This window comes from Myxocyprinus asiaticus, chromosome 28 (assembly GCF_019703515.2).
Source record: "Myxocyprinus asiaticus isolate MX2 ecotype Aquarium Trade chromosome 28, UBuf_Myxa_2, whole genome shotgun sequence".
Classification (NCBI taxonomy): Eukaryota; Metazoa; Chordata; class Actinopteri; order Cypriniformes; family Catostomidae; genus Myxocyprinus; species Myxocyprinus asiaticus.
The window spans coordinates 26,648,660-26,926,325 of record NC_059371.1 but is presented as its reverse complement, the minus strand read 5'-3'; the positions used below and the strand labels follow the sequence as shown (position 1 = coordinate 26,926,325).

General features: G+C 38.2%; 6 protein-coding genes and 1 pseudogene across 14 annotated transcripts; 4 read left to right on the top strand and 3 right to left on the bottom strand.

Moving 5' to 3' along the window:
- The first annotated feature begins 45,141 nt into the window (after positions 1-45,141).
- On the top strand, positions 45,142-61,417 carry c1ql4a (complement component 1, q subcomponent-like 4). The gene is made up of 3 exons (XM_051660360.1): positions 45,142-45,525; positions 46,062-47,664; positions 59,595-61,417. Exons 2-3 carry the CDS (start codon positions 47,122-47,124, stop codon positions 59,772-59,774), a joined length of 723 nt encoding a protein of 240 aa, XP_051516320.1. The 5' UTR covers positions 45,142-45,525; positions 46,062-47,121; the 3' UTR covers positions 59,775-61,417.
- Positions 61,418-64,380: 2,963 nt separating this feature from the next.
- On the bottom strand, positions 64,381-78,006 carry zgc:153867 (uncharacterized protein LOC337226 homolog). 5 transcript variants are annotated; one of them, XM_051660362.1, is made up of 7 exons: positions 77,815-78,006; positions 73,993-74,020; positions 72,003-72,146; positions 70,744-70,917; positions 68,251-68,328; positions 67,928-67,970; positions 64,381-64,939 (listed from the first exon to the last, which is right to left on the bottom strand). In XM_051660362.1, exons 1-6 carry the CDS (start codon positions 77,989-77,991, stop codon positions 67,942-67,944), a joined length of 630 nt encoding a protein of 209 aa, XP_051516322.1. In that variant the 5' UTR covers positions 77,992-78,006; the 3' UTR covers positions 64,381-64,939; positions 67,928-67,941. The 5 variants fall into 5 exon arrangements, with proteins under 5 accessions (XP_051516322.1, XP_051516325.1, XP_051516323.1 ...); XM_051660365.1 differs by lacking the exons at positions 73,993-74,020; positions 77,815-78,006 and adding exons at positions 74,242-74,269; positions 74,765-74,886; XM_051660363.1 differs by lacking the exons at positions 67,928-67,970; positions 73,993-74,020; positions 77,815-78,006 and adding exons at positions 65,070-65,152; positions 74,242-74,269; positions 74,765-74,886.
- Positions 78,007-89,432: 11,426 nt separating this feature from the next.
- Positions 89,433-92,761, top strand: neurod4 (neuronal differentiation 4). Its single transcript, XM_051660357.1, has 2 exons — positions 89,433-89,610; positions 90,973-92,761. The coding sequence occupies exon 2, from the start codon at positions 90,979-90,981 to the stop codon at positions 92,032-92,034; it is 1,056 nt and encodes a 351-aa protein (XP_051516317.1). The 5' UTR covers positions 89,433-89,610; positions 90,973-90,978; the 3' UTR covers positions 92,035-92,761.
- A 10,926-nt stretch (positions 92,762-103,687) lies between these two features.
- Positions 103,688-110,418, bottom strand: LOC127419183 (baculoviral IAP repeat-containing protein 5.1-B-like; annotated as a pseudogene).
- Positions 110,419-118,033: 7,615 nt separating this feature from the next.
- LOC127419166 (zinc finger protein 385A-like) lies at positions 118,034-236,031 on the top strand. Of its 4 annotated transcripts, XM_051660340.1 has the most exons (9): positions 128,955-129,408; positions 160,558-160,596; positions 190,738-190,883; positions 203,516-203,626; positions 212,543-212,714; positions 224,128-224,457; positions 228,772-228,956; positions 229,112-229,204; positions 232,367-236,031. In XM_051660340.1, the coding sequence occupies exons 1-9, from the start codon at positions 129,399-129,401 to the stop codon at positions 232,592-232,594; spliced, it is 1,314 nt and encodes a 437-aa protein (XP_051516300.1). In that variant the 5' UTR covers positions 128,955-129,398; the 3' UTR covers positions 232,595-236,031. The 4 variants fall into 4 exon arrangements, with proteins under 4 accessions (XP_051516302.1, XP_051516300.1, XP_051516303.1 ...); XM_051660342.1 differs by lacking the exons at positions 128,955-129,408; positions 160,558-160,596 and adding an exon at positions 118,034-118,111; XM_051660343.1 differs by lacking the exon at positions 160,558-160,596 and having other exon boundaries at positions 128,956-129,408.
- A 26,066-nt stretch (positions 236,032-262,097) lies between these two features.
- On the top strand, positions 262,098-265,223 carry LOC127419181 (tachykinin-3-like). 2 transcript variants are annotated; one of them, XM_051660369.1, is made up of 7 exons: positions 262,098-262,239; positions 262,952-263,067; positions 263,165-263,264; positions 263,382-263,408; positions 263,538-263,591; positions 264,691-264,763; positions 264,925-265,223. In XM_051660369.1, exons 2-7 carry the CDS (start codon positions 262,966-262,968, stop codon positions 264,941-264,943), a joined length of 375 nt encoding a protein of 124 aa, XP_051516329.1. In that variant the 5' UTR covers positions 262,098-262,239; positions 262,952-262,965; the 3' UTR covers positions 264,944-265,223. The 2 variants fall into 2 exon arrangements, with proteins under 2 accessions (XP_051516329.1, XP_051516328.1); XM_051660368.1 differs by having other exon boundaries at positions 263,376-263,408; positions 264,925-265,210.
- Positions 265,224-265,320: 97 nt separating this feature from the next.
- c1galt1la (core 1 synthase, glycoprotein-N-acetylgalactosamine 3-beta-galactosyltransferase 1, like a) lies at positions 265,321-275,043 on the bottom strand. Its single transcript, XM_051660345.1, has 5 exons — positions 274,670-275,043; positions 273,137-273,401; positions 271,733-272,397; positions 268,713-269,055; positions 265,321-268,290 (listed from the first exon to the last, which is right to left on the bottom strand). The coding sequence occupies exons 2-4, from the start codon at positions 273,357-273,359 to the stop codon at positions 268,720-268,722; spliced, it is 1,224 nt and encodes a 407-aa protein (XP_051516305.1). The 5' UTR covers positions 273,360-273,401; positions 274,670-275,043; the 3' UTR covers positions 265,321-268,290; positions 268,713-268,719.
- Between the last annotated feature and the right edge of the window lie 2,623 nt (positions 275,044-277,666).

Here is a 277,666-nt window from a genome sequence, read left to right as displayed (position 1 = left end):
TGGCTCTCCGATCCTCTGGCTACGCCTCAGTCTTCCGATCCCCCATCTCCGCCTTGCTCCTCCTGGCCTCCGGCGCAGCCTTGGTCCTCCCTGACTCCGGCTCCACCCTGGCCTTCGGCTACTCTCCGGGTATCCAGTTCTCCATGGTTTCGCCCCTCGAGCCTCTCATGGCTCCACCTTCCATGGCTCCACCCCCCACAGGCTTCACCCTGGTCTCATGATCATGGCATGTTTTCACCAGACCATGCCCCACACATTGTTTCACCATGTTTCCATGTCCTGCCACGTAACCACATCAAGTCGCCTTATATTTTTGTTTTGGGGTGTCGGGAGCTGCCCCTAGAGGGGGGGATATGTCAGGGTTGTATGTGTTTTTGTTCATGTCTTTTACTTTGATCAATTTTTCCATGCCATGTTTGTTCCTGTTTCCTTTTCATGTGATCGTGTCATGCGTTTCCCATGTTCTTGTGTCTTGTCCCTATTGGTTCATTGTTTCATTGGGTTATTAGCAGTCTTGTTATCTTGTTTAGAGTCCTAAGTGTTCATTGGTTTTCATTGTCATGTGTTCTCCCTAGCCCAAGTATTTAACCCTCATGTTTTCCATTGTCGAGTATTGTTTGTGTAATGTTGTTTCCATGGTCAAGTCATGTTTATGTCAAGTCTATAGTCATGTCAAGTTTAGTTAAGTCGTTCATGTTTTGTAGTCATGTTTGGAGTTAGGGTTTATTGGATATCACTTTTGTTAATAAACTGCACTTGAGTTCATTACACTTCATCGACTTTGTCATTGCCAGCGACAATATTACATATACAGTATATATATATATATATATATATATATATATATATATATATATATATATATATATATATATATATATTGGAATTTTGGCACTTTTTTCTTTTCTTTTTTTTGGGGGGGTGTTACACTATTTATAGGAATAAGGTTGAGGAATACTAAAAAGGTGTGGGCACAACTCCAAAAAATGGGCAAGGTACAGGGGGTGGAATGAGGTCCCCAGTCACTAAAGACTCGAGATATGCGTTTAAGGGTTAATGCTGCCTACAGAACTACTGTAATAAAAATAGCATAAAGTCTATGTAATTTCAGTTGACTGCTGTATTAAAAGTAGCAGCATTGTTTTGAACAATAACAAAAACATTTGCCATTCATAAATGTCCTATGAGCTTTCTGTGATACAGATGTTCTACTTAAAACTTGGAAAATAAATCCATATTGGCTTAAAAGGATAGTTAATCCTGAAAATTCTGTCATCATTTACTCACCCTCATGTTGTTCCAAACATGTATTACTTTCTTCAGTAGAACACAAAAGTAAATGTTAGGTAGAATGTTTGCCTCATTCACCATTCATTATCATTGCATCTTTTTTTCCCATACAATAACATTGAACGGTGACTGAGGCTAACATTCTGTCTAACATCTACTGTACATGGGTTAACATACAGGTTTGGGATGACATGTAAATGGTAACACTACAGAATTTAAATTTTTGGGTGAACTATCTATTTAATGTGGATATATGTTGAACTTTCTGGCCTATTCAAAATAAAATAGAGAATTAGCTCTCCCCCCCCCCCCCCCAACCCAATTGCATTTATTTGACAAGATAACATATGTCCATTTAAACCCTACTTTCTAGGTGTTAACCAGGCTAATCCGTGACATCTGTCAACTGAATTTATTACTGACAAAGATTTCATGGTTTAAGACTACATATGCCCATTAGCACTGCAGTTGACTGTTTTTTGATACAAGTATACGCTAAATAAAATACTCTCCATTATTGGGAAAATTAAGTAGATAGTGTCAATGTGAGAGGATCTGTTTACAATCATGATGTAGATTTTCTCTCTCTGGGTATCTCCAAAAGTTAACTAAGCATTGGGATGTTTTTAAATGTGCAAGTGTTGTCAATTTGTTTAGTTCACACAAAAAGGAAAAGAAGGTCATAATTTACTCACCCTCATGTCGTTCCAAATTCGACTTTCTTTCTTATGCACAACACAAAATATAAATACATTTTAATAAATATCCTGCTCCGTCTTTTCAAAACAATGCCAGTTGGTGAAGTTATTAAAGCTTAAAAAGGCCCCAAAGAATCACAGAATTCTTGCGTGAACTCACGTGCCACCGTGAACATGCTTCTCTCATGAACTTTGGTTGAAGTATCACTGTATTACCTTTGACATCTGTTCTTCTGGCATCCTTTAGTTTAAGCCTTTAAAATTCGAAATAGCTGCCCGGCTTGCATATAAAGACCACACAGACAAGTGCTATTTCCCATCTCACTCCTCTCAGCACCGATGATGTATTATAGGTAGTGTGACTATTCTAATAAACACGGTTGGGGTAATTAAGGCATGGAGAGGCAGCAGACAGTGGTGGTCTGGGGACAACACGAAACGATAAATCACAACTCCTGGTTCCGCCTTCTCGAGCATGGCCGATCACACTCACCGAGAAAGCAATTCTGCCAACCTGGGTTTGCACATTTGTCTTCATCAGCCTCTGGTTGTTTAGGGGCAGGTCTGAATGTGCTGGTTCCCATGGTAATCAAACAAGCCAGAGATATAAAATGTGTCCATTTTAATGTCAGCAATAGCATAACATTTAGGACAAGCCTGCAAGCTAACCGCAAGTTTTATAAAAGGGCCCAGAGTGCACTGTATTAAGCTCTAAATTTAAGGCTGTGAGGTTGGTTGTGAAATGTTTTGGAAGAGCAACCAGGCTTTGTTGCAAGTTCAATACCAGACAGTAATACAAATAGGCAAGCAAAACTTGTTTTTGCAGAGGGTTTTAATGGTTCTCCTGAAGTCCACTATCATCTCCACTGTTTTGAGCATGTTCAACTCAAGGTTGTTGTGATCACACCAGACAGCCAGCTGTTCAACCTCCCATCTGTATGCAGACTCGTCACTGTCGCGGATGAGGCCAATGACCGTGGTGCCATCTGCAAATTTCAGGAGCTGGACAGAGGGGTCCTTTGCAGTGCATTCATTCGTGTTCAGGGAGAAGAGCAGTGGTGAGAGAACGCATCCCTGAGGAGCACCAGTGCTAATAGTGAGGGTACTGGATGTGATTTTCCCCAGTCTCACTAGCTGCTGCCTATCTGTTAGAAAGCTGTTGATCCACTGACAGATTGTGGTTGGCATGGAGAGCTGGGTCAGTTTGACTGAGAGAAGATCAGGCATGATGGTATTGAAGGCTGAACTGAAGTCCACAAATAGGATCCTTGCATTAGTCCCAGGTCTGTCGAGGTGTTGCAGGATATAATGCAGTCCCATGTTGACAGCATCATCCACAGGCCTGTTTGCTCTGTAAGCAAACTGAAGGGGGTCAAGCAGGGGTCCAGTGATGTCCTTCAGATAGGCCAAAACCAGTCTCTCAAATGACTTCATGACCACAGACGTGAGAGCAACAGGTATGTAATCATTTAGTCCTGTGAGTTTGGGTTTTTTCAGGACCGGAATGATGGTGGAGCGTTTGAAGCAGCAGGGAACTTCACACTGCTCCAGTGATCTATTGAAGATCTGTGTGAAGATGGGAGCCAGTTGGTCAGCGCAGACTTTCAGACAGGCAGGTGAGACACCATCTGGGCCTGATGTTTTTCTAGTCTTTTGTTTGTAGAGGACCCGGCACACATCCTCCTCACAGACCATAAGTGCAGGTTGAGTAGCAAGAGGGGGGAGGAGGGGTGTTCCAGGAGGTGTTGGTGTGTGAAGTGAAGATCAGAGCGGGGGAGGGGTGTGAGACTTGGGCTTTTCAAATCTGCAGTAAAACACATTCAGTTCATCAGCCATTTGTTGATTCTCTACAGAGCGAAGGGGAGGTGTCTTATACTTGGTAATGCTTTTCAGGTCTTTAAAATTTTTTACTCTTTTTAAAATGTTATTTAAATGTGGGGCTATTTTTAGAAGTCGGTTTCTGTATATATATATATACAGTTGCAATCAAAATTATTCAACCCCCCTGACCAGCAATACATTCTGGTGATGTGAATTAAAACACATCAACTAAAACCTCAGTAAACAAAGTACATTTTTAATACACATTCAAGTGATTTTGAGAACAAAGAGTTCAGTTTACCCCCCCCCCCCACACACACACCAAAAAAAAAACAAAAAAACAAATTCTCTCCACAAATGTCATGTCAAAAATATTCAACCCCCAAAGTCAATCATTTGTGGAGCATCCTTTATCCTTAATAACATCAAATAAATGTTTCAGGTAAGTGTTCTCAGGCTTCGGACTCCTCTCTATTAGAATATTTACACATTTCTCATGAGCAAAAGCTTCCAGCTCATTGTCATTCTTTGGTTTCTGTGCTGCCACTGCTTCCTTGAAATCCCACCAAAGTTTGCAATGGGATTTTAATGATGGACTGAAACGGCCATTTAAGGACATTCCATGACCTTTCCCTGAACCAGATTTTGGACAACTTGGATGTATCCTTGGTGTTATTGTCTTGCTGGAAAGTCCAGTGATCACCAAGCTTCAATTTACACACTGAAGGCATCAAATTTTTCATGCCAAAATGGCCTGATACCTGAAAGAATCCATGGTGTCAGTCACATAGTCAGGATAGCAGTTTCCTGCAGCCGCAAAACACCCCCATAACAGGACTGACCCACCTTCATGCTTGACTGTGGGGATGGTGTTGTTCTTGTAATCACCTTGTCATCTCACTCCAGACATACTGCTGACCCATGGGTCTAAATCTCATTTTCAGTTTAGTGTCATACGTCTATAAAACCTTCTTCCAGGACTCCACAGGTCTTTCCTAATTACTTCTTGAATATTCAGTCAACTGGAGTCAACATTTCCCGTGGTGAAGTTTTGCTTTCTTCCACACCTCAAGAAGGCTGCTGTTGTACCATATTTTAAAAATGTATGAATGGTGCTGCCAACTTTGTCTATTGGATATTGAAGTGCCTTGGAAATGTACTTTTAGCCATGTCCTTTATTGTGTAATGAAATAATCTCCTCTATTCGCTTTTGAGACAGTTTATTTTTAATTCCATTTTTTGCATAGAAATACATTTTTGCTTGCAACGCTAAACTTAACATTTTAAAACTTAAATAAGTGCCATTGCAGATTGATGACTTAATTTTGTTTTAAAATAATTACTTGTTGTAGCCTTACATATTTAAGAAACAGCTACATGCAGTTGGGGTTGAATAATTATGACATGGCTGTATTTTTAAAAAATCCTGCTATTTAGAAATATTAGGTTATATATTCACACTGTGACTTTGAATGTGTCACTCAACTGATATAGATGTAAAGTTTAAAAATTCTGGGTCATCAGAAAAGCTTACCTTTGTAAATCCTTACTGTCTTTGGGGGGGGGGGGGGGTTGAATAATTTAGATTGCAATTGTGTATATATATATATATATATATATATATATATATATACTGCCATCCAAAAGTTTGGAATATTGTACAGATTTTGCTGTTTCAGAAGGAAACCAAAGTGGCATTCATCTGATCACAAAGTATAGTCAGGACATTACTGATGTAAAACAACAGCACCATCACTATTTGAAAAAAGTCCAGCAGCCATCAGTCCAACACCTTATCCTTGAGTAATCATGCTAAATTGCTAATTTGGTACTAGAAAATCACTTGCCATTATATCAAACACAGTTGAAAGCTATTTGGATCGTTAAATGAAGCTTAACATTGTCCTTGTGTTTGTTTTTGAGTTGCCACAGTATGCAATAGACTGGCATGTCTTAAGGTCAATATTAGGTAAAAGATGGCAAAAAAGAAACAGCTTTCTCTAGAAACTCATCAGTCAACCATTGTTTTGAAGAATGAAGGCTATACAATGCTTGAAATTGCCCAAAAACCTGAAGATTTCATATAAAGGTGAACACTACAGTCTTCAAAGACAAAGGACAACTGGCTCTAACAAGGACAGAAAGAGATGTGGAAGGCCAGATGTACAACTAAACAAGATGATAAGTACATCAGAGTCTCTAGTTTGAGAAATAGACGCCTCACATGTCCTCAGCTGATAGCTTCATTGAATTCTACCCGCTCAACACCAGTTTCATGTACAACAGTAAAGAGAAGACTCAGGGGTGCAGGCCTTATGGGAAGAATTGCAAAGAAAAAGCCACTTTTGAAACAGAAAAACAAAAAGAAAAGGTTAGAGTGGGCAAAGAAACAGACATTGGACAACAGATAATTGGAAAAGAGTGTTATGGATCTTAATCCCATTGAGCTTTTGTGGGATCAGCTAGACTGTAAGGTGTGTGAGAAGTGCCCGACAAGACAGCCATATATATATATATATGTACAGTATATGTACTACTACTACTATTTGAATATTTACACTATTATTGCCCAGGCGGGAAAAAAGTATTTTACATGTTTTTTGCAACAGTGTGGCCTGTTGTTTCATCCTATATGTTGTCAGTTATCACAGTAGGACCCTAATGTTTGCTGACACTGATATGAGAAGAATATCTTTTAAAAAATGTAAAATATTAGTTTTAAAACAAGTTAAAAGTTATGTTACAAAAGCCAACTTCCACAGCATATCTATATTAAAAATGTATCATAGGCTATTTAATGGCTTTTCAGCAAAATGTAAACAGAAGAAGAAAAAAACAACAATTATGAAACACAATATATATATATATATATATATATATATATATATATATATATATATATATATATAGTAATTTTTTTTATCATACAAAAGCATCAAACGATTGTTTTGGCCTTGCCCCAACCAAAGACAAATCAGGAAAAATAATACAAAGAAAAATAATACAAAATCAAGAAACTTGAGAACACAGAGGTGGCCTGGGTAGCTCAGCGAGTAAAGATGCTAACTACCACCCCTGGAGTCGCAAGTTCAATCCAGGGCGTGCTGAGTGACTCCAGCTAGGTCTCCTAAGCATCCAAATTGGCCTGGTTGCTAGTGAGGGTAGAGTCACATGGGGTAACCTCCTTGTGGTCGCTATAATGTGGTTCTCGCTCTCGGTGGGGCACGTGGAGAGTTGTGCGTGGATGCTTCGGAGAATAGCGTGAAGCCTCTACACATGCTATGTCTCCGTGGCAACGCGCTCAACAAGCCACGTGATAAGATGCGTGGATTGACGGTCTCAGATGTGGAGGAAACTGAGATTCGTCCTCTGCCACCCAGACTGAGGTGTCACTACGCCACCATGAGGACTTAGAGCGTATTGGGAATTGGGCATTCCAAATTGGGGAGAAAAGGGGAGAAAATAAATAAAAAATTATAATAAAAAAAAAAGAAACTTGAGAACACAGTGGTTTGACCAAAAACCTTACAGTAACTGAGATATATAGTCCTAGTGAAATTTAGGGTTTAAATACCAGGATTGATTTCCACAAACTCCTCATAAAAGTCATTGCAACAGATGGTAATTTTATCCAAAAACAAAATATATTCAAAATAGTAAACATAAGATGAGGACTTCTCAGGTCAGATGTCTACCTTTTGTCCAAACACCTCTAGACATCTCTAATCTGGATAGATGTCATTCAACCACACCTGAGCCCTGCGAGAGGAGAGACAACAAAAGAGAGGTGCATTAGGTGACAGGAGAAAAGTAGGTCTGAACACAACTGGACTGAGAGAAAAGGCTGTGGAGCATATTGCCTCTGAGGGACAGAGAGGCAACAGCAACCGCTGGAGCAGGATATTCAGCCAGACAGAACACAAAACCCAGGAGCAGCCATGACACATGATGGACACTAAGAGGCAGAGAAAGCGTGTTTTTTTTTTCTTCACTCCACCCAAACGCATGATCTATTCTGATCCTGTGGTGCGGGATCTTGAAGCGAGGGACAGAGGCCATTCCATAAGCTGGTAAGCTCCAGTGATGGTGTAACTGCAGAACTGACTGTGAATAAAAAAGGCCTCCTTGATTCACTCATGTCTGAGAAGAGAATATAGTGCAACAGTAGGATCTAGGAAGCGATGATAAAGTATAAACATTTCAAGAGAGATTTAACATGAGCTTTGTGGTTGCTAAATTATGATTTGTGCTTCTGTAGAATTATTATTTTTATTATTATTTTTAAATCACGTCTAATAGACAAATTCCTGGTGAAGCACTGCATAATCCTGAATAGAGATCCATCAAACAATTAGTATGGAATCATAAAGTATCAAAAGAGTATCAACCGTCCACATTTTGTGTTCCAAAATTCCAAAATGTTGGGACTGTATGAAAAATGCTAATAAAAACAAAAAGGAATGATTTGTAAATTATATTCACCCTTTGCTATATTGAAAGCACTACAACTAAACATTATATGTTGTTTTATCTTGTGAATTTCATTTTAAATTGTTTTTGTTTTTTTATGTACAGTAATTTCAAATCAGATGATTGCAACACACTCCAAGAAAGTTGATACAGGGGCAATTTAAGACTAATAACAATTTGTCGAGTTAAAATAAGGCAATGTGAAACAGGGGATGTTAATCAGGTGAGGCAATCGTGTCATAATGAGCCTCCAAAAACAGCCTAGACCTTCAAGAACAAGATCATTTGAAACTTGTCAATTTGCCAACAGATGATTCAGCAAATAATCCAGCACTTTGAGAACAATGTTCCCCAAAGACAAATTGGAAGAATTTTGGGCATTTCACCCTTTACAGAGCACAATATATTTAAAAGATGCAAGGAATCTAGTCAAATCTCGGTGTGTAAAGGGCAAGACGTAAACCACTTCTGAATGCAGGTGATCTCTGATCCCTCAGATGTCACTGTCTTAATATCATTCATCTGTAATGGATATCATGAACATGGGCTTGGGATTACTTTAGTAAACCTTTGTTAGTCAACACCACTCGCTGCTGCATCCGCAGATGCAAGTTAAGACTTCACTGTGCAAAGCAGAAGCCATACATCAACACTGTCCAGAAATGCCACCGACTTCTCTGGGCTTGGTCTCATCTTAGACAGAAAGTAGAACAGTGGAACCTTGTTTTTTGGTCTGATGAGTCCACATTTCAAATAGTTTTTGAAAAACACAGCCGTCGTGTTCTCCGGGCCAAAGAGGAAAAGGACCATCCAAGATGTTATCAGCGTCAGGTCCAAAAGCCAGTGTCTGTATGGGCCAGGGGTGTGTCAGTGCCCATGGCATGGAAAACTCGCACATCTGTGAGGGCATCATTAATGCAGACAGATTTGTAAAAATTATGGAGCAGCGTATACTGCCATTCTGCACCGTCTTTTCCAGGGATGTCCCGCAGTTTTCAGCAGGACAACTTTAAACCACATACTGGCCGAAAAAGCAGAGAGTGCGGGTGCTAGGTTGGCCTGCCTTACGATGGTGCATTATGAAGTGCACAGTACAGCAACAAAGACCCCATACAGTTGTGCAGCTGAAGACCTGCATAATGGATGAATGGGGGAAAATTCCACTTTTTAAACTTAACAAGCTTGTGTCTTCAGTGCCTAAATGCATAATAAGTGTTATTAGAAGAAATGGTGACGTTTCACAGTGGTAAACACTCGACTGTCCCAACTTTTTTGGAGCGTGTTGCAATCATCTGATTTGAAATTACTGTACATAAAAATAAAATAAAAAAAATGAAATCCACAAGGTAAAACATCATATAATGTGTAGTTGTAGTGCTTTCAATATAGCAAAGGGTGAATATAATTTACAAATCACTCCTTTTTGTTTTTATTAGCATTTTTCATACTGTCTCAACTTTTTCAGAATTGGGGTTGTATATAAGTTTATAAATATATTGTTTTCTTAATTAATCACTACACTATAACACTATTGCCCTATACACTACACTAAAAAATGTTGTCAACATGTGATAACAACTAAATTAACTAGTTTTATTAAAGTCAAGAATGTTATTTAATATGACTAAATGAACCTGAATACTTTAGGTTACACAAACAAAGTAACTAATTAATTAATTAAGGGCTAGATCAAGTCAGAATGGATACAAAAGCATGTTACCACTCTTCAGTGTTTAAAGGAATATTCTGGGTTTGGTACAAGTTAAGCTTAATCGACAATATTTGAAAGATACACACACACACACACACATATATATATATATATATATATATATATATATATATACAGGGTTTATGGCATTACGTCTTCATGGCAATGAATTTGTAAAATTGGAATATACTGTATGTCAAATCTCATTGGTTCTTGCGCATCTTATGGCCAAACGTATTGACGTTATGTGGCAACTCCACTGGTTCTTGAGACATGTCATGATGTTTGGTCACAAGACACACAAGAACCAATGAGGTTTAATGTTATCGATGTAAACTTCAATGCTGTTTATGGACTTTATTAATGATTTGATAGCTGATGAAACATCTTTGAAAAAACATATTTCCAAAAAATCTTCAGTAGATGGAAAACTCCAGAAAACATGAGATGTGAATCTAAGACCTTTATATAGCTTTATCCATTACATGCCATTGAATATACTGTAAATCTATCCCTCACCAGACTGATCTTACAGTGAAAACGGAAAAAGTAGACCTTATTCACGCTAGCACCATCTTTGATTTTTAATGGGAATGACAATAGGCTGTACTGCAGTTTAAAGTGTTTTTGGATAATTCCTCAGACAAAACATTGATAAAATATCTGTCCAAGAGCATTTAGTATACAAAGAACTCTAGACAACATGAGTTAATCAGATTTGATCTAGGAGCTTTATACAGCTTTATACCGTTCGTGCCATTGAAGAGATGGTAGGTCTATCAATCCCTCACAGCCTCGTTATCATTCCCATTAAAAATCAAAGATGGCACTAGCATGAATAAGGTCTGTAGGTTGAGTTTTCTTTAGCTAAAATCGGTCTGTGCTTACTGAAATACGAATCACTGCCCCCAGTGGCCAAAGTAGTAAGTGTTGTTGGGTGTGAGCCACGGAGGGGTGCCAAAAGTGAGTTGTGAAGTGAGCTGTTTTCAGCTATACAGGTTGTAATACAGTAAAGAGGAATGCAAGCTCAATCACACTCAACACTGATTATGCGAACGCAGTTACTTCCTGGTTTCACTTTGGGATCTGAACGCAGGTCTCCCATGCTGCTGATGCAAAGCGCTTCAGGTCGCTCCACAGAGGAAAGTAAGCACACTGGAGCCAATACAAAAATGTCTGATGGGTGATGGTGCTTGTCAGTGAGTCATCATAATGTGACTGATTCTAGGGTACTGGAACTCTTGGAAACAACAAGCTGACTTCCCATGTGATCATGTTGTCCTCACAGCCTTGTTTTCATTCCTGTCAAAAATCTAATTTGGCGCTATTATGAATAAAGTCTATCATTATCAGAGGAATGTTTGCAACGACGGAATAATTTCATCTTTGATAAGGATAATCAGAGAGCCTGACAATCCAACGCACTTCACATGTGTGCCCCAGGGAGGAGCTGGAAGAACAGAGATGTGTGTGGAGGGCTGAACCTACTGCCTGCGGGAAAGAGAGAACTTTATTATTGAAATCAAGGCCTGGTCTTCCTCTCTTGCGGTCTAGTTAGTTTTCAGAGTGATATGTGCTATGGGCTGAGGAATATGCCAAAAGTTCTTCTCACAAAGGTTTCCTTTAATCTGTCACCACTTTCTAATTACATGTTTACCCATGGCCTGATTAAGTGTGAATAATGGAAAAGGCACCTTTTGCAAAATTAAAGGATTAATGTCCTGAATCAGCATATGCAAAGACATTCTTTTTACAAACAGAGAATGCCTTTGCACTTATAGAAGGGTGCAAACAACTCACTCAAGCCAACACCATTCATTTTGAATTAGATCTGAACTGGTGACTGGCTGATTGATCAAGGCAGAGGGAGAAGCTACATTGTCAGTTCTAATCTTCACCAAAGGGGTCTGGCTGACGTCTCAGTGCTGTGGCACTTCAAACAATGGGGGGGGTGGTGCGGGTGCGTATGGGTAATAGTCAGCAGGTTTCAAGCAAGGCACGCTTGAGGAAGAATAACGTTAATCCCCCACAACCCTGCCACCGATCCACCTGCTACAGTTGGGGGACGCCTCTGGAAGCTTCCTTTGGGGTCCCTCAAGATGCATTGCATTCGCTAAAATAGCCCTGTCGCACGCCACTCCTTTACACACACACGTGTTCTCATACCCAATCCAATCTGGCGACACGTGCTCCCCCCTCCAAATTACAAATGCGCAAATAACCATGATTCAAGACACGGAGGTATTCTCACGGGTATCACACAGAAGGCATTTACCGGCCACAATTAGAGGTAAAATAACAAATTCAAAACATTCTGTAATATTCTTAAACCTTGGAGAGTGGATTTTAAATGAGAAAATACACTTGCATGCCTTGAAGCAATTGCAAACACATGCACACACAACAAACAATTTGTCTCATATTGCTCGATGTGAGAAGGCTTGCTGCGAATATGCTGTAAACAGGCAGTGCCGAGACCTGACTTGTCATATAACAGCTCCAGATATCGATCGAGGCCTCTAATCCCCCCACACACGCGTGGAGTGAGCAGTGGGCGGCTGGACATAGCCCGCAGCCTCTGAGAGCATGGAGGAGGGAAAGAGAGATGGACGGGAGGGGTTGCTGGGTTGGAAAAGGGGAGTGGAAGTAAGGTGGAGGTTGGCAGTGTGTGCCTGGGGTTTGGACAGAACCTGTCAGAGAAACTGTGAGGCTGATAGGGAGAGGGGGACCACAGGAGTAGATTTAAATATATAAACCTTTCAAACGCAAAGTGTGTGAGAGGAATCAAAGTGCATGTGCTGTTACCTTCAAGTGCACCTGGGAAGCTCTGACTTTTGAGTCAGCCACTGCTGCATATTCAAATCGGAAACAAAATACAGAAGTAGTCATAAAAAATGAACGACAGCAAAAGTTGAAAAGTTAAAAGCTTTTATTGTGTTCTTGGACCAATTTAATTTAATTTTTTAACATTTGTATTTTTTATATATATTATTTTCAAAGAAAGGCATAGATTTTGTGATGGTGGGGACAGATTCCCAAATCACGTTTTTTTAATTGTGCTTTTTTTTTTACAAGTACAATGATACCATTGTTGTTAGATTTTTCTTATTGGAATGTTATCTTGACCAAAATTTGAGTTTTTGAACTCAGTGGAAAAAAGTAAGTAAATAGAAGCTGTGCATGCATGACTGGAAATACAAGGCATTGTCAATATAACTGTTAGTTAATTTACATAAAGCCAACTCCAAATGTAAATTATTAGCTTAACTATAAGCTCTGTCGCGTACAACACTTTAAAGGAAAATGAAAATTCTCTCATCATTTACTCACCCTCATGCCATCCCAAATGTGTATGACTTTCTTCTGCAGTTATACAAACAAAGATATTTAGAAAAATATCTCATCTGTAGGTCCATTCAATACAAGTGAATGGTGGCCAGAACTCGGAAGCTCCAAAAAGCACATAAAGGCAGACTCCAGTGGTTAAATTCATGTCTTCGGAAGTGATATAATAGGTGTGGTTGATTCACATGTATTTAGTGGATCAACAAAGCTGGGAAATTGTTAGTTTGTGTTCAAATGATGAAAGTATTTTCATTTTTGGGTGAACTATCCCTTTAATATAATTGAAATACAGCACTAAAAATGGAAAAAAACGTAGCAAAACCATACGCTACCACCTACAACTTACTTTCCACCATCTTTCAGGCAGACACGTCCCTTTCATTGTCACAACTTGGGTTTCATTGAAAATTTTCTAGTTAAAATTGTATGACTCTGCTTGGTCAGTCATTTTCACATAACTGGTCATATCGATATTTCTGACTATATTTGAAGGCAGTATCAAAGACAGTGAGGAACAAAGACTTTTGATCTTTCTCATGAATTCCCACTGCCGCTCTTCTCAAACTCCCATGTCATCAGCATCACAGGTCTCCGACAATCCAGACCATCAATATTTAGGTGTAAAAGCAGATGCACCTAGATGAGTTGTATCCAAATGATTATTGACTGATCTCTGTGGTGTGCAGATTTGCCAGAGGAAAACCCTTTAGGCACTTCTGCCATCAAGGACCAGTGTCAAGTAAGCCAGTTCGTGGCTTATCAAACCATGACAGAAATACAATGGCTCATTTTGAAATTCATGTTTTATATCGGCCCTTGATCATGCTGCTCAGGCTTTACCTTAAGAATGCCTGATCCCTCAATGCCTTTATAAGGCATTATTACATTATTACATTATAATAATGTAGCAAAGTTTAATTGAAAAGAGAATTAAATGTGAAGCCCTTAAGAACAGCAATAGCTTAACAGCTAATAGGGACCCATATAAACAAATAACATTTATAAAAACAGGAAAAATGGCCAGAGCAAACAGTAATTTACACAAGTAAATGCAGATGCAAATGCTTGGCCCGCACATATAAACATATGGCACAGTTGAAAATAGGTCTACTTAATGTGCACATATACTTTGGTGGTTGCAAACATCAGTACTTAACACAGTTAATTTCAAATGTCTGCACCGTTAAACAATGTGTTATTATTCAGGTAGGTTGCTATAATATACATATACTTTAATTAGCAAATTATCATAAACTAATTAGGAAACTGTTGCTCCATGACAGCAGTTGACCTTAAAAAGAAAACGGGCCATAAATGTTCACTTTAACAAATCTGCATTGAGCTATGAATTGTAGTCTTGACACATTTCCAAAAATAACAAAGTACAAAATTGAGCTTACAAGTTTATTTTCACATACTGTAGAATTCACATAAACTTGCGTAATGTACATTTCGGCCTAAGCATCTGTAACATCATTCATTAATCTGTCCGATTTCACCTACACTGTAAATATTTCTGTCATTTTAATGGTAAAAGACTGTAAAAATGCTACAGAAATAAAATGTTAATTGATTAATGAATATCAACTGTAAAATATATAATAACATTATTATATTTTAAAAGACAATACAGTCGTTTTTACAATAAAATGTTGTAAAAATGACATTTGTTAGATGTAAAAAGTAAGATTTTCCTGTATAATTAATGGTAAAAATTTACATTATGTTTAACAAGAGAGTACATGCACTTTTTACATTAAATTATTGTTAAAATTACAGTAAAAAACAATAATCGGGCATTCCCACAATTCCCTGCATGACCCATTACATTTCATTATATTTTATGGGAGTAGTTGTTTCTTATTATTTTTAATATAAGTTACGTACATTGAGGTGTTCTGTTTTATATTTGATGTAGTTTAATGTTTACTGCATTATTTAAATGTCGCATGTGTTACCCTGATGGTGTTGTGTTTGTGTGAGTAACACTGAGAGCACTGTCTCTACATATTTAATGGTGTTTGCTCCTGGAAGAGCCACTATTGGTGAACTTCATGTCATCATGTGCTCTTCTGTAATTTCTTATGGTGATTAACAATACCTTATAAAGTAAAAAGCAGATTTTTACAGTTTCAGAAGGTTAATATCAAGTTTATGAGGTTTTTTATACTTTAAATTTAACAGAATTTGTTTTTTTTTACAGTGCCATCGTGGTCATGTAAATTACTACAGTTTTAAACTGTAAGATTTACAGGTTGTTCTGTAAAGTTGTTTAAATTTTTACTGTATTTTTTACATAATTATTCTGGCAACAACAGTTGCCAGTTGTTGTTGTTTTTTGTTTTTTTTTGTAAAAACAACATGATTTTTTTTACAGTGTATCTTTTAAATTTTGGATGAAAACTGCAGACTTTTTAATACTCAGAATAAACATCTTTAAACTTGTGAATGCTCACAACAAAACAGAATGCTTGATTTGAGTTGATTCTGAGTATGTATTACATTGATTAGAGATAAATGAGGAGTGGCATTGAAGCATTACCTTGGAGTCTTAGAGTCGTGCAGATCCATAATTCACTATGCATGTGTATGTACCGATGCATTGGTATTCACATTTATGCTCAGGTCAGAGCAACAGCCATAGAGGGAGGAAAGAAAAGAGATGCTACAGGTGCAGGAAAGCAGAGAAACAAAACAGAGAACTTGAAATAAGAAGAGAGAACGGATGTTAGAGAGTGGACCGTGTCATTGTGCAATGTCTAAAGATGTCAGGACACACAATTGATCCATGAAGAGAAAATTCACATCTTAAATCAACATGAAATCAAGATTTATCCTATTTAATTTCTTATTATACTGGACATTCCTGGTCTTACTTTGCATAATTTATCTGTGCAAGTTATTTCAAAGAAAAAAAAATACTTGTCTTTGTAATTTTTCAGCAAATTGGAATATCTTGCTCCACCTCTGAAACGATTTCACTTTTCGGCTGTCTGATGTCACAGTCACAACCCCTTTATTTTTTTAACCCCTTCCTTAACCATCTGGCTCCATTCTGTCCATTTAAGTGAATATTCCAGATTCAATACAAGTTAATCTCTATCTACAGCATTTGTGGCATAATGTTGATTACAACAAAAATTTATTTTGACTTGTCCCTCCTTTTCTTTAAAAAAAGCTAAATCGAGGTTACAGTAAGGCATTTACAAGGGAAGTGAATGGGGGACAGTTTTTGAACGTTAAAATACTCATTGTTTCAAAAGTATAGCCACAAAACATAAACAACATGCATGTAAACATAATTGTAGTTTTTTTTTTTCACCCAATTTGGAATGCCCAATTCTCAGTGCACTTTTAAGTCCTCATGGTCATGTAGTGATTTGCCTCAATCCAGGTGGCAGAGGATGAATCCCAGTTGCCTCTGCGTCTGAGACCATCAACCTGCGCATCTTATCATGTGGCTTGTTGAGTGTGTTGCCACGGAGACATAGCATGTGTGGAGGCTTTACACCATCCACCACGGCATCCACGCTCAACTCACCATGTGCCCCACCAACAATGAACCACATTATAGCAACCATGAGGTTACCCCATGTGACTCTACCCTCCCTAGCAACTGGGCCAATTTGGTTGCTTAGGAGGCCTGGCTGGAGTCATTCAGCACACCCTGGGATTCGAACTAGCAAACTCCAGGGGTGGTAGCCAGCGTATTTTACCACTGAGCTACCCAGGCCCAACATAATTTTAGTTTGATAAAATTTCTTAGTTACATTTTCTGTGTAAAGTTATGGCCAATTTTACAACTTCGTTGCCATGACAGTATATGACTGTAAAAATGACAATTTAAACAACTTTACAGCTCAAATAATATATGAGTTTTAACAGAAGAATTAATGTAAGTGCTTTTATAAAATTTTACACTTCAAATTCTGCCTTTAAACTCACCAAAAATTGGCCACATTCACTTCCATTGTAGTGCCTTACTGTAACCTCGAATTTAGCTTTTTTAAATTATGGGAGGGACGAGTCGAAATAATTTTTTTGTGGTAATCAACATTATGCCACAAATGTTGTTCACTGAGCTTAACTTGTACTGAACCCGTAATATTCCTTTAAGAGACCTCCGATAAAAATCAGAAGCTGGTAAAACAACTAGTATACTATAATGAAACATTTGCAATTTATACAATGTGATCCAAACGTCTGCATGCAACAACATGAGGGAGTTTTATTTTTGGCTCCTTTGTACACTTCTAATGTATTGCAGCACATACTTAATGTTTACTTTTTGCTAAACCACAGCCCCTCCTGTTTAATTGCTCATCCCATTCCCCATTTCTCACACTCTCTCCTTATCGCCCACCTCATTGGAATTCTGCGCACCCATTGTCTGTCTTATTAGGAACATCTCTTTGGTGCAATTAGTTTCACCTATTTCTGTGTCTACATCGCACTGCAAAGCAGTGGAACTGCTCCCTCCATTAAGGAGCCTTTAGCTTCCATCACATCTCACAAAGCAGCCTCTCTCGCTTGTTTTCCGTTACTCCTTTATCAACAGGCTGTTTCCTCCATTAACCATAACGAGAGTGAAGGCAGATTAAAGCAGGAAGAGAGAGAGAAAGAAGCAGAGAAGAGGGGGGTTTAGGGGGAGACGCTCGACTGGTTGGCTGACAAACAGAGGGTCCCTCTAGAGTGCAGGCAGAGGAAGAAGGAGAGCAAAAAGAAGAGGAGAGTTTGATGTGGGTAGCTGTGCTCAATCTCCCCCCACCCTCCACCCCATCCCTTCATTTCAGCAGAAAATCTATGCTCGCTCTCTTAGTATTCCTCCCGTCCTCTTCTGAAGCCTCTATAGGCTCGGTCAGACAACTGGGCTGCTGTTGAGGCCCGGACCAAGCGGGAGAGCAGTGGGGTGGTGGGCTTTTCGGAAGGGGAAAGGGAAAGAGAAGGGGAGTGTTTGCTTCAGGCTGTCAGAAGTGACAGGAGGCCAAGCGACTTAAAACCTCACCGGGGACTTCAGTTGGACAAGCCCTGTTTCCTCTCCTTGTCCTCACTCCATTTTTTCTTTTGTATCATCGTCTTCTCTCGTTTGTACCTGTGATGTTTTGTCCACTGATTGACATATTATAACCGCTGATCATGTCATGTGCTTAATGATTAATTGGCAAATTATAGTGTTTTTGTTTGTACTTTCTTCAGAACAGATAATTGTTTTGTGTTTCTCAGCCAAGGCTCATTAAATGACCCTATTGCCCTGCTCTAAATCTTAGCGAGCTGCCTTGCATTATGTTGCCCACATACAGTAGGCAGCTGCCTTCTAAGGAAGCATCCTAACTGGATATAAAAATGCAACCTAAAAAGTGGTTTGGAATGTGCACATGAAGTGCAAAGGTGACTCACAATTGATGACAACAGAGTTTGACGTTAGCATGTGGCTCAGATAATGATGTGCCATTCTAATAAACACAAAATACATAAAACAAATATCTGGTTAAATAGTACATTTTTAATTAGGTTGACATTTTTATATTGATTTGTTCAGTATTGAATGAAACATTTAAAAAACAAAAAAAAACATTTATCTATATATTTATTACAAAATGTCTCTCATCATATTCTGTAAAGGATACATGCAATGCTGCCTCAGTTAGATTTTGTCCAAAATAAGGTATCTTGGAACAGATTTAAAAAAGCTAACTTACAACATCAAACATGAAACAACGAAAGTGAATGGTGACTGAGGCTAATATTCTGCCCAACATCTTCTTCTGAGTTCCTAAAAAGAAAGAAAGTCATAATGGTTTGGAACAACATAAAGGTGAGTAATTGAATTATATTTTCATTTTTTGCCTAACTATCCCTTTAAAACCTGTCTTGGTAGGCAGCTCACTATGTTTTGGAACAGAGCTAATGTTTCCAAGTTCTACACGGGTAAAAACAGACTTCTACCAAACTCTATATAGCAACCCCACCTCCTGAAAACCCACAACGCTACCACACCTCGTCCCCAAAATCCCGGCCACCCCAAATTCCCTCTTCTCTCTGTCACCTTGAGCTTTGCTTTCACGCTTCTGTGATCACTCTATAAAGGTCAGCACGTGTAGCCACTGTCATTACCTGTCACTCTCACTCCTTCGCTCGTTCTCTCCCTCCTCTGTCATGCATTTCTTTCCTAAGCTCTGGAAGACAGATCAAAGTGCCATCCTTAGTTGGGCTTTGAAGGTTACAAGCGGATTGGGGTGATCTCCCAGCAGAGTTGCATGAGAGACAGAGAAACACTGGATGGAACAGGCGGTGGCTAAATTTTCTGGTGTAAGTGACAGTCATTCTGTGGCTACGAATTAACAGGGCTATCCATCAGTGTGTCATTTAGCGTTAGGCTCCTATTTGCATCTAGGACACTATTTTAGTGCGAGCTGACAGGTTAGTGACAGTAGGGAATCAGCTGGAGTTAACCAGTGAGGTAGATGTACTTGTCCACTTAAATCTGAATAATAAGCACTAACTGTGATAGAAATCATATGATGCTTAGTTGGGAACCTAATTGTGATCAACAATTAGGTTAATTGTGGGCTTATTTTTTTTAAGTGTTGAAACACTTTCTCTTATCCCAGCTTAAAGGTGCACTCAGTTATTTTTTCCCCATTAAAAAAGTTTTACTCCTACAGGAATGAATTGTAATTTTGAAACATTTGTATAAAATAATGAGCACTTACATGAGTTGAGGACTCTAATCATATCAGTAACCTTATAAAAGCTGTTTTATTCAACATGGGGAGGGGTGCTCTCATGGGGGCTGCCATTTTAGAATCACGTGACCAGCTGAATGCTACTCGCTTAATCTCAGTAACCATCTTGTTATTGGATACTTCCACTCTTGGATTAAATTAATCATGACTGACTGTGAATACTACATTTCTACAATGGCATCTGTAACTGAAAACTATTGATTTTAAATGATGCTGCATCCACACCACAAGGTGTCACTGTAAGTCCAAGATGACACAAACAAAAAGCTACTGAGTGCACCTTTAAAGGGATAGTACACCCAAAAACGAGAATTCTGTCATCATTTTCCGGGGAAATCAACTGAATGGTTTACTTATAGTTGTCTATCCAAATAAATTGGAGAGTTCACCCAAAAATGAAAATTCTGTAATTATTTACTCACACCTAATGTTGTTCCAAACCTGTTTGACTTTCTTTCTCCAGTGGAATGAAACAGGATATTTGTGTCTGAAGTGAGAGGATGCAATGAAAGTGAATGGCAACATTCTGCCTAACATCTTCTTTTGTGTTCCATGGAAGAAAGAGAACATTATTTTTGCAACATTATTGTGGAGACATCTGCAGAAGGATGGCACAAATAATAGTCTGCAGACTTTGAATGGGAAAACCTCGTCTCTCTTGGAAAAAGATAGATAGCAGATTCTTTTAGTTCAGATTAGATATTCATTTTTCTTTTATTTTCTTGTTTTATATACACAGTGTAGGCATTGGTTGATCATGGGTACACTGAGATCTGCCTTTGAGACTAAAATTAAAGGAAAAGAAATTCAATAATAATTTGTATCATTTCTCTGCTTTTTCAATTAGCTGAAGTCGTGCTCTTAATACCTGTTCTCCTTATTTTAATGCTATTTTATTCTTTTTAATATCACTTTTTCAATGTATTACTTTTTATTCTTATTTCATGTTCTTAATTGGTTTTTATTTTTTTTATACATCTTGTATTTTCTTTCAAATTTATATGTAAAGCACTTTGAATTGCCATGTTGTATGAAATGTGCTATATAAATAAACTTGCCTTGCCTTTTAAAATCTGTTTGGTGAAATTGCGCACTTCATTTGAACTTTTTCCTGATTGGGTCACATAAAGAAAGGTGTGAACAGGACTATATGTAATAGTGGCATGGAAATATTTTTTTGTGATGCTTTACAAATTCATTAACAATTATTGTATATTAGTGGAAGATTTAATCTGTTTGATAACAGCAGAAAATGTCAAAATTCCTTGCTGTTTTCAAATTTGACAACTGAAAATGCTTTGCTTAGAATAAAAATATGCTTAATCATATTTCCAGAGCAAGGTGATGGAAAGGCAGAAAGGAGAGCACTAAAGCAAAAGTAAAGCAAACACAGGTGTGTCTTTTTATCAACTTGGAGGTAAGGACTAATCAATGGCAAACTTTAATCAGATATGATCAATTATTCATGGCCTGAGGCCTAGCCATCCCATCTCTCAACCATTCTCACAGTGACGGCACAGGATGAATAATTCAGACACCATTTACACAAAACCAAGCACTATTCTGATGCCAGATTACTGATTTAGAAATATTATGCAACAAGGAATGTTAATTAGACCAGAGCAATGCACCATCCCTACACTGAAAAGGCTGATGAACTAACACATTTTACCATTCAACAAATGTGTTTATGTCTGCTGCGCTAATCAATTTGCCATTACAATTTTGGGGATATATCGGTGACGAGACAGGAGAGGAATGTGGATCTAAATGCAGCCTTTTTTAATAAAAAGTAAACCAGGTAACTCAGAACAAAAAATGAAAAAACACAGGGAACAAAGTACAGCATAATACAGATGAAGACTCACCAAAAAAAAAAAATAAATAAATAAAAAAAAAAGGGGGGAAAACAAGGGAACAAGGAACACCTGGGGAAACAATCAGGGCAAAACCAATCATGAAAAGAAACTACAAAGGACTACAAAACTAACAGGAAACAGGGAACGAAACCAGAATTTAAACATAAGTCAATACAAAAAAAAAAAAAAAAGGAATATATGACAGAGCCCCCCTTTTAAAGGAGCGGATTCCAGAAGCTCCAAAAAAAACAAAAACAAATTGTCCATGGGGTGCGGGGGGAAAAACAGGTAGTTCTGGGGGGGCACAAGGGGCACAGAGGAACAAGGCAAAAGTCAGGGAGGCTTGAAACCAAGGCAGAGCCGGAGGACCAGGGCGATGCTGCAGGCTCAGAGGACCAAGTAGACCAGAGCAGATTGGACAGGCAGCCAGGAGACCAGAGCAGATCGGGCGGGTGGCCAGGAGACCAAGGAGATGACCTCAAGGTGGGGACTAGGTCAGGAGTCCTGGGAGGCGGCCGCAGGGCCGAGACAGGGTCAGGAATCCTGGGAGGCGGCCGCTGTAGGAGGAGTCTCTGGGGGAGCAGGCGGAGCCGCTGGGGAAATAGCCTCTGGGGGCGGAGCCGCTGGGGAAATAGCCGCTGGGGAAATAGCCGCTGGGGGCGGAGCCGTGGAAGACGGAGCCATGGGAGGCTCGAGACAAAGAGTCCTGGATGAATGGGAAAATGACCTCCGTGGTCGCGGGCATGGGCGGAGACTCGGGAATGGAAACTTTTCTTCTCTTCCTCCTCTGGATGGCCAAAGTTGGCAATACCGGCTCTGGGACGGACGAGGCTGGCAACTCGTTGGTCGTGGCAGGTGTGGGCGCTGGCTCGTTGACCGTGGCAGGCGTGGACACAGACAATTTTAGAGGTAGGGTCTTCATGGACCTACGCACCGACATCAGTGGCAGATCATACAACTTGGAGACAGGGGCTGTGGAAGCAGATTTCGGCCCGGGGTTCCCACCATAATCCACTGTATAAGGGGAACCAGGAGTTCCAGAGCCTCCTCCACATAATCGCTGAGCATCCAGTGAAGATCAGCCGGAGGCATGAGTTCCCTCAGTGCACTATTCTGACTGGCCCAGAAGAAAACCACCAGAGAGCGGTCTGGATAGCGCACCACATTTGCCAGCTCTAAAAACTCACGGGCGTGATCCTCAACTGGACAGTCCCCTTGCTCAAGGAGTAGAAACCTGATGGCCACTAGATCCATTTCTTGGTCAGTCTTTCTGTGACGAGACAGGAGAGGAATGAGGATCTAAATGCAGCCTTTTTTAATAAAACAAAAGTAAACCATGTAACTCAGAACAAAATGAAACAAAACACAGGGGACAAAGTACAACATAAAACAGGTGAAGACTGACAAAAAACCAGGGGAAAACAAGGGCTTAAATACACAAGGGAAAACAAGGGAACGAGAAACACCTGGGGAAACAATCAGGGGAAAACCAATCATGAAAAGAAACTACAAAGGACTACAAAACTAACAGGAAACAGGAACAGGGAACTAAACCAGAATTTCAACATAAAATTCAATACAAACAACAAGGAATATGTGACAATATCTGAAAAACATGCATACTCAAACTTGCAACCATTCTGAATAATTTTTCTTACCACAAATAAGAGTGCTGATTCATCATTCTTTTCCTTTGCATATTTTTGGATCTACGCACCTGGATAATTGGATTATATCTTTGAATACATCTAGGATTATTATGTGATAAGAATGATGGTGGGATTTTCTTCACATAAATCTCTAAAAATAAGAGGTCACTAGAGACAAGCAAACTTAAACAAATCAACAGACAAATACACCAAGATATTCACGGCACTGCGGTTTGAAAGCGGCCATGAATTAAAAGTGAATCACAAGCTAGTGAATCATATAACTTTGCAAGAGCAGACAGAGAGAGACAGGGAAAGAGAGAGAGAGAGACAGGGAAAGTGAGAGAGAGAGAGAAGGAGGGGTAGATGGAGGAAGGGTAAGGGAGAAAGTGTAATTCTTATTTGCTTCAATTTATCCTCAAATCTCTGACAGCAAGCAACCATAAGTCACCAAATAATCTCTCTCTGTAATTTAAAAAGATCACTCATGTCATTTTCACCTTCCTTTGCCTTGTTCTCTTTATCTAACCAAGATATCAGCATAGCGAGGTCAGAATCCGGCTCATTCATATACTCTAGATAGGCCATTTTTATCCTTCTCCTAAAACCTTCTTTATGACTTGTTTCTTTCACTAAACCATGATTCAACCAGTTGCCAAATGTGTACAGAATAAACAGAGGCCACTAGTGAGAATGATTCTATTTGTATTTAGCATTTTTTTGTTTTGATTTTTTGCACAGAATGTATTATAAGGAAAACAAGTGAAAATTTGTATTGCACAATTAACATTTGCTTTAATGACAGCATGCACTCAAGCTGCCATGGATTCAACAAGTTTCAATATCCATATTATACCAGCAGGATTTGAGAATGTTCCAAAGAGCATCTTGTATGCTTCAAAGGAAATAAGGAAATCTGACCTTTTGTACAAAGGAGTTAACACGGTCAGTGTCACAAATTTGCTGATTTAGTGACCTATACCTATACCTATAGAGGTAAAAGTGCAGAACCTAAAACAGGGGTACTCAATTAAAGTTCCAAGAGGTCCGGTCTCTACATTTTTTCCCCAGCAAAGGTCCGGATAGTATGTAGCTTACATGGTGTAAGTAGTTATATGGCTAGGAAATTATGTATCTTTTTTTTTAATAGTTTTTAATAACTTGCCATGTTGACAGCAATAGTACTTTGTAAATAAATAAATAAATAAATACAAATCCTGATGAGGACATTGGGGGCCCAGAGACAGCTAGTGGGGTCTGAGAGATCTTTTCTACCAAAAGATTAAAATATTTCCTCAAGACTTCATCAGTCGAGGGCACTTGGATGTGAATATTAAAAGATAAGATCAACAGTTTGTTATGAAGCTGAATGACAGCAGTTCAGTTTTGTTGAAATATTTTTTACATTCAGAATCTATACCTACAAATGGCACATAGGAGGCCTTTTGACAGATAAAATACTGTGGGTTCAGGGGTGTTCCCTGAGAGAAAATTTATAAAAATGTAAAAGCCTGAATGGACCATTTTAATAAGTGAGAATCTACTAACAACAAACAAACAATTTACATAACAGTGAAGCATTAAATATCTGTTTGATTAATTTAAGGATAAATAGGCTTTCCTTGCCATGATGACATCTGTCTACATAATGATGACATAATGTTTAGATGGATACATAAGTAGACGGACAGACGGACGGACAGAGAGACAGATAGATAGATAGATAGACGTAGCTGCCATTTTGTATATCAGCCCTGTTTATGGACCTTATCAATGATATGATTTCAGCTGAGAATGAATATCAATTTACATTTCAATTTGCTCATCTTATAAAGTGATCATTTGCCTTCAGAAGACTTGGAATATGATGCACGAGTCGCATGGAATACATTTACAAAACTTTTGGTGCTTTATTAAGTGTTCAATTTAGTCCCTAATGTATGCACTAAAGTACATTTAAAGACATGAGGTTTAGTAAATGATGACAGAGTTTTCATATTTGTGTGCACTATTCCTTTAAGAAATACATTATTATAAGGAAGGTTTGTCAGGTGTCAGCATTTCACTGGAAGTGTGTGTGTGTGTGTGTGTGTGTGTGTGTGTGGGTGGGTTTGGGTGGTTTACGAGGACTTTTCTTTAGGTTACAAACTGGTAATTGCAAGGGTATTATGCTATAAATGTGGTTTATGAGGACATTTCTATTGTCACCATAATTCAAATCGCTTAAAAAACATACTAAACTATGCTTTTTTTTAAATGTAAAAATGCATTTTTTGTGAGGGTTAGGGGATAGAATCTATAGTTTGTACAGTATAAAAATCATTATGTCTATGGAGAGTTCTCATAAGGATAGCCACACCAACATGTGTGTGTGTGTGCATGTGTGTGTGTGTGTGTCATGCACCCTTGTCATGTTGCTGTCACATCTGGAGTTGAGAAGAAAGATGAGTCCTCACGCAGAATTACACAATGTCTCAATGTGACTGATAGAAAGGTAGAATGTGTCTGCTTCACTGGAGAAATCAATCCTTCCCTTTGTCTAACCCTCTCCCTCCCTACTCTCTATATGCCCTCTGCTCTTTCTCTCAAACCATGTGGCTAAACCCTACTCACCAGGGTTGTATAAAATCGTTTTTATCTGCTCTTTTTATAATTTTAAAGCTAAGTTCCTCACATTGTCAAAAACTCTCTTTTGTTCTGTGAAGAGGTGAGTTTGTGTCTCCGTCCAGCTACTGCGTGTTTATGTGTATGTGTGTGTGTGAGAGAATCTCAGACAGACATGCACTGGCCTCCAGAGGGGATCTTTGTGAAAATGTTGTTGTTTATTTATTTTTTATGTTTTATGACACTGTTTGGACTGCGCGGCTGATTTCCATCCCCCGTGAGGCTTCATGGCTTTGTCTGTCTGGAATCAGGGGCGATAAATAAGTGGTAATGGAAGTGAATGGGAGGGACTTGGGGAGTGCTCTCTGTCATCACTTTAGAAGGTTGTGACCCCTGAGCACAGTGACACCGGGCTGCTAAATTATTCAGCTGCCGTTTCGCGAGGTCTCGGGATGAGTTGAAGCTGTGATTGCTGGGAGCTGACTGACTGACATTTGCACATGAAAATCAGCTTGGTTTTCCCCCCGAACACTGGTGCTGCTTAAGAAAAACAGTGCAGGCCCTCTGTGGGGAGAAGAAGGGCGAGGCACTGTAATGACAGCACCCCCATCTGAATAACACAGTGTGTGAGGCTTGCCAATGAGATCGGCCTCCCGATCCAAAAAATTTTTAAAAGCATCTTTCTTATGGATAGGGCTCACCATAGGCAGTAACATCATGAACAGCTATTAAACATGCAAATAACGGATTTTAATAATGATCATTCTGGTAAAACATGTTCATATGCATGCATAAATTTGCAGGTAATCTGTTGGTCCTGCCACACTTGGCTCAGAATTTGAGTATTCATATCATTTTTGAATATGATGTAGATAAAATATGATGAAGAATGCTGGAAGAATTGTCATGCTAATGAGTTAAGCATTTCTTATTTGACAGTATTACATGAAACAAACATTACTGTAACGATGTTGGCTGCGGCAATGATGAAGACGAAGACGATGATGAAGATGAGAACCCAAGTGCAGTTTATTTACAAAAGTGAATCCAAAACTCTAACTATAAACGTGATTTAACAAAAACATGAACTTGACGTAAACTAGACTTGACTATGGCTTGGCTTGACTTGACAACAAAACAACATTCACATCTAATACTTGACAACCACACAATGGAAAACATGAGGCTTAAATACATGGACATGGGGGAACATAAACCAATGAACAAACAGAACTGATAACAAGATAATTAAACAATAAACCAATGAAAACATGACACATGAACATGGAGGGAAAACAGGAATCACATGACAAAGGAAACAGGAATAAAACATATCAAAATAAAAGACATGAATCAACAGAATACACATGACATATCCCCCCCCACTAAGTGGTGGCTCCCAACACCCCAACACATAAACAAAACATGTAAAACATGACATAAATTCAAAGTTCTGTAGGGAGCGGGTGGGGGGGTAGGTGCGGTGTCTTGAGGTGTGGGGCGTTGCGTGGCGAGAAAGGGCGAGGGGCATGGGACCAGGGCAAAGTCCGTGGGGGTTGAAGCCATGAGAGGCTCGAGGGGCGGAGCCATGGAAGGTGGAGCCGTGAGAGGCTCGAGGGGCGGAGCCATGGAACGTGGTGCCCAGAGAGTAGCCGAAGACTCGAAGGGCCAGGGTGGAGCCGATGGCAGGGAGGACCAAGGTGGTGCTGGAGGCTCGGAGGAGCAAGGCGGAGCTGAGGGATCGGAAGACTGAGGTGGAGCCGGTGGGACTGAGGACCAAGGTGGAGCCGTAGGGAAGGAGGTCCCCGGTGAAGCTGACAGATCGGAGGGACGAGGCACAGCCAGAGGATCGGAGAGCCAAAGCGGAGCCAGGTGACCGACAGACCAAGGAGGAGCCGGAGGGACGAGGGACCCCGGCACAGCCGACAGGCTGAAGGACCGTAGTGGAGCCGAGGGAACGCCGAGCTGAGGCAATGTCGAGGGACCGACAGGCCAAGGCGAAGTCCAGGGCTCGGAGGGTCCAGGCGGGGTCGGATGGCCGAAAGTTCCCCTTGCCTGCTCAGGAGAACTAAGGGTGGGTATAAGGGTGGGAACCATCTCCAGGTCCCACTGCTTAGGTGTGGCTGTGACATGGCATGGAGCAGGCTGAGGCGTTGCTGTGACGTGGCATGGAGCAGGCTGAGGCGTTGCTGTGACGTGGCATGGAGCAGGCTGAGGCGTTGCTGTGACGTGGCATGGAGCAGGCTGAGGCGTTGCTGTGTCGTGGACCTCTTGCTCGGCGGCGGCCTTGTCGTGGACCTCTGGCTCGGCGGCGGCCATGTCGTGGACCTCTGGCTCGGCGGCGGCCACGACGTGGACCTCTGGCTCGGCGGCGGCCACGACGTGGACCTCTGGCTCGGCGGCGGCCACGACGTGGAACTCTGGCTCGGCGGCGGCCACGACGTGGAACTCTGGCTCGGCGGCGGCCACGACGTGGAACTCTGGCTCGGCATCTGCCTCCCAGAGAAATGGACTCATTCAATCCAGATCTGGAACAGTCATGGAGGCCAACCTCATTAAAGTCCACCTGGCAGGCTAGACCGCAGAAGTCCTCGACATAGTCCTCCTGGGGACGATTGCCCTGACGAAGGCACAGAAGTAAAACTGCTGGGTTCATGGGTGGTCAAGTATTCTGTAACGATGTTGGCTGTGGCAATGATGAAGACGAAGACGATGATGAAGATGAGAACCCAAGTGCAGTTTATTTACAAAAGTGAATCCAAAACCCTAACTATAAACGTGATTTAACAAAAACATGAACTTGACGTAAACTAGACTTGACTATGGCTTGGCTTGACTTGACAACAAAACAAAATTCACATCCAATACTTGACAACCACACAATGGAAAACATGAGGCTTAAATACATGGACATGGGGGAACATAAACCAATGAACAAACAGAACTGATAACAAGATAATTAAACAATAAACCAATGAAAACATGACACATGAACATGGAGGGAAAACAGGAATCACATGACAAGGGAAACAGGAACTAAACATTTCAAAATAAAAGACATGAATCAAGAGAATAAACATGACAATTACAAACCTTCGTTTAGAACTACATTATATGTTTTTAATAGGGTTTAAATTCAAGTTTTAACAGTGAAGTGTATAATTTCTGCACCACTAGCATCACCAAACGAACAAAATAATAACTTTTTTCAAACAGGTTTCCTGAACACACCTTCATCTTCCAAACAGATAGCCCCGCCCCAAACACTTGCTATTGGTTGAGCCCATGTTGTCTTTTTCAGGCTGGTTGGTATGTTCAAACATATAGAGCAATTTCTGATAGCACCACAGTTTTTACACTTTTCAGGGAATAAACCTATGAATGACTTACTTATAGATGTCTCTACAAATTTAGCTAGGATTGGCGAAAGTATTTTAAAGGGATAGTTCACCCAAATATGAAAATTCTCTCATCATTTACTCACCCTCATGCCATCCCAGATGTGTATGACTTTCTTTCTTCAGCAGAACACAAACAAATATTTTTAGAAAAATATCTCAGCTCTGTAGGTCCATACAATGCAAGTGAATGGTGATCAGACCTTTGTAGCTCCAAACATCACATAAAGGAATCATAAAAGTAATCCATAAGACTCCAGTGTTTAAATCCATGTCTTTGGAAGCAAAATAATAGGTGTGGGTGAGAAACAGAACAATATTAATGTCCCTTTTTCCCCTCTAAATCTCCACTTTAACTTTCACTTTCAGATGTGAAAGTGAAAGCGAAACTAAACAGGCACCACATGTGATTTTCAGATGTGAAAGTGGAGATTTATAGTAAAAAAAAAAAAAAGGACTTGATCTGTTTCTCACCCACATCTATTATATTGCTTCTAAAGATATGGATTTAAACATTGGAGTCTTATGGATTGCTTATGTGTTTCCTACATAGAAACATAGAAGTAATCCATATCCGAGCTACAAAGGTCTGATCACCATTCGCTTGCACTGTATGGGCCTACAGAGCTGAAATATTCTTCTAAAAATATAATTTGTGTTCAACAGAAGAAAGAAAGTCATACACATCTGCAGTGGCGGGCCATGCATTTTAAGTCTAGGACTTCAGTGTGATTCATGCCATTAAGAAAACACAGTTTCACAATGAATAAGACACCCTATGCCTTTGGGCATCATACATTATGTCACAGCTAACTAGTAATACCAACTGACATTTTAAAAACACGTCCACGCACGAAAGCCAGAACTTGAAATGACACTTAATGCTCAAGCAAGCCTAATTTTAACTGCAGCCTGACTGTTTTGTGAAATGAACGTCTCCCAAACAGACATTCAAAAATCATAATTTTTCATATGAATCTACCAAGGAGGTCTATAATACCTGTAAAAATCTATCTAATAATATTTGCGATTTAAATTTTGCTTGCAATAAATTTCGTTTCGTCAGGGTACACGGTTATGCTGCGTTCCATTCAAGTTGGATGTGGGATATTCTTACTTGATATCTCCAACCATAAATGCATTCCATTCCCCGATATTCGGAACTGCAACGCTCCCGTTAGCTTAGCAGGGGTTTGACTCTCATTCGAGATGTTTCCTAGCAACCCAACTGATAAACAATGCTGCAGTGCTAGCATTTGTGCTTCAGGTGTACGATTATCAAAAGAGATTATAATTTACCATGTTTTATACACCTGTTTCTGCAGACGTTTGTTAAACAAGCTTTAATATCATGTAATGTGGAAACTAACTCATTTATCGATATTACTTAATAAAGTCATGCTTATCACTTACTTTGTATCTCCCTGAGTGTCGACATGTTTGTGTGACGTCATACCCCTGCATCTCGGCAAAATCAGAGTTGAGAATTTCTGCACGAGCCTACAAATTGTAATTCTGACTTCAAGATGCATTCCATTGCACTTTACCTAGTAGGAAGTTGTAAAATCTTTCAACTTTCCTAGATGAATGGAACTCAGCACTACTTTTCAAAACGTGATCCGACACTGAATGCTCCAGCAGCCTAATTTACACTTAGAAAACTCCTGATGTTGCTATAACAATGCAAAAAGCACTTACAAATTTGCTTGAAGTGAAAATCAGTCCTGTCTAATTAATTAATGCAGAACATCTCGTGTTTGTAAATCCAAAAGGATCTCTTTCTCAACGGCAATACCAGCAGTGATGACAGCCGACTCGTCAGACAGATCTCGCGCTCTTAGATTTCAAATTACGTACATCACTTAAAGCGTGACTGCGTTACTCAAGGCCAGCTAGAAGGCCTCGACCGGGACATATCCTAAAAATCACACCCACCAAGAACAAATAAATCAATCTGATTGGCTGATGAATCTGACAATCTGACTTTAGTTGCCCATTCATTTGCACTGTTGAGGGATTCTGAAGAAATTCTGAAGGCCTGATGGGGTGGAGCTCAAACTCACGTGCTGTTTCGGCTTCGGGCATGCGATTTGTACACAGTTTGATAAAATACGGGAGTGACAACTGCATTCTACAACCGAATTAACTCCTGAAAACTTCAGGTAGTGACAACCATATTTAAAAAAATTCCACACAGTGTGTACGGAATTGAACTGAACAATGTTATTAATGGCGTGTGTGAGATTTGTCTGTCTTCTCCTGGTGTAAATTACACTTGCAGAGGTATGTCGTCATTCATTCATATATTCCAGTCTTTCTCTCTCATCTGTAGTTTCTCTCATTAGCCCAGCGGTCTCGGGATAACCCATACATTGCAGTCCAGAGCTTGTGCACTGTTAAACAACAGCTATTTATATTGTAGGTTCTACTGGTTGTTTAGATCAGTGTTACTATCAGAAATAATTAATAATTATTTCTTTAGTTATTAATTTATATTTAAATTAAATAATAGAATCTAACTCATTAAAACCTCATATGGGGCTCCAGTAAATGTGTGCGCTACGTTCAGGAGCGGGTTTGGTTATTAGAAATAATTAATAATTATCAAAGATAAATATTAATTATTAAAATCAATAGAACATTGATGAGAATCAATGTTAGCTTTTTTAAGCCTTTAAATCAACAATTATCAAAGATAATCATTAATTATTAACATCGATGAAACATTGATTAACTAGCTTATTGATCCTTCAAATTCAACAATCATCAAAGATAATTATAAATTATAAATTATCAAAAATCAATAGAATATTGATGAGGATTAATATTGCCGGGGCACCACCCTGGAATCAGGGACTAATAACCAGATAGTTTAACAGTCTCAATATTAGATTGTTCTCTTAGGAATATCGACATCCGAAGAATATCAATTTTTGAAAAGAAACAATGAAGGCTTGAATCCGAGCACTGACATCCCCTGTCAGCATTTGACACAGGTGTATGCAAAACAAACCAAAACCTTACAACTAAACAGTGACATGATTAGATATGGTAACCAAAATAATCCTATAACACATGAGAGGAAGGTGTGTGTGTGAGAGGGAGAGAATGTGTGTGTGTGTGTGTGTAAGGAGGGATGCGCACAAAATGGTGGACGTGACTCTCTTGGAGAGTACGTCAAGCGAGATTTCCGGCCAGAAAATATGGCCGCGAATGTGGGCGGAGAGAAGCCGGTCAATGGCGTCTGCCCATTTACCGCATGTCTCCGCTTGAACGATAACTTAGGGACAAAGCTGAGCTTTATCACAAAGTTATCTACTAGCCAAAAGTGTGTGCGAGAATGTTTGTGAGGTGTCGCGCGTGTGTGTGTGTGGTTAGTACGAGAGAGAGAGAGAGAGTAAAGTGGCGCCACCTAAGCCGGTTTTGCGATCGTGGGAGAGAAAGCAGCTGTTAGTTTATCACTCAGAGACGCGGTGGACGGCTAGTAAACATTCCCGCGGTCTTTGGTTCTTTAATGGATAAACTCAGTTTGCCGGTCTCACCCGCGATGGCGGAAATACACAACAGTCCAATGTAGTTGGACTACAACACAGCAGATCTCATTCGTGATAACAGTACATTACAGTAATACCTTGAGTATTATTAGCAGCAATGAGAGGACTCGGCGGTCCGTAAACTGTACAAGCAATAACCTTGATACACAAGAATAACACACTATAATATTCTATCTCTGCCCAGACATAAACCTCTTACTTGAATCGTATGAGGACGCAGACGAATGTGTGTTCGTCGGTTCCTCGAGGCTCGGGTGATGACGGGAGGCCGTTTCCTTGCTCTGTCGGCAGGCGGTACGGCTGCTGATTCTCGGTGGGCTGGCGGAGAAATCAGCAACATCGACTTGATTGAAGAGGGAAGAGAAATCTTTTCTCTTCACTTCTGCAGGCAAACGGATGAAGATGCGGATTGCTCGGCGATCTCCTTCGGATCCGTTTGAGTGTTCGGTGGAACACAGAGTAATCTCAACTCGTCCAGCGAGATGGAGATTGTATGGCCACAGTTTCAAGTCGGACGTTACTTCCTTGTGCCATGAGGCTACACCTGAGAGCAGCGATGAGCTGCATCTACGCACGGCGAGCAAAGTTGCTGGAAGCAAATCCCGGAAGCATCTCAGAGGTATTTCTACTCTAGATGACGTCATGGTTAAGGGGCGTTCTGTCGTGTGCCTCATCCAATAGGAGCTGAGAGTTCGATCCTTTATTGAGCAAGGCTTCATGGGATTTGTAGTCTGTTTTGGACTCCCTTTGTTTGATTTTGGCGCGGTTTTTATCAGTAAGATTTATGACTGTGTCTGTGGGCCCCAGTTAGGTTTTACGACTTTGTTAGGCCTGCCTTTGTCTTCTATCTGAGTACATGAGGCCCAACAATATGCACTTAAGCAAAACACAGCGATTCTGTCGATGGCAGCTAACTAAACATTGTCGGATGATAAAACATTTGAAGTGGATAATCTATTTTCTTAAAAACAGCTAATAAAAAAGAAGAGTTAAACTGGTGGCATTCATGTTTTACAGGGGCGAGACGCTGCAGCATTGCGATGGTTAGCTACACTTGTCAATCATCACAATTGTGGGAGTCAGTCCTGTATTCTGTGCACACATGGAACGATGATTTAGGGTATTCACTCCCGCATTTATATGCGGTTGTCACTCCCGAAACTTTGTAGTGTGTATGTGGCCTATGAGAGAATTTTCATTTTTGGGTGAACTATCCCTTTAACATGAAAAAAAGTAAACATCACCTTTTACATTATAGATATGCCGACATTTGACTACTGCTTCAGGGTTGGGTTTATACAGCCTGACAGATATTTGCCCATGTATGGATTGATTACCTTTGAGGAAGTTCTTTGAATCCAGGCTGCCAAGGTAATGAGACCAAGTCCAATTAGTTAATCCTCTGAGCCAATAAAACCGATAGGCAGGTTACACCAGGTGAAATGTAAGTAAAATGCTTGTTATTTGTGTTTCAGTTGCAGTATACTGTAGAAGAGGGACCGGACAAGTGCTGTAAAACTGCTTAAGGTAAATAGAACGATGACCATAGACGGATGTCAGCTAGAATCTTTCTACGCTCCAGGAAAGATTTGGGAATATTCTTGCCCTTTAGACTAGAGATTCAAATGATGACTTTTGCAATTAAATAACAAGCATGGCTAACATTTGGATTAATCTTTAGAGTCCTCCAGCAAGATGAATGTGGACTTAAAGTGAGAGCAAGTTGTGGCGCTGTAGACTTTCAGCATGCCTGACCATGTCTCTCTGTTTGAGAGAAGGGATAAGTGGACAGAGAGAGGAAGAGAGAGAAGGGGAAAGAAAGACAGAAGGGGTGGAGCGCAAGGCAGATGACAAATTGTGATTAATAAAGGGACGGCAGTGTGGAACGATGCTTATTAATGGAGAGAATTAGAGTGGCTGTGCAACTCAATCTGCGCACTGTCACTCTGCATCATGCACAATGATCAGAGTCCAATGAAACAGCACAGCGGCAACACACACAAATACCTACTGTATATAGGCACACCTGTCTTACCTTATCTTACACAACTTAAACACACCCTCACTCACCTCTAACCTCTCCTTCCTTATATTTCTCTCACACTCACAAAACAGATAAATACCTGATATTTATTTGTCATCATCTTTCTTTTTACACTTGCACACAAAACAAACTCTCCAAGATGTAAACAAGCATATGGTAATTACATACTTTCATGCGCACACAGTGTGCTATAAGAATTCCAAAGCAAATCCACTTCCTCTTTTATACACAGCAAAAAGTGTAAAGAAATTCTGATTATTACATTATAAGTATTTTCATCTTGTTTTCCAGTAAAAACATCTAAACGTCTTTTACTGTAAAATGCTTTAAGTTTACTTGAGAAGCAAAATTGTTTAAGATAATGACTTATTTTAGAGACTATTCTGTATCTTGAATTTAATTACCCATTGGCAAATTATAAATATTTTCTTGTTTAACAACATAAATCGAGCATTTTATTTAAAGTTATGCTTGAAACAAGAAAAACTGTTCGTCAGTGGGGTAAGAAAATTTCTTATTCATGGTGTATTCTCTAAAAATAAGTTTTACTGTCTAAAACAACTTTGTTTCTCAAATAAATCTATCTTGTTTTAAGGATGTTTAGACTTTAAGGATGTTTAGATTTTACTGGAAAGCAATACTGATTTAGAACTAATTAAAGGTATTTTTTCACTCAAAATCTGAGGAGATGGTTGATTCAGTCAACATTCACTTTCATTGTATGGAGAAAAAAAAAAGTTCAATGAAAATTAATGGTGAGTGAGGCTAACACACTGCCTTACATTTGTCATAAAAGTTTGGATATATGAGGGTGAGTAAATGATGAGAGAATTTTCATTTTTGGATGAACTATCCCTTTAAATACTTATTGAGGAAATAATTTTGTACAGTGTGTAACCTTACAGTTAAAACACAGTAAACGTCCAAAAAAGCCTTTGTTTCAGCACATGTATTATTAATCTTTTTCCAACACCATAAACCTCAAAGGCACTGATCTATAGGCTGTAATTTTTTAGTTCTGGACCCATTCTTTTCCTCCAGGGCAAAGATCAGATCAGCTCTCCTTTGACCAATTCTGAAACTCTGTCAATATTTTCAGTTTAACTGAGTGTTAATTTATCTCCTCATTTCTTTTTACTGCCCACTGGTAATCTCATTATCCAACATTTTCCATAAATTAATGGCTTTTAAATTATTCTGACACTTACACAGTGACAAAGGCAGATATACGCAGAATCATGTTTCAGTAAGTGTTGCAGCAACTCTCATAAGATCTTCTGTCTGGTAATGATTAGTGAGCCTGTATTGTGCAACCCCAATTCCGAAAAAAGTTGGGACAGTATGGAAAATGATAATAAAAACAAAATGGATTGATTTGTAAATTCGATTCACCTTGTGCTATATTGAAAGCACTACAACAACACATTATTTGATGTTTTACTTAATTTTTTTTGTTTTTGTTTTTGTTGAAAATATAAACTTATTTCAAATCGGATGATTGCAAAACAGGGCCTTGGTTGCCGTATTTTCTGGTTCATAATAATAAGAACCACACATTCTCAATTGGACACAGGTCAGGACTGCAGGCAGGCCAATCTAGCACCCGCACTCTCTGCTTACGCAGCCATGCACTTGTAATCCGGGCAGTATGTTGTTCGCCGTTGTCCTACTGGAAAATGCAGGGATGCCCCATAAAAAGTCGGCATCTAGATGGCAAAATATGTTGCTCAAAAATTTATACATTTATTTCTGCATTAATGATATTAATCCCCTCTGCGATGCCCAAAGAGCAAATCTGCAGCACATGTTAGCTGGGTGCAAGACCACCTTGGCACAAGGTGGCGGATGATCAGGTGCTGCGAAAGCTGGCAGAGATCCTTGAGGTGTGTAGAATAAAGGCCAACAAAGGCCATCATGCTCCTCAGAGGAAGTACACTGAGTTTGTTAAAAAGGGAGGTGCTGCACAAGGCACAGCACAGAGGGAGGAAAGGTCAATCCTGGCACATGGAAGTGATTGGTCAATGATGGTCAACCTTGACCAGCAGCTAAATTTTCCTTCTGAGATTGCCATCACCTCCTTGAGGCCGGACATAGTGTTATAGTCGGCATTAGCTAGGAAAGTCATAATGATTGAACTTACTGTTCCATGGGAAGAGGGACTGGAGGCAGCCTATGAGAGGAAGCTAAAATATGCTGATCTGGCTGCCGAGTGCAGTGAAAATGGATAGAGGGCTGCCACTTACCTTGTGGAGGTCGGGTGTTGAGGCTTTATTGGAACATCAATGCAGCACCTGTTGAAAAACATTTGTATCTTTGGATCAGCGTTGAAGAATTCTCTGAAGGAAATGGCAGAGAAAGCAGAAAAGGAAGCTTCTGGTTATGGTTAAGAAGGAAGGATGAAAAGTGGGGTGTGCAGAAGTGAGAATGTAGGAATAGGAAACAATTGCTATATGTGGTGAGGTAACAAGTAGAAGAGGAAAAGGGTGGGAAGGAACTATTTCTGCTGACCCACTCGGTCCTTATCCTGGCTTTGGAGGGGCAGCTGACACAGTCTCGCGGCTTGCCTCTCACGTCGCTCTCCTACTTAATCTGTTGGAGGATTGGTTTAAGGACAGGCACTGGATGGGTGGTAGGCAGAGTTTGATAGCTTGTGTTTTTTCTAATAGAGAAGTGGCCATGAAAGTATGGTAGGTCTGCTCATGGGTATGAACCCTGGTTGAATGGTATGTCTTGACGGGAAAAGAGGAATTTCTTAAAAGAATAGTTCACCCAAACATTTGCTGATAATTTACTCACCCTCAGGCCATCCATGATGTATCTGAGTTTCTATCTTCATCAAACAGAATTTAAAGATTTTTAGGATTTCATTTCAGGCCTCCTCCTCTGAACAATGCAAGTGAATGTACTCTATTTTTTGACGGTCCAAAATGCATATTTAGGGTGCATCAAAATAAGCCACACGACTCCAGTGGACAATAAATTGCTTCTGAACCCAAACAATGTATTATTTTTAGAAACAAAACAATACTTATATACTTTTTAACACAAATGTTCATCTCTGTGACGCGTGCTCATGAGAGGGATGACGTAAGCTCGTTGGTAAGATAGGCAGGAAGTGTGTCATTGTTTACAAGAGATACTTGCACTGACCACAGACCAAGTGCCGTTCACAAACCAAAACAGTCCAAAACAATTTCAAAACAATATAAAATAAAAAATAATTTCCAAATAATAATAAAGAAAACATGACTGCAGTAAATAACCATCCTTTATTTTGGAGCAATGCTGTTGCATTATCTACTTGTGCTTTTTCTTTAGCAGAAATATATAGGCTATATGACTGTCAGGAATTCAAGCCACACAAGTTGTAGTTAGTGAAACCAGGTGTGAGTGCATTTACTGAGATTCACAGGAGATCAATGGTACAGGTGATATCACACAGAAGAGAAGCTTGTTGAGTGCAGGTGTGGTGAATTAGAAATCGGGTGATGAGAAGCGGAGTGCTGAGGGAGGTGCAGAGCCCGAGGGAGGTGTGACAATGATAAAGTTTTCACACATACCTGAGTTCGCTAGAAAAACAGCACAGGCACAGCCGATGAATTCAGATATCGACCCTTTGTTTCTTTCGATGGTCTGAAATCCTCATGGGTAAAATGTTCACTGCACACCCTCCAATATTTGAGAGAATGTAGGGGTGTTCTGATATCCAGGTTCAGCGCGATAAGCCAGAGCTTCAATCGCTCATGATCATGTATAGGCAATCGGTGAAAAGTTCATATTTTTCCCAGTGGGCATTTTTTGGGGGGTTTCTGAAGGTTGAAGCATCCAGGATACACACGCCAAACGACCAATTTTGAACAATACACTTATACGAATACAAATCTACAGCAAAGACAATTAAACTTTTGTACAGCGCTGCTCCTCTTGTTAACAATGACGTGCTGCCTGCCTCCTCCTCCACACGTGACCTTACCAACGAGTTTACATCATCCCTCTCATGAGTGTGCATCACAGTGATGTACGGAAGTGAACATTTGTGTTAAAAAATATATAAGTATTGTTTTGTTTCTAAAAATAATCAAACATTTGGGTTCAGAAGAACTTTATTTGTCGACTGGAGTGGATTATTTTGATGCACCCTAAATATGCGTTTTGGACCGTCAAAAAATGGAGTACATTCACTTGCATTATTTAAAGGAGGAGGCCTGAAATGAAATCCTAAAAATCTTTCATTCTGTTTTGATGAAGAAAGAAAATCTTTCTCTCTCTTGGATGGCCTGAGGGTGAGTAAATTATCAGAAAATTTAAATTTTTGGGTGAACTATTCTTTTAACGGGAGAGCAAGAACGAGAGGCAATCAAGAGGATCCGGTGTCCAGCTGTGGATGGTGTCAGGGAGACGTCCCTAAAAGCAGCCCAACCACCAGGAGATGTTCTGGGATTGATGGGTCAAAACATCCGTGATAGGTGGCTCCCAGCTGATGACCCCAACTAGCAGGCACCGGCAGAGGTGCGGCAGGCAGTAATGCCCAGCAGGTTTAGACATTTACCTGTGTATGTGAGTAATGATGCCCTCACAGATGTGAATGTTATCCATGCCATAAGCACTGACACAACCCCATACCATGACAGACACTGGCTTTTGGACCTGATGCTGATATCAGCTTGGATGGTTTTTTTCTCTTTGGCCCGGAGAATATGACGGCTGTTTTTTGCAAAAACTGTTTAAATTGTGGACGTGTTGCGCCCCAAAACACGATTCCATTGTTCTACTTTTAATCTCAGATTAATCTCGAGTCCAAAGAAGTCGGCAGTGCTTCTGGACAGTGTTGATGTATGGCTCCTGCTTTTTATAGTAAAGCCTTAACTTGCTCAACCCATCTTTGCTCTCATCTGTGTTGCAATCATCTGATTTGAAATGAGTGTATATTAAAAAATAATAATTTCACAAGGTAAACCATCAAATAATGTGTTGTTGTTGTGCTTTCAATATAGGAGAGGGTTAATGGAATTTACAGATCAGTCCTTTTTATGTTGATAAACATTTTCCATACTCTCCTAACTTTTTCGGAATTGGGGTTGTACATATGTAGCAGGCTTATGTTTTCCATCAGTTTAGTGTTTGAGATCTAGTGCAAATAGTACTCACTACTCCACTACTAATACATAATACATAAAACATACTTCTCTTACTATTTCTACAGTATATAGTATGTAGAGTATACTCTGCACAGTATGAAAATTACAGTCTCTGTATGCATTAAATACCCAGATGACCAGGGTTGGGGAGTAACAGAATACATGTAACAGGATTACGAATTTAAAATACAAAATATAAGTAACTGTATTCCACTACAGTTACAATTTAAATCATTGGTAATTAGAAAACAGTTACATTCAAGAGTATTTTGATTACTGTGGAGATTACTTTGTATTTTATTGTCATTTGTTTCATTTAATATTTAGTCCTTTCAGTTGGAAAACATTTATACATATAAATGATGTGATCCAAAGAGCATTTGAAAAGCAGTGAAACACTTTCTTATGATGTGTTACATTCATACGAGCAGACAGAGAAGTCTGAAGTAAGTTTGGAGCAGAAGAAATAGAAATAAACCTTGTGTAAATTGTCAGCTTTACGCTAAGCTAAAATGCTATTTCTAGCCATTTTACATGCACATGTTACCAGGCACGATCATATTTTTTTATCAAGAAAATTCACGTTGGATCATAATTTCTTTTTTTCTAGTAAGACCTTTGATATTAGGGCACAAATCATATTCTTGATAATAATTTTTGTACTGTTTTCCTGTAAAAATATCTAACAATCCTTAAAACAAGATCAATTAGATTTATCTTGTTTTAGAAACAACACTGCATAAGATATTTAGGTTTTTCAGAGAATGTATTTTTAACATGTGTATTTTGTCTTACTGTACTGGCAGAGTTTTTATAGTCAAAACAAGTGAAAAAATCTACCAGTGCTGAAGAAGTAATTCAAAGTATTTAGAATACGTTACTGACCTTGAGTAATCTAACGAAATACGTTACAAATGACATTTTACATGTAAAATGTATTCTGTAATCTGTAGTGGAATACATTTAAAAAGTAACCCTCCCAACCCTGCAGATGACCTACTACATTTGCCAAAATGTGCAGTATATATCAGAGCAAACTGTGTAGAAAACAGTATCCTACAAAGCAATGCACTCGACTTTACCATTTTCAGTTTGACAACCAAAAGTAAATACAGCTCCAATTTTGACTTATTATTTGATAGGATTACCAAAAGTTACAACTTTTTTATGCAAAATTAAATAAAAATTTAAAATAATCGTATTTATTTCCTAGATGATAACTGAACACATTCAACACGATGAGGTCATGTGACAACAATGTAGCATACTTGTTCTAAATGTTTATTGTTGCATAACCCCTACATTTTAATTTACTACTTTTAAAAATAGTAAGCAATATACATTGTATACTGTGCAGTAGTAAGTAAGTAGTAAGTAGTAAGCTAGAAAGCTAGTATGCTTTGAAGTAGTCAGCTAATATTTGATTCAGAGCGTAGCCTCCATTTCAAAAACATATTTGTGTGCAAAACAAAGCCATGGATCTTGGTTTATTTCACTAGATGGTAGACTGATGATTACTTTGGTGTGAAATCAGAGACTATGTAGAGGACCCTTGGAGGAGAACAACCACTGAGTTCACTCTTCTCCTCCTCCTCATACCAAAGCTCCATACTAGCATACACATACCCAAAACTAGCATAAAGTTTTTGTTCTAAGAAAACAGTGCGGATATTGGTTTAACAATGTCATTCAATCCAAATGTCGTCTGATGCATGTTAAACAACAGTCGTTGAAAACAAACAGAGGTCTACAGACACAATACGATGCAGCTAACGACAGTTTGCTTGAGTCATTATCAGTAGCAGAAGAAGGGTATATAACCTAGAGGCTAAACATGAGTCAGTTTCAACAGTGCTCAAGCTTATAGCTCAGTACAATATATGACACAAAGAGGTCCCATAAACTTAGACAGAGAAATATAAGGGGAGGCAGAAAATGTTGATAAATTCACTAAGCATCAGTTACTGTAAAAATATATACAATTCAAAATGTATTCAAAGAGAACAACAACATAATATATGCCTTAAATCGAATTGTAAGAATGTTGCATATGTGGATACGTTCCTGCACAAAGTCACCAAAATGGAAATATAATAAACAAAATCATGATGTGTCTTCTCGTTTTTGTGAGACATGTAGTTTCACTGAGACCAGCTCATCTTGTATATGGTTCTGAGAGTGACCCACTGACCTGTGCTGTTTGACACATATATGCATGAAAACAGTTAATGTAAATAATCCAATTGTCATACAGGCATATATATATATATATATATATATATATATATATATATATATATATATATATATTTAATAAAAATAATACAAAATACAATAACTGAAACACCCTTATTTATTGCACGAAATGCATTTGCAAACTCAAACTAACCCCTTTTTTTGCAGTGACTAAAATAGGGTACAAGACAAGAACTATAAAAGAGGAAGACAGAATGGTGAAAAAGAGATATGAAAAGGGGGAAAAAGGAGAGACAGACAGCTCAGAGACATGGGCATTTTTCAATATTAATCATCTCAGTAATATTTTATCAGCCACTAAAAATCCAATTCTCAGTATATTGCCTATGACTCTTGGTGATGATTATACATCCATTGTGGCTAAAGCCGCACTGGAACAGAGTGTGTGTGTGTGTGTGTGTGTGTGTTTCTAATGGAGTGGACTGACTGACATTCAAAGTGTAGGTGACATAATTTTTAACTCAGCCCTCTAACACACACACACATCTCCAGTCATTATTTGGGGAGCATCCTCCATGCCTTTGCCTCTTGTCCATTCTTCTGTTCGTCTCTTCCCTGACACTGGTCATATCGAGAGAGAGGTGTGGTGAGGGACGGCTGGTGAAAAAAAGCTGTCAATATGTATTCCCCCCAACTACTGCCTCCACCATTCAACTTTAAAAATGCAGATGTGTGATTAAGCCTGACAGGGAGGAAGACGGCATGAGTCAGACTGAATTCTCAATGGATCTGCTACCAGACCCAACATTTAAACACTAACTGCATTAGCCTTTAAACAGGCTGCAAAAGAACACCGTGTAAAACGAAGTGTAAAGCTTCCCCCCCTCTCTCCACAATTTATCCTTATTCAGAAACATGGGCGATCGACCAGTTTTATAAATGTATTTACATTTATGACATGGCAAAATGTCACATCTATCAAATAGACGGACAGACAGACAGACAGACAGATAGATAGATAGATAGATAGATAGATAGATAGATAGACAAATGATAGATAGATAGAAGACAGACAGATGATAGATAGATAAATAGATAGATAGATAGATAGATAGATAGATAGATAGATAGAGAGACAGACAGATGATAGACAGATGATAGATAGATAGATAGATAGATAGATAGATAGATAGATAGAAGACAGACAGATGATAGATAGATAAATAGATAGATAGATAGATAGAAGAGAGACAGACAGACAGATGATAGATAGACAGATAGAAAGATAGATATTATATAGAAGACAGACAGACAGACAGATGATAGATAGATAGATAGATAGACAGACAGACAGACAGATGATAGATAGATAGATAGATAGATAGATAGATAGATAGATAGATAGACAGACAGATGATAGACAGACAGATGATAGATAGATAGATAGATAGATAGATAGATAGATAGATAGACAGATAGAAAGATAGATATTATATAGAAGACAGACAGACAGACAGATGATAGATAGATAGATAGATAGATAGACAGACAGACAGACAGATGATAGATAGATAGATAGATAGATAGATAGATAGATAGATAGATAGACAGACAGACAGATGATAGACAGACAGATGATAGATAGATAGATAGATAGATAGACAGACAGACAGACAGATGATAGATAGATAGATAGATAGATAGATAGATAGATAGACAGATGATAGATAGACAGATAGAAAGATAGATATTATATAGAAGACAGACAGACAGACAGATGATAGATAGATAGATAGATAGACAGACAGACAGACAGATGATAGATAGATAGATAGATAGATAGATAGATAGATAGATAGATAGATAGATAGATAGATGATAGACAGACAAACAGCCAGACAGACAGACAAATAGATGACAGACAGACAGACAGACAGACAGACAGATAGATAGATAGATAGATAGATAGATAGATAGATAGATAGATAGATGACAGACAGACAGACAGATAGATAGAAGACAGACAGATAGAAGACAGTCAGACAGACAGACATACAGATAGATAGATAGATAGACAGAAAACAGAGGCAGAGAGAGAGAGAGCGAGAGAGAGAGAGAGAGAGAGAGCACAATGGTTTCAGTGTCCTTCACTAATGAGCTCTGAAAGAGAGCCACACACAGAGTGGCCTCGAAAAGTCACAGTGCTCCATCCCTAACCCAAACAAACAGATACATACCCAATCATTTTTCTATGCCGTCCAGGCGTCCACATGACTTTTCTGTTAATAAAATGGCTTATTTTTAAAGGTATAATTCAGCACAGGCTGCCGATATGATAAATGATTAACATTTACACCACTTTCCCCACTTAAATGATGATTAAGCTGGAAAGAACGAGGGCTGTGTCTCAAAACCCAGTGTGCTGCTTAGCTTGAGGGCATTTTTGGGCACCTGCAGGCGCGTTCTAAGTAGGTTGATCACTAGGGATTGAGACAGCGCCAGTGTGAGAGGAGAGAGGATGAGATGGGATGGGGAGTGAGGGAGGGAGGAGTCGACCGGATGGAAGAATGAGTGAAGTGTGTATGTGTGTAGTGTGGAAATCTCACAGGTGTCGGAGTCAGAAGTCCAGCCTTGTTGGTTGTCTTGGCGTTGTGAATTCTCGCGACAATATTAGAACGAAAAAATCGGGGGAAATAAAATCGAAAGTTTAATATGTACGCACACTTGAGTGCGCGGTCTAGTAAATTACATTCTGTTTAGTTAACAAGGTCAGAAGTGATAGTCGCATGAAGTTAGCTTACCTTAAATGACTGGTTTAAGAATTTAGGACCGGTATTTCTTGTGTCCGAGGGAAGAGAAGAGTTTTTATCTTCTGAGGATGCTCTCCTAATGAAATACACTGATATTCACATTTACCTCAGAACTCAGCAAATGTAAGGACAGACATCAGAGGAAGATTTGTATCCTCAAGCAAAAGGTTTTCCAATAACGCCGAAGTGCGGGTAAGTGTGTGTGTGTGTGTGTGTGTGTGTGTGTGTGTGTGTGTGTGTGTGTGTGTGTGTGTGTGTGTGTGTTTTACGCTTGTTTGTGTGCTTGAAGTTGCGCACTTGTCTCAGTACTTTCACAGGTGTCATGCTGCGAACCTCTCCGTATGCTATATCGCAATAACGGGGTTTTAAGTGTTATTGTTTGTGGATATGCATTTATTTATGTTTATTTTGTGTATGTAAAGTAATAATATTTTGCTTAAAAACTGTTTTAGACATTTTTTTTTTCAAACTGGTCTTTTACGAGTAGCCTCTCCAGACTCTTTACTGATATAAAATGAAAGTTATGTTTGAATAATAGCATTTTTGACTGCATTCTTCTCCCTTTTATTACCCTATTTAAAGTGTGTGTGTGTTGGTTTATTACAGACAGTAAAAGCATGCTCAGTTTTTCATTGAACTGACCAGTAATCTATTTCAGATATTATGTTAAAATTACATATAGTACAGCCTAAAGTCTAATTTCCATCATCATCTTTTCCCTTCTTTAGTTCTGTTTCTGTGGAATTTTCCCAGTCTCACCAGAACAACTATAGACCTGGATAATACTTTTACTAAAACAAAAATAATACTAATATTCTGAAGGATCAATACACTGTGGCTCATCCGGTTTTGGGGCAGGACACTGGACAAACGCAGGTGGTCAAATTTCATTCTGCAGAAGCATTTTAGTGCACCAGTACTACAGGAAGATTGGATGGAAGAAATCTCACACTTTAAATTGAGCTTCAGTGCTTTGTGTCATCATCAGACCTCGTCATAATTTTCATTTTTAGTTGTTCAAGCAGATAACTGTGATTTCTCAAAACCCTTAACAAACTGATATTTGCAGTTGTTTATTTGCCAGCTTGCATGCTTAAGAAACCCTTTTTGCTGTTAGGTGGAGGGAACTTGAAGTGGAAAAGAACAAGCATGTGATGCAATGCAAACAAGCACCTCAAAGAGTCTCCTGTGTTTTGGAGAATTCCCTACACCTCAAGTGATAACAGACACCCGCACAGAAGAGGGGATGAGTGAAAAAATCAGTCTTGTTATTAACCAAAATAATATATCACTTTAAAAACACGTATTGTTCTACGACTAATACTGTTGTTTTCTGGTCATAGTATTATTGCGTAGAAGGTGGCCAGGAGCCTCCTTGTGATCTCGCATTCAGTGACCCCATCGTCAGTTTTCCCTGCCACACCTTTCTGTTGCAGCTGCCACTTTTCCTTTCCATTTTCAGATCTTCCTACCACTAGTCCCTTTGCACCTTGTCCTTTCTGTATGCTCCACACTCTTCTTGGTCTCCTTGTCTCATCCATAAATTCATCAATTATCCTTCTCTCCACTGGCCTCATACTTCCGTAGACATTTGTGGTGTGTCTTTACTTTGCGTACACAAACGCACAACCCCACACCCGTTTTTACATTTTAGCAAGTGTTTCTCAGACTTAACCATTCACGCTGGCGGGCAGCATTCCCCCTAAAAGAGAGGAGGACTATTTAACGCTTGCCGCCTCCCGGCTCAGCCGCCGCAAGCGTGTCATAGGAGCGGCCGTGGGTGTGGCCATGGTTCTGATTCTCCTGGTCGCCATCCCTTTACTGGTCCACAGCACAAAAGGAGGAGGAGCCGGAAATACGGGAAGCCATTACGAAATGCTAGGAAGTTGCCGGATGGTTTGTGACCCCTACACCACTTCTCATGGCCAGGAGCTAACAGCGGTTTCACCACCAACTCCTGATTTCCCAAACCGGAGGGGAAAATCTGGTTATCGGGGACCTCCAGGGATCCCAGGACCACCTGGTCCTCGAGGACCACCAGGAGAGCCTGGAAAGCCAGGTCCACAAGGACCGCCAGGTCCGGGCCCTGGTGGTTACGTACCATCATTCTACAGCCCTAAGATTGCCTTTTATGCAGGCTTGCGCAAGCAACACGAAGGCACTGATGTGCTCAAGTTTGATGATGTGGTGACCAATGTTGGCAACTACTATGAGCCCAGCACTGGCAAGTTCACATGCCCTCTACCTGGTATCTACTTCTTCACATACCATGTCTTAATGAGAGGAGGAGATGGGACAAGCATGTGGGCAGACCTCAAGAAGAATGGACAGGTAAGAATTTATCATTCCTTGTGCTCATAATGAGCTCCATTGCTCCGCTTATTGAGTTGTTGTGTTCTTTAAGTATATTTGGGGAGAAAACTTCATTTTTATGAAGTTTTCCAACTGGAAGTTGAACTTAGTAGAACTTGAGTGCAGTCAAAAGTAGGTAGTAGTTTAAAGCCCAAAGTATACTTTGGTTTTGGTGTCTGCATACAGTGAGATTACTATAAAGCAGTGGCGGCCCGTGCATTTAAGTCTTGGTCTTCACGCCATTAAGAAAACACTGTTTCACAATTAATAAGACACCCTATGGCTATGGACATCATACATTACATTGCAGCCAAATAATAATACCAATTGACATTTTTAAAACATGTTCACGCACGAAAGCCAAAACCAAGAAGGTCTAATACAAGGAAAAAGCTATCTAATAATATTTTGCGATCTAAATGTTTCGTAGGGGTATACGGTTACTTTTCAAAACTAAAACTGATGCTGAATGCTCCAGCCAGCCTAATTTACACTTAGAACACTCCTGATGTTGCTATAACAATGCAAAAAGTGCTTACCAATTTTCTTGAAGTGAAAATCAGCCCTCCTTTCCTGTTTACATCTCAGGTTTTTAAATCCATAAGGATCTCTTTCTCAATTACGATAGCGGCAGTGACAGCCGACTCATCAGCTAGATCTTGCGCTCTTCGCTTTCAAATTATGTACATCACTTAAAGCGTGATTGCGTCACTCAAGGCCAGCTAGAAGGCCTCGACTGGGACATATCCTAAAGACCACACCCACCAAGAACAAATGATGACTCAGACAGTCTGACTTTAGATGCCAGTTCACTCGAACTGTTGAGGGATTCTGTAGAAATTCTGAAGGCTTAACGGGGTGGAGCACAGACTCACACGCTGCTTCGGAAGCGCTGGCTTTGGGCATGTGATATGTGAACCAGTCGTCACGCTTCACTTGTAAGGATCAAGGAATACATTCTGATTTGATAAACTATTCGTTGTTTGCTATTCGTTTTGAGATGAATTAGGAGTGGAAAGCAATTTAAAATAAATAGGCAAAAAGGTGAATGAGATTGAAAGGATGAAAAAATATTTATGTTAGGCCAGCAGAGAAGGCTTTGCTGGCCCTGAGAATTTGCCACTGCTATTAAGATTGGACTATTTCTCTTCATGATTTAGACCCATAAACATGTCTTTGTATTCCTTCAGACTCGAGTTATACAAATCCAGGTATCTCCTGACCTCATCAAAATTGCGTGCTTGACGTGCACACCCATCTTCTTCAAGCGCTGCTTCGTGACAGCAAAGGCTCAATTGTGAGTGTTTCCACCTTGTGGACAGCACGTGTTCAGTATGCGAGCACTTTGCTGATAATGAAATTTGTGTCAGGCGTGCTGTACGTAGATGCCTAGTGTTCATGTCTGACTGAAGTATAGTTTGGGCTGAAGGTGAGGTGTGTCATTTTTGCACCAGTAGCGGCAACAAATGGAATTGCAGAAATAATTACTGTTTTCAAATAGGTTTCCTGAACATTCCCCTTGTCTTCAGTGGGTTTGAAAAACAGACCATCCCACCCCAAACTCATGAGACAATGTTGCTGTGTTAGTCTGGTTGGTATGCTCACATATTCAGTGTTATACTTTTTGGGGAAATGAACCTACTAATTTGTCACTGCATATTAAGCAGGAGAAAGTCACTGTTTTTTAAAAAACACACAATTCACCTTAATTAAAAATAACTACCATTTTTTTTTTCTCACAAAACATATTAGGGTTAAGGACAACTTCACCTAGTTGAGTCATCTAGTCATCTGAATATGGACCCACTATATTTTGCTTCCTATTTAAAGCTCATTACAATCAGTTTATTTTAATTAATTGACATTATAATAAGTAACATCTATTTTAAGCTATTTTAATTTAGCATTTGCAACTGAATGCAAATTGTTTGCAGTTTGTATTGTTTTTACAAAAGCATGACTGGTAAATGCAAAAGGTGACCAGGAAAATACAAAAGGGAAAATCATGACATTAATGTTTGCGTGCCCAAGCTACTGTATCACAGCTGATGAATTATCATATGTTGTGACAATTTAATAACTAAAATAAACACCATATTTACATATCACTGTTAACCTAAAGATGTGTCATACGACTCAGTAGACAGAGCTGGCGTGGTGTGGTCTAGTGCAATGAATGCATGAAAAATTGACAGTTTCAACATTCAGCCATTCTCTCCCCCAACACTAATTAAATACCGAAGGCAGGAAAGGGGCAAGACATGAAAAAATGAATCTTTAGTGGTTTTAACAGACTGAATGACCTTTGTAGATCAAACTCTTGCAGTGTTTTATTTGACAGTTTTTACAAACACACTATAACATTTGTATTTGTATTTCACTGCACAATAGAGGGCGAGTGTTATGTTGTTATGTTTAAAAAAATAAATTAAAAAATATCTGGCTTAATGCAAAGAACCACCTGTAAAAGTAATTAGAATGAAAGCAGATTAAATTGGTCCTGTCCACCATGTACAGTTTTATATTGCCATGCAAGTCTGCTTCCTCTGTTAAATCATTCATAAGTCTTAGATTGAATCCCCTGCACGCCTTACGTGGCCCCCTCTGTTGCATGTTCATTGATTGCTCATTAATTAACTTTCTGGTCCACTCAATTATGTCCATTTCGAGCATATCAGGTGGCCCTGCTTCACCGTCTGAAATGTAATAGAGAAATGTGCAGGTTAACTGCACTGGAGTGATGCACCAAATAAGATGCAGAGGATTTAAAACTTCCCCAAGCACCTGAAATACAATTTAAGACAGTCACCACTTGTGACACTAATCTGTATTTGTGCATTTTGCAGATGCTTTTATCCAAATTGACTTGCAGTGCATTTATACATAATTTTTTTCAGTGTGTGTGTTCCCTGGGAAATCTAATCCATGGGTTGTTCTTGCTCATGACTTTGGGTTTGCAGCGACATGTTCTACCAGAAACTGATACCTGATATAAATTGTTTACATACAGTATAAGATGTTAAAGTGCTCATATGATGTTGATATATACTGAAAATTAAAGAGTATGCAACATTATGCTATTTTTTTTTTTTTTTTTTTTTTTGACAGATGCTGAGAGACTGGAATTCTCAGAAGTGTCATCTAAAAGCAAACAATGGTCCATTGGGATTGGGGGTTGGGTGGTTTATGTTAATTTGTTAAAGGTTATTTTTGAATCTTGACAAAATGATGCTCAAACAGCCATTAGACGAAATATTATAAGATGGTTTCCCAGACATAGTGTTCCCAGTAATTAAAATGCTTTGGAGTGGAGAATCACTATCGTGCAATTTAAGCCAAGGCTATTCTGCATCCCTCAAACTATCCACAGTTTTCCTGACCAACCACTGGGCGCCGCCATAATGATTCTGATTGAACTGTTTTCTGGTTCCGGTCTCAATAAGAAGCAATGTAAATACTACCGAAACGAGTGATCCAAATGGAGAACAACAACCATTTTAAGTCAGAGTAAAAATGAGTCAACCTCTGCCAGTGTTGGCTGTCGTTACAACTCAAAATAGTTAATGATATCAACGTAACTAACCTTATGCCTTCATGTCATCTACCCACTCCTTATACTTTGACGGCTAAGGCAAGATGGTCATCACGACTCTGTTAAGTAATGGCACTATGGAGCCACATGTTTTGTTTTTCTTAGCAATTTTTAAAAATTTATCAGGCTAACATTACATTACAAAGGTGGATAAGTGGGTAGTTGAAACAAAATGTCTTTACGTACTTTATTTTTTATTAACATTAAGACGTCAGGTTAAATTTGTTTTCAAATGCATAAGGGAAAGTGTATTTTAGGTTCTGTAACTCATCACCAAGTTTTTCACCCTGTTTTAATCACCTTTAAATTCACTAGTTCATTTTATATGCAGCATGACAAATTAATTTTGAAAAGGACAAATATTCCATTTAGTCTCTCACTTATTATGAGGTCATTAAAAAGCTGAATGCATAATAATTATAATAGAATTAGCAACATGCTGTTTAGTTTTAGATTTTAGAGTATATCAACTTTCTGAAAGTATAAACAGCTCACAAGATTGTCATTGAATCAAATGTATTTTCACTGGGGAAACTGTAATGGAACAAAACAAGAAAATAAAAAATAAACACTCAAATGTATCATAATTCTATTTTTATCACCTCGCTTCTTGAAAATAAGTTTTGACAATCTCATCTTGTATCTTCATTGTAGAGGCCATGTTCAATATGGCACCCCTGTGGGCGGTCCACAGGCTCAAGTGAATTGAGACTGAGAGAAGGACGCAGACGTGCAGGAGTAGCCATGACAGTTAAGAGGATGGCAGAATCGCCCAAGCTGGTTGACAGAAAGATCAGGGGAGGAAAGGAAGATAGATGGCTTAATAGAAAGCTGCAGACAGTGGGCAGAGAGACGAGGCTTCTGGGAGTCTTCCGCACAGACCAGAGTGAATCGTGAATATAGAGCTATAGACAGATGGAGAGCCACCAAACATGTCATGGCTTGACTTGTTAACAAGGCATCTTAAAGATAAAAAAGACTGGATTCTGACATTAGAATTTGTTTGCTAATTATGGAATGCCTGTGAATGTTAGGGTGCACATTAAGAAACAAAATGTATTTTAGGTATCTTATTGAGTGTGGCATGCGTGTTGCCATACCTGATTCCGGGCTTGTGTGACCATCTGGTAGATTATTGTCTGTGCTGTGGTTTTGACAGCTAGTGAAAGCTGGTGTCTTGATACTGATTGGTGCAGTTGTTATGGCCTGCTTATTGTCAGACCTCAGATAAGTCAGTGCCCCAAGAGTGTGGTGAGATGGTCACTGTTGTTGAATGCTCTGTGAGTTAGTTCACTTCGGCTAAAATAAAGTAGAGGGAAAATAATAGAAAAGTCATAAGCATGACCTAAAATGAAAGAATCTGATATATTTTGAATCTTCCATATATCTCTATGTACCTTTTAGTGCAGGATTAGTAGACATCTGTTTATTTGTCTTTAAACCTTGCTTAAAAGACCAGCTTAGACCAGCATGAATTTCCTTATGGATTAGGCTGGGATTTGTTAGTTAGTGCTGGTTTGGTGCTGGCCAAGCTGGTAGACCAGCATAGTCATGCTGCTCACTAGCAGAACTATGAATATTCTGTCATCATTTACTCACCCTCATGTTGTCCAAACCTGTTTGACTTGCTTTCTGTATTTTGTGGAACACAAAAAAAGTTGTTAACCTTATCCTCAGTCACCATTCTCTTTCACTGAATGGAACAAAGATGCAATCAATGTGAATGGGGACTGAGGCGAACATTCTGCCTAACATCTTCTTTTGTGTTCCACGGAAGAAGAAGAAAATCATACAGGTTTGGAACATCATGAGAGAAATTTCATTTTTAGATAAACTATCCCTTTAAAAGACTGGGACACCAGCACAACAGCATCCAAAACACAACATAAGTTGGAGACCTGTACTCACCTTTTTAAGGGGCACCAATATATTGTAGTAGATGGAATTTTGAGGAATGTTACATCAAGTTACATCAATTTGTTCAGTAACAGATGGGATGGATTAGTGATGTGATAATAATAGTGCCCTTTTCAATATTTAATGTGGTCATCTTCAGAATTCTTGTAATTACTTTGGTATATTGCCCATTCAGGGAGACTCGCGCTGAAATGTGATCACTGTGCATTTAGCCACTGCATCGCAGCACCTGCTACAACTGAAGTGAATTACTCTGCAGGAGAAGCGCACAGTTGATAATGCTGTAATATGGTGTATTATGGCATTATCAACTCTGCGCTTGTCACTTTTCAACTGTCCAATCCTGCCCTCAAAAAAATGCCCAGGGTCATTAAGGTCAGAATTGCACATCATTTAATAACAATTTCTAATTATTATGCTGTAGACATCAGGCAAGCTCTGGTGTCTAATACGCCAACTGCATAAAGATCTATAAACATATGGAGAGATTTGTTAAAAGGATATGATGCTGATAACATTATTGGTGGAGCTTTTATTGTGGCTTTTGAATAATGGGTTGTTTGCCTTAATGCTAATGTGAGCTCGAGTCAAAATGTGCCACCAGGGTTGTGTGTCATCTCTGATTTAATGGCTACATATCGTCTTCCTCATCATTAACTTGCCATGTGCTGTTAATCTCTTAATTTATGGTCCCTTTGCTCCAATGTAGTTTTCCAAAACCCCAAGTCCTCTGTTCAAAGTAGGCTAATCTACACTCCGTTCTCTCTGTTTCTTAATCATTCCATCTTTTTCCCCCGTTTTTTCACCTGTCACACTCTCTTTTAATAGACCTCCAAAAGGTCGAGCTCTTTCACACGGTAGTGTTAAAAATGCCATCGCCTGTCTGTTAATGACCAGTACCTGCTCTAATAAATGCCTCCCAGTGCACTGACATGTACATAGTCCAGCAGAACTATAATGAGTGTCTTTGGTAGTCTCTAATTGTATTAATCCCTAATTATAGCAATCTCTAATGGCCAAATAGTTATAAGGGAAATTTTACAGGCAGAATGAGGTAACATGCTGTTCTCTTTAAAGCAGCCTGATCTCATGAAATTTACATGCTGTATAACACGTTTGGCTGCAGGTTTCCAGTGAAATGTTCAGCTGGGGGCGCCAAAAGCAAGTAAAATGGTGTTTTCAGATGAGGTTTTAAGACTAACCATTAATTTTTTTAAATATAAATGAGACGTAAAAAAAATACATTCTTGCCTTATCAGTGCCTTAACCTAACCATTAGTGTTCTAAAATGGAGAAGCAAAATGAAAAAGCACATTTTCTGAACCAACCACATCATTTTGTACCGCAGTCCTCTGACTCTAAGTCCAACACTCTATCAGGTGAGCTACCGCACAAGCTAATTATGTTGGAATAAGTGTTTATATGTAAGTGGGTCTGTAATACAAGCATTAACATTTGTCGTTTTTCAAATGATGCGTTAGAGTAAAAGTGTGTCGATATCATAAAATAGCAGGGTCTGAATAATACTGAGAAAAATAATTTATAAAGTCATAATCAGCCATTTGAGTGAAAGTGAATAAAGCATACAGTTGTTGTAGCTCCTCTAATGTTAATTTCATCTGGAAACTGCAGGGAATTGTACCTGGAGACACGTATAACAAGTTTTGCAAAAATGTATATAGAGTCACGTTTTCACTATGAGACCAGGTTGCATTAAAGGGATAGTTCACCAGTAATGGAAATTCTGTCTTTATTTACTCACCCTATGTCGTTCCAAACATGTATGATTTTCTTTTCATCTGTGAAACATAAAAAAAGATGTTAAGCAGAATGTGTGCCCCAGTCACCATTCACTTTCATTGCATCTTTTTCACATACAATGAAAGTGAATGGTGACTGAGACTAAAATTCTGCCTAACATCACGTTTTGTTCTGTTGAGGAAAAAAAGTCATTAGTGGAATAACATGAATGTGAGTAAATGATGCAGTTTTCATTTTTGGGTGAACTATCCCTTTAAAAACCTAAGGTTACATATAAGCTTTTAAATTATTTTCATACAAGGATTGAAGCCATGATCATCACATGTATTACCGCCAAACACAGAGCTTGTAACAGGTGTGCTGGTGTGCTCTTGGGCTGTTAGTATAAAAATGCCAAGCTCATACAGTATGCCTATAAAGCATAACTCTCAGAAGCAGAGAAACAAATTTTATTCTCCCTTTGTGGAAGAACGGAGCTATTCAATAAATGTTAAATTTTTTTTCTCCGCCTTTCCCTCCCCTCCTATGCGCCAGGTCCCTTAGGTAAGTTTAAGTTCTAGTTTTCCATTGTCTCCGCTCTAAGAGGTCTGTATATCATAGAGAATGAATCCTGTCAGTTTTATTACCACTGGAGCACAGCACCACTGATAAAAACAAGACTTCATATACCCCTCACATCTCCGCGTTCTCGCAAAATAGCCTTGCTTGATCAGTCTGTTATCCTAACCTCCCCCTCTCTTTTTCTCCGTATACCCATGTCTTTCTCCTAGTCTTATGAGCCTCTGCTTACAGTATGTATAAAATGCTACTGCAGCTGTGTTCCCCCCCTCCATCCTTCCTCTCCATTTATTGGTGCCCCTGTAATGAAAAGGCCTGGCAGAAGAAGCCCCCGGCAGGCCCGAGGGTCCTTGCTTGCAGCCAGCGCTGAGATCAAGCCAGCGTGCCGTTTCGCCAGTAGTTGGCTCCCATGTCAATATCCATCTCAACTGCAGTTAACAGTAATCCTTACATGTCTCTCCCTCCCTCTCCCTCTAAGAAAAGCTTTCATATCACTTATATTTGATAAATGTCGGGAAACATCTAACAAGCGCTCTTTGCGGGACATCGGCAAACCCTGGGTGTTCTTCAAGCTGTTCAGATACAATGTAACTGACCTCCAAAATACAAGACCAGAATCGATGGGAGGGAGGAGAGGTCTTACATGCTCCGTGTTGGATGTCTGCTAATTAAAGTGACTGCTCACATTTTCGTATTGAATCTAGGAGTATGCCTGAGGGATTGACTGCCCCTTTGGCCAGTTAGCCAAAATAATGAGGAGAATGACATACGCTCTGCGTCAGTAGGGAGAGGAGGCCAGACCATCACTGTCAGACAAGGACTGATGAACACTTTATATTGATCACCTCAGTTGAACTCATTGTATTTTGTTTAATTCGCTCGAATATGTTGAATATATAATTTCTCATAAGTCATTGCAGTGAAAAAATGACTTGGCCTTCTGTAAATAAAACACATCATCATTACAAGGATCGGCGTTCAATAATGCATTACAAAATGGCAGTGCTCACCCACTCAATATACAGATTACTGACCGGGCCATTCTTGTGGATGACTGTATCGTGATAACAGTGTGTGGCTATTATATCTGGATGTGAGGGATAGTGTAGCTATTTGCAGAGTCAGTTTTTTGTGAGAGATAGCTGCGAAAGGGGTTTCTCAAGGGACTGGCAACCCAACACAATTTTTAACTCTGATTCTGACTGCACAGGGACAAGCTAAAATGCTTCTCACATCATGCCTCAAGACAACAAATAGATATGTTCAGATGCATTGATACAGTAGCGTTGTTTTACATTTTTGTAATCCCAAAAATAGAGTGTGGCTATTTAGATCTGGATGTGAAAGATTGTGTAGCTATTTCTGGAGTCTGTTTTTTATGTCACATGCTATATTTTCAGAAAAGGGGTTTCTCAAGGACTGGTAACCTAACTTAATTTTTTTGGAATAATGTTGATTAGCACAAAAATAATTTCTACTCATCCCTCGTTTATCAAAAAGAATAGTAACACACATGCAAAGGAAGTGATTAGGGCCATTCAGAAATATTAGTTTACACTCTGTTTCAAAAGTATAGCCATGAGACGTAAATGTTCACATTTGTCTTATCATGAATTTATTGTTATAAAATCAGGGATTTATAGTGATTTTTCATATTACCAATGACAAATATTTAGCACTGCTATGCAAAATCAATTTAGAACAGATATATTTTTCCTTCTATGCTACTACATTTGAAACCTTCCTAACATCATTATACAGATCGATATTCAATAACGCATATCTCAATGATGGTATTCACCACTCAGGATGTTGTGCGGATGTTGACAGTATCATGCTGGTAATAAAGTGGGGTTATTAGATTATGGCTATGGGAGGCAGTCTGTCTTTGTCTTAGGTCAGTGTGTTTTATGTGTGTTGTGGCTGGGGTGTTTTTCAAGGGAATATCACGCCCAATAAAACATGAGGCATTTGAGGTAGTGCATAATAAGGAAGTTTACTATGCATATTTTTTCCCCCCTTTTTTTATTGTAGAATACACTGTGTTAGGAAGAATTGCTCCGTATGTTTAGCCAACCTGACAGAGATTGAGTGGCTATAACATGGCTGAGCAAAATGCCAGACAATCAATGTCTCTGTCACCTGAACACCTGCCTGCCAGCAGACTACTTAATGTTTTTTTTTTGTTTTTTTTTTTTTTTAGAATACTTGAGCATAGATCAGATAAACTACTTTATCATGATAATAAAATATCAAATAGCTAATGTATTACTCTGTCAAATCTGTGTTGGTAAACTGCATACTTTTTGAGAGGGATGATGGGGACTTGTTTTCTCAGTAACTATTAGGTTTTAAGTCAAATTTCCAATTACACAAATGCTTGTTTTCTCTATAGCAGTGCTTTTGTAAGTTGGTTTTTAACACCTAGTTCAAATCCTTTTAAATTTCAGATTTCCAAAAATTTACATTTATTAATTACAATTGTTTTGGCCAAAACAATGGTTGAAAATTGTTCTACATTACATTTGAAATGTTTGCTGTTGTTTACTGTTAAAACTTGGCTGAAAGTCAATTGTTTAATGGCAGGGTCCATTGTGACTACTTACTCCATTTAGTGTCACAATATGCCCCGCTATTGGTCAATGTACAGTATATTCAGCGAATTATTATTTATTTTTTCTGGGCAGTAACAGTGAACATTTTCAATAGCTTTTGGTAGTCAAGACTTCAAGGTATGTTCCTCTACAAATTGCCTAAAAAAATAAACCTACCTAGAAAAATATTCACTGGAGTAAAATGTGTGACCTCTATCCCCAGTCTGTTCTATTTGTTCATTAATTGCATCTCTATTCAGGAATGTTTGTCTGCATGACCACATGACTAAGCTCAATTTAAAATGTTAACAAACAAGTTTCAGATCTACTGCTGGGAGTCAATACTGCTGACCTCTTCGGCAGAATTTAAATGAGTCTGATAAACAGTCTCATCGTGGTTTACATGATATGTGCGCTTGCGATTAAATTCTACAGGTCAGTATCGAAAAGGGATGTAGTGTAAACTGTTAGCATTCCCAATATCGAGCTTTAGAGTACTGGTTTGAGGAAAATGGCTCCTAAGAGGTGCTACAGGAGAGAGTATGACTGTTTTCTCAATTGCGGTGGAGGTCATAGGTAATCGGCAGCATCATCCATTTAACCTGACCATTCTTTGTCAGAGCATCACTCAATTATGACACTACTCAGTTGCCATAGAGATGATCTCTTTATACTCAAAAACATCAGGATGGTTTCTGCAAACACATCATGATGGTTTCTGATTCCAAATACATAAAAATGCAATTGTATTCTTTTGTATTTTCATATACGGTCATGGAAACACCATAGAACCCAGTTTCTGTTATTTATAAAAAAGGTTCATTGTCTTTTGAAGTCCAGTTTTGCCATGGTGTCTTTTGGTTACTATAATTTTTTTGCTTACTGCAATATATAATTGTTTAACATTTAAGTAACTATTTAAGAGCATTGAATATTGTAATTCATGTTAATGCTGTATTTGATTCATTTTTGCAACCTAGTCTCATGATTATTAGATTTAATTATTGTAAAAAAAATAAAATAAAATAAAAAATCACAGTAATTGCACTAATGATTTTTATAAAACCTGTCAAGAACATGTCCTGGTCATATTTCACCCTTAAATTATTGTCATGATAATATTATCACAATGTTAAAAAAATGCCTAATAAAAATTTAAATATTCTTAATAAAATGTAGGCCTATTTTTGGACCAATACTTAATACTACAATGTTAAATAAAAGCTTAAAATTGTATTGAAAATAATTACACAATTTAAAAAAAGAATTAAACCCCCAAATAATTTTTTTCTTCTTTTTTTTTTGGGTGCAATGTGATCTGGACACGTTTTTGTGAGACTCACCCTAGCACTCCTTACAATATACCATAATATTGTGAACACACACAGTGTTTCCTAATACAGCATTGACCCTTGTGAGGGACAATTGAGGTGAGAGGCTCTCCGTCCTTCCTCTAACCGTGGCTTCATTTCTCTTTTGTGTGACAGGTGAGGGCCAGCGCCATCGCCCAGGATGCTGATCAGAATTATGATTATGCATCCAACAGTGTGATCCTGCATTTAGATGTGGGAGACGAGGTGTGTGTGCAGCTGGACGGAGGGAAAGTCCATGGAGGGAACACCAACAAATACAGCACATTCTCTGGCTTCCTCATTTATGCTGACTGACCTGCTCAGTTGCTACATGATGCTGCTCTACACAAACATACATTGAGATGTACTGTGTATAAACACACACACGCACACACGCACACTTACAAGTACATATGCACACTGAACAGGCTTGAAAGAAATGGACATGGTTTAATACTGAGTAGAAGGGTTCCACAGACACGATGCACCAAGACAACTATTACCTTCATAAAGCAAGTGGATTTCTGATACTCTGTTCGTATATGCGTAAATTATCTTCAACGTTATACCCTTATCCAAACTTAAATTAAAATGCATATAAATATATGTCTGTATCTATCCTGGACAGTGACAAGCTCATATTTTCATCAATTACGTGTACTTGTTAATGTATTTGTTACATATTGTGTGCCATTCACAAAAAATAAAAAACAAATAAAAAAATAATCACAATGAAATTGCATTTACACATGGCTGGGCTTGGGACAAAATCAGTTTTTAAATTTATTTTTCAAATAAAGACAGTCAAATAGTGTAATAGATGTAGCTCAATACAGCTACGTACTGTATATGTGTGCACACTGTGCATGGCTAGTGATTAATCTCCTAAGTCCTCTTGTTCAGTTCATTTGACTTGAAAGTGACTGTTTTGGCTGTCTGTGGAATTGGAAGTATGGCCTGTGCATTTGGATACACAGTAGTGTTATCGAATACACAATGGCTTGCCACAACAGCCACAAATGGATTTTCAATAGCACTAAAGCACATGGCCCAGACCGAAACATTAATATATTGATTTAGACTAATAAGACTCTTCAATTCAAACCAATGCAACTACTCAATAATGTGAGACTACTGTTTAACACACCAAATATGTTTCATCCACAAAATTAAATTGGACTTTTTAGTACTTTTTAAGTGGGAAAATGTAATACCCCACTTTGGAGAAGTTATGGAGAAATATATTAAAGCATATTTATGCTGCATACCCTTCATTAGAGTGTAAACAATCTCTCCCTTGGTTTGAAATCAAAATGTGATTTTTTAAAAACGGAAATATGCATTTAACATCACAGTCTCAAAATAACATTCGCATATTGCACTTGTTGTAATATGCTAATGTGTGTATGTTAATGTACCCATTTAGTCATTTACGATAATGTAAATGCTCTATTTATTGATTCTAATTTCAGCATATTGCAGAATATCATTATATACGTTGATCAGTTTGCACTGTAATAGAAATAAGGTCAGTACTATGGAAATTGTAAGAAATTAATTGGCATTTTCTTTTCATTGAAAGAGAATATATTTTAAGTGTAGCATTGATACATCAATCATTGCAATTTAAGAGAAGGAACATGGAGGTCAATATACTGACCTATCAAATATAAAAATTTATAAATTATTTCAACCTTAAATATCTATATTTTCCTCAAGCCCAGAAAGAGTATCTAGAGTCTATTTCTATTTTTTAGAGAAATGTGAAAAGGTCAAAGTGTAGAAATAACACACCGGACATAATCTCAGAATAGTGTGTGTATACGTTTTAAATACAGACTAAATTTGAGTAATAATCTAATAATAATTCCTTGAAAATTACAGTATCAAGGGGTTGTTGGCACAAGTATAGCCATGTGCAAATACACCGAGAGACAGATAACATGTCAAACATTAAAAAAAACATACCTTATTCATACAAAAATCAATAAATAATATTAAAATATATTTGCCTTGTCCTTTTCCTGACAAACTGATTTTTATAATGCACTATAATGCAACATGAAGTAGGTGAAAGATTTATATATATATATATATATAAGGCCTACAAATACACATTCATTAAAGACAAGATTTATATCACAAAAATATATTTTCCATTGATCCAAAAATAAAAGGTACAGTATCAGGTATAAAATAGTTTGATAAACTATAAACATTTCATGTTTACCAGGCATGACACCATTATGAATAAAAATTCAGCTTCTTGAAGAAAAAAATAAATAAATTAATAAATTAATTAAAAAAAAGGACAAAGAAAGAAAAGAAAAAAACAGGCAAAACAAGAACAACAGCATAAAGGATATTTGGGTGTTACCTGTGCATGTCAGTGCTAAAACGATGGGAGAAACCTTTAATTAAAAGTGAGAGGTAATGACATTCCGGCCTTAAGGCTTTGATGAATCTGTAGCCTGTGGGAATATATGGGGGATTGCAGCGTGTCCGTGTGGCCAGCCTCCTCACACTCTCCTGCCAGATTCCAGTTGAAAGTTAATTGGACGGGGAGAGGTCTGAGGTGGCCTGCACTGAGCCCCATTAGTGATTCCCTTGTCGAATGCAGAGCCACGAGGATCACAGACTCACAAATAGGCAGATTAAAATAATCAATACACTTCACTTGCCTCCAACACATTCACACAAGTGGAACACAGGAACCAAACCTGCATGCACATACACACCCACCCAAAAACACACATCCACACAAAATGTATTCAGTAATTAGTGGAGGACCAATTCACCATTGGTGCATGATACTTGGCTCTCTGGCTCTCACTCAGAGAGTGTATGTGCTGCCTAATGAGGGGGGAATAGTTCTAACTGGTGGTGAGCAGAGAGAGAAAAGGTCAGTGAGCTGTTGATGGCCTTCTCTTGGCACACAATATATCATGGGGTATTTCAGTGAAGCCACACACCCAAATATACCTTATTTCATCAACAGGTCTTCTTTTACATGTAAATTATTTTTTTTAAAGTAGAGATATACATTATGATCAGATATAGAGCTGTGTAACAAAATGAACAACAGCAGTGCTGACAGAACTCTTGCAAAACGTAGGTCACAAATAAAATATACAAATAAATAGCTCTAGGGTCATTAGATGATAATGTGAAATGTTTATAACAGTTCAATATTCAGAAAAAAAAAAATTAACATATTTTAATAGTACAGATATCTTTTTTTCTATGAATGAAAACTTTTACATAAAATGAAATGACACTTTATCACAAAACCCAAGAATTACTGTAAATTGATTTTTTTTTTTTTTTACAAGCCCTAATGGATAAAGTTTCTATAAACCACTATGCCTGTCTCATAGAGATTTGCCCTTAATAGCAACTGAGACAAATTATTCCCAAACACACTAAACAATCTTAGTGCCAACAATGTTTATAATTAATTTAAAAGATAAATTAAAGTTGCTGACCTAAATCCATTAGCAATCATTTGTATTGCATTAGACTAACTGCAAAAGACTTTCAGCAGTTTGCTCTAATTTCACTTCAGACAGCTTGGTTTTATAATTAACCACAATCAATTAAGGAACAGGGGCAGTTTTAGCTTTCAACAAGTGTTGGTGCATGAACAAGGTAATAGTGCCATCTATCTGCACAAATGCGTCCTGCAAAAAGAGAGGCAAGTTCAACTTGCTAGGAAAAAAGGTGGATAGAAAATGAGCAGCTAGGCCATATATCAATATTTTTACAGTGTAAAACAGCAATTAGTTAGACTTAAGCAATATATGTGTTTTTCTTGAACTTCGGGCACTTTTAGACTTCTTAAAAATCTTAAAACATTTCTCACACTATTTCGGCAATTTATCTACTAACAATGTTAAACAGTGTATGTACATTTATGCAGGTATTTTGTATATATATTTTTTTTATGTCCCAAGACAGCTCAAATTCTGTATTTTGTTAAAGGAACTTCATATAGCTAAAATCTGACATGTCTCAAATACACACAATTCAAATTTACCGCTTCATTCTGCACACAAGTGATCGGTTTTCTTCAAAAATCATTGGTCTCATTTTTCATCCCAAGCATGCTGTTCATGGACACTTTTGATGAATTAGTTAAACAAGTACACTTAAGGAATAGTTCACCCAAATATGAAAATTCTCCCATCATTTAGTCACCCTTATACCATCCCAGATGTGTATGACTTTCTTAGGCTGAACACAAATTAATATTTGTAGAAGAATTTCTCAGCTCTTTTGGACCATACAATGCAAGTGAATGGTTGCCAAAATTTTGAAGCTCCAAAAATCACAAGACAGCATAAAAGTAATCCATAAGACTGCAGTGGTTTAATCCTTTAGAAGCAATATGATTAGTGTAGGTGAGAAACAGATCAATATTTAAGTCCTTATTTACTATAAATTCTTCTCCCTGCTCTGTCAATCTCCAATTTAACTTTCACCTTCTTCTTCTTGTGCTTTTGGTGATTCACATTCTTTATGCATATCACCACCTGGGCAGGGAGGAGAATTTCTAGCAAAAAAAGGACTTAAATATTGATCTGATAAGCATAGGTCAATCGTAATTTTTGAAAAATTGACAAATAATTTTCACACAAATATTGAAATGGATCATGTTGTTTAGATCAACAGTTTTAAACATGTAATAGGCCAATTTGGATTTTCACAATTTAATATGGAAAGTCTTGGTCTGGGACAAGGCTAAAACAATGCAATCTCAACATAAATTTTGAGAAATTAAAAATGCATGGTAAAAAGTCAAGTCTGTTTTGATATGAACTTACAACAAAAATACAATCCCTGGGAGTCTGGGACATGAATTGCCCAAAGGTCAAGAAACACCCATATAGAAATGGACTTTGAAAGACCACAGACAAAGGCATTATCTGTTTAAAATGTACTTTATTGGACAGCAAGAACATTCCAAGATAATTAATACAGTAAATGTTATTGCATTTCTGATTCATAATTTCTCAATTTGAAAAAGGTAACTTCTCATTCTGAAAAGGCCAAAAAAAAAAACAAAAAAAAAAAAAAGTCTGGCCACAAACAACGTTTGTACTACAGCACTGTCCACCAGAGATGCCTGAGGATACACTGGATATTGCATACACACTGCTAATGTGCTGCATCATGAGCTTTTATTGCAGACATTGTCAGCACACAAGAGATCTTTTCCATATCGCTATATGGTTTGAATACCACAGGATAGGATGCACGTCTCTTGGGGACAATCATATGGGAACTTAAAGAAGATAAAAGGCACTTCTAATAATAATACCCAAATGAGTGCAAACCCAAGAGGAGGACTGTGGCAAATAAGCAAATGAACATGATGGAATGAATAGGAAAAAATATATATATGAAATTACATAGAAAATAAGACCAACAAATGGGTTGCATTCTTTATCTTCAACCGCTCATGACCATGCGGACGAGTTCTGTGAAAAGAAGAAATAAGACAAAGTTAGGCTCCCTTTAGCATCAAAAAGGGGAATCGACCCCAACTACAGCATGCAGCTTAACATGAGCAGCAGTATATGCTAGAGAAAAATAAATGCAGATCCTTACACACTGCTGTTCTAGATTCCCTAATCTTCCTTTAAGTCCAAATTCCTTTAATCCATAGAACTGCAAACTGCTGGCGTTATGATCTTGAAAACCAAAATTATCCAAATGAGTTCCAAATTTTCTTAATCCTTCAAAAGTTGACATACTTTAAAACTTGCTGCAGTTTGAAGCCGTTCCCCATTTGCACTCATTCTTAAGTGGTGAGAGACAAGGTGAGAGCAAGATCATGGCAAGCTCCTACTAAACCACAGCTCAAAGACAACCAGGTCTAGGATTGAAGAGAATGTTAAAGAAGCTCCATCTGCTTTTCCTCTACAGGGCAAGAGTGGAAACAGTTTTATAGCACAGCTACAGTAATGAGAAATCGTAGTGTTGAGCTATGGATCAGCCTCCATCAGGAAAAGGAGAGAAAGATCAGCCAATCACTGCAATTTGATTGGTTAGTTCAAAATAAAAGCAACTTCACTGCTCTGAGAGCACAGGGAGGGTGTGTGCCTATTGTGTTTTTAGAAGCTCCAGCTTAAGGCTGAAAACATATTGATGCAATACACCCAAAAGACACTGAAAGTGAGGTATTCTGAGTGGAGCATGGCAGTGAGTATGTTTACATGGGCAAATATAATTGAACAACTGCGGTTTTTACATGGTAAAGCTACAGTCTTAAACTCTATGTCCAAGATAACACGACACCATGCGTAGTTGAATCGCTGAAGAAAGGTTGTCAGCTGAGGTGGTGACATAGATGTTTTCCGGTTGATCTTTTGCGTCATAGTAGCACGTCAAAAAAGACATCTACAGACCCACAAAACAGTCACAACAACAACAACGACAACTTTCCAGCCATGAGCATTTCTTACATTGTTTACGTATTGATTTTGGTTATCCGAACGTTATAGAAGACAACACTATTTGCACCTGGATTGTTCTAACTATACAAGATGTGCTTTGCTTCATTTGGACATAATCCTTATAAACTCTGTGTAAAGCATAATATTAACATTTAGATTGAGGAGAGATGACTAAGTAGACGATTAAGAAAATATATGGTTTGGCTGGTATTACTTGTCTGAATACTTCAACAGCTCTTCATCTGTACCGGTCATTTGCTTCAGGCTGCATATTCAATAACATCATGCTTTCTGCCTTATTCTATGAATGGAATACACATGAGATCAGTAAAAAATGCTATAACCACTTGATGATAAATGAAAAGTAAAATGTGCAGCAAATAATGTGAGATTTGTAGTGTTTACATCCTGAATTCATAGCATTAATGCTAGCATGCTACCTTGGCCATAGTATGCATCTCTTTTATTATATTTTATGCTGGAATGTATGAAAATAGTATTATTTATTAAATAGGAAAGTATTATTTATTTATTAAATAGTAGTATTATTTAAATTTATTGCTACTGCAAAGATTGGTGTTGGGTGATATAAGTGTACCATGGTTACATTCACCATGTGTCCCTGCCTTACACATTAGATAAATTAGCCTCCAAAGGGCACTTCGAAGGGTGGAAAATCATAGCAGTCATTCTTAAAGATCACTTCAAAAAGAATTTCCCAAAAAAATTCAAAGGTGGGGCCTGGGTAGCTTAGCAAGTAAAGACACTGACTACCACCCCTGGAGTCGCGAGTTCGAATTCAGGGTGTGCTGAGTGACTCCAGCCAGACCTCCTAAGCAACCAAATTGGCCCGGTTGCTAGGGAGGGTAGAGTCACATGGGGTAACCTCCTTGTGGTCGCTATAATGTGGTTCTCGCTCTCGGTGTGGCGCGTGGCGAGTTGTGCATGGATGCCATGGAGAACAGCGTGAAGCCTCCACACGTGCTATGTCTCCATGGCAACGCGCTCAACAAGCCACATAAGATGTGCGGATTGACGATCTCAGATGCGGAGGCAACTGAGATTTGTCCTCCGCCACCTGGATTGAGGCGAGTCACTACGCCACCACGAGGACTTGGAGCGCATTGGGAATTGGGCATTCCAAATTGGGGAGGAAAAAAAAAACAAAAACAAAAAAACAAAAAGGTGAGTTCCAAATAAACATTCTTTTTGAGCCCCACACCTTTCAGCCCTCGAAAGCTCTCACAGTTGATGATAAAGTCTCTGAAGGGAATAGGACACAGGGATGATAACTTCTGAATGAAACACACCCACTGTGTTGTTGTTGTTGCTCTTTGTGTTGCGATCGACTTCAGGGTTAAATACACACCTCTGTTTTTCAGAGCATACGCATAATGGCAAGGCCTATTGCGGACTGATTGAAGTGTTTACATGCTAGATGGAACCGATGTACAACCGCATTATCTTGGTCTGTTAGTTCGATTTCGCAAAAAAACGGACAGGTACAGTTTGGTCGGACTAACGAGTTAACATCATTTTAAAGAGACAAATTATTGCTTTTGTCCGACTGAAATCAGACTTTTGAAGTCCATGTAAATGTACTCAGTGTAATTACATTGTTTAATTACATCTCTTGACCTGTGCTCAAGTATGAAGGAGTGAAGTCGCCTTTTCACTTCTAAACAAGTAGAAGGGCCTCTGAGAGCTGTCACAAAGATGGCCATATGTAGAGAGCATGCTGCAGCCAGGGGTCAGAAAAAAAAAAATAAGGCTGCTGCAGAGATAGGGTAGAGTCCATCAAAACCTCCAAACTAATTCCAACCAGGCTCTCTAAGCTCTAAACATCACATGATGCACAGCAACCCTGTGATCATATGTAATATGTTGAATGTGGCAAATAGACAAGGTGTGAACTATGCAAGCATGTGTGCTCTGAGAGCATTAAAGAAAAAGCCCTGATGGAATGTTGCTTCACGTGTTATAAATGTTGAGGGCAGGAGGTAGACGTACACCCGAGACATCTCTCAGCCAGACATGATGTGACGAACGAAGGCTGTGGAAGATCAGTTACAGTTACAGCATGCTTTCACCATCAGATTCTCGGCAAGTGAATTTCACATGTGAACAGTTTTCTTCTCCATTAGAATAGAGTTATTGTCAGTCTTGGATTCCCAGGCCAGCACACAGTTATGGCTTGTATTGAAATATAGTAATTACCTTGCACACCATTAGCTTATATGGTAAAAATACACTTTGAAGCACTGTGACTGATGTGCTGCTCTCTTAATTTACATATGTACACATCTGACACTCATTTGGACTCATTCATTTACCTTCATAATTGATGCAACCATTAGCATCTTCGTGTCCAGCTAGAAGTGTTTCTACCTCCTCCTCGGTCATCTTCTCGCCTAAAATAACAATGATGTCAATATTTTTTTACACTACAAATGGTATTGTACTGTACAATACAAATAATGCACTACAATAGGATTGCCTGGGACTTGAGAGATTGAAATTTGGGCCAGTTGACAGAAGTGTCACTTGCCCCATCGGGTCAGAGCTTGCGTTACTACCAGGGTTCATACAGATGCTTCAAAGTTAAATTCAAGGACTTTAAGCACATTTTTATTTGTTTTCAAGGACTATGCTCGAAATGTCATTAAAACAAATTGTTTTTGTTAATTTTAAATAAAAATATTTTAACCATTCAGTTAATTTATTTTTATAAAACACCACTTATTACAACAATGAGCATCTTTAACTACATATTCTCACAGTAACAATTCTTGGTTCATTCATGACGAAACTGATGTGCAATTGTAGTGTGCTCCCTTAAAACGCACTTCTCTTTCCAACAAAAGTGAATAACTGGGTCCGTATACAGTAGTCCATATGACTCATGTGCTGTTTCATGTTTTCTAAAGTCACACAACAGATTTATGTGAGGAACTGACCCAAATTGCAAATGGGTCATTCTCAAAAAATGTTGACTTTCCAACTTACAAAATATTGAAATTTTTCATTTAGTTCAGTTTTTGCCTATAAACACAGAGGGTAAACATTTTGTAACATGTTGACATTAATTTTTATTCATAAAGGACAACTTGGCTGAATTCTTTTATTAATTTTGTTTCACGAACGGAGCAAGTTAACACTAACGAGGGTTAAATGGGTTACAACACATTTTGAGGGTTCAATGGGGTACAACACCAAATATCTGTGTGTGAACATATTAGTAAAAATGTGAATAACTTTTTAACATGCTGGGAAAAATCACTATATGCATATTTAAGCAGCCTCTGAACTTAAACCTTAATGTTTTTCTACAACTTTTTGTATTTAAAAAAAATTAAACAAAAAAAGAAAAGGTTTTAACATTCATAACAGCAATAACATGAAATCAAGGGACAAACTTTTTTAAATTATTAATAGTAATTTTGTTTTGCTTTTTTGTACACTTTGCACTAATGCTTTTATTAAAAATAATACAAAATAAATACACAAATAACTTAGAATTGTTGTACCAGATGAAGAGAACAAATATTTTTTCAGGCAATTAACAATTTCAAATATTTTCTAAAACATCTGCAAAACAGAGTCAAGCCATTTCATATCATTAAAGGTTAGGTTACAAAATACGCTATTTTAAAGCTTTTTCTTGACTAAAAAAAAAGTCAAGGGACATTTTGTCAACATATTTTGATATTGACCCAAATGTTGTCAGACATAACCTATTTTGTGAGACACAAAGCTTTCTTTACAGAAGGGGGCGCTAGACGGCTCACAAAACTGAATCCATTGATCTGCATTCAAATCATTCAAAACGTTTTACATCTCATAATTTTTTCACTCTGGAGAGTAATTTAATTAAAACTGATAGTTGCAAGAATTCATACTTGTTAAATCCGCCACAGCAGTATCTATAAAATATATATATTTTTAAATCCTCCAGTAACACTTGATTGTGATTGGCCCATTCTGAACTGCGCTGCCAAAAGTAACAGGTGCCCGTGACAGCGCTGTCTATCTGCCGCCTGCTTCAGCAGTGGTCTAGTGGTCTGTCGTTGTATTTCCCGAAAATAAAAATACATTTCATTTATTAAATGATTTAAGCAACGTATTTTAAGACTTTTCATAATTCAAGAACTTTAAGCACCTCTTGGTAAAAATTGAATTTAAGGGTTTTCCAGGACTTAAATTTGAAAAGCCAAATTCAAGTACTTCAAGCACTTCAAGCACCTTGTACGAACCCTGTACTACGTTCCAACGAGCTCACATTGGTCAATCATGAGTATGTGTTTGTATGCATTTGGTTTTCTGCAATGTTTGCAAATTCTGCTGACATAAATGTCACCATGGTAACGTTATCTAGCTGACCGGTATTGATGAGTTTGTCAAAATCGAGTGTGACTTGTGATAGTCTTGAAAGATCAGTTTGAATGAGTTGAAAATTATGTAATCAGTGTTGTGCACCGTATGTTTTCCAGCAAAAGTGTTCATGACATATATTATAGATTTCACAGCTACAACATAGTTACATAATTTTCATCTTTTTTGGAAAGAAAATATTAAAATCTAAATGTATTATTCAAACCATTTTAAGTGGGGCCAGTAAAAATGTTGGCAGGACAAGTACAAATCTGAACTAAAAACCCTTGCTGAGCCCTGCATATCATTCCACAATGAAGGAAATCAAGAATTCTTGCTTGTTTTGGTGAAATGGTAATCAATTCAACCATATCTACAATCAGTTTTTTCATTCAATGGCCTAGATGTGGAAAAGTAGGCTGTAAATATCTCCTCTGGAGACCAGGCCGACTTACCCAGTGTGGTGAGAACATGGCGGAGCTCAGCACCCATGACTGTGCCGTTGCCTTCCTTGTCAAATACTCTTAGCCCCTCTACAAAATCCTCAAACGTGCCCTGGTCTTTGTTCTTAGCGATGGCCTGGAGCATGGGCAGGAACTGTTCAAAGTCCAACAATTTATGGTTCATCTCTTGAAAACAAATACAGAAGCCTTCAATCAGACAAGATAGCATTTATTTCTGCATAATGCAGATGCATTTGGCAGACGCTTTTATCCAAAGCGACTTACAAGAGAGGAATAAATACATAAGCGATTCATCTTAAGGAGACAGTGGTACGAAAAGTGCTGCATTATACTAAGAACAACTATAATTACCTTCAGTGAAAGCTACTTTAAACAAAAGTTACATTGCCAAGCAACTCATAATTAAAAACGTTAAACTACAGTTAAGCTATCCTTTTAAGAAAGTAGCTACACTACAAATTAACCTTGAAACTACTTTTAACCTTGAAAGTCTGGGTTTGGGACAATGCTACAACAAAATCTCTTCATAAATGACATTTAAAAACTACCAAAAAGAAATTAAAGCACGGTGAAAAGTTTCCAAGTCATTTTAACGTGACCTTCATATAAAAATAAAGAGGCTGAAATCTGTTAATAAAAATAATAATATTAAAAATCAACCTCTGGAATATGAAAGTGCTATGAAGTTGAAAACCCTCATATTAACTTTTTTTTTTTTTTTGGTATACATATTGTTGTACAGCACATTGGTCAGCCGTCATTGTTTTTAAATGTGCTTTATAAAAAATTGACATTGTCTAAACAAACGATTCCCTAAATGAATCTGACTCTAACATTACGGTATATACAAGAGAGATATAGGACATTTTAGGAGATTGTGTATGACGATTCCCTCAGCTCACTTGGCTGTAGAGCTGTGTGTGCAACACAATGTAACATCAAAGGTGATGTAGGCATTTTATCAGGCATCACTGCTACTTATTTAAAAAGCAACTCATTAACAGAAAATCAACACTGTTTTGAAAACATCAGAACTATTGTCAAACTACTTTATTTTTAATTTAGCAGCATCAATACTTTTAGTTAGTCATTTTCCAATACTGATTACCATGGATGAACGAACCACAACCACCTTTCTATAAATACAGATACAGAGAAGAAATAGAACATACAATGCAGTCAATGACAACACAGGTCAGTCAATATTCATGTGGCATTATACTGAATGGCCAACAAATATGTGATCCTACCCTCTGCCTTTGGGTTTCCCAGGACCTTGAGCACCTCAGCATTGACAGGATTCTGGCCCAGAGCACGCATCACATCCCCACACTGACTGTAGGTGATCTTCCCATCTCCCGTGCGGTCAAACAGAAGGAAGGCTTCTTTGAATTCTGCAGAGATCATTCAAGACATTATTGAAAAAGATGCTAAGAATTGGGGAGAGACTAGAAGAAGAGAACATACATGCATGACGGAATGACAAACAAGGAGAGCTGATCTTAGCCTGCGTGAAATACAGGACAACAGATAATATGCCTTTCAATGTAAAGATATCAAGCCGTTCCTTTAAAGAGGTCAACTTAATTTAAGGAGCCCAATGGCTCAGCACACAGAGAAACATCGCACCAGCCATCAATCTTAATGTTACGTGAGGCTATTTTCTGCGGTCTCCACTCTGGCTAGTTTGGACAGGCTAAATGACTACAGAAATTGTATCTACCGTAACCACCTTAGCTCATAGTCCTCAGTGGAGAGCTTTTGTTCATGTTAAAAAGCGACTAAATTATTTAGACACATCAAGTTGCTTTTAAGACTTGAGACTAACTTGGCACCAAACAAATTTCTTCCAGCCCACTATTATTATTGCATATCATATGGCAACCCTGATATTCAAATTGATCATAGAATATGAAAGTATATAATAAACTGAATATGAAAACACATAGAAGGCACTCTAAAAGATGAACTACAAAAAAATAGGCCTTTTTAAACATTAAAAAGGTTCTGCAATTATTGAGCTTTTAAGTGCTTAAATTGTGTGTGGTTATACATAAACTATTATTTTATCCTGGGCCAAAGTTTGCTGGTACAACTGAATGTTATCTGTTGGGGCAAGGCCCTTTCCAAAATGCTCCCAGTTCCGTAACGCTTCTCCTGCTCACTGGAATGTGGCTATTCTCTTGCATGCCTGGAAATTTAGCCTTTAACCATATATGGTATGAGAGCAATAAGGGAGGGTGAGCAGTATTGTCAACCTCCTTTACTAAACTGCCATCCACTCTAAATACTCATGCAATTGGTAGAAAACAGCGTACAGCTCTAAACATTCTAGTTACAAAGCTAATATTTAGGTGGAGATGTTTTAAACAAAGCTAAGAGCACACTCTTTTGTTAGCTGAATTTCAACACTTCCTGACACACCCTCAACAGACATGACTGTCCATGCCACAGAGGAACCACATTAGCAAATCGGCCTACACTTCGGACTATCATTTTATTGCCAACAAAAGCCTTTATCAGCCAACTAACAAAGGACAATGCATCTATATGAACTTCTGCAGTTAATCCAGGATGGATAAGTTATTAATCTTACAGTTCTTACAAAATCTTTGTTTAAACACTGGCCCTTAACACTTACTTAATTTAATCATTTTAAACCATGACGTGCACTGCACACAAATAACTAATATTGGCATTATATTCATGATGTTAGCCAGAGGGGAACAGGCTCCCACAGTGAGCCTGGTTTCTCCCAAGGTTATTTTTCTCCATTAACCAACATCTTATGGAGTTTTGTGTTCCTTGCCACAGTCGCCTTCAGCTTGCTCACTGGGATTCTAAATACAATTATTTAATTTTTATACACAAATTACAATCATATTTATTCAAACTACATAATGATTACTCTAAAACTTTATAGATATTAGTTTCATTTTTTGTTTTTGTTAATGCATGACTTCCTGTAAAGCTGCTTTGAAACATTGCGTGTTATGAAAAGCGCAATACAAATAAAAATAAAAATGACTTGACTACACTTCTAAAATGCATTTTTAAATTTAAACCAAACCAAATTATTGGGAATTTTTACTACTGTGAATTGTTTTGGATTAATTAATGAATGCACTTCAAATAAAATAGACAAGCGAGGTGCAATCAGACACACAAACAGCACTGTGCTGTCCGTAACACCATGCAAACTAAATTACATAAGAACAGAGAGGTTTTCAGTACACTCACCATGTATTTGCTCCAAGTTAAACTCAATCTGGAGATGACATACAACAGTGGCAAAGGGAAAACAATACAAAAGGTAAGGAAGGAAAGCAGGAAGAATGCAGGGGAGAAAAGTAACAAGAGCAGAATAACCGGGCAGGGATGTAGAAAGCAAGCTGCATAGTATCGAATGGAGGGAAATAATACATAAAGAAGGTAGGAAACACTTTGAGACAGAATGATAACATGCACCTGCACAGGAGACAAACTCACCAAGAATCTGGTCCTCGGAGAAGTCAGACTGTTTGAATACAGAGCGACACTCAATGAATGTGAAATGAGACACAATAGCAAAGCTGTGAGTCAAATGGCACTTCTAATAACGCATTTCGGGCTTTCCAAAATTCGTAACGAGTAACAGTTAGTCAAGTTTAACTTCTCCGTCTAAAACTGACCTGCTAACACTGTCAGCTAACTCACAACTGCTCTACCAAGTGAGCATTTAACTACAAAACACACTGTTTTATCGAATTCAAGCGTGCCTTTTGAAGTCGTCGATTTAGGCGAAGGAAATCTATTAACCATTTCCAAATATCTGGACACTTTCTAGCTCACTTAATAGCCTTGAAAAGCAAAGACTTGGTTAGCTAGCATCTTAGAAGCTAACGACAGACTTCGGTTGGCGACTGTTCAACGCTAACCGTGGATATAGCTACAGAAACTTAGATTTAGTTAAGTATATATAAAGCTATGCTACTATTGACTGTTTATACTACATATTCATAATTATGCGTACCATATTCGCAGCAGTGGCTTGTTTTCCGGGTGTGTGCGTCGCGGCAGGAGCGTGAGAAGAAGACTCGCGTTAGTACTGTGTAGAGTTATGAAGGGTGGAGACGAGCAGTCTTCTCATTACACACAAAGAGTGACATCACTGCACAGAGACACGCCCAGCGCTGATCCCTAAAGCATAACGATTGGCCGCACAATATGCAAAGTTAATTGTATTATCATTGCAGATCGTTTGTATATTTTGTGAAGCCATGCAGTTAAAGGGATAGTTCACTCAAAAATGAAAATCCTCTCATTTACCCCCGCTCAGTGTGACTTTTTGTATTCTGCAGAACACAAACGAAGATTTTTAGAGGAATATCTCAGCTCTGCAGGTCCATACAGTGCAAATAAATGTTGACCTAAACTTTGAAGCTCCAAAAAGTACATAAAGGGCAGCACAAAAGTAATGCACTAGACTCCAGTGGTAAATCCATGTCTTCTGAAGCGATCTAATTGTTTTTGGGTGAGAACAGACTATGAATTTTGACATCTGCAATGCAGATTCTGCATTCTCCTTAGTGGCAAGCTCAGTTGCACTTCCTAGCGCCATCTAGCGCTCAGCACACGAGTCAAGCGTAACTAGGAAGTGTAATCGAGCTTGAAATCAGTATCGTGCCTAGAGACTGCAATGGCAAGATGTACAGTTGGAAAAGAGTTATATTTTGGTCTGTTTTCACCCAAAATGAAATAGATCGCATACAGGGATATTTTATCCAAAAATGAAAAGTCTCTCATCATTTACTCACCCTCATGCCCTCCCAAATGTATATTACTTTCTTTCTTCACCAGAAGAGGTAGGTCCTTAAAATGGAAGTGGATGTTGATCAGACCTCTGTAGCTCCAAAAATCACAGATAGCCAGCATAAGCGTCACCCATATGACTCCAGCAGTTAAATTAATTTCTTCTATAGCGATAGATTCACTTTTGGTGCAAAAAAGATAAATATTTAAGTACTTAACTATAAACCATCACTTCCAGTCAGCAGCAGCATATGCATTCACGAGAGCGCTGAGATCACCTGGTCTCTTGTGTGACGAATTTTGTTGGCATGTTATGGACTTAATCTCACGTTTTTCTCTTGGTTAAGACATCCAGGATAAGCACACAAATGCACTGTTGTGCGTAAACAAACAGATACAAATACAGATCTAAAACAAAACCAACAAAACTTCTGTACAGCATTCCTTCTACTTAGTTGTAAACAGCGCTGCTCTTCCAGGTGTGTCGTATGTGTGTCAGTTCTCGCATGAACATGCCAACGCAATTACGACACACGCGCATACTGATGCTGATTTTTCACACCAAAAGCAATCATATTGCTTTAGAAGACAATGATTTAACCGCTGGAGTCGTATGGATGACGTTTATGCTGACTGTCTGTGATTTCTGGAGCTTCAGAGGTCTGATCACCATCCACTTGCATTGTGAGGACCAACAGAGCTGAGATATTCTTCTAAAAATCTATGTTTGTGTTCTGCTGAAGAGAGAAAGTCATTCATACTCCATCTAGGATGGCATGAGGGTAAATAAATGATGCGAGAATTTTCATTTTTGGGTGAACTATCCCTTTAAATCTCAGAAAATCGGCAGAGCATGTGAAATTATACAAATGTGACAGCCTTTATGTAGACTCAGAATTTATACATGTGTATTACCCTAATGCCATCAGTATTGGTTTCTTTGTAAGTTTCAGGTGAGTGCAAATGTTTTTTTACTGTTATTTTTCAATCTTTTTTGTTTTCCATTTGTATTAATGCATATTGTTCATTTATTTAATTTTTCCAAAAGAAAAGCATACTTTGTTGAAGTTATCTTATTTTGAAACCGTTCTTGGTAGCATTTGTGAAAAAAACTAAACGTAAGATTCATGTATGTGTCATACGAGTTATTTTTAACATGCATTTTAATTAACTATTAATCAAGTACTCGTTTTTTGTGAGTTAGAGTATTTGACTAAAATATAACTTGAAAATGCCCGTCGCTACATTAAACCACTGGAGTCATATGGATAACTTTTGTGCTGCCTATGTGTGCTTTTTGGAGCTTCAAAGTTTTGGTCACCATTCACTTGGTAGGTTGTATGGACCTACAGAGCTGAGGTATTCTTCTAAAAATATTTATTTGTGTTCTGCAGAAGAAAAAAAGTCATACACATCTGGGATGGCATGAGGGGCAGTAAATGCTGAGAGAATTTTCATTTTATGTGAACTAGGCCTATTCCTTTAACCATCTGTTAGGTTGAATTCAGTGTGCACTTCAAAGACACATGCCCACGCACATGAATGAGTATGTTACGCTTATAGGGAAATCTGGGAATCATCTTGAATATCTGGGATAACATGGAATGTCACTGTGGAAATGTATTGATAGCTGGAAAATATGTTTTTAAATTCTTACACAAAACAATGTAATTATGCTTGGTGTGTTGGTTGTAACCTAAGCATGAGAGTCATATATCAATAAAGATGACAAATTGTGTAGTACACAGATCTGGGATGACACAAGGGTGAGTAAATTATTTTTGGTTGAACTATTCCTTAAAGTAAAATTCAAGGTGACAGTAATGCAGCTTAGGGACCCTGTGCTGTGGACAAGCTACATCCGTGCCCCATTTCTCAATCTTGATATAGCTCTAGTATTCTCTTTAGATTTGGAGGCTGGGTTGACATAGTTTTCAGTTTGCCCTGCTGAGGTAATCTAGAGCTGCATAAAAAGAGATTACTTTGATGTTGATTCAGATCAAATTCAGATCTACTCCGATATGTGTGTTGCAAACAATGTGTCAGTATACAGTGCTGTAAAGATAATACCAAGGAATACATACTTAAATCCTTAAACTCTTAAAATCTTCATGAGTTTGTTGCCTTTTGTATCTACCTGCCATTTTGAATCAGATTCTTTTTCTGATAGATATTCTTTGATTTAGTAATGTGAGATTTAAGAATGCTAAGAAGCACTGTGATTATAATAAGTTCAAATTCTAAATGCTATGTAGCAGGACTATCACTTACCTCTAATGTGTTGGGGTCAAAGGGGGAGTCAGAGGGACGTAACATCCGTGGTTTCAACTCAGGAGCTGGTTTGGGGGGCGAAGGTGTCGTGGTTGGGCAAGGAAACGGCGGTCCATGTCTTGGTAATGTTCCGCCCGATGGAGACTTCTTGATTGATGGTTCTCTTTTTGGTGCCATCTCTATACCTTGCAATGTGTCCTTCCTCCCAGTCCACTGCTTTGCAAAAAATCAGGAGAAAGCCTCAGTCAGATGAATGCACTGCATGTGTGAGATGTGGGAGAGAGTGTGTGTAGGAGTGCTGTCTCAGAGTCTGTTTTAGTTTCTCCGCTTGTATTTATATGTAGGTCAGAATCGTGAACATATGTGGGTGTTGGGGTGTTTGTGTCACTGATAGAGAGCAGCCCCAATATAAAAGAATATATTTTTACATTTGCATCAAGATGTAAACCTCTCTCTCTCTCTCTCTCTCTCTCTCTCTCTCTCTCTCTTTGTGTGTGTGTGTCTTTGGAAGATGGAACTGTTGTTAGCTAAAGATATATATAGATATTTCTATTTTTATTCTCCTTTTTCCTATCTGGAAATACTATTACTCTGACCCTCCATCTCCTTATCATTTTTCTCTCGCTGTTTCCGACATATACCAGCATTATTATATTTTTTTCTACATTAACATCTCTTTTACTTTTACTATGTTTTGCTAGAGTAGCCTACTAATTGGATAATTTATGAAGTGACTATTTGTCTGAAATCATGAATACAGTCCATGCTTCATAATCTAAACTTTCTATTGACAAACATTAGAATGTAGACAGAAAATATATTAGCACATTATAGAGTTTTTCATTTACTGTTACAAATATCTCATAACTTTTGAGAATTATGCAGGCTAGGTGTTTTGAATGTAACATCGGCTTGAGTGTTATTTTAAATATTATTGTATTCCAAATGTTAATATTGATTACAGTGTTCGGAATGTCTGAGTGATGGGTTTATAAAAGAAACAACAAAAGGCAAAGATTGCATCTCAATGCATTGTAATCGCCTGTTCATTAACCAATCAGCACTGGGTTTGAGCGTGACAGCATGGATGCAAAATTGGGACTACAACCACTAGATGTCAGCATTGCCCAAAATACAACCTCAATGTACCAGACTAACATCTAATCACTGCCACTAATAAAATTACTACATTAGGCTAAATAAATGAAGAAATCTTATCATGATCATTTTGGCTCAACCTAACGTTGAATTACCTAAAACTAATATCACAGAGCTAATCTGAAACTTCAACTGAAGTGAGTTCAACTCGTTCTAAAGTGGTTTCAAATGTAGCCTATTTCTCCCTCGGAATGCCAAAACAAGGGCCTGTATAATGTCATGGCTAAACACTTTTAAAACCTAATCTTAAATAGGCTAAAGCCAATATTATAGTCCAAATTCAAGCACACGTCACTAAAATGTGCAAACATATTTTTGAAATACACTTTGACTGGTAACCCTGACAAGTTGCAAATATTGTATATGCTACTTGCACTTCAATTAAGTAATATAAGTATTCACCTCTCAAAATATTATAAAGTGTAAGCGACATTTTCAGATAGAACTTAAGTAATTGTTGACTGACAACACAACACCTCTAGCACGTCAAAGTAGTCCAGATAAATGTATTTAGTGCACTTTGTATTTTTAAGGAAGACGTCGAATAATCAATGTTATCCGCCCCTTAATAGATTTTCCGTACAATCCATCGCGCGCTCAATGGGCCTTGAAATCACCGTTTATCCGTCTCGAGCGCCAGAACAATGGTGACACAGGACCCCCAACGCGCGACCAACGGCACACTACATTAATTAATTAATGTAAAATTTGGCCATCAATACAAATGGTCGTCAGACTTCAAAATTTTGACACATAGTCAATGGCTCAAATGTCTCAACCTAAAAAATATTTGTGTAACCACTGGTAACCTCACGTGCCCGTCTGCCGGGTGAACATCAAATCTTAGACCCGATTAAAGAGATGAATTTCTGGGCCTCACGTTTCTCTAAATCTTTAAAGACTATTTATCAGCAACCAATTAATGTTAAAAATAACAAAAATCTGTATTCTTTGCCTTCTACTTCTTTGTTGTTGATTCTACATTGAATTAATACTTAGGCCTAACAATACCTCTCTAAAAGTTTTGCAGCATGACACCAAAGTCAAACTATCAATCTTTGGGTGAAAGGTCTTCAAAACACCTCCTTTTACCCCACATACCCAGAATTGATCAATGGTGGCTGATTTTCCAATTGGAAAAGTAAACTTCTCTCTATTTTGCCTTGCTCTTTTCAGGCCTTTGGTGTAAAGAAATTGAATTATGGTGAATTAGGCAAAATGAATCAATTGTTCCTCAGAGGTTCCCCCAGAATGTGTAATAGAATTATAGCAACTGCCCCACCTAACATCTCACAAAATCCCCGGACCATGCCAAATCATCAAACCATCTGATTTATTTTTAATGGTATTACACCCCTCTCTCGGTAGTGTCATGGTAATAACTGTGGCTCCTCCAGCTGCCTCAATATCACATTAGCCAAGCTTAATATTGACTGTGTTGGGCACACGAAACAATAAACCTAGAAGACTGGCAGCTTAGAGCCGCCCAGCCAATCGGAAAGCCCTGCTGTTGGCTGGAGGGGTGTTAACTAAAGCTCTGAAGTTGCTTTTGCCCCAGAGGAGCAGTTCAATCAATGGGATGCTTAATGCCGGGGTACCCGCACAGACCCGCACCTTTCAGTTCCAGGCATCCCTCAACAAGCCCAAGCTGACGAGAAACCATGAAACCTGATGCAACTTGACTCCTTTTATTATGCCTTTCAGTCTTTCATGCAGCAAAAAAAAAAACAATAATTTCTCATCTCATTTAATCAGAAGCCTTAATATTTTCCAGCTGGCTTCTGTTTCTGCATCAAAAAATCTGTATAAAAGTCGAGAAATGCTTCAAAAAAACAAGATAAAACAACAACAACAATAAATTAGACTAATTTAAATGTGTAAAATTGGCATCTCACAAATGCATGCTGCAAATTATCTTGAAGCTGTGGGAAAATAAGATAAATAGCTACATTTTTAACCCCTTTAGGAAAACCATACAGGATTACATTTTCAAGGAAAATTGAATATTGAATTTTTGCATGGGAGTGTGTTGAACAAAATAGATTGAAGTTAAATTATTTTATGTACAACTAAATTTACAAAATTTAAATTAAACCACTTATCACCTTTGTGTGTCATATTGCTGCAAACCGCAGTGGGAATCAGACTATACCACTTGTGGGCAACATGCACCTGATCACACACAAGTCATGGCCTTCTGCCAAACACACAAAAATGTTTTAATTTGTTGAAATGAAACCTTGCGAATCTGCTCATTAATTACAGAATGCCAGTTTCAGGTGTCATGATACTTATGAATCTTCTAATGATTGAGTTTGTTGGAGAGGGTAGAATAAGGAATGGGCAAAATCTGCCTATTGTGTTTGGGCATACTGATTATGGCCTTTGATTAGTATATGGGAGCAATCTATTCAACTCCCTCCCATCCTCCCTCCCTCCATCCTTCCCAGTAACAGCCCCTAGGGGTATGCCCATGTCCCAAAGGACAGCCAGCAAAGCAGATGGATCCCCCCTCCCCCTCTATCTCGCCTCTAACAGTTCACCCCAACAGGGTTGGGGTTCAGGAAGAGGATGGACTGTCATTGGGTGAGCTCTTCATTTTGTAAAATGTAGTTTGAGATGAATTCTCTAACCACCATAATTGGAACTGTAAGTGATTGTTTTGGCCTCCTTCAAATTGTTCACTTTCAGCTTTAATAGCCAGTATGATCCACAAATTCCCCAACAGGACGACTGCATTAGGAATTTGCTCTACTTCCAAGAGAGTGCTAGAAAAATTACAAGAGGTGTTGCATGGACACTTTCCAGCCATCATATCTATAGCAGAGCAGTTGAACAGCCAAGAGAGGGGTTGCAGGTGGCATATTGTGTAAATGGGCAATTTTATGCTTCCAATTATGCAGTGGGCACTTGATATAATGTGGGGTTGATTTACACAAACTGGTAGACTGGCTTTTATTGCCAGCCCTATCTCTGAGGTCACTGCGTTCTCCCCCCATTCACTCCTCACTGGCCCTGATAACAGAGTTCTTTGTGAAGAGTTCTTTATACTCTGCTGATGAAGGGAGTAATGCTAAGGTTAAAAGTGCATACCCATATAACTCAGCCGCTCTTTTCCCCAGTGCCGGAGAGCAGGACTTAGTTAGGCTGTTCGTCTGTCCCTCAGGATTCAGCCCAGAGAACTTCTGTATTCAGCTCCAGTAAGCAGCAAATAAAGTCGGAGCTTTGGGATTACCTTTACAACACATATCTCTTAAAACACACTCTTTCTTTCTCTCCCTCTGTCTCTCTCTCTCTATTATTTTCTCAAGGGGATACAATTCAGTTTTCAGTGTATTTTTGACAAGTTTGGAATGTCATTGAATGGATGGTTCTGTAATAATTTACTCACCCTCATGTTGTTTCACACACCTTATAATAGAGACATTAAGCAACATCTCCAGCTCCAGACCAACAGTTTTTAACTGTAACTCCTCCAAGAGCTTTCAAGCTACAAACACCAAACTTGGTACAGACCCCTGGTCTTTTCTAACTTATCGGAATTACGATTTTTGCACAGCGGATGATCAAATCTTTGAAAAAAATAAATAGACCTACATTGACGGAATGTTCAAACGAGCCAAAACTCTCAAATTCTAACAGTCAAAGATTGAAATGTAAACAAACCCACAAAAGGTTTAAGGCCTTTAGGTTTATCTGAAAATGCATGGATTTTGCTATACGTTTAGGTCTCTCATCCACACTAGAAAAACTTTTTCCTGAAAACACAGATTTCATATAAACGCATCTATCTATCTTCAGGCTTTATCAAGCCAACATCAAAATTTGTCTTGACAAACTTTACCTATCTAGATATTAATATTATTATCATTTTTTTCTTCATTCAAAGTCTATTCTACCAACTGTGCATTATTAATTTTACAAATGAGTTTTGAGGAGGATGTTTAGGCTACTTAATGTGCTCACTTTGTTTTATCTTTTGTAAAACATAACATTTACTTTCCTAATCTGTCACGTAGCATCACATATGGCATAGTAGACGTGACAACATTGGGGTTATGGTTACGGCCGCTCCCCAGTTTCTCTGTTGTGTGGAACATAAAGAGAGATGTCAGGAAGAATGTTAGCCTTAGTCACCATTCACTTTCATTGGATCTATTTTCCAAGAAAATAAATGGTGACTGAGGTAAACATTCTGCATAATTTCTCCCTTTGTGTTCCACTTAAGAAAGATTGTCTAAGGGGTTTTGAAAAACATGAGGGTGAGTAAGTGATCACAGAATTTTCATTTCTGGGAGAAATATCCCTTTAAATCAGGGAGAAAAAATTAAACATGTACACAAAAAGTTAATATAAGCACGACTAACTTTAAAAGTTTCTTTGGTTGTTTGTTTTTAACAACAGGCAAAAAAGCCATTAAGTCCAAATTTTCATCAAAGTTTTCCCCAACAACCCAGCCCCCGTCACCCAAACACACTCCTGCTTTTATAATTATTACAAGGGGCTCAGCTTTCAGGAGACATGGAGGGAGCATGTGTGCATGGTTTTAATTCCTATTGTATTCGTTCAATCTCAGTCTAAGCGAGTGTGTCTGTGTCTGAGCTCAGGAGAGGGAGTGAGAGAGAGAAAGACAGAAACAAGGACCCATCTGTCAGAGAGGCAGACGAATCCCCCCTTCCCACTCCAAACAGGTCCCTTGGGACTGCAGAAAAGGATAACTCACTTGTGGCAATAGTTGTGGGTGTGTGGGGTTTTTTGGCACAGAGAAGTACTCTCAACCAGGAACTACAAAAGCATCACAACAACCAGAGTAAACAACTGGAAAGTAATTGTTGGTGTGTTGTAGGATGGCGAGAATGCATCGTACTAACTTGTGTTGATGTGTTGACAGGGGGCGGATGCGCTTGATTATGGTCTGTTTTTAAATGACCCGTCAGTTTCATGATGAAGATTTGCTGACTTTTTTGCGTATCAGACTAAATATGAAACTGAGTAGGCCTATAGATAATTTATCTGGGATCTATATATTGAAAAAAGGGTCCAAATAGTGAATAGTTGTTCTTTAATCTAAATCCTTGGGACTGTAGAGGGGGATGGGGGAGTGGAGTTGCCACTCCTAACAATGAAATGGGTCATGGGAGTTCTGTGTGCTGTTCCAATTGATATAATTTGAACTCTAAACTGTCTCAACAGGAGGTTGTCTACAGAGTATACTACTGGTCTCGTGGCTTTGTATTCATACATTTTCCATAATGGCCTTTAAGGCCGACTGCATGAATGCTTTAAAAAGCACTCATGAAAACATCAGCATTGAGATCAGATGGCAAAAAGAGAAAATGGTCTTTTGTGGTTGTTGTGTTCACTTCTGGTTGAGGTGGACTAGAAACTGCAGCAGGCCTCGGTCTCTAAGTTAGCTGTCCATTATTACGGGCACAAGGGAGGAGAGTTTGGGCTCAGCACAGGAATTCCCAATACAGGTTGCAGGTGTGACACAGCATTGTGAAACACTCCTGGGATGTAAGTTTGCGGAGAAGCAGGGTTACCTTGGGATCTTTGGGGAAGCATGACACACTTACTAGGTGCAGGGGCGTAGATTCCGGGGGGATGGGGGAATTATTTATACCATGATCAATGGAAACATGTAAATGCTTCACGCTGCAACCCCCTCAATATTCAAGCCAAAACTATGCCCTTGACTAGGTGCACGTAACACTGATGCACATGTGATCCCTGGTACATAGTGGACAGCACCATTCCTGATGCATATGCCTGAACACTTGAGCATGTAATTTACCCTGTCTAGGAGCCACACAGCATGTCTGAAGGCCACTTTTTAGAAACATAGAAGTTACAGCAATAAAAAGCAAATACATTTTCTCTGTGACTGGAAGATGACCCTGTGCTTCATTTAGAGCCATTCAGAAAGTGTTAAGAAGTGAATTTTCAAGCTTTTGATATAACTTAATTATGTTTCTCTCTTAAATCATATTACACTAACCTTTTTCCATCAAGTTAATTATGATTGATTGGAAATTCATTGTTGACTGTCACCATAGCAAAGGCTTTCTATCTTCATCAGAGCGTAGGTTTGCTATCTTCACATCACTTCGGGAGTTCTATGCATCCAAGCGGAAGATCTTCCTCCCTTTGTGTGAGAGGAAAGAAGCATCGTCTGAGCGAACTAGTGGTATGGATATTGTCCTATTATACTGATTGTGTTGTCGCACGAGAGATTATGTTGGGCAGGCGACTGGCGCGTGAGCTCTGGTGAAGCAGACGCATCACTTAAGCCCATTTGTTCATTTATCAATCACCAGTGACTTAAAAGTTCTTTAAACTTTGCCAAGTAAATCCCTGTACCAATTAGCCGGAAATGTGTAACTTGGTGGTCCACTGTTGGAAAAAAAAAAAAAAAAAAAAGCAAAGGCTTAACACACAGAAATATAACAACTATGCTTATTAAATCTGAAGGAGCAACACAACATCAGATTTTAAGAATGGCTAGTTAAAAAAATAAAAATAATAATAATTCAGACTAAGAGGCCAATGTATTTTTTATGTAAAATCTGAATAGGGAACATCGGAGCTAAAGGCCCTTGGCATAAAAGGCCCTTTTTGATTTTGATAAATAACAACAAAAACTACCACATCAATTTCTTAAGCACCTGTTTGTCACTTTGCACTGCAAAACTTTTCCTGGTTCATGAGGTCATTGCATGCAATGTCTAAAGATTGATTTTGAGGTCATTTGATTTTACATTTCTATTTTTAAAATGCTGCAAATTTATGTAGCTAATGAAAATACCTCTAATTATCACATTTATTTTGAAACAAAATGCTTATTTGTCATTTTCAATAACTGTCCAAAAAGTGAAAGTACAGTATTTGGGGTAAAAGCCCCCGCTGTTGCATGGGCTAAAGGCCCCTATATCAGTTTTTCTTAAGTGGGAGGAATTTATTTATTATGAAGTATGTTCAAATTGGGCTCACATTGACTGATACAATCACTGTGGAGATTAATTTGTTCGTAGAGATGTTATGAAATGCCAAATGTGATTGAAATGAACAAAATGCATATTTATTCAATAAATATTCAATAAAAAGAAATGAATTTTTGTTCAATCTTGATACACTTTGTGACCAGTTAAAAGCACATTTTCCTAAACTGGTGCCTTTTGCCATGCTGTACCCTATCAGTGTTTCTGTTTAAAAATTGGTATCACTTTATAATCTTTAAATAACATAAGAAACATCATATAATTCTTACAGTTTTCCTCAATCGCTTTGGCTCGTGTTTTGAAACAGTCTTAACATGCTCTAAACTGTAAGTGCAATAGCCACAACTGTTTTATGGGACATCACAACTCTATTGCATGTCTGTAAAATGTAGTAACTCACCCAAAACATTTAATTCATGCTTCAAAACCTAGTTATAGTGTCAGTAAATTGGTCAGTGCCACCAAAATGAAAAAATAAAATAAAATATTGTCATTGTGTGAGCTGTACTGGTCAAAATGTTTAGATGTTTTTTCACCATGGCAGTCAACCCTGGAAATGTTTGTTATATACAAATTTCATTTTTATTCTACTTTTTTATTGATACTGACTGCTTACTGTACTATACAAGAATGCCAGTTTTGTCTAGCTGAATGCTATTGTGTATCACACTGAGCTTTTTAGATACAGATGTCAACTGTAGGTAAAAGTTTACTGGGAAAAGTCAATACTGTACAATACTGTAGTACACAGAAAAAGGATATGCACATTTGTTTGTATACAGTAAATTTATTTTTGTAGCAATGTGTTACATGTAAACAGAAAATTCACATTTGCATGTCCATTTTTATACATTTCTTACATGTAAAATCATGTATAGTGAACAGAAAATTGCCACAAAATGACATCCATGCAAAAAAAAAAAAAAAAAAAAAGAAAAAAGAAAAAAAGAAATGGCAATAATGAAAACACATTCCATGTCATAGATGTTTATGGAATATACATGTATGTCTGACAGATTTTGATAACTGAATGGATAATTTTGCATGTGATGGCTCACACGATGAAAAAATGTTTAGAAGTTGTGAAGAGTATGACAATTTCACTGAGAATCAACTCATCAGTTTTGATCAGCAAGCCATGTGCATTTAGTTATTGTGCAAACTGTAGACAATTGTACTTACTCTTTTGCACACATGTGCCAAAACACATGCAATTTGCTTAAATGAATAAGAAATTCAAATCTGGTGTGAACAAGAAACTAATTGTTCAGAGATTTAAACACTGTTTTGAAAATAATAATAATAATAATAATAATTATTATAATTCGAGAATTGAGCCAAAGCAATTGAAAAAAACTGTAATAAATTATAGGATAGTTCTAACTATAGATTAGGCCTCTAGATTAAAGTTTCATGATATTTCTAACTATTTTCTAGTGAATTATGTGATCTTCTACACATTATAATGTAATAATGTTTGCTAATGTTCCTAATGAGAGTTATCATAAAGCGTGAGCTCACTGTCTAGGGCACAGATGTGCACACTTGGCGTGTACAATGGGATCAGTGTGAGGACACGTGTGACCTGAAGCCCCGCAATCAATAGCGCACAACTATACAATAGAGCCCCTACTGTGGTACGAACACATCTTATGAAGCCCCATTCCGCTAAATAAAGTCAAACTTCGTTAGTCAATAAAACAGGGCAAAATGTCATAAATAGTGAAAATATGTGTAGAAAATAAGTGCTATTTGCTGAGATCATCTAGTGGCTTCATTTATTTAACTTTTGATTTATCTGAGCAATTACTTTTAGCCTACAATTACTAAAGGTGCTTCATAAATAGAGTTTATTATGATATATTTTTTGAATTATTACAGGTATAAATATCCTTATAGACCAAAAGCAGGCGCAAGAGTGAGCAAGCTCCACATTTAGACACCCTCAGGCACAGCATGCATGGTTGAACAACTTATCTCGGCGAAACAAAACCGTTCTGGCTCGATTAATCCAGCAGTTATTGAGCGTTATGTTTTGGTGGGCTGAGGGGCGCTAATGAGCGGACGAAGCGAATGAATGAAACTGGTGAACAACACACACACCTGCTCACACCGCACCAAGCTGTCACAATCGTTTACTGGGACGCGCGCGCGTCTTTGTAGACTAGACTACTGTAATAAGAGTTAAGACCAACGTTTGACCTCGCCATAAACCAAATAGGGCTCAGGGGTATTAATCCAGCACTGAGCGGGCTGAATTGGGGCAGAAAAGTACGTTAGCTCATGAAAAAAAATCGGAGAGGGATATTTGTATAGCTTCCCAATGATAGGCTAGTTTTCAACTTGGAACAATGCAGGAAGCAACAGCATTACAATAGTAGCCTACGTTACATAAGACAGTGAACGAAAGTAATAGGCTATGTATGTTGACCATAGCTAAACATATATGTGGAGATAAGCCTTCATTTATGACTAACCATTTAAAAAGTAGTTTATGTATTCAGGACAACTTCTGTCTATTTCGACCTTATTCAGAGTAGCACCATATTTAATTTTGACGGGAATGAAAGCGAGGTTGTGAGGGATAGATTTACGGTGTCTGCAATGCTATTGTCCTTGGGATGTTAAACGTTCAGCTAACGAAACATAAAAAATAAATAAAAAAATAATAAAAATAAAAATAAATAAATAAATAAATAAATAAATAAATAAATAAATAATAATAATAATAATAATAATAATAATAATAATAATAAATAAATAAATAAATAAAATAAAAAAACTCAAGAAAACACGAATGGTAGCCAGAACATTAGATGTGATTTAAGATTTATGCATTTTAAGTTCATGACAAAATTCCATCATACTGAAATGAGTAATCTTTTATAAAAGAAAATTTAAAAAAACGTAACTATACAATTTACGTTTTTTTTTTTTTTTTTTTTTTTAGATGGTTCAACATTAGCTTACTTAACTATTTTTTTATGGATTTTTGTTATGAAATTGAAATGTGTAGGATAAATCTTAATTTTCTTTTTTGAGTGTAACATTGAAGAGACTGACTGTCCCTCACAGCCTCGTTTTCATTCCCGTCAAAAACATAAATACAGCTCTACTCTGAATAAGGTCTATATGGGCTACTAGTAGAACATTTGCAATCTTCTTCCTTCTGACACATGACAAATGAACGGAAGAGCCTCTCATCTGTTCACCTTGCAATATTTATAAGGTTAACATAAATGGGAAGTTGCATCGTTCCCTCCACTCAAATGCGAACACGCTCACACACAAAGCCTGGAGGATCAATGCATGCACTTAAAGTCGTGAAACTTTTGGCCACGAGCGCGCCACGCGCGTTCGGATCAGCTGGAGGGGTGGGGTGCGCGTGGGCGGAGCTTGCGAGCATCTCTAGAAAGTCAAAGCCGGGAATCAGTGCGCTTCAGATGAGACACGAGACGCGCTCTGATGCATCAATGGAGAGCTAAAAAAACCGCATGAGCGCACGATCAGCGGGGAATCTGGAACTTCTTTTTCCTGTTTCTTTTTACAGTATTTCTTTTGAACATTTTGACGGTGCGTGCAGAAATTCAGACCACTTATTTCAAGTTTTATTGAAGTGACGCAAGGTGCTAGTTAACAGGTAGGTCACTGTTGTTGACATCTGATCTTCAATGCTTATTTCTTTTGGCTATATATCTGTTTTGACGGTTATTTCCAATACACCAGCTTTAAAAGCAATTTAGCTTAATCCAAGTAAAAAAAAAAAAAAATTGTATATAGGAAAACTTTATAATCATTTTAAAAGAGTGTTTTGTATATGGAATTCTTATTTATTTAGGCTTTTTCTACGAAATTTAAATGTAAAAAAAAATATTTGTGCGATTTAGGTAAATATCATCTTTGCTATTAATTTTATGATTAATATTTTTTTAATCAAAGATTGTTAACGAGAAATAGAATACAATATTGTATAATATAATATAATATAATATAATATAATATAATATGCATGTGCATGTATTATAAAAATAATATTATATTAAACAGTCAGAATGAAAAGCATTGTCTCTAAGCCTTAGTAGACAATGCATGCCGGGTCATGAATAGTCCTACATATAATTTAATTCAGTCGAAATGTGGTAGTGCATTGCATTCATTACTACTACTACTACAAACTTTTATGTTCTGCTTCTAAATGAATGACACGCACCAATGCAAAACTACAGATCTGTTTTAAATTGGACAATAGAATGTGACTTTTAAGACAATTAGAAGCATTTTGCTTAAAGATGGTTCTAAATATTTATAAGAATGTAAATAGAAGAATAACGGAAGAGTGTTCGCTAACGGAAGAATAGAGACAGTCAGGCAGACAATTCAAAATGTTACAAACATTAATGTTTGGAGACAAAGCTGATGTCTTTCGATCAAATCAAATCAAATTCAAAACTGTTCAAGTAGTATTAGTGTGGCTTGGTCCTGTGTTTGTTGATTCCGGTTTACAGGCTCCCCTCAAATTAAATCCGAGCGTTTTATCTGTGGACTAAATCCAGTCGTGTCCCAGATTGACAGCGTCTCCAAAATAACATAATAAGTGCAGTGGTCGGAAATCAAAGGGGTTTAGATAGAAAGTATTTGCCAATAGATCGCGCAGTAAAACTGAGAGAAGAAATGGAATTCTAGAGCTGTAAGCTATATAATAATCATCATCACAATAATCGTTCTTTCTGTCAGTCTATGATGAGAGGTTAAACTCGTGTTGCTATTGCTTTCAAAAGCGTATCAGTCAGAGGAGTACTATTAAAGTCCTTGCTCTGAGCTGTCCAGTCTCTAGTGCTGAAATATTTAAAGCGTGAACATCCAAACACTGTTTGTAATGTTTTATTTTAATTGTAGAGGAAAGTGAAATATTATGATAACACTTATTTATAACAGGCTGGATCAGGCTTTCATTTTAATACCCTTTTTTTGTGAATTAACCTCTCATCTCCTGTTCCTTCAGATCACAATGATGACCAAACCTTATGGAAAGCCAGGAGATGTGACTGAGCTGGTCAGCTCCCTTGGATGGATGGAGGAGGACCTCAGCTCACAGGATGGTGACGGGACACCTGAGATAGGAGGTCACTATGCACTGAGTAGGAGCAATCATGGACCTGTGGAACTGGGTAGTGAGGATATGGAGGAAGAGGATGATGAGGATGAAGAAGAGGTTGGTCTTGACGGAGAAAATGCACCCAAGCGGAGAGGTCCTAAAAAGAAGAAAATGACCAAAGCTAGACAGGAACGATTCCGCACGCGCCGCGTCAAGGCCAATGCCAGGGAACGTTCACGCATGCACGGGCTGAATGATGCATTGGACAACTTGCGGCGCGTCATGCCTTGTTACTCAAAGACCCAGAAGCTTTCCAAAATCGAGACTCTGCGGCTGGCCCGCAACTACATCTGGGCGCTCTCCGAGGTTCTGGAGAATGGCCAGTCACCTGAGAGCCATGGCTTTGTGGAGATGCTATGCAAGGGGCTTTCACAACCTACCAGCAACTTAGTGGCTGGCTGCCTACAATTGGGACCTTCAACCATGCTGCTCAACAACCTAGATGAAAAGTGTGGGGTACCAGGAGGTCAGCAGGGTCACCCCATTAGCTATCCCTCACCAGGACTGCCCAGTCCACCCTACGGCTCATTGGAGGCCTCACACTTGCTACATCTGAAGGGCTTCAAGGGGGCTGCTTATGAGAACTCCTCACCCAACGAATGTAGCAATGGCACGCCACCTTACGATGGCCCTCTTACACCACCTCTTAGTATCAGTGGCAACTTCGCCCTGAAGCAGGAGCCTTCACCTCACAAGACAGAGAGAAACTTTACGCCTCACCCAACCCATGCCGTCCATTACCTCTCCTCACACCCCTACCCACCCTCTTCCTTGGCAGGTCTTTCAGCTCCTCAGGGTCACACGCTATTCCCAGGCTCCCGGTACGAGCTTCCTTTAGACATGGCTTTCGAGCCGTTTGCCCCTTCACACATGGTGACATCACAGATGAGCACCATTTACAGTGAATGAACAAATAAGTCTTCCTGACCGCAAGTCTGCCTCCTACTCCTCAGTGTGCCTCCAAGGGCCCAGCACATTCAAGGAGACACTTTGCATGTTTCCTGTCTGATCCCTTAAGAGACCACAGCAATCACTGAGAGAGACATATAGTATCTGAAACGTAACCTACCTGTGGCAATTTAAGAGAAAGAGATGCATATTTTCGTTAATTTATTCTTGTTTTATGTCATGACTGAGTTTGTTACTATTTTAAATGTTATTTTTATTTGTTCTGGAATTTGCATTCTCTGTACATCTGATGTTCTCTTCTTCAAAGAAGATGTTTTGTGCACATGCCATTAACATGCAGCAAATAGACACAAAGACAAATGGGACCTCTTGGCAGGTTGTTGTTTCCTCCAAACAAAACAAAGAAAAGACAATGAAGGAAATGGAACATAAATTTAGCACAATACATTTGCCATTACAAAAGCTTTTTATTTATGACTGTATTTAATATTTATTTTGACGACAGTTGTTCATGTTTTGAAGCAATTTGTCAGCACTGTTTATTGGTTCTTTGGTACACTGCCAGTCACTGCTACCAGTTCTCATAAAGTATCTAATTTATTTATTTAGAATTTTTTCAGTTTAATGTATTTTTTCTCATTCTCCACTATATTTGAAATTTTGCTCAAACATTTGTAAATATTTACTTGTTTCGCACTTATAAGAAAATAAATATTCTTATACAATATGATACCCTTTTGTTTCTTTTTTTAGTGTCATCATTGTTGTTTTGATTTAATGCCGAAATTAATAGTGAAACACGTCAACCAAAAACAATTTTGCCAGCTAGAATTATCAGTGAAATCCGACACTTAAAAAAAACAGTGACTTTAATATTCTAATTTAATTCATAATTTGATGGCTTTGTCATAACAATCAAGTTTTATAATGCAATTTTTTTACTTATTTATTTAATTCAAAGTCTAGCTTCTACATTCTTTTCTTACTGGATTCTGTTATGAATGTTAGGTGGTATGTGAATGAATATTCTGTGGTGAATTAAGTATATATATATATATATATATTGTATATATATATGTATGTATATATACACACATTTATAAATACTCCATATGAAAAAAAAAAAGCATTGCATTAGGCAGAGCTACATTGCACTTTTTGAACTTGAATTACAGTGCAAAAAAAGTTGTTGTAGATGAAAAGGGCAATTAAAAAAATTATAATTACAAATGCCAGATGACTACTGGCCACAAATAATAAACGTTTTAGTCATTAATATTAGTGTTATGATGGAAGCTTTGCAGTCAGTGGAGCATATGGAGCCATGGGAACATATAGCTGTGGAACAGGTGACTGTGTCATGGGATCCCCTTTCACTCTCACGTGCGTTTTCCCAGCCTTTTCATTGCCAAAATGCTTAGGAAAACAACAAAACAGACACAAAGAAAGGCTTCATAAAAGGGAACTATAAGCCCAAGTGTAAAAAATTTATTTTGAATAGTTTTTAAATCTCTGTCACATAGCTCCATAAAATCCTGTGAGTGCACATATTATCAGCCTTTTTCACACAAATCTTTATATCACTGCTGTTGAGTATATTGGGTCATCATTGACTTTAGCTCTGTGTTGATACTGGACAATGCAATACCTGTTCAAATGGACAAACAGGACGATGATGGGATGCAAAGGCTGAAGAGACAAGCCAGAAAACTATTGTGCGTGAAAGTGTGTTTATTGTTGGAAGGATGAGTGCCTCGGAGGCTGTTGTGCCTGAAGTGGACCCCGCCTCATCTATCGCTCCAAAGGTTTGTCTTTTCCAGCCCTGGCAATGCGAGAGAAGTGAAGGAGAAAAAGTGAGTGATTGTTTTAGCGGGCACCACTGGTCTGTTGTAAATGCAGTGTGTTCTTTCTCTTGACCTCTGACCTGTATTGTTGCGAGGCTGCTCGTTTGGAGAGCTGAGACAGCTGGGAGAACTGCAGGGGGTTGATGGACAGCTGGGACCAAATTAGAGAGAGAGAGAGAGAGAGAGAGAGAGAGAGAGAGAGAGAGAGAGAGAGAGAGAGAGAGGGGAAAAGAGAAAGTATTGAGGGTGTAAACCAAAACAGAGGATGTGAACGAGGTCTTTTCTGAAAACCCCCATTCTTGAGTGACCCCCTATTCTCTCTCTTCTTATGGCTCAAGCGGGCATTGGAATGACACATTTCCACACAGAGAGTCATTGAGAGTGGATAAAGACATGGAAGGACACGGGAGTCAAATGCACAGAATGCTTTCAGGCTTTGTTGGGTGTCTATTGCTGTTAGGAACATTGGGTTTGAAAAAAGCAGTGGACTAGATTATAAAAAAATAAATTAAAAAAAGACACTTCAGTGCAAGTCAGAAAATCCCAGAAAATTTAGCAAATTGTACACATAAATTTAAAATAGAAAATGAAAGAATAGCAGAATTACACACCTGTACAAAAATTTAAGGGGAACATACAACAGTGGCCTAGAACTTTTCTCAGCCATTTTATTTTTTTTACTTAGCCAATGACTTTTGAGTTGCTGGTCCCAAGGTGTTTTCAGTGGATATATGAAGTCAGTTCTCAAGTGTCTTAATTTACTTTATCATTCAAAACCTCTTTCAGACTTCTTTTTGTGAATTATTTTGCTTGAAATACTTCTAAATATTTTTGGGGTCATTATATGAAAAAGGCAAACTAAGCAAGTTACAGTCCTTATAAAGCTATGCAGTTTGGTACCCAAGTGCAAAAGAACAGCCTATGTGAAATGTTTTAAGAGCGCCATTAACATTGTTCATTGCCAAAAGCAGCCGTTTGGGCAGAACTCAGCAGGGTTGGATTCAGGGAACTATTTTTGTGTTGGCAGCTGTTGTCGACACAATCATTTAAAAACAGAAGAGAAGGCACAGAAGAGGTTTGTGGTACAAAAAATTTAATAAAGAGAGGGGTGCAAAGACTGTGTGCACCGTGGAGCTTTCCCATAGGGCAGATGGTCATAACTGTGAATTTGTGCAACAGCAAATACTCATGCAAGGTTTACGTAATAAAAAGAAGTCTAGAATATTAGAATCTAAGTACAATGCATTCAAGATTCACAGATTTCTTCTGAGCAATGCAAATCTTATTCTAATCCTGCCTAACATCTGATTGTTTTTGATGATTTTAAATCCGGTCTGACCCACATTAAATTATAAGACAGACGACAGCCTTACTATAAAATGTATAAAGCTCTAATAAGTATTTGGACACTTAAGTTGCACTTAAATATATGAATGTCATTGCATTAAATATCAAACCAATTGGCATTCATTTAAAATAAATAAATAATAATAATCAAGCACAACAATCTTCACACATTTCAAGCAAAAGAATTCATAAAAAGAAGTTTGTTAGAATTTAAATAATAAAAAATAACAATTAGCATTTAAGACAAAAAGAGCTTCACTCTTTCCATGTATATGTGTGTGTGCAAGTGTGCAGGCACAAGAAGGAGAGAGAGAGAGAGAGAGAGAGAGAGAGAGAGAGCTCTGTGGTCATAAGAACAGGTACTTTTCAATGCAGAAATAATGCAAAAGCAAATAATGATGGATTAAAATAGCCACAACAGAAATGACAAAATCATATCCATCTGTGTGTTTATTTGTAGTGCACTCTCTGACTGGAAGGTGCATTCTGTACCATGCAGCAACATTTTGCATACTGTGACATAAACAATTCTCAATATTTGTACTCATTGACACATTTTTAAAGGTATACAATTTTAACCAGCATATCGATGTATAAGCTAAATCTCAGAACAGTACACAAACTTTTTGACCAATGAGGGGACAGTTTGCTCACATGTGACTTTTTTAACACAGTTTTGGTCAATTTTGAAATAATACCTTGTGAAAGCGAACGGAACCATGAAGAAAATGCAACATTGATACTATTTTAGCCCCTGTTTCGGAATAAATTAAGCAACCTACAGGTCTGAAAATGCCCTAAATCATTCTATAACAATTGTTTATGCCAATTGAATGATACTCCTGTTATTTCGACGGGCTCCATGTGACAGGGAATCAGAGAGAGAGTTGCGGGGAGTTGGTATGCTTTTCATCACTCCACCATTATTAATCAGCTAGTGTGTTATACCTCTGACTGAAGAGTGAGAGATCTCAGCCAAGCAATATGCATGTGGGACACCATCGGCCAAAAAAATCGAATTGTTTGGAATTTGCTAGTGTGATGCTGGCTTAAGGTGCAACTGTATGATGGTCGTTTTATAATACTTTCTGTGGCTGTTGTAGCACTAGAACATCTTCAGTTACTGCAAGAGATAGTTAGATGCAAACCAGGCCTCTGCAGTGTGGAGTTGTGATATTTTTTTTTAAGCGAGTTTGAGAGGAGTGGATGATGGGACATTAAAGTGCAGTCTGAAACCTTTTTCACTCCTCTCTTGCTTTTTTTTTTTTTTTTTTTTTTGTCTCTCTGGCAGTAATCCACAAGCCAAACAACACAGGTTCCTACAAAATGAAAGGTCCTGATCCATAGGGGGGAGATGGGGGATAAAGCATTGTGATTAAGATTGTATTAATGGGGCCATAGGAGGCTGGAAGGCTTTAATCAGTGTCTGTGCTGCCATAATCCCCTGCCTTTAAGCTTCAGCTAACACTGTGATCCTCCTCCTCATGAGTCACATCACACACACTTGCACAAACACACTGGATGGGCCAGAGAAGCATGAGGTCAAGGTACAGAGTTGGAGCACAATGAAACTGATAGGTGGTGTGTACTCAAACGCAGCTGGATGAGGAAACAGGGATAAGGAGGATGAAGGAGTATGAGGTTTGGAAAAAGACAGCTACATGGACAAAAAATGCTGAGTCGGCACGGCAGCCTGGATAAAGGAGGAAGAAAGGAATGAGCGGAGTCTGGAATATATATAAAGGATTCAAAATAATGTTGCATGGCCATAAAAATCCCCCAGCCCATTCTCATGTCAAGACAAATTAATTAGTAAGAGATGGTGAAATCGTAAGAAATCGTACGAGTTGGCTTGTACGAAAATGTATGACTTTACTCGCATAAAGAAAAATAAACGACCAACGAACAATGTTATAACTAATACACTCAGTGTAACCCTTTGCCCAAACCCTAACCATCTTTTTAATACGGAAGAAAGAGAAACATGGGAGTTTTGAACAACGTTCTTACAATTTTTCAAAAGTCTAACCCCTTACCCAAACCCTTAACCAAAGTCTTTTCAGTTCACTTCGCGGCCATCTTTCGTATGCACATGGGGAGCTTTTTTCTTGGTAAATAAGTGGCATGCCAGTGCAGCTCCAATCTACTTGAATGGGGAAAGACCGAAATCTCCAAAATGGTTGGTCAAGATTACAATCAAGATATTCTAAATCAGCAGTAGATTCTGACTACACTCGTTTCATAAATTGCTAAAAAAATGAATTTTCCCGGCTTATATAGCTAATGCGAATGCACGTTCACGAGTTGATTGACAGGCGATGTCTGTATCTAAAAGGTGATTGGCTCTTTTACCTGTAAGTTGGGACTTCCTTTCTACATGCATTGACTGTTGGGCGTTTCAATTTCTCCCATTCATTTTAATAGAAGTGACCCATTTCTGCTAAATAGTCTCTGCCCTTAACATAACCATGATTTTTATAGGAAAATAACTTTTGTAGGAAATGGGAGAAGCATATTACAGATTACTGACATTCATTTGTATTGCAAAAATAAATAACGAGTAACCAAATTTGTTCACTGACGTTTGGTTTCTTACACTAAAATATTGGATAGCTAAAATTTGATGCCTCTATTATTGATTTCAAATTCTGTTGGTTGAATGGTTTGTCTGTTATGGGAATAAAAGTCAAGAATATTACGATTTCGCTAAAAGCATGTGATGGTGTCTTAATCAGACAAGGTTTTAAAGGTGAATGTTAGATAGAGGTTTAAATGAGTAAAATGAACCTCTCTAACCAAAAACTTTTACCTAAACCTAACCAATAGTGTTCTAAAAGCAAATGATAGGTTAACAAAACAGACTTCCTTTTTGTTGCAAAATTATGCATTAGAGTAAAAGTGTTTTGATATTATAACATAGCAGTGTGTGAGTAATAGAGCAAGAAATAAGTGTTTAAAAAGTCATAATCAGCCTTTGTACTTGTGATTTTTAAGAAGGTGAATAAAGCGCACAGTTGTTGTAGCGCCTCTAGTGTAAATTTCACCAGAAAACTGCAGCAAAATGTAGGACGCAGCACATCAAACTCTATTTACAGACATTTTGTTATGGTAATGTTTATTCCATGAGACTAGGTTGAATGCTAAAAGACTTTCTTCCCTTAATATACTTAGCTGAATGTGCAGAGGCAACTATAAAAATGCTATGAAATAGTATGAAACAACAAATTATACTATGTTATTGAGTGAGCCATTTCTGGATGATTTCCCTAAAGAGAGTAAATTACTCTGAGTGGCCTGACATACATAGCAACAATGGCTTAACCAATGGAGTGTGTTTGGGGCAGGATTACCTGTCTGACCGACCAATGACAGACAAGGGAAGACTTCAGGAAATCTGTTTGAAAACAGCTATTTTTGCAATTCCATTTAATGTCACTAGTGGCGCCAAAATTACACACTTTTCCTAACTAAACAATGATTAGTTGCAACTAATCCCTTATGAAAACTTTAAATAATAGTTTTAAGGATATTATTATTAACCGTTTTCTTAACTTAAGGGGTCTATTGCAACTGGCTGCAGGTGCTCAGTTGTCTAATGTTTCTGCCATCATTCTTCCTCACTCTAAATTCTGCTGGATCCGAGAGGAGGTTTCCACAGCAAACAGAAGTGCACCTGCCCTGTGAGCTCAGATCCGACTAAAGAGTGACAGGGTGAGCAAAAATTTAAAGATGATCCACAGCAGAGGAAAGGCAAAGCAAGGTTAGAGTTCACAGAAGGGTGGAACAAGCCATTAAAATGACATTGTGACGCAAGACTAGTCTCCGCAGAGCTTTGTCAGTGTGCTGGCTTGTCAAAGTTAAAGAGCTTCTAATAGGATGGGGATGCTGTTGTGTTTACCCTGCCTCCCCCCTCCACACGCCCACTGCATTGTGGAGGTGGCCCGGATTTGAGCTCCCACAATGGCTAGAGAGAAGGGACAGATGGGGGTCCCTATGGAAGCAGGCACAAAAAGAAAGCAAGATAGGAGGGCCCCACTGTGTGAGAGAGAGCCTGCAGTTCGCTCACACTGATTGCCATGCAAAGTAATGGAGAGTAAAAGAGAAATGGATGGGAAAAGTAAGGAAGCGATGGAAAAGGGGAGGGGAAAGGTCACAAAGAGATTTATCGAGATGTGTAATCATCTATAAGCTATGGAATACAGTATAAGCCTGAATGTACTAGTGCCCTTTATGAGTTTAAAGTGGAGAAAACTCAGTGGAGGATGATGGGGGATGCAGACTGTAGGATCAGGGTCACTATATGGAAAAGTCTTAAAGCACTAAGCTAGACTCATGCTATTCAGTTGACATTTGTCAGAAAATGTAAACAAAATAAAAAACAAACAAACACTAATCTGATTATCAATGATAAGTATGGATTCTGAGAATGGATTCTAGCATTGCTCAACACATCTCGGCATGACATCAGGTAAACTGATGTATTCGATTTGGCTGAATAACCAAAAACAATCTATATGGCAAATAATGGCGTCTCTGTTTTTTTCTGCATAGTTTAAAACAGCCATTTAAGAAAACAGTGGTCCCAGAAAGGATTTGCACACTTAAAACCTCTAAAAAAAACTATTAATGTCAACAACTGATGTCAGATATGTTCTTTAACCTTTAAACTGGTCAAATGGTTTCTGTAATATATGAAATCAGCTATCCCCATGTTCACACAGGTGCCCAAGCTAATATATATATAAATAATAATAATAAAAATCACTGTTTACACATTTACTATAGACATATTTCAGTCTTAGAACCAGAAAGTCCAAATGCTTTTTGTCATAACATTGAAAAAATATCTGTTGCTTTATAATTGAAACCTAACCAAATTCTTTATTTTGTGTGTGTGTGTGTGAAATGTTTTGCTTAAAATGTGTGCTTGAGCTATCTTTTAAATAAATGCTACCTGGTTTTATATTATTTTATTTAAACACAGTGACATTCGTACATTTTTAATTGGCTTTGGTGACTATATACTTTTTGGTGCCACTGTACAGTACAGTATATCACACAGGTTTGCCTGCTGATTGATACATGTTGGTTCTTGAATTATTTAACTATATTCTAATATGCTTTCTACAACCCATCTATTTCACACATTGGTAGAATAAGCTTTTGTTTAGTCTCTTTTTTGTTCCTGCATCAAAGTTAATCTAGGCCCTTCCAGGTGAGTCCCCCAGCATTAATTTGGCTCAGTGTGTCATAAAGGCTGAATGGGGTGGGAGTTGAATTATGTGTGAAAAAGAGGGGATGCTGAGCGGAGGTGAGGCAGGGGTGTGTGGCGGAGCCTCTTCTGGTGTAAGATGAGGAGCGCTGAGGGGGAGGACCCGCGCAGAGCAACAGATGGGCCCCAATGGCGCTCTCAGGTTTTAAACTTTCTGTTGGGAACATCTGTCAGTTTGTCCATATGCCACATTAGGAGAGAGGAGAGAACCCAGTCAGTTTGAGGGTGTGTGTGGAGTGTGAACACCTGTCATACACTCTGATGAGACAGGAAGTGATGGACTATGTACAAGTATTGGTATATAATGGATATGTTGAGAATAGCATCCTAGCATACAGTACTACTCTTACTACGGCTGCAGTATAAATTACAGTACAAGTTTGCATTTTTTTTTTCTTTTTGCATGCATAGAACACCCAGATAACCTGCAACATTTGGCAAAATGCAATGCACTGTGCATAACTTTACATTTATGTGATGGATGCACCGGAATACCAGCCGTGATTTTTAAGATCTCTTTCATGACTCTGTGTAAAATATTTTATTTCACAGTATGATCAAAATAGTATTAAAAATGCAAAATAATTATTTTATTTTATTTTATTTAATGTGATAAATGTAATGAAATCATGTCACACTGTAGCATACTTCTGTTTGAAAAGTTTATTGTGGGATAAAAACTACTGTTTGACCTACTATATTTTAAATAGTATATATATATATATATATATATATATATATATATATATATACACACACAGAAATAGTGATTCGCAATATCAGCCGTGATCACATTCAGAACTCACTATTTGCTTCTAATGCCAAATGTTAAAATATTTTTACACAATTTTATTAAAAATGATTTTATAAAAAATAAAATAAATAAATAATTATTTCATGCGATAGATGTATCATGTCATATGATCATGTCATAAATCAAATCAAATCACTTTATTGTCACAACCATATACACAAGTGCAACAGTGGGTAAAGGTATCATGATAGCAGTCATGACAGTGATGAGACATATACCAATCTACAATCATGGTTGGGAGGGTTACTTTTGAAACTACAGATTTCAAAATACATGCTGTAAAATGTAATTTGTAACGTATTTCGTTAGATTACTCAAGGTCAGTAACATATTCTAAATACTTTGGATTACTTCTTCAGCACTGGTAGATTTTTTCACTTGTTTTGACTATAAAAACTCTGCCAGTACAGTAAGACAAAATACACATGTTAAAAATACATTCTCTGAAAAACATAAATATCTTATGCAGTGTTGTTTCTAAAACAAGATAAATCAAATTGATCTTGTTTTAAGGATTTTTAGATATTTTTACAGGAAAACAATACAAAAATTATTATCAAGAATATGATTTTTGCCCTAATATCAAAGGTCTTACTAGAAAAAAAGAAATTATGATCCAACGTGAATTTTCTTGATAAAAAATAGTGGAATACAGTTACTTATATTTTGTATTTTAAATACGTAATCCCGTTACATGTATTCCGTTACTCCCCAACCCTGTATACAATACACACAATATAGAATACACAGTATACAATAAAAATAGTACAGTAGGTTGTATTGTGCTGTATTGAGATTCAGGCTGTCGGTTGATAGTCTGTTGCCAGTATGTTGTTAAAAGAGAATATAATTTATGACAGTCCAGTGTGAGATTAATAAAGTGCAGGGCTGATGTATTTGATCGTGAGAGATCAAGAGTTCAAAAGTCTGATTGTTTGGGGGAAGAAGCTGTCATGAAGTCGGCTGGTGCGGGTCCTGATGCTGCGATACCACCTGCCTGATGGTAGCAGTGAGAGCAGCCCATGGCTTGGGTGGCAGGGGTCTCTGATGATCCTCCGAGCTTTTTTCACACACCGCCTGGTATAATGTAGCATACTACTGTTTGATAAGTCTGTGGAATAATGGCTACCATTTCACATACTATTTTTTTATTTTTAAATAAACACTACTTTAGTAAGCTGGTATTCCATTTTGAACGCAACCAATTCTCTTTCATTTACAATTTGTGAAAGAGAAAGTTCCACACAATGATGAAACTATGCGAAATCAAAAATGTGAAAGTGATTCCACACCATGGTTAAGGGGTCTCCTCTGAGCTCCTCCTCTAGCTGAGTGCTACATCATTTTTTGTGAAAATGTCTTATTTTTCATTTGCTCGGTTGCGAGCGGATAAAGGAAAATTAAGCAGTTGATCGGGGCTCAGTGTCCAGAGTGTTGCATTAGACTGTAATCCAGGGCATAGGAAGGAGGAGATGGGATAGCATCTCTAATGCCTCGCCTACCCATCTCTCTCTCTCTCTCTCTCTCTCTCTCTCTCTCTCTCACACACACACACACACACACACACACACACACACACACACACATACACACACACACACACACACACCAGTTTGATATAGAAGACCTCACACACTGCTTTTTGCATATGGCACAATAGTTGTATAAGAAAATAAATTTCATCATAGATACTGCTTTCACCCACCCAACATCAGAACAGACAACGTTGATGTCCTTACTGCCTTGTGTGTTTTTCTGGCAGTATCGTGCACCAGCACTCCTCATTGCAAAACCTACCAAACCCCTGGTGGTAGACATTGTCTTTACCCACAGTTCTCCCTAACTCTACAAGCTCGAGAGTGACAGATGTTATTGGGCAACAGTTGGTATTGAGAGGGAAGGGCTTAGGACCATCTGCCCAGGGTCAAAGTTTGGATGGAAGAAGGTCTCACAAAAACAAAAAAAAAAAAAAAAAAAAAAAAAATGGAATAGTGGCAAGTTGAGCAACATAGCTAGAATAGTATTGAATACTTATGAATGTTCTGTACTGAAGGGCTGTGGTCATACTTTTGAGATAAGCAGAGTCATAAAACCCAAACTTCAGGGATCCTGCACAAAGTGTCAATTCATACATGTGTGCTCTATATGACATACCACCATGTGGTCTAAATTAAAAGCAATTGTGTCAGAAGCGTAAAACTACTGTTGACACTACATTAAAAATAATTTTATTTAAACCTATATATATATATATATATATATATATATATATATATATATATATATATATATATTTTTTTTTTTATTTATTTTTTATTTTTTTTTTTCACAGCACCATTAAAATTCACGCAGCATCACTGGATATCAAATGAAACTTCAGAGATTTGTGCTGATGGCCTCCACCTCATCACGAAAGAGGGCAATCTTCATGTGAGCCTTCTTCCTCTGGGTAAGGGGTAATGAGGAATAACAAACAAGCTACATTTTAACTTCGAAATGATCAGCAATAAGGATGCATATGTCAGTATTGAGCTGACCTGTAATCACCCATTTGAAGACAATGGACCATTCGGCATTTTACGGTGGCAGATTACTACTATCAGTATGCCTGAAATCAGTGCAGACGACTTAAAATGTAGATACAAAGCCTCTCGAGTTCCAGGTGAAAAAACTCAATGGCAGTGAGCTCTTCAAATGTCTTTTTCAGCTGAAGAAAGCCACAATTGGGGGAGCGTTTGGCAAGCTCAGACCTTAGTGACAGGGACACTTGTTATACACATTCAAGTGCAACATTGTCCCCCCCACAATTAGACAATGAAAGGAGTGCTCAAAAATCTAAAAAAGCTAGATTATAAAAGATGGGTTGCAGAATGGAGCTCACAAGAGGTTGTCATCAGGTTCCCAGCCCTCCAGTTCTTTGAGGCAGAAGAAACAGCAGGCTACATCTGGCTCATTCTCACTAGGGCAGTGGACAGCCTGCCTTGGCCATCTGAGTAAATGGAGACACTTTTTTTTTTTTTATCCCCTTTTTCTCCCAATTTGGAATGCCCAATTCCCACTACTTTGCAGGTCCTTGTGGTGGCGCGGTTGCTTACCTCAATCCGGGTGGCAGAGGACAAGTCTCAGTTGCCTCCACTTCTGAGACAATCAATCCGCACATCTTATCACATGACTCGCTGTGCATGACACCGCGGAGACTCAGAGCATGGGAGGCTCATGTTACTCTCCACGATCCACGTACAACTTGCCACGCGCCCCATTGAGAGCAAGAACCCCTAATCGCAACCACGAGGAGGTTACCCCATGTGACCGGGCCAATTTGGTTGCTTAGGAAACCTGGCTGGAGTCACTCAGCACGCCCTGGATTCGAACGTGCGACTCCAGGGGTGGTAGTCAGTGTCAATACTCGCTGAGCTACCCAGGTCCCCAAATGGAGACATTTTTAACATGAACCATGCTACAGTTGACATTTTAATTTATCAATGCCTTGACACTGGTTTAAGTTTTACACGATTGTCTTTAACTTCACTTACATCAGAGAAGCGATGCATTTGAGGCCGTTTTCACACTACATTTGATTGGTTGGCTCCATTTTCACAATGAAGAATTGGGTACTACTAGGTGCAATACATTTGCATCATAAATGTGAGTATTAGCAGCAGCCGTTTATCACTTTCAGTAGGTAATGACAATAGGTAATGACCCAAATGCAGTTTCATTGCGTTACTGAAGTATTTCAGTATCTCCCTCTCCAGGCACAAAATGCCATGAGTTTCATTTGCAATTTATTTGGAATAGTCAAGAAGTGAAGTATATTATAATTTCAACCACTTCTGCAAGTTAAGTTCAAATTGCTTTTATTCCAACAGGTCAGGAACTGACTGAATAGCAGAAACTCGCTAGCCCTTGATGGCATTGACCCCTTTCAGTGATGTCACTTTTTCCTCACAGCCGCTATATTTGTGACCATCAGCAGGAGGAAGCAATGGCGGTGAATGGAAAAACACCCGTGAAACGATAAAGAAAACATCAAAAAATTACTTTATGAAGTTCTGAAGTCAGCACAAATATTGCCAAATTTGACTTTTCACAGACATTAAAATAGATTTTATGCAGGATTCATCTCCATACACGAGTCTGATGTGTGACTGGCGAGTACACATGCTTAACAGTACATCATCGTAAACATCTCTTATTCAGAAGTTAAATGTTTTGGTGTTGTTTTTTGCTCTGTTTTGGTCACAATATTTCAGTGTCTGCAATGATCGCATCTGTGTGAAATGTAAGAGCTGCTTTTAACTCATGAAGAATACGAAGAAAGCAACCGAGGATATGACTAATATGATTACACTGTAGTCTGGTGGTGTGAATAAAGTTGGTGCTTCGTAATCTTATGATGTGTTGTTTTTTGACTAACATATATACAGACATTAAATATAGACTGTATATTGACATTACCCAACTAACAAAAAAAGGTCCTCAGAACGTCCCCTAAATGACCTCTATGAACGTCCATGTGTAGGGTCCTCTTGCCGTCCTCTGGACGTTCATGGGGACATTCACAGGACGTCCATTCAGGGCGTTTAGGGGACGTTCACAGAGGCCATTTAGGGGACGTTCTGAGGACCTTTTTTTGTTAGCTGGGTTAGATTAATTTTAGCTTTGTCTGAGTTGCAAAGTGTCAGGTCTGATGATAAAAGGGAACACATGGGTGAATGGATTTTGCAAGTGTTGTTATGGAAATGTCAGATGAGGGATGATATAGGGATGGTTGCAAACTCTGGCCCGGACGAAAATTGGACTTGTTGCGAACGTTCAGAATGTCCTCGGAACGTCCGCCAGCGAACGTTACAAAGCGGACCAAATGCAGACCTAAGTGGACGTTCGCAACGTCCAGGGGACATCCCCTGTTTGCTGGGAACGTCATGCGGAAACACAAAATGGCGGCGGCTTCAGCAGTAGTAGTTAAGTAGTTGTCTCGTAATATTTCTGTGTAATAATTCGTATAATTGACTATTATTAATGTCTTAATAATGCAATATTAATCTGAAAATAAATGAAAGACATAAAATACAGTTTAATGTAGCTAGCACAGAGTTGGATAACCATCTAATGTCCTGCTAAATAAACTATACGTTTATTAATAAGGCATTTGCATAACGACTGTTACATGTTATTGCCATAGAAACGCATAATTCCGAGTTCCCAGGGCATGAACAGCTCAGAATAGAATTAGGTAATTAGGACATGGTTGAACACATCTATAGCTAATGTCATGTGACAATGTTTTCATGAGCCAAGATGGCAGTACATGGGTCACATAGGCTAATTCCGAGGGTACATGTGCCATCAAGCAACTGCCAATGAGATGAATGGGACTGTCAAAGGATGGTTGTCTCGAGGTATTACAGACCTCCATATAGACTAATTGCAAACGGTAGTGGAGTTCACATGAACCTTTCCTTTTCAAATGGACTCAATTCACTGGCGCTGCTGACTTCGAAAAAACGCTTTGATACAAACCAAATAAACCGATCTCTGCTGTCAAATGGACTCGGATCTACACCAAAAGCTCTAGTGTGAAAACGCCAAGGAAACAGGCTGTTTCCAAAATGGTCCAATTACTAGATTCGTTTGTAATTACAATGCAATTTTGCAGACACACTCACCAGCTCAGGTGTGCACTGGCAATCTTCTCGAAAAGGCCATTCAGAAAAAGTCTGTAGGCGCCTCTCATAACTGTCTCATAATCTGATCAAAGGCCAGAAACGGCACAGCAATCACCTCTGAATGAGACATTTCTGATACAAATGGGCCACTCTTCATCTTAAGAACCCAGCTGGGTGTGGATGTTTAATTCTTTGGGTGTTCTTCATTAATGATTGATGATGAGCCAACAGCTGATAGAGAGCAAATCAAAATCTTCATACCTGCATTTAATTACAATACGAAATGAAGTAACCTATAATATACAAAACAACAAATATAAAGCAAAAAATGTACAAACTTGTACTGTTTGCAGAAAAGAAAATGTCCCATGATTATTTTGATATCTTATATTTTTAGAGTGTAGATTAGCAAACTGTATAATTTTGCCTCATGTATAAACAATGTACACATAAAATACTCCTCACATTTACTTCACTGCAACAAGTTTATTTTATTTGACATATTTGAAATTGCAGGTTCATGACTCCCTCTGCTGGACGAACATAATAGAGCAGATAGACTTTCGATTGATGCTTTCATATGCAAAGGCTTTTTTTTTTTTTTTTTTCTAGAGACATCATTTTAAAACCTAAAGTATCAATTACAAATAAGAATGATATATATATATATATATATACAGTTGAAGTCAGAAGTTTACATGCAACTTGGCCAAATACATTTAAACTCAATTTCAATTAAAACTTCAATTTAGTTTTTCACAATTCCTGACATTTAATCGTAGAAAACATTCCCTGTCTTAGGTCTGTTAGGATCACTACTTTATTTTAAGAATGTGGAATGTCAGAGTAATAGTAAACAGAATTATTTATTACAGAAATGTATTTCTTCTTTCATAACACAGTGTGTCAGAAGTTTACATACACTTTGTTAGTATTTGGTAGTATTGCCTTTAAATTGTTTAAGTTGGGTCAAATGATCTGGGTAGACTTCCACAAGCTTCTCACAATTTGTTGCTGGAATTTTGTCCCATTGCTCCAGACAGAACTGGTGTCACTGAGTCAGGTTTGAAGGCCTCCTTGCTCGCACACGCTTTTTCAGTTCTGCCCACAAATTTTATATCGGATTTTGTTGTCCTTAAGCCATTTTGCCACAACTTTGGAGGTATGCTTGGGGTCATTGTCCATTTGGAAGACCCATTTGCGACAAGCTTTAACTTCCTGGCTGATGCCTTGAGATGTTGCTTCAATATATCCACATCATTTTCCTTCCTCATGATGCCATCTATATTGTGAAGTGCACCAGTCCCTCCTGCAGCAAAGCACCCCCACAACATGATGTTGCCACCCCCATGCTTCATGGTTGGGATGGTGTTAATAATAAAATATCATCTGCGTAAAGCAAAAGCTTATGCGCCGCGCCACACCTCCCGCCATCACCCCTGGAAAATCATCCTCCTTTCTTATCGTGGCTGCTAATGGTTCCAGGGCAAGACAGAACAATAATGGGGAAAGAGGACAACCCTGCCTGGTGCCCCTATCCAGAGTAAAATAATCTGAAATTAATCCATTTGTTTGTACTGCCGCTACCGAGTGTATATAAAGTAACTTAATCCATTCAATAAAAGTATTTCCGAACCCATATATTTCTAAAATCTTAAAAAGATAATCCCATTCTACCATATCAAACGCCTTTTCGGCATCAAGTGAGATGGCAGTGACTGGAGTCTGATCATTCGTCACTGACCACATGATACTGATGAGACTCCTGATGTTATCTGAAGAGCTGCGGCTCCGAATAAACCCCACCTGATCTATATGTATAAGAGATGTCATAACTTTACTTAATCAATGTGGCAGCGGGGGCGTGGTCAAGCATCTCTCTGGAGAGAGAGAAAGCGGTAAGGGCGCTTATACCTGAGCTAGATTATGTCTAACACCTGTCTTTAATTTCAGTGAGCACGGGGAGAGCGGCATAAAAGAGCCACACCGCCAGCAGACGGAGAGAGAGACTGGTGCAAGGAAGGCCACGGTGCTACATGTTATTATGTTGATGATGTAATGAAGTGGGACTGCTTAAGTAAATATTTGCTTGTGAAACTGTCCAGTGTGTGTGGAACTGTAAGCATCAGGGTGCACAATTAAACGCCTACCTGCCTACCAGGAAATCTTGCTGCTCTCCTCCTCCTTTCCACTGAGAAGTGTTACAATCAATTAGCAATATTTTAACATCTAGCTGGATCAGGGAAATTGAACGGTAACTCTTACACTCATTTTGGTCTTTGTCCTTTTTAAGAACTGATCCGGGCTTGTGTCATGGTTGGCGGAAGCTTTCCATTCTTTAATGATTCCATATAAACTTCTAACAAAAGTGGAGCCAGTTCTGTTGCATAAGATCTAAAAAATTCTGTGGCAAAACCATCTGCCCCGGAGCCTTGCCTGTGGGCAGGGCCTTCAAGGTTATCTCAGAATCAAGATGATTTTTTTGCTCAGTCGTCAGTTTAGGGAGATCTAATGGTTCCACAAAGTTTCTAATATCTTCATCAGTAGACGAAGATGTGGAACTATAAAGATCAAGATAGAATTCTTTAAAAGCATTATTAATATCAATGGCAGAGGTAAATATTTCACCACCAGCAGATTTCACTGAGGGAATGGTAGAAAAGATTCTCTCTGCTTTATATATCTAGCCAAAAGCTTCCCTGCTTTGTCCCCCGACTCAAAATATGACTGTCTTGCCCTAAATAACCAAAACTCCACCTTCCATGACAAAATAGTATTATATCTGTATTTCAATCGGATCGATTCTCTGAGGCCATCAGATGACATTCGGCATTCAGCTCTGTCTCGATACTTTTAATATTCTCTTCCAACTCCATGAGTTCTTGTGCTTTTTATTTTTTGATGAATGAGGCATACTGTATGATCCGACCCCTAAGAACTGCCTTAAATGCCTCCCAAGCCATGCCCACAGAGGATACGGAGGACCAGTTGGTCTCCATATAAACACTGATTTCAGGATTTTGCAAAAGGGATACATTAAAGCGCCAACTATATGATTTATTTTTCTCCATATGTGGCAGCACCTCTAAACTCACCAGGGCGTGATCTGAGACTAAGATGTTTCCAATTGAGCAATCAACAACAGATGAAATGAGGGACTTAGATATATATATATATATATATATATATATATATATATATATATATATATATATATATATATATATATATATATATATATATATATATATATATATATAAATCTATTCTAGAATAAATCTTATGGACTGATGAAAAAAATGAATATTCCGTACCAGATGGGTTCAAAAGTCTCCAAATATTTGTAAGACCATGATATTTACACATCATGTGAAGCGTCAATGTTGCTCTATGGAGCTTACACACTTTTGCTTCACTATGATCAAGGACTGAATCCATCAACAGATTAAAGTCTCCTCCCAATATTATATCATGAGTGGTGCCAGCGGCTTGCAACATCCCTTCAATATCTATAAAAAAGCCCTGATCATCAGCGTTAGGTGCGTAAATATTAGCCAAAATCAACCTTTGCCCCTGAATTTATGCTAAAAAAATAATGAATCTTCCTAATTTATCTTTAATCTGTTTGAGACATTTAAATTGTAGATGCTTATTTATCAATGTAATGACTCCCCTGCTCTTACTTGTGCCAGCACTAAAGAAAATTGTCCACCCCATAACTTACCAAATTTTTCAACTTCTGCAGAGAAAGATGTGTTTCTTGAAGAAACACTATATCATATTTCTTACGTTTAAGAAAAGAAATAACCTTCCTTCTTTTTATGGGGTGCCCCAACCTATTCACATTCCATATGGAAAGAGATAATCCACTCATATTAACATTTGACATTTTGACATATTAAAAAAAATAGATTGTGTGTCAAAATTTTTTTTATAAAGACCACATTCCCCATAAGTGCAACAATCAAACCCTGAACCAAACAAACAGAAAAAAGAAAAACATGTGCATTAGCCCCGCACACGACAGTGCCATCCAGCGTCCATCCCTCTAAACTCAAAAAGTCCATGTACGCCTACAAGAGTCCCCGCGACAACTTTGCCGTTGGATTGCTCAAGTCCGGTGCTTCTATAAAAATTTTGTGAGACAGAATTACATAACAGAAAATAATCTATAAAACAAACTCCAGCCAAAAGGCAGAATAAACACAAAGAATATGTAGATTCATTCACAAAACTGTCTCAAAGGTGTGTTCCTCCACAAAGCAAGTTCCAGCCTCTAGCGGAACCAGCACACACACACACACACACACACACACAAAAATATATAATAATAATAATAATAATAATAATAAATAAATAAATAAATAAAGCCGTTCAGTTTCCTTGGACAGTCAAACGAATGTTCAGTGAGCCGGCTGATTCATGAATGCAGGAGATTACTTAATCCTTCCAATGTCCTGCAAAAAATACTCCACGAAACAAACTCCATCATATAGGAGGCATAAACACAAAGAACAAGCAGATTCATCCACAACCGTCCCGAGGGAGTGTTATTCCACAAAACAAACTCCAGCCGCTAGGCGGAACCAGCACAAAAAGAAACAAAACAGGTGCCCAGATTACTCGGACAGTTGAGTGTATATTCAGCGAGACAAGCTATTTGGAGGCACGTGAGAAACACACCATGACTTCCTCAGTCCATTGATTTTAAGAAAGGCATCACTTGTTGTGGGCATGTAAATATTTTGCTGCCATCCTTAGTATCTATTCTTAATTTGGCCGGGAACTTCAGTGTAAAAGCGACCCTTTGTCGATGCAAAAGTTTCTTGAAGGTGTGTTATTCCACAAAACATACTCCAGCCGCTAGGCAGAACCAACACAAAAAGAAACAAAAATGGTGCCCAGCTTCCTCAGACAGTCAAGTGTATGCTTAGCGAGTCAGCTCACTTGGGGGCCATATGAAAGTCACCAAATGGCTAACTCACCCCTTTGACTCTATGAAAGATAATGCTTGTTGTGGGAATGTAAATATTTTGCGGCCATCCTTAGTATCTATTCTCAACTTGGCCGGAAACATCAGAGCAAAAGCAATCTTCCACTGATGTAAGAGTTTCTTGCATTCCTTGAATCGATCACTCTTGTCGAATTCGCAAAATCTGGGAACAAGAAAATGCTGTGATTCTTCCAAGAAAGCTTTCCTTTGCTCCTCACCTCGCGCAGCACGAGATCTTTATCGGATGATCTCAGAAATTTGGCCAGAATTGATCCAACTGTCTCCCTTAGCCAATCTGTGAGCCGGGACTCTGTGAGCTCACTCGATTTCCAGCTTGTAGCCTGTTATGTTGAGCAGACTTGGGAAGAGCTCATCTAGGAATTTTACCATATCTCGACCTTCTTCATGCTCAGAAATTCCAACAATTTGGATGTTGTTTCGCCTACTACGATTCTCCAAATCCTCCAGTTTTTCCAAAACGCATTGCAAGTCTGTCTTTTTCGCTAGCGGATTAGCAGCTAATTCCCTCTCCGATGACTCCAGATAATCGATCCGTCTCTCAACATCCCCGATTCTTGTATCCAACTCCACTTGCAAGCTGTAGTCTGGCTTTTTTATGGCTGTTTTGGAGCAGTGGCTTCCTTGCTGAGCAGCCTTTCAGGTTATGTCAATATAGGACTCGTTTTACTGTGGATATAGATACTTGTCTATCCGTTTCCTCCAGCATCTTCACATGGTACTTTGCTGTTGTTCTGGGATTGATTTGCACTTTTAGTACCAAACTACGTTCATCTCTAGGATACAGAATGCGTCTCCTTCCTGAATGGTATGATGGTGTGGTCCCATGGTGTTTATACTTGTGTACTATTGCTGTACAGATGAACGTGGTACCTTCAGGGGTTTGGAAATTGCTCCCAAGGATGAACCAGACTTGTGGACATCCACACATTTTTGTTCTGAGGTCTTGGCTGATTTCTTTTGATTTTCCCATGATGTCAAGCAAAGAGGCAATGAGTTTGAAGGTAGGCCTTAAAATACATCCACAGGTACACCTTCAGTTGACTCCAATTAACCAATTAGCCTATCAGAAGCAAATTGGCTAGTTGCCTAAAGGCTTGACATCATTTTCTGGGATTTTCCAAGCTGCTTAAAGGCACAGTTAACTTAGTGTATGTAAACGTCTGACCCACTGGAATTATGATATAGTCAATTAAAAGTGAAACAATCTGTCTGTAAACAATTGTTGGAAAAATTACTTGTGTCATGCACAAAGAAGATGTCCTAAATGACTTGCCAAAACTATAGTTTGCTAATATGAAATCTGTGGAGTGGTTAAAAAATGAGGTTTAATGACTTCAACCTAAGTGTATGTAAACTTCTGAGTTCAACTGTATATATATTAGCCTTTTTTTAAGATTTACACATTTAAATTGAATAGAAAATTGAATTCAATTTCAAATATTATTAAATTAAGTAATCTTTAACAAAATGAAATGAATAAAGCTTAAATTTATTCAAATTTTATTAATTTAGATATGTTAAATATTAAACAGTTAAATTGTGGAATTGTGTTATGAAATTAAAATGCTTAAATCTAAACAATAGGCTAAAATAATTTTTGAGCATATGAAAAGGAAAATGTACCAAGTTCATAGCAATGCAATATGCGTATTCATGTTGATTTAATGTCAAAGTAAAAAATGGGGTAAAAGAGTGGTTGACATAGCATTTCAAGCACACTGCAAAAATAATTTCTGTGTTAGATAATAAGTCTTTTATTTTTCGCAACCCTTTGGCAAATTGTTTTATTCAAAAGAACAAACCTTACTGCAATTTGTAATATATATATACTTTAAACAAGAAAAAAGTGTTTGTGTAATTGGTTAATAAAAAATTATATTGATTCGTCAGATAAAATAAAAAATAAAAATAAAATAAAAATAAAAAGTTAAATAAAACAAAACAGTTTCACTACTTCTTATTCTAGTTAAGAAACAATAATAAACGATTATGCCAAACGTATAAAATGTCATTGTGTAATACAAATTTTACTGCCTTGACAATTGACATTTGTGTCAATTGCGGTTCTATTGTAGTTTTAAAAAAAAAATCTGGGTATGAATAATGTACATCATGTCACTGACCCTATATCAGATACAGTGGCAGGATTTTGTCATTGCATAACAGGCTATAGTAGTAACCCTGCTGAAAAATCATACAGCAAATGCTTTGCAATGGAGACCTCATGCCATGGATAATCCTTAACAAGCCCCATAAACATTCCTGTGTTATATAGCTAACCGCCTGCAGACAACATAAAAAGTTGTGCGGAAGCGTTTCAGAAATGGGGGGTGTCAGGTTCTAAGCCAATTACAGTGAGCCAATACATTAACCATAAAGTGAGATCATTGTGAGTGGCAGACAACTTTAATGGTTTTTGGTGTGAGCGATTGGAAGCTGTTTATGACTGGTGGGCAGGGAGATGCCCTGTTGCTGTCACCATGTTCCTGTAACAGTATCTCACTGCGCCTGGCGGTCGAAATGTGCTTACTGCTTCAAAAATGGCTCCTCCACCCCTCTTTGCCCTTCTTCTGAAGTGAAGCTGCTTGAGAGTGTTGGGTTGTGCGTCACAAACACATATTCCTGTCAGTGTGAATCTATTAAGCAATCTAGAATCTGAAAGTGAGATCACTCGAGTAGGATGCTCATATTAAATCCAAAGAAAATGTTTTTATTTGTATTTAATAGTTTGTTACCTCTGCGGTTTTGACGAGTTGCGGCTGCTTGTTTTCTGTTTTGTGGTGATGGTTTGACACTTAATATTCTGTCTAGAGTTTCACATTAGACATGACATTTCAGATGAGACCCCACTCTGGAGCTGTCACTCATTCCCAGTCGCTCACTCAGGAATTATCATAGATGTAAAGTGGGAATACATCGCCATCAGCTGTTGCTTTGCTTTTGTCTCATCTGTTTTCTGTGGTTTGGTTCCAAAGCTTTGTAAAATTACTTCACATGGCTGTTTTTTTGTTTTTTTTTTTGCTTTTAATTACTGGGTAGGGAAGTGGATGGAAAGAGAGGGGGAATGGGGTCAGCACTTGACCCAAGCCAGATTCAAACCCAGATTCCTGTGAGCACATAAGCTGTCTATATGTTGTGATCAACACTGCCCTCTGTGCTACAACTCCAACGTGAATGGAATTTTCCTGATATCCTTCTCCAGTTGCAGGATTCCGAAAGTTCAGGGGAGTCATTGACAGAAACTAAAGCGCTGTGGCTCCATTTATTACTTTGGAGCTCTAACCTGAAAATCGTTGCTATGTGCTTCGGCAAACTTGTCCATATTGTGAAATAAGACCTGGTCTGGATGTCCCTGTTGGATTTCATCGCAGCTCACCAGGGAAAGAACTTGTATAGCTCCTAGCCACTCAGGCCTGCTCCATCTTCCCACCTGTCAGTTATGTGTCTCATGCTCTCTAGCCTGTGCCTCTCTCTCCATCCCAGTCCACGTTTTAATGGACTCTTCTTTCTCCTGTTCTGTTTTTTTTCTTTCCTATTCTGCTCTCTCTTTTCTGTTTCATTCTCTTTTTCCTGTTCTGCCCTTTCCTACCTGTTCTGCTTTATCTTTTCTGTTCTATTCTCTCTTTACTTTTCTGCTTTTCCTTTCCTGTTCTGCTCTTTCCTTCCTATTCTGCCTTCACATTCTGCTCTTTACTCCATGTTCTACTCTCTCTTTCCTGTTCTGCTTTCTCTTTTCCGTTCTACTCTCTCTTAACTTTTCTTATATCGCTTTTCTGTTCAGCTCTTTCTTTCTTGTTCTATTCTCTCTTTTCTGTTATGTTCTCTATCCTTCCTATTTTGCTCTCTGTTTTCTGTTCTACTCTCTCTTTACTTTACTGCTTATTCTTTCCTGTTCTGTCCTGAACTGAGTTAGCCTAACTTAAATTTGATCTGTTCAAATAATTCCAATGAACTTCAAAGTTTTGTGTTAGTTCGCAACAAGCACATTTGTACATTGTATTTTATACACATTATGAGAAGAATGGTATTGTTATGAACTTGTAGATAATTCAGTCAGCATAACATTTGAAGTGGGGTGAGCTCTCAGAAGTTGCTTATGAGAAAAGCAACAATCACTGATATCTCAATGGTAATGAACCCATCTTTGACCTAACCATTGGCTCCACTCTTCTCCACAATGGTAACCTCCAAAAATATTCAACATGACAGAAACTCATCTAAATCCCCACATAACAGAATATTAATCACTATCAAGTTTGCTACTTGTCTCATTTTGCATATAAATACATTAAAATAACACTTATTTTCAAAATGGACTCTCCCAATGTAGTCCCATGCAAAGCATGCTGGGAAATGTAAATCCCCTGCTTGGTTTGAGTAATACATTGATGCACAAATATTATTCACATAGTCCAAACACAATTTGATTAAACAAATGTCAATGGATTGTACACAACAAAATTAAATTGAGACCAAATTCTAAAGAATTGTGTTGCATCAACTTACATAAATGAAGTTAATTGAGCAAGCAGTTAAAATCATGTTGAGTGAACACCATCCGTTAGAAGTCTCAATCCATTTGTACGTTTCATTGCAATGTAATCATATAATTTTTTTATGATTGTGTTGAATTTCACTTGGACTTTATGCAACGTAATTACATTGATTTTAAGTGTACTGGTTTAGTATATTCAGTAGAGCTGAATTCCCTTTTTCAGTGTGTTCAGCTCTCTATTTTCTGTTCTGCTCTCTTTCCTTCCTATTCTTCTCTTTGTTTTCTGTTCTGCTTTCTCTTTACTTTTCTGCTTTTTCTTTCCTGTTCTGCTCACTCTTTTCTGTTCTGTTCTTTCCTTCCAGTTCTGCTCTCTCTTTCCTGTTCTGCTCTTTACTCCTTTTTCTACTCTCACTTCCCTGTTCTGTTCTGTACTCTTTTCTTCCTGTTCTGCTCTTTCTCTTCTGTTCTGCTATCTCTTTCTTGTTCTATTCTTTCTGTCCCATTCTGCTCTTTCCTTCCTGTTCTAATCTCTCTTTACATTTTGCTTTGTCTTTCCTGTTCTACTCTTTCTTTTCTGTTCATCTCTCTCTCCTGTTCTGCTCTCTCTTGTTCTGCTTTCTCTTTTCTGTTCTACTCTTTCCTTCCTGTTCTGGTCTCTTTTACCTGTTCAGTTCTTTCCTTCCTGTTCTGCTGTCTCTTTCCTGTTCTTTTTTCTCTTTTCTGCTCTGCTCTCTCACTCATTTTCTGCGGTTTCCTTCCTAATCTACTCTCTCTTTCCTGATCTGCTCTCTCTCTTTCGTGTTTTGCGCTTTCTTTTCTGTTCTGCTCTTTTTCCCATTCTGCTCTCTTTTTCCATTTCTAATCTCTTTCCTGTTCTGCTATCCATTTCTACTTTTTCCTGCTCTCTCTTTCTGTTCTACTCTTTCTTTATTTTTCTGTTTTCTTTCCTGTTCTGCTCCCTTTTTCCTGTTCTTCACTTTCTTTCCTGTTCTACTCACTCTCCTTTCTGTTCTGCTCTCTCTTTCCTGGTTTGCTCTCTCGTTCCTGTTCTGCCCTTTCCTTTCCGTTCCTCTCTCTCTCTGCTGTTTTACTCTCTCTCTCTCTCTCTCTCTCTCTCTCTGTTCTGCTCTCACTTTCTTGTTCCGCTCTCTCTCTCTCTCTCTCTCTCTCTCTCTCTCACCCAATCCCTCCTTCTCTTTTTCGTCCTCTCCCCTTCCTGACATAGTTGTCCTCACTTATTAAGGTCCTGGTGTAATTAGCTTCTGGAATCTCTTGCGCTTGTTCTGTATTCTCAGTGTGGTGAGATTGAGAGGGGGACAGTGGGATGGGCCAAGAGGGGGAAATGTATTTCTCAGTGATTGTGTGACTCTGTACAGGAGACACCTTCTCTTTGACTCCCATAATTGACCAAAGTTCATTGGGACTATATTTGCTTCTTACCCAAAGATCACTGGAGTCTCACAGGAGAATCAAGCTGCTCGGACGCATCATTGTTCATGCCAGCGAAGGTTCCTACAGGGAATTTGTGGTGTCGGGGTGCAACTGGAAAGACCCTTGAAGACAGAAAGAGGAGAAGAAAAGACAGAAAGTAACAGAGGAAGAGGGTTTGATGTGGGGCACAGGTAGGGACATTCTCCTATACCTAGTTCTGTTTGCTGTGTGCAGTAAATGTATATGAGAACAATATGGTTGCCCTTGGAGCATCCCTTTCGCTGCATATGCAGAAATGTTAATCAAAAAAGAATATTACCCATTAGTGTGTTTACTGTGAGTGAACAATCAACTTACATAAAATAACATTGAAGCTTAGGGGTAATGCATCATAATAAATTTTTTTAAAGCTACAATTATGATTGTACTATGGCATTTACAAATATATAAACATAGCAAAACATGTACTGCAGGACATAGATTAATAGTTTAGAAGATGTGATACATCTTATGGAAAAACCCACAGTGCTTTAGTCTATGGCCAGCATCCAGTCCTCCTAATTTAGACATGTCAATCTTGTCATTAACAAGATTGTATTTCGTTTGCAGAAGTGTATACTTCTCCTGAACATTCAAACAGACTCATCAGTAGTGTTATGTTTCTTCTTGTCATTCTTTCATCAATAATAAAGCTGATGTCAAGGTTTGTCTTTGTATTCATTGATACTCACCAATAATGCTCAAATGGGTTTGATTTGGTGTGTATGGGACTGACAGGTCCACAAATCCATAGAACAACGCATAATACAACAAGCCATTCAGCACAGGCTAGCTATAGTTAAATTGTGTATCTGTGTGTATGTGTGCGCACATGCTTGTAGGCGTTTTGCTAATATGAGGGTTGGATTGAATGTGTTAACAATTTCAAAAGGGATTTTGCCCACATCTATTAATATACCAATTATACACGGTCAAAAATACAAATGGCCTGACCTTTTAAATGTACCTTTGTCCATTTGATATTTTTTTTTTCTTCCAATGTGGAGGACATAAACTATAAAAAAGGAAAGGAAAACTTAAAAACTATCAGAACACATTTTGTGTTTTTTTTTTTGTTTTTTTTTTGTTTTTTTTATGTATTTGGAAGCTAAATAAAAAAAGTGCTAGCTTTAAAGGTCAGTCTGTTTTCTAGGACTGAAGGGTTTATTTATGACAATGTTCATTTTGAATTTTGAGCTTCTCAGGAAAGTTTTTTTAGCCAATATAAAACCTTGCTGTTGGAATGAGACTGAATTTGCTAAAATTATTGTTCTTATTTTGTTTGTAGACATGGTGTGATGGATTGTTTGACTGACCTGCTAGAATTAAGCACTTTGCTATGATTTTCACACTGGCTTTTGACAGACGCATTTTACACAGTGATTATTGTGATGCTCTTATGATGTATGTGTGTACTGTATATGTAAAGGTGTGTATGCGTGTAAGTGTCTGTATGTATAAGACTGTATATTTGCTGAGATGGATGGCTGTAGACATGGTATTAGGAGGCTCTCTGTCTTCTGCTGAAAGGTGTAAAATTAGCATCCCTGTGTGAGAGAGAGAGTGACTGTCAACTTCAACATTCCCCTCATACGCAGAGCTGGAAAAGCACACAAACTATCCCTCTCATCCCTCAAGAGGTTTTCTGAAATCTTTTCTTCTTATTGCAGAGGCACCTAACTGATATGGATCCACTCCTGATCAATATTCTAATTTTAGTGTGATCATCCACTGTCATGCAAACGGATACTCATATACCGGCTGCTGGCTCTGTGCTTTTCAAGGGCATTGAAGCAGGATGGTAAAGGGCTCACACATATTTAATGAATATCAAAATTAAACCCTTCAACCTTGTACTCTACATGCATTATTATTACACTTTTCAAACTAAATTAGATTTATCAAGGAGACAATGTTGAATACACCAAATGAGGTTATATTGAAGTTATATAATAAATCTACGCATTTAATAATTGTAAATGTCAATTCACGCATGAAATGTATTTTACAGTGTAAGTAAATGCATGAACTATATTTAAAAGTTCGGCTCAGACTTTTCAAATTAACACCATTATTAATATAGATTGATTTCAATTCCTACTGATAGATTATCGCTGTTGATCCTCTTTCAGTATTGGTCTGGGTTTTTATAGATATAGTGGGCTGGGCCCTGGCTGTCCTTTGACCTTTCAGTGCAGTCTCTAAATTCACCACCCCTGTGCCAGCACTCACACTGCTGATCATATAGGTATACAGTATGTTCTCAGAGCACATACACTGCGGCTCTCTCAATAGATAAAAGCCAAGATCAGTTGAAGAGTGAAAAAGGAGGGAAAGGAAAAACTTTAAATTGGGTTGTGAAATATACCTTCTCTAGTCAGCCTTCCCCAAATGGTTAATGGTCAAGTGTACTGAACAGAATGTGGCCAGTATTAAATCTGTGTAGGTGATATGAAAGAAAAGAATGATGTAGGCTTTTTGGTGTAGTTTTGTGTCATTTTAGTGCTTTGGAAAGGTGATTCAAAGTATACATGTGTAATTTTTTATTTATTTTTTAATTGAGGAGGATACAATAATTTGATTGTTATTAATTGGTGGCAATGTACAGTATTTAACGTAAATGTAGCAAGAAAACAATACAGTTGTCTTGCAATTTGCAGCTTTGGAACTAAAAGTTGATGTCTGTCATTTTTTAGATATAAAAAAAATACTTTCTCCTATTTCAACTGAATATGAATATGCAGAGAAAGTTTTTTGAGATGATTTCCTAAACATTGCTGTTTGTTTGAGCATCCTGACCAGCACAGCATGGCAACTATATGCGCTTTTCCACCATTGGTCCGACCAGTTCTGAGCACGGTGAGGATCGGTTCCAGTAGCATTTCCACTTGAGCACAGTTGTGCACGGAACAATTAAAAACCATTCTCAGCCCAGATTTCTTGGCATGGTTAGCTAACTGTGGAGTGGTTTTGGTGAAGTAAATAAAAGTCAATGAAAATTAGGATATATTTAGTGTATCTTAAATGTTTTAGGTATGGTTTAACACGTTTAGTACATTACTTTCTGCGTGCTTTTAAAGGTCATTAAAAGCAGCTGTTTTCTCAACCAGTGGTATGAATTTGGGGCGTGAAAATCTGTTTGTCCAATGCCAGATTGAGGAGTGTGATTTTTTTATTATTTATTTATTTTTTGCAATTCTTGTTGGTCACCCAAGTAGTGAAGACCTACTTCACATTTAAAGGTTTCCTAAACGCTGCACCATCTGCCATTTTTTCATCGCTAACTAGTAAACTAATTAATAGTAAAATCAACTAGTTCTGTGGCAGCAGGATGTAATGCTAATTTTATTCTTAATATCTCTTCCTGACTATTTTGCCTTCTAGCTCTGTTTTCAGCCCAGCAACATGGACACTTGCCAAAAGGTGCTACAACTAACACAACTTATAAATATATGTTCATTGGGAATTAATTTGGTCTGTTAATCTTCAGAGTGTAAAAGAGAAATTGAGAACTGATGAGGAGGAGGATGATGAAAGAAGTGTTGGTACACAGATTTTACAACTGGGCTGCACCCTATCCCTAGATATACTGTATCTATGTCCACTGCACCGGCCAACTCCAAGTCCATATTTAACGTTCTGCATTCTTGTGTCTCGTTAAGCACATTAAAAATACAACCTCAATATTCCAATATACCTATGGGCCTCAGGCCAGACAGGGAAGCATTCACAGAGTTCCTAAAATGTTTTTGGCACGGTCACCTAAGCTCTCTTTTTCTCCCTCGCTTTAGATGCTGCAGCATCTGAGCTGGTTTTTTTGTATGCTAATTACAGGTTTGATTACCAGGTTTGTTTGTGTCCCTGATTTGCCCAGAAGGAGGTGGCTTGGTGCTTGCATGAGAGGCTTAATTTGCAGGCAGTCTGGAGGCTGTCCAGGCTGCTGTGCTACATAAAAGTATAAGTTTGCCCGATGGGGTGTTTGGGATGTGACACTCCAAGACTCCATCTAAAAACAGTTCTCTAAATAAACAGTAATTCTCATTGTAATTTATGCTTTTTACATGGATGTATGTGTTTCACTTCAGTTTATGCTGTTTAATATACAGACTCTAAATGTTACATTTACATAAGCATCATACTGTATAAACGGGCCAGAAAATGGCTATAGAAGCAGGCTAGATTTGCTATCTCTCCATTCAGAATACAGGAAAGTTATGCAATAATGGAGGATACATTATTTAAATTATGAATATGTTATGTATTTTTTTTAACAGTCTCATTGTTAAGCTGATTTGTTGTGCTTCTGTGTGATATCATGTGTGAACCTGCAGAAGGCAGCAGAGAGCTTTTCCGTTTGCAGTAGTCTCCCTACATAGGGAGCTTTCTTTTTATCATGACAACGGACTGTAGAAAAGGAAACAAGAACCTTGAGTCTGTGTGTCGCAGTGCAGGTTCAGTTTGGCTGTGGGCTTTTAAATTTAAATTGTTGCAAGGATAGATATTCCAGGCTTTCTCTCTTTTTCTGTTCTTTCCATCTGGTTGCAGGGATATAGACAGATTATAGAGCTCACCCTGCAGCACTTGACGTACTCTTACTCTAAGCCTGGCATGGCCCGGCATGGGCCTGTGTCCTTATTAGACATCTGCTGGTCTCCCAACTGGACCTGACAAAGTATCAGGTTTCGGGCCGGGATCAAATTGGGAACTTCGGATTTGTGTCAGGCTCGTAATCAATGAAAATATAATTTAGCTGTTATTGTTGTGTTTTAATTTTAATGGCACATGTTTTGTGCACACACTGATACACTCCTATATATATGAGTCAGAGCCTGTAATAATGTGATCAGAATGGAAATACTAGTGTACAGCGTACAGCATAATCCATAGGATCTGTATCTGTATCCACAATGTTTCTGAATGCGGAAGTGTTTCACAATTCACAATGAAAGACTGTTTTTGCTCTCCGGTCAGTGGCAGTGCTTTCAGTTGCATTGGCATATGTTTTAGCGGAAAATGTAACGTGTAGGGCATTATATTTGTATACATTTGTATTACATGTGAGTCGCTATGACCATCTTTTAACAGCGCCTCACCTGAGTGGGTTGATGACATGAAGCGATAGCCCGAAGTTAGTTATGCTGATAAAATTTCAAGTTGTTATTACTGCCAACAGCTGAATATGTTGAGCCTGAACTCATTTTTACTCCAAATAAAACTTAATAGTTATTATTCTTCATCTGGATTGCTCGTTTCAGTCATTTTTTTTACTTTGCTAGTTATGGAGACCGAAACCAGAAAATAGTCCGGTGGCAATCAGGATCATTATGGCGCCGCCTTCTGGTTCATTCATCACTCTGGAAATCAAAGGTCAAATCAAGCACATTATATTCTTGGAAACAATATTCAGAGCAGTGTGCTGCCAGCTCTGGTTGTATACTGCACATTTTGGCAAATGTAGTCAGTCATCGAGATACCTAAATGCATACAGAAAATGTGCATAGTTTACATACCGTATACTGCAGAAATAGTAAGAGTAGTATTGTTGTATTCTATTACATAGTCAGTATTTGCATCTGTGCCTATTCGCTTAGGAAATAAAAAGAGAGGGAGTGCTTCCTGGTTTTAGGTCACAGGGTTTAGTACTTGGTTTGAGCTTCAATTTAATGCTTGTGCAGACCTGTAGTCACTAGTCACTATACACATTCCAGAGCCTAGGATGTCTATGTGTCAACTTAGAAGGCACCTGTTGAAATTAATGGCTGTACAACATTAATGCTATGTCTATGTGGCATTTTTTTTTTACATGCTTATGAGCTGTTCTTTTACTGAAAGATTTAAATGTGTTTTTAAGACAAAGGTATTTTTTATGAAAGCCAGGTTGAGACATGCTGTTTAACCTGTTTTGCTAAAAAGCCTTGATTGGGGTTTTAAGGCAGGTGTAGGTTTAAAGAGAGGTGTAGATTTTGTTTTGTGATGGTGGAGACACGTTCCCCCGTCACCTCTCTTATGGTCACATGAAATCTACACCACTGGTTTAGTGGCAAGTTCTTATGTGACAACTTGCCCCATATCGTGTGACAATATGCCCCACGATTGGGGCATGTTGTCACAAAAGGTCAACATGTGTTCAATGAACTGAATATTTTTCCTTGGGCAAGAATAGTGAAAATGTACAATAGCTTTTTTTTGTAGCCAAGACTTCAAGGTATGGGGCTATGCAGAAATTTGGCCAAAAGTTTGGAATAATGTACAGATTTTGCTCTTATGGAAAGAAATTGGTACTTTTATTCACCAAAATGGCATTCAACTGATCACAGTGTATAGTCAGGACGTTAATAATGTGAAAAATTACTACTACAATTTGAAAAAAAAAAAAGTCAAAGAGTTCTCATCAAAAAATCCTCCACGTGCAGCAATGACAGCTTTGCAGATCATTGGCATTCTAGCTGTCAGGTTGTCCAGATACTCAAGTGACATTTCACCCCACGCTTCCTGTAGCACTTGCCATAGATGTGGCTGTCTTACAGGGGCACTTACAGTCTAGCTGATCCCACAAATGCTCAATGGGGTTAAGATCCATAACACTCTTTTCCAATTATCTGTTGCCCAATGTCTGTATTTCTTTTGTTATTCTGTTTCCAAAGTGGCTTTTTCTTTGTAATTCTTCCCATAAGGCCTGCACCCCTGAGTCTTCTCTTTACTGTTGTACATGAAACTGGTGTTGAGCGGGTAGAATTCAATGAAGCTGTCAGCTGAGGACATGTGAGGCATCTATTTCTCAAACTAGAGACTCTGATGTACTTATCCTCTTATTTAGATGTACATCTGGCTTCCACATCTCTTTCTGTCCTTGATAGAGCCAGTTGTCCTTTGTCTTGAAGACTGTAGTGTACACCTTTGTATGGAAATCTTTGTATGGCAATTTCAAGCATTATGTAGCCTTCATTCCTCAAAACAATGATTGACTGATGAGTTTCTAGAGAAAGCTGTTTCTTTTTTTGCCATTTTTGACCTTAAGACATGCATACTATTGCATTCTGTGGCAACTCAAAAACAAACAAAAAGACAATGTTTAGCTACATTTAACGAACCAAATAGCTTTCAACTGTGTTTGATATAATGGCAAGTGATTTTCTAGTACCAAATTAGCAATTTAGCATGATTACTCAAGGATAATGTGTTGGAGTGATGGCTGCTGGAAATGGGCCTGTCTAGATTTGATCAAAAATTACTTTTTTCAAATAGTGATGGTTTTTACACCAGTAATGTCCTGACTATACTTTGTGATCAGTTGAATGCCACTTTGGGGAATTAAAGTACCGATTTTCTTCTGAAACCGCAAAATCTGTACATTATTCCAAACTTTTGGCTGCCAGTGTACATATAAAGTAAATTTGTGTCTTGGAAACAGTGGTGTGCCTATATGTTTCTTCTGGATTTGACTAAGCTTGACAGATATTTACGAATATTTAATATTTACTTATGTCCACTTATTACACATTCAGTCCCCTTTGTAACAAATAAGGGTAATTTTCCCAGTTAATTTGGGATAATTTTCAGAGGGTCCTTGTTGCTCTAGATTGGATTGCCCCTTGTACACTGAGTTTGAACCAACAATCTTTCTGTTACCAACCCAGATCTTTACCCACTATGCAACATCATTCCTGATTTCAATATTAGAATTACCAAAACTTACCAAGTTTTCTCAGCTCTCAGATTTACTTATAACAATGCATGTTGGTGCGGCTACCCTTATGAGGACTCTCCATAAACATAATGATTTTTATACTGTATGAACTATAGATTCTATCCCCTAACCCTACCCCTAAACCTAACCCTCACAAAAAAACTGCATTTTTACATTTTCAAAAAAACATAGTTTAGTACGTTTTCTAAGCGATTTTAATTATGGGAACATGAGAAATGTCCTCATAAACCACATTTATAGCATAATACCCTTGTAATTACCATTTGTAACCTAAAAAAATGTCCTTGTATACCACCCAAACCCGCCCACACACACACACACACACACACACTGAGCCAGGGGGTGCAAGAGGATCCCCATTCTTGGATTTCACCCTCTCATCATGACATCCATTAAAGTCCTGCTGGGTCCCAGTCCCAAGCGGGTAGACAGCACATTAGCGCTTGGACCATTGAGCTCAACAAGGCCCAGCTCTGAATTATTGATCTCAACACAACTAATGAGGAAACCCTATCTCCTCTTTTGATGAGACTCACACACACACACGGTCACACTACCTTGTGCGCTCTGCAATGGCTTCCACACCAACACACTGTCCAGTGTTCACCCAGCCATCACTCAGTCTGCCAGGACAGGACCACCACACTTAATCAACCTGTTTATCAGTGCTTTGTAGTGATGTTCAATTCATGAACGAATCATAACTTTGAGTTGATTCTTTTCAATTAACTGGTTGAACGAGTTCACAAATTGGACGGCATGTTTAGTTCGCAGATTGGTCTGATCTGGTTGAATTGGTTCTCGAGATAAAAACTTATGAAATTATCTATAACACATACTGTAAAATTACAATAAATACAGTAATTAATTTAACTTCCAGGTCCAGTTGTGCTTTCGGAAATCAAATTTGCGGTATTCCCATGTGATTTCAAGATGACTCATCTCTCTCCACAAATCTTATGCATTCCTATACATTAAAAGCTCAGTCAGAGCTTTCTCTAGTGTGTTGGAGCCCTAAAATGTAAAAATATAAAACTGTAGAGCAGGTGTAGGTTTTACATAACACCATTTAAAGAGTTGTATAGGGATAGTTCTCCCAAATATTTAAATTCTGTCATCAATTACTCACCCTTATATTCTTGTTCCAAACAGGTATGAATTACTTAGTTCAATGGAACACAACAAAAGTTAGGCACAATGTTAATTTGACTCACCGTTTGCTTTCATTGCATTTTTTCCAGACAATAAATGTCAGTCCATAACATCTTCTTTTGTGTTCCATGGAAAAAAGAAATTCATATGTGTTTGGAACAACATGGGGGTGAGTAAATGTAAAAAATACAAAAAATAATAATAATAATAATAAAAAAAATGTGTGTAAAGCATGTAAAACGTCATCTGGGGAAATGTGATGACGTATAAGAACCACCCTTACAAAAATGGAGAATTCTGGCAAATTTGCGGCAAACTCTTCATCGTCGCCAATGGTTTGCTGCAGGTTCACCACTACTGGTGAATCACAAGCTCATTTGCATGTGAAAATAATGAGTGGGAAATTTGCAGCAAGTTTGTCAGAACTCGAGATTTTTTGTAAATGAATCAACAGATAAATTTGAAACAAAATGTAAAAAAATCAAAATAAATAACAGTTCACACAAATGAGTTTGGACTTACTAACTCTAGTGCTTTGACATTTACTGGCTCATAAGGTCAACAAATGTGCATTCTATCATTCTGTTACACAGCCAGGTGCTTTGTGTTAGCTTTGTTGCCATTTGCATTCACAGTTGATGAACCACGATGCGCGACCTTCCTCCTGACTTTTCCAAAGTGAATCATTAAGCAAAGCTCCAATAATGAGCAGTTAATCAGTAAAGATCTGTATGAAGAGCTTCACCTGTATCAGTGTGTTTACCCGTTGACGTATCGGGGCACACACACACCAGTCCATCCTCATTATGAGCTGTTTGCTCAGGTGCTGGTGTAATAGTGTGTATGAGTGCCCTCTGTGATCGGATGACAGCATGCGTGTGAGTGCTTGTGTAATGTACCTGTAGTCTTATGATAATGGAGCTTATACATCTAATTCCCACCCACCCACCTTTATTTTTTCTGTGTCTTGGTCTATGTGCAGTGTAGTATAGAGTGTGTCAGCCAACCTCCTTAGTATTCAACTCCCCTCTCACTGACTTACTGCACAAGCCAGAGACAACAGGGAGAGGGGGTAAAAAAGGAAGAAACAGGAAGATAAAATAAAAGATAGCAATTTTTCTTGCCTCTGACTCATGTGCATGTGAGCATGTCTGTGTGTGTGGTAGTATATTGCTTTTGAGAATTCCTTTTTTGACACCTCTTTATTCTCTAGCTCTTGTAAAATGGTATATTCTCCACTGCAGTGTGGCTTTTCTAAATCGGCAATGCTGCCATAAACTCTGCCTGCACTGCTGTTGTCTGTGCAGTGCCGAGCCGAATCGTTTACATACCGAAGATGTTCTATTTTGAATTCTTTTTGAGGCGCATTTTATCCAGGGAATGACACATTCTGAAATTGGCCCTGTTGTACTAAATAACTGTGACTGTGACTTATGTCATTCTTTCTCCTCTTTTCTCACTGTTTCTCTCTCTCTCTCTCTCTCTCTCTCTCTCTATTTCTCCTCCCTTTGTTAGGTCCTCTTTTTCCTCCCAGTCTTTTCTCCTTGTCACTCCACGTCATCCCACTGTCAGTTTGAATTTAGTTTAAACTCTCCTCGTCCTCTTCCTCTTCCTCCCCCGCTCCGTCGCTCTCTATTCCATCTCTTCCAAACTCTACTACCCCTTTCTCCTCTCTCCCAGACTCCTCTTTCTCTTCCGCTTTTGGGAAATATCTTGCAGAATTCATATTCATGCAACAGAAAGTGTACATTCTAAGGAGAGATGAAGCTTGAGGGAAGAAACGTGGAGAGGTTCACTGTCACACAGTGTAGGAAGGAAAAGAGAGAGGAGCAAGAGATATGGAGAGGTGACCGCCATCCCGACAGCCATAAACAGACCGATTATGAGAGGGAGACAGAAAGAGATGGAGGGAAAAATCGAGAGAGAGTGTAGCAGTGCTTCCATGCTTTCCACTCTGCAGGATGACAAGCGGGTGCTGCCTCTCCAATTGGTTGGGACTTCCACCAATCAGAGTGCAGGCAGGGAAGGTGCCTTTAGGTTAAACCCAACCCCAAAAACAAGAAGAAGAGAGATAGATAGAGAGAGAGAGAGAGAGAAAGAGAGAGAGAGAGAGAGCAGCGCAGATACCAGCTTAACTGTGCTACTAAGGCATCCCTAAGAAATGTTCCTCTTGAAGGGAAACTGTTCATCTGCTGTCTGCTCTAGAAAAACACTGTGCATCCTGGTCGGTCTGCAGGGAATTTGGCTCAGTCACTGACTGGGGCTCCATAATTTCTGACCCCACCACCCCCCTCCCTAATCAGTTGCCCTCCCCCCACGTTGCCCTCTGACTCACCTGAGACAAGAGAGCAGAGTACCTGCAGATCCCTCCCCTCTGAGTACTGCTCGTTCACCTGGAGAGAGAGGACATACGAGACACGGGATGGACAACAGCTATGCTCTCTCTCACGCCGTGCTGGCTGCTTGACTCACTTTGTTTTGGGGGAGAAATACAGAGGAGCGCAGAGAAGAACTCGTGCTCTCCAGGATTAGAATTTTAGCGAGAGCCTGTCCTGATCGCAGAAGCGAGGTTTTGCAGGATGATCTTGGGTAAGTTCTCCTTTAGTTCTTCTCCAGAGATTTGGTAAGGTGCTACTACTTGCTTCAGCCATGTTGTTTTAGTCAAAAATGAATTTAGAAAGATCAACTCTTAACATTTGAACTCCTAACTTCATTAATTCCACTGTTTTTAACTCGAAAACCTCAAAAGTGTGTCTATCTTAAGTGCAATGCTTGGGGTAAGCGGTTTCTTCAAGATCAATTTGGGCTGACAGGGAAGGTCATAGTTCTAGTAGTGGGTGTCCGGCTATACAAGCTTTTTCACCCTTTGGCTAGACTCCCATTGTCCTTCCTCAGAAGGCTTCAACATGCATAAATTGAACAAGACAGGTTTAAGATCCCAGGCACCAAAAGAACCAAACTTCTTTATTTGAACTCCATGGTGGTACTTTATAGCAGAATTCTTTTAGTTATGGTCAGGTTGTGAATATGCTGATTCGTTGGCCTATTCCATTTTATTATGTTTTTGCTTATCTTTTTTGTATGAGATAGCAACCCTTTAATCCTTTTCAGCAGTTAATGACTTATTTTATAAGTCTGTTCTGAGATTAAACCTGTACCTCTACAACTTATTCAAGTACACTATGAGAGGATTTACAGCCCCAATACATGTTTTTGGGTGCTTCTGCAGTTTCTCCATTTCTGTGAGGCTGAAGATATGTGTGTGTGTGTGTGTTGTGACTAGAGGCTGCAGCATCTGAGCCAGCCCACGCTCCTACAGGGGTTGTTTGAATTAAGCCTCTGCACTCTATTGCAAGAACACAATTGTGTGGTGTGTGTGTGTGTGTGTGTTTTTGTGTGTGTGTGTGTGTTAGAGAGATAGTCGTCATTGTGTAACTTATTTTAGATCATGTTAACTGCCTGTGTGCAAGTCTGTTTTAGTCTATCCATATGATACCTGATGTCATAATGTTATGGAAGTGTTGCTGAGTGTGTGTTTGTTTGTGTAATGCTCTGTGAGGGAACACCATTTGAGACCACATTGTTTAACGCATGCCTGGGCTAATTTAACAGCCGGGCTGCTACACTTCTTGCCGGCATTTTCCTCAGGGCATGTTTTTCGGAGAGCCAAGCATAATGATTATAGGGTTTGTAATGTGTGATCTGTCTGTTCTCTCTCTCTTTCTCTCTCTCTCTCTCTCTCTCTCTCTCTCTCTCTCTGTGTGTGTGTGTGTGTGTGTGTGTGTGTGTGTGTGGGCGGGTTTAGGTGGTTTACAAGGACATTTTTTTAGGTTAAAAACTGGTAATTACAAGGGTATTATGCTATAAATGTGGTTTATGAGGACATTTCTAGTGTCAAACAAAACCGATCTTACACACTCTGATGAACAGTGCGCTAAATTACAAGTTTTTTGTGAGGGTTAGGTTTAGGGGTAGGGGTAGGGTTAGGAGATAGAATCTATAGTTCGTACAGTACAAAAATCATTATGTCTGTATGGAGAGTCCTCATAAGGATAGCCTCACCAACATGTGTGTGTGTGTGTGTGTGTGTGTGTGTGTGTGTGTTAATATACAATAATTACTACAGACAGAAAGAATTTATAGTTGCTGGATATGGTTCTGCACCATAGTCAGTCTCCTGTTGCTGTATTCTCTACAATCCCTAGTATGCAGCATGTGTTGGCCTGTGAGATGTCATCAGTCTAGAATGCTCTTTTCATGTCCAACGTGTTCTGTCAATGTCTAGCAAGAGAATTCACACACATCGTAACACACATGGTGCTGGCAACATCAAGGCCATGGGTTCAATTCTCAGAAAATCACAAACTGATATGTATACCTTAAATGCACTATAATTCGCTTTGGATAGAAGCATCTGCCAAAATGAGTGCATTTACATGCAAAACATTTGCAACGCTGATAACTACCAAAAATCAACTCATTGAAAAAATCACAAGAAACAGATGTTTACATGAGATTTGAAATCATCGTGTTATTTTCTGCTTTTGATGTCAAAACGTAAACAAGCATGAGCACAACACTCAACACTTGCACACTTTGGATAATCTGGTAAAAATGCTGGTTTAGGTGTTTACATGCAAGCGTAATCGGGGAAATGGGCAAAAATCCACGTGTGCTGATCGGTTTATGACCTTGACCTGATTTAAAAAAAACAAAAAAAAAACTTTTAAGACATGACCTTTCACGTTGTCGGCTTATTACGCAGAATCGGTGTAAGAACATGCACATTTAAAATCTATTCTTGCTTGCTTCTTAAATTTTATAGACTCTTCCCAGTAATTTGCATTCCATCTTAAAAGAATAGTTAACCCTAAAAGGAAAATTATCTAATAATTTACTCACTCTCATGCCATCCTAGATGTGTATGACTTTCTCTCTTATGCTGAACACAAATGAAGAATTTTAGAAGAATATCTCAGCTCTGTAGGTCCATACAATGCAAATAAATGGTGACCAGAATTTGTATTCTCCAAAAAGCACAAATAGGTAGCATAAAAGTAATCCACACAACGCTAGTGGTTTAATCCATGTCTTCTGAAGAGATCTAATCGGTTTTGGGTGAGAACAGACAAAAATATAACTCCTATTTCACAATAAATCTTGACTTCAGCAGTCTCTAGGCAAGATTTTGATTTCAAGTTTGATTACACTTCCTAGCGCCATCTAGCACTTTGAGCATGTGTCAAACACACGACAAGTGTAATCTAGCTTGAAATCATGATCGAGCCTAGAAACTGCAATGGCAAGATGTGCAGTGAAATAGGGTTATATTTTGGTCTGTTCTCACCCAAAATCGATTCGATCGCATAAGAAGACATGGATTTAACCACTGGAGTCCTATGGATTACTTTTCTGCTGCCTTTAAATGCTTTTTGGAGCTTCAAAGTTGTCGTCACCATTCACTTGCATTGTATAGACCTACAGAGCTGAGATATTCTTCTAATAATCTTCATTTGTGTTACATTTACATTTATTCATTTAGCAGACAATTTTATCTAAAGTGACTTACAAAATGAGGAAGATACAACATAAGCAATTAATCTTAAGGAGGCAGTAATACAAAAAGTGCTACATTACAAAGTTTCAATTAAGTATTAGCCAAGACAGAGATTTTATTTTATTTTATTATTATTATTATTATTATTGTATGGTCAAGAGCTCAGGAAAAAAGTTGTGTCTTTAGCCGTTTTTTGAATACAGAGATACACATCTAGGATGGCATGAGGGTGAGTAAATGATGAGAGAGTTAACATTTTTGGTGAACTATTCGTTTAAAACTGTATGTGTTTTTACTTATGTGCAAGGAGTCGTGGAATTGTAATGGAGTGCTTGAATTTGGCCTCACTGAACAAACAGATGAGCGCAGACGTGCCACTCTGTTCCCATTAAAAGAGGCTGGAATAATGTTTGTGACTGGAAAGATGGGCTAATGGCTTCATTAACCTGTCTGATTATAGCTGCATCTCTCCAATCTAATCAGTCACATCTGACAACGAATGTTTTCAAGTAGGTTACTCAGTCTGACAAAGGAATGTTTTCAAGCACTCCCTTAGTGTCTGTGTGTTTGTTACCATATTTCTGTCCATGTTGATTCTATGTTCCGTATTAATGGCATTCATAAGTGATTACCAGTTTACGGCTCCTTTTGTGCATGGTGCTGTTATGATCTTCTGTTTTAAGGACACGTCCAAATGAGGTTTTAAAAATTGGTTTGCTTTGCAGACACTTTTTAGCTATGTGATCGTATTCTGCTGTAACGTAGACAAGTCGTATTACTTTTTTATTGTCAGGTCTCTGTTTGTATGTCATGCAGAGTTGTTTTCTGACATTGCTGATTTGATGTTTTAGCTTGTTGATATTTTGAACAAAAACCTTTGTCATTGTGGTGACCTTTAGATTGCAGATGCAGTTGGATTGCCACATCTTTGCTCTATTTTACACTCCAGTAAACAAAACCGATCTTACACACTCTGATGAACAGTGCGCTAAATTACAGATGGCATTGTTAAATACTGATTAAGTGTGATTTGCTTTTATGAACTTCCTTTTTTGTGCGGGCAACATACTGTATGTGTTTCCGATGTGTGACTGCTCATTGACAATCCTTATCTGAAAGTACTCTAAATGACCTTGACCAGATCTCTTTTCTCCTTTTTATTCTGCACCTGCTTATAGCCCTTTAACTTGACTCTTATTCTCTCACATGGTCTCATTCTCTCTCTCTCTTCTTGCCACATGTGTGTGAGTGCACTTGAACGTTTGAAAAGTGAGCAGGTCGAGACATTTGGCCCCATTGGTGGTGATGACACAATTGACTTTGATAATGGGACATAAATGTTCTGCGGTGTCCGCAAACCCCCACACACTTACTCTTATTTTTGTCTTGATTTCCAGTAAAAATATCTAAACATCCTTTAGATAAAAAAGATACATTTACTTGAGGAGCAAAATGACGCGAGATTGATTAAAATTGAAAAATAATATCATTTGCAAAAGGGGGAAGAAAAATAAACTTAATTCAGTCAACAGTTTTTATTCCCCTTCACACAAATCACGAGTAAAACAGCAGATCTTTAGTTCATCACTTTAGAAGACATTAATTTAACAGTTGGACCGCATGGATGACGTTTATGCTGACTGTCTGTGATTTTTGGAGCTTCAAAAGTCGAATCACCATCCACTTGCATTTTAAGGACCTACTGAGCTGAGATATTTTTCTATTTTTCTTCAAATGTGTTCAGAAGAAGACTAAAAGTCATACACACCTGGCATATCATGAGGGTGAGTAAATGATGAGAGAACTTTCATTTTTGGATGAACTATCCCTTTAACCTTCAAAACGTCCTGGTTACTTGTGTAACCTCCATTCCCTGATGGAGGGAACGAGACGTTGTGTCGATGTAGTGACACTAGGGGTCACTCTTGGGAGCCCGAGACACGTCTAGTCTTTGATAAAAGGCCAATGAAAATTGGCGAGGGTATTTTTATGCCACTCCCCCGGACATACGGGTATAAAAGGAGCTGGTATGCAACCACTCATTCAGGTTTTATGCTGAAGAGCTGAGACAAGGACCGGCCATTTCAGCGGGTAGTTCAGCGTTGTGGCAGGAGGGACACAACGTTTCATTCCCTCCATCAGGGAACAGAGGTTACGCAAGTAACCAGGACGTTCCCTATCTGTCACTACATTGTGTCGATGTAGTAACACTAGGGGTCCCTATACAAAACGCCGCAACTGGCTGAACTGTGTTACGTGAACTGCCGGTGTGTGACGGGCAGACAACTGTGTGCTTTGTAGCCAGCGCACCATGCGGACACGTAACCTCCCCCAACATAGTTATGAGTGTCGAACGGCCCTTTGGGGACAAGTCGACTACCCAAAAGATAGAGACAGGCTAGACCAGTCATGGCCTCTTTTCCCCTTCTTTTTTTCCACTCCCTAAAAAACAAGGGGGATTATCCGTCTGGGCCGCCAGGTCTAGTCAGGGGGTGTCCCTCCCAAGGGGAGGACACCGCAGAGACCACACCTCGCCCAGAGAGAGGGGGGGATATTTAAGTGGAAAATACGTCTTGCCGACCATGTGGAGAAGTCTCATGGTAGATCCTACTCAACGGGGGAGGAGTTACTACAAACATGGAGACTGTGGCAGAGGGGGCTCTGCCCAAGGAAGACGCAGTTTTCCAACAGGGAAACAAAATAGTGGAAGATATACATCGCATGGGTTACCTTACAAGAAACTGCCACATGCGGAGCACCTACCCCAGAATAGGGCTCTTAGTTAGCACGTGTACTGGGCCGGCAGCGAGTCTCTCCAAGGAGCGTGAGGTATGAGAACCACGTCTGGGTGGGCCAGTAGGGTGCTACCAGGATGACCTGCTCCTCGTCCTCCCTGACCTTGCACAGAGTCTGTGCAAGTAGGCTCACTGGGGGAAACGCATATTTGCGCAGGCCAGGGGGCCAGCTGTGTGCCAGCGCATCTATGCCGAGAGGTGCCTCGGTCAGGGCGTACCAGAGCGGGCAGTGGGAGGATTCTTGGGAGGCGAACAAGTCTACCTGTGCCTGTCCGAATCGACTCGAAATCAGCTGGACCACCTGAGGGTGAAGTCTCCACTCTCCCCTGAGGGTAAACTGCCATGACAGCGCTTCCACTGCAGTGTTGAGGTCGCCTGGGATGTGAGTGGCTTGCAGCGACTTGAAGTGCTGCTGGCTCCAGAGGAGGAGACAGCGGGCGAGTTGTGACATACAATGAGAGCGCAGACCGCCTTGGTGGTTGATATATGCTACCGTTGCTGTGTTGTCTGTCCGAACTAACATGTGCTTGCCCTGGATCAACGGCCGGAACCTCCGCAGGGCGAGCAGAATTGCCAGCAACTCGAGGCAGTTGATGTGCCAACGCAGCCGCAGGGCCATCCATAAGCCGGCAAACAGTGCCCCAGCCCGTTTTGGAGGCGTCTGTCGTGACCACGATGCGCCTGGAGACCTGCTCTAGGGGAACACCTGCCCGTAGAAATGAAAGGTCGGTCCAAGGGCTGAAGACCAGACAGACCAGCGTGATGGCCACACGATGTGTCCCTCGGCGCCATGCCCATCTCGGGACTCGAGTCTGAAGCCAGTGCTGAAGCGGTCTCATATGCATCAACCCGAGCGGGGTGGCCACCGCTGAGGATGCCATATGCCCCAGGAGCCTCTGAAAGAGTTTCAGTGGAACCGCTGTTTTCTGTTTGAACGCCTTCAAACAGGTCAGCACTGACTGTGTGCGCTCGTTTGTGAGGCGCGCTGTCAATGAGACTGAGTCCAACTCCAAACCAAGAAAAGAGATGCTCTGAACCGGGAGGAGCAGAGATGTCTCGGGCTCCCAAGAGTGACCCCTAGTGTCACTACATCGACACAACATCGAGTGACTGACAGATAGGGAACCTCAGCATTTTTCATCTCAGATTTTGTTTTTATGACACTATCGGTTAGATTTAGGTTTAGGGTAGGAAGGTTGGTTTTGTTTATTTAAAACTCAACAGAGCATTAACCTTAAACACCTCATCTGATTTTCACCACACCTTTTATGCTTTTTATGACATTATCCATTAGGTTTAGGTTTAAGGTTTAGGGTAGGGAGCTAGGTTTGTTGATTTAAAACTCGACAGAGTTGCTTCTCAAACAAATGTATCTTATTTTATAGATGTTTTGATGTTTTGAATGGAAAACAAGACAAAAATACAGATTAAGAAGTATTTCAAGAATTTAAGAATTTTTTTGCAGTGCTGACAGAAGTACATGAACACACACACAGACTCTCTGGAGCCATGGCACACCGCCTGGCCCCAGTGTTTTCATTGGCAGGACTGAGACAAAGAGTGGGGTTGGCTGCTGAAGGAGAGGTGAGTAACCCGAGCAGCAGCAGTGCGATGCGCATTCACTGCCACCTGCCTAGTGTGGTGTTTCCATTGTGGCCAGCAGTCAGAACATCCCCCACCCATACAAACCTGTACACCTGTCTGAACATACTGATTATAAAGTTCTTAGAGCCAATTCATTTAAAGCAATAATTCAGCCAAAATGGAAAATTCTGTCAAGATTTACTCACCCTCATGTCATTCATGAATGTTAGCAGAAAGTTTATTTTGCTCTGTTCCATACAATGAAAGTGTATGGAAACAGGCACTTTCGAACTGTATAAATAAAAAAAGCTCATCCAAAGTGCCAAAAAGGACTTGTGTGCTATATTCCAAGTCTTCTGAAGCTATATTATAGTTTTATTTTTGGAACAGACCAAAATTTGAGTCGTTATTAACTGAAAACCCTCTCCTCTGCCATCAAATCTCATTTGCACTTGTGCACATTCAAAAAGCATTACATTGTATTTCTGTTTGTTCCTTTCGCAAAGCTATTGTATGGGCTCAGGGGACTTGGAATACAGCACACAAGTCCTATGTACCTTTATGGCACTTTTATGGGGCTTTTTGTCATTTATGGCACTCGACAGCATCCATTCCCACAAACTTTTCAGTTTATGGAACAGAGCAGTGTGAACATTCTGCTAAACATCTCCTTTTGTGTTCTACAAAAGAAAGAAAGGCATACGTGTTTGGAACAACAAGAGGGTGTAGAAATTATGACAGAATTTTAATTATTGGGTGAACTATCTATTTAACACCAATGTTTTAGTTCGATACAGACCTGTACTAAATAGAAAGCGAATATTTCTCTGTATTTACACGTGGCATCTCTTATTTGTTTCCCCCGGAGGGATCCGTTATGTTTTGTGACATTTGGGCACAGTGCCCAGGGCCATCTAATGTGTTGGCTGTCTCTCTGTCTGTCTGTCTCTCTGATTTTATGTTCTTGCAAGCACATCTGTCTTTATGAAACAACGTCCTCTCAAGCTTCCTCTCTACCTGGTTATCTGTCATACCCCCCCCCCCCCCACACACACACACACACACGCACACACACACAGAACCCCCCCCCCCCCCTTTATCCTGCTTGCTCTTGCTGCTTCTTTTGCTGCAGTCAACCTTAACACTCACCTGTCCCTAGAGGTTGAGATATAAAATGTGCTTTTTTGAGCAGCTCAGCATTTTTCCTCTTTTTACCTACTCTGCATGGCTGGAAGAGAATGACACAGCAATTATACAATCTGTCCTCTAAATCGCCATTCAGATATTCAAACACTATAGACCTTTTCAAGGACTGTTCGTTGGTGATGTCACTGTTCGTTGGTGATGTCACTGTTCCGTGAACATTTCCTCCTTGTCAAAACATAGACCATTTAGCAGAGATGGGCCACTTCTATTAAAATGAATGGAAGAAATTGGAATGCCTTATGGCAGCCAACAGTCAATGAAAAAAAATACAGCCTCATCACCGCTGCCTTTAAACACAGAGCGTGCCTACCCTCAGCAGACCAGTCTCTACCTCCCCCGGCACCCCCGGCACGAGTTAGATATGATGCCGGGGATTGGACTGAGCATCGTGGGTGGGCCAGGCCGCTCAGGTGAAGCCGGCGCCACACACATCTTGGACCAATAAAATGTTACTGCTTATTTGAAATATATTCTTTTTTCATAATCTTGACCACCCGTTTTGGAGATTGCGGTCTTTCCCCATTCAAGTAGATATGAGCTGCACTGTCATGACACTTGTTTACATAGAAAAATAGCTGCCCAAACTGCCAAAGAGCATTCCAAAAACGGCCGCCGAGTGGTCTGACTTACCTTAAAAAGAGACTTTGTTGAAAGCATCTAGAAATACATTTGGACCATTCTAATTCATTTGTTTTTGTTTACATTCTTGATATGGTCTATGTAGACATACACTGCATCTTATGAGCCAAATTAGAATTGAAATTATAACTATAGTTATAGTCAAAAGTCATTATATACTCACCCTTATGTCGCCCCCTTCCTGAATGACATTCCTCCATGGAACACAAAAGGTATATTTTGAAAAAGTCTTTACATGGTTTATTTGCCATAAGTGAATAGTGGCTCCAATCTGTGAATTGAAAAAGAAAAAATCACTATATAATCACCCTAAAAGGAATTGATACAACTCACGCACTATATTCTGAGTCTTCTGAAGCAATGGGATCCCTTTTCGAATGCTCGTGCGTTCATGCGAACAAAATTTATATCGTCACGTTGCATGATTGGTAACGATGAGAACCAATGAGGGTTGATGTTATCGATGTAGCTGCCATATTTGATTGTTTTGTTATTTCTGCCTCACTAGCATCACCAAATGGAATTGCATAATAGGTTTTAAAAATCAGGGCCTGTTTTCACAAAAAATTGTATCTTACCATTGGAGCTGTCCAAAGAGTTCCTAGTTCAGAGTTTTCGCTTAAAACCTATTCATAAAACTGCTAAGAGCAAGTTCTGTGTATATACTGTTTATGTATACACATATATTTAGATTACAGACAATCACAGTTGATCAGCACTACACAGTTTCATTTTGCGTGTGGCCAGTGAGTGCAGAGCTGTCAAAACCTTTATCTCCGATGTAATTGGGTTGTTTTGATATGTATGAGAGGTAATGGCAACACACTCTCATGGCAAAATCGTCAGGATTCGAATGACGTTTCTAAATTTGGCTAATTCATATGATATCGTGCGACTGCACTCGTTTTAATTTACATGACTTTCACTACAGCCAATGACGTCGCTGGACATAGTTTACATCTAATACGCGACAATTACTCGCTTCTGTCACACACAACAGCTTCCTGTCATGTTTACACACTCTACTGAATGGTTAAGTTTAGATAAGGGGTTTGGGTAAGGGCATATTAATAAGCATGTCCTTAAAGCCTCGTGTGCGAAACTCATGCTTCCGCATTAGACATCCGGGAATTTCCACATGATGAACTCGTACATTTTATGCAAACAAAATCGTGCGACATCACACGAAATAACCACCTCGTAAATTATGTATGACTTTTCATGACATCGGGTTGGGTAACTGCATCTCTAACTAAATTTACAATAATGAAAACACCCTTGCTATCCAGGCGATACCTTTTTAAAATGTCAGTTTCATAATAATATTCCAATATATTATTTTTAATGTGGATTGACGACAGCAGTTATGCTTCTGACCATTTTTGGGTCACTCTTAGGGATTAAGAAGTCCTCAGGATGACTTGTAAGCTGTCTTGGGTTTAGGGGCTACTTTAAGCAATAAAATGTTTCATGAATTACTCTTAGATGAAAATTTCACTCCTAAAATTAGAAGTGACACGCCCCTAATTTTTAAGAGTTGTTCCTAAATTTCTTTAAGCCTTAAGATTTTTTGTGGGTCAAGGTTTCCAGATCACTCGCGCCATCTGTAATAATTTATAATGGGAGAAATACAAATAGACAAAAATGAGACAATTGTTGACACGAAAGAGTGTAGAGCTTTAAAATTAATGTGGATAGCTTAGCACAGATTGAATATTCACGGAAGAATTTGATGAGAAATATTTGAGTACATATTGAAATTACTTACATTTGCTTGCAGACTTGTTATCTTGGCAAAACTGAACACAGTCTCTGACATTATTAAGATTTTTGCTGAAACTATAGAGGAGACATGTGAGATCAGTGGGGTCTATTTCTTATGAGATGAATCTGGGAAGCAGCAGTCTCCATTTGCTCTCCATTTAATATCATTGCTGTCTAGGAGAAACCATTACATACAGAATTAAAGAGATCTAATTAATTTTTTTTCTTTCCTAAATGATATTTGCGAACTTCACTTAAAATGCAAAAATATACTTTTGGAAAGTGGCTACCAACAACTCTGGATTTGCTTGGCTAAGAATGCTGAGGGCTTATTTCTGACTCATGTATAATTTATTATTTTCAAAGTCTGTTTTGGCAGTCGTAGAACATTAAACTGTATTATGCTAAATGAAATCTACTTTTAAACACTGTGACGGCTGAGCGTGGTCGAGTGTTCGTCCAGAGAGAGAGAAAACGGTAAGGGTGCACACACCTGAGCCTGATAATGTCTAACACCTGTTTCTAGTTGCAGTAAGCAGTGGGGAGAGCGGTATAAAGCGACCACGCCAGTGACGAGACAGGGAGAGAGCTACCAGACACAAAGGACTGTGCTGAGTTGTAACTGCTGAAAAGCAAGCCTGTTGTGTGACCCTGAGTATTGTGATGAAAAGCCATTTTGAGTTTGTTTAATTAAAGTCGTACCTTTGAGTTGAATCCCAAATTTCCCGTTTCCTCCTTTCCCACCCAATAAACCTCCTCACAAATACTGACGCAGAGTTTATGCTGTGCTTTATTGTTCACCTTGTTCTGCCCATGCTGTTTCCTCTTGGACAGATAGACTTCAGTTTGATTTTATGTGTTGTTCAGTGCCCAATAAAGCTAAGCACCTCCTAGCGGTTTGCCTGAAAACAGTCTCTTCCCTTTTCACAACCTAATCAAAGCTTATGTTTGCATTCTCCACAAATGGCTTTGTTTTAAAATATTTATATTTTTAGTCCACAAAATTATCAACAAAATCCAATATCTATTTGAAAAAATCAGGAAACATTTCAAAGACCCTAAATAGGAGTTTTGTGACTTGTAGCTTTGAAGTGATCTAGTGTACTTATAAAAACAAAATTAACCTTGAGCAGGTTTTCTCGTCTGGGAAAATAGACCAAAGATATTGATGACTCATGTTGCACCTCACATTTTTTTTTTTTTTTTTTTTGTCTAATCAAATGCTCTCTAGAATGAGAAAGTCCCTTCCCCCTAATACCACCAGCAACCGACCAACAAGTAGCAAAATTATGTGACATATAACTAAAGGCTGCTGGCTGTTTAAAAAGGACAATCACTTCTATATTTGCCATCAAAACTTCCTGTTTGGAAGGAAATGCGTCAACATGTCAAGAGATTTCATGGGATCTTTAAGAAATGGGAAATAGTGTAATAAAGTAGGCAGGTGGGGGAAAATTATTACTCAATAAAACAACGTGTGTGTTTTTCTCTTAGACAGGCCAGCTGTGTGCATTGTAGGAGCTTAGTTTATGCTTTCTCCACATGTCATGTTAACTGCACTAGATGTTCTCTCTACTTGAGCTCTAAAGCTCACCTAGATCTTGGTCTACCTCCCCCTCTCCTCATTAAACCCAGCCATTACTCTTGGCCGGACAGACAGACTGGCTGGGTGCTAGAAGACTGTCAGTGGGTGTAACAGACACTAATGAATTGGCTATAACGGAGCTCTGGGAGGTGGAAATACATTACTGGCTGTGTGTGGCCCAGTAGGCTGCAGGACTGCGAGATGAAACGGGCCCAACTGTATCTTCATCTGTATACACACATGTTTGTTTCTCTATCATGTTAGGGACTACATTGACTTCTGTTGTTTTTAAATTGAGCTAATGATGATTGTGATAAATAATGTTTTTCTATCCTCTAACCCAACAACTGCCCCTAAACCTAACCCTCACAGAAACCTTTTTTCATTTTTAGGTTTTCATTAAGACATAATTTAGTATATTTTTTCTGCTGTAATCCTTGGAAATCCAACCATTGGCTGAAGATGATTTTTATTGGTTTTTATTGGTCCACACAATGTAGGCAAAACCTGATACATACAAACTTTTACTTATTTTTTATTGTATTTGTATTCTTTTTATAATTTATGTAAACAAGGACATACATTAGGACATAATTAAAAATACTAGACTAACTCAATAACTAACCCTACAATCAAAAAAATAATTTTAAGATTTATGTAATTCAATTCCATAACAAAATTCCATCAAATTGAATCGAGAAATGTTTAACAAAATAAAAGAAAAAAATATTTTATGTTTTATTAATTTAATGTAGTTAATTATATGTATATATATATATATATATATATATATATATATATATATATATATATATATATATATATATATATTCATTTATTAATATAATATATATAACAAATTTGTCTCCATGACTATAGCTACACACATACATTATACCTCATTCCTGGCCCGTATGGATCCTTTAATGGTTTGAGCTTAATGTTGGTGCCAGGTGTCCCATAGAGTTGCTCTTTAAAGCTCATGGCTGTCCCTCAGTGGGATCCTGTAACACCATGCATTTCCTTTGAAAATGCACTTCACTCTTTGAATGTGCTCAAATGCTGTGCGGCACATGGCTGGTTGGATAATGGCTTTGTGACAGAGCCTCCTTGTTTGCTCTGTGGTTTATTTTGTTATGTAGACAGGACTCCCAAGCGCAAACAAATCATAAAAGCCTGACTATACAATAGCAGCTATGGGGTCATCCTTTGTATGAGACAGTTTATGAAAAACGCAAACTCAAGTGAATGATAAATACATCCATCCATCCACAAACAGCCTACAGTTATTAATAGTTTGAGGTGAAATCCTTGACAAATTGGTAGGCTGGATGAATTATGAAGCTCATATCTATGGGTTTTGGAAATGAAGTGAGACTGGCGAGAGAGAGAAAGCAAGAGTGAGTGTGTGTATAAAGAGAGAATTCAGTGTTTATCATTGAATAAAATATGGTCTGTAGATGTATATGGGTGGTATGACCTTGTTTCCCACTGTTGTTAAGGTTTCAGATAAAGGGGAACAAAATCAATTCTCCTTGAAATTCTGGAAGGTCGATGCAGGGGTGCATGGAGGGAGCTGTGAGGGAGAAGGGAGGGGGTGGTGATGTGATAGCTTGCAGCACAGAGGGAGACATTTCTCCTTAAAGAGGACTGACAATCCTATTTAGCCTATTAATACTTTTAATGGACATATTCAAACGTTAAAACTAAAGCACTTTTTGTTAAAAATAGTGGTCGACCGATATATCACAGAGGCCGATAAATCGGCCGATATTCTGAATTTTTTAATTATCGTATTGGCTGATAATTCTTCCCATTTGGACTGTTCGTTTCTTAAGGCCGCAAGGGCGTTGAGAATCACCTGCTTGCATGTGAAGGAGCCGCCTCAGACATGTAAATGGCCAATTACAATTTGTATTGTTGTTATGTGCCATCGTGTTACTACAAAAATAGACCAGTGTGCAACACAGTCTCATAAACGGTCCGCATATCAGAGCCGCGGCACACGCGTTTGAGCTCAAAATGTTAAAGTGCTCGTCTGTTTCATTCTCCCTCTCTCTTCTCAGCAGTTCCCCGTTTCTCCTAACAATCTTGTCTAATGTTTAAAAAGGCAAATATCAGTACCATTAGACAAAATATAAAAAGAAACTGTAAAAAAAAAACACACACATTTGCAAGTTTTTTTTTAATGTATCATATTTGATATATTAGGCTTTAAAGGTCATTATCCTCCTGACACCCAGCAATTCATTTCTGTATAGGACAATTTTATTTAAGTTTTAGCCCATACATGCTACAGTGCTAAATCTTGGGGTATTATCAGAGGACTCCCTGGGCTTTTGAGAAATACCAAATGTTTGAGAGTTTGGCTATGACAACTTCCTCTCCTTGGTCTATAAATATGGATTGAAATGTATCACAGTTCAATTCAGCACATCCAATACAATATGAATAAAAATAAATTCAATAAACAATTTTCATAATATGTATTTTATGCACCAAACACTCTATTGACATTTAAAAAAGGAAATTGAAAAACTTTTTCGCTTGGTCTCAGGAACTTATGTTAAGATGACATCATAATAGCTTGTAATATAAAATAATGAGATCTTTATAATGGAAGAGCAGGCTGCATATATGAAAATACACACTTTAAATATATCTTATAAAAAGTATAGAAGAATTTTCAAAGCTCTGTGAATAATATATTTTTTATTTTTTTATTTTTATTTTTTTATAGTGGACATGAATGTAATGTAATGGTGATTAAGAGATATACATCAAAAGCCTTTTGTATCATATTTGACACATGTAATTTCAACATGCTTTTACAATAAAATAATACACAACATTTTAACCAAGCATAAGTTGCTTATATTCAGCAAAAACTCATTTTAAAATATCAGTAACATTATAATCATTACTGTCACTTTTACTTTATTGAAATAAGCTGTCATTTATCCTAACATAAGAGTATTTTTTTGCAGAAGTCCGCCACCATTTTAAATAGATCGATATAAACATTGAAACCACTTTTTTCACAAATAACCACTAGATGGTGCCATAAACATGTGAAACTTACAGTAAATACCATACGTTTTTTGGCTTTTCAGCTTGAACAGAGCGTGAGACAGGAGTCGTCAAACGTTTTGTATCATATTTGATACATACGGCGTTATAGGGTTAAGTCTACTGAAGGTATATGATAGCTTCGTGTTAGAAACAGGCTGAATTTCTAAATCATCCACAATCAAACATAATTAAATTTGGTGCATGAAGATGCATTGCACCAGGTTTGATGCAAAACATGAATGGTTACATCTCATAACCGGTCGCAGAAAGGCAAGTGAGCTATTCGTTTAAATGTAAATGTATTGTGTCTCCATTATAAAGAAGTCCTAAGTAATGACTCATACATTCTAGTGACAGAGAAGTGGTGGTTTGGAAAAAAAAAGAAACTCCTTTCAGTCAGATCATTTTTGGCCAAATGGTTTTGACTAGTCTCTCAGCTTGTGGGAACAAACTGTTGTAGTGTGATTGTTTTGGCCTAGAGACTAACATGACCCTCCATTTGTCTGGGGTTATGTGCCAAAATTCCATGTTCTGTTCATTCAAGCTCAAAATTACTAAATGTTTATTGTAAGTCCATCATTAAGAAGTGGGTAAAGAGTTGTTCTGATCTTCTAATGAGCTTTAGAGGCAGTTCCAGCAGGCTGGGCTCAGACCTGCTTCAGTGTTTCTTGTGTGAGTGTGAGAGGTAGATAAAGGGAGAAAATGTGTCTGTGTGTGAATGTGGATCTTGACAGCATGCATATAAGCTTGAAGCAGTGTTTGAATCAGTGCCACAGAGTCACTGGCTAGCAGGGAGCTTCCTTGGTTAAAAAGAAAAGTGATGCGCCAGTCATGAGTTTGTGGTATGCACACCTGCACCTCTTTTCCCATTCCCCTCCTCCTTCATTTTGCGATCTGGCAAAGGGCAGACGATATGGGGGAGACTGCGCTCAGACCTGCCCCTGCCCAGGAGGTAAAAACACACACACATATGTGTGTGTGCATATCTTGGTAGAGATCAGGCTAGGTGCACCAGGCTGACATGGCTAGCCAGGTTCAGTGGTGAATCAGGAAACCTTTCCTGCGCTCTTGTTGGTGACGGACATGTCTGAGCGCATTGGCTGATATTTCAGCTTCAGTGCGGAGGTGTGTTCATGAATTATGAACACTGCCTGGCTCCCTAACAGCCCATGTCCATGTCCTGACAGATGCCTTTTTGAGTTGAACTGCACAGAAATGTCCACACCAAAGAAATCTAGAGTGTTTATGGTGTTCCACTTGAGCTGCAGAGGCAGTTTATAGTAATGTTCTTTGAGTGTACCCTTTTGAAAAGCCCATGCAGCAAGACGTGATAACTTGGGCTGTTTCCAAAGCCCTCAGTCGCTGTCTACCTAGAGCCCTAATAAATCTGTTTTATTTTTTCCCAAATTTTGTGTTTACCGTTTTCATTTTTCTGAATTACATGTTTTATGCTTAAATGAAATTTTAGTATCAAAACTGTCTAATCAAATTAATTAATAAACCCTTAATCAAATGAAAATATAGTAATTAATTTTCATGAAAACATTGAGGTTAGTTTTAGTCAAACAAAGGGCTGCACAACGTAGCTTCACATTTTAAATTAAAACATTGATAAAAAAAAAAAAGTCTAATTATCTGTGTTTAATTAAATTACATCATTTTGCACTTTAATCATCACGCTTTTGCCATTTCGCGATTTGATTAAATCAGTGTCAAATTGTCATTTATTTCATCCCAAATTTGTCAGATTCCCTGAAATCCACGTTTTACTCTAAATTCCATTTTATTCCAATTCCATTCCTTCCATGTTTTCTGCACTGCAGAATTCATGGGCCCTACCTGTTGAAAATTCTTGGTGGTCACACACTGTATGTTGTGTTTTGAATGCTAATCCTACCACGCCTCTTAAGTATCTTAAGCAGCAACACTTCCTTTGTCAAAAAGATTCACAAGAAAGACCATGCTGGTTAACTAGGTACTAGGATGTGATCTTTGGTGGGGCACTTGTATGTGGGGGGGTGGGGTCAGTGTTGATCGTCTGTTAGCTTGAGTACAAATTTTCTCAAAACCACTGAGGCGATCCTGTGTCATGATGTACATATACATGTTATGAACATCCATAACCCTAACCATATAGAGCCTTTAAGGCTGAGTAGCCTATCAGGAACAACTCGGGGCACCTTTACCACATCGCGATCGTATGAGCTCTGTGCGGGGGCGGGGTGGCATGATTTGGGGTACCTCTCTCCCATCGCAATCTTATGAGTTTGGGGAGGAGTGGCACAATTTGGGGAACCTCTCTTCCATCACGAGCCAGGGGCGGGGTGGCACAATTTCTCCCATTGCGATCTGCGAGCTCTCTGCGGGGGCATCCGGACAGGTACCCTGTGTTGCCCCAGAGAGCATTGCCGCCCTAGGTGCCTGCCTATATTGCCTATAACAGGATCCACTACTGGGCCCAGCCATGGTTAACAGCATGGCTATCCAGGTAGACCAGTACCAAATCAGTAATAATCATCATAAACCAGCATCGACCAACATGGAAATTTATGCTGGTCTAAACTGGTCTTTTCAGCAGATTATAGTCCTATTTCAACTCTCCAATAGCACAGTGCTCACCTGCAGTCTTATTGAAATGTGGCCAGTTGCTTAAGCATGTTGTGAGAAATATGTGATAAAAAAAAAAGCAAAAGCGGCTTCTGGAAAAAGACGTGGGCCATTTCCATAAAATTAGCTTAGCAAATGGAATGAAGCAGCATACCCTGCAGAGCGGAGACAACACTGAGAGCCGCTGGAGAATTCACAATCCTCACTCTGCAATACAGCTTCCGCTCATCTTGAATATGTGGCCTTTCATGGAATTAAGCAAAAATGTCCTTACAGTGGAACCGGAATTGCAATAAAGAGGACATTATACGGCACAAAATTCATAAAGCAGCGTTAATTAAAGCTTAAGCTTGGTTGCCTCGTTCCTGTGTTTTTGTTGTCTATCTCTACATATTTAAATGTTTCTATCTTGGGCGATGGGAGTGATTTGGCTTAAAGAACTCTAATAATCACAGGACAGACATTGCTACATATCTTCATTAGCAGATTAGCTGTTGGGAATGAATCCTGCTCGGTTCCTCCCCACCCCAGCCTCATTCCGTGTTTTTTCATCTTCTGTCATTTCCACTTAGATTTTTTTCTTGCTTTGGACACACGGACACACACACACACACACACACACACACACACACACACACACAAATGTCAGCTTGCAAGGATGCTAGCTTCTGTTAAGCTTTTCTTTTGTTCCCCGAAGGTGCATCAGCAGCCCAGTGGGTGTACTGACTCAAGACAGAACAAATTAAGGTCACAGCAGGCAGTGGACATCACAGAGAACCTGTGTTAGACTAATCTTCCCTGTCCACCTTCAACACATCAGCCATACTGAAATCACCAGCATTAATTTCCAAGCTGGTTTATGCTGGTTTGGTGCTGGTCTAGCAGGTGGACCTGCATAGCCATGATGTTTAACGGCAGAAATGCAACAAAAAACAAAAAAAACAAAAAACAAATCAAAACCTTGACAGAGGAAGTCTTGCTGGTTAAGATAATAATAGTTCATCTAAATATGAAAAATTGTGTCATCATTGTTCACCCTCATGTCGTCCCAAATCCATATGGAACACAAAAGGAAATGTTTTGCAGAATGTTAACCTCAGTCACTATTCACTTCCATTGCATCCTTTTTACCATCCAATAAAAGTGAATGGTGACTGAGAATGTCTTATCCCCTTTTGCATAACATCTCCTTTTGTGTTCATATGGATTTGGAACAACATGAGGGGGGATAAATGATGACAGAATTAAAATTTTGGGGTAAACTGTCCCTTAAAGAAGCATGGTGGGTACACTAGCACACCCGCATCCAATACATGACTAGCAATGCTGGTCTTTTCAACAAGGTGAGCGCAGTTGAGGCCTGTCACTAGCTTTCTCTTGGGAGTCATAATCATTTAAGCAAGACCCTTCACGCCCCCCCATCCTCCGGCTCTCCCTAGAGGCCCATATTGCCTTTTGTTTGAATAGAAAAATGATGAAAGGTGATCTTTGAACTTGAGTATGAAGAGAAAATGGGGATGTGAAGTACATATAAAATGTGTTAACGCAGCTCTGGGAGTGTTTTTTTTAAAAGACCAGAATTGAGAGAGAGTGAATGGGGTTGGCATGAGTCATACTGCTCTCTGGTACTTGATAGTGAAGTTCTCCCACAATGCATCTATTTGGGGCTTACGTTTTTGACACTATGTACTTAGAGAACACTTACATAAGGCCTCCGTGGTGTGAAAAACGGAACAAAATTAAATCAATTCATTTATGTATCCTGAAAAACTTTACGCTCGACTCCTAAAATGACAAACAGTGTTTTAGGATTTGCTGTGTGCTGCATATATACTCATTCTTTGTCAAATCCCAGTGAACTGGCTACCATTAACACCTTGGTGGACGGCATCGGACGGACCTTCCCTCTAGGACGGTATCCAATTCTGCCTGTGTGTGTGCACCTGTGTAATCCATAGCTGCGGGGAGGATGACCTTCACAGTGTGGAGCCTCAAAGGCTAATGCGACGTTAGAGACAAAGGAAGGAGAAGGAAAGTGGGATTTGAAATGACATATTTTGCCATTCGCCTTGCTGATCGCTCAGTTCCCAAAGGGATAGTTCACCCAAAATAAAAATTCATCATTAACTCACCCTCATGTTGTTCCAAACCCATATGACTAGGGCTGCACGATTATAACAAAAATCACAATTCACGATTATTTCCCATGATATTGTAATCACAATTATTAATGTCAATTAATAGAATGGGAACATTCTAATTTTGTTGCCTTCCTCGATTGCAGTGTATTTACCAGCGAGCAGCGTAACATCTAACAAATCCAAAGCAATTCCAAATTACTATGATTTTTGCTTTTGCTCTAAAGCAAAGTGTCAGGTGATGTTTCTTCAGCACTCATTTTCGTATGCTACCCCAAACAGAGGTGAATCATAAAGCAAGTCTGGGCATTAGACTGTTTAAATCTTGCACATTAGGATCGGTTAGTGATAGGACTATAGACTAATTTAAGCACCTCTGATTCACCATTGCTGTTTCATTACTCAACGGACATGTCAGAGATTGGTTAGAATACTCAGCTGCTGCAAAAACATGTTGAACGTTGTAGATAGAAACCTTTGACGCAACAGAAGTAGACTTAAATGGAATGCAGTAACCGTCAGTTTTCACAATTTGATAATTGCGGCATCCGTATTCGTAATACATTCATAATCCGTAATACATTCAAGTAACTGTGCAGCCCTACATGTGACTGACTTTCTTCTGTGAAACACAAAATGAGAAATTAGGCAGAATGTTAGCCTTAGTCACCATTTACTTTCATTGTAGGTTAAAAAGATGCAATCAAAGCAAATGGTAACGGAGGCTAACAGGCCACCTAATATATCCTTGTGTGTTCTGCAGAAGAAAGTAGGTCATAATGGTTTGAGACAACACGAGGGAGTGTTAATGATGACAGAATTTACATTTTTGATAAAACTATTCTTATAACTCTTTAGAATGTGTTATGTAAAACCAACACCTGCTCTATATAGCTTTATATTTTTACAGTTTAGGGCTCCAACACAGAGAAAGCTCTGTCAGAGCTTTTGATGGATAGGAATGCATTAGATTTGTTTAAAGGCAGTGGAAAGAGATGAGTCAGCTTGAAATCATGCAGTAAATGGCAAATTTGATTTCCAAAAGCACAACTGGGCCTGCCTCACTGACATTCTCGTTGGCTAACGGATGTCTATGTCAGAGTGCATTGCAGCAAAAGTTGATATTTTCTCAACTTTTGGACACCGTCACCAATCCTTACGTTTTTCCTCTATGTCCTTGCAACAGTGGTATTAACGTACCCTCTGACACAGTGTAAACTCAAAGTGAATAGGCACCCATATGCATTTGGCGGATGTTTTTGTCCATAGTGACCAATAGTCCATTCATGTTTTATCAGTATGTGCATTGCATGGGAATCGAACCCATGACCTTAATGTTAAACTTCAGTCTCCAACATGCCAGAGTCAAACACCTCCAATGCTTGAACTACCTGAACTGTGAATTTTGACCAGTATGATCTTGGTTAATCAGCTTATCAAATATTAATTGATCTTTGATGGAGGTGATAAAAGAAGCGGAAGAGGAAGTGCAATGCGTTATGTTGATTCAGTGTTTGGCAGTGAACTCTTTGTATGGTTTTATCAAATCTCATCAAACACACCAGCTCACACAGGTGCCACCCACCCCATGCCACAACCATCAGCTCACAAATCCAATGACCTCTAAAACTGCCTCTTTTCAAATGCTCCTTTTCCTCACTCACTGTTATTGATGTGCCATCCATTCTCTTCTTCTCCATCCCATTTCTCTCTCTTTTTAATTTCTTTTACATCTCTCTTCTCTCCATCAACCCCTCTGTTGTTGTCAGAAACAATCAGTGGATTTTCCAGCTGACTGCCCTGCATTGCCGCAGTCACAGAGGTGGAGGGAAGTAAAGGGAGGGGGGGAAAACGGAGAAGGAGAGGGGGTGACAAAGCACATAAGAAGCAGGGACAAAAGGGAAAGCAGAGGGCTGTTATGATTCCGATTCCTTTTCATATCTGTCCTATCTGGTGCCCCACAGTGAGTTGACAGCACCGCAAAGCTGCATTCCATTACACATGCAGTCGTTCAACCGTCTCTCTCTCTCCCCTTTCCCAGCTGGCTCACTGAGCTTCCAGGAGCTCTGCTACCATTTCTCCCCTCCTCACCCGACTCTTCACTCTCACTCTGGAGGAAAATGCACATCTTACATTCAGAATCCATGTATCGCAATCCAGCCGGCAAGACCTCCAAGGTGCATTAAATTATATGTGCATGTCCTTTGCTACAGAGAGACAGGGCATACTCTTAAAATAGTAGCAGGGAGAGGCAGAGTGAGAAGACAGTCCCATTTAAAAGACCAGCATTTTTAGTCCCAAGCAAATGTTGTGTTGGATGCTGGTTTGCTGGTATCCTTTCCAGTATTCTCAACCAAACCAGTAAGTGGGTACAAAATTAAAGTTTTAGCCTTAAAGACAACGTGGATGCACTGCAAAAAAAAATTATCTTACCAAGTATTTTTGTCTTGTTTTTTGGTAAAAAAAAAAAAAAAAAAAAAATCTCTAAACGTACTTAAAACAAGAAAAATTTACTTGAGAAGCAGAATAAGATATTTAGTCTTTTTTGTTGAGAAATCTAACAAAATGTTGTGGGGTTTACGCTTAAAGGGATAGTTTACACAAAATTGAAAATTCTCTCATTATTTACTCACCCTCATGATAGCCCAGGTGTATATGACTTTCTTCACCAGAACACAAGAAAAATAAAATGCTAGTGAATGGAGATTTCTCTTTTGAAGCTCCAAAAATTACAGAAAGTCAGCATAAATGTCATCGATACGACTACAGCGGTTAAATTAATGTCTTCTAAAGCGATACGATCACTTCTTGTGCGAAAACTATCCCTTTAAAACAAGAAACTATTTGCCAGTGAGGTAAGAAAAATAAACATGACATTTTTTTCTTACCCCATTGGCAAATAGTTTTTCCCTTGTTATAAGCATAAACATTACTACATTTTTATTCGATTTATATGCAAACGACAAAATATCTTATGTAAACTGATCCTGTTTTAAGATATTTAAGAAAGTAATTTTTACTGAAAAACAAGACAAAATACTCAGTATGAAAATAATTTTTTGCAGTGTGGTAGCTAGTTGTAACAATAGCAGGCTGAAAAAGGCTGGATCCAAATGCATTTTTTTTTTTTTTTATGGAAAAAAAAAAAAAAAACTCTAAGACTCACAACACACTGGAGAATATTGCAAAACTTGAACACAGCTGTAGTACAGTCTAAAAGAACCAGAACCAACAATGAATAGAGGAAAACACAGGGATTAAATACACAGAGACTTATGAGGAAACGAGGGACACCTGACACTAATGAACACAAGGACCAATGAACAAAGACCATGAAAAAGAACCACAAAACCCATAAACAAACGAAAGACACGAAATGAACAATAAACATACATAGCGACCCCTGGTGGTCGCCCAGGTAATCCTTACACTAGTCAGATTTTGTTACGGATAATTTTTTAATGGCAAATCACAGGTGGATTTGACAGATATAAGATAAAAATAAACAATACAAGTTTAAAAGCGAACTGATGTTTTTTTAATTAAAGAATTAAATTATTTTCTAACTAATGAAATATGTACTTGCCTCAAAGTCCATTTAAAGTTCTTTAAAAGGTCTTCTATGCCCTATGAACAACCAGTCAGTAACTGATTAAGTACACATAACACAGTAACAGTTCACAGTTTATTTCAAGAGAGTCAACTAATTCAGTCAGGTAGAGTCAACTGCTCCAACTGATTCATAAGACTTTTTGGTTCATTAAAAAGAGTTAGCTCACAAGAGTCATTCATTCAGGAATCAAACAACACTGTAACGGCAACACTGCTGTTGATTCACTAAAAAGAACTGTCTCAAAAGAGTCATTTGTTCAGGAATCAAAAAACACTGGTCACACTATATGTTGTTGATTGACTAAAAAGTACTGAATCAAAGGAGTCATTTGTTGCTGAATCGGACCACTACACTGGTCGCATTCTATGTCTCGTGCTGTAGAATCAGTAGCAGTATTTCAGCGCCACTGAATTGTAGTGCAGGAAACATTGTCTTTTTTAGTATGGTTTTCTCTCCTCTTTGCTAGAATAATGCACATTTGAGATCCATTAACGGAACCGGATTTCATGAAAATCTGCAAAATCTAGACCACCACAAAACCAGCACTAATTTGGTTAAACCACATTGGACCACCATGGAAATTCATGCTGGTCTAAGCTGCTCTTTATAACAGGGAGATACTGTAGAGAAACCAAAATCAACAGAGAACTGAGGTTAATATAAAAAAACCGAGGAAAAAAAAATCTATGCATCCAAATAGAGGAAAAAAAGAGAGAGATAGACAGTGAGAGAGAAACAAGGGAGAGTGCGCCTTAAATTCTGCTTCCGTTACTGGTTGTTTGCTCTGTGGATAAAGCCTGGCATTATTCTGGATCAACAGTCATGTTACCCACATATGCCAGCCATGGCCAGAGGTACACATCAATATTCATTGAATTAGAAACTCTGACTTCTCCTATTTGTTCCACCCTGGCTGAGAAAAGAATTACTCAAAGGATAATGGTAGATAAACCGGCCCTTCAGACAGGCTAATTGATTGGAATGGAGGTGATCTCTAAACAACTGTAACAGTGATCGATCTAAATGCTTAATACAAACACATGGGCATTTAAAACAGAGATCTGATCTTTTTATTTGTGGGGTGAAGCCATTATTGTGAGAATTACTGGGGACGTTATGGACTGTTGTGGATGCTCCATGCAAGACCAATCACACAAACAGATCGATTTAATGGCCAGCGTGATTGAATCGCAGAATGATGCCAGAACGGCTTTGTCCTCAATGCCCTTCATGGTGCAGGTGGATTGTGCAAATGAGACCAGCTTTAAGACTTAATAAAATGGCTTGACAAGCACAGTTTTCTGTCTCGTGTTGACATATTTCCTGTTGAAACAAGTATGGACAAGCCAATAGGCTTTAGTTTCATGAGCTACTTTAGTTACATAAACCATGATTTGCTGCTTAGTTGGTAGCAGAGGAAGGGACATCCTCATTCTAGAGAGCATTTGATTGGACAAAAATCAAATGTTGTGGTGCAACATGAGTCATCAATAATTTTGGTCCGTTTTCCCAGGGGAGAACATTTAAGAATATGGTAGCCTACAAGTATATACTGTACAGTAAATGACCTCTGAGCTAACACACATGGACCAAAAGCCACAAAACATTTGATTTTGTATTTAGATTTCTGTTTAAGGATCCTCCTTGAGTTAACATAAATGATGAGCTTATGAAGGACTGCAGTGGTGCTAGAGAGCTGGCTAATATCCTCTCTGCTATGAAAAACATGCAGCAGCCTCCTCTTAATCCACATGAGTTGTACAGAGTCATTGATTTCATGGCTGTCTGAGTGTGAGCAGAAGGGAGACAGAGAGTAAACATGTTTCTCTTTACTCAGTCCATCTGACACAGACAGAGGAGTCCTTAATTATCACCTATTAATCTTACATTAAGGGAGAGGGATGAACAAATGAAAGAGAGGGAGTGGAGAAATTCCAGCAAACGTAAGAGGTTAGTACAGCTGTGGCCTTAGCGATATGAATTATGCATTTGAGGCAGTGAACGGAAAGAAGAAGCCTCCGTATGCCTCTCGGAGTTGCCGGCTTATCCGAATGCATCATCTTAATGCATGATGAGCTATGCAGAACCTTTCATCTATAAACAGTTTTTCCCAAGCAACAGACACGAACTCTTAAAGCAATAACAACAGTTGACTTTTGGAACATTAGGGGACTCTCAGTTGAGTCTCTAAATTTCTTTCAAAGGTCCACTGAAGATGTTTATGGTTGTAGTGATATGTCTTTCATGGTGGAATGGGATCGTCCTGCAGTCCTTCTCTGTCATTCAGTGTTTTCAACATAAGGAAAGAGCGGCAGATAGCAGTTAGCATGAAACAGGGGGGTCTCCTCCTGCACTCTGGATGATTTTTTTTGGATTGGTCCGGTATGATGATGCTTACTTTTCTGAAGTCAACAGATTTAAAGTAATGTGACAGTTTAGACATTTCTCCAAAAATCGTGATAAGCATTAGTGAAAGAAACAGGACAAAAAATATGATATTATATTTAGGGCTGTCAATCTATTACAATTTTTTTATCAAATTAATTATATGACATGCCGACTAATAATTCAAATTAAACACATATTAATCACATATATAAATATTTGCTGAGAAAGGCCCACAAATAAAGATAAACACAATTAATTAAATATAATGTACTGTATATAATATTATTATTCAGATTTAAATATTTTTAATTATTGTGGCAGACGAGTAAATCATTGAAAGACAATACAAAACGTGGCTTCAGAGGCCAATTTACTATAGTTCATTTTATTCCCATATCATTGAACAAGCCTACAGTCCACAGCAATCCATTTTTCAGTTGGGCTGGTCAATCTGTCCCGCTCTCACAGGGTGCATTCTTGCGTTCCATCTGTGCTGTTTTTAATTGTTGGTCTATGTACTGTACTTATGAGTCAGATGGATGCTTTTGGAGTATCTCACTGGTTTTCAGCTTCATAAACGGCACAATTTTAGGAAGCCGTGTTAAGTTAAAAGTAGTTGAAACTTTGAAAATCGAGAACCCTGCACGTAGTTGTGCTTCGTCAAGAACACGTCCTGTGACCGGCTCTCATTCTATGGTTGCGCTGCTTGTGTGGTTTCTTGAGGCCGCTGTCTGCCCACTAATGATACGGCTCGTAAAAATGAAAATGTATATGCATACTATTGTGACAATAGTAGGAAAATAAGTACTTTTATTGTGGAATTTAAGTATGGGTCAGGAAGCATAATAATAATAATAAAAATTTTTTTATTTTTAATTGAATTAATTGCAGTTAATTAAAATGTTCATTACAGACAACCTTTATTATATTATATTATAGTGCATGCACTTTTCTCACCGTTTTCAGCAATGGAACAGATTGACCAATCACAGTTGTATGGGATTACATGATAAGAATTTTTTATTTTTTTTGGGTGCTAGTTTGTATCTCAGGTACCAATACAACCATAATGTATTGCGCACAAATGTCTCTCAACAAGATAAAAATAAATGCGGCCCAACTGAGGATGGTTTTCTGCTCCTGAGAAACATCAAAACCATTGAAGCATTGTAGATATAACCACAGGTGCACACGAACTCACAGCGACAGCAAATCATTGAACATTTTCCATGTGACTCCCTCTATCTCTCAAGCATATTCTCTCTCTCCATCTCTCTCTTCTGTTAATGTATACATTTGACACATGCTGCACTCTGCCACTGTATCACTTTATCTCCAAAGTAATGGAAAATCAAGAAATACGGGAGAGGGGGGTATAATTGAGGAAGAAAAAGGTGGAAAAAAGAGAGAAGAAAAACAGAAAAGAAGAGAGAGGTGGCTGATTGGGGATGCATGGCATGTGGAGGCCAGATAACCATCTATTCTGCAGCCCTCCTCCAGCGTGCTGTTTGCTCAATCATCATTTACTGCACAGAGACAGAGGGAAAGGAAGAAACAGAGGAAGAGAGGAGGAGCACTCAGTGATGCAGGAAGGAGGAAGTAGAGGAGTTTGAAAAAAAGGGGGAAAATTACTCCAGATACAAAGGCAAGCAGTGAACGATGCTGCAGAGATGACGCTCCAACAGAGGTGTCACATACAGTACATACAACAAAATAAGCAGTTACAATATGAGAAGAAACAGAGAAAATAAAGAATAAGAGTATAAAATAAAGACATTACAATAAGAAAAATAAAATGCATAAAACACACAGAATAGTCATAAAAACCAATTTCAGAGAAAAGAGAATTTAAATTGTTTAAGGCAAGGCTCTAGAGTACAAAATTAGTGTGCTGACAGCGTTTGCACAGTAAAACCTCTCAGAAAAACAAACAAACATAAAAATTGTATTTTTGAGCATCTTGCCATGATTTTTAAGACTTGTTTGTAACACTTTGTCAAGTTAAAAGTTGCCTAGTCCAATTAAAAAACATCTGCATTCTGTTCCATTCCATAGTGGTCCATCTATCTATTTTTGAATACAAGTATGCATCTTATGTAAACACCACATAAAAATGGGTCAGATTACAGGTGATCCCAAAATCAGCCTAATCATACAGGGCTTCCCAAAATGTTTTGTTCACCCAAAAATAAAGTCTGTCCCCATTTTCTCCCCCTCATGTTGTTCCAAACTTGTCTTTCTTGTGTGACTTTCCTATGACTTTTTCTGTGGAACACAAAAAGAGATGTTAAGCAGAATTTAAAGAAGTTAAAGGATATGTGACTGAGGCTGTCATTCCCTAACATATTTCATAACACATCCTTTTGTGAACCAACCCTTTTATAAAGGTCGTGCAGGCAACCCACCAACTAGTCGATTTTGAAAAGATGTAGTTTTGTAAATTCCTATGCCAGATGTGACCTTTCTGTTGTACACTTAGCCTTTCTGTTTCTCTACTGCCCACCTGAGTGTATGGATGTGCGTGCATGCGCAGAAAATTCTTCCGCAGTGTTGTATAATAGTTCAAGACACACACTAACAGTACACAAAACACTGCTCTTATCCCAAAAGACTCTTCCAAGTGGAGACGATTGATGAGAAGATTCACCGCCCCCTCCACACACACACACACACACACACACACACACACACACACACACACACACACACACACACACACACACACACACCAGCTCCAGAAAATTCCTGCTCCCTCTGTGAGATCCTCCAAAATGTGAGTGTGTGTTTGTGTCTCCAGTGCAATTACTCAGATGATATCAGCTGTCAGTCAGCAGCTCACAGATGAAGCCCCAGCTCTTTTACATGATAATGGGTTGCTACATTCAATCAGGCCTTTGTATGGCAGAGAGGGGGCAGTTGACTCATTAAAAAATACATCAGAATAACAATGAAGGAATCTGCATCAGCAAACCTCCTGTTTTATACTGCATTGGAGCTCTCCCTTCACACTCACCATTCCTCTTCTACCTGTTTTCTGTCTCATTCTGCAGCACTCTGTAGGGGTGCTAGATCAAAAAAAAAAAAATATATATGTTTTTAATGAGTTTTTAATTAGTTTTTATCTCTAAAAAAAAAAAAAAAAAGAAGAAGAAGAAGAAGAAAAAAAGTCATATACTGTATTTGTAAATCATGATAATTTTCCAACCTCATTCTGCCCCTCTGTCAGAAATGCTCTATTTTGGTGCTGCTTCTCTTTTAACACTTGGCAGTAAACTTCCACTGTTCTGATTGGCTCTCTGCTCTTGACTGACCTTTTCTCTCATTGCTTTCTCACTGCTCACCACTACTGGGCAGGTAAAGCAGGCATTGATGTGTTGTTGTGGAGGCATTCAGATACAAATGTCTACCACAGTGTGACATCACAATGTGGAGGAAGTGGAGAACAAGTCGTTTTGGCAGCTTAGTTTCAACAAATGCTCTTTTTGCAGCGAGGAGGAAGTTTTGAGTTCTGAAACTTACAGTATGTTTTTAAAGTACAATTAACTCTTATATGTAAAAAGATCAAGGAAAGTTTTATTCCTCATGTCATGACCCCTTTAAAGATAACTTATCTAAAAACAAGTCTAAATATTTTATGCAATGTAGCTTCCCAGGTAAACTACTCTTATTTTTAAGGATTTTTAGATATTCCTACTGGAAAATGACAAAAGGACTTAAAGAAGAAAAGGATTGTTTTACAATGAGAGGTTTGGTGCCTTAAAAATAAAAAAGGTAATTCTGAATTTATATCTCACAGTTCTGTCTTTATTTCTCACAATTGCGAAACTCGATTTGTGAGAAATAAAGTTGCAGCTGCGAGATATGAAGTCAGAATTTGCGAGATTTAATAATATTTCACAATTGCAACTATAAATCTCGCAATTGCAAGTTTATTTATCCAAATTGCGATATATAAACTCAATTATGAGAAACAAAGTCAAAGTTGAGAAACAAAATATAAAGTCAGAATTACTTTTTTTTTTAATTATTATTCCGAGGTGGGATCCGGCTTCCATAGTGAGGAGAGGAGAGGTTTAACAATGACTTTATTGTTATACATTACCAGTACCTAAATATATACATTTCTCAATAGAGGAGACTCACTTTTTAGCTGGACTGCAAGGTCGTCCCTGCCAGTACACGTGACAGAAATAAACATGTGTTACTGCAGTCATTTTGTGAGTGTGAAAAAGGTGTACATGAAGTACACATTCAAGGTTAAATGGGGATTATGCCCTCCTGGGGCTGTGAATGTATTTTTTAGAGGTTGAGAAGTAGCCTTAGGAAGACTTATTAATAGCTAGCCTGGTCCTTTACTTGCTGTTCAGTGTGCGGTTAAATCAACGGCAAATTAATGTGAAATGAATGTCCTTTTTCAGACACTAACTGTTCTCGAGTGAGATATATTAGGTGACAGTATGCAGGGAGAACTGCGTGGAAGTGGAAGATTCATAGAAGCAGGTCAGGATACCCCCCCCCCCCCCCCATCTTCCTCTGCTGTTTCAATCGCACGCAGCCTTTGGGACCTTTATTTTCAAAAAGAATGTGTTTTCAGACTAACCCACTTCCCTGCTTACTCTATTTCTTGCTTTTTCACTCTAGATAATCTTTCTTGCTTTCAGTGTCTCTCAGTTTTAATGGTAAAATTACAGTAACATGTATTCTTGCTGCATTTGTGATGAAAATTAAAACATGTTTTAACATGTTACCATGGATTACTGCTTACCTGCCTTGTGCTTGCTGTCATTTAGGTACGTCTGAGAGATCCAATTTCTGCTTGTTCAATTTTGGTGAGTAGAGTCTTTTGTAATAAGTGGTGCTTGCTAAACCAAGTACTGTATCAATATTACCGTTGCTCATACTTTAGGTTGGGGTATACTTTCCACTATACTTTTCACATTTTTTCTGCATGCCATTCTGTCTCTTGAACGGTTGAGTGCTCAGCCTTTCAAAGTATACTCTTTTTACCACAAGCCCATACAGACACATTTGACATATGCACACTGTTGTAATGGACGCAGCAACCACTCAGAATACACTAATACTGTCCTTGAAACTACTCTTTGACACTTTAGGAAAGGATTAGCTAATATTGGGGATGTTTTTCAAGTCCAACATTAAGGTAGCGAGCTTTACATGGGCAAGCACCACTCGCATTTCCTTCAGTACAATTCCAGTTGTACATAACATATAAATTGTTGTTTGTCTTCAAAGTAAGCATACAAGTCTCCTTGCATTAAGGACAATCAGATTCCCATGGACAGAGACCAATGGCGAGTGACGTTCAAAGAGCCCAGAGCACTTAAAAAGATTGGACTGAAGGCACTAAAGGCACATGGATAGACCGGTCTGCTGCATGGAAGATACACTCGTTTATCATGCCACTTCATTCACTTCATAAAAAACACAAAGCCACTCTACAGATATGAACCTTCGTTTCCTGCCCTGAACAAACCCTCCTCTATTATTCATGTCCTGTGTTGTGACTTACTGAGACTTGGTGTACTTGGTCTGCAGTTTTTTCTTTTAGAGATGGTTGCTTACATGGAGGCCTCCAGGAACTGGTAATAAAACAGGCAGAGGTGGATCATCTTACCATTGTTCCTCTCTGCTATCTGTGTTGGAACCTCAGGGCCTTCTTTCTCTCCCTCCGCAGATGAATTTGGGCTAATCCAGCCATTTGTGCTAAGTGATAGGATTTCATACCTGAGGGCAGGAGGCTTTGACAGAGCTGGTAAGAAAGACAAGATGGCCATTGTTGTTCCTTGGCGTGAACCCCAGACCTGAACTATTTAAGGGGGGTGGAGGGGAGGTTATGGATGGATTGAGAAAGGATAGATAGGCAAGAGCTGCAGGAGAAGTTAAGACAGTTGGGGAGATTGGGAGTGGTCACTTTCCAGAGCACTAGTCAAAGCTGCAATGATTCATTTATAGTGGTTCATGGTTCAATTTATAGTGATAGGATACACTACTGACAAAAAAGTACCATGAAGTTTTTGGACATGGTACCATGGTAATGCCATTGTTGTACCATGTTTGTTTTTGTTTTTGTTTTTTTGTTGGGTGTGTTACATAGTACTGCCGTGGTATTCTTGGTAGAACCTTGGAGTACCAAGTAAATACCAGTTTAAATATACCATGGTATATTTCAAAGTGTTGTGGTATTACCACCTGATACCATCTCTGTACCACAGTATCACCACAGTATCTTTTGTAAGGGAAATATGAAAGTTATTTCACTTTCAGGGCACAGGTCCAGTGTAAAGATAACTGTGCTATTCACAGGGTTGAGGCAAAGATACTTGAGTCTGATTCAGGATCAGCTGTTTGAACTCTGAAGGACCAGGGCAGCACGTTACACTAAACGTTCCTTGCAGTTATACTATAGTAATGTCTTTTTGCAATTGCCAATGAGTCTATGGATAAAAGCAGATCATTAGCTCTCCTCTCCTTCTCGAGCAGATATCCCATGTCAGATTCACCCTCAGCACTTCACGCAATCTTTAACATCCTTCAAAGTCTCTTGTGTGCCCTAAAGTCAGGAACATTCACAAAGATTACAGATGGATAAGAACAGATCATCTTACACTTCAAGCTGGCCTTCAGACATACATGGGCGATTTATAATAATAGTTAGAAAATGATAGAACTTGATAAAGAATAGCTCAGAGAAGATAAAGTTCAGGGAGATTAATGAAAGCTAATGTCACGGGAATCAGCGGTGTGCTTATATAGGATATCTGTCAGTTTCACGGCCCTTTAACATTTTGTGGAGATCACTGGCAAGATGTAGTGTGGGCACACTTTGGCACAAGTCAGAAGAATGCATTTGAGTACAATATTTGTCACATCACTTCACACACATGCATATCTTTTGCATTAGTGATAGGATAAGTCTGTATACACTATTGAAAAAAATTTAAGACCAGCAAACCATCTTAGTCTGATTTAAGATGTTTTTTTGTTTTTTTTTAAAGTAGGGTATACAGCATTTCTGTGAGTTATACGTTCTTGTTTGGCTGGCCTTTCTGTACCCTGGTCTGATGGTTCTTCCGCAGTAATATGTGGGTTACATTTGTAGGCACTTAGGCATGTGCAGAAGGGGGACGGCTCTAGGGTAGAGGTCTGCACGGGACTGTTTTTCCATCTCACTCCTGCAAGCTTCTATCCTGCACCCAAACGGTCCCGCTGAATTTTATTCCTTGTTCATCCAGATCTGCCCGCAGTGATTTTCTTCCTGACCGCTCCCGTTCCCGCAACCTCGCACATAGGGCAAACAGCATACAAACAGACAACAAGTGTACACAAATAATGTTTTATTTTTCTGTTATTGCTATTATCAGATGACACGTGACATGATGCCCATCTGACTTGCCTGAGGTTAGGTTCTTTAAAATCTTTTCAGTCCCAGTTTCACATCCTTTGATGCCACAGTGTCCAGGCTTTGCTGTGCCATTTTTGTAGTTCCGTTGACTATAGCCTGCTCTAAATATTGGATAATTTGATGCACGTGTTGTGTGCACATTTTTAAGTTGGATTTTCTGTTTATTGTTATCAAAATTAAATTTATTGTAAAATAAAATAATAATTATTGTTTTGTTTTTTGCATTCATAAATCAATAATATAAAAATAGAAATCCACATTGGACTTCTCTGTCCGTGCGCTCCTGCACACATCTCATGGACTTACCGTACGCTCCCGCCTTCAACACGGAAATGAAATCCTGTGCCGCCTAATTGGGTCCCGTGGATCCTGCTGGAGTTCGGTGGGAATGTAGACCTCTACTCTAGTGGCTCAACAGAAACATAAACAAACAAATTATGTTTTTTTACACTTAGTAGGTAGGGGTGTAAAAATGCATCAGTATTATGCAGAAACTTTGATGCATTGATTACAGTATTTAATAATCAATTATAATGACTATAATAATACCCAATGTGTTACAGAGGCCGTCTCAGACTGCATGTGCACTCTCATGACAGACGCAGGCTGCGTGAATGAGGAAACAAATGTGCAGTTTAAATTAAGAAAGTTTAGTTTGGATTTCTGCCTCATTGTTCATAATTGCACACATCCATATAAGCAATATTATGCATATTGTGGAATATTTGGAGAATACACTTGGAAAGGTAGCCAATACTGTACTGTGCCTTTACTCGCAATCAATTATTTGTCCTTAACGTGTTACCCACCCATTATGTTTGTAATTCTGTGAGCCTGCTTGGTTTTAAGATCAGCCTTATCTGCCTGCAAAAATGAAAGATTTCATTTATATTTCTATCCGGTGATGATATGCAAATCTATTGCAGATAATCAGCGGTCTACTTACCGTCTGTTTGCATAAAGTCAGACATGATATTATTCTTGACCCCGTTTACACCTGGTATTAAGATGCATTTCGGATGATCCAATCACAAGTGGTCAGCCCTAAATAAAGGTCTAAACTGGGTCAAAAATATTTTGTGATCGGATCACAAAAACCACATACGAAGGTAGTCAAAAATGCATGTGACCACATCGCATTTGAGGTGTAAACAGTAATCAGTCCTGAATGCATCCCAGCAGCAGTGAAGCGCCACCCCTCACCCATCAAACAGTGTAAAAGTGATGTGTCTTGCCTGACCACATGTGATCGGATCATTCGAGACGCATCTTAATACCAGGTGTAAACGGGGTCCTTTATTCTTATTGGCTTAATAATTAAGGTAACAAACTGTTTTTTTATGAACCAAACCTCCTTGTACTCCATAAATAAAAAGATTGTTCGGAAAAGATTTTGAATCTTCTCACAGTTGTTCATTCTTGTTCAACACAATGCATTACACATCTGTTTCTCATCCACAATTAATGCACCTCCCTCCCCCAATCGATGGACAATTTTGAAGCGAATGCCCCTTAAAAAGGTTTAGAGCCCCTGCCACTCAAAATGTCTGTGCATGTCCCTGCTTATCTCAATACATCTATTTGTTTGTGTTTAACATACCAGAACCTGACAAGTAATACCACAATTATATGTAATAATACACAAAAATTGCCACTTTGAATGCATTTGGTATATGATTCATCATGAATCAAAGAGGCTGTTATTGATGGATGGGTGAGTTTAAAAAGATTTTTAAAGCAACAGAAAAGCCAACGCCAGTGTATGAGCTCCAGAGCACAGTGTTCAGTGCTGTTTGTGATCTTACATACGAAAGAGATTTATAATGCCAAAGTAGCACAAATTGGCAACCTGGTCTTGTAGAATCATGTTACTATATTTATATTTCTGCAAATATATTTTTACATAGTTTGTTGTACACAGGGACGTCACTAGGATTTCAAAACAAAGGGGGTTGAGGCTAAAACATCAGGGGCTTAGGGGCTTAATGTTGTTATATTGTTATTATAATTATAAGCCATTAATCTATAAAAATAAACATGCAAACCAAAACATGTACAAAGACATTCAAAATTAATGAAAAAAAAATAAGAGCATTCAAGGGGTGTTTCTAGCCTTACATCATTCACCTATTAAGTCACATACTGTACGTGCACCCTTATCATGATTTTTTAAAATATATTTATTATTTTTTTAAATGTGATTCTGGTGACTTATGAAGCAGCATTTTAACATTTTCAAAGCATCTCTAGACTTAAAGGATTCACATGAAATTGTTGAAGTTTCTCACTTTCAAAAAAGTAGCCAGCTGTGACTGTACCATGGAGTGATCTAAGCATCTGGAAACTTCTGAATGAAACTTAATTTAATTAACACCTAAGGACTAGTTATTAGGACTTATTAGGACTTACTTATTATAGGACTAGTTATTATAGTTTGACCCATGAGCAGACCATTTTTTTAATGAGTTGGCATTGTGCCAGTGAAAATGTTAGTTTCCTACTCCATAACAGATATTGTTTTCATTTCATCAGGCTCTAAATGATGTAAAGGCAAACAATGCCATTTTTTCTTTCTTTTTTTTTAATCAAACATCATTTGAACAGAACAGAACATACACTATATTACACAGGAGGAAAACTTTGTCCATAATTTGTCCATAAGTCTTGGAGGTTCAGACTTTAAAGTTCATTATTTGCCCTTATAAACAGTACAATGCCATATAAACTCAGGTAAGACCATGGATGTCTTTTTTATTACTGTGGTTAGGTCAACGTAGCTAGTCTTTCTTAAAAAATAAAACACAAATACAAATAATAAATTATAGTGTTTGTTATAAAAGAAAATAGTAGTCTGAACGCATTTAAAAATATTATCTACAACTGCCACAGTTGTCATAAAATGTAAGTTTAATCGATTCCTCCTAATAGATTATTTAATATAAAACTATAACATATTTATACATTTTACATCAAAATACCACAGTTAAGAGTGAAGTATAATTAAAAAAAACTTAAACTCTCTTTTCCTCCTCTGTGCTGTTTATAATGTCAGGCTGTCTGTTCAAGAGGTTTGACTTTCTCCACAGCACTTAAAACTAGATTATTTTCAATAGAAATCAAATAGGTCGCATTTGTCATCTGCGCCCTGATATCGAGGGAAGTCCATTTCACTTGCATATGTAATCCAATCTAAGCTAGGTTGGTGCGCATGCTCGGCTCCAGTAGTACAGTAGAACGAAGTAGAGCAGATCACTTCATGTGTGCAAGTGGTAATGGCTCGTGCCACGCTCATGTGAAAATCAGGCTTTAATCGCGCAGCGCTAATGCACGTTTCACTTTCAGACAAAACGCATATTTAGAGCGTATAAAGCACCGAACACATGATGAATATCATTTAATCCACTCAACGCCTGGGCAGTTGATGTTGATCTAAAAGACACATCTGTGCTGCGCGGCTGAAGCCTGGTTTTCAGAAAACATTTGGGGATAGACCAAAATTATTCGCTAAGCCTTAATGTTTCAGAAGGTTCTGGTGAAATGAACACTAGAGGCGCTAACAACAATGACTTTTATTCACTTTAACACTGATCATGAATAAAAGGGCAGATTATCAGTTCATAAACATGTACTTTTTGCCCTGTTCCTCACACGATGTGATCTTATGACATCATAACACGTTTAGTATAATACATGACTTGTAAGGCAGTAACATCAGAATCAGAATGAGCTTTTTTTTTGCCAAGTATGCTTTCACACACAAGGAATTTGTCATGGTGACAGAAGCTTCTAATATATAATATAATAAAAAAATACAAATAAAATAATACAGTAAATAAAAATATATAGAGAAAAATAAAGCAGGATAATAATGTATGAACAAATACACAATATGCAGATATACAGTTATGTGCAAAAGAATAAACATAATGTGCAGAAAAGATAGGATATGTTAAATAAATATAAATATGAATTAATTAGATATTAGATATTTCAAATTAGCCATTTTAACGCTTATATTACATAACCAAAAACATTTACAAGCTTGTTCAAGTTTGATCAAATTGTGCGGTAGCTCAAATCATAGTGTTGCACTTGTGATGCAAAGGACCACAATTTTCACAATTTTCACAATTTTCCACAAATTAAGTTCCAAACGTAAGAACGGGAGGAGCTTGACTATATGAACCTGTGAATTAGATTTAAATGTTGTCAAAAACATACTTTTCAGATCCTAAAACACAATGAAACGTGTTTAGATTGTGTTCTAATCCCCTAAAATATCAAATATCAACAAAGCTCTGCCTTTTGATATGAGGATAATTTCTTGTCTTTTATTCATTTTATCTCTCTCTTTGTCACTCTCTCTTTCTTATGAGCAACCTAATTTATGCTCTGTGGTGGTTGATGGCCAATTTTCTAACCAGCTTCAAGCAGTTCTTGTCTGGACTTGATGAGGAAGTGTGTCTGAATATATAATGTAGATCCCGCCTCCCACGAGCCATCCTGCCTCTCAGCCATTCTCGCTAAAGGAACCAGCATCGGGCCCCACTGTGGAGCCAAGATCAGATTTATCAGAGGATTAGGGTGTGCATCTGTTTACCTGTTTGAAACACATGCACAGGGCCCAGGGCCATGAAAGGGAAGCTAATGCATGGGCCACAGAAAGGGTGAATATGAAGACAGAAAGTAATTGTAAACTTCTCTCCAACTTTAATCTGTTTCAGAGCAAGGGTAAAGGTTTCTGCTTGACTGCTTTCTGGCCTGTAACTCTGGAAACAGACTCAGCACTTTTCTATGAGAGCCAGGCAGGTAGTTAAAGCTTCGCAGCCTTGATTCACCTGCTTATTAGATCAAGGCTCGGTCCATTCAGGGGCTTTTCATCCTGAGCTCTCTATTATCTCACTGGGATATCATTACAACACACGTATTCTGTCACTACTTCACCCTTTCTGTCTTTAAGTAGGGTGTGTGTATGGCTATGTCTGTTTGTGTGAGTGAGTATTGAGGAAAATTACGTGTTGTTGAGTATTCTTGTCTGTTTCCCTAACATGTGAGCAAAACTCTGATTTTGGGAGGTGAGAGAGCAACACGGGTTGGTTTGCAAGGCCAATTTGTTTGTACGGAAGTACTTTTGACAGTTGAATCCCCGTTCAACATGAGCTCATTTAACACAGCTTCGATTTAATCTAATTTAGGGTGTGTTCACACTTGGCAAGTTTGGTTTGATTAAAACGAACTCTGGTGTGATTGCTCTGTTAGTGCAGTTCATCTGAACAAGTGTGAACGCTGCCATCCGAACCTCGGTGCGCACCAAACAAGCGGACCGAGACCCCTTGAATAGTGGGCCTCAGTCCGCTTCCAAATGAACTCTGGTGCGGTTCGATTGATATATGAACACAGCATGGACCAAAGACGTCTAAACGGACCAATGACAGGAAGTAATTTGCCTTTAATACTGACCTCAAGCATACCTGGTTCTGCTCATCATAGGAGCTATGTTGCCCATTACAGTTCGGTACAGGCGTCGGAACCGCCGTCATCCGTCCTTGCAGGATATCTTCGTTTGTGTGTGCACTGGAGGAATTCCTGGTGCTGTTTTGACTCTTTTACACATTTTATTAGCTCTTTGTTTGTTCTCAGCTGTTAAAAATACCACCTATATATATATATATATATATATATATATATATATATATATATATATATATATACACACTGCCGTTCAAAAGTTTTGAAACACTTGACTGAAATGTTGCTCATGAAATCTTTTGATCTGAAAGCGTATGCTTAAATGTTTAAAATTAGTTTTGTAGACAAAAATATAATTGTGCCAACATATTAATTTATTTCATTACAAAACAAAAATTTTATATATATAAGAAAATTTTTTTTTTGGAAATCTTGGACCGAATAATTAAGAAAAGCAGCTAATAAGTGCCCAGTATATAGATGGGAACTCCTTTAATACTGTTTAAAAAGCATCCCAGGGTGATACGTCAAGAAGTTGGTTGAGAAAATGTCAAGAGTACATTTCTGCAAATTCTATGCAAAGGGTGACTACTTTGAAGATTCTAAAATATAACATAGTTTTGATTTATTTTGGATTTTTTTTTTTTTTAGAAACAACACAATTCCTATAGTTCCATTTCTGTTCTTCCATAGTTTTGATGACTTTACTATTATCCTTAAATGTGAATAATAATAATAATAATAAAGAATAGTAAGTGAGTAAGTGACCCTAAACTTTTGACCGGTAGTGTACATAAATCCAACGAGCGCATTTAGCCCAGCAGCCAGCACTGTTTTGGATGTTTGGCAAGTTCCGTCGCAAAATATACATCATAAAAGCTGTCCAATCAGGTTGTGACCTTATTCTTATGCCATTTGTTTTGTATCTTTAGGTTCGGTGTAAAAAATGCCAGTGTGAATGCTAAGCGAACCAGGACTAAATGTATCATTTTCTTTTTTGGTCTGGACCAGAGCATGTGAGCGAAGTGGTGTGACACTCCATTCAATAGCCCGCTCCATGCGTGTGCGCTCCACTCAGCCGCTCACGGCCCAAGTGGATGCTCCGCTCAAGTACCGCTCACGCTCACCTACAATTGTATATGTACAAATCATGTGCAATCTAAAGGACTGTGGTTATTTATATAATAATTATTATATTAGTAGATACCATGTGCCCCCTTTGTTTTTTCCTTGATATTTTTAAAGCATTATAAAGTGAATCTGGACTTTATATATGTCAAACGATCATGTGTTGTACATGCACTCTTCATATGTACAGCAGGTTTTAACCATGGATTTAACAAATAAAACATATTTGTCCTGCATAAAGTGAGATTTTGTCCAATATATATATTAGATGAAATCATGTTTAATGATCCTAAAACAATTAAAAATTATTTAATTCGCAAATTATACTGCCTTCATTTAAGAAAAGTTTTTTTTTTCTAATATACAATCATTTATATATTTTTTCTGCGCATGAATGTGCTATTGTTAAGGTGTGGATTTGGCTTTGGGAAACTGACCAGCAGTTATGTGCCACTTTATCCCAAAGCAGAAATCGAAAGCAGCAGGTGGTCGATTAAGTGAGGTAATTCCGCTATGAAATTCTCTATGAGAGTGGAAATTTTTACCAACCAAATGCTCAGTTGTACAATAGAGGCATGAAAGCAGAATGCTGCTCCTGCAAATTAGGACACACTGATCTGCAAGATCATACATGTTTATTGGTTTTGATGCAGGAATTTTTTGTGTGTGTTTGCCGGGATTCAAGGAAAAAGGCTTTGCCAATATACAGTATTATTAATCTTACATATTCAATTGAGGGGCCTGCATTATAGGCAGCTGCACTGACATGATGGCAAAACAACAAGATACCTTACTTATCAATTAATTTATTATCTAATAGTAGTCGAGCCTACTAGCTCACCTTTTGCTGCACTACCATCACGTAGCACATCCTCGTGCTCTCTGGCAATGTGACACGTATGACTCCAGAAGGAATATTTGCTAATTCTCACGGTTTCTCCACACTCCCTTTCGATTTCCTTGTTCTTAGCTTTGATTTATACTTTGCATTTATTTAGGTTATAAGGTTTGCAACTTCACTAAAACAATGTTTGAGCTCCATAACATCAGGCCTATTGCTTATTTCGCAGATTCCCAAACCAGCATATCACGAAGCGCTTTCTGGGTTGAGCGAGCGGCACTGAGCGGCCTGAGCGAGCAGAGCGGAATCTTCAAAAAGGTCTCCGCTCAGGTGAAATTATCACTGCTCCGTTCAACGCTCAGCTCCGCTCACATGCTCTGGTCCGGACCAAGAGAACCAAGAAAACCGAACTACAAGTGTGAACACACCCTTAGAGTTTGTGAATGGATCTGAAACAACTTTGCGACCTTAGATGGTCTACTCAGGAAGCTGAAGTCTTTTTATGTTTATAAGATGCAATTTTATAATCTTTCATTTAATATGTTTTAACATTTTCCATGATTTGTTGGTTTTAGGAAATTAATGTTAAAAAGTAGATTGCAGCTGCAGAACACTGTGAACTTGGGGCCAAATACAGTAGATGCAGCACAGCTTGTTTTGTCTACTCTATGTGAGAAATAGGCCCTTCGAAAGGATTATTTTGGATTAATATACTCACATTCTTCATTCAGAATTTGAACTTGTTCTCCTAAGTTTAGGACTGTACAAGCACCAGATCTTTTATAGCAAATGCTGTGTTGTCAATTGTTATCCTGGAGGCATGGGAAGGCAAAGTGAGTAGCCTATTAATTGCGTATTTTTGGTGTATTTTAGTTTTATTTTAAAGGGATAGTTCACCCAAAAATAAAATTCCTTTGTAATTTAGTAAATTACAATATTTTGTTCCAAACCTGTATGATTATTTCTTCCATGGAAGATAAAAGGAGATGTTGGGCAGCATGAGCCAGTATGAGGCAGTTTCACACCATTCATTTCATTGCATCTTTTTCCATCAAATAAAAGTGTATGGTGATTGAAGCTGTCAAACTTTATTTATTATTTCTATTTATTGTGTATCTGCATATCTGTATGCAAGTATGTACTGTATGTTGTGTATATGGGTAACTTTTTCTTTTTTAACAGATGCTACAACAATGTGCAACAACTACCTCCAGAAAATGTGCACACTCACCGTAACCCAATGTATAATCCAGGTTGGAGTAAATCAAAATAAAATAGTACAATTATAGCCCCCATAAATAACATTTGGGCCAATATGATGGCATATTTCGCATAAGCATATAATTTGTGATGACATTTTAAATCACGGGTCTTTTATTACATACATTCTTTATCTCTTTGCTGCTCTTCCACACTCTCCCTCACGCACACTCACACTTATAAGTGCAAATCGTTTAACTGCTTCACACTGTTTTTTCCTCTTACTCGCTCTATCTGCTGAAGGGATAGTTAACCTGAAAATGAAAATCCTCCCACATATCATTGTATAGAAAAAAGACACAATGAAAGTAAATAGTAACAGAGGCTAATATTCTGTCTAAAATCTCATTTCATGTTCCATGAAAGAAAGTCATACAGGTTTGGAAAAACACGAGGTTTAGTAAATTATGACAGAATTTTCATTTTTGGGTGAACTATGCTTTTAATATTCAGTTGAGACTGAGTGTTTTGTTAAGTATGTCTGTATGTATGATGATGTTAGGGATTAATGTCAGACATGCTGGGACTCATACCAGCTTCCTGCTCGGCGCTCGGCTGTAGCATCTCGTAGGCTTATCACATCTCTTTGTTCACCTCGCTCTCTACACACACACACACACACACACACACACACACACACACACACACACAAGAACCACAGACATGGCCTTGTGTCTCACCTCCACTTGACGTAATCCAGCTCATAAAGCAAGGCGTGACGGCCAGGGTTCGAGGCTTCAAAGTGCTGAGCCCATGCACTAAGGGCTGCAGTTGGGAAGAAGATTTTATCTCCCTGCACAACTTCTGCTTAACATAAGACACTCCTGGGGAGGGGTTTGGACTGCGGGGCCTACAGATAGAGAAGGGGAGGCTAATTGATTAAGAGCTGTGAAAAAAGAATAAAAGGGATTTACATCCTGTTTGATATCTGTGGAAGGGTCAGCGAGCAAGGTCACAGTAGCACCTCCTTGTGGCCAAATACAGTTCTACCTGTGTGTGTGTGTGTGTGTGTGTGCAGGTTTAACCTCCATTGTGGGGACCAAACGTCCCCACAAGGATAGTAAAACTTGAGATCACCTACATTGTGGGGACCAGCCAGTGGTCCCCATGAAGGAAATGGCTTAGTAAACTTACTAAACAATGTTTCTTTGAAAATGTAAAAATGCAAAAAGGTTTCTGTGAGGGTTAGGTTTAGGGGTAGGGTTAGAGGATAGAAATTATCGTTAGAGCTGTATAAAATCCATAGAAATCTTTTGAAAGTCCCCACAATGATATAAAACAAAACGTGTGTGTGTGTGTGTGTGTGTGTGTGTGTGTGCATGTGCTTGCGTATGTGTGTGTGCAGTGATATTCTGCTTAAATCAGTCCTGCTTTTAACATTGTTTATTAAAAGGTGCACTGAGTAGCTGGGCTAAAACACTAATACTGTATTCTAAAGTCATAGGCCATTTTTAGAATTTAAAACTACTCATACCATTTCTGCAGTATGTATACTGTGCACAATATGTGAATTTTCTGTATGTATGGAATACCAGAATGACTTACTACAATTGCCAAAAAGTGAATTATATAGAGATATGTAAAGATATACAATACTATATATATATATATATCTTTTTTGATGCAATATTCAAGATATTTTTACATAAAATTGGATTAGAAAAAAAGAATAATTGTAATAAAGAGAACCATATTTATTACTGCAAATGTAGTGAGGTCATGTGACATTTACAGTTTAGTGTTGTATAATGTATAGTGTTACTATTTAAAAAAATACTAGGCAGCATACAGTATAGACTGCACAGTATGCAGTAGTGCACTAGAATTCCATTTTTACATTGAATACAGTATGACGTTTTGCATACTATTTAAAAAAAAATAGTAGGCAGCACACAGAATATACTGCAGAGTATGCAATGGGTAGTATGCTAGTATTCCAGATTAACACTGTATAATGTTTCAAATACTTTTTGAAATATAGTTGGCAGCATACAGTTTATACTGTACAGTATGCAGTGAGCAGTGCACTAGTATAACAGTGACGTGCACTGACCTTAGCAGTGACGGGCGGAAGGATAAAAAAGGGCATTGATTTTTATATATATATATATATATATATATATATATATATATATATATATATATATATATATATAAATCAATGCCCTTTTTATATAAATGATAATTATAATTACTTAACTAATTTCTTGTATATATATATATATATATATATATATATATATATATATATATATATATATATATACACTGTACATTATTTTTTCAATTTTTCCTTTATCACAAATAATAGCCTATTCTTTTATATTTATTACAAAAAGCACCATGGTAATACACTTGTTTATTTATTTATTTTCAGACATGGTCTGTGATAACCCATGTTTATGACATGTGTCATAGTAAAACCATGGTATTTTTAAAAGTACCTTGACAGTATCATGAAATATGAACATGATCAATCATTCAGTACCATGGCATTATCCTGGTAACGTGGTACATGGTGCGAAGGCGTGATGAGAAAGTGCGAGCACGAGGCGATCGATCGTGTTCCGTGAATGCAACAGGGTCCTTGAAAAACGTATAATATGCGAGTAAGGTCAGCCGGTGTAGTTTCTGGTGCCCCCCTAGGATATGATGGTGTCCCCCTAGGGTGTTGGTGCCCTGTGCAGACTGCGTAATATGTGTATAGGGAGCGGCGGTACTGTGGTAGCCAAATGGTATTTTTCTGAAAGTGATTAGTCTAATGGCTTATTAGTTTCGACAAAACCAAACTGGCTTTGGTTGAACCAGACAGCTCCTTCAGTTTATGTCAATATTCTATAAAAGATTAATTTAATTTATATCACTGTAAGCGACGCAACCGCTCCCATTATAATTAATAAATCTGTGTACACCAGTGGTACGATTTCAGAAATGCGTTAGCAATCGAATATTATTCTTTTGATGAACTTACAACACAATACATGGTGTGGACTCTTTATCTGACCTGTTACTCGTCTGAGGTAACGGTACATCGATGTTCCGGGGGCACCGCTGCAGGAGGGGACGCCCCTCAAAAGCTCATTCAAAACAAAAGTGAGAAAATGAATCTTTTCTCGGACGGCCCTTCCACAAGACAAGAAGGGTACATTCATACAATAATGCCATGTTTTCTTCAGAGTACCCACTTCAAGGGTTCTGCAGTTCGGAGTGAGTATAGGGCATAGGGAGGATCAACTGCGATTGGAATCTGCCCCCAATCTGCTGTAGCGCACGCACTTAAAGGCACCTCTGCTTAATTTTCTTTAATACGCCACGATTTTGTAATGGGCAAGGACTCTGCTTAAGTGAAAGGAGGAGGCAGGAACCGGCAGAACAGTCAACATAACTTTAATGACATAAATGAACTTAAACAAACAATCACACAGACACACACACAGCAGCCGTGTGTCTCTCTCTCTCGAACTGGCGCCTCCGGCTTGACTTTATTCCCCTCCTGGCTGTTTAGGACAATTCAGCGGTGGGCGTACATCCTCAAGGCCTGGCCATGTCCTCCTCCTCGTCACATTTCTCCCCCGCCCGATTCAGGCTGGGGAAACCTCCGGCGTGATGTACTACCCTTCCCTCTCTTCCTGGAAGGGAGGTGTTGCCCTTCCGGCCATCCTTCTGCCAGCAGGTCTTCTCCGCCCCTCTGGAGCCCTGGGAGAGATGAGGAGAGGGAGAGGGGAGAGGGAAAGAGCAAGGGGAAGAGACAGAGAGAGAGAGAGAGAGAGAGAGAGATGAGAGAGAGAGAAAAAAACTTGCTCGCCAGTCCCCGGACATGCCGTCTCCTGGTCCTCAGACACTCCTCCACCCTCTGGAGGACGACGGCCGCTCCTCCCCTGGCAGACAGCAGTGAGTCCTCTGACCCTTGGCGGACGGTAAAGGCTCCTCCACTTCCTGGCAGATGGCAGCGGTTCCTCCGACTCCTGGCGGACGGCTGCGGCTCCTCTGCTTCCCGGCGGATGGCAGCGGCGAGGACTCCACGACAGTGCATCCCTATCTTTCCCGGGTTTCGGCACCAATGTAATGGTTTTTATGACATAAAAGAACTGCAACATAACATAAAACACATAGACTCACACACACAGCGGCCGCGTGTCTCTCTCTCTCTCTAACCGGTGCCTCCGGCTCGTCTTTATCCCCACCCCAGCTGATTAGGACAAATCATTCAAATCAATCAAATCATGATTCCTCACGGCCCAGCCACACCCTCCTCCTCGTCACAACACATTATTACTGTTATTGTGAGATTATGACGAGATTTAAATGTTTATTTTATTTACTATTTTAATTGAATTATTAAAATTTCTCCCCTTTTTCTGGATGACCAAAAGGGCACCTTTAGATTTGTGAATCCTTGTTGTGCCCCCGCTGCCCCCGTTCTGTGCACATCAGTGCTGTAGAATGTTTTATATACTTTTTTTTAAAATAGTAGGCAACATACAGTATATACCACACAGTATGCAGTGAGCAGTATGCTAGTATTCCAGTTTAGCACTGTATACTTTTTCAAATACTTTTACAGTACAAATATTGTCGGCAGACGGCAGCATACAGTATACTGTATACTGCACAGTATGAAGCAGTATGCTAGTATTCCAGATTAGCATTGTATAAGGTTTCAAATACTTAAAGGTGCAATATGTAACATTTTTCATGTAATTGTTGGCTTTTTTTTGCCAATGTCTGAACGGCTTGTAATGCAACTTAAAAAATGAGCCCTTCCCGGACTTCCTATGTTGCCTATTAAAGCCTGTAGACTGATTTTCATGCGAAGGGAGCGGGTCGCTTTTGCCAGAAAAATCCAAAAGATGTGACGTTTATGCGCGCTCCCGAGAGCCTTGCCTCAGACAGTAGCTTCTCTTCCGCTATTCAACAGCGTCAACAGACAGTCTGTAACACTAGGTAACGTTATCTTAGTGATGGAATCCAGAAAACGTCCGACTCCCAGCACAACACCGACTCCTACACAAACTCAGAGTAAGCCAAAAAAAAAAAAAATTTTTTTTCAAGATAATTCAAAAGACCCATTCATTAGTGGAACGTAACTTGGTTATACAGAAAATACATTCTATTATTATAAAACAATAGAGCATCGATATATCAAGATGTCAGTTGTGATTGAATCACATCAATACTGAATTGTCAATATATTTATAACGTACAGTCTATTTTATAAACAGCTAGTGTCATCATCCACCAAATTTAGCTAACAGCTATTGATAAAGCTGACTAGCTAGCTAACGCCGACATAGGCTGTCGTATAAATGCAGTCAATGTGTCATGCAAAGAAAAGTGATTACTTCAAACTACAGTCTCTCATAGTCAGACCTATATCCACACTTTGTTTTAGCCCTGTTCCAGCACTGGAGAGTCAAATATAATATATAGTTTCAAAGTTTGTAATAAAACAATCATAACTGTGTAATTTTAATTATGCTACCTCATCTGTCATCATGATGCCATTGAATCACGTTCAGTCTCGCGTTCCTATGGAGTGTATGCATGAGCGCGATCACGAGCAACAGGCTGCAGTTCACTTAACGGCCACAGGTGTCATTAATAACAAGGGTTTCTGAATCTTACATACTGCACCTTTAAAATAAATAGTAGTGCAGCATACAGTTTATACTGCACATTATCCAGTACCCTAGTATTCCATTCTGAATATAGACAGTGTTCTTGAATAGTCTTGTCTTGTCTTGCTCATTATGTTTTCATTCCTTGCAGTAATATTTACTTTTCAAGCAGAGCAGTATGCGTAGCTGTTCACTTGTATTTGTTGAAGCACTTGTGTATAGGCTAAAAGAAGCCAGACGAAGTGCAGAGCAGTGCCGAGAAGTGTGTTCATTCTAATTAAATGAGAATCTTGATGAGTAGCTTTCTTCACAGACCTGTAGCCATTTTTATGTGCTCTCGCTTAGTGAAAAAATGAAGCCACTGGGTTAGAGAGGCAGCTGGTGACCCAGACACTCGCTGCCGAGCAGTCACTTTGGATAAAAGTGCAGGGTTGTGCCTTTATGGCATAAGTTTATAAAGTGGCTCTAAAATCAAATACAATGAGCCAAATAGACAATACATGCACAGCTGTAGCCGAACATCAGCAGAATTCTGCAATATTACCCAAAGTTGCTACATTGCTTGGCAATTGTAAACAGCTCACAGTTACTCCATGCTCTAACGAGACTCGGCAGTACAATTTTCCAACAATTTTATTTTTTTACACAAATTCAAGTAATAGCTACAGAATCATAGCCAATCAGATCATATCTTATGTTTACTATACAGGTCTATTCACAGTCAGCCATGATTAATTTATTCCACAAGTTAAATCATAGTGGATTGTTGAGATAAAACAAGCAATATTCATCTGGTCATATGATATCAACATTGCGACACTCATGAATGTGTACCCAGCACCATATGCTTTTTTCTAAAACTGATATCTTTATTTATTTATTGAACATTTGTGTCTTTTATCATATTGCTGTTGCTACTGTTTTATAAAACAATAAGCCAGACGTGTCTGTACATTTCAGGGATTTTACTTATTGCTTTAATAAGATTATTTTTGTATGTGTGTCTGTATGGGTAGTGTCTTTTTATCCTGAGGTTGGTTTTGATGCTGAATTGCATTGGCGGCCAGGTAAGGGGGCTGGCTATCTCTCTCCCTGTTGCTCCGAGACAGGGCTGGAATAGTGAGCAGTTCTGGGCTGCCGTCACAGTAATTGGACCTAAATTGGTTAAATGAATGAGCCATTTCTGCCTCCTTGGTCACAGCTGAGGACAGGACGGACACAGGATTACGTCTCAAACTCTACACGTCTGACAGCATACAGATGAATGTAAAGAAGAATTTAATTTACTTGGTAGGGTTGTTTCTTGAAATGTGTGTTATTTTTGTTTTCATCAGCAGAAGGGATTACCTTTTGATGACTTCTCGTTAGGGAGCTGATTTGAGTGTTTTCCATATAATTGGACTGTAGACACTTGAAGACAAACCTTGACCTTATAACCAGGCTGTCTTGTCTGGCTTTCTTAGATTTCAGCTAATTAAATCTCTCCTGACACAAAAACACAGACGCCAGCATTGCACAACAAAAACTGTGACTGGAAATATAATGTACACATCTACCTAACAGTGGTTCTTTTTCTTGTTAGCCAGAACAATTTGGGAAACAGGCATCTGTTATAAAACAAATGTAAATGCATTACAAAGATTAGTCTAAAACATTATTGAGACACATAATTGTCAATTGCGAACGCAGTGTACTGTGCTGTCCCGGGGTGCTTTAATAATTAAAACATCTGAGGAGCTGCGCATTCAAAAGCAAAATAATGAAGATTTACAAACAGTTTAGTGTCCCTTGCTGAGTATCTGCTCCAATAAACACCAACTGTTCCCACTTATAGCTTTAATTTGATGGTTAAGTGTGATGGCACCTGTCTAATGTAATACATACAATAATTACACAGGACTTTCTGTTCTGTACATACAGTGCAGGTGGCTTTTGGAGATGGGATTTGTTCTTTTTAATATCTGTGACTTTTTATGATGTTGAAATGCCCGACCATGTTAAACTGACTGGAGCATTAACTTTTGGATCAGAAAAGAAAGATATAGTGTCCCCAAAAAGTATATGGAGTATTAAGAATGTCAATGCTTTAGATGACAAAACATCAAGCCATTTAAAAAAAAAAACATTTTTACTTTATTATTATTATTATTATTATTATTATTCTTTTTTAAAGATAGCAAAGACTTTAAGCAAAAGATTTTCAGAATTGACTTAATACAGTACATCCACTAAATATGACCCTGAGACCAGCTGGTTAAAAGTAAATAGCATAATTAACATAAATTGTTTGCAGATGACTTTGGTTTTTTATTTTTTATTTTATTTTTATTTTTTTATTTAATCCATTGACATTCATACATTTTGAAGTGTAACTTGCCCAAATACTTTTTGGAGACACTGTAAATGTAGTTTGGTTATTTGTTTTGCACCTGAATTGCATTAAAACTATTTTATGTAATTATTTACTTATGTGAAGCGATGCCATGTATATCTGTTGTCACTGACCTATTTGAGATGTGGCCATACATTCAGGATTTGTCTTTAGGATCAATCTAAAGCTCATCTGGTTAGTCAGTATTAAAATACACCGAGCTTGAGAGAGAGCGAGCAGTGGATTCAGAGGGGACTAAACATCTATCTACATTTCTCTTCTCATTAATTTGCATTTGCAGCAGTCTCACTCTCTCCTGGATCATCTAAACGACAGGTGCTCAGTGAGGGGCTCTGTGGGACCCTGGTTCTCACTCCTCATGTCTCTTTCTCTCTGCAATTTATTCAGGGCCACTGCCACTTGCCAGGAGACATCTGTGTTCATCCAAAAACCAGCCGTACGCTTCTTCCTTTAACCCATTCTCTCATCTCTCGTTCTTTCATTCATCCCATCCCTCCTATTTATCGGCACTCATAGTCTGCTTGTTTTTATTGTGCATAAAGAAGGGAACGGTGGAGAGAAGGAGAGCGAGAAACTGATACATATTGTACAGTAGCTACAAGCTACTCATATCATTTAAAATTATTAATATCATAGCTACCAAAGTAGCTAAACTACAGTCAAGCTACTTTAAAAATGTAGATGGCTACACTACATGCTACTAACAAAAAGTAGCTAACTACAGTACATTGAAAAAGGCGATAAAATATAAGGGGGAAAAATATTAAAGTATAATATTTAATGTCAGATGACATTATTTAATTCTCCAAACAAAGCAGTAATAATTGAGTAATTGAGTGAAATATAAGAGTGACAGGATTAAATTGAACAGATAAATTTATTCTAAATACAAACAATAAAATGACAAAACAGCATGATTTATGCAGACGAATTTGTATTTGTACAGGGAACTTAATAAACGGTGAGTTATTTTAACCCGTTAATTTACTGCAAATGTACCGTCCGATTCACTAAAGTTCACTGATTCACTGATTTGGACTTCTCATTGCTTCATATGAAAGAGAGGACCATTTAGGAGAACACAGCTGATCTTTGACTCAGCTCACTTGATTGCAGAGCTGACAAAAAACAGCAATGTAGCATTTTATCACACTACACGACACATTGGAAAAAGTAGCTTGTTAATGGAAAAGCTACTTTGTTTTAGAAGTAGCTGAGCTACTCTAATGCTAATGAAAATGTAGTTAAGTTAAATTACATAAGGGATAATCTACAGTCAGCCAGTCATTATCACAAAATGAACCCTGACAGACAGGGTAGTTGGTCTTGAACAGTGTTGGGTAAGTTACTAATTATCAAAGATAATTATTAATTATTCAAATCAATAGAACATTGATTAGAATCAACATTATCTTATTAATCCTTCAAATTAACAATTATCAAAGATAATTATTAATTATTAAAACCAACAGAACATTGATTAGATTCAAAGATAACTATCAATGATCAAAATCAATAGAATATTAACAAGGATGAATTTTGCCGGGGCACCACCCTGGAATCAGGGACTAATAACCAAACAGTATAGCAGTCTCAATATAGGATTGTTCTCTTAGGAAAGTCGACGTCCGGAGAACATCGACATTCAAAAGGTAAACAATGAAGGCCTGAATCCGAGCACTGACACACCCTGCCAGCCCTTGGCACAGGTGCATGCAGAACAATACCAAAACACTTCTCTTTAAAGTATAACAAAGTTTATTGATGCAGTAAAATCAAATAATAATCAATACAATGCAGTCGATAAACTTCCGACTTCCAACTACAAACTGATCTGTAACATGATTAGATATGGTAACAGATAAGCCTATAATACATGAGGAGGGTAGGTGTGTGTGTGTGTGTGTGTGTGTGTGTGTGTGTGTGTGTGCGTGCGTGCGTGTGTGTGTGTGTGTATGGAGAGAAGGAGGGCACAAAATGATGGACGTGGCTCTCGTGGAGTGTTCGTCACCCTAGGTTTCCGGCCAAAGAATGTGGCCGCAAATGTGGGCGGAGAGACTGGTTAATGGCGCCTGCCCGTTTAACGTGTCTCCGCTGGTACGATTACTTAGGGACAAAGCTGGGCTCTATCGCCAAATTATCTGCTCGCCAAATGTGTGTGCAGGTATGTTTGTGAGGGGTCGTGTGTGTGTGCAGTTAGTATGAAAGAAAGAACAGAGTGATGGCACCAAAGCCGGTTTTAGCGATCGTGGGAGAGAAGGCAACCGTTAGTTTTATCACTCAGAGACGCGGTGAATGGCTTGTAATCCGTCCGCCGCGGTCGTTGGTTCTAATGTATAAACTCAGTGTGCTGGTCTCACCCGCGATAACGAAATGCACAAACAACACAGCAAATCTCATTCGTGGTAACAGTAAGTTACAGTAATACCTTGAGTATTAGTAGCAGCAATGAGCGGATTGGCGGAGATGGAGATTGTATGGCCAAAGTTCAGGTACGTACATTACTTCCTTGGGCAACGAAGCAACACCTGGGAGCAGCAGGGCTGCAACTAAATGTGGCTCATACTGTCTCTGGAAACAAAGCTTAGAAGGATCTCCGAAGTTTTTATACTCTCGATGACGTCATAGTTGAGGGACGCGTTTTGTCGTGCATTTCATCCAATAGGAGTTGAGAGTTCGATCCTTCAGAATTTCACACCTAGGTGTAATGTGAGCAAGGCTTGATGGGATCTGTAGTCTGTTTTGGACTCCCTTTGTTTGATTTTGGCGCTGTTTGTGTCATCAGGCTCTAAGTGTTCCTACAGGCCGCAGTCAGGCTTCATGACTGTATGTAGGCCTGCATTTGTCTCCTATCTGAGTACGTGAGGCACCTATAAAGGATGTATTTTGCACCTAACTAGCTATTGGTATCTTTTGTTTTTACCGAATAAGTTAATTGTTATGAAAAAACAAATGTAAAGAGGCTATTAGGTAAGGGTAAGAAATCTACCAAACAAAGGCCTAATAAATACCTTATAATTCCTTAATAAGTCCATAACAAGTCCCTTACAAGTCCAATTATTAGTCATTAATTACTGTCTAATTTCTGATCCCTAAAATATAGTGTTACCTAAATGGCTACTTACCAAATAATTAATTAAATGTGCATGAAATAATAAGTTTCATTGACATTACGTTATTATGTGAGAAGAAAGAGACAGCAGAGTCTCCAGAAACAGCTGAATTCCACCCCCTGTTTGCATTGGTTCTCTGTAAGGTATTTAGATTATGAAAATGACTGTCTGACTACTCATTATCCAGCTTATTACAAGACTACTTGCTAAATAAATAAATTGACATTAAAGAAGAAGTTTAAATAGTAAAATAGAAATAAACGTAAAGGATAAATAGTTAAATATTCATTTGAGTTGAAAATGATTTATTAGCATACTTGTACAGTTCGCAGTGTGAGACGAGAAGTAGGAAACATGAATCCCAATACCAAAATTACAAGTGAATTGTCTCTTTATTCCCGGATGTGCAATCATTATACATTATACAGAAATATCAGTCCGTGGATGGTGCGATTGACCAAACAGAATCAAGTATTCCAGAGTACTGTGTAATAATTTTACTTACATTAGTTACTCCCCAACGCTGGTGACGGAGACATACTGATGTTTAGCTCACCTACCTAGAAAGCAATCTATGCATTCAAATGTGCTATAATATTGCCCAGGGGAGCAACCTGAGCCCACATATGATGTGCTGTTCCCTTGGGTGCCTCTGCACACCTGAAGCAATGAAGTCACTGTTTTCCATTCAAATGCAACCAATTAAACTACTGACCTCCCAGTTTGGAAATGATCGGCCAGTTAATGAGATGGAGTTCAGTGTGAACCAGATGTGTGCGCAGTCTTAGTCCATGTTTTAACGTTAACATCCTTTTATATTTCAGTCATCGCAGAAATCTTTTCCGATTTCCTCTGTCACTCTGTCAGCTTTGACTTCATGATGATCATTCCTTATCTCCAAACCATTTCATCCTTATCTCACTCTCTGCCTTCCCACAATTGCCTGGCCCTCTGCAAATGGCAAATGCACAGCCTAAGAAATAGGATTGCCAAGCTTCAGTATTAGAGAGAGAGGCAGGCATGTCAGATATTCCATATATCAGGCCCAAACAGGCTCGGAAGTATTTGAGTTTGTTGAATCCCTTTCCCTCGCCTTTGATCTTCCAGTGCCCTTCTCTCTATTTATAAACCCCTCCTCCCCCACTCTTTCTACTGCACGTCTTCCATATCCAAACACAGCCCTGGATCATTCTCTCCCAAATCCTCTTCCAAAGCCCACACTGAAGATTCACACCAGCTCTCTTATCCCTGTGTGTATTTGTCCCTGGTCCCTGACTACAGTGGCACTGGAGCTCTCCCCTCGCACTGTAGGCTGTTTAAACTTGGTGATTATGGCCTCAGCATGTGTTGCAGGATTCCTAGCGTGTCACAGGCTTTAAACGACAACCATCACTCAGCCCGGTCGTCTGCCCGCCTTCCCCTACTCCAGCCTGATCAGGTTCTTGCAGCTTGTTAGGAGATTCAGACTCATACAGTAGGAGAAAAACATATCTGCCTGCGCCGCATGGGTTTGATGTGGCTGTTAAGCCTGCATTATCATCAAGGCACTTTGTCCGTCAGCAGAGGATCTGCTGGTGTTGTGGGGTCTAATCAACGCTCTTGTTTGAGTTAATGTCAAAGCCTGTGATCTTAGACAGCTGTACTTTGTAGGTCTTTATTCATTTATGTTTCATGGAAGACACACGAATGCGCTGTGCGCTAACTAAACACGAATGCACTGCTCGGTTCTCTTGCTGTAAGTATGAGTTCCAGTTTTTTTTACTTTTTATCCTGCGTGCATGTGTGCGGTCATAAATGCACTAAATGCATATCTAAATCAGGGTATACAGCAGACATTTATTGTTTTTATATACAGCTAACTCAAATTACTACAGACTAACCCTAAAAGAAAACTTTTTGCCTTTAAAATTGATATTCCAATTGTGGAAGTCCCAGGATGTCCCGAAAGATGTAGCTCTCTTTTGGGGTACAATTTTTTCCCCATGCTATAGCTGTGTCAATGACGTTTATTCAAAACTACATTAAAAATGCAATTCACAGAAAATAATTTACTTGAATACACCTTGTTGGCATGAGTATTGCAGAGTAATATTATTATTTCTTTAAAAAAAAAAAAAAAAAAAGCTTTTATTTATTTTTATTTTTTTTATTATTAATATTTGAAAAACTTTTGTCCACCAAATACAAGTCATGTTGTGTAACTAACATGTAGCTTGCCATTTTGTTGTTAAAAAAAAAAAAAGAAAGAAATAACTTGACTCAAAAATACATTTTTGTAAAAAAAAAAAATGTTAAAAAAAAATTACTTTGAAAAATATGTTTGAACATATATTTGTGATTACACCACATGACATTTTTAAAGTCATACAATTTATTATTATTATTATTATTATTTTTTTTTTTTAATGTATGAAACCACTGTGGAAACAAAGATTACGTTTCTACAAACTTGACACATGTGTTTTAAACTAGATTTTCTAAATATTTCTAATTTTTATCATCTCAGACAAACTTATTTGTCAGTGACCCAGCTAAAACCCAGCTATTGGCTGTAGTTGTTTTTAAACTAAGCTAATGATCTTTTCTGTCCCCTAACCCTACCCCTAAATCTACCCCTACGCATATGCATACATATACACATGCATGCACTACCCCTGTCATAGTGATTTACAGTGTGAGCTTGGACCTGAAAGTGTTCTTTAATTTAATGAGGTAATTATACACTGGGGGCAGGAAGCAGCCTGGACCTGATTTATGCATGCTGGCTGTGGTGTTTTGACTCTACTGCAAGGACAACTGTCCTCCACACACACACACACACACACACACACACACACACACACACACACACACACACATGCGCTCACTCTCCCAGCACTCTGCTGTGCTCACACTCAGCTCTATGTTTGTCTCCTTATCCCTCTGCCCATTGGCTGTCGACAAATCTGTGTTGTTTCTCAGTTGGCATGTGAACAGACCAAATGGGTTTGGGTCCTCTCACCCTCTCGTGGGATCAGTCACATATGTTGTGAATTATGTCAATGCTGTATTGCTGTGACAGACACACACTCGCCACTGATGCAGCAAGAGTGGCAGTTGCACACCATGCAGTCTGCCGAAAAGCATGTGTGTTCTGTCTTGTTCATGGAGCCAAGGGGTCATACCATGGTTCAGACGTCAAGTGACTCTTTGCACAGAGGTTGTTAAAGGGGTAGTTCACCCAAAAATGAAAATTCTGTCAATATTTACTCTTCTTCATTTCGTTCCAAACCTGAATGTAGTTTTTTTTTTTCTGGAACACAAAAGAAAACATTTTGAAGAATCTGCAGCTCTTGCCATACAAGTACCCAGAGCTCCAAAAAGGACCATAAAAGTAGCATAAAAGCAGTCCATGTGACAATATCCCTATATTCCCAGTCTTCTGATACCGTGCCGTAGCTATGTGTAAGGAACAGACTGAAATTTAAGTTGTTATTCACTGATAATCTTCTCTGTCGAAGCCTGCATATTGTGTCCAAAATTTAAAAATGGTATGTCAGGTTGGATACAACATGGGCAAGAACCAATAACTTTGTGGGATCAATGACACTGACACATCATCTTTAACCTCTTGCGACCCCGCGTCCTTCTGCGTGGACGTTGTATTTTGGCTTTGCAAACGCAACGCATAATTTAAATTCGTTCAAACAGACTGATCTCAGTTCAGAAGACTCTGGGATCTCAGTAAAGGGTTAAACTTTGGATGTACGAAGACATGTAACTAGACTTGCCATGGTATCATAATTTTCACACCGGTGCGGTGTTCACGTTCAAACCGACTAACACTGGTATTACCGCTGGTTGGACGCTAGGTGGTACTATTGGTAATTTTCGTTAAGCAATAGCCTACACAATAACGTAAGGCAGCTTGATTTCAAACTTACTTTAACTAAAATTTCAAATGAAACTGAAAAAACTGAAGTGCAATTAAAATGTGTGTTGTTCAACTTTTTGAAAGATGGCTTTTCAACAGTTGTGAAGGGCAACATCTCTTTGGCAATGAACCAACTTCATCTGTGCATTCTCTCCATCATGGGCTACCGGTCAGGTATTTTGTTGTCTGGGCAAATACATCACTTATTGCAGGTTTAATGCTGGTGTTTTATTGCCTTTCATCCCAGGACCCAGTTTAGCTGCTTCGAAAGAGGAATGACTTTGAATGTGTGAATAAATTCATTTTGTTCCCTCCTAGGGCTGGGCGATATGCAAGAAATATGTTCAAAAAAACATATATAACCAACTTTCCATTTACCGTCAGGCAAGTATCCGCCTATGACAACAGTGGAAAATTACTAATAAATATTAAGATCTAAAAACAATTCTAAATGTAAGCATAATAATTATAATGATGATAATAATCATCATTATAATCTGAAATATAAATAATGGTTCAAGGTGAATGTGTTTTTCTATTATTTTATGATTTAATCACATATGTATATAGGCTATATATAAAGTGACCCTGCAGAGTTGCGCTCACAACGAACTGCTCTGTGGAAATAAAGCGAACTTAACTTAGAGCACCTCCTGAGCTGAGATGTCTGGGGTCATTTATAGCATTCTCATACTGTTCTTGCAAACAAAAACAAAAAATTTCAGAATACTGAAACAAAGAAAGAGTGAGAACCTTTTACATGCGTGTGTTCCATGAGACTGCACACCTCCGAACAAACAGCGCATCAGACGTGCGCATAGATGGCTTTCTGTCATAAAAATATAATAAAGTGTGTTTCTTCAAGTGCATGTCTGTGTGTTTAACAGCATTTCTTGTGTCATTCCGAATCCGAGATGTCTTACAGTTACCCATCATGCACATTATATTCGCTACCTGCAATTAAACGTCTTCTGTCTGTGCACGTACTTTGCTGCCTGTGTGATTTGATACTTTGGTAAAGAACATCTGGCTTTCAATGCGTTATTGGGTTTTATCATGGGTCACAAACTCTTCATTAGGCAACTATTCTTTAATTAAGGCTATTCTGTTCGTTAGGGTATTGTATTGATACTGTAAGTTCCATTCATAATGTTTCCACCGGTACTAAATTTCACACCGGTGTTGTCCCTTGTACCGAGTAACACCGGTAACACTGTACACCGTGGCAACCCTACAGTACATATAACAAAACAACATGGCGCCGATCACAACTGAGTTTGTGAGAAACGCTAACAAATCTACATCTGGTAAGAAATCTGATTTATCACGAAACAGCACGCTGTTAAATACAATGGCCATACTGGACAATAGCACTAGTTTTTCATTATAAATTCTGTATTTACAGTGCATTTTCACATAGGAAAAAAGAATTGCATTTAGAGGCTTTATATGGAGTTAAGATGAAAATACGGTGAATTTCGAACTGTTCTGAGACCAGTGCAAACAGACAGCACACTGTTGGTTAAGTCATTCACTGGGGAGCAGGGGAGCATCCTATAGCTTTCCAATGCAGCTAAGTGCATTCACTTATAAAATCTGACAAAAAAAAATCAGTTTCGGGCTGCAGATGATGTTTGGACCACTCAACATGTTTGGCAGACATGGAACAATGATAATCAGTATATAGATTCAGAATTTATAATGTATAATTTTATTTTAACATGGTTGGCACTAGCCTACCTAATGATGATGCAGTGAGACGCTCATAAGAGAGCAAGGTATAGTCAAGACACAACTGCAAGACACACGTTCACTCCGAACACTTCCATCTTTTTCTATGTAAGCATGTGCTAGATGGAAATCTTTGACCATTGTGCCGTCTCACGTTTTTTTTTTGTTTTTTTTTTCAGCGTCTTGTGCAGTAAAAAACGTATCCTAAATTCGACAAATATTTGAATTTCAAATTTGAATTTGAGAGCCTTAGTATGAACTGTCATTGTATGGCAAGAGCTGTGAAATGATTCTACAAAAATTTCTCCTTTTGTGTTCCATGGAAAAAATAACAGCATATGTGTTTGAAACAACATGAGGGGGAGTAAATAATGACAAAAAACATATTTTTTGGGTGATCTATTCCTTAAGACATGCTGCGGTACTTTTGAAGAGAACTGTTTGCAGCTAAAGAGAGTGTTTAGAGTGTGCTTCATGTGACTTTGCTGAGCATAGCATCAGGGACCAGCAGTGCCCACAAGCGACCATTGCCCCCCCCCCCCCCGCCCCCCCCTCGTTCTCTCACCAGCAGTCCTCTAACCCTTCTTATTCTTCCTCTTTTTTTCCCCTCACTCTTTATCTGCCTGTGTGCTGTGCAGCCATTGAGGAGTCTTGCATGTCTAATTTGAGTAAATGATGCCAGTGCTCGTCCGGGCCTGAGCCTCCAGCAGAGGAGAGAAGGAGGAACAGCTGGGGCCAAGCTAAGACAGCATATTTCTCCAAATTTATCTCTCTTTCTCTCCATTTATTCTTAATGACACATCGTGACATATGCCCAAATCAGCCCTGACTACAGCACAGTACAAATGTCCTCTGTACAGTGTTAAATTCCCCAACAAAATTACTGATGACAGTGTTTGTTGGCAGAAAGGAGACGGTAAAAAGACACAACATTTTTAATTACAATAAACATACTGTTTAAGAAATTATGATAACAAAAAGCATTGACACAGTTGCATGCTAGTCAGGATGTATAACTTAGATTGAGAATACGCTGTTGCCTTAACAATGTGCTACATCTAATGCAATATCCTTAACAGTCTCTAAAACATGAACAATTTATAACAGTCTCTGAAGCATGAACATTTTTAACAACACCAAAATGTTTCCTATCCTCCAAAAAGTAACTAAACGTCAGTATACTTGTGATGCACTATTATTTCGGGAGCTCAGTTTTCACAACAAGGACAGTGTTCACATGTTGTATTTTGTTTATGTTGAGAAATCTTTTATAAGTTTGAATTAACAATTGTTTATAAGTTTTTGCTTTAATTTGTGGTTAAAAATTCTGTTAAAGTTTGGTCTGATACAGTTTGACAAAATTTTTCATTGTTTTGCATATTAACATCAACATAAATAAAACTGCCCAAAATTTAACGGACATTTTTGTCAAAAGACTAAATGACAAACTATATAAATTAACACTGCCATTACGTGAGGAAACCATCTCAGAAGTGCTCAGAAGAACTGGAGAATTCAGGAGAAAGTAGAAGCTTGACAAGCAATCTTGAAATAGAAGCGGAGAAGGGCGAAAAATCATCCAAGATTAAGAAGGAGAGAGGCTGAGAGAGAGAGATAGAAGGGAACAGTTTTAACACTGGAGGGAATTTGAGGCGAGGAAAATCCAGGAGCAAAAATTAAGCAGCTTAAATAACTGCTCGCTAAAGCTTAATTCTGAAGAGAGGGTCTTCTCACACTCATGCAGGAGGTTGCACAGAGTGTAAAGGATAAGACAAGACAGGCTGACAGAGAACAGAGACTCATGACGTGGATAGAGAGAGGGGCTGTTTCATAACCGAAGGCTGATGTCTCTCTGACGAGTTTAATGTTAACAAAAAGTGTTTCCACACAGCCACCTCTGAGTCTCTGTGGTTCACCTCTGTATGGCATCAAAGCCAATATTTAAGCAAAGGATGGTTTATTCAAGCTTGACAGCATAAATTGAACTTGGTGACAAGATTCAAAGCTTATCTTGCAGGTTCAAAGTAAGAATTGGCATATTCGCTTGTTCTTTACTTAACTTCATTTTTCTATTCTCTACAGGAAGCATCAATCGAACAGGGGCTATCCCCACATTTCTGCGGACCCCCACGGTGATCCAGCCTCATCTGGATATGAAGCCCTTCCTGCAGTTTCCAATGGAGACCGCTCCTCCTCACAGCGTTGGGCTCTTCCACAATTTCAATGCGGTGAGATTAGGCTTCTGAGAAATAGTTCCTTCTCGCTGCATCACACACCTTCACTGTGTTTAAATATCGTGTGACATTATTTTGTTACTCCTAAAAAGTAACAAATTACGTTGTGTTACATTTCAACCTTGTATGTAAGAAGCTGTTCAGACCATTGTCAGAAATGTACTTTTGCATTGGGGGCAATATTTGGCCCCTGGATTTGATTTACTGGACCATTTTTTACCTTTATGAGGGCAAATGTGTTTCTAACAAACTGTTTCTCATCCATTTATATAAAATACTTCAATTTAATCAATTCATTAGGACAAATTCTAACCCTAACTCTTACCCCGCCTTAAAAGTGCTTTTGACCAATCCTGTTTTAGCAGCTGTTGCCCTGCCACCATTACTCTGACACGCGTTTTTCAATTACAGCCTATGGAAGTAATGTGTGTTTGAGCACTTTTATGCTGGATTTTATCAAAATAATCCAAAAAATGTATATAAAAAAAAAATATATATATTGTTGCCGGGTCATTTTTAATAGTGACACGAGTTACCCAGAGAGGATACTCGCAGTGTTTTTCTTTCTTTAAAAAAACTAAAACAAATCTTTATATAAATCTGGAGAAGAGCATGTTATGGATTAAACTGTGTCAGCCATCATTTCCAAATGAACATATAGCATCTGCAATGACACCTACATTTGCTCCAAGGTAAATTAAAGCTAATAACTGAACGTTAATTTATTTATGCATTGATTCAAGTCATAGCAAAAGCGATAGTAAATAAAGAGTTCACAGCACCAAAATGAGTGTGTTATGAGACGTTATAAACAGCTCTGTTCACTTATGCTAATGTTATTAGATGTGTAATCACTATTAAATGAAGTTTTTCGCTTTTTGAGTGACTGTAATAATCGTTTGCCTTGATTCTGATTCACAGTTTCCACAGTTTTTAATCAAATTACTGTGTAATTTAACTATTTATTTAACAAAAAACTTCAGATAAATATGCATTACAAAGTCACTCTTCATACCATCCCACGTAAAAGTACTATCCATTCCATTTATGAAAATATTTAGCCAAAAAACGCATTGTTCACGGCAATCTCACATTCATTCCAATGGGGAGTTCTGCAGAGCTTGTGAGAGCGAGCAGCCATAACCAAGAAGGGCAGAGCTTAGCAAAGGGTCAATCAAATCAACATCAACCATGCAATAATATTTACAACTAGGGCTATAATGGAAAATATTAAGAACTATATAAAAAAGAGAAGAATTCAATACAGGGACACGTTTTTGCCACAAAATTTTAAATTATGTGGGCATTTTTGTCACTTTTTGTGGCATATTTGCCCTGAGCCCCCCTTAATTTCTGACCTCAGGTTTAGATTGAACGCGTTTAAAAAAGCTAGACGCAACGCAATCCATAGAACAGAACGCATGAGGTTAGAAATGCATTTTTAATAGTTGAACGTGGCACTCCTTCGCGAGATGCTGAAAAAACTGCGAAATGCGTCGAAACAAAGACGTTGGTCTAGCTCATGTTTACATAGAAAAACAATTGAGAAATAGCACAGATGGATGCAATTATGTGTTTGGTGTGAACATGTTACTTTGCATTACTTAACATCAGCTGGAGCAATGAGAGCAATCTAACTTTGTTGCTCCTTATGCCGTTCTCTTACAATGTAGATACGATGCCAAGCACTGTGGAGGCCTACGTCAGCCTTCTATTTGTCTGTAAATAAATGACATAAATAGAAAAGTAACATGCATTATTGATTTGAAAAAGTAACTCTGGTTTTACAGTAATTCAAAAAGTAATGCAATACTGTCCTCATCGTTACCTCCAAAAAGGAATCTTATTACAAAACCTGCGTTATTTGCAATACGTTCCTTCTGCTATACATGTTCTATTCACATGAATTAGGTTAAGATACCCTTAAAGGAATATTCTGGGTTCAAAACAAGCTGAGCTCAATCAACAGCATTTGTGGCATAATGTTGATTACCAGAAAAATTTTTTCGAATCATCCCTCCTTTTCTTAAAAAAAAAAAGGAAGCAAAAATCGAGGTTACAGTGAGGCACTTCAAATGGAAGTGAATGTGACCAATTTTTGGAGGGTTTAAAAGGCAGAAATGTGAAGCATATAATTATATAAAAGCACTTCCATTAATTCTTCTGTTAACATTCGTGTATTATTTGAGCTGTAAAGTTGTTTAAATAGTCATTTTACAGTCATTTTAGAGTTTTGGGGTTTGTTGACATTACAGTGCTGTGAAAAAGTATCCTGATTTCTTCTGTTTCTGTGTATATCTCATACTAAATTGTTAAAAAAATTCAAACAAAATCTAACATAAAACAAAGGCAAGCTGAGTAAATACAAAATACAGCTTTTAAATGATAATGTTATTTATTGAAGCCAAAAAGTTATCCAATACCAACTGGGCCTGTGCGAAAAATATTTGCCCCCTTAGTTACTAAATCCCCAAATTAGTCAAAAATAATGGTGTTCAGCTGAACTAGACACACCCAGGCCTGATTACTGCCAGCCCTGTTCAATCAAATCAACACCTAAATAGAACTTTTTCAGCATCATGAAGTTGGTTAAAAGGTCTCACCCAGTAGCACACTATGCCAAGGTCGAAAGAAATTCCAGAAATTATGAGGAAAAAGGTGATTGAAATACATCAGTCTGGGAAGGGTTACAAAGCTATTTCAAAGGCTCTGGGACTCCAAAGAACCACAGTGAGAGCCATTATCTCCAAATGGAGAAAACTTGGCACAGTAGTGAACCTTCCCAGAAGTGGCCGACCTTCCAAAATTTCTCCAAGAGCACAGCGACGACTCATCCAGGAAGTCACAAAAAAGCCAAGGACAACATCCAATAAACTGCAGGCTTCTCAGCATCAATAAATTTCACTGTTCATGACTCCATTATCAGAAAGACACTGGCCAAAAAATGGCATCCATGGAAGAGTGGCGAGGCAAAAACCACTGCTTACCCAGAAGAACATTAAGGCTCGTCTGAATTTTGGCAAAACACACCTGATGATCCTCAAACCTTTTGGGAGAATGTACTGTGGACTGATGAGTTGAAAGTGGAACTGTTTGGAAGACAGGGGTCCCGTTACATCTGGCATAAATCAAACACAGATTTTCACAAAAAGAACATCATACCTTCGGTCAAGCATGGTGGTGGTAGTGTGATGGTGTGGGGATGCTTTGCTGCTTCAGGGCCAGGGTGACTTGCAATAATTGAGGGAAACATGAATTCTGCTCTCCTAAAGGAGAACGTCCGGTCATCAGTCTGTGAGTTGAAGCTCAAGCGCAACTGGATTATGCAGCAAGACAATGATCCAAAGCACAAGAGTAAGTCCACCTCTGAATGGCTCCAAATAAGCTAAATTAAAGTTTTGGAGTGGCCTAGTCAAAGTCCTGACTTGAACCCGATTGAGATGCTGTGGGAGGACCTTAAACAGGCAGTTCATTCTCAAAAACCCTCCAATGTGGCTGAACTAAAGCAGTTCTGCAAAGAAGAGTGGGCCAAAATTCCACCACAGCATTGTGAAAGGCTGCTCTCCAGTTATTGGAAGCGTTTGGTTGCAGTTGTTGCTGCTAAAGGTGGCACAGCCAGCTATTAAACTTAAGGGGCAGTTAGTTTTTTCACATGGGTGATACAGGTGTTGGATAACTTTTTTGCTTCAGAAAAATATATATATATATTTGAAACTTTATTTTGTATTTACTCAGGTTGCCTTTGTTTTATGTTATATCTCGTTTGAAGATCTAAAACAATTTATATGAAAAATACACAAAAATAGAAGAAATCAGGAAGGGGGCAAATACTTTTTCACACCACTGTACATCTTCATTGCAACGAAGTTGTAAAACTGGGTAAAAATGTACAATGTACAAAAAAGGTTAGTAAGTGATTTAATCACACTAAAATCATGTTTACATATACTGTTTATGTCCTGTGGCTATACTTTTGTAAAAAGTAAGTGTCTCACTGTAGCCCAGATTTAAAGTCAAATTTATTTGTATAGCGCTTTTCACAACAGGTGTTGTCTCAAAGCAGCTGTACATTAAATTATGCTATACAGAAAATGAATGAATATAATGCCAATATTAGTTATTTATGTTTAGAACTATTATTGGTTAAAATTAGTAAAGTAAATAACTGTTGTAGGTCAATGGTTAAACAAAATGTGTTAAAGTCATTGAAGTCAGGGGGCCTGGGTAGCTCAGCAAGTAAAGACGCTGACTACCACACTTGGAGTCGCGAGTTGGAATCCAGGGTGTGCTGAGTGACTCCAGCCAGGTCTCCTAAGCAACCAAATTGGCCCGGTTGCTAGCGAGGGTAGAGTCACATGGGGTATCCTCCTCGTGGTTGCTATAATGTGGTTCTGGATCTCGGGTGGGGCGCGTGGTGAGTTGTGCGTGGATGCCGCAGAGAATAACGTGAAGCCTCCACAGCTATGCCACAGCAATGTCTCCGCAGTAACACGCTCAACAAGCCATGTGATAAGATGCGTGGATTGACGGTCTCAGACGTGGAGGCAACTGAGAGTCATCATCCGTCACCTGGATTGAGTCAATTACACCACCACGAGGACTTAGAGCACATTGGGAATTGGGCATTCCAAATTGGTGAGAAAAAAAAAAAAAAAAAAGTAATTGAAGTCATCCCGAATTAACAGAAATACCTGTAGATGCATTGTCCTTTGATTTTGGCCGATGAAGGCATTTGTTAGTGGTTAATTCATTTTCTATTTAGTTTAAGAAAGTGTTGTCCCTCCTTTGACCATGTTGATATAGGTATCATTCAGTGAGGAGCATCACAGTCCGGCTGGAAGCTTAAAGAAAAGGAGAGGCGAGCCACATTTTTTTTTTGTGGTAATCAGCATTATGCCACAAATGGTGTCAATCAAGCTTAACTTGTATCGAACCTGGAATATTCATTTAAATATGAATACTCCTTAAATATTTACCACTCACACCATTTGAAACAGCTGGCTTGTTTATTTGAATTTGCCTGACTGCTTTCCATTAGAAGCAGTGAATAATTCTGTATGAGTTCTCTCATGTCGCTGTGACTTATAGCTAATCATTTTGATTAGCATGCAGCCGATTTCACTCTCTCAGCACTTTTACACTGAGTCAGATCTGCACATTTCCCAGATCGCATTCTGTTATGTAAATGAGGATGCTGGTCAGCAAATTGAAAGAGAAAGGTTAGTCATTTGAGCCTGTGTGCTTATGGTGTCCCGTCCACTTATATTAGCCAACCAGTTCAGAGCCTTCTGGTTAATATGTTCCCTCTCTTAAATTCGCTATATGACTCAATTATTTGCTTGCATTTGTTACCAGTGTGAAACATGGCATGCCCCCTGGCTCTGACTCGTAACACTGAGAAAGCAAAAAACATTCTCTCCATGCCAGCTCAATAAATCTACATCACACTTTCCCTTCCAATTTAGCCACGTTATTATTTTTTTAGTAAAAGCCAAGGGATGTTTAAATATTCTGAAATATGCATGAGCTCATAAAAGAGTCAGCATCTAAGAGCTTAACTACTGTCACTTTTACTCATGCCATTTGTTTTATATTCAAAGCACTGAGCTGTAATCTTTAGATTGTGCCAGTTTTGCCATTGCAGCAGGCTATAAATCAGAATGTTGAAAGGCTTCATGAAGGCTTGTATGTGAGAGTGACTGCATGTCCAAAGGTAAATTCTTATGATGGTCAGTAGGGGGCGATGTTGGAGAGGCTGGAAGGACAGGCTGACCTCCCTCTAGGACACTGCTGAAAGCACATTGCAGTGTTTACGCCATTGCCTAATGGAATAGTGGCATTTACAAGAATTCTCCCACACAGGTAGAAATGTATAGGCTTTCATTGAAGGAGTAAACTAACAGCTGCTCAATGAGTCCTGTGGTTTTTTAAAGTATTCCTGCTGATATTAGTACAGATTATGCTATGGAACATAACTTTACAAAAACTTATTTAGTATTTGCAGTTTGATTTAAGATTAAAGATGAGTATAGAAACAACATCGACACTCTGCTTCATCCTGGGTATGCTTTTGTTCCAGAAATGATTATTTTCATAAATCATGGTATTAAACCCAAACATATGTGCATGATGTAATGCATCATGCAACGTTCAGGTCCATTTAAATTCATGTCTCCACCCAACCTGGCGCAGAAGAAGGAAAGGAATTTGTAAATACCAAATCAATGTAAATACCAAAAGACTTGATTTAGTTTTCAATGACTGTGTTGTTCAGTGGAGCTCTACTACAAAGTCAAGCAGATGGGTTTGCAGTTATACTAGGGCTGTCAATCGATTAAAGTTTTTAAGCGAATTAATTACGTTATGCCGACCCCCAAATTAAAATGATTCAATATAACTTATACATAATAATTCAGATAATTATAAATATAATATATAAAATAAATATAATATTTTAGATTTACGTATATAAATTGCATTATTGTGGCAGGCTAGTAAAACATTAATTAGACAATACAAAAAGTGGCTTTAGAAGTCAATATATTGTTTTATTTCCATATCATTTAACAAGCACAAAGTCAATAGCAGTCCATTTTGAAAATGAGTTGGTAACTCTGTCCTGTTCTCACGGGACATGTTCTTGCATTCTGTCTTAGCTATTTTTAATTGTTGGTCAGTGTATACATGCGTCAGACGGATGCTTTTGGGGTGTTTCACTGGTATTAAGTGTCATAATCTCCACGTTTTAGGATGCTGTGGCAAGTTAAAAGTAGTAGTAGTAGTAAAACTATTAAAATCGTGACTCGAGATCGCTGCATTCTGTTGTGCTTCGTCCAACCGTCAAAAATACATCCTCATTCTATGCCTGTGCTGCTTGTGAGGTTTGATGAGGTGCACCGACTGCCCCCTGCTGGTATGGCTTGAAAAAACACAAAGTTACATGTGCTTCAGGCTTAAATTGCTCCAAACTTTTATTACAGAATTTAAATACAGGTCAGGGGGCATAAATAATTGCGTTAATTTTTTCAACAGATTTTTTTTAATATAATCAATCGCACAAAATGAACGCATTAAATCTGCAGCCCAAAGTTATACATTTTTCACTTCTTTATGGCTGTGAATTACCACACCTAATAAACATAATTTTAATCAGCCTGTTTAAACAGACTTTGAAATGCAATCCAGTTCAAAGTATTTCAAAATGTGTGCAGGTTTGGCCAAAATAATCACTTTTGATCATTTTTATCAGGTGAGTATAGAGCTATGGCAGCTGGATGGCTCTATCTTCCATTCCTTTGCTCAGCTGTACAGTCCAGCTGTAATTTGACTTTAATGTGATCTGGCCTCTACCTACCTGTCTAAGTCAATGTGCCTGCAGGCAGCGAGGCACCTGAATAATTTATACGAAGCAGCTGGTCATGGCGTGGAAGAGCCTCTCCAGACTCTCACTTATTCTGCAGAATCAGCAATTTCTGAGGTGTTTAATAGGGCCAACTTGTTGCCTTTTACCTGCAGCATCCTTCAACTCAAGCAATCCTCCCTTTCTCTCACTTGAAACAGGCAGCATTTATTTGCACAGCTCTGCGCCAGTTTTCTTCGCTAAGTAATGTGGCTCCACGTGGACTTTTTGAAATATTTTGGCAGTGTGCATTTTACCTCTGATGACCCTCCCAAAAATTACTCAAATTTTCTTCAGATCGGCCTTAATAGCAGCAAGATATAAATCGCAAGGCTTCATGATTTAAGATACTTTTGTTTTAAGTTCTATTAATTGAGGCCCAGTCGCAGATATATTGGTTCCACATGAGATTTAGAGGTATGTGACTAGAGAACGGTCATGACGGGGGAGCCGAAGGAGGGGTGAATTCTGCAGCTTGTGCATAAGTGCTTTTGATAGAATGAGGGAGTGGAGGGAATATTTGGGGAGTGAGAAAGAGAAAGGATGAAGAGAAAAAGAAGGGAGTGCATGACATTCTCAGTGCATCTGGGCAAAATCAGTGAGCATGTAAGACAGAGAGAAGGAGATCGGTTGAAAGACACAGAAAAGGACGACAGCATTTATTATAGAAAAAAGAGGCAGATGAAAATGAATACAGATCATCCAACCAGGAATGTAGCCTTGGCTTGCTGTAAAGTGTCAGGATGGAGGAATAGAAGGAAGGAAGATGACATTTTGCAGTGGAAAGCGAGAAACTAACCCCCAATGGCAAGAGTTTCAGTGTAACAGCTGACTGTGAAAAAGAAGAAACAGAGGAATTCAGAGGACATCAATTAATCATCCAGATCGGTGCATCCAAGTCCAGAGTGCTATTGGACCCAGAAGGGGGTACACAAGTGTGTTTGTGTGCATGTTCACGAGAGCGTGGGAGAATCAGGTGGTGTACTGAGACAACAAGGATCCCCTCTGGATGAGGGACACACTTGCACAAACCCTCCCACACACAAACACCAGCTTCCTTACGGGGAAACCAATGCAGCTGGGAGATCCAGGCGGTGTTGAGGATATGAAGGTGAGTGTGCCTTGCAGCTATGAGGAGCTCAGGCAGGTAACAAAGCAAGGTGCTTTTCTCTGCGCTTCAAGCATTGGGTACTGAATGGCAGAGTCTTGCATCTGCTTCAAAGGATGTTTTATCTGGCTTGGCACCTTCGTTGCTGGGAATCTTCGGTGCATTTTTGACTTGTCGGCACATTGAAACTTTCTATGGTTTGTATTACAGTAACTGAGAGATAAGATCTTGTATCCAAAATATAAGGGGAGATTCTTATGAATAAAGCTAGAATTTAAGGGTACGTTCAGTCAAAATTTAATTCATTATTAATTCTCATGTTTTTCCAACCTTGTATGTCTTTCTTTCCTCTTTGGAACACAAGAGAATGTTCTTTTTTCAATACAATGAAAATGAATAGGACTGAGGCTCCTTTCTGTGTTCCACAAAAGACAGAAAATCCATATAGGCTTGGAAAAGCATTAGGATGGGTTAATTACGACAGAATTTTTATTTTGGTGTGAACTATCCCTTTAAGTTGGAGCTTTTTTTAATCTTAGATACATTGCGACACTGTTTTAACATGTTTTATGGGCATGTTTCCTTTAAGGGATCATTTAATAGTGTGGGCTTTTTACAATATAAAGTATCTGGCTATTTTTGCTATGTTTATCGGTTTGTGGGATGTGGTTAACTTTTTGAGTAGCAGAGGGAGGTTATATGACAGATACTGTGCTTTGCTTGCCAGCTAGATTAATATAACTTCCGCTGTTATTTGCTAATTAGCATAGACATTGTATCTGCCAAAACCATAAAGATACAACACCATGCTGTCAACAAAAGATCAGCAATACTTCACATACTAGCCTTTAGTGCCTCTTCCAGTTGGTTTCAGGGTTAGTGGTTTTATTAGTTGACCTTGTGTTTCATAAAGCTGCATCATAACATCATATGAGTTGAAGGAAATTCTTTGGGATAGTCATGAGCCACGATGTCTCTCATCTAAATCCGAAGAATAAATCTTTTGCACCAAAACAGCAGAACGGCACTTCAATGCAGTGCTATTTTTACTTCATACTGCTGCACAATGGACACTCAAGACTTTGGTCTGGTGATGCATTTTTGACTTCAAACTTGTGTACGCTATAAAATCTTAATTAGAAGGGCATTGTGAGTTGGGAGGACTTAAAAAGTGCTGTCGCAGTGTTAAAAAAAGACACAAGCCATTAAAACTAATCTCTTTCTTATGAGAGGCCTTCACAAAGCTTTGATTCCAAACCCCCCCCCCCCACCCTTCCTGGCCCAGACTGTTAGTACTGCCAGTTGTATCTATTGATGTGTTCTTGCTGGAGGTGTTCTGATTACCTAGCTAACTGCCAGCTTCACTTAATCCTCTGGAGATTCATGAAGGCAAAGCCATAGAACAACATCATTGTGGCTATTCCAGTGCCTGGCTGACTGATGGAGTGTGGACTTTCCACATGCACAATTGTATCAGGGCCCTCGACGGTTACAGCAGAGACCAGAAACTGTTTTTCCGGCCCATCTTAATACAGATAAGAGGGGAAAATCTGAGGAAGTCCAGTGCAAGGCTCGCTTTCCCACTGATGATGTGCACTGTCACTATTTTTCACGTCTCAACCCTCTGTGTATTTACTTCCAGTAGGGGGGTTGCCTGGATACGATCCGTGTGCAGATTTTCAAAATATTTTTGTTTGACTAAGAGAATATTCATTTCAGCCTATTCCCCCCTTTCCCAGCCAAGAGAGGATGTTTCAGACTGGCCTGCCATAATCTATTCTTCTGAGTAGTAATTCTGAAAGATCAATATTGTTTTCGAAAGGTTGAACATTTTATTTGCATTAACTACTTTGAAAGTTTGCAAGAATATTTTGTACCATAGTCAGTTCCTCTATGTTAGTTCAAAACAAAACAAAATATTCTTATATGTTAGTCAAATGTTTGCCAATAAGAAAATCTTCCCCATTTTATTGTTTGTCTAGATTTATGTTACATGGATGGTTCATCCAAAAATGAAAATTCTTTCATCATTTACTCACACTTAAGTTTTATTGTATGGAAAGAAAAAAAAGATTACATGAAAGTAAATGGTGACTGAGACTAAAATACGCCATAATCTCCTTTTGTGTACGAAGGCAGAAAAAAAGTCATACTGGTTTGGAACAACATGAGGGTGAGTAAATTATATCAGGATTTTCATTTTAGGGTGAACTATCCCTTAAAAAATACAGATTAGCAAACTGCTTTGTATCGCCTGAACATGGCACACCAAAATACTCCATAAATAAAAAACAACTATATTAAACAGATAATAAAGTTGTGTTAAAATAATTGGTGGGAATGTTATGATAATACAGAACACTGAATGCAGACCGCAATTCAGAAATTTGTTTTGGACTACAACCATCAGGCTTTGTGCTTTAAGCTCGTCATAAACAGAGGCTTAGCTATTGGCACTATTTAAAGCCTGATTCCTCACATGGTGGAGACTGATCTAAAGGCATCTTTTACACTGCAAAGGTGGCACAGTATCATAAAGTGTCATAAATACCAAGAAAAGGCGTATTAACACAGACTGTTTAATGCTGCAAAGAACAGGCTTAAATGCATTTACACATAAATTACAATTGCATAAATAATGTTATGAGCTTAATGTTTTAAATTAAATGAAATTTTACATTTAAATATGAAACTGTAAATTATTAAATAAATGCTCATGACAAGTTTAAGGCTGCTCTGGTGCTGCATTTCAGCAAGACTGTTTCTGATACTAGGGGCTGAGGAGGGTCAGAGCAGGCATAATTTAGTCAAGTTTTTATGTGTCTTTACACAGAATTTTGAACAGGCTCAGAGCAGCCTCAATTTGGCTATGTAAAGATGCCTAAACTGAAAGAATTTGAGAGGAAATATCACTGGAGTGCACCTAAGCTGGTTTTAGCTGGCCTCTCAGTCTTGCCAAGCTATCTTCAGCCAGACAAAACACACTGTTCTGCTGCTGAATTCGCTCTGCGTTTATTGAAATATGAGCCACTGCCCCCCAGTGGCCGAAGTTGGAAGCGTTGTTGAGGTGAAATGTCTACAGAGTGGGACCAAAAGCTAATTGCATTTTTAGTTGTAAATAATGCCATGCCATCAACAGAAATGTTTATTTTATTAACCCTACTCCTTAACCCCAACCCTAGACCTAACCATCAGTGGGGTAAAAATGTTATTTTAAAGTGAAAATGATACCTCCGAATCATGCTAACTATTTTTTTATGTGAACCCCATAACTTTCTGGTTTCCTCTGAACCAGAACCCATGTCTCAGAGATTGTTCATGCAACATGCAACACATTTGAATTGATGCAAAAATGCCTGATGGAGGATGCCGCTTGTCAGTAATTCATCAGAATGGGGTTGATTTCAGGGTACATGAACATTATGGAGCAGCATGTCGATTTCCTGTGTGATCATGTTGCTTCAGTTGGGTATAGCTGGTCTCGCAGTCTGACAAGTTGAAAAGTGCCCAAAACCCCTTTAGACCAGCCCCACAAGGCTGGGAGACCAGCTAAGAACAGCAAATCAGCTTAGGCTTGGTTTAAGCTGTTTTTAGCAGGGTCATTAGTAGGATATTATGTTATGAATTCTTAGTTACAGGAGTGTTGATAGTTCTGATAGTTCATACTTTATGTACAGTATATAGTTTTTATCATTTTCAGCCCAATTCAAATAGGCTACACTTATAAATATTTTGTTAAGCAGTCTAATAGCTTATTTAGCTATGATCTGGAGTAACGTGGCAAGGAGCCACCTCTAAGGTATCAGTAAGTAATTAGATTGTCTTTTTTTATTAGCAAAGTCATTGATATTTTGGAAATGTATATAGGAATGTTAAACATTTGTACAAGAGATGAACTTGTACAATGACTTGATCTCACAGGTGTCCTGACATTTTGCACCACATGGCTGCCCGTAGCCATGTTCTACTGCCACTGTACTGCCACCTAGACCTCTCCATCAACGTGATTAATGACCTTGTCTGCCTAATGGGAGTTGGGAAATGCGGACCAGAGTTTAGTTTCACTCGTCCTTTTTCTTGTCCCTTTTCCTATGTCTCTTTCTCTCTTTCTGTATTCAGATGGATCCTGTTCAGAAGGCAGTAATCAACCACACCTTTGGAGTGCCACTGGTCAAAACCAAACGACCAATCATTTCTTGTAACGTCTGCCAGATCCGATTCAACTCAGAGGTACGGAATCTGACATGGACTGTTTGACTTCATGAATGTTCTGCTTGGCGTCTTACTCAAATGGCTTTTTGTTGTTGTTAAAGGGGTAGTTCACCTAAAAATGAAGATTCTGCCATCATTTACTCTCCCTCAAGTTGTTCCAAACTTATATGACTTTCTTCTGTGTAACACAAATGGAGTTGTCAGGCAAAATGTTAGGGTCTCAGTCATCTTTTACTTTCAATGCATTTTTTTTTTTTTTACATACCATGAAAGTGAATGGTGAAAAAAAAAAAAAATACTGTTTTGGAAAAATGTGAGGATGTGTAAACGATTTTAATTTTCAGATGACCTATACCTTTAATGTTTGAAAACATAATTTGTACATAGCTCTTTTACTTTTATATTTATTTTTGGTGTTAATTTTAGGCTGCTGAGATCCTGTGCATACTCTGCTTTCTAGTCCGGAAATAGCCTATGGCAAATCCTCTTTGAAGTACTATATCCGCATAGCATGTCAAAGTGGCAGCTTACAGTACAGCAAGAAATGTTTTTCTTTCTATGATTTTAAAGAGTTTTTTTTAATAAAATCCCACTCGACATAGATTGTTAATTAATGCCTTGAGCATACGGAGATATCAGCCAGGAATAACATAAGTTTAAAAATCCTTCCTATGAAAACAATGTTCACCTTTTCCATGTTAAACTTACCACAGTCTTTTATTGCATGATCCCTATCATGCATTTTGTCATTCCAATATTTTTCGCACATCAATAAAAGCAATTATTTTGGTTGTTTATGCACCAAATAGCTGCTATGCTCATTGAGGGAAACTTCAGCCTAAACTATTCTGGGTTGAATTCAGTTGCAGCTGTGGCAGACATTATGAAATGTATGAGATTAGTAATGGAGCAGGACCTGGGAGTGCCCCACTAGCCTGCACTATTTTTACTGACAAGAACAGTAATCTTGGGCAGAAAGTGGCTTTCTTGGTGTGAGCCTGTAATCTCAGACCTACACTCGAGCAGATGCATGGCCCTCTTAAAAACACAGTGGTAGACAATAAAAGACAAGGAGAAGATGGAGAGGCCAAGCCTGCCTGTGGAGACCTGCAAAATTAGCTGTTTGAGACAATACAGCAATTCTGTAAAACAACTGGGCTTAAAGGGATAGTTCACCCAAAAATGAAAATTCTGTCATAATTTCTTTGAAAATGATGGGACACAAAAGAAGATGTTCGGCAGAATGTTAGTCAGCATTCACTGTATGGAAAAGAGATACAATGATGATGGAAACTAACATTCAGCCTAACATCTCCTTTTGTGTTCCACGATAAAGAAAGTAAAACGGGATTGGAACATGAGGGTAAGTGCATTTACATTTTTGTATAATTTTTTAAGAGTTTCGATTGAAGTTATGTAAAGCAATTATTTCTTCATCATCTGTGTGGCTTTGCTTTGGTTTACAGTACGTGTCCCTGACGTGGTTTTTTATTTGAGCTATAAATTCCATATCCCAGAGTGCCATCCAAAGAAGCCCTTTTGTTTACAGTCCAGTTCATGACCCACAAGCTTTGACACATGTACGAGTGTGCTTGTAAATACTAATGGATGCTGTCCAATAAAACCTTAAGCAGCTGATCTCTGATTGGCCAACTCTGACACCAGCACCTGCCCTGGTTTGTTAAACATACAAAAAATTTAAACACCCCTGTTTTTGCAATGTCTTCCTGCCTGCCATCATTGCATTCCACGACACACATAGACATAAACACACTTGTGACGCACATACACAACCATCCATCCAGATCACATACCAACAAACACATTCTTTTGTCATTAACCTAACAATTTAAAGGGATAGTTCACCAAAAAATACAATTCTGTCATCATTTACTCACCCTCATTTTGTTACAAACCCATATGGCTTTCGTGTAACACAAAAGGAGACGTAAGTCAGTATGTTAGCTTCAGTCACCACTTACATTGCATCTTTTTGTGAAAGTGAATGGTGACCAAGGCTAACATTATGCCTAAAATCTCCTTTTGTGTTCCACAGAAAAATTTAAGTCATATGAATTTAAATCAACATAAGGGTGATTAAATGGGTGATAGAATTTTCATTCTCTGAACTATCCCTTTAAAAGTTTACTTTTTTTTTTTTTTTTTTTTTTTTTTTAATGGCATGCATCAAATGTGTAAAACATCAAAGTCAGCAGTGACTGAGAGATCTAAAGAAAATACATTATTACAATACTTATTAGACATTGTGCTGCATCTTTCATGTATTGTTGCACTGAAAATTATTCAGCTGTGTTAGGAGATTGAATTACACAATGCCATATTTCATTAAATAGCTACACAGAGCAATGAAGGTACTTTCTCTTCCTCTACTAAATCCTGAACGAAGCAATGCATTTGTTACTTGAAAATATCTAATCCCTGCCTCCCCGCCATCATTATTTCATGCTCCATTATGGATTCATGGATTCTTCACCCCCGTTGCCAATAACTGAGCACATTTTTTGTGGAAAAAGCAGAGTATTAGCAGCCAGCATACTTTATCTGATGCATTCAACAAACAAGGAGCTTGCAGCCGTTTTATGCTGTGCTGTCGCAGGCAGAATGTGTCCCACTGTCCCTTCTGCTCTAGCGCAAGATGGAGGAATAACCTTGCCACGCTGCAGAAGTGATGTCACTGTATTGTGTCACCGCTGCTGCAGGACAGGGTTGAATGCTCATCCCTCCCCCTCCCCAGTGCTGCAGTGGCCCTCCACTTTCACAATTTCCATCATTCACTAGCTGGCTTTCCATCACTAGGGCAAATTAACCTTCCATGTGTGGTGTTGAGCCCGGAATGGCCAACGCTGTCAATCTTCTTCGTGCAATGCTTCCTCATTTTATTGTGGAAAAATAGAGTACAATTTTCCAACACAATGTCATATAGCTTGCAAATCTTTATTAAATCACACAAAGTTTTTGGTCAGAGACCTTCGTCTGGCATTTTATAAAACAGTTTTATCTTCTGGCATATTTAAAATTTAAATCTTGCCAATCAGATTGTATTTCAGGTGCATTGCACAGCCAATGTCATAGAAGGTAGCAAACAATCATGTATTCTAAAGCCATAAGCAGGGACCATGCTTTCCAGTGATTTTAGAATGGGTTAAGGGTGGTAAAAACCCTTACTGAAGCAGAGTGCCCAAAATAACCTTACCTTTGGTAAAATGGTGGCAACAGCACTATGATAAAATATGCCAATGTTCAATAAACAGTTAAATGCATTTATAATTATTGGAATAAACTATTCAAACGAGTAATAGTTCATAAGCCTAACTGTAGGCTGTTTGCATACGCCAAGCGATGTAGAAACGTGTATGTAGCGCATTAATATCGAATGTGTGATCACCGTTGTCCCTTTTGCAGTCATTTTACAATGGCTTTGAGTGTGGCTCCACCAATCAGAATTTAGAATCAGAACTAACCGTTTTATAAAATGACAGTTAAAAGCTCCTGCTGTGAATATTAACAAAGAAAATAGAATCATTCTTTTGAAAAAAAAAATAAATAAATTTTTAAAGAAATAAAGGTACATCATTAAAGGTGTCAGACAATAACAGAATAATCTATGCATGTACAAATCCCATCACCACACTGAAGTAACCCACAACAACAACAAAAAATAACCTCTGTTCATTCTACATCATTACTTTGTACACAAGTTCGTCATTGAGATCCATAGTGGACAGTTTGTAGGGGATAAATCCAATATATTTCTCCATCTTTTTAAGATAAGGTCAATGGCATTTTTCTATTCTATTTTGCCATTACATTAAAGGAATAGTTCACCTCATGTAAAATTACTTCTTTTTTTTTCCTCTCATGAAGAACACAAAAAGGAGATTCTTTATTGAAAATTGCAGTCTTTTCAATACAATGGCAGTGGATAGTGCCTCTCTTTAAAACATAAATAGGGACCCAAAAGTATTATAAAAGTTGTCCAAGTGACTCGTGCATCATATTCCAAGTCTTCTGAAGGCATACAATCCCAAAAGTAATTTTTAGTGAAAATATTTATGTCCATTGCGCATTTGAGTGCATGAGAGAGCTTGTTTACAGCGGCACATGTATTCATGCGACTTGCAGTGTTTCTAGGCAACCATGACAGAATTTTCTATTTTTGGTGAACTATTCCTTTAAGTGTGTCCCACGCACCTGCCCATGACCATGAGAAGGTTGGTGGTTTCCATTTTGTTGTGGTAACTGTATTTATATTTTCATATGTTACGTTACATATTGTGATTCTATGAGATGAGGACCATCTGGACTCTTCATGACTCTGTGTCCTAATTTGTCCTTGGAAAAGTTCTGTGTGCTCACTTTGTTTTTTTCCATCTTTGTGCTTTGAAGATTTCATCTTGTGCTCTCAAAACCAACTCATATCTTTTATGTAAAACACTGCCATTTAGGCAAGAACTTTGCTCATTTTCTTATTCTATAGATAGCACTGCATTCATATGAGCACTTCATTCTTATTGGCACATCTTGGATTTGGCTTTGTGCTTGATTTGTATTCATATGTAATGGCTGAGGTATTCATCACACATACTATATGCACTTTCTTTTAAGTCACTTCATTAGGAAAGCATTCACCAAGAATTTCAATGAATGAATACTGAATGCAGTTTCAAACATAAAAATTTAGTCTGTATTGCTAACAGTCATCCACTTAATTTTCACAAAGAATTAAACTTAAGAACTGGTCAAAACTGGTCAGCTACCAAAATGGATGTTACATTTTTTTAAAGGATTTAGTGACTTATTTGTTACAAAATCAAACAGACTGCCACTCACAGACTGTTACAAAAGTGTACTTGGAATCACCCATATTGACATCTCTCTAACTCATGGTTATAATTACCACTCTAGACTGCTTTGAGACTGATGATTGCATATGGTTATGGCTTGAACTATGTTTTTAATTTGTTCTTGGATGTGCTTCTATTTTCTGCCCTTTTCCTTCACAGAGTTGCAAGGCTTGTCCTTTCTATCAGATTTACATTCATCCATTCATATCTGTTGTCCTGTCATTCAAATTTTATTTTATTTTTTGTGTGTGTAACATTTCCATGGAGCTCTGGATCTTCTTCTCAGTCCTCCTTGTTCCCAGAGATCTGTGCTCTCTCAGCTCTTTGTTTGTCCCCTCCTTAGTGTCCCTCACTCTGATCTCAGTATTTTAGACAGACAGCTCCAAACCCCTAAAGGCCTCGATTACAGACCACCAACTATATAAGGCTCTGTCATCACCAATTACAACCCACAACCTGCCACCAGAGACAGGGAAGACCAGCCAAATGTTCCCTAGCTGCCTCTGTGGCTGGTTTGAGTATTTTTGTAACTGCTGATCTCCTGGGATTTTCACACAGTAACTATGCCTGAGGTAGCGGGGATAGGCTCCAGCAAGCCCCTATGACCCTACATAGGATAAGCAGGCATAGAAAGTGGATGGATGGATGGATGGATGGATTGATGTATCACCAGCAAAATCAATACAAATACAGTATATCATGAATATCTGATGTATATTGCCCAGCCCTATCTTTTTTAATGGTGTGAGTGTCTGAGCCCTGGATGACACTCTGGCATGGCTCTCTTGGTCCAGCTCCCAGTGTCTGCAGCAACTGTTGTCAATTAATTCTCAGTTTCACATGGCAGATAATCCAGTCACTTAATAATCATCATGGTTGCCTTTATGGGATGCATTCCGAGGCCAGGGCTGTTTTGGGCTCTGGGAAGACACTGCTGGGTGATCTGTTTGAAGTGTGCATGCTGGGAGATACGTGTTCTGCAGCGCCTCCCAGCATGCACATTTCAAACAGATCACCCAGCAGCCTGCTCCCCTGTAATGAGAATGCAGACTATAGGCGACAGCTCCTGTATGAGCATTTCTGGAAATATCCCATCATGTGTTCCTATTAGAGGTTGAGTCAAAAACATGATGGATGACTGTACCAGATTGTGCCACATGAAAGAAATGGAATTGTTTATGCAGATTAGAGCTTCACAATAGTCAGCTGTTTTGTGTTTTTCTTAGTTTGATTCAACCAAGCTGTAGTTTGTGCACTGGCCACTGAGGCAGCTAAATTTATCCTTTCGCTCAACAATGGTCTCATTTTCAAATGGAAATCTTTGACTCTATTTTTTACAAATAAACAGTAATGATGAAAATATGAAAAAGGCCTGAAATTATTTGACGTGCTTATGGTGAAGTGACTGGGGGAAACTAAATAATTTCAATGTTAAAATTACTATTAACAACTTTATAATGTCAACTATTTTGTATGCATATTAACTTTATTGCCAGTTTATTTTGGCATTCTCCCCCTAGAATTCTTTCTGGGCCTTAGGACTCTAGATAGTTTTCTATGTGCAGGCAAATCCCTGAGTGAGAGACATGGCTATACTGTCCTCTTCTGTCCTCTCACTGCACTGTGACATAGATTATTTTTTTCCCTTTCATTATATTGCTTTGTTTGATAAAATATAACAACATTTTGTGAGCATATGTGCTAACTGATGCACCATGGTTCTGACTAATGTTTAAAATAATGACCTGAACTCCTCTTTGTATATCAACCACCCATTATCTGACACATTAGTAAGGCAACAACATCCATAAAAACATCCCCCTGTTTATAAACCGTAATCTCAAAATCTCTATAAACCTATCTCAAAAGCTTTCTCAAAGATATTAGGTACTGTATGGGGCTGGGCAATATGTAAAAAATATTTTAGCGATAATCGCTATAAAATATAAATAAAATATCACGATATACGATTATAGCATCAACCCCCCTGACGAGGGTCTGTGAATATTTTTGCTTTATTGATTACAATTATTTACATAGTAAATTCATTTATTGAAACAAAACAAGACAAAAACAAAAGACATTTCTAAATTCAAATGGCACTTTAAACTAAATGAAAAAAGCAATTAAAATAACGAAGTGATCAAAAAATTCGATTTAACCACCTCCCCAAATCCAACATTTACCGTCTCCAATGGCTCCATTTGCTATCACGCAAGCATCCGTCAACAACAAGAGGTGGAAAATTACTAATAGCCTACAGATTAAGAACTAAAGACAATTATAAATGTAAAGACAATAATAATCATAATAATAAAGCCTTATAAATTCCCTCGTGTTCCCAATATAATGCTGCCAAATTTGTGTTTGTATTGTGTTTTGATAATACAGTTAATGCTGCCTAAAGAAAATAAAATAGAACTCAATTTTAGGTTCAAGGTGAACATGTCTTGTATTACTTTATGATTTAATCAGTTTAGTCTTTGTTTCTTTAATACAAAGATATACATTACTAAACCTGCAGAGTTGTGTTCACAATGCATGCTAACCGCGTGGAAATAAAGCGAACTAAACTCACAGCACCTCCTGAGATGATCTGAGATTATTTGCAGCATTCTCATAGATGACATTATTCTTGCAAACAGTTTTCAGATGAATGAAACAGAGAAAAAAAGAATGATTGCTCTTTACATGTGCTTATTCAATGAGACAGGCTCACGCTACATGCCTACATGTGCGTGTTCCACCAGAGCATTGACTGCTTTTGTCTGTTCTTGAAAATATAATAAAGTGTGTTTCTTCAAGCACGTGTCTTTGTGACTAACAGCATTTCTTGTCATGTGTCATTCCGAGACGTCTTACAGGTCACCTGTCTGTTGTAGGTAGATGAACAAAATCGCACATGGAATACATTTGTACAAGGAGCTTGCGAACTGGATTCAGACTCGTCGCATTTGGCAGGTGCTAATTTCACACTCTGGCCACTGTTTAATATATTTGCCGACTTCCCAGGTCCATGGTTTTGCCATTTACCGATATTGTCAATCATCGCCTGTCAATTGAGTGTTGCAATCGGCATCAGGATCTTTTTAAGATATCGCTGATATCCGATAACATCGTCCTATCGCCCAACCCTAGTACTGTAGGAACATTCTTTGTAAACCTAACGTTGTGTTATTGAATGATAGTTTTGAATCTTACATTTAAAGAAAAACGAATATGGTTTGCAGGATTCACTGCTGTGAAAGATTTTCAACACTTTGTCTACTCACAAACTAATGGCTATTACTGCATCGGAAATGGACCTCAGCAATGGAAGAAATTGCAGGAATTAACTTTAAAATAGTGGTTTATGACGTTTTCGGACATCACATATATAAGGGATAAAATTACGTAATTATCTGAGAAGAAATTTGTCCCTGAACAGCTGAAATCCACCTCTGAATATATTTAGTACATGCATGAGTGTGTGCATATATAAAGGTATGTGTGTATGTGATATAGTGTTTATGCACATATGTGTATACTGTGATAACTCTATAGAAGTGGGTTAGAGCAGGCTTAATTTAGACTGGCTTTTTTGCTGTATTGCATCTTTACACAGAATTTTAAGCAGACACAGAACAGGATTAATTCAGCTGTGTAAAGACACCTTAAGATATGTGAATGTGCTATCTATCAATGTTGCAGAAATGTACTTTGTCAAACTAAAAATGTTGGAAAAATTCATAGAAATTTAATCACAAAAAAAAAAAAAAAAGACCACAGGGACAAGGATTAGATGGTGCAGGCTAGTGAAGCATCATTCCTTTGGATCAGTTCTCCCTTCACATGTAAAGCAGGCTGAGCCACACAATCACAGTCACAGGATGCACATGCTGTGTGAAGCCAGGGTCTTGAGACAAGTATATAGAGATAAAGAGGTTCAAATCTTCCCAACCTGATTCTGTGACTATACTTGTTGTGTAAAGATTAAGTCCCAGTGTGTCTCTTTTGGATTTGGAAAGATGCTGTCACAGAATGTTAAACAGCATTGTAACACACTCTTTTGTCCCTGTGCTCTTTACAGAGTCAGGCAGAAGCCCACTACAAGGGGAACCGCCATGCTAGGAGAGTCAAAGGTATCGAGACCTCTAAGAGCCGCCCACAAGAGAGTGAAAAACCTCCTCCTGGGCCCGTCTCTTCTCCTTCACCTACAGGACCCCTGCAGGCCAGCTCAGACACTGACCCCAGCAAAGCAGGTAAGAACAGGTCACTTGTAGTTGTAAACACAACATACTGTAAGTGATTTTATACAATTAGAACAAAAATCTTTTCTCACATCCGTACTCACACAGAACTATTCTGTAAAATTGCAACCTATATTAAGTTATATACTGTATGAAGCACTCAATCATGTTTCTAGGCAGCACTCTTTACTCAATTCTCTTAAAAACTCTCAAAACATGTGCAATTCAAGAACAATGTTAATTCTTCCTATGAGTCAAGCCACCAAAACTAGGACATAAAAAGACCACAAATTTTCAGTCTTCTCTAAGTGTGTGGTCTGACCTCAGTTTTCATGAAGCAGCCAATCGAACACTCCCATCGCTGAAGGTCCGGGGTCTGTCGCAGAGCAATTAGAGAGAGATACAATGACAACATCCCTCATGCCCAGCACAAGATTCAAAATAGCCAGTCTTTTAAGTTTAAGATGGAGCATTCCTTTGTTTTAACTTTGAAATGTATTGAGGAAGTCTGGGTGAAGGTCTAAAACACTGGCCTTCCCATGCAGAGGCTAATTTTACTGGAGTAGCGTGACTTTTCACTTGGCACTTGTTTTGCAGCTTTATTAGGAAGGCCTAGCTGATGTGTTTCTGAAGCTGTGCGTACTGTTATAGGTATTAGAAGCCCATTTGTCTCTGCATCAGAATAAACTTTGGGATTAGGAGGGCTGGGTGGGAGTTGGTGAGAGAGGGAGATCGTGGATATAAAAAAGTTCAGAGGTCTGAGGATTAACAAGGGCAGGATGGAAACATCATAGCTGATCTTTCTTTAATGAAAAGTGATTAAATGCTGGCAGATCATTATCATGGTGAGATGAAAGGGGGGCACAGAGTTTATTAAGTGGCAGAGGGTTGGTGACTCCCTCTTACACCTGTTCCCTGCCATTCATTTAGACAAGGACTTCTGTCTATCTTCTGTCCACCTTCTCTCTCTGTCTCTCCATACACTTTCCATTTTCTCGTCATTCCCCAGAGCTGGATCAAACCATCTGGTATGGTAGTAGACTTTTATGAGAGGCTTTAAAACAAGTGTTTAGATTCCTTTTTTAAACTACATCCATGAATGCCAAAATAAATCTATATCAAAAACATGAACCATTGATTTTAATGCTTGCAACCTTTTAGCTCTAATTATGTGCAGCTTCTCTGCAGGTAGCCACAATTAAACTCTTGCTGTTGCACATTGGACAAACAAACACACACACACACACATGTTGGTGCACTTATCATTATGAGGACTCTCCATAGACATAATAATTTTTATACTGTATGAACTATAGATTCTATCCCCTAACCCTAACCCTACCCCTAAACTTAACCCTCACAAAAACTTTCTGCATTTTTACATTTGCAATAAAACAATGTTTAGTATGTTTTTTAAGTGATTTGAATTATGGGGACACTAGAAATGTCCTCATAAACCACAGTTATAGCATAATACCCTTGTAATTACCAGTTTGTAACCTAAAAAAAATGTCCTCGTAAACCACTTAAACCCGAGGTTGAGACATGGAAACAATTTGAATAATATTAGCGTAGATGCCATTCAATTTTTTGCAGAGATATAGATTATGATCAGTGTTTCAGAGTCTGGCAGACCTAACTAAAGCAGCCTAATTGTGTGGTGAAGAATAAATTAGGTGTATGCCTGGCTAAATTGATGAGTCTTTAGTCTAGACTTGCCTTGTCCCGAACAGGGTTAGGGAGACTATTCCATAGTTTAGGAGCCAAATAGGAAAAGGATCTACCTCCTTTTGTGGATTTTGATATTCTAGGAACTATTAACAGGCCAGAGTTTTGCGATCGTAATGAACGTGATGGAATATAGCATGGTAGAAGGTTACTTAAGTACTGTGGAGCTAGACCATTCAAAGCTATGTATGTTGTTTACAGAATTTTAAAATTAATAAGAAATTTAACAGGTAGCCAATGTAACAATGATAAAATGGGACTAATATGATCATATTTCTTAGTTCTAGTCAGCACTCTGGCTACTGCATTTTGAACCAATTGAAGTTTATTTATTTAACTTGCTGGACATCCTCCCAGTAATGCATTACAATAATCTAGTCTTGAGTTCATGAACGCAAGAATTAGTTTTTCGGCATCAGAGAGCATGTGTCGTAACAGCAATATTTCTTAGGTGGAAGAATGCTGTTCTACAAACATTGGAAATTTGATTTTCAAATGACATATTGGTATCAAATATAACATCTAAGTTCTTCGCTGTTGAAGACGATGTAACAGTACATCCATCGAGAGTCAAGTTATATTTTAGCTGCTTATTTTTAGAGGTTTTTGGTCCAATAACTAGTACCTCTGTTTTGTCGGAATTGAATAAAAGGACATTTCTGGCCATCCAATCTTTGATTTCATTTATTTCATTGATACGCTAATTTGGAGAATTGTGAAATTTCATTGGGTTTCGAAGAAATATAAATTTGGGTATCGTCAGCATAACAGTGGAAACTTATTCCATGATTCCTGATAATATCTCCCAGGGGAAGCATATACAAGGAGAAAATCAGAGGCCCTAAAACTGATCCCTGTGGCACTCCATACTTAACTTTTGTTTGACTTGACAATTCCTCATTTACATAGACAAAGTGGTAGCGGTCTGCTAAATAGGACCTAAACCATGCTAATGCAAGTGCACAAATGCCAACATAATTCTCTAGCCTATTCAAGAGAATATTGTGATCTATCGTGTTGAAGGCAGGAAAAAAGATCTAAAAGCACTAGAAGAGAAATGCAACCGCGATCAGATGCAAGAGCAAGTCATTAGTAACTCTGATAAGTGCAGTCTCTGTACTGTGGTGTGGCCTAAATCCTGACTGAAATTGTTCATATATACTATTTCTCTGTAGAAATGAACATAATTGGGAGGACACAACATTTTATGGTATTTTTGACATAAACGGGAGATTTGAAATTGGTCTATAATTAGCCAATTCTCCAGGATCAAGCTGTGGCTTCTTAATAAGCGGTTTGATAACTGTCATTTAAAGTTTCTTGGGACATGCCCTAAGGATAGCGAGGAGTTAATAATATTAAAGAAGAGGTTCTAAGATTACAGGGAATACCTCTTTTAAGAGCTTAGTTGGTATTGGATCTAACATAGATGTTGTGGCTTTTGATGTTTCGATAAGTTTTGTTAGCTCTTCATGACCTATGACAGCGAAGGACTGAAGTTGCACATGAGGAAAATTATGAGATACTATTTTCTGAGGTACTGTGACAGATGATTGCATAATTCCAATTTTATTTCTGATTATTCCAATTTTATCAGTAAAGAAATTCATTAATATTGTGCTGCAATGGAATATCTGGTTCAGTTGAGGCTTTATTCCCAACCAATTTTGCCACTGTACTGAATAAACACCTAGGATTGTTGTGGTTATTTTCTATGAATTTGCTAAAATATGCTGATCTGGAAGCTTTTAGTGCCTGTCTGTAGCTATAGACACTATCCTTCCATGCACTATGAAATACCTCTAATTTGGTATTCTTCCACTTGCACTCCATTTTCCGAGCTGCTCTCTTGAGAGTATGATTGTGATCATTGTATCATGGTGTGGGGCTTTTTTCTTTAAATGTCTTTTAATTGAAGGGTGGCGACACTATCAAGTGTGCTATAGAAGACTGTATTTATATTTTCTGTTATTTCATCAAGTTCTTCTAGACTTTGGGTCACTCATACTGAGTGTATGAGATAGATCTGGAAGATTTTTAGTGAAAATCTTTAGTGGTCAAAAGAATTGTTCTACCTAAACGATAGCAAGGTGTAGATTGAGTAACATTAGCTGATCGCAGCATATAAGAGATGAGGTAATGATCTGAGATGTCATCACTCTGCGGTAGAATTTCTATAGTATCAACATCAACTCCATAAGACAGAATTAAATCTAGCATATGATTATGGCGATGAGTTGGTCCTGTCACATTTTGTCTATTGGGATTGATAAATGCTAATCCCAATGTGTCATTTTCATTATCAATGTGAATGTTGAAGTCACCAACAATTGAAGCTCTATCTACAGTAACTACTAGATCTGATAGAAAATATTCAAATTCACCAAGGAAATCAGAATAAGGCCCGGGTGATCTATATACTGTAGCAAGGGCAAAAGACGACAGAGGTTTTTATTTATATCTGACGGTGTTACATTAAGCATTATTATACTTACATCCTGTCCTCTGAGTAACACCAAAAATGTCACTGTAAATTGTAGCAACACCTCCTCCTTGACCTTTCAAATGAGGCTCATTTTTATAACAATAATCTGGGGGAGTAGATTCATTTAAACTAATATATTCATCCGGTTTAAGCCAGGTTTCAGTCAAACAGAGCACATCCAATCTATGATCTGTAATAATTTAATTTACAATTACTGATTTAGCTGAAAGAGTTCTAATGTTTAGTAGCCCTATCTTTATATGATGTTTATCTTAAATTGTTTTTTTTTTTTTTTTTTTTTTCACATTTTTTCAAAATGATTTAGTGAGGGGTTTGTGTTTGGTAGTTCGGGGAACAGACACAGTCTTTATATGATATCTAGGTGATACAGTCTCTATGTGTTGTAGTTTATGTGACCTGTGTGACGTCTCAAGGCAGCTAGCAGACGTTCGGATTAGCCAGTTTGTCTGCTTCCTGACCTGGGCCCCAGTTAGTCAAATACTATCACTATTAAGACTATGAGTCAAATTACTAGAGAGGAGAGTGGCACCTTCCCTGGAGGGATGGAGTTCGTCTCTCTTAAGCAGGTCAGGTTGACCCCAAAACTCTTCCAGTTGTCTATAAATCCTATGCTATTCTCTGGACACCACTCAGACATCCAGCCATTCAGTGACAGTAGTCTACTTTAAACCTCGTCACCACGATGAACAGGGTGGGGGCCAGAGCATAAAACAGTGTCTGACATTGTTTTTGCAAGTTCACACACCTCTTTAACATTATCTCTAGTGATCTCCGACTGGCGAAGCCAGACATTGTTAGGGCCGACATGAATAACAATTTTAGAAAATCTATGTTTAGCATTAGCCAGCACTTGTAAATTTTATCTGATGTCAGACGCTCTGTTACCCGAAATGCATTTAACAATAGTGGCTGGAGTCTCTATTTCCACGTTCCTTACAATAGAATCACCTATGACCAAGGCTCATGCCTAAATCCGCCACTGAGCGGATGCCATGACTTAACGCAATTGTTTGTTGTTGTTGGTTGTTCCTGAGCAGCAAGGGTTTGAGATCGATGTGAATCCCTCATGCAATTGTTTGTTGTTATGTTTAGCGGTATATAGTTGATAAGCAGTGCTTTGAGATCGATGCAATAATCTGTGTAACACAGAGGAGAAAACGGGTGTGCGCTGTAAAATGCACGCAGTTTAATTACAAAAAAAATAGAAAGCGGATGCATGCGGAAAAATGCACACAGTTGAATCACGATAAGAGAATAATTCGGGGGAAAACCTAATGCGTGCTGAAAGTGGCAGATATTAAAGATTAAAGGCTGAAAACAGATAGATAAGAGATTCTAAAAAAGCTAGCAGGCTACAAACACAGACTCGAGCTCCAGGACATACTTTAAAATGTTTCCTTCTGTGTTCTGCGGAAAGAAATAACAATATGTTGGTTTGTAATGACATGAGGGTGAGTAAATGATGACAGAACTTTCATTTTTGGGTGAACTATTCTTTTAATCATTGAGGCCGGTCAAGCAGCATAGTGTTTCTGGTGATGATGGTTGACCATGGAATTCTTGCTGGTTAAGCTAGTTAAAAAGCCTGGTGGGGACACTATACTGGAGCCCAGCATCCAAAACCCAATATATGCTGGTGACCATCTACAGTATGATGGTCTTTTCTGCAGGGAATTCCATGCAGATGCTTTGAGTCAAACTCCTCCCAAAATAGATAGCATGGTTGTATGTGCATTCGTCTATTCTGTATGTGCATTCCCACCGACATCTTGCTCATCATCTCTGTCACAGTGCAACAAGAGGACAGAGGAGGACAGTATAGCCATGTCTCTCACTCAGGGATTTGCCTGCACATAGAAAACTATCTAGAGTCCTAAGTCCCAGAAAGAATTCCAGGGGGAGAGTGCCAATACAAACCGGCCATGATCTAAATGTGAAACCAGATACATTTGAAAGAATGCAGTTTTCCATCCAAAGCTCACTCCAGTAACCCCAACCCCTAGAGGGCCGGTCACTCGGTTGCTTGTATATCCCGACAATCACTTTGTTTTGATGCCTTCCCTTAATATTAGTTTCACAACAGAGCCTTCATTGAGCTGCCAACCCTTAGAGTCCTGACAGCTGCAGTTCCATCTGGACATTGGAAGCCCTATGAGTGGAGGAGAAATAAGTGTATCTGTGTTGTGATTGCACAGTGTAGGGTCATTCTGCACAAGTTCAGAGATAATCGGCTTGTTTTTCTTAATTTCTCCAGTCTTTTGTTCCCACTGCAGTCCATGTGTGTGTGTGTTTATGTGTGTGTGTGTGAATTCACAAGAGGAGAATTCCCACGCTTCATGAGAAACACTAGGCAGTGGTGGACTTGGGCTGTCATAGATGTAATTTATTGATGATTTTCTTTCACGCATCACTAGAGCTAGCTTTTTGGCAGAGGAAGACAATACTCACCAATGCAGTGCAGTCACCTTTTAAGTAGTTTTAGAGTTTCATTTGCCTACTGCATGTTCCCTAACATAATTTGAACACTACTGAAATTTAAAGGTATAGTTCACTCAAAAAGGAAAATTCTTTCATCATTTTCTCACCCTCATGCCATGTGTAGAACACAAACAAAGATTTTTAGAAGAATATCTCAGCTCTGTAGGTCCATACAATGGTAGTGAATGATGATCAGGCCTTTTAAGCTCCAAAAAGGAGATAAAGTCAGCATAAACATAATCCATCAGACTCCAGGGGTTTAATCAATATCTTCTTAAGTTATCCAATCGGTTTTAGGTCAGAACAGACAGAAATATAACTTATTTTTTACTGGAGATCTTGCCAATGCAATCTCTAGACATCATCATGATTTCAGGCTCGATTTACACAAAATCTTCATTTGTGTTCTGCAGAAGAAAGAAATTTATACACATGAGACTATGTTGGATGGAACCTAAAGAAAGAGAAAGAAGTAAATATAAGACAAAAAAAAAAAATATGAAATACACTACCAGTCAAAAGTTTGGACACACTTGACTAAATCTATGCTTCTCATGACCTAAAAATCTTTTAATTTAAAGGCTGAAAATTTTCATTTTTCTTAAATATCTGAGTTAGACAGAACAGTGAAGGAAAAGCAGCCAAGTGTTCAGCATACATGGGAAATATTATATTATTATTAATATTATAATATTAGTAATATTATTAGTAATATATCTTACTGTTATTATTCAAAAATGTGGAAAATAGTAATAATAAAGAATGAGTGGGTGTCCAAAATTTTGACTGGAAATATGCATGTACACAAACACTTAATTTTGGCAAGACCCTATCAACCCTATATTAGGTGGGGCACACTACATTTGGGTGGGATGCGTTTCACAGTTCTGCATGTCAGTAAACACAGGGATATCTTACCACACTATAGGAAATAGGCAAAAATCCAGCCCTCAGATTATGGTTTTAGAGGGACTATGAAAAATTCTCCCTCAGGGGGCAAAGGAAACAGTGATTTCACTGCTCAATTTCCTTGCAAGGATCTTGTATGTTTTTGTCATTTTACACACACTTGACCACAAGGTTCATTAATAAACTCGTAGTCACTCCGATTCAATTGTATCCCTCTCCATAAAAAAAGAAAAGAAAAACACTGTCAGGATTTTATTCACCATGGCACTTTCAGTCCAAAAGCCTCTGCTGCGATGGCAAATCCTGAATGGCAGGTGGATAAGAGCTGGTAAGAACCAATCAGAGCTCTCATTTGACAGGAAATAGTCTTCTTTCTACACTGGAAGTTACCAGGCAGATTTCTGTCTTTGGAACAACATGAGGGTGAGCAAATGATGACAAAAGTTTCACTACAGAACTAGGGAGCTGATTGAGATGTGCCCTCTATTTCTTCTTTTGCTCTCTGTCTCTCTCTCTGGTTGTGGAACAGATGAAAGTCTGCGCTCTATTTATTTTGGGTCCAAGCTGCTTTCAGAGGCTATTACTGCATTGGAACTGATTGATGCATTAAGTTCCATGTGACTTGTACTCAGCGCAGGTGTGGTTCTGAATGGCCTGAACTTTTCACTCTGAGCTAATATTCCCAGTACTCCTTTTCCACTACACACCCTTTCCCATTCAGGCCCCCACCCTCTAATACACACACACACAAACACACACACACACACACACACACACACACACACACACACACACACACACACACACACACACACACACACACACACTATGTGTGTGCAGTGAAAAATGTAAGTCTGGCTGTGTGCATGTGGTTCGTGTTAGCAGATCATAGTTCGAGGAGGTGGAGAGTGCGTAATGGGGGATTTCAGAATACTCCATCCTCTGGACGGTCGCCATCCACCACCATCATTGACATGCCCTTCATGTTCACTGCACTGTTCGCCCATCTGCCCTCCATTTATTCTGTGCTCTGCATATTTGAAAGTGTGGTTGCACAACATGCACTCTCGAAAGACTCATATTTAATGCTTAAATCACACACGCCTTCCTTCAGCTGCTGAAGGAGTAAACATGAGCAAGTAATGATTTAAATATTTTAAAGAAAAGTTTAAAAGGGCAACCCTAAATATTATGTTCTAATATTGCTTTAACCATTGCAAACCCAAAGTGTGCATGGAATGCGATTTTAGGAGAACTACAAATTAGCTTAGTTACAAACTCGACATACAGACCCAGCTGAAAAGACCAGCTTAGACCTGCTAGAATTTCCATGTTGATATAGGCCGAACCTATGAGAACAATCTCTCAATTTCCAGACAGTTAAGTCAACCTGCTATTAATGTTGCTCAGGTTTCACAGTCGTTGACAGAACTATGGTGGAGAAGGCAACGTAGTAAGGGTTTGGTTGTGACCTGTGCAGGTTGATCAGATGTTCGAGGGGTCAGGTAGAAGAGAGGCCACTCCTACCCGCATCATCAATGATTAATGAACCCTGAAACAGGATGCTCGTATGAGCTCTGGGACTAATTAATTATGGAGTGCGGTGCATTCATTTGCCTCGCTCTGATCGCTGTTTTCCAGAAGCATCTTGCATTTAACAAAGCAGGCCTGTTTACCAAATGATCATCATCATATTTATTGAGTCTGTGTGTAGGCATGGTGATTCTGCCACTGTATCTCAAAGACAAGGAGTGGTGACAGTGCAATAGACAAGATTTAGCTGGGAATTTTATGGCACTTCCAAGCTTCTTCTGTGAAATTGAGTAAAGGGATGCATGCCTGCTGGAGATGTATGGCTCTAAATTTTAGCACAGCCTTCATTAAAGAGTGACTGTGCTGGAGTGGAGCTTGGAGAGCAAACATAGTGCTATGACATTTCAATGCCAAATTTTCTTACTTTAATTACAGGCCCTGTTAGCCACATTCAAACCTTAGAACAAATCCTCAAAGGTATAAAAGTGTCTACACAACAGGAACTGTAAAAACCTAACTATAAACAATATGCAAAGTCATAATTAGACAAACCACTACTAAAATGCTCTCTAAATGAGCTAAGAATGGGAACTATAGATTTGGTGTTTAAATAAAAAAAGAGTGTTTGCAAATGTTCAGTTTGAGGGATAGTTGACCCAAAAATTCTGTCATAATTTAATCAGAAAGTTAGCCTCAGTCACCATTCCCTTTTATTGTATCTGTTTTCCATACAATGAAAATGAATTGTGACTGAGGCTGTCATTCTTTCTAATATCTCATTTTGTGTTCCACGGAAGAAAGAAAATCATACGGGTTTGGAACAACAAAAGGGTGAGTAAATGATCAAACATTTTTTGGGGTGAACTACCCCTTTAAAATAATGGTTAGGTTTAGGGTTTGGGTAAGTGGTTAGCCTGTATGGTTAGGTTTAGGTTTGGGTTAGGGGTGGAACTTCCCGTAATAACATTGTTTGTTGGTTCGTTTAGTTTGTCTAAATATGGGAGTAAAAGTCATACATCTTTGTAATAACCAGCTCATACAATTTGTTATGATTTCACCCTCTTGTACAATTATTATGACTTGACATGAGACATATAGACATGTTAAGATCACTTAGTTGGTCAATGGTTCCATTGGTAAAAAGTTAAAATATTTTGAGTCCTGGTGGGGCCTGGGTAGCTCAGCGAATAAAGACACTGACTACCACCCCTGGAGTCATGAGTTTGAATCCAGGGTGGGCTGAGTGACTCCAGCCAGGTCTCCTAAGAAACCAAATTGGCCCGGTTGCTAGGGTGGGTAAAGTCACATTGGGGTAATCTCCACCTGGTCGCTAAAATGTGGTTCTCACTCTTGGTGGGGCGCATGGTGAGTTGTGCGTGGATGCCGTGTTGAATAGTGTGAAGCCTCCACACGCGCTATGTCTCCACGGTAACACGCTCAACAAGCCACGTGATAAGATGCGCAGATTGACGGTCTCAGAGAATCTCAACTGAGATTCGTCCCCCGCCACCTGGATTGGGGCGAGTCACTATGCCACCACGAGGACTTTGAGTGCATTGGGAATTGGGCATTCCAAATTGGGGAGAAAATCAACAAACAAAAAAATATTTTGAGTCCTGAACTCTTAACTCTGTATGGTATATTGCTGAATATCTCTCTTATTTTACTTGAGAAATTATTAATAACCCTTAAAGGAATATTCCAGGTTCAATACAAGTTAAGCTCAAACGACAGCATTTGTGGCATAATTTTGATTACCACAAAAACTGTTTCGACTCATCCCTCTTTGTCTTAAAAATCGAGGTTACAGTGAGGCACTTACAATGGAATTGAATGGGGCCACATTTTGGAGGGTTTAAAGGCAGAAATGTGAAGCTTATAATTTTACAAAAGCACATTAATTCTTGTGTTAAAACTTTTGTATTACTTCAGCTGTGAAGTTATTTAAATCATCGTTTTTACAATCGTTTTAGGGTTTGCGTCGTTACGTTGTCAATGGCAATGAAGTTGTTAAAATTTGATATTACTTTTTTTTTTAAACACTTGTTTTTAATGTGGTCCATAAAAACTAGGTTTGTGCACTGCAAGATGAGGTTTTAGGGAAAGCTCAGTGTGAGATTTCAGGGAAAAAACAAATTTCTGTGGTGTGAACTGAATGCACTCGAATTCCAGAGCAGCAGCTTTGTTATTTCCAAAGATGAAAAGTAAAGCCCATTAACTTCCATAAATACTCAATTTTAATGTCATTTTGTTATTTGCTTTGCCTTGCAGATGAGACGTGGCCCACACCACAGTTAAACGGATCCACATTGGCCCCGGGGCCCTTGGCTGTTTCAGCTCCTCCAACCCCAGATTCCCCTGGCTCTTCTGCATGTCCCCTTCTGACCACCCCTACAACCCCTCAACCACCCCCGGCCTCCTCCTCATCCCCCGGCTGTGGCTACACAAACCCAGAGCAGGCAGGCACTGGGGCCTCTGGAGCACCATCAATCACCCCCAGCAACCCTGAGACTGAAGAGGACAAAGCCAAGAAGCTGCTTTACTGCTCACTGTGCAAAGTGGCCGTCAATTCGCTCTCCCAGTTGGAGGCCCACAATAAAGGTGAAGATTCATTCAGTGGCAGCTCATCTAAATTTAATAACTTACCGTGCTGACTTATTACACAAAACATACATCAACGGAATAAAGAGTCTCCAATGAGAGGTTAGAGGTGGATAGCTCATACATAATTTCAAATTCTCCTATTTGAGAGGTCTTATTAGCCTAAAGCTGTGATTTTTTTACTGATGGGGTTTAAAGCTGAAGTGTGTCATTCCTGTGCCACTAGTGTCACCAAACGGAATTGCAAAAACAGTAAATTTGTTAGACAGACCGATAATCTCGCTCCAAACTCATGCCATTGTTTGAGTCAGTGTAGCTGTGTTGGACTTTTGTAAGCACCTTTAGAGTCACAATGTTAAAATTTTTCTAGAAAATCAACCTACAAATTGCTTACTTGTATGTAGATGTCTCTGCATATTAAGCTGGGATAGAAGAAAGTATTTTAACATTGAAAAAATTACATCACCTTTAAACATCATTTTGAGTTGGGACTTCACAATATCAAATGCAGCACAGGTGTCTAATTGCAACAAATCCAGCACTTTCCATTACAGTAGTCCAAAAGAAAGGGCAGATGCAAGGTGTCGTACAGTGTTTCTACACTGTCTTAATGTTACTACATGACTTTCTCACGGATCTCAATACTGCTGCAATTACCACTGAAGACATCATTATTTTAAGAAATCGGCTTGCTAAAAAATGCATGATTTATCTTGTTCTGGAAGCTGCAGAAATATGCTTTGCGTAGCTCAAGGCAACTAACAAGAGATCACTAGCAATCATGTCCATCACCTAACAACCCCTTTAAACTCCTGAAATCAGTTACATCTGTCTTTAGAAGCTTTTGCTTTCTCATGATTTACACACAACTTTATAGCACTGCTTGGCTTCTTGGTTTGCCCCAAAGGTGTGCATAAAAACGAATGAGGGAGATTATTTTGACATTACAGTGTAGCTTGTAGTATTTTGGGTAGTGTTTGATTTCTACAGGTATATCGAATGCCTGAGCAGAGATGAAAGTCATTCTGATCTATTATTCAGTCTATGTCAACAGAAACAACCCTGTTTGAGGAGGCAGAGGTGCATGTTGAGGACAGTTTTTCTCTGATGCAAGGCAAGGCACGGCACACAACTCTATCTGTTTATTTATTATTGATCTACTCTTTTATTTATCAGGGAAAACAGCAGTCACTCTCCTCCTTGAAAATAGGGGAGGGAAGAATTTGCAAAGAATGAATTGCGCCCAAATATTCAGTGTTGAACACTGAATCATCTCTTTAAAATGTGTTTTACTACGCATTATAACGAATGTTATTCTTCATCATTTGATACATTTCTGCTGCTTAGATCAGTAAAAATGTACACAAACATCTTTTTAATAAAATGTTGTTTATCGCCTGTTTTCTGTGGGGGTAAACTTGTGAAGTTAATTGCGACAGGCAAATAGCACTGAGATACGTATACGTATGCAATATATTATTAGCCTAATTTACATAGAAAGGTGGTGTTTGTGTTCTGAAAATAACAATAACATTGAAATACTCAAAATTCAGCACTATTTCAGTGCATTTAGTGTTTGGTTGAACTGCCTTAATGGTGGTTAAGCAGCGCAACTGTTTAGTGAATTTGCCTAGTATGTTTATAGCACCTGATTAGAAATGTCTCATTTTGAGCTTGTTGATTAAAAAGCTGGACATGAGGATGTTTTTTTTCCACAGGCCAACTGAAATGAATGCCTTAACAAAGTATTTGACAACTGTTTGTGTTATCTGAAAATGTAAAAAATAAACATTTACATTTGGGAGCCACGTGCAGGTCTAGTCGTTCCTCTTGGAGCATAACTACAGTATGTTTTAAAGTAAACACTGCAAAAAGTGATAACTGAACATTTCTGAGGAAAGGGTGAATTTATAACCATGGTCTAAGTTTAAGAAAGCAATCTGGAATCAATACACTCCATTACCAAAATAAAACTTTAAACCAAGGCCAGAAAATACAATCATATGTTATGCAGACATGCACAGATATAGCTTGGCAGTAGAAAGAAATTCGGGTTGAGAACCTAGAGCCATTTGTTGTTTGATTATACTGCAGCTGTATGTTTAAACTCAGCTGTCGATTCCTGCATAATCTCTTTATTTATTTCTCAAATGCCATTTACTGCCAGACAGTAAGGATAGGAATGTCCATTTTATGATCCAACTGTAAAATTATGTGCAAAATAGCAAGAGTAGTCTACATTTTTTTACAACACAGGGGTCATTCAAGCTGATTTCTTCTGTTGACAATACAAAAACCAGCATATTTTCGGTTTTGGATTCTGGTGTCCCTACCTGGCTTATTAAAGAGCACCTATTATGGTTTTTAAACATGCCTAATTTTGTTTTAAAGGTCTCATACAATAGATATACATGCATCCAAGGTCAAAAAACACTTTAATTTGCTCATAATTTAAATTACAGCATTAACTTTTTTCCCAGTGCCAAAAATGACTCATTCAATGATCCATTCTAAAGGATTCATTCTAAGCTCCTCCTTTCAGAGAGCCTACTCGTCTCTGATTGGTCAGATGTCTCAGTCTGTTGTGATCGGTCTACCGCTTAGTGTAGTATTCGCGAGCAGCCAGTGAAGACCAGAGGTGGGTTTTTTGTTACCAAATTATGTAGGTTAGTACAGGAAGTATGTCTGGAATTACTAACGACTTGTTTCAGGTGTTCAGAATCGGTTCTTTCTTTTGGGAGTCAATAATTCCATTTGTCGGGCACTTTGATTTTTGAAACTTTGCATACTTTTTTACATTCACAAACAGCTACATAACACACTACATGAAAGGTAATATTTGAAAAACCAAAATAGGTGCTCTTTAACTAGCATAACATGCAAGAATTCCTCGGTAAATTAGCTTCACTAGAAAGATCATGCTGGTTGATAAGCATTTGTTCCTGGTAAACAACATGGCTATGTTGGTCCACTGTCTAGACCAGAAACAAACTAGCATATTCATACTGGTTTAAGCTGGTCTTTTCAGCTGGGTTTTGCCTTTTCCTGTCCGCTCCATATGCTCTCAAATTATGACCCAAACTATGGGGTACAAGGTAAACATTTGGTCAAAGTGAATGAATGAGAAAGTATAGAATATCTCAATTATATTTTTTTTCTTCTGTTGTGTGTTAATGAACAAAACACAGACGATTAGCTTTCTGGAGCCCAAGCCTGTGGATGTTACGTGTTTTTGTCTGTATCTTAGCTGCGTTTTGTGAGGCCAATAACATGATGGTCAAATATTTAAGGAGAACCATGTGTTACATGGCTCAGAGCAGGAAATTGCAAACTTCATTGTAATAAAGACTGGCCAATTTAACATTCTCATAAACTCAAGGAATTCAGTTTTGCAAAAAAGTTTTAAAATTAAAAAATGTCAGCAAAGGCTCAATGACAGTACTTGATTTATGAACAACCCTGTACAATAATTCAACCTGTATGTCATTGTTTTACATTCAAAAAGAATATTATTTGCAGATGCAAAGCTTACCAATATAAGGATGGTGTGACTTCCTAACAGAATGGTGATGAAACTGGAAACGTGAAGACAGGCATAAGAAATCTCCTTGTCTCTGACAGGCCTGCGATGAGCAGCTGCATTCAGGGGCAATTCAAAGTGGAGGATTCAAGTTCCCTCTAGTGGCAAAAACTAGATATTAAAATGCTGCATTAAACTGTATACAGTGGCTGCAAAATTGTTTGGACACTGAAGGCACAACTACAAATATGTGAATGTAGTTGTTTTAGAATGTATTATAGCCACACACACATATACTATATATACCATACACACAGTATATAATTTATATTACAAACACAAGCAAAAAGTTTCTAAAAAATAAATAAATAAATAAAGTTTGTTAGGTTTTAAATGATAAAACAACAGGTATTGTTCAAAATTAAGACAAAGTACTTGGATGCTTTCTGGTTGTCAAACTTTGTGGAACATGTCCATAGTTAATGTGATGAACTACACCTGTGGTTACTCTGTAAGGACACTTGTGTGAACTTGAGGGGAAGTGACTTTGTACATTCACTAAAACTCAGCTTGGGACCATTTGGTTGAAAGTAACTTTAAAGTTACTTTAAAAGTAAAGTTACTATTTTGAAAATGTTTGAAAGTGTCATTTGTTTGCTGAAGCCACATTGAGACATATTTAAGTGTGGTAAGTGTCCAAAAGTGCCTGTATACTTTTTTGGGACCACTGTATGTGCATTAATATAATTATACTAATCTATAAAACCACCACTGTGTTTCTCTGTGCTTCTCAGGCACTAAACACAAAACCATTCTGGAAGCCCGCAGCGGACTGGGCCCCATTAAGGCATACCCTCGCTTGGGTCCGAAGCCCAGCGGCGAGCAGGGAGGAGGGGCAGCAGACCCCAACACTCAGGAACGCACCTTCCACTGTGAGATCTGCAATGTGCGGGTCAACTCAGAACTGCAGCTTAAACAGGTGCACACTTTGGACCGATGCATAAATCTATATTTGATGAAATAACACTGATCTGTCTACTTTTAAAAGTTCAGCATCTTGTGATAGGCGTACTTATTGATAATGAGTTATAAGATTACATAAAATTATTTCCTTTATGTTTGGTTTGTTTGCAGCACATATCAAGTCGGAGGCACCGGGATGGAGTGGCAGGAAAGCCCAACCCCCTCCTGAGCCGACACAAGAAGCACAGGGGTGCTGACCTTGCTGTAAGTGGTAACCAATTTTTTGGTTTTAGTTACAAATTTGGATCCTTTTAGCATGGCACAATTGACCTGCCAACACAGTTTAAATGTGCTAAATGCACTGAAAGTCCTATTAATAGATTGAATTGATAATTCTATTAGATTAGATTAGACGTGACTGTCAAATTAAAGCTGAAGTACTGTATGTAACTTTTTTTAATGTTAAAATACATTCTCCTATCCCATATAACATGCAGAGAAAACTATAAGTAAGCCATTTGTAGGTTAATTTTCTCAAGAACTTTAAACACTATGTCTCTGTGGCACTATAGGTAGGGGTATTTGGAAGGCTGTTTGTTTTTGTAATTCTATTCAATGGCACTTGTGGTGCAGAAATTGCACACTTCAGCTTAAAAAAAAAGTTTTGCAGACAAATATAAATTGTTCATATGCATTAATTTCTTCACAAATTCCTATTTTAAAAAATATGAAATGTGAACATTTTGAATGATAGTGAAGGAAAAGCAGCAAAAGTGCCCATCCGACATGGTAACTCCATGGGAGTGGCTATTTTGAAGAACCTAAAAATGCAAGATATTTTTGTTTTGTTTAACATTTTGGTCTCTACATAATTCCCATACTTAATGTACAGTTGAAGTCAGAAGTTTACATACGCCTTAGCCAAATACATTTAAACTCTGTTTTTCACAATTCCTGACATTTAATCATAGAAAACATTCCCTGTCTTGGGTCAGTTAGGATCACTACTTTATTTTAAGAATGAGAAATGTCAGAATAATAGTAGAGAGAATGATTTATTTCAGCATTTATTTCTTTCATCACATTCCCAGTGGGTCAGAAGTTTACAAACAATTTGTTAGTATTTGGTAACATTGCCTTTAAATTGTTTAACTTGGGTCAAACATTTTGAGTAGCCTTCCACAAGCTTCTCGCAATAAGTTGCAACTCACAATTTTGACCCATTCCTCCAGACAGAACTTGTGTAACGGAGTCAGGTTTGTAGGCCTCATTTCGCGCACATGCTTTTTCAGTTCTGCCCACAAATGTTCTATCGGATTGAGGTCAGTGCTTTGTGATGGCCACTCCAATACCTGGACTTTGTTGTCCTTAAACCATTTTGCCACAACTTTGTAGGTATGCTTGGGGTCATTGTCCATTTGGAAGACCCATTTGCCACTGAGCTTTAACTTCTTGGCTGATGTCTTGAGATGTTGCTTCAACATATCCACATAATTTTCCTTCCTCATGATGCCATCTATTTTGTGAAGTGCACCAATCCCTCCTGCAGCAAAGCACCCCCACAACATGATGCTGCCACCCCCATGCTTCACGGTTGGGATGGTGTTCTTTGGCTTGCAAGCCTTACCCTTTATCCTCCAAACATAACGATGGTCATTATGGCCAAACAGTTCAAATTTTGTTTCATCAGACCAGAGGATATTTCTCAAAAAAGTAAGATCTTTGTCCTCATGTGCACTTGCAAACTGTAGTCTGGCTTTTTTATGGCAGTTTTGGAGTTTTTATTGGCTTTTTCCTTGCCGAGCAGCCTTTCAGGTTATGTTGATATAGGACTCGTTTTACTGTGGATATAGATACTTGTCTACTTGTTTCCTCCAGCATCTTCACAAGGTCCTTTGCTGTTGTTCTGGGATTGATTTGCGCTTTTCTCATCAAACTACGTTCATCTCTAGGAGACAGAATGTGTATCCTTCCTGAGTGTTATGATGGCTGTGTGGTCCCATGGTGTTTATACATGCGTACTATTGTTTGTACAGATAAACATGGTACCTTCAGGCGTTTGGAAATTGTTCCCAAGGATGAACTAGACTTGTGGAGGTCCACAAATGTTTTTTTTTTCTGAGGTCTTGGCTGATTTCTTTTGATTTTCTCATGACGTCAAGCAAAGAGGCACTGAGTTTGAAGGCAGGCCTTAAAATAAATCCACAGGTACACCTCCAATTGATTCCAATTAGCCAATTAGCCTATTAGAAGCTAATTGGCTAATTGCCTAAAGGCTTTACATCATTTTCTGGAATTTTCCAAGCTGCTTAAAGGCACAGTCAATAGACCCACTGGAATTATGAAATAGTCAATTAAAAGTGAAACAATCTGTCTGTAAACAATTGCTGGAAAAATTACCAGGGTTGGGGAGTAACGGAATACATGTAACAGGATTACGTATTTAAAATACAACATATAAGTCGCTGTATTCCACTGCAGTTACAATTTAAATCATTGTAATTAGAATAGAGTTACATTCAAAAAGTATTTTGATTACTGAAGAGATTACTTTGTATTTTATTGTCAATTGTTTCATTTAATATTTAGTCCTTTCAGATGGAAAACATTTATACAAATAAATGATGCGATCCAAAGTGCATTTGAACAGCGGTGAAACACTGATGTGTTACATTCTTACAAGCAGACAGAGAAATAAGTCTGAAGTAAGTGTGGAGCAGAAGAAAGAGAAAGAAAATTGTCAGCTTTTCTAGCCATTTTACATGCACGTTACCAGGCACGATCATATATTTTTATCAAGAAAAAGGTAAGACCTTTGATATTAGGGCAAAAAGTTTATTCTTGATAATAATTTTTGTATTGTTTTCCTGTTAAAATATCTAAAAATCCTTAAAACAACACTGCATAAGATATTTAGGTTTTTCAGAGAATGTATTTTTAACATGTGTATTTTGTCTTACTGTACTGGCAGAGTTTTTATAGTCAAAACAAGTTAAAAAATCTACCAGTGCTAAAGAAGTAATCCAAAGTATTTAGAATACGTTACTGACCTTGAGTAATCTAACGGAATACGTTACAAATTACATTTTACAGCATGTATTCTGTAATCTGTAGTGGAATACATTACAAAGTAATCCTCCCAACCCTGAAAATTACTCATGTCATGCACAAAGTAGATGTCCTAAATGACTTGCCAAAACTATAGTTTGCTAATATGAAATCTGTGGAGTCGTTAAAAAATGTGTTTTAATGACTTCAACCTAAGTGTATATAAACATCTGACTTCAACTGTATGTATTTTCATAGTTTTTATAACTTTTCTATTATTCTAAAATGTGGAAAATAGTAATCATAAAGAATGAGTAAGTGTGGCCAAACTTTTAACTGGAAGAATATCTAACAACAAAGTTTTGTTTCTTTTTATAGGATCTCACCAAAGCGTTAGGCGCCGGCCTCCTGCCTAGTCCTCTGGCTGTTGCCGCAGCGATGGCTGCTGCCGCCTCCTCCAATCCGCTGGGTCTCCGCGCAGCAGCTCCCGCCCCCCATCCGCATCATCACCTCCTGCAGGGTCCGCCCCTCAGCCATGCCATCTTGAGACCAGCTCCGGGCCCCATACGCACCTCACACGGGCCAATCCTCTTCTCTCCGTACTGACTCCGCACCCACCTCCTTAGCCAACCACAGCCAGTCGGGAGCCTCACCTCCAAAAGCACACTGTGAAGAAAAAAATTATAGTGAAACACCACAGCAATGACACGAATCAACTCATCAACAATAAAGTCAACTTTTAAAACAAGTAGAAGGGGGAGAAAAGTGAGAGAAACCAAGAAGGTCTTGCGAATAGGCTTTCTAACCCTGTTTCCATCACCCTTTACTGCCTCCTCCGTTATTTTTGGATTGAGTGATTTATTCATTGGTGGATGGATGGATGGATGGATTGATGGATGGACAGATGCAGGGATTGTTGGAAAAGAGCAATATTGTATTCTGAATGCATTTGACATCCTTTTTCATTCTCTTCTGTTTTTCCCTCTATTTATAAACACATACTGTGAGGTAGCAGCAGTGACATTGTAGCCAGACATGCTGAAAATGAATTAGGTAACTTTATAGAGACCCCAGAAAACACATACAAACACACAAAGACTACACTTAACTGTTTCTGTACATGCTGTGTGCTACAGTACCTTGTCATTCTGATTTTGCATCCTAAACCCTATGCACCTTGACAAAAATCTACAGAAACCCTGTTAAATCAGTATGGTAGCTGCTTGTAGTAGTCTTCGCTGTATTCAACTTGTTCCCTGTCTGGCTTTGGCTTCAGAAAGCATATTTACAAGAGGAAAACACTTCAATGCAGTTCCACCAGTTTCCATATCAAGTAGGAAACTGTGGGTAGGCTTGGTCTAAGGATGCCTAACTCTTTCCGAATGCTGGCTCGATGCTAGTTTAGTGAAGCATCTCCACCAAATCTAGTGTTAGAAGCAAAATACAGTGGGCTGCATTGTCAAAAAGGTTCTTTCCAAAAAGCGAAAGGAGAAATGTAGAAGAGACACAACATATCCCTTTTGTGTAGCTTTTACATCCCTTAGTGCTAGAAGCAGGTAATGTGTCTGACTGAAAACACCCCTGACCCCTCTTAGATCTTAGAAGACCAGTAGATGTCTATTTATTCTATTGTGTAGCGTAGTTTAGATTAAAATATCAAAGCTGGCTGACAAAGAAAATATTCAGAAATGGACGTAGAGGATGATGTAACTGTTAGTAAACGCTAAAATAGATGGACGGGTACTTTGGTTCTCTGAGAAAGGCAACAATCCTAAGCACACATTTGGACTTACAGGCTCCACGGTTCATTTGGTCTCTCTATGTTCTATGGAGAATGGAGATTATGCAACCCCAATGAAAAAGTCTGAAAGCTTTTGACAAGCAATATGGCCCCCTTCTAATTCTCTGTCCAACTTTCTGCCTGCATCTCAGCTAAGGACTGACACCACATGACTGTCAGCTACTCCAGCAGCATGCAAGAGAGTGTATAAAAGAAATAGAGTTTAGTTAAGAAAAAGGCAGAGAAGATGTGGGCTGACACGGAGGATGCAAGGTCACAGAAGACATGACTGTGCAATGTCCCTTTTTGGTATGAACTTCCTGTCTTGAAACTAAAGCCATGCAATGCATATTATTTTTGTTATTTTATTAGGAACAATTAATGCTAATGTTTTGTTGTTATTTTTTGTTCATTTTCATAGCACACTGTTACGTTGAACAAATATTGTTGTGGAAATTCTGAAAAAAAAAAATCAAACAAAAACAGGAATATTTTTCTATAAAAGATTGAAAACCTGCACTTGGGGGGGGGGGGGGGGGGATCGAAATGAGGTGGAATGTGGCCTAATCATTGTAGATAATGTATTTGGACAAAGTGAAGTGCTCATATGGGTGAAAAAAGAAAAACCAAGCAAGGACACCAAGTACTTGTGGACCTGGTGCCCTTCCATTGACAAGCAAAGTGCAACAATGTCTTACTGTTGTTTGGATATTGCAATGCAATAAGCAGTTACATTTGTTACATGTTGTAGATGAGCATAAACCTAATGTACTGGGTTTTATAAATGGTTATGTATGCCTGCTGATAGGCTTCCATGTTCTTCCACAGAGATATTAGCCTTTGCAGTACAGAGGGTGGGAATTTTGAGCAAGAAATGGGTACCCAAAGGGACTTGGCCCTTCATATTAAAGGGTCTTATCAATATCTGAGTGGGAGACAGGGTATAAATCTAAAGCAAACAATGTGTAGTCAGCCATAGCCTTTGCAGATGTTGCTTAGCTTAACCTTTTGTTTGTTCGTGGCATTGTTGCATTGTGTAGGAAGTAAGTTTCATACATCATGATAATGCCATTACTTCATGCTAACTATGGTTAGCATCCACCATCGTGTTTTTGATGGATTTTACCTCTGTTTGGCGATGTATTTTGTTTTCTCATTAGTTCTTAGGCACTAGGAAGGGTGCTGCAGTTCATGTAGGTGTGTATCGTGTAGTGTTGTGTGTGTGTACAGATAGAACCCGGCCTGGGAAAAGAAACCTTCAATAGCGTAGGGGCTAGCAATGGACTAAATGGAGCTTCTTGCTATCTGGGACAGTTAATCCAAAAATTTTAATTCTGTCATCATGTACATACCCTCATGTAATTTTAAAACTATATGACTTTCTTCCGTGGAACTCAAAAGTTTAGCAGTTTAGCAGGGTGTTAAGCATGTTAGCAGAGTCCCGAACATTTTGTCTAACATCTCCTTTCATGTTCCATGGAAGAAAGGAATTCAGACAGGTTTAAAACCACATGTGGATGAGTAAATGACAAGAGAATTTTTGAGTGAACTATCCCTTTAAACTGCAAAACTGTAATCAGCTGTTTCTATCCCAAACGTAATTATCATAACAATGAGAAGGTGATGTATTCGTCTGATTTCAGATGTCGATTTCAGGGGACTGCTATTTTACTAACACCATGCGCACTGACACATGCTGTAGTTTGAAACTGGGTGTACTGTCCACTGAAAAGCTGAGAGCCCAGTATCACAGCTAAAACAGATTCGCTTAAACCCATCTGTCAACTCTGTAAAGACCATGTTCATCCTGTAGTCATCCCTGAAAAATGTGTCATCACTGTACAGAATTGTCTAGAGCTCTTTGGTAGATTTGTTCAACCTTTCAGGGCAGGTGTTATGTTGGTGGTGAAGTCTATTTTAGCCTTAGCCTTATTCCACCCTAGGCCTCTCCAGAAGCGGACGCATAATGGAGAAGCTTTGGTCAAAACCTTGTCTTGCCAATAAAGCTATTTTTTAATTGAATTGTCAGATGGGAAAACAGTATGTGTGATGGAACATAGCAATATTCATCTCATACTGGCTACTCTTGTTTATTGCAATAAGGAAATCAACCAATAGATGCATATAAGAGTAAAATATTATAGATGTAATTTAAATTAAACACAGAACATTATGGAAATACTTGGTATCAGAAAAACTTGGAGTTTTCACATGGGAAAAAATAAATAAATGTCTATAAATCAATAAAGAATATTAAAACTCATGTCTTGCACTTGTTTTGTGTTTTTCTGTGCCATTGGAGTCACCAAACGAAACCCTTTCCTAATCTGTCATTGCTCGACAAACATACAGTCCCGCCCTAAAATCAAGCCAATGGTTGTGCCAATATTGTTTGCATATTGGTACAACCAATGCAATGCAACATGCTGCCATATGTTTAAGCGTACCACAGAGTTACACTTTTCAGGAAAAGTATTGAAAAATTACATACATCACTTTAACACCTTTTCTCTGTGCTGATGATTTATTTATTGTCTAAATTGATGTTCTTGTAATGGTCTCTCTCCGCTCATTTAAAACATCAAAACACCGAGACTGTAAGAGCCGAAGCCCACATTTTTGTTTGTTGGTTCTATAGTAAGTAACTGCATTTGCAGGGAATTATTTAAACAGCCTAGCGTCCCATCTCACTCATAAGCATATTGTATCACTAGATGGCGCTCCAAGACCAGTTTGCTCACTGTGTCACGCGCATCAAAACAAAGTGATCAACTGAATTTTATTTCAGTCTACTGTTGGTATAAACCAAATATTATGTTAACAGTAGATTAATTAGATTATGAACCTGCTTTTATATTAACTAGTGCTTTTTTGTCTTATTATTAGCCTATTACAAGGGAGAACAGATCAATCTTCTTAAATGTAGGCCTATGTCATAACAAGGTCTGAAAACAAACTGACACCAACAAAAGTGTGTTTTATTATATATCATTTTTGGATGTACCATGCAAGAATACCATGGAGTACTAAGCAAATACCATGACACATGTATGGTAATCCTGCAGTACTATGGTAAACATCAAACCACCTGGATTATGATCGTGTGGCTGTATAACGAGTGTCCAAATGAAATTGCTGATCAGATGTGTATGTTTGTAAACTCAGTGCAAGTTTAAGTGATTCATGTTGAAACAATCAAAACATTTTTAAATAAATCCCTAATTCATCATATCACAAAATACGGAAACATGACATGTAATGTCATTATACTGTTTGAACTTTATATCAGTGTGTTCTGCCCACAGAAGTTTTAAGCATTTAAAAAAAATGGAAGAATCCAGAGTATATGTGGTATGCAATATTCATCAACCCCTGCTCACAAATTAATTTTCCACCACTTCATCTGTAGCTTTGTGATTCCAGTCTGTAGTCTGACATTATTGTCTATGAGGTAAGAAGAACATGAGCTATATTATGACAATCTCTCTCTAAATCTCTCTCTTCTTCCTTAGGTGATTTGAACTTTGATCTCTGATCATACTGATCACTTATAGTTTATTCATTTTTATTAGATACATCATTCAAAAGCTATGGCAAGATAAAGTAATTCACTGACTCACAGCTTTGCATTGAGGACAGTGAATGACTTTAATGCCAACTAGACGTGTTCATTTGTGGAATTTCACTATCCATTTTATTATTATTATTTTGATATTTTTCATTTTCAAATAAAGCAAATCAAGACTGGATGTAATATGAAATAACATTTCTATGATTACAAACATTCAATCACAGTGTACATTATATTTATATTGCACAGTTAGATTTATTGCTTTGATTTTGTGGTGGCTACCTATCACTTTGTGTGTTGAATGTTACAGCCACACTTTATAAACACATATCAATCAAACATATTCAAATAGCAATAAAAACACTGCGAGGAGTTCTAATATAGAGTGATCTAATAGAGTCATATACAGCTCATGTGATTTGCTAAAAAAAAAAAAAAGAGAAGAGAAGCCAAAGCAACAGCATCCAGATCACATACAGTATGTCCAGGGGAGGTGAGCAACAGCCTTTGAGATGAATGGGTATACTAACAGATAGAAAAGCTCCCCCCAGGTATATTCTCCTTGTGAACCAGAATAAGCACTGTTGATGTGTACATGTGGGCAGTCATATGTTCTTCTGAAAAGAATGCAAATTCAACCTTAAATGACCTTAAATGTTGAACCAATCTTTTTTATTATTATTTTTATTTAACCTTTATTTAACCAAAAAGTCCCTTGAGATTAAATCTCTTTTTCGAGGGAGACCTAGCCAAGAAAAAACACCATTACAAAGTAACAGAATCAAATGCCTTAAACAGATCAACAAACAGGGCAGCACAATGCTGCTTTTTGTCCAAGGCATTGATAATATCATTTGTTACCAACATAGCTGCAGATATGGTACTATGACCTAATCTAAAACTAGACTGTATTTCACTTAAGATATTACTGTCAGCCAAGAATCGTTTCAATTGAGAGTTTACTTGAGATTTTAAATCTTGGCAAGAGCAGAAAGTTTGGATATAGAGCAATAATTGTTTAAATCCGAATGGTCCCTACCCTTTGGTAAAGGGAGAACATAGGCTGCTTTCCAGATTTTAGGGATGGTATTAGCCTGAGCAATTGGCTCAGCAATAAAATTACACAACATAACACATGCATCGAGCAACGATGACCAGGAGAGGTGAAAGACAGAGAATTAAAGACAAGAAAGAAATAGTAAATTTAAGTTATATGTTGAATAGGACATTATATACTTGACACTTAGTAACCAAAATGTTCTACTACTCATGGTAAAACAAAATGCACTAGTGTCACCACTGTATGTGAAAATGTATGTGTATGTACACAGCTGCCTCACAACAATGAAGTATAATGATAATTAAATGCCTTCCTTGTGATAATTTAATAAAGAATGGGTTGAATTGTAGTTGCTGTACTTGCAAATCATTGCACTTTCAGTAATTACCAGAAAACTGAGCCCTCATTGTGTGCCATTGTATCATTCTTTTAATGATTCGAATTGATTTTTATGTCTCACTGTGGTTGACATTCATAACGTGACCCTCTATTAAAATGTGTTGAGGTTGTTTGGCTATTAAGCTTAAAGGAACAGTTTACACAAAAATGAAAAATCTGTAATTCATTACTCACCCTCATGTTGTTCCAAACACATTTTCAAGCAGTTGTATGACTTCAAAAGACTTAGAATATAGAACACAAGTCATATGGGCCACTTATATGACACTAATGTGATATTGCTTTTTTCAGCCCCAGTCCTCATTCACTTTCATTATATAGAAAAGAGTGTCAAGGATGTTCTTCAAAAATTCACCTTTTGTGCATCAGTGAAAAAATAAAGTTATACAGGTTTAGAACGACATGAGAGTGAGTAAATAAAGACTGATTTTATTTAATTTGTTTGGCTGAACCATTCCTTTAAAATCCTTAATGTCTTCCAAATATTTATGTTTTAATCGTATTCGCAACATGATACCTTCCAAGCACAAACACACCTGTAACATTTGTGCAGTTCATTCATGTTCTATAATAGCATAAATACTATCCTGTTGATTTCCCCACCCCCTTTATTCACACTTTCTCATTCCCTGTCGCTCTGGTTTCTCCCATCCATGGGAGAGCATGGCTTTATGTACCCCATCCACATCCCAGCAGTGGCATCAAACATGTTAAGCGAAAGCTGCAGGCTACTCCTCTCTGGAGCTTTCAGCTTCTCTGTGTGACACCCACCTCAGAGAGAGAGCAACAATGCTGAGAAAACCCACGCGCCTGAGAGGTTAGGCGTGTTCTAATTGCAGTTTGAAAGGGCATTTGACAGGATTTTTTCCCTGTCACAATTATTTTGAGTGACGCTACCACAGTGATCAATTTGGATTGTGTACATGCACACTTGCAATCCAGCTTCAAAGGAAAGCGAACAATCCTGATAATTAGAGAGGGTGTAATTTGTTATATAATGAAAAGCAAAAAGGTTCATTATGATATAACACTTCTATAATGCTCTAATTGAATTAATATCCCAGGTTGCAACTTGCTTTGCCTCAAGTGGTCACTGTGTGAGGGCCACAAATAAATGAACAAACAAACGGAGGCTCTTGATTAAATAGAACCACTTAGTGTAGCATCTCTTTGTGCAAACGAATGTTTTGTATAACATTAAGGAGACAAATGTGGGCAAAAATATTTCAGATGGGTCCTTCCTTCCTCTCGTCTGTCTGTCCATTTTCCTTTCCATGTCTTACTTTTACCTCCTGTGTTTGTTTGTTCGCTCCTTGCCATGTCTCTCTTTTTCCTCCTGTGTTTGTTCCTTCCCGTCTTGTCTGTCCGCCCATTTTCCTTTCCTTGTCTCACTTTTACCTCCTGGGTTTGTTTGTTCATTACTTTGTGTCTCTTTTTTTCACTCCCGTGTTTATTCCTTAATTCCTTTATTTTTCCTTTCCTTATCTCACTTTTTTTTTAATTCCACCCATGTTCATTCTTTCCTTTTCTTTATTGTCCTTTACTTATCCCTCTTTGTCCTTCCTTCCTTCCTGTCTGTCTGTCCATTGTCTCACTTTTACCTCCTGTGTTCGTTTGTTCGTTCCTTTCCATGTCTCTCTTTGTCCTCCCGTGTTCATGCCTTTCTTCCTTCTTTTCCTTATCTCTTTTCTCTCCCATCTTCCTTCCTTTGCTTTATTTCCTTTCCTTATTTCTCTCTTACCTCCTGTGTTACTTCTTTCCTTACTTTCCTGCCGTCTTTCTTCCACCTTTCCGTTATTTACTTTTCCTTATCTCCCTTTTTCCTCCCGTGTTTAATTAATTTTCTTGTCTCTTTCCCTCGTCTTCCTTCTTTCCATTCCTTTATTTTCCTTTCCTTTGCTCTCTTTCACCTCCAGTGTTTGCTTGTTCTTTTCTTCATTTCTTTGTCTGTTTTTTCCTTCCTTTGTTCTTTCTTTCCTTTCCTTGACTCTCTTTTTTTCTCCTGCCTTCCTTTCTTCCTATGTTCCTTCCTTCATTTCTTTGTCTCTCTTTTTCCTCCTGTGTTCCACACAAACATGTGTGCATGTTTTTGTGTTTCTAGATGTCTCTAATAAAGAAGACATCGTAATCTCTCTCAGATTCCCCAGGACTCCAGCTAGACGATAAAAGTGGCAGGTTCAGGTGTGTGCTCATTGCAATGATAATCAGACCAGTCTTCTTATAAGAGATGCAAAAGACAGATGCAAATAGTTGCTGTCTTTTTTTTTTTTCCAAAAGCATCAAATGAATTAGTCTGTAATAGACTCATTTGCAGGCCAAAATTGTCTGTTCGGTGCAACAAGACATTCCCAGCAACTAGAGAAGACAATACATAAGGACTACAATCCAAGTGGGGCTTAAAGTAAAAATTGATAGATTTAGACGTGTACACATAGCTAGAAGCAAATCACATAATGTTACATTTGCTCTAGGAACAGGTTGAAAAGAGTTTCTCGCAACAACAGACTTGTCAAAAGTCTCAGAGCTTGATCCCATTGCAAATATATTAAGGCGGTTGAGCCTCCCAGGACTTACTGTAAAAACCAATTACTGTATAGTGAAATGCAATTTCTGAGAAAAGAGGTGACTTGATTTGGTACCTTGTACACTCTGTTCAATAAAATTCTTATGGATGTCATCTGTTACATTCTCAAGGACACACAGCTATCTTCCCTGCATTCACTGTGGATAAACCACAACAGCACACAGGAAAACAGGTATAGAATCTAACAGATTACATCTTTTTGTTGTAGGGCAAAGAGTGTTTAAAAATGACATCAGACTGATGACCTTTGGAGGCAGTTTTTTTTTTCTGTATAACTACAGTTATACACCACTGTATGTATGTTGCTTACAAATTTTAAACTAACATGATTAAGTTTATGTCAAGAAAGCTAGAAAGGTGACATATTGGTTGGGTTATAGATTTAGCACTTAAAAAAAAATATATATATATATATATACTGTATATTCTTGGTAAAGTGTCAGTAACACTTACATCTTTATGTTAAACATGTTGAAATAAAATACAATAAGTGGTGCTTGCCCTGACCAACATTGCACATAATGTAAAAAAGTCTCATTAAATATTCTACACATTATGTTATTTTTATGTGATATTTACACATGTCAGGTGGCTTTAAATATCTCTGGCAGTTTATGAAATGCCAGAGTATTTGCATAGAAACTGGTTGTATTTCAAAAACTTGAAAACAATTGTTTGACCAACATCCTCTTTAAAATTCTCCACTGATGCCTGGATATACAGCTTAAAACAAAAAATTATATATATTATAAATATATAAATATATTTTAATTATTGTTAAATTATTGTTTTGTAATATCCCTGAGACCCAGTAAAAAAAAAAAAAATGCATTAAGGTTAAAGCAGTGACAGTTAGACAGCCTTCTTACCTCTTTTATTCTTTTTATTTTACATTCTTTTACATAAAAGTGATGCCAACATTCTCATTACACATTAAATGAAGCTTTATTGTTTAGATGGTTGTTTACCCGACAATGCGCCTTGAAATATTCATGACAGACTTTTTTTTTTTCACAATCAGCCTACAACAACCCAATCTGTTATAGATGGATAGAGGAAAGGCTGTTTAGTATTGTGTGTGTGTGTATGTGTGTGTATGTGCTATTACAATAATCAAATCACCACGCATTGGGCTGCATGTTATGGATGGCAGTTGTCTATTACAGAACAACAACCATTTGGGGAGCCTGTGGTCATTAATCTTGTATGTGCGTGTGATGGCCTGTGCATTGTGTATGTAGGTGTGCGAGTGCTCTTGAATTTGCATGCTTAGTGTAGACATTAGGTAATAATGGGATGATGCAATCAACAACTTGTCAGCATTTCCACTGGACAATTCTTCAGCCAAAGGAAGAACATATAAGCCAAAGTAAGTATTCGGATATAATGTGTGGTTGGTTCTATTATGTATTATCATACATTTGCACAGACACTGAGGTGTACAATATCAACATACACTGTATTGGCAGCATCTAAAACATAAACCTTTCTATGTTTGAAGAACTTTAGAGATGTACAAATGCTTACAAATCCTTTTGAGGTAAAAAAAAAAAAAAAAATCTAAAGTTTGGAACAATTGTGTCAGCACACACACACACACACACATCAGGAAAATGGTAAAATACATGTTAATACTGTATTATACAGCAACATTTCACATATATTTCTGAGTTGTGTTGATAATTAAATTCAGTATGTTCCAGGAATTACAGCTATCAGATGATTCATAAATATTTGTACATCTCTGAAGCTGTACATTTGTAAAACCAGTTACGTTAGATGTTTTTAAATATGTTTATATTAGTGGTGCACCAATCAGGAAATTTGAGGCCGATACCAATTTCCGTTTTTTTTAGCACTAAGATCCGCAGATACCGATTTTTTTCTTAAAGTGACCTTTGCTACACTTTTGCAAGTTAAATGTTGCAGTTATATATTTATGGCCCACACAGTAAAATTACGGTAACACTTTACAAAAAGGTTCCATTTGTTAACATCATTTAACATTAAACATTACTGTAGTTAACGTGAACTAATGAACTTAATGTTAGTTACAACATATACTAATACATTTTTTAAATCAAAAGTTGTATTAGTTAATGCACTTTAATGCACTATGAACTAACATGAACTAACAATGAACAATTGTATTTTTATTAACTAACATTATGACTAATAAATGCTGTAAAAATATATTGTTCATTGTTTGTTCATGATACCAAATGCATTAACTAATGTTAAAGAAATTAAACCTTTTTATAAAGTTACCAAAATTACATTAAAATTACATTAATTGTGAATTGCTAGCATTTATTTGTATTGAAAACCATTATGAATAGTTTTGTTGTCAATATCAAAAGGTCATTGTGACATACTGGCAACCATTTAAAACCATGAGAGCACCACACACAGCAGATATACTTTCAAAAATATGAAAAATATATCCATTACAAGCTCTAAAACTGCTCCAGTGAGAAATCATTAATATCTATGAATTGTTTACTGTCTTTGGCGCCTTGTTGTAACACAAATCACTAATTATTAAGCAAAAGCGTGAAGACGCGGTGCCGTTATTGAAGGTTAAACAGTTACATCTTTTATTAGTGATACTGTGACCAACATTAATCAGATTTAAATTGGGATCCTCACAGAATAGCACTGGGATGAGTGACTGATGAGATATTGAGAACACTTGCAGAGCATGCATGTTTGATTGACACCGAGAGCACTCATGTTGAAGGGAGTGTAGCTAAAAGCGCTCATGATCGTTCAGTCTCTATCGCTCCACACAGCGTCTGATTGTGACGACTTGCGTTACATCACGTATACTCAGATTTGCATGTTTATTTGTTGTTTAATTTGTTTTCATACCCATTAGCAGCCTCTTTATCCTCTTCCTGCTCACTGTGCAACGAGTCAGAATAACTAACATTTTGACTCTAGAAAATGGTCAACTTAATATTCATACACATGTAATTCTTACACATTTTTAAAAACAAAACGGCATATTCATGTTTCATGTCTGAAAGTTTAAATTCGTGAATGCTTAGAACTGCCAACAACTCACCGTCCAAAGGCCACTCTGTTATGTTTCAAGGGCTGAGCACGTGCTCATTCATTAGAGTAGCAGTGTATATGTGATTCCCTGCGTGCTGCAAATAAGATCGGCCCTGATTCTAGGCACGATCGGCTGATCGCCAATCAAGGATTTAAGACGAATATCGGCCGATTTCGATCGGTGACCGATCGATTGGTGCACTCCTAGTTTATATTGTACATTTCAGTGTCAATCCAAATGTGCAAAAATGTATGTGTAAACGATAAGCATGAATATCTTTAAAATACTAATGAGATCACTTTATAGGCAGACAACAAGACACTGCTCATATAAAGATCACAAAAGTTTGATACAAGATCTAAAAAATCAAGCATAACTGGCAATAGGTTACGAGCATCATAGTCCATTTCTCTGCATAATAAACGATGCAAGAGCTGCAAATACAGATGAGATAACATAAAGCTGTTATCATCCCTCATAATGCGCAATAATATGAAGTGACATGGAGGACACCGTCATCTACATCTGTAACTGAAATTTTAACTCAGTTAATGAGGCAGACGACAATTAGATAAAGAGTGCATGTGTTTGCACAGACAACTTAATGAGACATTTCCACTGTGCTCACAAATAGAACAGATTGTACAATATATTGGAGAATTACAGTAAAGACGTTTAATTCAATCCACAGTAACACATCATCTTTGCACTGTAACGTTTCAACCGAGCAATTGGCTTCTTATTATGTCAAGGCTGCATATATTCTATCATGTGTTTTTTCAACCTGCATGACCCTGCAAGTGAAAGACATCAATTAAGCTCGCCTTTAGCCGAAAGCATCAATATCTGCAGTTCCCAATTCACATGCTGCGCATCATGGAACATCTTTATCCTAACTGACAGGCATCTAACCAGTGAATCAAACAACAAAGTGAAGCCAAGACAAATTACATGCACTTTGTCTAGAAAATGACAGATTCACAGCATTGTTTAGAGAACTTTACATTTAAAGGGTTGGTTTACCCCAAAATGAAAATTGTCAAAATTTAGCCTACTCATCCTCTTGTTGTTCCAAATTCATATGACTTTCTTTCTTCCATGGAAAAAAAAAAAAAAAAAAGATGCATGAAATTGAATGGTGACTGAGGCTGTCATTCTGTCTAACAGATCCTTTTGTGTTCCATGGGAGAAAGAAATTGAAATGAGGTAGGAACAACATGGGACAACAACTTGCATGTTGGGGTTAACTATCCCTTTAAAACAACAAGTCATATTCAGTTTCCTAATGGTTTAGGGAACATATAGAGTACATAGAGTGCTGAGCCTTGCCTCAAGCCATAAATTTACTCAACAGGCAAAAGATATGAGAAAGACAGATCTCTTAATAGCTTATTTATGGAAAACATTATTAGGACAGCTCTCTTGATGGACCAGAGCTCACATCCAATCTGTAAGGCCAGTATGACCCCTGCTTCGTTTGAAAACTTTAATGAGAGGATTTAAGGGCAGAACTTTTGGTGGAGTACTCCCCTGTGTTCTTTCAGAAATCATTAAGCATCATCTCCAAATGTTTCCAAAGATATAATCATACCTATGTGTATGTAATGGATCTGGAGTACAGAGAGCTGCATGAATAATGTCTTTAATAGGCACTCAATTCTTTTGTCCTCTTCCAAAAAGGAAACAAAAGTGAAAAATGTCAAAAGTAATGAGTAGGTGAGAGCTGTATTATTGCTTTGGAAATTACTTTTACACCCATGGCCTTTACCCCTAGAGAAGCTGTGTGTTGCTATAGCAATAAATCACCTTCCGGAGAGCCAGAGGGCCTACTAGTTATTCACAAGTCTGACCACGTTGTTTATAGGCACATTCATCCTTCAATCTCTTAAACACTTTAAACTCTTTGGTTTCTGAAGCCAACGATGCTGATCATTACAAAATTGAGCTTTGGGCCAGTTTTGCAGTTTAGTCCAATCTAAAGTTAAGCAAATGCAGTCGGTCTTGAATAATTGCAGGATTGAGAGGCATCTTAATATTGAATGGGTGTCGCTGAGTGCCACCGATTCTTAATATTGAATGGGTGTCGTTGAGTGCCACCGATTGGACGCTGAAAGAATTGTGGCCCATAAGAGTCAAACAATGAGCAACATCAGTGCTGAAACGGATTGAATATGAAGACGTGGGGAAGAGAGGAAATCTGCTAAAGATTGATCCCCCTCCTGCAATCAGTGAATGCATAATGGCAAGCAGACAAGTTTAATCCTTTCCATCTGATTTGCGGTTATTGCTTGGCCTATCCTGATCCCTGTCGTATTGCAATTTCCCTTAAAACATTTTAGATGAGTGCAAAAGGAATGAGAGAAATAGAAGAGTTGAGAGCACAGAGGTCCTTATCTGGGGAGTTGGGGTTAGCTGAGAAGGGATTGGTCAATCATGAAAGGTTTTATATGACTGGAATAAACCGCAAGGTTATTTGGCATCATAAGAGCAGAATTTCATCATATTCTGGGCCAGATTTGTATGAATTACCATTTTCATCTGAGAACCATGTTTATTGACATGGCTGTTGCAGAAAACATGTCTGTTTTCCATAGGAAAAGGACACCTTTTCAAATAAACGTAGTAGATTTGAGGACCAATTTGATCATCTGAAGTATGATCACATCAGTAACTCTACTAGGCTTGAATCGAGAGAGGTGGTAAAAGATGACTGAGAATTTTAGAGATTTTAGGATTAAGGGTTTGGGTACATGGGCAATACAGCATACTTGTAGATCAGTATATCATAATGTTTTATGTGTTAACTCCAGCAAGGTTTGATAACTGAGACTAATGAGGTCAATGGAGTTCTGGACTCCTTGGTGGTTCAGCTAGGTCACTGTGCTGCAAAACTAGAGCACTGGAGAATTTAGCTATGGGTTTTATGCTATAGAATACTGTAACTTTGTTAACAAACGATGACTAGAGACTAGGAACAAAATAAATTGGATTGCATGACAGATTAATTCGTCCCGGTAGATACCATAGTTACCTCCTCTTGAAATGTGTAATTTCTGCACCAAACGGAATTGCAAAATTCCTTAAGACGGGGGGTTGAGACTAGAGCCCGACCGATATAGGATTTTTGAGACCGATACCGATTTTAGAGGGGGGAATTCACCGATTACCGATATGGTGGCCGATATAGCTAATTTTTGAGCTGGAATGAAAACAGACCTTTTCTATGTGGATTGTACACCGATTTTGTACCGATATGACTATGTAAAGGTACTCAGAAGGCTGCTTTCTAAAACAAATATTTTTATCAAAGAATATTTGACATTATTTATTATACATTGTCAACAAATTCTAGAAATGAACACTGAGAAAATAAAGAATAAATAAAAATACAATAAATAGCTTAAAAAACATCAGTACTGTATGTTTAGTATCAGTCAATTGCTGACCATTTAAATAAAGAATAAATAAAAATAAAATAAATAAAAATAAAATAAAATACAAATCAGTACTGTATGTTTAGTATCAGTCAATTGCTGACCATTAAAATAAAGAATAAATAAAAATAAAATAAATAAAATAAAATAAAAACCAGTACTGTATGTTTAGTTTGAGCCAATTGCTGACCATTAAAATAAAGAATAAATTCAAATAAAATAAATAACTAAATAAACATCAGTAGTACTTGTAGAGCCGAGGAGGGCGGGGCCGGGCTGGAATGAGACACACCCAGTCCCCAATCAGCCTGATGGGGCGCGCGAGGGATAAAGGCGGCCGGGGACTGACAGTTCGAGAGAGAGAATTGCAGGCAGCTGTACTGTGTGGTTTTGGTTGTGTGTTTTGTTTAAATTGTTTATTAAATTATTATTTATATTATTAAGCCGGTTCTCGCCTCCTCCTTTCCACTGAACCCCCTTACAGTACTGTTTAGTATCAGTCATATGCAGACCATTAAAATAAAGAATAAATTCAAATAAAATAAATAGCTAAATAAACATCAGTACTGCATGTTTAGTATAAGTCAATTGCTGACTATTTAAATAAAGAATAAATAAAATAAATAAAATTAAAAATCAGTACTGTATGTTTAGTATCAGTCAAATGCTGACCATTAAAATAAAGAATAAATAAAAATACAATAAATAGCTAAATAAACATCAGTACTGTATGTTTAGTATCAGTCAATGGCTGACCATTAAAATAAAGAATAAATTCAAATAAAATAAATAACTAAATAAACATCAGTACTGTTTAGTATCGGTAAAATGCTGACCATTTAAATAAAGAATAAATAAAAATAAAATAAATAGCTAAATAAACATCAGTGGCCGGTTGCACCAGCTATACTAAATATTTGAGCGTTGCACCATTACATTTATGTAGGACGTAACCCTACGTATAAACTAAATATTTACGGAAGCCTCCAACCAGGAGCAACTGATGGAATAAAAAAGCAGACTCACTTAATGACATCAATGAGCTCATGTTTTGGTTGACAGGCTTCATTCCTTTCGACATAAATGATGATGTTGGCATTTACACTCATTTACATTTACGAGAGAGAAAAACGTACTTTTAAGCGGCTCTTCAGTATGAAACAGATCTAACGGTGCAGTTTTTAGGGTGTCACCCGGTGTCAAGTTTCAAGTTGTCCAGCCTGTTGTATTAGTATTTATTTAGAACCCCTTATTTATTTTAGATACAGTTCCTATATATTATTATTTACACAGGGCAAATATACTATTTATCAAATCTACTTTTATTACATAACCTATTTTGATGTCTGGAAAACCAGACTTTTAAATATTACATTTTATAAATATAACGACTGGAATTGTTCGGTTGAAGGGGGTACCAAACTGTGAATCCTAAACAAAACAGTTTGGTGAATACATGTTTACTCATTAGCTTCCACTCAGCTGAGAACAATGAAAGTAGCTCCGTGATTAGCTAGTTAGCTATAAGCTCGTTGTCACGGAGAGCAAAAGATGGACTTTATTTACTTTCCAGCATTGTGTCTCACCAACTAGGTAACAGCGTAGCATGAAATTAACACCCTGACACAATCCACCATCGCACCGTTGTCTGCTGAGCTGCAAAAAGATGCTCTCTTAACTTTCAATCTGCTACATTACTGACTGCACTGACAAACTATAGCTGGCTAACATAACAAACAGATCTGATCAACATGAGTGACATGGTTGTCAGGGACAGGGTTAACGTTATATTAGTTATATAAAATGATGGGGTCATTGTTTATTAACTTTCCAGCAATTTACCGAAAAGACACCGCTCAAGTCCGCCCTGTCTGCAGAGCCACCGTTAGCTCAGAGTCAGCTCTGTAAACAATGGAGTCGGAGTGCGTTCTGCTGGACAAACTACGTAATGACACCAATTCCAAAGCATTGTTTTCTGCATTATATGTTCTGAAAAAAAGTTTTCATATCGATATATCGGTCGGGCACTAGTCGAGACCACCCGTAATTCACACCGTGCCACTACGTCTTATCCCATTTTCGTGACAGTGCTAATTCTAAGTGCAATTTTAGTGCCATCACAAAAAGCAAGTCCAGAGGCAGGATGAAACATAAACATCCTCTATCACTGGTAGATGGCAGACAAAACGAAAGAGATCACAGCAAGGACACAAATGGTCCATATTTTTATTGTTCTAATGCATAGGCTGTCTTCATTCATATCAATGTTGCTTGACAGGGAATGGAATATATAATAGGATGCAGACAGTGCAATAACCGGAGAAGAACCTCCAAATTTAACTGCAATTGACCCAGCCCATTAGCAGATTGCGTGCAATTTCACCAACCCACTTGTGCCTAGATTTTGAGCATGCTTACACAAAAATATCAAAACTTCATGGACATACCCACTGACTTTGTGCGTATGTCTTATCGCACAGCGCTGCATTTAAGGCATAGCACTCTATACATATGTATATCTGCTAATGGTTCATTTTGTCCACTTTAAGAGAACACTAGCATACTATTGGCTTTTAAGCACACACCATGAAATCAAAATTGGAGTTTTGTGGCTTTTTAGTCGATGTCTATCAGATTTTAATCTGATAGACATCGACTAAAAAGCCACAAAACTCCAATTTTGATTTCATGGTGTGTTAAAATATATTCTCTCTGGGCTGGTGAGAATTTTTGTCTAAATAGATTCATCTTCAGACAGAGACAGGGCTGAAAAAACAAAGGTGAACTCTTCTGAATTCAATCTGAAAACATGCAATCTACCTTTTTAATAACATATAATTGGTTAAAGGTCATTTCCACTGTGCTTTCAAGATATTTTTTGCAGAAACAAACTTCAAATAAACAGATTGGCCTTTATTAAAAATAAAAAAAAGTACACTCTCCATGTTCAGCAAAAAGTTACATCTCATCTATTACACATGAATGTAAACATCACAAAGCTCTCACTTCTCTTAATTCCATGTTGGTGTATTTATAGAGCACCATGGCCATACTTGCTCTCATCTATGTGATGCCTGGCTTCTGTTAAAAAAAATAAAGCCTGGCTCAATACACTGGATCTGTTTACTGTGAAAATCACTGTCACCAAGCATGTCCCTGCTGCTCTAATCAACACATAAATACCTTAATTACAGATCATCAAAAAAAATACAAAGGGCATTGCCATCAAAAGCCAGTAAGGAGTTAGACTTAAGCATTTACACAGTTTTGGATTGTGATCTAATTCTGGGACAATGAACTAACTACATGAAGACTGGTCTATCAGAGAAGGCACAATAAGGCATTTTCATTATGTCAAATTTAACTTTAGCCCAAAAGTGTGAAACAAAGCATTATAAATACAGCTAAAGAGATAGTTTGTTGAAAAAAGACTGTGATCATTTGATTGCCCTTTTGTTGGTCAAAACCCGTATGACTTGGAACACAAAAGAATATGTTAGGCAAAATGTTAGGGACTGACAGCCTTGGTCACATTCACTTTCATTGCTTCTTTCCACACAATGAAATGAAAGTGAATGGTGACTGAAACTGTCAGTCCCTAATATTCTGCCTAACATCTCCTTGTGTGTTTCACATAAGAAAGGAAGTCATATGTGTATGGACCAACATAAAGGTGAGTAAATAATCATAGAATTTTCAACAGATTGACTTGAACTTTATCTCTATGGCTCACTATGCACTTGCATTCTGATTGCAATAAAAGTTTGTACTTTAGTTTGTACTGTTGGTATATTGTTAATGTTGATCACCAACAGTTGACCATTACAAAAACATCATTCAAAGTTTCTGTAATTATCAGGTAAAAGCTTGACAGCATAATGGGCAAAATAACAATAAATAAGCCTCACTTTAAGTAAAATAAGCAATCACTACAGTGCAGCAGATTTCAAAGAAAAATGACTGATAAACTTTCCATTTGATTGCACTATTTGTTCAAATTGAAAGGACACCCTCTGGTCCTAACTGTTGGATAACACAGAGAGGGAGCAGTACAACAGGTCTCCTGCTGAAGTTTCCATTTATTATATTGGTTTTTAGCTTCTTAGTATCGTAAGAGTCTTCTACCTGAGCATTGTTAAATAAAACATCACTATTATTCTAGCCACAAAAAGAGAACTACTTTTGAAATCTTTCATATTTATTCACACCACACATCTTTATCCTCAGAGAAAAACATTGAAACTAATTTTGCATTGATTACTGTGATCATTTCTATTCTGTGCTGATATTGTGGCACATTTAGATAATATGATTTAAAATTATATTATATTGGTGGGGCTGGAGCTGTTTAAGTTTTTATATACTTTCAATTTTATTGTGGATTGATGACATACAGTATAATAGTTTTCTTTAACCCGTTCTAACCCGAATTATGTTCCAGGGACACAAACCTGCAAGCTTTCGGTGACCAGCTCAGAAAATGGATACTGGGTCTGCAAAGGTTACATGTTGGTGCTTGGTAATTATAAAATTATATAATTAATCCTTTCTGAGCCAGCGTAGAATGCTTTTTTCTCAAAATATATCCAAGGTACTTATCTTTATTTTCTAATCAATTAAGGTTTGTGGGTATTTCATTCAACAGTTGTGGTGAGGTAGCACTGGTTTCGTTTTGCATTACATTATGAACTGATTGAGTCAACATTCTAGTGTTTTGGTCCATTTGGGGCAATTCAGTGACAAGCCCAAAAAAAAGTGGATGAATCAAGATTGTATTTGCTCACAGAAGAAAGCACAGCAATTACAAACAAGCATGAAAAACTACAGCTAGAGACAGAGCAAAACGCACTGATTACTGAAGAGCCAAATGAGCATGAACCCAGATCATCACATTTTCATATAACAACACAGTTCTCAGCTGACTATGTAGCAAAGATTTTAAGATCTCCATCTCAAATAGCATTCTGAAGGGCCAAATGAAAACACAAAGTTGCATTTCCACTTACGTGGGAAAATTGAATCCTTTTGTCATGTGAAACTCTGTGGCATATCACAGAGATATGTGTATAAACAGATGGGAGATGTGTCTTATCAACATGAGAACACAATGGTCTATGCTGCCTAACAACCCTAAATGTCTCTAAGTGCAGCACATTCAACTCCTTCGATAAGAGGATACAATCAGACTTGAATTAACATTTAGATGACCATAAAACCCTGAAAGCATATCGAGAGGGGAATTCAAGAGGGAAAACAAGTGAGATCGCAGTTTACCCCAAAAGACCCGTGGGTAGGAGAAGTCCAAAAGGTGGTGTAACTTAAGTCTCACATGTTATTACAGCTAATCAATCAAATTAGTGTAATGTGTGTGTATGTGTGAGGATACACATGCAGTGAATAGAACTGGGCTTCCTCTTGTTCGTTTTATTTTTGGTTCTGTTTTGTCGCCTCTGGGTGACACAAGCAGCGGGGGATTCTGTGCTACATTGAACTCACCCCACTGTCAGACACGTCCCTTACACACTGCTGCCACCCTCAACGCCTCATTGGCTATCAACCCTTGGAAACCCTGCTGAAGCCTGTCTTCATATTTAGCTCCCCTGAGCCTCGCAGCATTAATGAAACCCCCCACCCTGGCTTTTAATAACTTTTGAGTTGTGTCAGCTTGCTGCGACAAAAAAATCTCTCTCAAGCATCTGCCGCCCTCTTTCTCAAACTCTGTGCTCTCCTCCTCCATCCATGAAAGCCAGCACAATCCTGTAAGGGGAGGTGAGGTAGAGAGGACTGCGAGAGTGTAATTCTGTCCTTGAGCTTCAATAGACACAAGTCTGTGAAATGTAATGTGAAAAGTCTAATACAAAGTTGCACAGATAGGGGTTTCGTGACCTCCCGCAGCCCTTGACAACACAGCAGAGGCGAGGCACAACAGCCTTCTGCCTCCGTAATTTGCAACATTAAAGACATGATCTGCACACAGACTTGAGGGTCAGGATGTTAGATTTTATTTGCAATAGTCATTTCTTGAATTTTACTTCTGTAGGTGGCGATTCACACCACTTACGTAAAATGTTTTTCGACAGGTACGTTTAGTCGCAGTGAACCAGGGCACAACTTCCACTATTCTACATCATTATATTTGGTAAGATGTACAATACTGTGCAAAAGTCTTAGGCACATAAGATGTTTCACAAAAGCATTTGTCTTAAGATGGTTATTTATATCTTGTGTGTCAACAGGAAATATAAATGTTAGACTCCCAAACATTACTTTTGCAAATAGAAAAGATTAGTATAGAAGAACAGGGAGCCCTGCAACAGATGTCATGGCCCCCACAAAGCCCCCCACTGAACATCGTGTTTGTGTGAGATTACATATAGAGACAGAAGCAATTGAGACAGCTTAAATAGACAGAAGAACTGTGGTGAATTCTCCAAGAAGCTTGGAACATCCTATCTGCCAACAACCAAGAAAAGCTGTTTCCAGGTGTACCTAGGAGAATTAATGCTGTATTAAAGGCAAAGATTGTCACACCGAATATTGATTTCGATTTTTTATGTTTACTGGACTTTGTATGACATTAAGTGATAAATGAAAACTATTTATTTCATTATTTTTGAAGACATCCTCACTATGCAACATTTTTCACAAGTGCCTTAAACTTTTGCACAGTACTGTAAGCAGACAAGAAAGTGATACTGGAGTAAATGTTCCTACAAATAGAGACATTATGGGTTCTAATATATTATCTGTACATAGAACCACATTGCTATACCTACATTTTTGCTAAATCATTTTTATGTGGCTCGTCTTACATATCGTGGAAGTTTCCTGGTGAAATTAATACGAGGCGCTGAACTAATGACTTTTATACATTTTCATACAAAACACCAGCATAAGGGCAGATTATCAGTTCATAAACATACTTTTGACCCTTACTTTGTTCCTCACACAATGCTATCTTATGGCATCAGAACACTTTTACTATAGCGCATGACTTATAAGATGATACATTTTAAAATTTGCATTGCATATCCAAGTGACCAAAGTTCAGCCATGACGCTCTATGTGGCGCAAGCTGATAGGTTATTTGAACTTGTTATCTGTTAACCAATCGGCTCACATGAAGTAAGCTGAATGGTCTTTTCACATGTAATTGGGTAGTCAATCAACTTGTGTCTCTCTCTCTTTGTCTAACATTTAAATTGCTCAGTTTTGCAGATAAACCTGTTTCACTGCAGCACGTTGCGAGAGTTTTCCATTGAAACCCACCTTCACAGGTCTAGATATGCTGCATGGGGTACCGTTTGTTTGACTATTTGTGCAGCAGCATGTCCTACATACTCAATGCAGCATGTCTTGCGTTATGTCTAACTGTCCACATGCTTATCTCAGTATGTCTGTGTATATTCTAGCAGTAGCAAGTCTTAAGTACTTGCTCTGCAGCAGCAGCATAGCAGATCAAGTCTGCCAATACCAGTATTCTAACAATGTCATACCCACATTAACATGCTGAATCTTTCTCAGAGTTGTCATGGCTAAATTACATTTATAAGCTTGTTCGAGTGCAATCAAATTGCACGGTAGCTCAACTAATAGTGTTGCACTTCCGATGCAAAGGACCAGGGTATGTGTCCTGAAGAGCATAAGTTGCACGTGAGCCGAAAGTGTCATAGAAGCGCCACAAAATGACATGGTTGCTTAATCAATTCTTCAGTTTTTTGTCTCACATATGCTTTTTATGACAATATTGGTTAGGTTTAGGGTTTAGGATAGGAAGGAAGTTTTTGTTTATTTAAAACTACAGAGCATTAACCTTAAAAACCTCATCTGTTTTTTACCTCACATTTGACTGAGATGAAACTGGAATACATTTGGGAACAGATGAGGATTGTAGCGGACCCCATCCGAATGTTGGCCAAAACTTTACTGATGAATTTTATGAAGTTTATTGTACATCACACAAAAGGTGAAGCATCCGTTTTAACTCCAGAAAATCACCATAAGAGCTGAATAAAACAAAGTACAAAAAATGCGCATTAAAGTCTTATCCATAAACTCTCTCTCTCTGTTGCATTATCATCACCATACACACTGAATTACACAAAACACTCATTACAACTAACAGCAGACAGACCTTATGCCCTTTTGGAGGGGTTGCTTAACAAACTAGTAAACTTTATATCCATAAAACTCAGATGAACCGTACTAATGTGCTCGCTCTCCCGTTCATTACTGCCGTAACCAGTATGGCTCCGGAGACTATAAGACCTGTCAAAATAAGAGTCCCACCTTAGAAACAGAGGTAGTGCAGACCTTATACATATTTAAACTTACAAAAATATCAAAATGTGTACAAAAACAAAGATTAATTACAATTATATCTGTTACAAGGATTTTTAAAGCCATTTGTCCCAACACATTTTAGCTAGTCTCACCTAGAAATCATTGAATCTGGACAACTCATGTAAGGTCCAATGTATTTGTGTTAAGTATAAAACACACAAAACCTAGGATTATCCCAGATGGTCTAATTAGTAGATGTAATTGCAAACATATATCTGCTCCATGTTATAGCTATAGCATAAACGATTTTATGAGTTTTTAATTATATTTGTATTTGGAATGGAATTGTGCCCCAGTATAATGTTTAACATTTCCTGGTGAAAAACATAATGACTTTTGTCCTATTTGTCAAAGTAGTTCTCGTTCCCCTTCCTGTTTCTACTTACACTGGCAGCCAAAAGTATGGAATAATGTACAGATTTTGCTCTTATGCAAAGAAATTAGTACTTTTATTCACCAAAGTGGCATTCAACTGATCGCAATGTATAGTCAGGACATTAATAACATGAAAAACTACTATTAGAATTTGATAAAAATGTTCAGAACTTCTTAAACTACTTCAAAGAGTTCTCATCAAAAAATCCTCCACGTGTAGCAATGACAGCTTTGCAGATCCTTGTCATTCTAGCTGTCAGTTTGTCCAGATACTTAAGTGACATTTCACCACACGCTTCCTGTAGCACTTGCCATAGATATGGCTGTCTTGTCAGGCACTTCTCACGCACCTTACAGTCTAGCTGATCCCACAAAAGCTCAATGGGGTTAAGATCCATAACACTCATTTCCAATTATCTGTTGTCCAATGTCTGTGTTTTTTTGCCCACTCTAACATTTTCTTTTTGTTTTTCTGTTTCAAAAGTGGCTTTTTCTTTGCAATTCTTCCCATAAGGCCTGCACCCCTGAGTCTTCTCTTTACTGTTGTACATGAAACTGGTGTTGAGCGGGTAGAATTCAATGAAGCTGTCAGCTGAGGACATGTGAGGCGTCTATTTCTCAAACTAGAGACTCTGATGTACTTATCCTCTTGTTTAGTTGTACATCTGGCCTTCCACATCTCTTTCTGTCCTTGTTAGAGCCAGTTGTCCTTTGTCTTTGAAGACTGTAGTGTACAACTTTGTATGAAATCTTCAGTTTCAAGCATTGTATAGCCTTCATTCCTCAAAACAACGATTGACTGATGAGTTTCTTGAGAAAGCTGTTTCTTTTTTGCCATTTTTGACCTAATATTGACCTCAAGACATGCCAGTCTATTGCATACTGTGGCAACTCAAAAACAAAGACAATGTTAAGCTTCATTTAATGAACCAAATAGCTTTCAGCTGTGTTTGATATAATGGCAAGTGATTTTCTAGTACCAAATTAGCAATTTAGCATGATTACTCAAGGATAAGGTGTTGGAGTGATGGTTGCTGGACTTTTTCCAAATAGTGATTGTGCTGTTTTACATCAGTAATGCCCTGACTATACTTTGTGATCAGTTGAATGCCACTTTGGTGAATTATAGTACCAATTTCCTTCCAAAACAGCTGTACATTATTCCAAACTTTTGGCCACCAGTGTATATCTTCATAGGGATTGTCATATGAATCTTTCTAGCTGTGTTTACGCCAATCTGCACAGATCCGACACCAACACCCTACTGTTCCTGAGCATGGCAGCAACCAGTAATCTGACTTGTCAGTAGCTATTTAATTCTGTGTCAAATCTCATTTGCTTTTCTCTCCAACAACACACCATTGAATTACAACTTAACAGGATAGTTAATGGTGCTGTAAGCAATTTTAACAGTTCTAGAACTTCATATAGCAAAAAGCAATGGTAGCAAAATAGCGTTTTCAAACTTGCCACGTACTGACAACCATCAAACTAACCACAGCACGCAGCCAAGTTTTTTCCTCACTGTTTAAAGAGACTAACACTGTCACACAGACATGTTATATTTCATTAATATCTTTCAGGATATAGGGACATTTTCATGTAATTTCATAAAAATAAACACACACACAAAATGAGATGTTTAGCAAAAAGTTAAGGATTGACAGTACCCATTCACTTTCATTGTATGAAAAGATCAACATAAACATTGTTTAAAATTTCTCCTCATGTTCCACAGAACAAAGGGAGTCATATGGGTTTGGACTGACATGAAGGTGAGTAAATAATGACAGAATTGACATTTTTGGGTGAACTAACCATTTAAATTTGAAAGCAAATCCTTGTATGCTATTCAAATCCCACTATAGTGAAGTTGATTGACTGTACCAAAAAACACCTTCCTGAGGTCGCAGTGGATATACTGTGGTCTTTGTAAACCTCTGATTTCTTTGAAAACCCAGAATAATGTCTCTACCTGTGAGCCATTACAACAAGTTCACTGAGTTAAAAAAAACAATTCATACAAAAAGTGTTAGGGGCTTATGACATTGGCAGGTACAAATAAGAACAAGCTTTCCAAACACCAGCTGTTATAAATAAATGAGAAAGCAGTTCTGTCTCAGTAAATCAAATAGAAACATGCAGGACTCCTTAACGTCTTGACAAATGTTTTCTCTGGAGTATCCTTCAGTAAACATACACTTTAGATTACAATCCGAGATAATTACTGTAAATTCTTGGCAGCAGTACAGTATATGGTTTTCGCTCACATTTTAAGTGGTCTGAATGATATCTAATGTTGTCATGAGTTTACCACAAAGGCACCCTCTTCCTGTCATCATCCACTCCACGGCAGGGGCCCTCCACCCTAGCATGCTCTAAATAAACAACCCTATGGTGTTCTCCTCTGGGTTCTCACTGATACTCCCAGGATGTGGCTCTGTGATTAAAGGAAATAAAAAGTAATTAATTATGGAAGAATGCAATTAATTACTTTTCATTTCCCCCACTGCTGTTAGATCTGTCTCCCATCCTTCCCCATATCTTTAATCTGACCCAATGCGTAATCCATGCAGAGCAGGAAGGGACATACAGTATATGGGTTGAGGCGCATTACTAAAACATCAGAATAGTTATTTGTTAACCTTTGGGAGAACCAGCCATTTGGAACTCCAACCTGCCCTTTGTTATAGGCGACATGTCCCCACAACTCAAAGCTCAGTCTAAACAGAGTATTGGCAGTGATTGTCCCCTGTGGCTCAGCACAGCCAGGATGAAATTCAAACATCTCCATCAAAAGCATTGTGAAACACGCATGGTTTGCATAGTAGAGGTACAGCGTATTCACCAACTTACCAATTCACCTTGCAGTGAGACACAATTGGCATGCGGGTATTCAGTTGACTGTTGAATTGTAGTTATTATAAATGTTCTCAGTATAACAGAAATTCCCCTTACAGGTTTTAACATTTTTAACAAAAGTGGAATTTAAATATTTGTTTTCAACAATGATTGATCCTATTAGCTTTCCAAACATATTTTTGCTATACAGTCTCTGCAGCTTTCTTTGTTTGGCTATCTGTTAAAGTAGAATTACAGGAATTTTTAATGGTTCATAACATATTAAGCTCAATTGACAGCATTTGTGGCATTATGTTGATTTAATGATTTAATTAATTTAATTGATTTCATTACGTTTTGACTTAGGGATAAAAAGAAGCAAAAATCAAGTTTACAGTGAGGCACTTACATTAGAAGGGAACAGTGCTGATTTTTGAAGGATTGAAGATTACAATTTTATAAATGCACTTACAAAAAATTCTAATGTTAAATCTTTTGTATTATTTGAGCTGCAAAGTTGTTTAAATGGTTATTTTTGTGGTTGTTTCAAGGTTTTAGGGTTTACGCTGTTACATCGTCATGGCAACAAAGTTGTAAAATTGGATATAACTTTACATAGAAAAAGGTTAGTAAGTGATTTTATCACAATAAAATCATGTTAACATGCAAACTGTTTACGCTTTCTGGCTATACTTTTGTATTTTAACATTTATGGATTGGCCCCATTCACTTCCATTGTAAGTGCCTCACTGTAGGCCAGATATTTTCTTTTTTCAAAGAGGAGGGAGGGACAAGTAAAAATTGGGGTTATCTGAGATATAATAAAAGACCAGTGTGGGAAACAAAAAAAAATCTCCACGACAGTCTCCGTGAGGAGACACAGAAGACAAAAACAAAAAATAGAGAAAATGTGTAGAGTAGAGCACAGAACACCTCAAATGAAACTCTAAATATCTTTAAAAGATTTTGTCTTTAACCTGGCATATTTGGCAAATACAATGATAATTTCATCCTCAAAAGCGGTCATTGTGTCAATCTGGTACAATGTGTTGACGTTTTTTATTTTATTTTATGAATGCCAGGGTAATATACAGACTAATAGTGGAATCAGAAACAGTAGGTTGATGTTTCTTTAAATAAAACCGGTCTGTGTTTCCTGAAATGTGAAACAGTGCCCCTAGTGGCAAAATTGGTAACTGTTGTTGCACGTATGCACGTGTGAGCTTCATTTTCCTGGTGAAATATCCACGGAGGGGCGCCAAAAGCAATTTGTAAAGCTAGATGTTTTCAGCTGTAAAGGCTGTAATACAGTGAGGAGGAATGCAATTTTAGTAATTGTACCCCCCAACCCAAACCTAAACCTAACCATCAGGGGAGTAAAGATGTAATATTAGAGTGAAATATGCAAACTCCGAATTGCACTAGTCACTGAATGCAAACCCGATTACTTTCTAGTTTCAACATGGGATCCGAACAAGGGTCTTCCACGCTGCTAAGGCATCACACTTCCAGTCAAGCAACAGGTGAAGGTAAGCACACTGGAGCTGATGCAAAAATGTCTAATAGGAGATGGCGCTAATCGGTGAGTCTGCATAATGCGGCTGATCCTAGGGTACCGGAACTCTCGGAAACAACATGCCGACTTCCCATGTGATCATGTCGCAATACAACACAAAGAATAATGTTACAGATTTACATTAAACATTTAAAAAAAATTGAAATATAAAAAAGTTTGGTTAAGACGTAATTAACTAAATTAACTAAATTAAGACAGAAATGCATCATCACGCTCTGAGAAAAGGATCCATTTCATTCAAAGTTGTTCATTCTCCAGATAACGTCAGAGACCACAGTCGTGGTGACAAAACCAATCAAGATGACAACAATGTCGAGAATGATAACAATGATGATGATTATGGTGTGTCATAGATTTTAATACGTTGATGTGGAATCTGGTTAGTGCTGCCTGGGTGGTTGCTATCATTGGTTTCTGCTGATGAACGGACCAAACCTGTTCTCCAACATTAACTTCTAAGCACAGCTGCCCTTTTCATGCAGCATACTGAGTGTGGGCAGCAACTAATGGATGTTCCCACTAATCAACCCTGCATGTCGCCAGGCCAGTTAGATGCCCCCTCAAAATGTCCATTGAGTCTGCGAGACACCGTTCTAATCATTCGCTGTTCCATCTGTGTAATTGCTTCCTTGAGAGATTATATTCCTGCCAGTAATACCAATTAGGCAGTCATGAGGAAAATATGACAATAAGGCCCTACTTAGCAGACAGAATAAGCATTCAGATAGATATCAACATAATCTTAATGAGTCAACAAATATGACATTTGGATACGCTCTCACGCAAGTATGTTATCTGATAAGTATGGCCAACACGTTTTTAAGATCCGATCTCCAACATAGCCTAGTACTTGAAAAATATTTGCAAAGTTACAGATAAAGGTTATATAAAGTTTCAAGAATTAGAAATGTGAATAAGTGATGATATGAGGTTTGACAAATGGGGCTATGATTTTGTCCTTTTAAGGAATGCCTCACACCTCTGATGTCAGGATCTCGATTGCATGGTCATCAATGATGCAGACTACAAACCCTTAAACCACACCTACACTGCGACATCTGATTGGACTTACGCACATGTAGCTATCATTTAACAATCAGACAGGAGAAAATCCCTGTCTCTGATTCTCTTCTCCGATAGTACATAACAAAAGGATTTAACTCCTCAACCATACACTGTAATTCAGCAGTGCTTCTCACCTGTTTCTACAGAGCACTATCCTCAGCTCAGGTAAGTGCAATACCTGTAAATGTTGTACATATCTGAAAATGCAGTTTTGAATTATTGTTTTTGATATGTGTGTGTTTTTTTTTATCCATTCCTATATCCGTCAAAAGGCTTTTCTCCTCTTACTGTGTTGTGATAAGTTATATTGAATACTTCTGAGTGATATTAGACAAGGCAATCATAAATTGTCCTAATGTCCTCTCTAGCCAAGAATGACTGGAGATGGCACACTTCATGGTTCATCATTTAAAAACAGCACATGCAATGAAAAGCTCTCATTTTTATGTAATTCTAAATGCACAAAACAAATGCATGCTTTGAAATGTTGTAAATAGCTTTAGCATTTGTGATGCCCACTTCTTTAGCTTTTAACATTTAGGGAAAAATGGGAACTTCAAGCTTAAAAAAAAAAAAAAAAAAAAAAAAAGTGAGATTTAAATTTGCCATGTGCTCATTTTACTCACTTGAATTGGCAGATAATTGTGTATTTAATGATCCTCTATGTCAGGGGCGTAGATTCCAGGGGGGATGGAGGCAGGTAACCCCCCCAAAAAATCAAAACAAGCAAGTACAACACCCCCATTATTTATACCATGATTTATAACCATGATGATTTATACCCCCAATGTTCAAGCCAAATCTACGCCTTTTCTCTATGCAGGAGTCGTAAACGTGGTTAAAACAAACAAGTGTTAATGCAAAAATTTTTCCTCAGACCAACCTGTAGAGATGTACCGTGGATTAGTGATACTCTTCTTGGTTTTGGTGCTGGAAACCCGATGGATTGAATCCAGTTGTCAGCAGCCAGAGTTGCAAAGATCAGTTTCAAACGTAAGTGACAATATCTATAGAATTGCCTGTCTTTGTAAAACCAAAAGTTTGCAAAACGTTCTTATGATATAGCCTGATTGTTATAATTTACACACAGGAGAGTCCAAAATTTCGGGTGTCGGCTCATAACTTGCTGAGAAGATATAATGATATAGATTATGACAGTTTTGTTGGATTAATGGGACGCAGAAACGCCGGTAAGTGAAGAGACTGAGTTTTTTTTTTTTTTTTTTTTTATCGGTTTAGCTACATTTTCCTCCTGAGATGTGTTTCAAATATTACATTTGTACGAATTTCTTTTTCCCCAGACACAGATGATGGTATACCACCGCAACGTAAAAGTAAGATATATTGGGTGTCTGTTCCTTGTATTTACTTCCAAATATATAATTTTTATATATATTTATATATATAAAATAAAATAAAAACAAAAAAAGGAATTGTATTATGCTCTCTGTTTTTCCTTTCAGGGGAAATGCATGACATCTTTGTTGGGCTCATGGGTCGACGGAGCTCTGACTCTGGTAATATATTACTCTTCAACTCACTGACATTTGTGAAAGACATTTTTACGGTCGTTAAATTCTCATTTTTTTATGTACATTAATAACTGCAAATATAAAGTAGCCCAACATTAATCCAATCGACAGCATTTGTGGCATAATGTTGATTAGCATACCACAATAACAATAATAATTTGAATCGTACCTTATATATAAACAAGCAAAAATAGCGGTTAAAGTAAAGCACTTCAATGAAATGAATAAGGCCAGACCATAAATGTTAAAATACACAATACTTCAAAAGTAAACATTATATGTGTTGACATGATTTTCAGTGTGATAAAATTACTTATTAATCTTATCTGTGTAAAGTTATATACAATACTATAACTTCGTTGTCATGACAACGTAACGCTGCGCAGTAAACCACGTAATCTGGTAAAATGATGTAAAATGATTTTATCACACTAAAATTGTGCTAACGCGTATAATTTTTGTCTTGCAGTTGTACCTTTGAAACGGTGCACTTTAAAGTATTTCAAAGAGGAACGAGTTTAAATTAGTTTTGTCGTATTAAACATTATTTCATGCTGTTGAGTTTAAATTGTTTTGAAGCCGGAACATTCTTTTAAATAAACTGTCGGAATATTTGTCGAGTGTTTTCTCAGACTTACCAAAGTCTTTCTAGCAAGTCAGTCCATCTTTGGAACGCTCTCAGGAGGCTATTTCCAGTCATGCCAGTGCAGTTCATATCCACTTGAATGGGAAAAGACCGAAATCTCAAAAACGGTTGGTCAAGATTACGATCAAAGAACATATTTAAAATAGTCAATAAAATGTGACAATATTGGTATCATACAATGTGATTCTTTAGCTCATATTATGCTAAAAAAACGCGATTTTCCACGGTTTGTATAGCTAATGCGCATGCGCATTCTAGAGTTGATTGACAGGCGATGTCTGTATCTAAAAGGTGATTGGCTCTTTTACTGTAAGGCGGGACTTCCTTTCTACAGCCCAGAGCTCTTTCGTTGAGCGTTCCAATTTCTCTCATTAATTTAAATAGAAGTGGCCCATCTCTGCTAAATAATCTCTGGACTTACTGTATTTGTGTTGTCAGATACTGGGCGTCCGTGGAGGAAAGAGTATCCAGAACCAAATGGGGGCATCTTCTTCAACAAGTGCAAACTGAGGCAAGCTCTACATTAGAAAGCCTGTACTGCCACCTTCAGGACATTGTGCACATTCTCTTCTTAACTCCGCAGCATTTGTGCCCACATGACTGCCTGTTATTCTCAAATTACTCATCCTCCTGTCAGTATAAATATTTACTTTATTTTTTGTTTTGTTGCAGATTTCGTCGTGGGTTATAGGCAAAGGAATTTCATATTCATATCTAGTTAATCGTCTGCACCACCCTGTCGTGACAGCTTTTTTTCAAGACATTTCTTTGGGGCAAAAACAAGAAGTTATATTTATTTTACAAAATCGATAGAGCGAAAGTAAATATTTATATAAAATAATCAAATAAACACGATTTCCTATGGTGTGGTTTGTTTCATTGTACTGCAATTTAAACCTTTACCTTGATTGTACAGTGGTGGCCAAAACTATTGGCACCCTTGGTAAATATGAGCAAAAAAAGGCTTTGAAAAAAAAAAAAATCTGCATTGTTTATCCTTTTGATCTTTCATTAAAACAAATCACAAAAATCTTACCTTTAATTGAAGTAAAACAATTGAAATGGGAAATATCTCATATTAAATAAATAAAAGTTTCTCCAAAATGCATTGGCCATAATTATTGGCACCCTTTTATTCAATACTTTTTGCAACCTCCCTTTACCAAGATAACAGCTCTGAGTCTTCTATTATAATGCCTAATGAGGTTGGAGAACACATGGCAAAGGATCTGAGACCATTCGTCCATACAGAATCTCTACAGATCCTTCAAATTCAGAGATCCATGTTGGTGTTGGTGTTCAGTTCACCCCAAAAATTTTCTATGGGGTTCAGGTCAGGGGACTGGGATGGCCATGGCAGAACCTTGATTTTGTGGTCAGTGAACCATTTTTGTGTTGATTTTGATGTTTGTTTTGGATCATTGTCCTGCTGGAAGATCTAACCAGGGTCCATTTTAAGCTTTCTGGCATAGGGAGCCAGGTTTTGATTTGTTGGTATTTGATAGAGTCAAAGATAGAGTCATCCTGAACAAGATGTCCAGGAACATTAAAGGTCCAGCACCACATTCACATTTATGCATCTGGCTGACGCCTTTATCCAAAGCAACTTACAGTGCCATGATTACAGGAACAATCCCCCTGGAGCAACCTGGAGTTAAGTGTCTTGCTCAAGGACACAATGGTGGTGGCTGTGGGGACTGAACCAACAACCTTCCGCTTGCCAGTTCAGTGCTTTAGTCCACTACACCACCACCACTCCGTTTAACCATGGGCATTGGGTACTTCATCTGTGTGTGCCAAACCTATCTCTGGTGTTTGATGCCAAAAAGCTTTTTTTGTTTCATCTGAGCATAGAATCCGGTCCCATTTGAAGTTCCAGTAGTGTCTGGCAAACTGAAGACGCTTGAGTTTGTTGTTGGATGAGAGCGGAGGCTTTTTTCTTGAAACCCTTCCAAACAACTTGTGGTGATGTAGGTGATGTCTGATATTTTTTTAAGACTTTCTGACCCCAAGACCCAACTAATTTCTGCAGTTCTCCAGCTGTGATCCTTGTAGATTCTTTGGCCACTTGAACCATCCTCCTCACTGTGCTTGGAGACCTGTCCTCTTCCAGGTCGATTCTTTACATCTCCAGTTGTTTGGAACTTCTTAATTATTGCCCTGATGGTGGAAATGGGCATTTTCAATGGTTTGGCTAATTTCTTATAGCCACTTCCCATTCTGCGAAGCTCAACAACCTTTTGCCACACATCAGAACTACATTCTTTAGTCTAACCCACTGTGACTGATGATTAAGGGAATTTGGCTTGTGTGTTCCCTCATATTTATACCTCTGTGAAACAGGAAGTCATGGCTGAAAAATTTCATGTTCCTAGTAACCCAGGTGCACTAAAAAATTAAAAACATGAATGGAAATATACTTTCGATATATTTTACTCATAAGAATTTCTAGGGGTGTCAATAATTGTGGCCAACATGTTTTGGAGAAAAATATTTATTTAATAAAGAGATATTTTCCCTTTTTCAATTGTTAGATTTTTGTGAATTTTTTGAGTGAAAGATCAAAAGGATAAACAATGCAGATTTCTTTTCACAGCATTCTTTGCTCATATTTACCAAGGGTGCCAATATTTTTGGCCACTACTGTACATAAGCAGATTTAAAATCTCCAGTTTTCCTGCATTTCAATATATTTATTTAAAAGTAATTTTTGCTGTCTTATGTATAAAACATGATTTTTGTAAATAAAAATAATATCTAATCTCACAATGCTTTATTACTTCATAATTCAAAACAGCAGCACAATAAGAGAGTAGAAGTATATTCATCATATCATAATTATGTCATGAAATAAAAGTTAGTGACTGTGAAATCTTACCATGCAACCTCTGGAGTCAACTTAATTTCCCTGTATCCCTCAAAAAAAAAAAAAAAAAACATTCCAAAAATTCAACAATGTCCAATTGCACACCACATGTAGTTGAACTATCTTAGAAAAACTAAAGTGGCAAGAACCGATAAACATTTAATATCTTGTTTCATTAACATCATTAGCAATATTACATAACAGATGGTATTTTCATAGGAACTGTCAATTAAACAAAAAGTGCAAAATTCAGAAATCACCAAAGGTGATTAAAACAGCAGTTTGTTTTTCTGAAAAAGAAGCTCACTGGAACTATAAACATAATAAAGGAGCCATGAATCTGTCTCTAAATCTGGCAGGCTTAATACTTAAAGTTTATGCATTTAATTTACCATAATGCCTCATTCCTTATTCACAGTAGAACCATCTTTGATTTTTAATGGAAATGACAACGAGGCTGTGAGGGATAGACTTACCGTCTCTTCAATGGCATGAACGGTATAAAGCTGTATAAAGATCTTGGATCACATCTGACTTTCCACAACTCATGTTGTCTGGAGTTCTTTGTATACTGAATGTTCTGGGATGGATATTTTTATCATTTTTTGTCTGTGAAACGATCCAAAAACACTTGAAACTGCAGTACAGCCCATTGAAGAGCCTGTGAGTCTATCCCTCACAGCCTCATTGTCATTCCCATTAAAAATCAAAGATGGCGCTAGCGTGAAAATGGTCTATAACTACTTTTCAGTAGATCACTAAACCATGGTATGGCCCAACCATACTGTTCTTCCTTAAGGTAACAGTTCATTAATGTAACAGCCTACACAGACAGTACCACATCAAAGTCCATCTGAAGATTCCATAAAAATGCAGGGGGGCTTTCGAAGTAAATAGGTGTTTGCCTAGTTCACTGCCCACTCCAAGGACAAAACTGACATCAAACAGGCATTTCAACATTTTAAGAATTCACATTAGGATATGAGCTGATCTTCTGTCAAAAAGAAAAGGGAAAAAAGGAACCTATAAGAATGACCATATAAAACTCAGCTTTTCACTTTCACACACAGCATTCTGATTTCAAACGAGATTGTTCAGTGTGTCCTTGTTGTAATGCTCTCCTATTCCAGCCTTTTATGTCCTCGGGCCATCTATAAGATGTGCTCCCACACCTAAAACAAGGCAGCAAACCATTTATTCAAACAGACCATAAAACAAAAAACATAGCCATTTAAGAGACTGATATTCAAACCAATTTATGGAACATTATTACAGGGATAATCTCTGGAGAAACCTGGGGTTAAATGACTTGCTCAAGGGCAACAATGACAATAGCTCATGGATTGTCCATTGTGGGGATCGAACCTACAACCTTTTGGTTATCACCCCAGATTTGCAAACACTACACTACATCACCCCATCGTGCCCCATCACACAATCTGGACAAATGTTAATGCAACACAAATTCACCGTTCACATATTTGAGTCCTGTATTTTGCTCTACGATGCTCCCATTTTGGATTAACAATAATTTGTATACCATCACACTGAAGATTTTCTTTTGATTCACATTAAAACACAATCATATTCGCACCTTGAGGCTATTGTTGGCTTTGTAGTGTTGATGCTGTATTGTTGTCAGTTGCTTTTCTCTCCAGGGTAGCATTTGAGACTTTGTCTGTTTCACTAGTCTTCTCTGCATCAGCTCTGGGCTTCATGGTGTTTCCTGAAATTGACTTTTCATTGACATGCTCCTCTAATCTCTGAACTTCTTTGGTGGGCTTCACAGTCTGAGACAGTATAGCAGGCACTGAAGGCTGGTAGCGGTGTTGGTAGCCATAGGGCCTCAGACGGTAAGTGTAGTACTCAAGAGTATACATTAGCACAGGGTCTATGTAGTGGAAAGACACTGCTAGGTCAGAGCAGCATTGTGGGCCCTGTAGGGAAATACAAATCAGATATAAAAGAACAAGAATGGTGTGTGATTCAATCCAGTGAATTTCTAGAGCATATTCAAGCACTCGGGAGTTATAAACATGAAATAATGATAAAATAGTTCTACACATCACAACCACATCAAATAAGCACTGCAGCAGTAATGCAACAGCAAAAGTTAAACAAAAGAGGCTAGAGCTGCTACAGTTGTCCATGAATAGCTTAAAGGAAAAGTTCACCCAAAAATGAGAATTCTGTGATTATTCACTCACCCACATGTATTCAAAACTTAAATGACTTTCTTCTGTGGAACACAAAAGGAGATGTTAGGCAGAATGCTAGCCTCAAGGCCCCTGCACACTTCCTACGAAATGGGTGTGATGTTTAGAACAAAATCTGGCCAAAAAGGTGTTTTTGAGGTCGTTTCGGTGGTTCATAACAGCTCGCTAGGGAAAACTTTCAGGAAAACTTCTTACTGGCTGCTAAACACCTTACTGCCATTGGTCCACGTCATCTGTAGGTGTGACCTGGAGCTCCACCTACTTAGAGGCCGACAGCTAATTACCGTTCAGTCAGTTAAAATCAGTCAACATGAATACAACATCGTGTACAGTTATTAGCGAACTGGTGCAAATATATCTATATCTATCTGGATGTTCACATAGAGACATTTTTCCAAAAACATGTCATGCCCTTTTTTTATTATTATTATTATTATTATTATTATTATTAATCTAGTATCCGAATACTCATTCTGCACCAGCTATGAGTATTAAAGACATTACTCGAATATCGCAAATTAATTTTCCTTAACGCATTTGCCTGCCGTGAGCAGCGCTGAATTACACTGTATTTTCCCTCTGAATCTCTCACCAAATCTCACAGTAACAAATAAGTCCACTGGGGGGCGCTGAGAGAAGATGATATGATGGCGTCTGTGCTTTTATAAAGCTAAGCCAAGTGTAGCAATACTATTCATATTTTGATTCTTATTGAATTGTACTCTATTGGTATTTGGTATATCTTGTTGGAGTCCTGGAAAAAAAAAAAAACGGATGATGATCTGCTTTTATGGTGGAAAAAATATGAGTAACTCGGAAGCTTATTAGACCAGTATGTGTGTATGTGAATTAAATATCTGAACATCAATGGAGTGCATTTATAGCCAACTTTTACCACTTGTTTTTCTGAATAATAACATGTGAAATTATAAAAATGTGAAAGCCTTAATGTAGACTCATAGTTTACATATGTGCATAATTACCCTTATGCCATCAGAATTAGTTTCTGTGTAAGCTCCGGGTGAGAGAACAGTTTGCTGTCATTTATAAGTCTTTTTGTTTTCCATTTGTATTACTTCATTTTTCCCCAAAAGAAAAGCATAGTTTGTTGATGTTGTCTTATTTTGAAACCATTCTTGGTAACATTTTTGAATAAAGCAAAATATAAATTTCACGTACGTGTCATGTGTGTTATTTTTAACATGCATTTTAATTTAAGAGTAATCGAGTACTCGACTATAAAATTACTCAAAAATGCCCATCTCAAATTTAAAAATCATATTACTTGATGTTTTACACGTAGTCTTGAGCTTCCTCACATTTAAATGTACCTCTAAATGCCTCTCCCAGCAGTGTGGCGGGTCTTCGCAAACAGTATGTTGTTGCTCAGCTGTATCGAACTTGTTTTTGGCTCTGAGAAAAGAACGAAGCAGCACTTCACCGTGAGTGTGCTGGGGCCTTCAGTCACCATCCACTTTCACTGGACTTTTTTTTTTGCACAATGAATGTGAGTGACTGAGGCTAACATTCTGCCTAACATCTCCCTTAGCGTTCCACAGAAGTCAGTCTTACAGATTTGTAACAACACGAGGTTGAGTAAATAATGGCAGAATTTTCATAGGGTGAACAATGCCTTTCCGGATCCATTAAGAAAATATAAAATTCTATTCCTGGATAATGACGTTAGTTCATTTTTTTTTTTTTTTCATTTATAAACCCAGATATTGCATTTTTCCTATTCACTGTCCCAACAAGACAAAATTACTTCATGTTTTTTATTTATTTATTTATTTTTGTTTTTATTTTTTTTATTGCTAGTCGAGTCAAACATCACATCATCCTGTACGGGAAAGAAAAACTATTAACAAATAAGGTTCTCCATCAAATGGGTCACACTTGCATTCACCTGAAGGATTTTCTAGTTCAGTTCTATTTTTATTTATTTATTTTTTAAATACGAGGACTAAAATTATTAGATATATTTTAATGCCCATACATTTCTCAAACGTGTTTTGAATTTTATGCATACCAAAATATTACATCTTCATGGAAAATTACTTTTGACAGTTTAATTGTTTTCTCCTCTCAGGCACAGACTCAAGTACTTAAAGTTTTTCAGAAAACATGTTTTACTTATGTGAGAAATCATTACTAAAATAATAACTAATTCACTGTGTAGATGTTGCTTGGGAACAGACATCCAAATTAATACAACTCTTTTTTTTGTCTCGAAGCTGTGAAATATAGAGAATTAACACAGCACATAAGAATAATATCTTAAATGCATAGTTAAGTCTAAAATGAAAATTATTTGTATTTTATTTCTTATGCGTAGCACAAAAGATGTTTTAATGAATATTAAACTTTCACTTTCAAAAAATTTAAGTACACAACTTACCTCTACAATAGGGTAGAAGCAGTAGTTCCAGTACCAGAAGGTCTTGGAGAACTTGCCTGTAAGATGGTGCTCAGGAATGAAAGGATGGAAGGTTTCTCTGTGCAATGTGTCCCTCGAGTCCCCTGCTAACACCCCCATTTTCTCCAAACACTGACCCATAGCAAGATCCTCTACTGAGGTGGTATGAGTGCACACTTTAGTGCTAAAACCCTCCACAAACCTTCTAAGAGCCTCTTTACTGAGCACGTAACCTGCACCGCCACTCATGTAGCCCTGCTTGGTGTACGGCTTGAACCTCTTGCCAAAGTATATGGGCTGCTCTGCCGTGTAGTTTGACAAGATCCAGCGCAAATTGTCCACAACAACAAACGTGTCATCGTCAGCTTTGAGGAACCAGTCCGCCTCATTGCCGTGGTTCTTCAGAGCATAGTGGAAGGCACGAATAGTTTTCCAGTAGAGCTGATCACGGCCTTCTCCTGTGCCAAGACCCACTGTGGGGAAGCTGCGATCTTCTTCAGAGCTCATGAATAGCACTACATTACAGTGACGGCTCCATGTGGCTTTCACATGCCGAGCCTTTGACTGTAGATTACTGGGCCCTGTCATCACCCAGCACAGGATACGCACCTTCTTAAATAGCTCATCTGCAATGTGGCTCTTCTCTTCTGCATAATCAAAACAAATTAGATTCGGTTGCATTTCAATTCTATCAAGCCATGTGGTCAATGATGACAAATTTTCATTTTGGGGTGAATTAAGCCTTTATAGGGATAGTTCACCCAAAAATGAAAATTCTCTCATCATTTACTCATCCTCATGCCATCCCAGATGTGTATGACTTTCTTTCTTCTGCAGAACACAAACGAAGATTTTTAGAAGAATATCTCAACTCGGATTTAGGCATGGGTGACATGGGCATCTGCCCGGAGGGTGCTGAAAGGGGGGGTTCGCACAGGACTAGAACCGCCACTGGTTCTACACATCTGGGATGGCATGAGGGTGAGTAAAGAATTTTCATTTTTGGGTGAACTAACACTTTAACACATCGTTACTCTATAGTAGGGTTAATAACAGTAAAGTGGGACACCGTTTTACTAGCTTCACAGTTTTACTGATTTAATGTTGATTTTATTTTTTTGTTATGGAAGAATATACACATTATGACAGATGATTAAGCTCAAATATTACACTTTACCAGTTGTCCCACTTTGCCTGTTTTCACCCTACACCTTTTAATAAACCTTTCTTGAATAAAAAAAAAAAAAAAAGAAAAAAAGAACCTTCCTCAGACAATTGCTTTGAAAGTGAAAGAACTATACCCACTGTCTTATGTTACAATGTTTTATACTGTGTATCTTTTTACAGTCTATCAAGTATGCACTAGAGGGCACTGCAGCTCTGCACCTGACTGGTGAGGCTGCCTGAGGTTGATCAGGGCAGATCCTTCCACTCTCCAGGTTAGATTGTGGGTGTTTTGCTCTGGCCCCAGTGGAGTAAGGTTGCTCTTGCCATCATGCTGCCAGGTGAAGCTCTCCTCAAACCACACCTGTCTCAAGAAGACATACAAGGTACAGCTGCCCACCACAAAGCCCAGGGAGAAAGCACACCTTGAATTTCCCCCTTTCATGGTTAACCTTCAGGAAGCCCGCACACATCAGTAACTGCAAGTCTGGAAATACAGTACATTGATTTCTTTAGTTTTTTCCCCCTTTAATAGCTTTGTATTTTCAGTCCAGTCAAGAAGGATCTCTCCCAAATAAGGCTCACTCTTTAAATGATTTGTGCAAGCCATGTTTCTAGATATTTTTCTGTGGTGTAACCAGCTAAATTATGTAATTATGTATGTGAACTCTGTGAGGAATTGAACATGAAACATAGGATTAACTAACCGTTTAAATGAGTCCATTGAACATCCAAGAAGTTCTTCACTTTTTTTATTTACAGTGTGAATAGTATTAATTTCTATGCTGTTCATATAATTAACTCTCTGAATTAAAACCTGAGTAGATTGCAATTTCTTTTTAAATGATAATAAAAAGTTACTTTTAGTAGCTAGTAGCTGTTAAAGAAACCCTCTTCTTGTTCAAAATCTTTACATTGATATACTGAGCCTGTTTTTCATGTTTTTTTTTAGGATTTAGCTGTTCTGTTCAGCAAGTCTCAGAAAAAGATTGCATTATAAGATGGTTACCTTGGGTGACTTATAAATCTTGGTTCTTAGCCTCATTTCCTAGAATTAGACACCTGCTGCTGCCTGGCCTTAAAGGGATAGTTCACCCAAAAATGAGAATTCTCTTATCATTTACTCACCCTCATTATGCCTTTAAGTGCATTTCGGACCAACAGAGCTGACATATTCTTCTAAAAATCTTTGTGTTCTGCTGAAGAAAGAAAGTCATACACATTTGGGATGGCATGAGGGTGAATAAATGAGAGAATTATCATTTTTGGGTGAACTAGCCCTTTAAGTCATAATGCTAGTTTGTGTATATTTAAGAATATTGCTGCTACACAGGCTGCCCTTGATCAAATGTATGAAAGACTTTCTGAAACTATATTAATAAATATAGACTAGACTCTTTTATTTGCTTTTAGGCCTAATAGCAAAACACTTATATTATATTTTCCTTGGTGTCTGTTGAACATTTTTCTTACAGAGGAGCTCACAGTTTTAATTTATTGTTATCTGCTACTCTATTACTCAGTGTTTGCCTTAGGAAATACAGCAAAGATCCTGCAAAATAAAGCAAGGCCTAAGTCTTATTTTGTTTTATTTATACTTCAATGAAAATTTTACATAAACACAGAATACTGTTACCGGAGTATGTTCTGAAACAACATTCTGTAATATTGTGTAATTACCTGGTCTGCGCATCAAGAAAAACAAATACACAATGCATGAGAGATATAGCAGAGATCTAACACAAAGGCCCGTACCTCGCAATGTTTGTCTCCACTCTGCATGCCTCTCACCGACCGTCTGAAGTCTCCCAAAGAATGCTGTGACACGTGCCTCCGGTCAGTTTCATCTTTATACCTCCCGATATCCGCAAGCTTACCTGAGAGGCGCGGGTGGGGTTGCGTTTGAATGCGTGATATGACGTCGACACATAAACATGCGTTGCGGATTTTGTTCTTTAGCTAGACGATTTCAGACCGAAAATTGTGTACCAGTCACCTGAATTATTTTGCATCGTTAAACAGTAGTTTCGCCTATATCTGGCGTTAACGGGCCTCTACCGGACAACATATCCTCAGTCATCACGAGCGAAAACTGCTATCAGCATAACGCACGGCGGTTGCCGTGTCGTATCGAGGGGTTTGATTGGAGGAATGGTCGGTCTGTTGTCAAGCTCTAGTCATGAAGTTCCCGCCTACTTAGGGGTGTTCGCTAGCAAGACGTTGATGTGAAGAGGGATGACAAGATGCAGGGCAATTCTGTGAGCAATATATTACATCATTACTAACAGAAACTACGACAATAATCATCATGACAGTACTGTTGTTGTTACAGCTGAACAATAATAAAAGATAAAACCCCATTCAGAAATCTCTGACATACATATGTAAAACTATACAGTTTATGTTCATGTATGGTTTTCACAGATATAAAATGTAAATATAAAAACTGATATGTATATAACCAAATGTTATAATTTAATAATCAAACATAAAAAAATAAAATAAAATAAAAACATATCAGTAGACCACTATTATGAATATTGGGGGGGGACATGTCTCCCTCAGTGTCTATGGTGGTTACGGCCCTGTGTTCACCTGGATGAAGCCACAAGATGTCCCCAAGTCTCTGCTACTGACTTGCAGTAAGCACGAAGCAGACATGGAGGGCAGAATCTGATAGCTGGATGATTGTATTGTTTAGCAAAAACTGTTTACATTGTGCAGCCCATTTTAAGAAAGAATAATACCAAACAGAACTCAATAGTTCTAGGAAGAATCTGTTGAAATCTTCATAGAAAATGCAGTGGTTGTAAATCATTAGGATCATTAAAGAAAGATAGAAGGGACCATTCAACACTGGAAAGCTTGAGAGACATGCAAAACGACCTAAAGAACACACAAAATGTTATTGAAACAAATACAAAAATGGCGACTTTAAAAAGAACAACAGATTAGAAGTTGCACTACAAATAATTATTCACTGTTGTCACAATTTGGTCCATAAGAGTAAAACTGAGAAAGGGATGAGAAAGAAGTTTGTGGACGACTTGAGATGGCTGATGTAAATGTCCGGCTAATCTGAATCACAGCACTACCTCTCTATGCTGGGGTTTGTTAAAAGTTGTTGGTTGTGGCGTGGGTTTTTTTTTTTTTTTTTTTTGGTAGGTCAGACAGAACAGCATGATTATTTATTTATTTATTTATTTATTTATTTTGTATTTATTTTTTTGTTGGTCAGACAGAACAGCATAATTTCTTTTTCTTTTTCTTTTTTATTTTTTTGTAGGTCAGACAGAACAGCATGATTTGTTTTTCTTTTTTTTTTTTTATCTTTGGCCTTTTTATTCATTTAAATGTAAATGACCTGGAAAAGGTCATGAGGCATCAGTGTACTACTCCTGTTAATTCAGAGTCTGGGGGATGGAGCCTTAACTTCTCTCAAGAGAAGAGAAGTTTGGGAGAAAGATTTCAACTTGGCACTGGAGGAAGGAGTGTGGGCTAAGATTCTTAAAAACATTAAGTCTGCATCAAGAGACGCAAGGGTGCGTCTTATACAATTCAAAATTTTGCATAGATTTTATTGGACCCCCTCTAGGCCGTATAGGCTTGGTCTTAAAGACACACCCACCTGCTGGAGATGCCAATCGGAGGATGGAGGCATGGCCCATGTTTTTTGGTATCGAGATCCAGAAATTCTGGTCGAAGGTTCAGAATTTTGTGTGCGACATGGTTGGCACTCTGGTTTCGTTTTGCCCCAGACTTTGTGTTCTGGGCGATGGGGCGGTCATCGATGTGGGGGATGGCCATATTGAGAACTGGGTTCTGACCAGTGTGATGATCGCCAGGCAGGTTATTTTGAGGGGCTGGAGGTCAGCTGGTGCGCCCCCATATCCGGAGTGGCTTGGATAAGTTTATACGGAAATGGGGCAGGTATTTGGAGTTTTTGGAGGGCTCTCGGGTGGGGTGTGGAGAGCGAAGTGTAATATAGTTAGTACGATTATTATGTGTGTGTATGTATGTGTATATGTGTGTGTGTGTGTATGTATGTATGTCTGTATATGTATGTGTATATGTATGTGTGTGTATATGTATGTATATATATATATGATATGTATATATATATATATATATATATGTCTGTTTGATTTTTATTTCTATATATTTACTTATGTTTGACCACAGGGTTGTTTTTGGGGGGGGGGGTTGTGGGGTTTAAATGTTGATTTTTTTTACACACACACACATACAGGTGCATCTCAATAAATTAGAATGTCATGGAAAAGTTCATTTATTTCAGTAATTCAACTCAAATTGTGAAACTCGTGTATTAAATAAATTCAGTGCACACAGACTGAAGTAGTTTAAGTCTTTGGTTCTTTTAATTGTGATGATTTTGGCTCACATTTAACAAAAACCCACCAATTCACTATCTCAAAAAATTAGAATACATCATAAGACCAATAAAAAAAACATTTTTAGTGAATTGTTGGCCTTCTGGAAAGTATGTTCATTTACTGTATATGTACTCAATACTTGGTAGGGGCTCCTTTTGCTTTAATTACTGCCTCAATTCGGCGTGGCATGGAGGTGATCAGTTTGTGGCACTGCTGAGGTGGTATGGAAGACCAGGTTTCTTTGACAGTGGCCTTCAGCTCATCTGCATTTTTTGGTCTCTTGTTTCTCATTTTCCTCTTGACAATACCCCATAGATTCTCTATGGGGTTCAGGTCTGGTGAGTTTGCTGGCCAGTCA

Bases quoted from the DNA above. Each gene is read 5' to 3' on its own strand.
- c1ql4a (XM_051660360.1), top strand. From the start codon at position 47,122: ATGGTTCTGATTCTCCTGGTCGCCATCCCTTTACTGGTCCACAGCACA. The intron at 47,665-59,594 runs GTAAGAATTTAT...TTTGTGTGACAG, and splicing joins ACCTCAAGAAGAATGGACAG to GTGAGGGCCAGCGCCATCGC.
- zgc:153867 (XM_051660362.1), bottom strand. From the start codon at position 77,991: ATGGCACCAAAAAGAGAACCATCAATCAAGAAGTCTCCATCGGGCGGA. The intron at 72,147-73,992 runs GTGAGTGTACTG...TGATCTCTGCAG, and splicing joins TAACTTGGAGCAAATACATG to AATTCAAAGAAGCCTTCCTT. The intron at 67,971-68,250 runs GTAAATGAATGA...GATCTTCCACAG, and splicing joins TGGTTGCATCAATTATGAAG to CCTTCGTTCGTCACATCATG.
- neurod4 (XM_051660357.1), top strand. From the start codon at position 90,979: ATGATGACCAAACCTTATGGAAAGCCAGGAGATGTGACTGAGCTGGTC.
- LOC127419166 (XM_051660340.1), top strand. The intron at 190,884-203,515 runs GTGAGATTAGGC...TTCTGTATTCAG, and splicing joins TCTTCCACAATTTCAATGCG to ATGGATCCTGTTCAGAAGGC. The intron at 224,458-228,771 runs GTGAAGATTCAT...TGTGCTTCTCAG, and splicing joins GTTGGAGGCCCACAATAAAG to GCACTAAACACAAAACCATT.
- LOC127419181 (XM_051660368.1), top strand. From the start codon at position 262,966: ATGTACCGTGGATTAGTGATACTCTTCTTGGTTTTGGTGCTGGAAACC. The intron at 263,068-263,164 runs GTAAGTGACAAT...ATTTACACACAG, and splicing joins TGCAAAGATCAGTTTCAAAC to GAGAGTCCAAAATTTCGGGT. The intron at 263,265-263,375 runs GTAAGTGAAGAG...CTTTTTCCCCAG, and splicing joins AATGGGACGCAGAAACGCCG to ACACAGATGATGGTATACCA.
- c1galt1la (XM_051660345.1), bottom strand. From the start codon at position 273,359: ATGAAAGGGGGAAATTCAAGGTGTGCTTTCTCCCTGGGCTTTGTGGTG. The intron at 272,398-273,136 runs GTGCAGAGCTGC...TTGATTATGCAG, and splicing joins CAGGCAGCCTCACCAGTCAG to AAGAGAAGAGCCACATTGCA. The intron at 269,056-271,732 runs GTAAGTTGTGTA...ATTTCCCTACAG, and splicing joins GCTTCTACCCTATTGTAGAG to GGCCCACAATGCTGCTCTGA.